At 42.0% G+C, this 226,265-nt stretch overlaps 4 protein-coding genes across 8 annotated transcripts; 2 read left to right on the top strand and 2 right to left on the bottom strand.

Moving 5' to 3' along the window:
• Nucleotides 1–12,600: 12,600 nt before the first annotated feature.
• calr (calreticulin) lies at nt 12,601–26,691 on the bottom strand. The gene is made up of 9 exons (XM_028812454.2): nt 26,473–26,691; nt 25,115–25,216; nt 22,061–22,264; nt 20,623–20,717; nt 18,598–18,807; nt 18,254–18,367; nt 18,031–18,174; nt 14,629–14,721; nt 12,601–13,956 (listed from the first exon to the last, which is right to left on the bottom strand). Exons 1-9 carry the CDS (start codon nt 26,555–26,557, stop codon nt 13,747–13,749), a joined length of 1,257 nt encoding a protein of 418 aa, XP_028668287.1. The 5' UTR covers nt 26,558–26,691; the 3' UTR covers nt 12,601–13,746.
• A 6,127-nt stretch (nt 26,692–32,818) lies between these two features.
• Nucleotides 32,819–142,880, top strand: osbpl9 (oxysterol binding protein-like 9). Of its 5 annotated transcripts, XM_028812446.2 has the most exons (24): nt 32,819–32,962; nt 47,948–47,998; nt 63,395–63,473; nt 87,729–87,805; nt 117,488–117,583; nt 118,903–118,950; nt 119,807–119,836; nt 119,923–119,973; nt 124,121–124,159; nt 132,322–132,415; nt 132,556–132,660; nt 133,637–133,796; nt 134,062–134,174; nt 134,908–135,026; nt 135,110–135,195; nt 136,072–136,243; nt 139,025–139,109; nt 140,995–141,105; nt 141,201–141,264; nt 141,395–141,535; nt 141,620–141,698; nt 141,830–141,921; nt 142,006–142,141; nt 142,236–142,880. In XM_028812446.2, the coding sequence occupies exons 1-24, from the start codon at nt 32,852–32,854 to the stop codon at nt 142,308–142,310; spliced, it is 2,214 nt and encodes a 737-aa protein (XP_028668279.2). In that variant the 5' UTR covers nt 32,819–32,851; the 3' UTR covers nt 142,311–142,880. The 5 variants fall into 5 exon arrangements, with proteins under 5 accessions (XP_028668279.2, XP_028668280.2, XP_028668284.2 ...); XM_028812447.2 differs by lacking the exon at nt 124,121–124,159; XM_028812451.2 differs by lacking the exons at nt 32,819–32,962; nt 47,948–47,998; nt 63,395–63,473; nt 87,729–87,805 and adding an exon at nt 97,698–97,880.
• nrd1a (nardilysin a (N-arginine dibasic convertase)) lies at nt 142,817–177,589 on the bottom strand. Its single transcript, XM_028812443.2, has 31 exons — nt 177,001–177,589; nt 165,382–165,643; nt 164,003–164,084; nt 163,411–163,564; nt 162,134–162,207; nt 160,795–160,890; nt 160,476–160,598; nt 158,843–158,900; nt 157,603–157,676; nt 157,438–157,507; nt 155,165–155,242; nt 154,934–155,054; nt 153,806–153,864; nt 153,003–153,057; nt 151,334–151,438; nt 151,124–151,247; nt 150,866–150,952; nt 150,561–150,680; nt 150,375–150,426; nt 148,779–148,929; nt 148,534–148,661; nt 148,278–148,440; nt 145,782–145,813; nt 145,563–145,701; nt 144,591–144,638; nt 144,457–144,509; nt 144,272–144,355; nt 143,978–144,068; nt 143,787–143,903; nt 143,608–143,697; nt 142,817–143,519 (listed from the first exon to the last, which is right to left on the bottom strand). The coding sequence occupies exons 1-31, from the start codon at nt 177,177–177,179 to the stop codon at nt 143,322–143,324; spliced, it is 3,267 nt and encodes a 1,088-aa protein (XP_028668276.1). The 5' UTR covers nt 177,180–177,589; the 3' UTR covers nt 142,817–143,321.
• Nucleotides 177,590–181,604: 4,015 nt separating this feature from the next.
• LOC114659790 (ras-related protein Rab-3B-like) lies at nt 181,605–218,980 on the top strand. Its single transcript, XM_028812442.2, has 5 exons — nt 181,605–181,855; nt 185,540–185,764; nt 208,041–208,159; nt 208,806–208,930; nt 215,843–218,980. The coding sequence occupies exons 2-5, from the start codon at nt 185,540–185,542 to the stop codon at nt 216,028–216,030; spliced, it is 657 nt and encodes a 218-aa protein (XP_028668275.1). The 5' UTR covers nt 181,605–181,855; the 3' UTR covers nt 216,031–218,980.
• The last annotated feature ends 7,285 nt before the right edge of the window (nt 218,981–226,265 follow it).

The following is a 226,265-nucleotide window of genomic DNA, read 5'->3' as shown; positions in this document are numbered from 1 at the left end:
AAAGATGGCGCATTACAAACATTTTTAGTAATAAAATGCATTGCATTTGTCATTCCAATAGATGGCCCATCACCAACATTAACAGTGCTTTCATAAATCCCATACTGAATGGTATATAACAGAGACATATGCATTGTATTTGTCATTCCAACACATGGCATATCACAAACTTTTTAGTGATAAAATGCGTTGCATTTGTTACTCTAACAGATAGAGCATCACAAACCTTTTTAGTAATAAAATGCATTGTATTTATCATTCCAACAGATGACGTATCACATTTTTAGTGATAAAATTCATTGCATTTGTTACTCCAACAGATGGTGCAACATAAACATTAAACTGCTTTCACGAATCCCATACCAAATGGCACATAAGAGAGACATATGGATTGCATTTGTCATTCCAACAGATGGCACATCAACAACATTAACACTGCTTTCACAAATCCCATAACAATTGGTATATAACAGAGACATATAAATTGTATTTGTCATTCCAACTGACGGCATATCACAAAATGTTTAGTGATAAAATGCGTTGCATTTGTTACTCCAACAGATGGCATATCACAAACATTTTTAGTAATAAAATCCATTGCATTTGTCATTCCAATAGATGGCGTATCACAACATTTTTAGTGATAAAATGCATTGCATTTGCTACTCCAACAGATGGTGCAACACAAACATTAAACTGCTTTCACGAATCCAATACCAAATGGCACATAAGAGAGACATACACATTGCATTTGTCATTCCAACAGATGGCACATCAACAACATTAAAACTGCTTTCACAAATCCCATACCAATTGGTATATGGCAGAGACATATGCATTGGATTTGTCATTCCAACAGACGGCATATCACAAAATGTTTAGTGATAAAATGCGTTGCATTTGTTACTCCAACAGATGGCGTATCACAAACATTTTTAGTAATAAAATGCATTGCATTTGTCATTCCAACAGATGGCGTATCACAACATTTTTATTGATAAAATGCATTGCATTTGTTACTCCAACAGATGGTGCATCACAAACATTAAACTGCTTTCACAAGTCCCATACCAAATGGTACATAAGAGAGACACACGCAATACATGGTGCATTGCAAATGTTAATGCTGACGACTATGTTGATAATTTAGATTTCGACCCATCTTAGCATGGTTTTAATAATTAGAAAAGGCTTAAGTGACAAGAACATAACAAGCATAATCTTAAAAGTCAAGGAAAAGAATAATTAATGTCACACACATGAATGCTTGCTACATTCCCCTAAAAAAATGAGCATTTTAGCAATCCAGCAAATTTCTGGATTGATAAAAAAAGGACAATGAGAAGTCAAGCAAAATGACCCCTTTTATTGGCTAACTAAAAAGATTACAACATGCAGGCTTTCAAGGCAACTCAGGCCCCTTCATCAGGCAGCTTCTTCATCACACTGGGGCCGGAGTTGCCTCGAAAGCTTACAGATTGTAATATGCAGTCACTGTTATCAGTGTGGTGGATGAAAAGACGCCCCTTTCAAAGCTAGCTGGCTGAATGCGTTGCTTTTCTGTTCCTGGTACAGTGGAGAACAACGATCAGCTTGATTGTGCTTCAGCACCACATGAACAGAATATTAAATGGACAAGTGTCTAACAGGAGTAAAATGAGCATTCATGAACAGTGATGAGATTACAATGTGTGGCAATGTGAAACTACTTGTCCTTTATAACAATGGCCATGTCCACTCGCCACAGTGACCTGGAACAAAAAGGCAGAATCAGCCATGAGTGACTTTTTATTTTGATAAAACACAAGGAGGATGATAACAGGAAGGAAAAAAAGAAATAAACCGAAAAGAAAGCAGTGCTCACCCTACTGGAGTCAATTGCCCACTTACCTGTTTTCAGGCATATATTTTCCATCCATCCATTATCCAACCCGCTAATATGCTAACTACAGGGTCACGGGGGTCTGCTGGAGCCAATCCCAGCCAACACAGGGTGCAAGGCAGGAAACAAACCTCGGGCAGGGCGCCAGCCCACCACAGGGCACACACACACACACCAAGCACACACTAGGGACAATGTAGAATCGCCAATGCACCTAACCTGCAAGTCTTTGGACTGTGGGAGGAAACCCACGCAGACACGGGGAGAACATGCAAACTCCACGCAGGGAGGACCTGGGAAGCGAACCCGGGTCTCCTAACTGCGAGGCCACCGTGCCGCCCATTCCTTAGTTTTCTCATGGCCTCCATTAAGGTACACATGTATTGTCTGTCCCAACATTTACCTCCAAGCTTAGAGGATGCCCCAGAGACTGTTGGTTTCCATTGCTGAGTGTGTCGTCCTCTTCCTTTACAGTGCTGGTCTTGTTTGTATATTTAAATGGCCAGGCAGCCATAGTATTCCATGCCCTTTGCCAAGTAGTGGAGAGCTCCAGTATCTGCCCACCAGATGTTCTGTGCCCTGCCAGTTCCCCCAGTGCTGGTGACAATAATAATATGTTTAACAAACAACCTTTATTTTATATAGCATCTTTATAAAGCAAACTCTGTCCTCTTGTCTATTATCATCTTTAATAAAACCCCAGTGTGTGTCCAGTGTCCGCGTCTGTCTTCTGGTGAAGTGCGCATGCGCGGGGCACGGTGTGATGCTTCAAAGGCTGCCTGACGCGTCACACAAGACAGAGAGGGCGGGACCTATAAAATATCACGCGGAAGATCCAATCGGATTTTGGTAAATGAGGTAAGACCTCAAACACGAGAAATCCAAGCGGGTACTGAGACGCAGAGACCAGCTTCTCCATTGTTGTGCAAGTGTTCACTCTGAGGATGTCAGATTTGCGATGAAGAAGCTTGATCCAGTAAAGTGTAAAGTAAAAGTAGATTTATTTTCACGCACATTACATCAGTTGCTGGGGAGAATCTGCTGATTGCCCACCGTTGGGACAGAAAATTAAACGCATATTATGGACAGCAAAGCCAGTATTACTGTCAGAGAAAATTACAGGCATTTTACGGAAAAAATGTAATGAGGTAAAAGGTCCCTTGCCATTTAATATAGACTGTTCCTACTAATGTTTATGGACTACTGTTCTAGCGCCCGTTATTGTAACAGGCTTAATGTCTAGTACAGTAATCCCTCGCTATATCGCGCTTCGACTCTCGCGGCTTCACTCTATCACGGATTTTATATGTAAGCATATGTGAAAATATATCACAGATTTTTCACTGCTTCGCGGATGTCTGCGGTCTATAGTACGTGTGCTTCCTCAGTTGATTTGCCCACTTGAATTCAAACAAGGGACGCTATTAGCGGATGGCTGAGAAGCTACCCAATCAGAGCATGCGGTTAAGCTCCTGGGTGCTGACTGGCTCAGCGAAGAAGAAATGTGGCCAGAAGTTGTGCGCGACCATAAGGGCTTTTCTGCAGAAGAAATTCATGACTCGGTGGTTGACATGGCAGTCAGGCTGGCAAAACTGCTAGGAGGGGAGGGATTCAACGACATGACCAGTGATGACATCAATGAACTGCTCGATGCCCACTCCGAGCTGCTGAGCGATGAAGATTTGGCCGAGATGACCAAGTCAGCGAGCGAGGAAGAACAAGACGACCCAGCAGAGGAAGAAGACGCAGGCCTAACTCTCGAGCGTCTCACGACCATTCTACGAATGGCAAAAGATCTCCAGACATCAGTTGAAGAATGGGACCCGCAAATGATTCGTTCTTTGCAATTTAAAAATGCTCTTGACGGCGCCACGGAAGTGTATAGGAACCTCTTTACACAAATGAAAAAGCAGCGCCAGCAACTGCCCATCACGATGTTCCTTACCCGCAAAACACTGCCTAGTACGCCTTCAGTGGAAGAAGACGACGGCGGTGCTACACAGTCACCTGAAGAGGCTCCTTTAGATCAGCTGTGACAGTGCAGTAAATGTCATCGTTATCTGACAAGTCGGTGAGTACCCAAAACTATTTTTCTATGTACTTAGTACATGTATGTACGTTTATTGTAACTGTGCACACATTTTATACAATTTTACTTGCATTGTTGGTATATATTGCCGGTGGCCTGTCTATCGTAATAGCTGTGACAAATGTGATATCGGAGACGCTCTACAGTATCTTTAAAATAACATTTTGGTTTTATGTACAGCATTTACATGTTATAGATTTTTCACATATTTTTATGTTACCTACTCAATTACAATATGTTTAAAACTGTATTACGTATTAAATAAAACTCCTCAATGATATACGATATGTATGTTTGTGAGTAGTATATAAACTGTGTTTACATACATAATTTCAACGAATCTTACCTAATAACTAAGAGAATATAAAGGGTTTATGCTGTATAACTGTACGGGGAATATTTATAAACCATGTGGGAGAGTTTATAAGGACTTAAAATATATAAAAATGACCATATAAACATATGGTTTCTACTTCGCGGGTTTTCTTCTTTCGCGGGTTGCTCTGGAACGCAACCCCCGCGATGGAGGAGGGATTACTGTACTACATAATGAAACTCTGAGATCTGTGTGTCTGTTCCCTCAGAGCAGTCTGATTGGTCAGTTTGGCTTTGGCGACGCGACAAAGGAGGACGTGTGAGACGCACAAAACCAGGCAGAAGGTGAGAAAGGCGCCCTGGAAGTGATGACAAGAGTCTGAGAAGCAGGCTTCACGGGAATACACTTGAGAGACGGAGCGCAGGTGAAGAGACGTTCACACACGCAGAGGAAAGGCGCTGAAGGTACACGTATTGCAAGAGAGAGCAAATATGTTTGAGTTATTGTGTTAGCGGTCTTTAACAGGCGCTCTAGCTAGTAAGGAAAGGAGCGCAGGCAGATTAAACGACTTGCTTAATGAGAAATGAGCCAACGTGAATCTGTTGACCGAGCTGGATGACTGGCACCAAAGTTTAATTTTTTTTGAGTTATTGGAGAAGTTGCTTTAAAACCCGGTGCCCTACCCAAAGTGTTAGAAGGTCTGGTCTTGATGCTGACAATCTGAACAACTTCCGGCCTATTTCCCATTTACCTTTTCTGTCAAAAGCTCTTGAGCGTGTTGTAGCCTCCCAACTCACTAACTACTTAGCCTCTAATAACTTGATGGAACCCGTTCAGTCCGTGAAACTGCTCTGCTACGGGTAACCATTGATTTGCTTATGGCAGCAGACTCTGGACAGATCAGCATATTAAATCTGTTAGACCTCAGTGCAGCATTTGACACTCAGGTCAGACATGACATCCTACTGTCCAGAATGGAGAACATGCCACTGGGTATCTCTGGCACTGCCCTCCAGTGGTTCAAGTCCTATCTGACTGATAGGCAGGAGTTTGTTAGTCTTGGTAACAGCAGATCCAGCTCAGCGCCAGTCACACAAGGAGCTCCTCAGGGCTGTGTCCTTGGCCCTCTTCTGTATTTATATGCTTCCCCTTGGCCATATTATTCATAGCTATGGACTGGGTTATCATTTTTATGCAGATGATACTCAACTTCATTTCAATGTTAAAAGTGGAACTTCATCAGAGCTTTCTCAGCTCACAACGTGCCTCAGTGAAATTAATACCTGGATGGAGCAGAACTCTTTAAACTTAAATTACAACAAAACTGACCTCCTGCAAATTGGGACTAAAGTGCAACTTAATAAAATGAGCTCCTTCCCAGTCCATCTTGGCGGTGATCTCATCAGACCTGCCTCTACTGCAGAGAATCTCGGTGCCATTTTTGATTCCTCCCTGTCTTATTCTGCCCACATAAACCACATTAAGGGCTCATTTATACTTCACGCTCAGAACGCGTACGCGCACATATCATGGCTGCCACGGGTTCTGAGCGTTCATTTGATGCGTCCTCTGAGCAGGTCCTCAGAAATTAACGAGACGCGTGCACGAGTTGCAGTCCCAGTAAAAAGTCGGGGGGGGCGCAGTGTGCTAAAAGTTGGAATGTGACATCAGAGTCACTGTTTACTATCTACATGTGACAGAAAGCCGCTTTGCGGATCCTACGAGATCGGTGTGCATGCTTCGATATTTGATAAATGGTTTGATGTGGTGAAGCAAAATGCCAACATACAGATGTATTTGTGGTGCTTTTATATTCAAGCGTTGGATATTCCCGATCGTAATGATACGATACATTTTAAAAGTCTCACATAACGTCTTCTGTGACGTCTTTTATTTCTAGGGCTTCCTCTGGTCCTGACAGCAGCGGATCGCCAGCAATAGATCACCACACTGAGCACATTAAATGTATGACATTCCAACTCTCTGCACATTTAGAATCCTTAGATTTATATTTGATATCACTTTCATGAAGAAAAGCATTAAAGTATGTATATTACATTTTACAGATAAGTCGGTAATTTCATTTAAGTAATGAATACTGCTAATAATTACACACATGGGGGTGACACAGTGGCGGAGCGTTGCAGGGAGTCACGTCACTGATATTCCCTGCCTGGAGTTTCCATGTTTTCCTGCTGGGTTTCCACACTGTGCTCCAGTTTCCTTCCAAAGATATGCAGATTTGGGGATTTGGTGGCGCTAAAATGACGCCAGTGTGTATGTGTGTGCTTGTGTTCACCTTACAATGAGCCGAGGCCTCGTCCAGGGATTGTTTCTCACTCGTGCCCAGTGCTAGCTGGAATGGACACATCCCTGGATTTAATCAATAAACATCCTTTTCAGAGATATTGCGGTAAGGTGTCATCGGAATTTAATGGGTGCTGTAGGCAATTCACAACACAGAGAAGCCGGACTTGTTCTCGCCGTGATGATATCTCGCACTGCCACCTGGTGGACTCCTCCAGATTTACGTAAAGTACGTGCGCAGGTATAAACACTTCAATGCTTACGTAGCTGGAGCATGCGTTGCGTCGCGTGAAGTATAAATCCGGCCTAAGAAACTTTCTTACTTTCACCTCCATCACATATCCATGTCCACTCCTTCCTCTCCTTCTCTAATGCTGAGACACTCGTCCCTGCTTTTATCACATCCCACATTGATTATTGTAACTCGCTGCTGGCGGGCGCCCCTTCTACTCTTATATCACAGCTCCAGCTTATTCAAAACTCAGCTGTAAGAGTCCTGACACGGAGCACCAACAGCGGGCACATCACACCATCCTGCTCCGCCTGCACTGGCTCTCTGTGTCCTACAGGATTGAATATCAAATCCTACTAATAACCTACAAAGCTTTAAATAACTTCACGCCAAACTCCATCAGTGACCTTCTCCATCACGATGTGCCTGCCCGCCCACTAAGGTCCTCTGATTTTGGCCATCTTGTTGTGCCCCCCACTAATCTACACTCCTTGGGTGACCACAGGACCTTCAGCTGTATAGCGCCCAGACTCTGGAATGACCTACCGACATTAATCAGGTCAGCTGACTCCAAACTCATCTGTTCAGTTTGGCTGTTAGCTCTACTTGACTTTATTACCCTTCTCTCAGTTTACTTCTCTGTCAAGACGCTCATGTGACCAGTGTGTGTGTGTGTGTGTGAGACCATCAGTGATGTGGTCTGTTAGGCTCTTTTCTCTGAATTCACTGTCTTAATCTTCTGGTTTGTACAATGCTATATACTGTATACCCTGCCATTCTTTATTATATTCTGTAAGTACCTTGAGCGTGGGAAAGGCGCTATATAAATAAAATGTATTATTATTACCTGTCCTTGGCCTCCATTTGCCACCTTTTAGAGTAAGCAGAGGAGTTTTTTAAAACTCTCATCTAAGGTATCAAACTCCAGTGAATTTACTTTAAGTCGACCACAAAAACAAATCCGTTTTCAGGAGGTTCCAGAATTTCCTTTTTCAAATGATCAGAGCAGTGTTTGAATGCTCGGTGCCCTTTCTTATGCCAGCTTCCATATGTCATATTGTCAAAGAGACGTTTACAACTCCAGTCCTGGTGTCACCCAGAGCGGCGTTTCTGAACCGGTGGGTCGCGAGTTGGTTTTGTATTTAATGGCAGACGATCCGATGATCACACTCGAATCACCAAGGGGGATCAAAGCTGCGATGATTGCACTTGAATCACCCAGGAAAACCTTCCGTACGTTTGTGGGGGGGCATAGCGGGTCCGTGGCTCAGAATAACACGCCAGTTTTAAATAAATAGTCGCTGCACTTTTGGCTTAAAGAGGAGGCATGGTGGTGTGGCCAGAGCGGTGCCCAGCCTTGGGTGTTTCCACACTGAAGTGCACAGGTGTGGGGTCGCCCCGCTGTGCCACGTCCCCCATTATATATAGTAGGAGCGCAAGTGCGGAGGAGGAGGAAGAAGTGGAAGCTGAGAGCCGGTGTGGGTGTGAGTGGGCAGGTGGGCAGGGCTCGCTGTTGGTCGCTGGCCCTAGCGGGGTGTTTGACTGGCACCCGGGGGCAGATGGATTGCAGTCGAGGACGGCTTGCCACAGGAGGTTGAAGCCCCAGTGTGAGCACCCTGGTCACTGGGGGAACCCGAGTGTCGGTCTGGCGGAGGGGTCCGAAAGGCTACCAGACCAGCGGGAGGTCAGCTGCAGGTAGGGCGACACTCCTCTGGTGCAGGGCTCGGGTGGGAGAAACAGGGTAGCCGCCAGCTAAAGAAGGCACCGGGTTTTTAAAGGACTTGCTTCCAGCCATTATTGTTGTAGTCAGTTTTAAAGGATTTGTTTATTGGGATTCGGACCTCCACATTTTCACTTTGGTTTTTAAAGGATTATTTATTTAATGACGGATGGACACTGTTTGGATTGTGAAATAAAAGCGCTGTCTGCACTTGTGTCGTTTGGTGACCTCATTGTCCAGCTCATCGGGTTACATTACCATAGGCGGAGTGGTGGCTCTGAGGCTGGGGATCTGCACTGGCACTCGGAAGGTCGCCGGTTCGAATCCCGTAAATGCCAGTAGGGACTCTGCTCTGTTGGGCCCTTGAGCAACGAAGGCCCTTAACCTGCAATTGCTGAGCGCTTTGAGTAGTGAGGAAAGCGCTATATAAATGTAATGAATTATTATTATTACCGACCGTGTCGGGTTCAAGAGGCTCTCCAGGGTGTAGGGTGGGTCACAACACCTACAAAGGTTTTGAAGCGCTGACCCAGAGTCTCAGATATATAAGGATGGCCTCATAAATTCCATGTTGTTTGAGGCCGGATTCTGATCCCGATGCCAGCTTCTTCCTAATATCCAGGGAAATCGTTTTAACTTTAGGCCCCAAGTGCAGTGCCCCCCATAGTGTTTGAGATAAAGACACATTTCTGCTCCACAGTTTCAAATGACAAACAATTCAGAGCTTGTGATTCAAGCGCACACTGCAGACTCCGTTCAGGGGATGGGCACACAATTCAGTCACTCAACATTTCTTCTACATGGTCCCCCCATTTCATTTGGGACACCGCAGTGGCAGCTCTGTTAAAGCTGTTGTCATATTTAGGATTGTCTTGCATGTCCCTTTCACGCGATGACTGCTTGAGGTCTGCGACTCATCGACGTCACCAGGTGCTGAGGGGGCTTCTCTGGTGATGCTCTGCCAAGCCTCTAATGCAGCCATCTTCAGCTCCTGCTTGTTTCGGGGGGGCTTGTCCCTTTACGTTTTCACCTTTGGCATGTGGAAGGCCTGCTCAATTGGATTTGAATCAGGTGTCTGGCTTGGCCATTCCAGAATTCTTTATGTTTTAGCGTTGATAAACTCCTGTGTGGCCTCAGCAGCCTGTTTGGATCATCGTCGTGTTGTAGGATGAAGCACCGTCCAGTGAGTCTGGAGGCATCTACAGGAACTTAGGCAGGTCAGATGTTTCCACACACCTCAGAATTCATTGTGTGGCTGCCGTCAGCAGCTCTATCATCAGTGAAGAGAAGTGTGAACCTGTGGACCTGTGACAGCCATAACCCCCCAGCACCATGTTTAAGAGATGAGGTGGTCTGCACTGGGTGTTTTGGTCTCCACACTTTGCTCTTGTCATCACTCAGGTGACGCAGGTTTGTCTTTGTCTCGTCCGTCCACAAGACCTTTTCCCCAGAATTCTGCAGGCTCTTTGACGTCCTTTTTTCCTCAAACTGCAGTCTGGCCACCCCGTGTTTTGTGGTCTGCATCTTGCAGTGTGGCCCCCTGTATTTGGGTTCATGAAGTCTGCTGCGGTTAGTCGTCTCTGACACACACACACACACACACACATCGGCCCCCTGAAGACTGTGGTGCTTCTTCTTCACCATAGTGAGGTTTCTTCTGTCCTCAGCAGTGGAGGTCTTCCTTGGCCTAGCAGTCCTTTTATGATTACTGAGCCCACCAGTGTGTTCTTTCTTCTTCATGATATTCCAGTTGATTTCGGTCGTCCTAAAGTTTTACTGAGGTCCTCAATGATTTTATTCTTGTTTTCCAGCCTCATGATGGCTTCTTTGACTTATTTGTCACAACATTTGCCTTCGTGTTGAACAATTACAACTACAGACTCCAAAGGGTAGAAGCAAACCGAGGAACCTTAGGAAGCCATGAAACCCACCTGAGGACTCACAAACACCAGGGACGCTGATTGTCCCAAACATTATGGTGCCCTGAAATGAGGAGGAACTATGCAGAAAACATGTTGTGTGGCCAAAACGTATGCACAGCCCTTGAAATGAGAGTCTGCAGCGTGCACTTGAGTCACAAGCTCTGAATTGTTTGTCCTTTTAAACTGTGGAGCAGAGGGGGAAAACGAGGAAAAAAGGAGTCTGTCTCCAGCGTTATGGAGGGTGCTGGATGTTCTTTTAAATTTGGTTGTTCCTGGACCCTCAGTTTTATCTGCACATACTGCTGCTCCCTGGTGGTCCCAGGCTCTCCCACCACCTGAGCCGTTTGTATAAGGGGTCTCCCGGGTGTTTTCGCTGTTGTGTATTTGGATTCAGCTGCTGCCATGCCGTTATCAAGTCTGGTAGTAGTTATGCGGACAACAAACGTTCAAAAGCAACACCCCAGAGTGCTCACCCAACAACAGTACGCTTTCAAACAGAGTGTGCTGGCTTATTAAAAAATTATTTACCAGTTTTAATTTCACAATACCAGTTATAACTTAAGGCTATGACTGCTGTTTAAACTGTAAAGGTAAGTCACTCGTCATTAATTCGTCACCTAGTAAACCGTTCAAAGAGCTCACTGAACGCACACAAAGCAGGTCTCCTCAGGGCCGCTGGCTCCTCTAAAATATCACCGATTTTCTGTTACCAAGCATTTTGCAAATTCCTTCTTCCATTTCACTTTATAAACATGTCACACGTCCGCAGAAATTGCTAGATGACTCTAAAATCCTGGAGTGTACATGCAGTGGCCAGGATGAGGATTGATATGCCTGGTGGATGGTTTTTTTAAGAAGGTTGAACCATCTGCACGTCAACGTTAGCAAAAGTAAAGAGCTGGTGGTGGACTTCAGAACGAGCAGAGATTCTCCCACCCCGTTCTTCATCTAGCGAGTAGACACCATGCTAGTCCAGGTATACAAAGAAGCTCTTGGCACAGAAACCATCTGCAGCGCACTCAGATACTCAACTTTCTGCACGTTTTATTCTTGGGTGTGGAGTTCATTTTAATTGGCCCCCCGTTTTGCCCTTCAATCCACACTTGATGACCCATAATGACAAAGTAACACCAGATCTCTCCTTCCTAGAAGTAGTCTGAGCCTTTCCTGTGGCACTCCACATTGTGCTCATGTGACACTTTGGTTTAATTCTCCTTGAGATGTTTCTAGAACTTGATTGGAGTTCATCTGTGGTAAACTGCATTGATGAGACATCATTTAGAAAGACAGACCTGGACCTGTGGATAGAACATCCCACAATCCACACAGCCTGGCAGGATAAAAGCCAAGCCACTAACTCTCTGGAGACCTCCATGATAAAAATTTGTGGTGAGGCACAGATTGGGACAAAAACAATTTCTAAAGCTCCAAGTGCTCCCAGGGACACAGTGACCTCAATAATAATCTCAGAATTGGCCGTCCAGCCAACCCAAGTTACCAGGTAAGGAAGTGTTGTTTTAAGATGGCGTCGTCTGCATATCATCTTGTGTGTCGTAAGTGGTGAACAATTCAAGAAATGCTTGGCTGTGACAAACCCCAATCACCGCTATCACAAAGCTACATTTTGCCTGTGGTCAAATGCTCTGTGACTTCCCAGCAGAGATGGATCGACCACGTAATGTACCAGCTTTGTTACGAGTATTAGTACATTTCTGTCTCATTGATATCATTGTTGTCCTGCATTTCCAAAACACTCGGCCTTTGTCAGGATGCGTGTGCCAATCTCTGCCTGAACGCCATCTTCTGTGAGGACAACTCACAAGCTCACCTAAATCCTCATCATTTCTAATATTAGGAACATTGATAAAATGATTTTACTCCGACTCCAGCTTTACATTAGTTTGAGAATGCTGAGCCAGCCAGGACAGTCCGACTGAACTCTAGGTGGTATAAACTAAATCTTTGTTTAAAAAGTTAAATCAATAATCATTCCTAATACTGAGTGGGTAGGTTTAACAGATTGGTAAAAATATAATTTAGTAAAATACAACACCTCCAAGTATTATTTTCAGTTGATTACACACAGTGAACAGAGCATGCTTGCCATCTGCAGCCAAACACTACTTAATATCTTTTGCAATAACTCAGACTGTTTGTTCATACTATTTATTACTGTACATTTACTTTTTATGTACCATTTGTGAACGACAGTTTGAAAGGTACAGCCCTCCCACTCCCCACATTGTACAAAATATATATATATTTAAAAAAAATAAAATTAAAAAAACAGAAGAAAAAAAAAAACCACAAACCTCCCCTTGGATCTAACTGACATGTATTACAGTTTTAAATGTACAGCAGTGCAAATTCACATGGAAATTAATTTCAGATGGACATTCTAAAACATGACAGACATCCTAACATTCATTCCATTTTTACAAAAGCGCAGTCGTCACCCTTCATGGCCTAGTATGTGCCTCTTTCTGGTGGCCTCTTTCCAATCTCTGCAGGAAAGGACACCTGAATAAAATAAGCTGTAAACAATTAAAAGTGAACAACAGAAATTGCCACAAGGTCAGCAGAGCAGTGGGGTCTAACACAGACTTGCAGAGAGAAAGGAGAAGCGAGAGCCCACTTAGTTTTCAGTCCTCCTCCTACCACTCTCAGCACAGCTTACAGCTCAAATGCTTGGTTCCCATTCCTAAATTCTCCACTCTCCAAGGAATCAAGCCGGGCCCACCTGACCCACCCAGCCAAACTCAGCTGTAAGGTCAGCATTCATCCTATTTGAATAGGCATGAGATGTGTCTCAGTCTAGACATAGAATATTATTATTATTTTATACTAGCATTTAAGAGGGCTATACAGGGTAGTGCACACCACAGAATGGCCTTGATGAAAATCTGAAGCACTACAGCCACTGATCGCAGGTCTCGGGTTCAAGTTAAACTTACTGACCCCGTCTCTTCAGGAGGGCAGAAACAGCTATGCTGACCTAGTTAACACAGAGGGAGGGAGGGAAGGGCATCACATCTTCAGTAAGACTACTTAAAAAGATCTTCAGAGCAGTCAACCAGTCTGTGCGATTGCACTCAACAAAATAAAACAAAGTACCACCAAACTGGGAGGTTTTTTTTTTTTTTTTTGGCTCCGTTTTGTAATGCCCAGGAACAACAAAACCAAAACTTAGCTTCCATTTTTGAAATGTAAAAACGTTCACTCAGTGCACCAAATAAGGACTCATAATAGGAAGGGTGTCTCTCCCGCATTCTACAGAATTACAGTTCATCCTTCACATTTGAGTCCGTTTCCTCCTCCCCTTCCTCCTCTTCTTGCTCTTCTTCATCTTCGGGTGCTTTTGCTTCTTCCTCCTCTTCCTCATCCTCCTCCTCCTCCTCTTTAGTTTCCTCTTTCATTTTCTTTTCCTCCTCATCACGTTTCTTCCTCTCTTCTTCTTCCTGCATGTCTTTCATTTTTTTCTCTGGATCCTGAAAAGAGACACTTGCAAGTTTCAGTAAAGTTCTAATTTCAGATTAAATCCAACCACCTACTCCTCCATTCATGAAATCCACCAGTAAGAGATAAAGTAGATGGTAGCACTGTTTACAGAAACATTCTACAGAACTACAAAGGCACTTGCAAATGGACATTAGAGCTTGCAGGGTCGGTTTAAAATCAATTCTTAAATGACAATTGTTCATTGAGCAACAACCAGAAGGTAAGCGAATCCCCCAATCTGTGTCCAAAATGTAGTACATAGCCATTGTTTATTCATAGACAGACAGCTTTTACAATACCTGTAGAAATATCACAACAAGAAATCCCCACAAACAGTTTACCAAAAAAAAAAACTTGTATTAAGCAGCCCCACGATTACTAAAACACAAATGAGTTGGATGCCCTCTCTGGGATTTGTTCCTGGCTTGCGCCCTGTGCCAACTGGGGTAGGCTCCAGCACCTGCCTATGACCCTGTTCAGCGGGTTAGAAAATGACTGACTGACAAAAAAGAGTTTTTCAGCAACACGGGATATATCACAAATATCATATGCTAAAAACAAAATTAATCTGACACTGCTCTTTTGAAATCCCAGGAGGAAACGGTTTTCTCTGGCTCCCTTAATACCACAGAACTTACTAGAGTCTCCAAACCTCTGCTTACCTTTGTCGCACCCCATGTTTCATTACCGACTTCCTCAGCAAACTTTTCATCATTGGTTATTAAGAAGTTATCAAAAATGGTTCCAGATTTCACCTGAAAGAAAATGTAAGAAAACTGGTATCGGCTTTAAGCAAAAAATATTTTAAGTAAATCATAAACAAATTTATTTTAGTACTGTCAGTGGCCATTTGAAAAAACGGCTTGAGAATACGATGGAATATTTTCACCTTCTGAATGATGCACACTATATAAATCTCATCTGTTTTCAAGTTTTAACAAGCAAAAATGAATAATTACGCATTGACACTTAACGTCTCTAATACGTAATCACTCAGAACACTTTTAAAAGCACATCATCACCAGTTTAACATCCATTTTGTGGGTATACCCAGGTTAGCTGGTGGCCCCTCATGTTCTACAGTCCTGGGCATCCTTTGGAGTGAGACCTAATATTTTCACATCATTTAGCACCAACTCCACCCAGGTCTTATTTGACTTCCCTCTGGCCCCATCCCCTCCACTTCCATCTTGAGGACATCCTCACATAACCATCCCTCTGCTTCACTATTGCATTTGGTCTCATTATTCTGCAGCCTTTCCATATGCTTCTTCCAGGAATACAGAAACCCCATTATTATTATTCACAATGCTCTAATTAGCAGATTTCAAACAATTCACACCTTCTGCATCTCGTCTTTCTTTTGCAGTCTCCTTTGCAATTGTGGTGGGTGTATGTTTTTCTAATTGAACGATAATAATCTACTAAACATTAATTTCCATATTTTGATAGTATGATCAATATGAAGATGCTATGCGCATGAGGCTCTGTTAAAAAATTAGAAAAGAATATTTCATATAAACCAATTTTCAGGTAATATTGCCACAGAAGTACATTCATTTATAACACAACTTGTATTTGTTTAAAAACCCCAAGAGAATTTACAGTGTAATCCTGGAGAGGGCATTAAGCATACTACTATCATTTTCTAGTTACAGAAAAGCAGTAGTGCAGCTCCATAATATATTGGACTAATTTTTGCAAATGATATTAAAAATTAAATGATAAAAAGAGCAGCAACCACATGCTACTGCTCGCTGTCTGTCTGTGTTTTACCATCAAACTGCCGCTCAAAATTTTATCAGTCTTTGAATATCTTCTTCATATATTATGTCTATATGTGTGGAAGAGAAGGTCTGTGATACGGTTTGCATAGTTGCAGCTGGAGATCCACAAAGGCAGAAAAATGAATCACGTATCATAAAGTAGTTTTTATTCCTGAGCTTTCAACCCCTGCCAGGGGTCTTCATCAGAGGATAATGCTTAGTCTTACAAGAATCAAAGGCAATATATAGCAAAACATTACGTAGGGGGGAGGTGGTTAAGTCAGTGTGTGTGTGGGGGGGGGGGGGGTATTGAGTGTTCAGATTATTTATTATGAACATGTTCTTCTTAAGTTTGCATACGCTGGATTTATGTCCAAGTGTCTGTTGATGGTGTTCTCATTTGATAGCCAAGATTCGGCCAGCTCTCTAGCACTTTTAGTACTGGCCTTAAATTTTACTTGTACATTGTCCCAGTTAAATGAATGCCCTGTTGATTTAGTATGCGTATAGATCAATGATAGTGAGTCCCTTCTTCTGACAGTATTGCGATGTTTCTGTATACGTGTTGCGATTCTTTTTGAAGTTTGTTGAAGCAGAAACACGAAACGCAGTTTTATAGCATTCCATGCAGTTCTTGCTCAGCGGTATACATAGGACAAACTTCAAAAAGAATCGCAACACCGTCATAACAAAGGACTCACTATCATTGATCTATACACATACTAAATCAACAGGACATACATTTAACTGGGACAATGTACAAGTCAAATTTAAGGCTAGTACTAAAAGTGCCAGAGAGTTGGCCGAATCTTGGCTATCAAATGAGAACGCCATCAACAGACACTTGGACATAAATCCAGCATATGCAAACTTAAGAAGAACATGTTCATAATAAATAATCTGTACACTCAATACCCCCCACTCCTGACCACACTGACTTAACCACCTCCCCCCTACGTAATTTTTTGCTATATATTGCCTTTGATTCTTGTAAGTCTAAGCATTATCCTCTGATGAAGACCCCTGGCAGGGGTTGAAAGCTCAGGAATAAAAACTACTTTATGATACATGATTCATTTTTCTCCCTTTGTGGATCTCCAGCTGCAAATATAATTTATATTATATAAAGTCACCTGGACATAGCAGAAAAGCCAACGACATGACATGCTCATCATTTCTACAGGTGATTCAAAGTATAAATGTTGTGGGTTTTTTTATTTATAGTTGAAATTTGTGTCATTTGTCACCTGTGTTGAAGCAATGTGAATGTTTCCAGACTTAGTTTGGTCAAAAATGAAACATTCAGTTTTTCAGGGAGTGTGTGCCCCTCACAAAATATACTTGTATTCAGTATTTGTGTCCATTTAGTTAAGCTCAGCACTTTATTCTTTACATTGATTTCACTATCCATATCACATAATCTTGTCAAGTTTCCTTTATTTTCAAAAGGAAAATTAATCTAAATTCCTTGAAGAATAACTGAAATCATATGTATACTGGAAAAATATGATGTCTGTCAGCCATGTCTGTTCTTTAATGATATAATGGGAAGGACAGGCTGAAGTAAAACACTGAATTCTACTCAGCTGTAAGATGAGGAAATTTGTGAAACATACCTTGGTTTAGTAACATCTAATCTTTGGTCAGTCATTTTTAGGAGTTGTCCCGAGTCTTTCCTGCTGCATGAAGTATAATGGAGCTACACCTTGTGCTAAAAAATGTGTCGAGTAATTTTAACCACAAATTTATATAGTAGTTAAGACTACTGCTCAACTATGATGCAACTACCAGACAGATCCACTGATCCCACGTAGTTTCATCATTTCTTCACACTGCACTATATGCATTTGTCCGATGTAATGAAAATCAGTAGGAATCTAGCACTAGACTCACTGGCAGGCTTTTTCCCTCTTTTGCATATAGTTACACAATATGTTTTTGGATTATCATCACAGTTCCTAAATCAAAACTGATTCCAAATTAGATATTTGCTAAAAAAAAACTAATAACACTATTTATAAATGAAATGAGGGTCCACCCGTGAAAGTTGTGCTTACTGCTCATTGTGATGGTGATCAGATGATAAGCCTTAGAAAGGGGCAAATAGTTTTCTCACTGTTAGGCACATGAAGTTTAACTACCTGTTATTAAAACCATAATGATGACCGAAACTCAATGTTTATATATAAACAAAAAAAAATAAAAAATAAAAAAATAATAAAAGGGAAAAAACACCTTATGCAGAAGATTATTCTAAAAATATACTGAAGAAATTCAATGCCTGCTCCTCTAACCTACCTGCCATAAATCAAGCCCAATTACACCAATGCTATCATATTTGTAAATGGCGACATCAGCAGTGTACTCTGGGTTGTCTATTTCAGGGTGGATCCACTTTCCCTTGTAGTTGGGATTGTCGATCTGCCGAGGTTTCCATTCACCCTGTTAATATATAAAAACAGATATTCAGATCTATAGTGTCAAAGTGACAAGAAGGACAAACATTAGCCATTTTAACTACCTTGTAATCTGGATTCGATATCATTGGAGGTTCCCATTCACCATCCATCTCATCATCCCAGTCATCAGGCTTCTTGGCATCTGGATCAGGAATGTGTTCTGGCTTGTCCCAGTCCTTAATGAGAAGGAAACGGTGTAAGAGATGGTGCCACTAACTACATTCCAAAGAACAGGCACTATGGAGTGTATGTAACATTCTGAAAATATGTTTAATTAGAAGGCCTCACTATGCCTACATGCTTACTCGTGTGAAAGTAGTCTCCATTGCACAAGGCTAGCTCAGTGCCGTTCTTCAATCTAGAGACAGTGTAAAAGGAAAAAACAAACTCATTGCTAAACACCAACCTCTGGCTTTTTATCTTCTGGATCATCAATCTTCTCTTTCTCATCCCAGTCATCTGGTTTCTTGGCCTCAGGATCTTTGACCTTCTTTGGTGGCAGAAAGTCCCAGTCTTCCTCTAGACTGCCAGACTCAACCTTCTTGTTGTCAATCTTAACCTCATAGGTATTGTCAGGACGGACAATTAGAGTGTATAAGTGAGTGAACTCATCATCCTGAGAGGGAAAAAATGTGACAATGTTAGGTTAACTTTACAGAGCAATGATCTTTGACAATCTACAGGAGAAGAGGAATGCAAGAAATGTGTTCACCGTCATGTCACATTCAGTTATTTTTTCACATGAACTCTGTAAACTTTACAAGAGCAACAATATAACAACTTGAAACAATACAGCAGAATACAGATGTACGCACCATATAGCTAAAACAGAAAAGAAAAAACTTGCAAAAAAGAAGTCACTTATTTTGAAAACCCAGAAATTGCCACACATTCAAAGTGCACCTGCATTGCAAGCTGAATGTCTTTTGCAATCTGTTTAGATGGCCAATTTAAAGGCTAGTATTTTGTTGGAAGTGTTGACGGCTTTTACAAGGTAAGCGAAACCCATCCAAACTGATACATATTTTCTGATATTGTAACCTGCAAAAGTGGCAGGAACAAGGGAGATGTACAGGGGTGTCACATCAGTGCACATACACAATATCACTGACTGAATAAAACACTTCAGGCAGCAGGATGCACCCCGTGGTGGTCTTGAGCAGGAGTTTAGAAAGAATGTGTAATGTCCCTAGCACATAGACAGATCAAGGTAAGCAGAGGAAAGTGCAGGGTGATTATTTCAAATCAGAAACATGAAAAATATTCAGTGTTTACATCACAGTCCTCACAGGAGAACTAGTCAAGTAAGGAAGCTATAATTTAATAACAGTACATGAATTATCCATTTAAAATATGTAATTTATAAACAAGGCAGATTGTATGGGATGGTGGCATAGTGGGTAGGTCTGCTGCCACATGAATCCAGTGTTTGAATCCCACATTCCAACATGGTCTGTGTGGAGTTTATGTGTTCTTACCATGTCGGCAAGGGTTCTCTATCGCTAAAGATGCGGAGGTTTGGTTAATGGAGTATTCCAAATTAAACCCAGAGTGGGTTTATGTGGTCTTGCAGTGGAGTGGTATGCTTTCCAAGCTCATTTCCCTGCCTTGTGACTACTGCAACTGAGATAGGCCAAGATAGGCTCCGTCACCTGTGACCGTGAATTACATTAAATGGGTTTTATAATGTTATTTCATAAAAGCTGAAGTGCTGCTATAGAATTTTTGAAAGCAGATTCAGCTGCTGTCCTATTAAAACATAGTGTTCAATGAAGGAAGGTGCTAATAATTTGAACATTGGCTTGTACAGCAGAAGTGTATCTTTCCTTAAAATGTTTTCACAAAAGTACTCAGCTGTCAATATTTAGAGTAAAGACATGAGAATGTTACAATGAGTGAACCTGCCAACACATAGAAATCAGGAAAACTGCTAACAATGACACTCATTTAATTGGGGATATTGACAGCTGGAGATATTAACGTGGCAGAAAAATATCGTTTAAAACTGAATTTATTTAATGGCAACAAAGTATTTCCTAAAATTCTCATGTATAACCCTATCCTAGAAAGAAAGAATAACTTAAAACTGGGCTATTTTGCTTTTACTTATCAACAAAATGTTCCAATGGGGTAAACAAAATGAACTTGACAAGACTTCTTAAAATAAGCTAAATAATCTTAAGGAACCCATTTCTTCATAAAGCAATAAATATTACAATAGGGAAAAACAACATTTAGCAGCTTGATGTAAAATTGTTTCACTTGTTTAGATTTCATTTTTTGCGGTGATATGTTATACACAGAGGACACGACTCCTAGAATTCCATTTTGAAAAAAAAAAAAAAAGCACGCTTTCTGCCCAGAGATCCTTTTAGTTACTTAAATATGTTCAAACTATGTACATGGAACAATCAGTCTACAATAAAATTACCTTGCATCTGATATCCTTGTTAATCAAATGATTCTTTCCTTTGTAGTTAAAGATAACATGAACTTTTTTAGTTCCTGGACCACAAATATCTGGGCCTAAACAAAACAAAACACAACAACTGTAATTAAATGAATTAAAGTACATTTTGAAAGATGGCTGGTAGAGAATGATATAGTAATAATTCCTGTCAGTACTACAAGGAACATATGGCCTCTAAAAACTTTGTCTGGCTTGTTAAGTTAGAGCCAAGTGTTGTACGCTACCCCATATATTTTCCATTGACTTGCTTATTTTGCGATTTATTATCCTTTGCCAAGCATGGGTTTGTCTTCCTATACTTCTTGTTCTTGAAAAATTCCAGTAAAGGGCTGTTTTCTTGGGTATATTATTGCCTTCCCTAGGAAGGAAATGCTCTATTCAACCCTATTTACATCTACCGATTTCAGTCGTAAAGTCGCCCTGATTTGTTCTTGCCCACAGTTCTACATTTGGGATTTCTTCAGGCCAATAAATTTGACTGGTCCTTCTCTGGCAGCAAAATATAAGAGCTAAAAATGAAACTCATTACAAATGCCCTATGGTAACAGAAGGCTGGCTACACCATTGTATCTTTATGGAAAAAGTAAGAATAATAGTCATGCTGTGCAACTGACATTGACCAGATATGTATATGATAGAAAATTTATAAATTACAGATTGTTGCTATAATTCAACATAGATTTTTTTGTAATTACCATAGTGTTAATCAATAATTTGCAAGTACATTTTTAACCTAGTCAAATTAAACAAAACCACAAAAGATTTTTTGTAGCTATTGCATTTCCCGTGTATAACCCTAGGCCCAGAGAAATGACAAACTGATAAATTGCCCATCTGGTGTTGTAGTATGTATAAACAATATCACATGTCACAGTGCAACTTTCAGTACTGCCCCCCCCATTATATTTGGAAAGGAAAAAAAAATATTTTTGAACAGAGCAAAAGAAAATCAATTTCTCATCTTAGAGAACACATTAAAATACCATTCGCTAGTGCTTGTCAGCCCTAGACCAAAGCCCGACAGAGCTAGATTTCTCTCTATAATCTCAGTTCCCTCTACTGCTAATATATTAAAAAGAAAAACACACACACAGTGTCCTATCTTATATTGTTGTCCAGGGCTGTTTTGGCCCCGAAATGTATTTGCAGATAAAGAAAGAAAATAAGCTAATTCTTAGACTCTACCTCGTTAGGCCCTTGAGCAGGGCCCTTAAACTGCAATTGCTCCATTCTAGGTATGACATTAACCTGCATCCAGCCCAGCAAGTAGGCCCTCCAACTGGTAGGGAAAATTTGGGGGTTGGGGGCAGAATTGGCACTCCAGCCACCATAAAATACAGTTACAGTTTCACTAGAAACGATTTAAATAAAAACTAGTGAAAACTTGCGTTAAACTCACCAAACATGATGTTGTATTCCGAGTCACCGTGCATGTCCTCTTGGTTAAGATTGCTGGGGAACAGCTTTATGTATCCTCCACCGCAGTCTATGCTCTGCTCATGCTTTACAGTAAACTGTATCACTAAAGTCTGGCCTTCATTGCTAAAGGTGTCAAATCTTGATGAAATAGAATAGAATCGAGCATCTTGACTGGTCTGGAGACCTGAAAAACAGAATGTGGAAGATTTAAGAAAACTGATTAATCCATCTTTCTACAGAATTTTGTGTTCATTTTTAGCAACTTTATACAAGTTTAACATCTTGGCATAATGCAAAACAAACAAGACCTGATCATAATCCCTTTAACAATATGCAGCTCAGATAGAAGACTTGACAGATTTTGGGCCCCAACAGTGGATGAATGCAATAACAAACAGTTTTCATATTTTTTATTTTGTCCCAAACATTTCAAAATGCTTATAAGTCATACTCAATACATATGTTAACACATTAAAAAAAAATGGAAATTGTAAATGTCATAATGATTAGTTTAATGGCTTTATTCTGGTTACCTCAGAAGACAAGTGATTTCCTTCTCACAATAAAGAAAGAATATATATATATAACAGCTTCCATGTGTTTTCACAACAAACAAGGTACAATAATTAATGATATGTACATTACTTGGTTCTGTGTCTCTGAATAGCCATATCCAAATACTTATTTTTTTTTCTGTTGTAAACTATGAAATAGTGAAGTGGCAGTTCTTTTCATTACTAACCTTTAGTTCCTTTGTCACTGTACATTACTAAATAATGGTGTCTCTGGTTTGAAATGTGAGCTAAAACAATAAGGATATGGCTTAGTGTACAATGCTTCTAGTAGCCCATTGACAAAAAAAAACTACCACAAAAACACTTTGATATATAAAAAGTACAGAATGATCCAAATATACTGTTTTAGACCTTAAGACAGCATTTGCTTTGTTAAAACTGAGAGGGTAATTCATTACTTTGTTTCAATTTCCAGCCAGGTCTGGTGGCGTTTCATACTGCAAACTGTCAAAAGAACAAAAATGACCAATAAGCATCCCGTGGACATGTGAACTTGTTTCACTGGGCAGAAACATCTCTTTTCCTGGGTAAAAAAAAAAAATCATTGAGGATCAGCAACAGTTGTGTTTGCGCACTGCCACATTTTCCATAATTGTTTGATTTATTTACCAAACACGGCTCTGTGAACAAAACACATATTGTCAAATAAATGGGAGAAATACTTGAAAAGTATTCAATACTAGGCATGGTCCGGAAAGGAAATGTTTTAAATGGGTAAGTGTACAAAAGAAGGCAAATGTGTTGGGTGACTTTGATTTAACTGTATGATGTTTCCTATTTACTCCCCAGTAGTCACCATATGGATGTAGTCTCAATTTAGGTTATCACAAGTCATATATAGTTGTAGGAGTTAAGATGGTATATGTTAATAATGTTTATCATTTAGGACAAATGTCAAAATTAGTGTATCCACATAACGCCCAAAAAGTGACTGCATTGGGAGGACACCCCACACCACCACACGTATCAGGTTCCTCATCAGGTGCTAGGCTTGTTTAGACTGACAAGTAATTGTGCGAGATGATGTATCATTAGTACCTGTGTGCATATTTATTTCTACATTTTAATTGTTTTTAATACTCACGTTAACCTTCAACGGATTACACTGTGAATGAAATTCCCTAATTATCGACAGCAGACACTTAGCGTCAGCACTACCACAGCATGCACTATTTCACCAGTAATGCACAGTTTTTCCTGTTGTTAGATCGGTCCCATGCTGAATCTCATTCAGGCTGCTCAAGGGTTCACATGGTACCTCACCGAGACTGCCCTTTTCAAAGGGTCTTGGTCCAGTTGTTTTGGTCTGCACTTGAGTGTAATTGGCAGGTTTTATATCTACCGAAACATTCTAGTCTTTCAGGAAATTTGGACCAAAGTTTAAAGGAAAGGAAAAATAAAATACACCAAACTAACTCGCTGTGAAAACACCTTTAAACACAGGGCACCATTCCTTAGAATAGAACATTTCTTCTTTCTTTATTGATGGGTTATATATTTTGTAATTAATGCAGGGCCACATAGTTTATATCCATTTAAATATATTGTATTAGAATAACTCAGGAAACATTACTGTTCATTCTAGTCATTGCAGCTTCGTACACAAGACCCTGATATGCACAAACATTAATGCCAGTAGTCATTGTCTAAAATTCAAATACAATAAGTTTTAAAGACACTTGGAATAACATTAAAAAAAGAATGATTTGATAACTGCTTCTAGTCATAAAGTTAGATTATTTTGAAATAAAACAATCCTCACAATAAACCACCTTGAGAAAATATAATGACCGTCTTCCAAAATGTCTGTAATTGAACAGCATTTGAAATGACAATTAACACCAGCTACCATGTACAACTCTAACACAATACACATCTATATAGGAGGTGAGAAAATAGGGCGTTTTTAAAAACACAAATGGCCATTTGAGATGAAAAAACATGCATGTAGAGGAAGAGCAAGTCTAGTTAGCAATAAACACAACCTTGATAGACGTTATGTTGGACTGACTGCAAAATTGTTCTCATGTCATAGTATCTTTGTTTTACTGTGGTATATATTTAAATTTCCCCTTGTTGACTAATAAAGCTATGTCTAATCTAATAATGTCTAAATGGAGGTAAAGGGAAGCTTGCCAAATTGATTCAGTTCTTTGTTTTGAATTATGGAGGAACCCTCTAAACACCCAAATGTATCCACAGGGAACATAAAAAAAAAAAAAGAGGGATTACAAACTAGATGACGTTTCCATCAAACTCAACCCACTGTAGTCAATAACTGAAGAGTTCTGCCATCATTAAATTATAAACAAGAAACTTGAGGTTCTATTTTTTTTCACCTGTAAAGTATAGGTAGGGTACTATTATGTGCATCTGCCTGAAGAACTGATGCAATAGTAAGCTTTGCAGTACTTCTTGCAGCTTTATTCCATTTACATAAAGCTTTAAACAAAACTCACCCTTATCTTTTTCAATATCACCATAGAACTTCCCTGAAGACAAGATGAATTTTCCATAGTCCGATTTATGCTTTGATTCAACCCAGCGGCTTTTCCAGGCATCTGAAAATAAAGAACAGCGATGTATAATTACAGGACCAAATGGACCGATAACAACTGTAAATTTTCATTCTATACTGAGATAACCAAAAATCACTGTAGAATTCTAAAATGTATTTTTGTCCTTCCTTTATTTGTTTTCAGTTTCAAGGCACATCTATCACCAAGTCTTATTTTCTCATTTTTAAGGCCCTCCTGTTCCAAACCAATATAAACTGTACAGTATTTGGGTCATCTTGTGTTTGATTTATTGCAATCAAAAACACATTATTTTTAAAACTTACAGTAACTGTGACAAACACTATGGCCCAGAGTGTAAGGAGATGCACTTTAATGCACAAAATTCTATCCCCAACACGGATTCGATCTGCGACTGAGGCCAAGTCACTTTACCTGTCAAAGCTTAAAGGAGTATTTAACAACATTTACTACATCTATATAGCAAGTCTAATTCAAGGTGCTTTACACATGGTAGTAGGTGAAACAAACATAAATAATAATTAACTAAACTAATTAAACTATGGGCCACATGGCCATTGTGGAGATTTGTAGATCATTTTGATCGAATAGACCAGCTAACCTAAATGGAGCTGAAAGACGAGAAGGGCCCTGATTCAGCACTGACAATGCCATGACTATTTTGTTAAGTAACTGACTCAATTATTTCGAGACTCGCAGCCAAATTAGTCTACTGATGTGCATCCAATTGTATGTTCTACAGCCTCCAGGTATAAAACTCAAGCATCAGCCTGTACTGCACCTCTAAAAGGTACACTGCACATGCTTTAATTCCCGGTTGCCAACTAAATTCCGCAGACAGAGCTTAACTAGACATGTCAAGCCGAATGCCATACTCGGGATGGGCTTCGTTTTAGTAGCGAGTTACGTATGTTTTTCTGATCCATATCCTACATACTGCAGAACGATCTCTTCTTTTATTGCAAGAACACACAGGTTCTACAAAATGTTTTAACTTTACTCCAGTCCACCTTTAAATTAACACCTGCCACATATCTTCCTAGGTCGGCAACCATATCTACGCTAATCCCTTATTTGCCTGTATTTTTCATTTCTGCACAAAAAACATAATGCCTATTTTTAATTACTCTAATTACTGACATTGTAAAGGCCCCACTTCCCAAATGTCACGTCCAGAGAGGACACTCTTCCACCGCGGCCCGGCCGTTCACTCGCTCCGGCTATCACGTTGCGCAGGAGGCGCGGCATATCAACACACTAAAACCCCGGGTCTCACTCACCTCCGTCTTCGAATTGTTCCCTAAAATACACGACGGGGTCGGCGGCCACCAGAATAATTAAGGTCGCTAAAATCAGCGTCTTCATTTTGTAACAGGCGCGAGAGATAAACAATGCACGACAACTGCCAAGCCCGTCCTGTAGCGGATGCCCACACTCTCTCCGGCCACGGCCAGGCTCAGCAGCAGTAGCCACCTCTCCTCTCCGCGCCCAACAGATGGCCGCTTCCCATTGGCTGGTGCCATCGAAGGGTTGCGCGGCCAACAGATGGCCGCTTCCTATTGCTTGACGGCGTTAGGGGGGGTCGGGTCGTCGATATTTTCCATTTTCTGATTGGCGGGGGTAGCATAAAACCGCTATCCAATCAGAGAGCCCCACGCGCTACCCGCTATGGACCTTTATTACAAGCGATGCTGCTGGTCGCAGCGGGCGCCTTCCGAAATACACAAGTCACGGCTTGTTAACAATTACGGTTTCTTCAAATGAAATGTGGCGGTCTCTTTATTTTTCGTAGTCGAGTTTAACGAAATATTCGCAACCGTTTTGTTCGGACTTGTAGCCAACACAAGGCACTGCAAAAAACGGCAGAGGTGCCACTCAAAAATGGTTAGGCGATTTGCAGGTCTCGCCTTGAAAACTCCATGGACCTATTGGCGAAACTCTAAAACCCTTCGTGAGATCAGTCGCCTCGATATTCCATGTTCCACGCGAGCCGTTGGAATTCTTCAGCGGCCTACTCTTTTGTTTTCAACGCCCAACCCCTCTTCGTTCCCTACTCCAGCACGTAATCGTGACCGGTTTGTCGCCTTAAAAAAATCGCCACTAACTTGATTATAAATTGTTCGGAGATGACAATTCATAAGTCGATATTTATCAACGGCATTGGTCAGCTAGATGCCACATAGCAATGAAGTCTCCAAACTGGACGCGATATTTTTCGTTACGCGACCCGTACAGTGTGACAGGCATGGTTTACAAGAAGGCGGATGCGTATAAATGTAAAGAATACAGTAGTGACAAAAATTAAGTGTTTGGGGCACTAATGAATACGCAGTGACTCGCACGCTTTAGATTTTGACGAGATTGGGTTCTAAACTTTGATCGATTGACATCGAGGTCTCTACGGTGGGCGATTCCGCCTCACAGCTGTCAGCGCTGTAAACAAAACTCCGGCGTGCGAGGCGTCATCGCCTTCACGTATCTGACCAGCCGGCACTAGGGGGGGCTCGAATAAAACATCTAAACTTGAACGTGTTACCCTGAGCATTCTTAGAGACAGGATCATTTGTGCCAAAATTAAATGCAATCCAGCGTGTTAACTACATTGCTGTGCAAAACATGCACTTGGAGTAGTTCATTTTGGCACCGGTTTTATCATGTCATAATTAAAAACGTATCAACCAAATAACCGATTGTTTTACAGTATGACACAATTTTCATGTCGCGTACTGTATTTTAATTCATGTGCATTGATTGTTTGTCGTAACAACAGCTCAATAGATGCAATAAAAATGTATATTGTGTAGCCCAATACATAAGAACCTGCAAATACAGGTAAGGAGCTTCAATTAATGTTCATATCAAACACCAGAAAGGGGAAAAAATGTGACCTCAGTGATTTTGACTGTGGCATGACTGTTGGCACCAGACAGGCTGGTTTATTTCTATAATTAGTATAGATTAGGGATGAATGAAGTAAATCTAAAGTGAAATTGCAACTTGACAGAATTTCAACAGAAGAAAAAGTATATACCATAGTGACCAGTAGGGGGCATAGCAACACCCCCAAACCTTACACACAACCACCACAACACAAGTCCCAGTACAATAAAAAAGGTTTATTTGTACAAATACCCTACAAAAAAGTTTTGAAAATCACAAATAACACTAGTCCTTTTCTCCTCTCTCCTTCTTTACCTCCACATGAGCTTTGTCTTTCTTACCCCCCAACTCCTACTCACCTGGATGAGGTCAGGCGGCTTCTTTTATCTTGGACCTGGGAGTACTTCCATTGCTAGGGCAGATCCTGGTCAAACAGACAAAGAAGGCATAACAGATCCCTGCAGCTACAGAACCCAATAAGGCTCCTCCATGGGACTACAGTTCCCAGCATGTCTTGCAGGTATCTGTATAGACAGCATCGCCCAGGGACGCTGTCACCTAATGTATTGGGGGAGCATGTAGTCCCTGTTCTTACATCAAACATCAAACTTGCCTCCCGGCCGTGTACTGTTCCTTATTCCAAGGCTGCCGGAACGCCAGCATAACCATTCATGTACTGGCATCTCATGCCTGTCTCCTGGCCAAGGCAGTTTGATCCTGGCCTTCCTTCTTATGCTTCGGAAGGGCAGGCCTCCCTACCGGGTAAGGAACCTTGCTCCATTCAAGCCAGGATGCCCACCCATGTGCGTTGTGCATCACAATATGTATATAAATAAATATTTGAGTATTTAAATGAGCAAGTGTGGCTACAATATACCCTTCACCTAATGGGTACATCCAGCATGATAATCCACCATGGCACAATGCAAACTGGTTTTATGAACATGACTATGAGTTCATGTTCTTAAGTGGCCTTACCAGTCACAGGACACGAATCCAAGAGAGAACACCTCCGGGCTGTGGTGGAACAGGATATTTGCAGCTGAGAAATCTAAAGAAACTGCATGATGTTCCCATGTCAAAATGCTAAACCGGATGGACGCAGGAACATCCGACCATGGGCCGTAGCCGCAAAAAGACGTACTGCGCAGGCGCCCCAAGAAATGAGGCGCCGCGAGAGGCGGCCAAGACCACAGAAAAAAGGACTGAGCACAGAAAAAAGGAGTCAAACGCAGGCGACGCACACAGCGCCACACGAGCAAAACACCCCCACACACACACACACACACACAAGCAATGGACGGGACACACACAAAGAGGAGGATTTAATCCCATTGCACACGAAACGGGACGCACACAAAGAGGAGGATTCAACAAGCCACAAGCACACACAAAAAAAAAAGCCGCGAGCACCACACAAAACCCATTGGACATGAAACGGGACAGACTTCGGACATAGCACACGAAACGTACACAAAAACGACGATTCAGACCCACGACCACAGTAACATAAATAACAAATGACACACAAAGCCCCATTTCTAAATGAACCGTCCGTATTAAACATACGTCATCTCAACACGTTCACAATATGCAGCATAGGTAGATCTCATTACAATGAGGCACTATTAACCGTTCAACTGCAGAAAAGGCTCCATATTAACAGTGAGTGCGATCCTCCTTATTACTTATCCATATTTCTCACGCTCAAGAACAAACAAGTCATGAATTCACGATCACAGGTACAAAACGATACCGCTCGGATAACGGGACCAAACACAATTCACACTATGCAGCATAGGTGGATCTCATTACAATAAGGCACTATTAACCGTTCGACCGCAGAAAAGGCTCCATATTAACAGTGAGTGCAATACTCCTTATTACTTATCCATATTTCTAAAAGAAAAAATGTCTCGGCTCTAAAAACGCAAAGCTCAACTAAAGCTTCTAACTAACGATGTACCTAAAAGTAAAAACTTTAGGAACTGCATTAGATCCTACAATAGTTCATTTGCTTTTGCATCTACCGGAGTAAATATCAGGCCACCAAAAGGCAATGGCCCATACTGCTTTCGCATATGTGCACAAATACTGCATCGCATTGGAACAGTGCACCCTGAAACAAATCAACAACGCAAATATGCACAAATCTACATCCTAGATCCACATTACGCAATCTATCAATCAAAGTGCTGCATCGCAACAGGCACGGATTCAAAACGAAACACCTCCCGTCTCAGACATACGTTAACGGCAAGGAAGGCTACAACGGGCTTCTCACACAGCACAGGCAAATCGATTACAGCTCCAAAACAACACGTCCCAAATAATACATATGCAACAACGCACCTCTCAAACGGCACAAGCAAAACATACACCAGGAAAATTCATTCGGATTAATGAATGTCATTTGCAATCATTGTCATTCAGTTCACTTCCCTGAAGAAACAACTGGCAATACAAGTAATACATTTACACGTTGTTGTCAAAAGGGTCAAATTAGACTGCCTCCTTTACATTCATATACTGAATATCTACAGAAGCTTATAACTGACGATGTACCTGAAAGTGAAATCTTTATGAACTGCATTAGATCCTACAAATCGGTATCCACTATGAACATTAACGGTGGCACTGCACGTGACATCCGTCTTGCAAAAATATTAATTATTGATGAATGTACAATGGCATCCAGTCACTTACTCAACACCATTCATAAACTTCTACAAACGTTTATGAATAATAATATTCGCTTTGGAGGAAAGGTACTTTTATGAGGAGGAGATTTTAGACAGTGCTTAGCTATTCTTCCACATGCCATGCGCTCAGCTATTGTTCAGTGCACCTTAAAATACGCAGACAATTGGCATTGCTTTCAAAAGAAACAGTTAGTAAAAAAGATACGATGTCCAGAACCAAATCATAACAATTGCTTATTACAACTGGGAGATGGTACACTCACCAATACAGATGGACTTCACCCAGATATTATTACAATTCCTCAAGCCTTTATCTGCGACGACTTAGTTACAGACAGATTTGGAACAGCAATCTCATTAGACCAAATGCCCCTTTTAACACAACGCACTATATTATGTCCAAAAAATATTAATGTGTAAAACATAAATACCCAAGTCATTCCATTACTTCCTGGAAAGACACAACTCTTTCTAAGCTCTGACAAACTTGACTCTGATCACAACAATAACCATCTTCATTGACATTACAAGTTCTGACCTGGAATTACCTTTTACACTTAAACGGTGTTTACAAAGAAATTTTCCAATAAACCGTAACACTGTGCCACACACTTTATTGTTTGCTTTCTATTTGCATCATCTACACCTTCACACTATTCTACATCTCATTCATACATCACGCTCTTTGTCATTCCCAACACCAGGGGTTGGCGAGCGAAGCGAGCAGGGGGCAGAGCCCCCTAGTTTAGCAGAATACAGAAAATGACCTCAGGCCACTTGCATCTTATACAATGATAATTTGATTAATTGAAGGAAAAATGTTCAACACCAATATCACCCATGTACAAAAGTAACTAAACCTAATAGATAGATACTTTATTAATCCCCAAGGGGAAATTCACATACTCCAGCAGCAGCATACTGATAATAACAATATTAATTAAAGAGTGATAAAAACACAGTGCAAGTTAAAAAATGGATGACATGGTGGTGCAGAGGGTAGCGCTGCTGCCTCACAGTTGGGAGACCTTGAGACCTGGGTTTGCTTCCCGGGTCCTCCCTGCGTGGAGTTTGCATGTTCTCCCCGTGAATTGCAATAGTCCAGCCAAGACTCCAGCATGTTTCAGTATCTTTCTTTTCAGGTCTTCAGGAATTTCTTTTGATCAAGACACGGTGTGCCAACTTCACATTGCTGGGAAGGTTCCATGGAAGATTCAAGAGGGCAGGCAGCAATCAGGCTTGGGTGTGTCTAGTTTAATTTAACCCGTTATCATTTCAGTTTGGTTCATTGGTTAATTGAGTGGCTAAGGGGACAATTACTTTTTCACGAGTGATGCAGGTCCTTCAATTAATGAAATCATCATTTATAAAACTGTGCATTGTGCTTGCCCAGGTTGCCTTCTGTATTCTACTAAATTTGGTGATCAGAAACAATCAGGTGCTGTGAATAAGCAAAAACAGACGAATATCTGCAAGGGGGCAGATACTTTTGACGGCACTGTACATAACATACCTAAAACACATGGGTGACACATACTGACCACAACTCGTTTACCATAACGCGGTTACCACTGAGTACGCGTATTGTTGTTTCGAATGATGGAGGAACCCTTACGTTCAACGATGATACCTTACAGCCTCACTGAGTCCAATCCGACTGGCTAAATTGACAGCGAGCTTTCTTCTTGTTTACAACACACTACTCAAGTGTGTTAACTTTAATTAACTGTCATTTTCTCGTACACTCCAGATTCCTCCCACTTCCCAAGCACATACACGCTGGATTACGCCCCAAAGGCTTCGATTCTGCGTTTCACCTAATGCTGTCAAAACATACTCCTGATCTCCGCAAGCTTGAATTAGTAGGCCTACAGAAAACATACGAAACCCACCTCAATGAATACTTCAAGTGGAACAAGAAGCACAAACATTTATTATAAGACGAAGCTCCGGCGAAATGAAGAAGTAAGCGGATCAAATCAAGCCACGCCCACGGCAGACATGCGCCATGACATCATCACGCCAAGGCTGTATCCCGCGCCCGCCCCTCCACGGCGGAGCGAATTTTTTTTTAAAGATGGCGTCCATCATGGAAGGGCCACTCAGCAAATGGACTAACGTCATGAAGGGCTGGCAGTACCGGTGGTTCGTTTTGGATTACAACGCGGGCCTTCTTTCCTACTACACGGTAAAAAGCTTGCAGGCATCAGGAAGATGCGTTAGGGGAGGACTGGGTACTGCTGTCTAAAGTGCGTTTTGGAGCTCGGGCTAACTGCGGAGAGGCCCTTTGCCAGGAGTTGGGAATCGGGGCAGGCACGCGGAGGGAGGCGGGGGAAGCTGTGCTTGACGGCTTGAAGGGGCCAATTGCTTTGCGGAGCGATCTTGCTGCGGCCAATAGTTGAGAGAGGTGGGCGTGGCCGGTCGAGTCGTGGCTCAACAAAATTGGATGTGGACAGGCTGTTTCTTGATTGCTTCTGTGTGTGAGTGCGAGTGAGTGAGAGGTGAAGTGGAGCTGATTCTTGTGGACAGTGGTGTGGTGGACCAACACAGGTGTTTAGTGACGTGCTTCTGAGGTGACTTTCAATTTATGACTGCTTTGTTTCAGGAAGCCAACGTTGTTTGAGAGCGGGCGTGGTCAGAAGGTGGCACTTTAGAAGTTTGACACACAGGCCCCGAACAAACGAAGGAAAGCCGTGGGGCTGTCGGGTCTCAATGTCAAAGCAGCGGACTTTATTTGTATACAAAATATACAAAATTCAATTAGCAGACTGTCAGAAACTTTCAGACAATTTGTGAGTCATGAACGGCAAGGCATGTGAACATCAAAGACTTATGAAAGGCTAAACACGCTTTAAGTTTTGTAATGGACTTTAAATAAATGCATTTCATTCAGGGCACAGGTGTTGTATGTGTGGTGTTCACCATGAAACGTTGACATGGCGAGCCTAATTCCTTGTGGGTCTGAAAGCAGCCAAAATGTAACACTGGAAGCTAAACGTTTGTAAATAACCTTTTATATGCTTGTAATAAATAAAGAGAACCTGTATTAAAAGTAGTACCCTAAATAAAAGAATTGTTTTATGGGAAGAGTATACTAAAACCAATCCGTTACGCAAATGTAAATCAAAGTTATACGTTTGATATAATTTACTTTGATTTCACTAACATTACACATTGTAAATTCATTCTGAAAGTAGATTCTACTGGCGTTAGAGGTATCTTAAAAAATTTTACATATCAAATTAGTTAATCGGTAGAAGTCGGAGCACAGATAAGAGGAGAGTACTCCTGTGGGATAGTGGAAATTTATCTGTTGGTTATTTTGGTTTTTCTTAAGCAACATAGCAGGGATGGGACAAAGTCCTTCATATGCAAGTCTTATGTAAGCTTCAGGTTCTAACCTTAAAGTTTCAGATCCAGCCTTAAATTGTAAAGATTACTTTCAAGTGAATCAAGTAACTGGGTTTAATCAAGCGAGTAGAGTCCTAGTTGAGAAGACGCAAGTTTTTTAAAAATAAAAAATTAAATAAGCGCTGACACTTTGCCCACTATCTGCAGTTCATCTCATTATTATCTTGTCTAATGTATACTAACCTATCAACAGCAACATTTATTTTATGTAGTACATTTTTATACAAACAATGTAGCTTTTACAGGATGTTCTAAGGAAACAAAAGACAAATAAGATTTGGTAAGGAAATCAATAAGTAACAAAGAAAAAAATCTATATGCTTTTATAAAACACAGATATATAATTAGTAGATGGGTAGCGTCCTTATATATAATATCATAATGTAAGTTCTTAAAGACGAGTCCAGTGATAAGCTCAGATGGCCAGGAGGACAGAAAAACCTCATTTAAAAAAAAAAAAAAAAATCTGCAGGGGTTCCAAATCCAAAAGACCACCCAGCCCCCATTGGTCATTCTACCCAACATAAATGTTCTTAAGTCATTCATCTTTATTTCCAGGCTTTGTTTTAGGGGATTCAAGTCATTGGGTCTCGTGAACAGCTGAGGCACCCGCCTTCATTCCAGCATCACTGGTGGCTGCACAGTGCCTTGATCTGGTGGTGGGCTGCAAACCACCACCACAGAAGAACCAGAAAAGAAAGCAGGAAGGCAAAGATTAGTACAAGTTGCAAATCTGTAGTTATGAAATAGACAAATTAAAATAATGGGGTTTTTAGCAGTTTATTTAAAATGCTCCACAGTTTAAGCCTAGCATATCTCTATTGGTAAAGTATTCCAGATTTTAAGTGCATAACAGCAAAAGGCCACCTCACCACTTCTTTTAAGTTTGGTTCTTGGAGTTGTAAGCAGACCACCATATTTAAGGCTTTATACACCATTAGTAGTATTTTAAAGTCAATTCTAAACGACACAGGTCGCTAAAACTGGTGAAATGTGCTCAGATTTTATTTTTCTAGTTGTGATTTTTGCTGCAGCATTCTGCGCTAATTGCAACTGATTGATGTCTTTCCTAGGTAGTCCTGTTAGGAGTGCATACAGTAATTTAAAAACGACTAAAAACAAAAGCATGGATTCATTCTTTTTAGGGGCTTGTAATGCTATAAGGGGTCTAACTTGTGCAGTATTTCTTAAGCGAAGGAACACAGTCCTAGTAATCTGGTTAATGTGCAATTTGAAGTGTAGGGCGGCGTGGTGTAGCGGGTCCACAGCTCAAGTCAACGGGGCCACTTTTTAAAATAATCGTCACACTCGCGGATTAGAGCGGGGGCGTGATAGTGTGGCCGGAGCGTTTCCCGGGTGAATTCGGGGAGAGGAGAGCCTGAGTGGGGTGTTTGGCCGGCACCCGAGGGCCGACGGTAGTGGTCGCTCCTGCTGAGCGCTTGTTTGGAGCAGAAGTGACCGGGAGAAGGTTGGCTCGCCGCAGCGGGAGTGAGGGACTTGGGCTCCCCAGCGACCAGGACACTCACGCTGGGGCTTCCACTTCCCAAGTCTCAGTCTGGGTGAGCAGAACCAGAGCCAGGGATCGGTAAGGCCACCAGACCAGACAAATGAAGGTCAGCTGCATGTAGGGTGACTCCCCTGGTGCATAGGCTGGATGGGAGAAGCAGGGGAGTCGCCATTAAAAGAAGGCATCAGGCTTTGTTTTAAAAGACTGCTTCCAGCCATTGTTTTAACGTCGGTCTTAAAAGGATTTTTTCTATTGGATTTTAACCTCCACCAGTTCACTCGTTTTATTGGATTATTTATTTATGGAACTTTGATGCATTGCACTATTTGTTTTTTGCACCATCCCCTTGCTTCGTTGTTGTGCCTCACTGTCCAGCTCATTGGTGACATTACCGACAGTGTTGGGTTCGAGGGCTCCTAGAAGGAAGATGGGAGCATGGAGCGGCACCCACTTCGTCACAGGCAGAGTCCATGAGTACCTCTAAATTCTTTATCTCCTCCTTGACTTTTAAACTGAAAGGAATCAAGTTTATTTCTAATATCCTTGCTGTTTCCATTTTTGCTAATCATTAAGTTTTTCTTAGTTTGAGAAAGTTGCTACTTATCCACTTGGAATTGCTACGAAGACAGTGGATCATAGAGCCAAAAGCATCAAAGTCATCAGGTGCTGTCGATAAGTAAAGCTGTGTGTCATCTGCATAGTTGTGGCAGCTCTCCTTGTGTTTTAAGATATTCTCGCCTAATGGAAGCTTGTAGATTGAAAAGAGCAGCGGAGGACAGTCTTTGTCAGAAGGAATTATTCTTAATAAGAAGTAATAGCAATGGGATTGTAAATGATTGGTTTAGGTTAAAGTTGTTTGGATAAGTACTATCGATTTTCCACAGATTCTTTTGAGCCTCATCCTGTGCGTGAGTGTGCTCTACAAATACAGTAAATGTATTGAAAGATGATTACTTACCTTGGCAGTGACATTCATGTCTCTGGTGACTCTTCCTATGAAGTCAGTAGACGGATTGGGAGAGCATGGGGGGTCATGAGGTCGCTGGAAAGGGGTGTGTGGCGCTGTCGATATCTGTGCAAAAGGACGAAGGTCCAAGTCTTTAGAGTCCCGGTGCTTCCTGTCTTGCTATATGGTTGTGAGACATGGACGCTATCCAGTGACCTGAGATGAAGATTGGACTCCTTTGGTACTGTGTGTCTTTAGAGAGTGCTTGGTTCCCGTTGGTTTGACTTTGTGTTGCTCATGGAGTCCCAAATGATGCCCATTATCTGCATTGTGAGGGAGCATCCATTATGGCCATGTGGCGTGTTTCCTCGAGGGTGATCAGCTCACAGGACCCTCATTGTTGGGCATCCGAGTGGCTGGACCAGGCCAAGAGGTCGCTCACATAACACCCGGCTGCAGCAGATAGAGGGTCATTTCCGGAGGGTGGCACTGGACCTCCTGTCTGCCTGGGGGGGTTGCCAACCGGGATCCTGAGCTGTTTGGTTGTGTAATGAGTGCGGCAACACGCTGTACCAGTGCAGGCTCCCCACCTTGACTTGACTGTGCACGAGTGTGCTCTACAAATACGATAAATGTATTGAAAGGTGATGCATTTGAAAGGCTGTGCCACTTCAAGTAATGCAGCTACATAATCTGCTCTCATTTTAAAATAACTTCTGCACAAAGAGTAGCCGTCAAAAGCCTGGACACACAATTTCATGTTTTTGACAGAAATTGATGCATTTCTTTATCAAATAACAAGATGCTGTTAAATTAATTTAGCAAGACACATTGCTAGTGTTGCTAATGGCTGTTACTACTTGAAACGACTGATTATTAATTTATTATTCACGCACGACTGCAAAATTTCATTTTCAGCAGCCATTCCTTCAGTGTCCTAATGTCTGTCTCCCTTTACTTTTCCTTCATTAGTCATGTCTACATCCATCCATCCATTTTCCAGCCCGCTGAATCCGAACACAGGGTCACGGGGGTCTGCTGGAGCCAATCCCAGCCAACACAGGGCACAAGGCAGGAACTAATCCCAGGCAGGGTGCCAACCCACCGCAGGACACACAAACACACCCACACACCAAGCACACACTAGGGCCAGTTTAGAATCGCCAATCCACCTAACCTGCATGTCTTTGGACTGTGGGAGGAAACTGGAGCGCCCGGAGGAAACCCACGCAGACACGGGGAGAACATGCAAACTCCACGCAGGGAGGACCCGGGAAGCGAACCCAGGTCTCCTAACTGCGAGGCAGCAGCGCTACCACTGCGCCACCGTGCTGCCCTCATGTCTACATGCTAACTGGTAATTGGAGAAACCTCAATTTAATAAGTGTCTTGCTAAATAAAGGGTATCAACTTTGATCAAAAACAAGGACATTTCTAGTTGTGCCCAGACTTTTGACTTGTACTGTGATTTTTGCATATTTATAACTTAATTAGCTGTATAAGCCCGTGCCATAAAAAGACCAGGCTCCTAGAAGCCATGGATTCTGGCTCTTCAATCAGTCAATCACATTGGTTGTGCATTTACGGTTTAGTGAGATTCTTTCCTTAGCGGTTTCGTTTTGCCTATGTGTTCGCCTCCAATATCTATCAGCAGCTAAGCGAGTCTCTCTGTCTCCTTTTGAGGTTTTGTTTTGCTGATGTGCTTGCCCCGCTTGTCTGTCAGTGGTTAAGCAAGTTTCTCTCTCCCCGGAGGTTTCATTTTACCGATGTGTTCGCCTCTGTTGTCTGTCAGTGGTTAAGCAAGTTTCTCTCTCCTCTGAGGTTTCGTTTTGCCAATGTGCTCGTCCTGCTTGTGTATTAATGGCTAAGCGAGTTTCTCCTTGGAGGTTTTGTTTTACCAATGTGTTCGCCTCCGTTGTCTATCAGTGGCTAAGCGAGTCTCTCTGTCTCCTCAGAGGTTTCGTTTTGCCGATGTGCTCGCCCCGCTTGTCTGTCAGTGGTTAAGCAAGTTTCTCTCTCCCCGGAGGTTTCGTTTTACCGATGTGTTCGCCTCTGTTTATCAGCAGCTAAGCGAGTCTCTGTCTCCTCAGAGGTTTCGTTTTGCTGATGTGTTCGCCCCGCTTGTGTATTAGCGGCGGCGGTTTCACTTTGGAGACAGTCGCTTTCTTTTGAGCTTCATGCTGGAGCTTCCCATTTCTGGGCCAGACAGACGGACAGACACACACACTCACTCACGTCCACATGTAGTCATTTATATATAAGATATTTTAACAATCCTTCTTTATTACCAAATCATTGCACTTGTGGAAAAGTACAGCAGGATTTTATCACTTCTTTTAGCCACATTATCGCCCCTCCATGACTAAACACCTGCTCAAAAAGGTGGACTGAGGCAGCTGCTGTTGGTATTCTCACTGCCACTGTGAACAAGGAGTGCGAGTCAATTTAGATGCAGTCCATAATAGTAGGGTAGCATTCTGCTGAACTGGAGCACTCTGAATTTAGTGTTTTGTGTTTTTATGTTGCGATGCTGACAGTCCTCACTTGGGTCCTGTGCTTCATTTAAAGAGGCAGAAGGCACAACCTGCATTGCTGTTCCACAGTCCTCTCTAGTAAACAAAAGCATTTAGAAATATGGAATGTTCTTATAAATGATGAAAGGTTTTAAATAAAACCATGCAGTTCCTCATTTCTGTCTAGGAACAGGCAAAACAATTGAATAACTTGCCAGCTGTATACCTTTGGCAGCGTTTAGCTTGTGTAATGTTTTTAATGGCCAATATTTTCTCATCTCCTATAAAACAATCAAAAGTTGCCACATCCATATTACTAACCGAGAATGGTAAACAGAATGGCATGGATGCAGGTACACGGCAATGGGACCATGAGACATACTGCGCAGGCGTGTACAGCGCACGTCTCATAAACCGCAAGCAAAGTCGTTTCCACGCACGAAGGAGTCACGGCCCAAAAACGAAAGAGCTCAACTGACGTGGATGAGAAATGAAGCAACAACACGCCCATAGCTAACGACTACCGACACAGCCACACAAAAAAGAGGATTCTTCGCTGCAGCCCAGATTCAAACGGAAGAGGCTACGGAGGCCCCACAGGTCCACAATGAGTGAAGGCACAGGCGTTGCCGCCATATTGTGAGTGGCACTACTGCAGAAGGCGCAGGTGTCACCGCCATATTGTGAGTGGCACTACTGCAGAGTGAAGTTAGGAGTAATGTGCTGCTTGGGATTGTACAAACCGCTGAACGCTTTACACCGAATGCAAACACAATACAGCTCAATGATACAAACACGAGCCCACCTGGATAAGATCAATGAATGCAGGCGCCTACAACGCGCGTCTGAAACTGCGGAAGCAAACTAGGCACGGGTTCAAAACGAACGAGCTCGACTAATGTATTTCAGGATACCCAACGCCGGGGGTAGGCGAGCGAAGCAAGCAGCGGGCGGAGCCCCCCTTGTTACACTGTAAAAGCACAAGGTTTACGAGTGCCAACTCTTGTGGAGGAATAAATAAAACTGGAATATATTAAAGAAAGAAATGTTGTCCTCCGCTAGGACCTCTGTGAGCATTTAACTAATCAATCAACCCGAAGAACCGGGCAGAAGGAAGCTTCTTCATTCGTTTTTAATTCCTCTTCATGAATTGGGAGCACCCTGTTAACAGCAGTCAGCAGAGGAGTCCGCAAATGGTCACGGAACAGAGACGGAGAGTCATTCTTATAGGTAACTGAATTTGCATAACCGTGCTGAAGTTATGCTTATTCTGATTGGTTCACTAGCTTGCATAGCCCTCTGATTGGCTCATTGGCTTACAAACCCAAAATCTCATTACTACTACATTCTTGTCCTTCAGCTCTCGTTTTTGTTGCGGAAAGCTGTATATGTGACAACTGGCAAGTCTTCCTGGGTACATGGTACAAGAAACAGGCTGACGTCATGTTCTATTGTCTGCTGTTTGATGTTTTTCATCCTCTATTCATTTGATCGCGTATGCGGCTCATGGGTGCAAAACATATGGAGCTGCTGCTGATCCTGTGAATGTGTTGTAAAGCGTGTATTCTTCCAGTTTCTGTGTTAAATTCAGGCTGCACTTTTCGTTTCGCAGTGTCTCTCCATCTTGTCATGCCCAATGCTGAGCCGAGGATCATGTTGTTTTCCGTGGTCAAACGGTGTGTATGACTTACCTTAGCGAGCGGAGTGTAAGTTTGCGTAGGTAGTTGTCTGCTTTTTTGCACTTGCATTGTGTGTCCTTTAGTTGACGCACGTGTCCCCAGTGTGTGCAATGTGTTCCGACTTGAACTTGCGGGACGTCATTTTATATGTCATGGAGTTGTTTGCATGCACCACTTGCGTTCCGTGTGCGTGCCACACGTACAGCGACCTCGTTGTTTTGGTGACTTTGTTTTCTGTGAATTGTCCGACTTGTTATTCACTTAGAATTTCCGACTCATAAACTCCCCTTTACCGTCTTGTCTGAGTTTCTTGTAATTTGTCTCATGGTCTTTCATTTTCTGCTCTTACATTTAAGTTGAGGTCATTACAAAGGATGGGCAGGTGGAGCTCTGTTGTGTTAATGGCGTCAAAGTGCTATCTAAAATATTTTTATTTGTAGCCCCTGAAGAGGAGGCGCTCCATGGTATCCCTTCATGCTGAATGTTATGCACAAAACTATTTGAAATTATTTTTTTTTCCTAGAGCCGCTGTACAGAAAAATAAATGTATTTATAAATTACATTTAAAACCACAAACCGCTGCACCAAAGAACTTTCAGAACTTAGTTTAGAACTGTATTTGTCCCCAGGGAGAAATATGACTTTACATAAGCTCTATAAATAAATACATAAATGGGTAGATTTATTTTATACTTGTGCAACAGATTGACCATAAAGCCAGAAAAATTCAAAACAAAGAAAAGTTCTGAGTTGGCTGTCCCTGTCCCAGCTGGGGAGGTGCCCTACAGGCGTATTGTATAAAGGACCCCCATCCCGTTTCTTGATGCACTTCTGCTGAAGTCCTCCATGTTGCTGTGTGAGAAACAACATGTGTGGTGTTGTTCATAACGACACTCAGTTTTATTTTAATTTTCCCCTTTGCTACGACCTTCAGGGGGTCCAGAGTGCGTCCTGTAACTCGGCCTGCCCTTGTAATTAGCCTGTTGATTCGGTGGGCCTCTCGTGAAGTGATGTTACCAGTCCAGCACACCACACCACGCTGGCCATCGCATAGTTATAGAAGATGTGAAGGATGTCACTTGCCACATTAAAGGACCACAGCCTCCTAAGGAAAAGCGAAAGTCTGCTCTGCCCTTCTGTTTCCTCTGTGTTATGGGACCAGTCCAACCCGTCATTAACATGGACCCCCAAGTACTTGTAGGAGTGGACCACCTCTACATCCATTCTGTGAATAGTGACCAGACATGGAGGCTCTTTTGGTGCAGTGAATGTCAATAAGCAGTTCCTTAGTTTTCCTGATGTTAGGGTGCAGATAGTTTTCTTTACACCATGAAACACAATTTTTCACCCGACTGCTATACTGTGTCTCACCCCCTTTATCAAAAGTAAAACAAAAATAAAACTCTGATGTAAAAATACTGAATAAACCTACACAAACAAAGACGATACAATGTGCTCTGCACATCCCAAACCTTAAAAGAACATCACGACATCTCGGCCAAATGCAAAGCAAAACGTTCTTCGTTGTGTCCAAATGGCAAAGAAAAAGGAAGCATCTCGCAAAGGACGGCCAGGGCTCTTACCTGGCTGGGACACCTTCATGATGGAGTCCTTGCATGGGGTATTAACTGCCCTGGAAATGGCAGGGGGAAGTCCCCTGACTGGCTACAGCAGCACCATGGGCTGGAAGTTTGGAATCTCCGACCTGTCGGGGTGTTTGGTCACCACCAGGGGGTGTAAGGAGAGCTGCAGAGCCCTACTTTTGTGGGGCTTTCACCACACCTGGGGGTGCTTCCAGACCTCACCAGTGTGCCACCTGGGGTACACCCAGGTGCAGCCTAAAAGGGGCCGCCTACCTTCACTCGGGTGGAAGTGGACAAAGCTCACCTGGGAAGGGAACAAGATAGCGTGGTAGGATCTGTGTTTAGTGCACTTAAACTGGTTTTATCTAAATTGGGGTTTGGGTGGTCACTGGTGCGCTCAGCTGTCCACAATCTTTAAATGGGTTTTAAATGTCAGGACCTTTTGAAGCAGTTGTGACTCGGCCACCTTTTCTTATGATACTGGCACTGATAAGAGAAATTGGGAACATGATCCAAGTGTCCTTGAGGAAGAATATTGCACGAGGAGATCTGAAATATATGGAGGATCCAAGATTATTTAGTACTTTAAATATTATCCTGAACCTGATGGGCAGCCAGTGAAGAGAGGCCAAGATACAAGTAGTGTGTTCCTAGTTGCGGGAACCTGTTAACAACCTGGCAGCTACATTTGTAAAGCAGCTGAAGACGAGAGAGGGAAGGCTGACAGACTCCAAGATATGGAGAATGACATGATATGGCATGGAGGACAGTCTGCTGGTCTTGGGCAGACATGGAGCTCTTGATCTTTGGCCGTGTTTCTGAGATGATGAATGTACTGTGGTCGAGGGTAGTTTCTATCTGTTGGTCGAAAACAGGAAAGAATCAAAAATCACCCCCAGGTTTTTTGCATATGTTTTTAATGTGTGGGGGAGAGAGGACACCACGTTTATCAACAAATGGGAGGGTTATAAAGCAGCATGCCTCAGTTATTCTCAAAATACATTTCAAAGAGTATTTGTTTAATGGCAGCTTTACAGTGAATGTCTTCAAGTGATCCGGAACAATAGGATATGTAATAAAGGTAATAACCTGACGCTTTGAACAAGTAGGCTATCTGAGCAAATCTAAACTGTACAGGCAGGTGACACGAGCCTGACGGCACCTTTGTGTGAAAGTAAGATATAAATCTCACTGTTAAAACATGGCCGAATGATACCTGACACTGCAGAGAAGAGATGTAGTGGCGAAAAATTGTCACCAAAAAGCTTTTTACCTGAAATGAAGGCTATTAGGACTCGGAGGATAGGCAAACAGAGTTTATAGCTTTATTGCAATAAATCGATAACCCGGACTCAACCCAATTCGGCCAAATCGGACTGAGCCCTGAACAGTTCAGAACTCAAAACTTTTATATAGAAATTTCTTATCACTCCGACCTCGCTCAAATTAGCTCATTTGCTGATTTCTCTGACTCCCCTCTAACCCTGTCCAGCCAGTACCTCGAGTTCTCATGGGAACCATTATTATTATCTCCTGACTTCCCCCTGCAGCTGGCCTCCGGTATTTTTACTGTCTATTGTTCATCTTTATTTTCTGTTTTTATTGGCTTTGGCTGGGCAGAGGTTCCTTCTTCCATTTTTGGGCTTTCTCTTATCATTTCCTTTCTTAGGCCTTCAAGCTATTTTATGTTTGGTGGCTTAAAGAAGCTTTTAATTAAAAAGAAATATGGCATGTGCCTTTATTTAACCATTTGCTTGGCAGGCCTGACTTGCATTAATATCTGCACTAAGGTTAATGCTTGTATATTTTTCTATGTTTATTTCTGCTAATACATGAATACACTGACTTTATTTTCCATACATTACATCATCTTGACCTTGTAACCGTGCCTTTGCTGTTTCTGCTGACTCACTATTCCAGCTGGTTTCTCACGTGCCTACCATGACCATTTTTCTGCATTTTGTCATTGGTATCATTCAACTGGTGTTCTTCTTATTCCCCTTTCTTTTTGTCCTCGAGTAGTTTCTATACGTCATTCTCTTCCTGTTCTATCCTTCCTTTCCCAATATTGGTGAATTTCCTTCAAGCTTAACTAGAAAATGCAATACAGTAATCCCTCTCCATCGCGGGGGTTCCGCTCCAGAGCCACCCGCGGAATAAGAAAATCCGCGAAGTAGAAACCATATGTTTATATGGTTATTTTTATATTGTCATGCTTGGGTCACAGATTTGCGCAGAAACACAGAGGTTCTAGAGAGACAGGAACATTATTCAAACACTGCAAACAAACATTTGTCTCTTTTTCAAAAGTTTAAACTGTGCTCCATGACAAGACAGAGATGACAGTTCAGTCTCACAATTAAAAGAATGCAAACATATCTTCCTCTTCAAAGGAGCAAACAAATCAATAGGGCTGTTTGGCTTTAAGTATGCGAAGCACCGCCGGCACAAAGCTGTTGAAGGCGGCAGCTCACACCCCCTCATCAGGAGCAGAGAGAGAGAGATAGAGAAAGTCAAAAATCAATACGTGCCCTTCGTGCTTTTAAGTATGCGAAGCACCGTGCAGCATACTTAAAAGCTGCACACAGAAGGTAGCAACGTGAAGATAATCTTTCAGCATTTTTAGACGAGCGTCCGTATCGTCTAGGTGTGCGAACAGCCCCCCTGCTCACACCCCCTACGTCAGGATCACAGATAGTCAGCGCAAGAGAGAGAGAAAGAAAAGTAAGCTGGGTAGCTTCTCAGCCATCTGCCAATAGCGTCCCTTGTATGAAATCAACTGGGCAAACCAACTGAGGAAGCATGTACCAGAAATTAAAAGACCCATTGTCCTCAGAAATCCGCGAACCAGCAAAAAATCCGCTATATATATTTAAATATGCTTACATATAAAATCCGCGATAGAGTGAAGCCGCGAAAGGCGAAGCGCGATATAGCGAGGGATCACTGTATAACTAATGTCTTTAACTATTTGCTTGACGTATCTTATTTGCTTGTCATGTCTAATTTATGCTAAATCTAATGCTTCAGAAGCTGTTACTTACTTTTATGTCTATTTATGCTAATTTTTATTTCCATAGAGACAAGGCTGCAGATTGACTTCATTTGTCCCTCCTTAGTGAGTGTCCACTAGGGGGTGTCAGACACGCCTTACCCAATACACAATAGTGATGCACGTGGCACTCTATATGTGAATCTTCCTGCCTTATGTTTAAGCAACTTAATATGTCCTAATTTTCATCCAATATAAAAATGTTGATTTTTCTACTGGATTTGGAAAAGCTGTGAGTCTATTCTTTGCCTCAGTTTCCAGCTAGCATTAATTTTTAATGTGCACGTAAACCAGGGTCTGTCATACTTACCCGTCTGTGTGTGCCAGCAGTCGCATGCTTTGTGTCGCATCCAAAGTGGGGGGAAACTTGAAAGTGCAGTTCAGGGCACACTCCAGCTTGACAGTGGCTGTTCACGGCAGAGCGCATTTCAGTCGCCTGAGGCAGCCACGCTAAGGAGTTCAGAGGCCTGACGAGAAGAGGCCTGCCTGTGAGGGAAAGCAGAATGAGCAAGCACTAGCACCAGTGCAGTCAAGGGACTCATCATGGTTTTGTTATGAGTTTGTTTGCGTAGACATTGGAATAATCTGCAGGAGAACAGGCCATTCACTCCTATCCACCTAATTCTTCCAAAATAACATCAAGTCTAGGTTTGCCGATCCCTAAAGTCCTGCTAAGTTCAATCTGTTTACTACACTTATTACATGTGTCTGTAAAACCTCCTAATCTTTGTGCAGAATTAACCCTTAACAAGTTTCTAACCATGTCCTCATGTTATTGCTGAACTTATTTTAATGTAACAGTCCTGATCCACTGGGCTAATTCCCATCATCATTTTAAACACACTTCACTCAGGTCTCCTCTTAATCTTCTTTTGCTTCTTCCAATCTATCTTCATAGCTCATCCCCTGTAGCCCTGGAATCAGCCTAGTCGCTCTTCTCATTTTCTCCTACATTGATGGATTAAAGGCCAGAAGTCCACATGACTGTCATCATCAAGTTCTTCCATGAGAACCCCGATTACCATGAGGACTGATTGAGGTCATTTATGGTTAGGTAGAATGCCTAGAGGGGGCTGGGTGGTCTCGTGGCCTGGAACCCCTGCAGAATTTTTATTTTTTTTCCCCCGGCCGTCTGGAGTTTGTTTTTTTTTTTTTTTTTTCTGTCCTCCCAGGCCATTGGACCTTACTCTTTTTCTATGTTAATTAGTGTTCCCTTATTCTAATTTTTATTCATTTTGTCTTTTTTCTCTTCATCATGTAAAGCACTTTGAGCTCCATCATTTGTATGAAAATGTGCTAAATAAATAAATGTTGTTGTTTTCTGGACCTTCTCTAGTGCTGCTATGTCCTTTTTGTAGTTTGTAGACCAAAACTACACACAGTCCTCCAGATGAGGCCCCAGTGTGTTATAAAGCTTGAGCAGAACATCCTTGGGGTTTAATTCCACACATTATGCAGATGATCTGTGATTTATTTATTTATTTGGGGTGGGGTTAAATCCAAGCACATTTACTAAAACACAATGTTCTTAGAGCTTTGGTTGTCTATTGAGAAGCCTTTATCTACTTGGTTAGGGGCCCGCGTGCTGCACTGAGCAGAACCAAAAGCAAGCCCTGTTATAGTCGCCCTAATTTATTTGGTCCACCTCCATTATAGGAGCTTAGCCTTACAATTTGTAGTCCTAATTCATGAGGACAGAGCCTAAATAAGGTGTCAGAAGTGTGACAATGACCTGTTGCCTCATGACTATCTGTAGTATGTCCCATGGAGTTTACAGGTGAACTTCAAGTGACTTTCCAGCCCAGGTTTACCTTTCCACAGTATCGGGAGTCTGACGGCCAATAACATCCTGCCTGTTGGTGCTTCACAGGTATAGGGAGTTCAGCCGCCATCTCTGACCCTTTTTTTTCCTTTCTGTCGTGAGATGTAAAACGCGAGACATCAGACTGAAGAGACTCTCCTCTGTTTAAGAGGTTGAAAACTCCTGTTCTCCTTATTCCTCCTTTCTGTGCATTGTATTTCTGAGTGCTCATTGGCTGTCGGCTCTCGTGTGCACACAAGCCCACCCCTGTGACTTAAAACAAATCAGACCTGTCAGGGGTCATTGGGGAAGTCTGACTACGTGACTGGAAGTACCAGGACTAACTCCAACTTGCTAAGATTATGCAAGTGAAGTGTGCGTCTGAAAAACTACATAAACATTGTGTAACATGACTGGGCCTTTACACGGCAATGTTTTACCACTAATGGGGCCTCAACCGAATTAAAAATAAATACAACTTGAATTTATAGGTTTATTTGTTTCATTTTATTTTGTCTGCCATTTGCATATGAAGAGCAATCCTGCCATTGTTAAGTGCTCTGTGTAAGAGTAAACTGTTGCTTGTGTAGGTGGGTGGTGGGGTTCACTTTGTGGTGTTTTCATATTTGACAATTTTGTGTTTAATTACTTTTTTTTTTTTTTTTTTTTTTTGCCTTGCAGTCCAAAGACAAGATGATGAGGGGCTCACGTAGAGGCTGTGTGCGGCTCCGGGTAAGAACCTCTTATCTGTTTTTGCTTCCTCTCTCCATTCTTGTGTTTATTTAGTAGATCCTTGCTATTGGTGTTGATATTCATAGAGCTTCTTGTTCTGCCTCCACATAATAGTAGGGTTGTGCCAAGGACCGGTTCAGGTCCCGTACTATTGAAATATGGATGTCATGTCCACTTACCCACGTGTCTGCACTGTTCTGCAAAGGCTCCCTTTAAGCCCTGAGTTTGTCTACATTTCCTCCCACCTGTTGATTGCTTGCCAACAGCTTTCCTCCCAACTCTGTTCTGATCTGGGCTCCCAACCCAAAGGTGGCTTTTAAGCCTGTTCCTAAGATCACTTCCAAAGTCCAAGGCATCCTTTATATTTGTATCCGAACATCAAGTGTTGGAGCTGCCTTTCCCAGTTCCTGGTGTCGGTGCACCCGTGAGTCCTCTGTTGGCCCGAATAGTGGAGGACTCCATGTTGACCTTTCTCAAGGAGAAGTGTGGCATCATTCACTTTCCAATGGGCTCATGTGCCTTCTGTCAGCCTTTCCTCCTTGGTTTTTAATTGATGTTGTGCTCCTTTCTTTTTAAATGGCCCCCATTTGTAGTGCATTCGGTTAGCTTGACATTGCAACTCGGGTTATTAGAACCTTGGAACAATCTGGACGAGAACAGGCCATTCAGCCCAACAAGCTCACCATTCCTGTCCACTTCATTCTTCTAAAATAACTTCAATTTGAGTTTTGAAGGTCCCTAAAGTCCTCCTGTCTACCACACTACTTGGTCACCTATTCCATGTTTCTGTGGTTCTCTGTGTGAAGGAAAACTTCCTAATGTTTGAACAAAAAAACGTACCCTTCACCTGGTGCCAATGCCGTCCCCGTGCTCTTGATGAACTCCTTTTTAAGTCACCATCTTGATCCACTGGACTAATTCCCAGTCATGTCTCCATTTTAATCTTCTTTTTTACTTTCTTGTATACGAAGTATTGGAATTGTTCAAAAATCTGATTTCGAGATTTTAATGAATCTCGATGTTTTAGACCTCCCTGAGTCTGAATATACCATTTTTGGAATCGTGTCTGTGTGTGTGTGTGTGTGTGTGTGTGTGTGTGTGTATAAACACGATCACTTGAGTACAGTTTCAATTAAGTCAACCAAATTGTGCATACAAGTATTAGGTACAAAACGTAGATTTCTATCAACTTTTGGGCTCTTTCTGCTAACCAGAAGTGGTACTTTACCTGAAACGTTTCCCCAGAAATATAAAAAATTTGATAATCTCACATCATATTATGGTAAAGCACCACATTCGAAGCATTTTTTGTTGCTTTGCATTTTTTTGAAAAACGATTGGTTTTCAAAATAATATCAATATTCCATTTGACGTTCAAATAGCAATACATAACATATTTGAGTGTTTTTGCTTTACGTAAATGAAATTTTTGTGTGCAGGGATTACATTACACACATTACTAAAGTCTCTTTGACCAACTTCTGCTTACTGAAGGTGGTAATTTACCTGAGTTGTTTGCCAAAAATAAAATTATTGTGGCAAATTTTTTATTCATATAACTTTTTACTTTTATAATAATGGATCAATATATTATTAATTTGATTTGTTGTTGATGGTTCTTTAATGTACATAGCATAAAAAATATTATCATGGCCATATATGAGCATATGAGAAAGTCTAGGAGAGACCAGTTCTGATTTTTTATTTATTTTTTTATACTGTAAAGGCTCAGCTCTTTTCATCTTTCCTCATAACTTATCCTCTATAGCCCTGAGTCAGCCTAGTCGCTCTTCTCTGGCCCTTTTCTTGTGCTGTTATGTCCTTTTTGTAGCCTGGAGACCAAAACTGCACCCAGGACTCCAGATGAGGCCTCACCAATGTGTTTATAAAGCTTGAGCAGAACCTCCTGTGACTTGTACTCCACACATCAAGGCGCTATATAACCTGACATTCTGTTAGCGTTCTTAATGGCTTCTCAACACTGTCTGGCAGTTGATTGTGTGGAGTCCACTGCGACCCCCTGAATCCTTCTTATTAGGTGACCTTTCAATTTTTCACACCTCCCATTGTGTATTCATCATTATAGTTCATACTTTGTTTGTTTGGGATTTTTAAAGCTCTGCTGTGTTCCTGTCCCATACTGGTCCTACTGTTCAGAACAGAAAGCAATTTTCACCACATTTTCTGCTGTCTGCTTAATACAACTGATTTATGTGAGCATAAAGAGAAGAAATCAAAGCCGACATCCCCTGATGGGCTCTTGATTTCCTTCAGCCTTCGAGAGGCACAGCATCTGTTTAAATGTCAGTACTTCTAGTCTTTTGAGAGTCTCTTAGAAATGTGTAAGACGTTACACTTTGTGGCGGTCCGGGTTGGCTCTACAATCCTTGGCAACACTTGAACCCGGAACTGTCTAACATGACCTGGATGAGTCTGGCAAGTGAGGGGATGGTGAAAAATGCAATGTGTGTTTTATTTTCAGACAGCAGTGTCCATCCTTAAAGTGCATTGCCAGCCTTCCTCAAAAATAAATACATTCATTTACATTTACTTATTTGGCTGGTGCCCTTATCCAAGGTGATTTGCGACATTTATGATAAAATTGGTTACATTTCTTTTGTTTTTTTTTCCAAATTGGAGCACAGTCATGTGACTTGCTCAGAGTCACACAGTGTCGGTAGCGGGATTTGAACCCATAGGGTTTGAAGTCCAAAGCCTTAACCGCTACGCCACGATTACACCACACTGCTCGCTTTTCTAAAATTAAAAAAAAAAAAAAACAAAAAAAAGCAACTAAGTGTTCATGTCAGATATTGTGATGAAGATGAAGTTCTTATCAATTCCCAGCCGGACCACAAGAGGGCATCTTCTAGCTTTTTATTAAATGCACATTATGGCGTGTGCTGTTTTTTGTGACTTTATGAGGAGCAAATGCAGTAGGACCTAATTTTTTTTTTTAAAAAGTCCAATTACAAGTTCACAACCATGCAGTCCATCCATCATCCAACCCGCTATATCCTAACTACAGGGTCACGGGGGGTCTGCTGGAGCCAGTCCCAGCCAACACAGGATGCAAGGCAGGAAGCAAACCCTGGGCAGGGTGCCAGCACCCACATACACACACACACACTAGGGATAATTTAGGATCGCCAATGCACCAAACCTGCATGTCTTTGGACTGTGGGAGGAAACCACGCAGACACGGGGAGAACATGCAAACTCCACACAGGGAGGACCTGGGAAGCGAACCCGGGTCTCCTGTGAGGCAGCAGCACTACCCACTGTGCCACCGTGCCACCAACCGTGCAATCATGCATGGTAATACTTTTACCCGTTGGTTTGGTGGTCTTGTGTACCCCATATAATGCAGGGCTGAAGTTTTTTCTTTTCAACCAGTTCCAGTTCTTAGTTGGACTTCTGCTTCAATTAAACATTTAGCCGTTTCAACTTAATTCTGTTGATCCAAAGATCCCCTGTTGGGTTTGTTCACATTTTCTAGGAGTTTACATCTTGTTTCTGTGTTTTTTTTTCCTGTTTTGCGTGTTTTGATATGTTAAAAGCATCTTGTGCCACCAAGTCAGACTCTTAATAATAATAATAATAATAATACATTTTATTTATATAGCGCCTTTCCCATGCTCAAGGCACTTCAGAGTCTTAGAAAAAACAGCAGGGTGTATGTAACATTGGATACAAATGTTTTCCTGAATAGAACAATGAAACGGATAACAAAGCATTAAATAGAATAAAGAACAATAAGACCAGAGTAAAATACTAAATTCAATACTAAAAGAAAAACCTAATTTGTGATATAGCAGACACACAAATTATCCTGAGCACCTGGACAGAGAGGTAAACTGAAAGAAACGGCAGAATGTTAAGTTAAGTTAAAAGCCTTCCTAAATAGATGAGTTTTAAGTTTGTTTTTTAAAAGAATGAATGGAGTCGGCTGATCTCATTGATTTCGGGATATCATTCCAACGTCTGGGTGCTATGGAGCTGAAGACCCTGCTGTCACCCATAGAGCGCAGGTCAGTGTGAGGCACAACAAGATTACCAGAATCGGAGGACCTTAGTAGGCGAACAGGAGCAGAGTGATGGAGAAGGTCACTGATGTAGTCCGGTGTGCACTGTACATGGCAGGGTGAGGACTTGTGACATGCAGTCATCTGTCTAAAGCAGAGATGTTTGCTTCAAAGGAAGGCAGCAGAATGTGGAGAAGCTTCCATATTTTTTTTTTGTCTGATAGGGGAAGTTACATAGATGAACAGTTCAAATTTTATATGTGAATGTGTGTGTGTGCTGCTGCTGTTTGTTGAAAGTGTGTGATATGGTGAATTATGCAATGGAGTTGTTTTGTAGAAAATGGGGAAGTTCTGCTAGTCAGGTGATCCTTTTATAGCAAGGATGAGAGGTGCCTGGAAGAAATTCTAGGAGCTGCATTTCATCATGAAAGTGATATCAAGCATAAATCTAAGGATTCTATATATGCGGAGAGCTGGAATATCATACAGTTAATATGTCCGGTGTGGTGATCAATTGCTGCCTGCCGCTGCTGTCCGGTCAGGAGGAAGCCCCAGAAGCTTGTAGCAATTAACAACTGGGTCAGTTTTAAGATGACGTTTACGGCGGTCTACTTTAATGATAGATTAAACTATGAGTTTAAAGCCGACATTTCGAGATTAAAGCCAAAATTTCCACTTTATTCACAAAATACACCTTTTCACTGTGTCCGTAACTTTTTTTTCCTCTGTGGCTCAAATACGCCGCTGTACATTCTGATGACAGCATAGAAGATGATTTGTGACACTTTTAAAATGTATCGTGTCATTACGATGGGGAATATGTGACGCTTGAATATAAAAGCACCATGAATGCATTTGTATGTCGGCATTTTGCTTCACCACTTCGACCCATTCATCAAACATTGAAGTGCGCACATCGATCCAAAGCAGCTTTCTGTCACATGTCGATAATAAACAGAGACTCTGACGTCACATTTCAAGTTTTATCACACTGCGCAGCGAACTTTTTGCTGGGACTGCAACTCGCGCACGCATCCCATTCATTTCTGAGAACCTGCTCAGAGGACGAGTCAAATGAACACATGGCAGCCATGATGCGTGCGCGTACGCGTTCTGAGAGTGAAGTATAAACGAGCCCTATCTGTCCTGGTGTCTATGTAAACACAGGGAACTTCAGTTTCTGTATTACATCTTGCCCGAAGAAGGGGGCTGAGTTGCCTCGAAAGCTGACATATTGTCATCTTTTTTTTTTGTTTTGTTTTTTTAGTTAGCCAAAAAAAGGGGTCATTTCAAATTTAACTACAGCCAAGACTTGATGTCTCCCACACAATTCGGTAGGAACTTGAGGGATGTGACCCTGTTTCAGAGTTAAAAAGATTTGAATGTCGTCAGCATAATAGTGGAAAGAGATCACAGGACATTCAAAAAGTTTCTGCGGTGAAGGCAGGAGGAGTAATTGGGCATTAAAAAGTTGGTACGGCGCTGGGAAAATTGCATCACAAATGAAGGTGACTATGTAGAAAAAGTGATGTGATTTTTGAAATTCTTATACCAGCTGGAGTATCCGGCGTTGCCCAGGAATCTATAACTGGTGAATTTCCCAAATGAAAGAAACAGAACATAGAAATAGAACAAACAGTTTTCTGATTCACATTTTATTGTAAGTTCGTCCGCTTTGGATTGTGTCTGCTGTGGCGTTTGAGACGCCCTTGAAATAGACTTTTCTCTGGCATCTGAAGTGGACCGTGGAATTGTACGTCTTTTTTCGGTGGCATGGGTATATTCTCGTATAGCAGGAGAATTATAATGTGTTACGTGGTATTATGTACGGAATACGCACCACAGTGAGATGAATTTACTTTATTTACACTACATCGGAAAGCGAACAGATTATAGACGTACTGTATATAGATTGACGGCGCATTTACTGTGTTGCCCTGTCGACACGATACGTCAGTGCATCCACCCTATTGCGAGTGGTAAAAGTGCATTTAAACTAATACACATAGATGTGGAAACTGGGTTTTCTGATGAAAAAACAATAACGTTTTAAACAGTATCGTTTACATACAACAGATTTTGGCGAATCATTTAAGTGTAATTATGTACAGTAATCCCTCGCTATATCGCGCTTCGCCTTTCGCGGCTTCACTCCATCGCGGATTTTATATGTAAGCATATTTAAATATATATCGCGGATTTTTCGCTGCTTCGCGGGTTTCTGAGGACAATGGGTCTTTTAATTTCTGGTACATGCTTCCTCAGTTGGTTTGCCCAGTTGATTTCATACAAGGGACGCTATTGGCAGATGGCTGAGAAGCTACCCGGCTTACTTTTCTCTCTCTCTCTCTCTCTCTCTCTCTCTCTCTCTTGCGCTGACGTAGGGGGTGTGAGCAGGGGGGCTGTTCGCACACCTAGACGATACAGACGCTCGTCTAAAAATGCTGAAAGATTATCTTCACGTTGCTATCTTTGTGCAGCTGCAGCTGCTTCCTGAAACGACATGCTGAATGGTGCTTCGCATACTTAAAAGCACGAAGGGCACGTATTGATTTTTTTATCTGTCTCTCTCTATCTCTCTCTCTCTCTCTGCTCCTGACGGAGGGGGTGTGAGCTGCCGCCTTCAACAGCTTTGTGCCTCGGTGCTTCGCATACTTAAAAGCAAACAGCCCTATTGATTTGTTTGCTCCTTTGAAGAGGAAGATATGTTTGCATTCTTTTAATTGTGAGACTGAACTGTCATCTCTGTCTTGTCATGGAGCACAGTTTAAACTTTTGAAAAAGAGACAAATGTTTGTTTGCAGTGTTTGAATAACGTTCCTGTCTCTCTACAACCTCTTGTGTTTCTGCGCAAATCTGTGACCCAAGCATGACAATATAAAAATAACCATATAAACATATGGTTTCTACTTCGCGGATTTTCTTATTTCGCGGTGGCTCTGGAACGCAACCCCCGCGATGGAGGAGGGATTACTGTATATCCATTTATACACTAAAAAAGGCAATTATTAAATAATACTACTACTAATAATTTATTATTATTAAATAATTCCTCCCATATAAGTAACATTTCTCGGACTGCCTTCTTCCATCTCTGAAACATTCTAGACTTTGTCCTGTTCTTACGCAACACAGTACTGAAGTATTGATTAATGCCTGAGTCACCTCACATATAGATTACAGTAATGCTGTTCTATCTGGCATCCCACAAAAACTTATCCATCGCTTACAACTTCTTCAAAATTTTGCTGCCAGGATAATAACCTGCTGTTCCAAATCCACTGAACATATTACACCGATTCTCTCAGTTTCACTGGCTCCCTGTTAACTACAGAATACAATACAAAATGCCGCTCTTAACATTTTAAAGCTCTCCACAACCTCGCTGATCTCCTACAAACTGACACCCCTCTCGCTCACTCAGATCCTCATCTGCAGCTCTACTTTCTGTACCACACTCTGTCGAACCAACACAGACTTACTATACTTGGCCATCCAGCGGCGTCACTGTAGCATTCAAACATTCTTAGCCAATCATGCAATACTGCGTCCGCATTTACCACGTTATGTTCTAACTACAGAGGCAGAGTCCCATTGCATGGTTCTAACTTGTATTGAGTCGAGGTATTGACGCAAGCACCATACATACGGATACTATCAAATTATATATATATATATATATATAATATTATATAATAATATATATAAATAAAAGCCAAATACCACTGACTCACTCATCATGAAATCTCCCAAACCATGAGGACTTGGAACTTGCAATTTGGAATGTAGGTTTCCCTTGGCCCATAGGTGCTCGCTAAGAAACGGTTTTAAAAATTTTCTGGTCCAAGTGCGAAATTTCTTAGTTTTTTAGACCCATTTGTATGTCTGTCTGCTTTTCACAAGAGAACTACTTAACAGATTTAGATCGGGTTTTTTTCTATAATTTGCTTGAACATTCCATTGATTTTTCCATTGAACTTCTCTCATCACGCTAAGTATCAGAGTTCGCTTGGGGTACCGATTTATTAGCGCGAATCCGAGAGAGACTCATTGGGCTGCGGGAAGGGGGGTGGGCCCTCCTCACTCACTTGTCTGCCTCGGGGCGTAATGCTAACTCTGCTTAGTTAGCAAACGAGAGAACTACGTAACGGATTTAGATCTTTTTTTTTTTTTCTTTTCTATAATTTGCTTGAACATTCTAGTTGGTTTTGCGACTTCTCTCATTGCACTAAGAATCACAGTTCGCTTGCAGGAGCGATACATTCACACTAATCTGAGACAGAGGCTGCGGGCCGAGGGGGCGGGGGGGTATGGGGGGGGGGGGGAAGAGTGACATCAGGAGTAGAGAGCTGGGCTCCTCACTGTCCTGTTTCACTACTACATGGGCGGAGCTGCAGTCAAAGGCTAGTAAATAGATAACAAAAAGTGCAGAAACCTTTTGAACGTCCCTTGTGTGTGTGAGTGTATGAATATGTGTGTATATGTACAGTGCATCACTTTTTCCACATTTTGTTATGTTACAGCCTTATTCCAAAATGGATTAAATTCATTTTTTTCCTCAGAATTCTACACACAACATCCATAATGACAACATGAAAAAAAGTTCACTTGAGGTTTTTGCAAATTTATTAAAAATAATCCATCCATCCATCCATCCATCCATCCATTGTCTCCCGCTTATCCGAGGTCGGGTCGCGGGGGCAGCAGCTTGAGCAGAGATGCCCAGACTTCCCTCTCCCCGGCCACTTCTTCTAGCTCTTCCGGGAGAATCCCAAGGCGGTCCCAGGCCAGTCGAGAGACATAGTCCCTCCAGCGTGTCTGGGTCTTCCCCGGGGCCTCCTCCTGGTTGGACGTGCCCGGAACACCTCACCAGGGAGGCGTCCAGGAGGCATCCTGATCAGATGCCCAAGCCACCTCATCTGACTCCTCTCGATGCGGAGGAGCAGCGGCTCTACTCTGAGCCCCTCCCGGATGACTGAGCTTCTCACCCTATCTTTAAGGGAAAGCCCAGACACCCTGCGGAGGAAACTCATTTCAGCCGCTTGTATTCGCGATCTCGTTCTTTCGGTCACTACCCATAGCTCATGACCATAGGTGAGGGTAGGAACATAGATCGACTGGTAAATTGAGAGATGCCACAAGCTTGGCACACCTATCCTTGGCCAGTTTCGCCCATTCCTCTTTGCAGCACCTCTCAAGCTCCATCAGGTTGGATGGGAAGCGTCGGTGCACAGCCATTTTAAGATCTCTCCAGAGATGTTCAATCGGATTCAAGTCTGGGCTCTGGCTGGGCCACTCAAGGACATTCACCAGAGTTGTCCTGAGGCAACTCCTTTGATATCTTGGCTGTGTGCTTAGGGGTCGTTGTCCTGCTGAAAGATGAACCGTCGCCCCAGTCTGAGGTTTTCATCCAGGATGTCTCTGTACATTGCTGCAGTCATCTTTCCCTTTATCCTGACTAGTCTCCCAGTCCCCCACAGCATGGTGCTGCCACCACCATGCTTCACTGTAGGATGGTATTGGCCTGGTGATGACGGTGCCTGGTTTCCTCCAAACGTAAAGCCTGGCATTCATACCAAAGAGTTCAATCTTTGTCTCATCAGAGCAGAGAATTTTTTTTTCTCATGGTCTGAGAGTCCTTCAGGTGCCTTTCAAACTCCAGGCGGGCTGCCATGTGCCTTTTACTAAGGAGTGGCTTCCGTCTGGCCACTCTACCATACAGGCCTGATTGGTGGATTGCTGCAGAGATGGTTGTCCTTCTGGAAGGTTCTCCTCTCTCCACAGACAACCTTTGGAGCTCTGACAGAGTGACCATCGGGTTCTTGGTCACCTCACTGACTAAGCCCTTCTCCCCCGATCACTCAGTTTAGATGGTCGGCCCAGCTCTAGGAAGAGTCCTGTGGTTTTGAACTTCTTCCACTTACGGATGATGGATGCCACTGTGCTCATTGGGACCTTCAAAGCAGCAGCAATTTTTCTGTAACCTTCCCCAGATTTTGTGCCTCGAGACAATCCTGTCTCGGAGGTCTACAGACAATTCCTTTGACTTCATGCTTGGCTTGTGCTCTGACATGAACTGTCAACTGTGGGACCTTCTATAGACAGGTGTGTGCCTTTCCAAATCATGTTCAGTCAACTGAATTTACCACAGGTGGACTCCAATGAAGCTGAAGAAACATCTCAAGGATGATCAGGGGAAAACGGATGCACCGGAGCTCAATTTGGAGCTTCACGGCAAAGGCTGTGAATACGTTATGTACATGTGCTTTCTCAGTTTTTTTTTATTTTTAGTAAATTTGCAAAAATCTCGAGTAAACTTTTTTCACAGTTGTCATTATGGGGTGTTGTGTTGTAGAATTCTGAGGGAAAAAAATGGAATTAATCCATTTTGGGATAAGGCTGTAACATAACAAAAAATGTGGAAACAGTGATGCGCTGGGAATACTTTCCGGATGCACTATATGTGTGTGTGTAATATATATATAATATATTTATATATATATATTATATTATATATATATATAATATATATTTGCAGTTGGAGATCCACGAAGGGAGAAAAAACGAATCACGTATCATAAAATAGTTTTATTCCTGAGCTTTCAAACCCCTATCAGGGGTCTTCATCAGAGGATAATGCTTAGACTTACGAGAATCAAAGGCAATATATAGCAACACATTTGGGGGGGGGGGGGGGTTTGGGTTGGGTGGAGGTGACTAAGTCAGTATGATCAAGGGGGGGGGGGTTGTACACTTTAATTATTGTGTACATGTCCTTCTTAAGTTGGCATATGCTGGATATATATATATATATAATAAATAAATTATATAATATTTAAAATTGTGTGTGTGTGTTTATAAATGGTAGACCCTAAAGGGAGCACGTACAATGAGAATAACATGGGATCCTTGGGGCAGATTCCACAAGTGAGCTTAGGCGCAGTCCTCACGACATACAGAGAAACGTCTGCCTGTCCAGATGTGACTTGAGCCAAACAAGAGTTGTACCTTGAAAGCCATCCCCTCGCTCAAGACTGGTAGTATAGATGTCCAGGTCCACTGTGTCAAAAGCTGCAGTAAGGTCGAAGAGCACGAGGAGTGCATCAAGTACTGCATTAATGAGAGGCCATTAAAGACTTTTTTAAAAGTGCAGATTCAGCACTGTGGTGAGTTGTAAAGCCAGACTGGAATATTTCACCAACACCATTTCTCTCCTGAAAGATCTGGAGTACTGGTCACCATACCACCCATATCATCCATGTTGTTTGTCAAAGAATTTAATGTTGGGAGGTTGAGCTTTTTACATTTTTTAATAGGTTGTTTTCCCAGAATTCCTGTTCTTGTATTTGCAGAGCGCTAGTAGCCATATATTGATTGCTGCTGCTCTGTAGAGGGTCAGACTGCAGTTGTTTACCATGGAGTGGACAGAAGTGTATTGAGATGTAACTCTGTCTGCCTGTGTCTTTGTGAACTTGTAAATCCTGAAGTAATATTCATGGTGTGAATATTATTACTAGACATGAGACATTTTATGAATGTTGCTGCAAGGTATATTAAACATGCAATTGTATCGAATTTTACAACATGAAACACTGCCAATTCAAGATGTGGCCTTGTATCATGTGTCATTACCACGTCTGAAATCCGACACAAAGGCAAATAAAAATGTATTTTTTCATCAAAAGCAGGAGATTTTAAAGTCTGATCGAAACACAAGACCTGAGGTATAATATGCCACCTGCACTCTGACCGAGCTGTTATTCATTGTGTGATTGTGGGGAACGTGAAAGTTGACGGCACACAACACAGACGTGACTGCATGTGAAGGTGGGCTGGGACTGCAGGTAATTTGTTTTGTGCACGCACTTAATCTAGCCAGTCACATCCTCAGATGAGTACATCACAGTATTGTCGATTTAGGACCGCCAAAGCACAGACTTACCAAGGTATTGGGACAGTTCAAACCCTATGCATAGGCGCTATTGGGAGTGGAAAGCTGCAGTTACTACAGATCTCGCGAACCACAAATGTGAAAATGGCTGCTCAAGGCATCGATACACGTGTCACCGATTCTGATTCAGAAAATTGGGTTTGTTTATGGGAAGGGGGAATTCTACAGAAGTGGGCCTTGCAGCAACAGTCCTCTAGCATGGTGGAGAGAAAAAGTAGCCACATCTCCAGTGCTTGCTTTTCTGGTCAAATGAGATGCAACGGACGTTGTCACAGCGGAGGCGGCTCAGCTTCATGCAGACTTGTCGATATGCTCATTTTTTTTAAAAAGGAAATCCAGCATTAAACGTCCTTCATTGGTCCAATCGGGATCCACAGCTAACAAGTCAGTAAGACTTAATAAAGACTTCAGGAAGTGTTTAACTCAGAAAAGAAAAAGTTACATTTAAATTTGTATGGTTGTGCACTTCAATAACTTTATGTTGTAGGTTTATATGGTCCTTATTGTCACAAGTAAAATTCTTACTTGCATCAGCTAATCACCATACAGCATGTCTTACGTTACTGCGGTGCAAATATTTTATGTTAATATTATTGTGTTTTAATTAAAATATAGGCTAGCCCAAGTTGTTTGTAAGCTTTTTATATATTTGTGTACTGATAATTTATTTTGCAGTGTTTTAATCTATGAATGTCTACTAAGCAACGTCTAAGCAGTAAGAGATTGAGAGGTGACATGATTTAAAGTGTTTAAAATTATGACAGGAGACGGTGACTTTAAAATGAGTTCATCAAGAACACTGTGACACAGTTGGAAACTTGCTAGCGGTACAATTTTGCACAAACATTACTAAGCTTTAATTCCCACAGAGAACCACAGACACATGGAACAAGTGACCGGGTAGTGAGGTGGACAGGAGGACTTGAGTGACCTTCAAGACTCAACTTGATGCTGTTTTGGCAGAATTAAAGGGTTAGGACTGGTGGGCTTTGTTGGGTTAGGACTGGTGGGCTTTGATGGGCTGAATGGCCTGCTGTCATCCAGATAATTCAAATAATAAGTAATGCTAAACGTACAGCACATTATTTTTAATTAAACAAATCCTGAATTGCAGTAATGAATAGTATTGTGGCTGTGGTGGGCTGACACCCTGCCCGTGGTTTGTTTCCTGCCTTGTGCCCTGTGTTGGCTGGGATTGGCTCCAGCAGGACCCCCGTGACCCTGTAGTTAGGTATATAGCGGGTTGGATAATGGATGGATGCATAGAAGTGTGGCCCCAGGGTTTTGTCCCACGTCTATCTTATTCTGCTCTTCTCACATATTTCACCAGCAGCAGTAGAAAACATACCTAAGCTAGCAGCCATGTTTGACCATAAAAAACCAGTATGGCATAGACTTGAAGTTAGACTGGAAAAAAGGCAGATGGTTCAGGAGGTCACCCCCTGCGTGTAATCACTTGTGAGAGTTATCTGGCATGATATCGCCTTGGTGATAGTTTACAGGTGGAATCCCATTATAACAAAACTCACGGGACCATAAAAATATTTTGTTATGACGGAAATTTCTTAATACGGGAAAATCCATCCAGCGTTGTGACCAGGGCCACCGGTGATTCGCAGTGGCGCAAGGACAACTCCATAGCTGCTCTGCCGCATCTGATAAACCATAAACTAAACGGTAAAACAATCTGTTGTCCTCTGAAGATTCATGGTCACCACGTGTCGTTCTTGTTGCACAATGTTTAACATCTGACACCAGGCTTTGACCTGCTCTTCCTCGCACTCTCCTGATCTCTCTTCTCCAGACCGCGGTGATTCCATGCTGCTGGTGTTCTTCTAATCTCAAGACATACATACTGGTATAAATGTGGTGTTGCTGGATTGTAATGTATGATTAACAAGTGACTCGTTAGTGACACTGGTGGTGATTTCGTTTGAACTTGAAAGGATTCCAAGAGAAGTGAACGAAAATCCCGAATTGGGTTGGTGACACCTGCAGATGCTCTTTAAGCCTAAAGCAGCACTCCTGTTGAAGAGACGTGTTTGGTTCTTTTTTTTAGTGTGTCATCTGAATCAAGTCACGAGCACAAACGTTCACGAATCGCTCATCACTAACTTATAATGACTGCCTAGATGACGGGGTGTTGGTGCCAGCGGGGAAAGGCCTCAATTTTAGATAATTGACAGACCAAAGCATTGTGCGTGTATGCCTTGTCCGTTTGTTTTCTGGTTTAATATTGCAGTTGTGAACGTGAGTAGGTGAATGTATCAGGGTATGAGTGGCCATTGGCAGCTGGCAAAGTAAAAGTGAAAGTAGACGGAAAATTTAATACTCTAGTTATATAGAAACTTTCCCAAAGCTCACTCCATTACAGTCAGCAAGTACTTCATTACTTACACAGAAACTGCACAGAGTGCCTTAGATGTAGAGAAATCCGCTTTGAAAGTGTGGTGTAGTTCACGTCCTGTTCACCAGAGTTAAGGAATTCACGATCCCTGCATCTTTAAATAAAACTAATCTAACGTGCGTCAATGTGTGTGTGTGCTGTATTTTTAATTTAAGTGTTCACACTACTCCTTTACAACTTCATACTTTTCCGAGTTGTGGGTTCCCTGCCTTTCCCTGGCACAGATTCTCCTCATGAACAACATGCTGTCCCACAAATATGTGAGTTAAGTGGATTTGTGGGTGTGTGGCACAATGTGCTACGTGGTGAACCTGGCATTCCGTCCAGGGTTTTTCTGCCAGGCTCAGCCAGCCAGCAATACCCTCTGGGCCTTTATTGGCATAAGGGGATTCGGAGAATGAATTAAAGGCAGTGATTTTGAATTCATCCATCCCCTTTTCTGAACCTCGTGAGGTTCTATTACAGAGTCACAGATTTGAGCAAGTTTGCTGAAAGACTTCAGTTTCTGTAGTAAGAATGGCAAAGCCGGAGGAAAAAGATTTTCGAAGTGGGGCAGCAATAGTTTGAGGTTTAAAATGGTGCCCTGAGCTGCCCAGAATCCTTAGCTGTGCAGCAGATTATCACGGAATCAGCTTGACATCTTGTAAATGGACTCGGCTGGCAGCTGGGGTGGTAGTCGTGTTGTCTGTGGACTGTAGACAGTAGGTGTGTTGAGGGGGGGGACACATCATTTGGTTTGGTGTCAGTTCTGCCCTTTTCAAGTGCTGGCAGCATTTTCCACGGAGAGGTTTTTTTTTTTTTTTTAAACCCATACACCCTCCCATTTTTTTTTTTTTCACTCCCTTTTGCCAGCTCTACTGCAGAGCAGGCCTGGCCCCCTCCACTTAGCAGCAGCCATCGAAGGCCTGTGTGTGTTCGTGTGTGTGTGTGTGTGTATATATGTGCATGCGCGAGTGTTGTTGACGGCTCAGTCTGCCTGCTCAGAGGCCTCTCTTCTGCTCTTTGTTTCCCAGGGTGCCGTGATTGGCATAGACGACGAGGACGACAGCACCTTCACCATCACTGTTGATCAGAAGACTTTCCACTTTCAAGGTGAGTTTGCTGCCAAGCTTTGCCACTCCTCTAGTCTGCTTTCTGAGATGCTGTCAACTACTCCCCCGCCCCCCCCCCCCCCTTGCCGTCTTTGTGTATGTCTCCCTCGCATGCGTGGTCTCTCTCTCTCTCTCTCTCTCTCTCTCTCTCGCTTGCTCGCTCACTGATGCTCGCCCATTCACTCTGGGGTGGGTGGTGGGAACGTTCTGGATTTGACTGCAGTTCCCAGCTGTCTGACAGGCGTGGAGAAGAGTCTGTTCCTGAGCCTTTGCTGCCCCCACTCTACCTGGAGCACCGCACAAACTGCTGGCTGCAGCCCGAACTAGGAGCTGGATTCTCCTCCTGCAGGTGTTTAGCCCGCCACTCCTTCTCTTCATCACCTGTCACAGTCCCACTCTGTTCATTAAAGTGCTCCTATGCCATCTCCCATTGCCATGTTTCGCCATTGCATGCTGTGGTTCTACAGCAGGAAGGGTAAGGGCTTTTCCTTCTCTGCGTGCTTTAAAGCATGGCTGCGATGCTAAATAGGCTTCTCTGGCGAATGGTTGCTTGCTGGACTCATCTGGTGTCGGAGGTTCCAATAGGCCGTTTCTTTTCTGTATGTCATGTGCGCTCTGGCAGGGTGCATTTTATCATTTGGCACGTGGTGTTAAATATGGCCTTTTTGTTTTTGTAGAGGGTGCTGTGTAACAGGGTGCATCAAGTTAGCTGGAGCTTCTGCCTGCATGTGTGGCCATTGGTCAAACCTGAAGTGTGGTTTAACCTGTGGAGGGTGAGGTGTGAGCGGAAGGTGTTTTGGTGGTGAATTGCCACTGGCACAGAACCTGCTCTAGTCGTACCTTGCAGAATTCTTGTATGGGGTGGACTGTGAGCACCGGTGACTTTGGCTTTGGATTACAGGTGGCACCTTGTGGCATGTGGATATGAGGGTGGTTTCTTGCATGTTTTGGCAGCCTGAAGCTGGTTAATTCCTGAGTCACGATTAGCTAATGACTACTGCTTTTGCCTGACTGGCAGTGTACATGAGGTTGATTTGTTCACGAAGCTGTGGTTGGAGTTGTACTGTAAGAGCTAAGTAAACTTTTAAACTGAGCAGTGAGTGGAGGTAAGATGGGGACTTGCGATGAACTTGCTTAAAAACTCCTTTTTTGGTTGTTTTTTTTTTTTTTTTTTTTTTTTGGTATCACTTGCTGTTGCACCTCTCTACCCTCGCCGTAAATCTTGATTTGTGCAGCAAAAGATAATTGTCCGCCACGTCCAGGTTACAGACATCTGGAACGCAGCATGCAGTCAGCACTCTCTCCAGCTCGTGCTTCATCCATAGTGTTTACAAAAATTAGACGGCCAGCACTCGGCTCCACTCCCGTGCTGCAGGAGGAAGGTGTGGTTTGGACGTGACGTGGAGGAATGCGTGTTAGGGCCTGGGATTTTGGATCACTCCCTGACCAAACTGTTTACACGCCACAAAGTGGCCCTCCATCCTCCACCCAACATCCCTGCAACTCCATCCACCTCACTTGTGCAGTTAAGATGGGGAATGGGACATGTAAAGGCCATGGGACATACGGGAGGGCTGAATGTGGATATTGTTTGTATTTTCTTGGATGTTGGGGATATTTCTCTAAAACGATGCTAATTTAGTGGGCAGTCTCACAAAGGATGAGTGCAACCCAACCCTGACACATCCACCAGCTGCCACTAGTATGGACTCCTGTAGCCAATGACGTTATGTCACAAGATCCTCAGAATGTCCCTTTTTTTTTTTTTTTACATTGTGCCCAAATGCTGAATTGGGCCACATCGGGCACTTAACATTGGGCAGCATAGGTGCTGTAGTGCCAATATTCCATTTAGCTCCGTCACCACCTTCTTTTTCCATCCTCTCTGGTTTAAATGACATCTAGTTCAGCTTCAAACACTTTCATATAAAGTGACCCTACACCTTTGTCAAAATAAGGTCACAGACAGAACCAGGGGTCTTCCTTCACAAAGCTGCCACCCGTCAATGTCCAGGATAAAGTGAGAAAGTTCCACCTCAGGCCCAGCATCACGCATCTGACTGGTTTACTAGAACAGGGTGGCAGATGGAGTATTGCAAGTTGAGCGAGTGCCGCTTGGGTGAATGCTGCCTCCAGGGCATTGCGCCCGAGCAGGTTTACTATCGGATATATGCCACACGTGCCCTGCTGCCTGTTTTTCTTCTAGCACGTTGACAATTTGCAGTTCAAAGTCCTCTGTTGTCACATTGATTTAAGGGACTTTGCCCAGACCCTCCACTTCTGTTAGCCTAGCGTGTGTCATCAATGGTGACCAGTGAGGCCTGGGCTGCTCATTTTGCTCCAGATTTTTGCAGTTTGCGTTTTCTTTTTGAAGATTTGCAGATGTATGTATGGTTTTTATTTCAAGTCTTAATTTTCTGTCCCATTGTTGGTAAAATGCTGTATGATTTTTAAAATTTATTTTTGGGTAGGGGGTATTGGTTGGGTTTGTTGGACATAAAGAGTGAGCAGCTCATAGTAAACCTGGAGGCTGTGCTGTGGGGTACATGTGGATGTGAAAGGCACAAAGGAGCACAAATTGCACCAAGGCCTACCAGTTCCTCAGACTGGCCTCTGATGCTCACCTGACAGGGTTTTTATTTTCCCTGAGCTGGACATATGGGTTCATGATGCCTGTGTATATAAATACAAAGCAGAAACTTGCACATACACACACACACCCCACAAAAATGATTCTGAATCCCTAATCAGACGTTTGGAATAGGTTGACATAAATTAAACCATTAAAGAAGATTCAGCTCCTGCTGACGTCTTCAGTTTCCAATCCTTCGTTCCCACATGATGTGAAGGATTTCTCTTTATTTGTCGAAATTCACAATTGGTTTGAAAACAAAAATCATTAGCCACGTTTGTAATAATTTAATGAAATGAGCCAACACTATTGTTGCTGAAGTAAAGCAAACTGAGCTGAATCTTCCAATGAAGAGGAATAGCACCTTGTTTAATTTGTGTCAACCTATTCTAATTAATGTCTGATTAGGGTTTTGGAATCATTTTTGTGAGGTGTGTATGTGTGTATTTGCAAGTTTCTGCTTTGTATTTATTGTGGCAAGAGGCTGGGGGCGGTACCCAACCGGGATGCCCGGAAAGGACCAGAAGAGGGACTACGCCTCCTCCGGACCACGAGAGGGCAGCCACCCTGGATAGTATGGGGACCACCGGAACAGAGCTAGGAAGCGCAACCCTATAGGGGCCAGTGGTCACTGCCAGGGGGTGCCCGGATGGCTGAAGAGCCCTGGCCCTCAGCACTTCCACCACATCTGGTAGTGGTGGGGGGACGAAGACCAGGGATACCCGGAGTGCCTTCTGGGTGCACAGCCGGTACTTCCGCCACACCAGGAAGGGCTGGTGGAAGCTCATCTGGAGGCACCTGGAGCACGTCCGGGTGGGGATAAAAGGGGCCGCCTCCCTCCCTTCGATGGCTGGAGTTGGGAGTGCAGTTGGAGGAGAAGAGTGGAGGCGGTCAGGAGAAGGAAAAGGCATTGTTGAGGGCCTGGACTTTGGGGTGATTGGTGCTGTGGCATTGGGTTGTGTGCTTCATTTGTGCTGTAAATAGTTGTAAATAAACGTGTTGTGCTGCTTAAATGATGTCTACCTGTCAGTGTCCGGGCTGTTTCCCACATTATATACACATGCATCATGAACCCATATGTCCAGCATCTCTGAAGTATCTGGTGAGTGACTTTATGGGTTCATCCTTCTTAAAATGATTAAAATGTAATGACTTCCAAACAATCCCTTAATTTTAATCAAAAAGCCATACCCACAGTATTTTAAATGGGGCAGATACCCCCCCCCATTCTTCCCATCAAACTACCCAAAGTACCAGAAAACTCCTACAGAAGGCTGCAGACATAAACTTGATAGCGAGCACAGGTGATGCTTTGCAGTTTGGAGTTCAGTCCTTACTGTTACCGAGTCAAGCTAGCTACACGGTGGTCGATTGTGGGTGTGTTGCTTCTGCGTTTTCTTCACTTCTTGTTTGTCAACAGTGAGATACAACAGACCCAGTAGAACTGAAAACGGATATGTAAGGCTGGATTATGGAAAGGGAAAGGATACAGCTAGAAGTGTCACTCTGCTCCTTCCTCTGCCGAGGTGTGCACCCCATCTTGAGTAACCCAGATAGACACCAGCATTTCAGTTTCACAATGCAGAAAATTCATTCAGAATTAGACGGCCTTTGCAGCAATTTTCAGTTCATTTACATGATCTTGGTGTGGCTGGAAGCAGTCGGTGGTTCACTCCCGTGGAGCTGAGCGTCTAATGTGACATACCAAAGGACGGAGAGCAACTAGTCTACAGCTGGCTAGAATAAAATCAAACAGGTTGGATGTTCTCATTAGCTGGAGGGCTGGCTTGCGTATGCAGGAGAGCTGACCAGCAAATGAACCAACCACTGCTCATCCAGAAGTGCAGCGCATAGAATGTAGCGACGAGGAATGAGCAGCACGTGTGTTTTGAACCTCACAAATAAAAGAGAAGCTCATTTGCATGATGTCTTGTGTTATCCATCTTACTAACCGAAGGTTGTAAACCGGATATGGACGCAGGGCGCTGGGCACATCGAGGCGCATGCGCACTGCCGCCCGCCACAGAGCAAAAAAAGAAACAAGAGAATTCGAAGTTGTATTACAGTACGGACGGAATCCCCACAGGTCCATGCTGTGACAACGTGCGCACCTACAACGCTCTTGCGAAAGGAGTCACAGCTCAAACCGCAAAAAAAGAAACGAAAGGATTCGAAGGTTGTATTACAATACGGACAGAATCCCCACAGGTCCATGCTGTGACAACACGCTTGCGAAAGGAGTCACAGCTCAAACCAACTGTGACAACACGCGCACCTACAACGCGCTTGCGAAAGGAGTCACGGCTCAAACCAAACAAAATACAGAAACGAGACTACGACCTGTGGACTGCACCTGGGGTAAAGCGTGCACGCCAGGTTGTACGGCCGCCTGGACGCGACCACCCACACCACTGCATATACCTTCCATGATATGTCTTCACGTAGCGGCTTCCCACTGCGATGCATATTGCGCTGTGGCGCTCGCCCCACAGTCAGATGCAGCGGCTTCCCAGAGTCAGTAGGAGGCCCCCAAACAACACAACCTGTTCAAGCAGTCGGTGTCAGCAAAGGCAACAGACTCGCGCGCACTGCCGCACTGCAACGAGCCCGCCGCCTGTAAACTAGACTTGCTCTAATCCGCTGTGCCAGTAATGTAGATCACATAACGGGCGCAGGGCTGAACTTGCTGTGCTCCACTCTGCCAGCAGTCGGTGTCCGCAAAGGCAACGGAATCACGTCTCCACAAAACAAGACCGCTTTACTACAGATATGCGTATGTAATTGAATGACATTTCCCCAGACGCACCCACCCTCCATGATATGTCATCCATCCAGATATCGGACAGAACAGAAACTGATTGCCATTCTTGGATTTCCGATTCGCTGGCGAATCGCGGGCTTCCTAGTATGTACTAAAACAGAATAGTTAGATAGCTCTTATTTTACATACCATAACAGAATGGAAAAATCAGGAGTGGTCTCCCCTCGACTTTCTCATATACTCCAATATGGAGATGCAGTTTACTCCTCAAATATCCAAGACAATGATTATATTGTCACAAACTCGACACAGAGTTATAGAAAGGTTTCAGGCAGCCACCCCTATAATTGGTTTCCTGGCTGCAAAAGTTGTTTAAGTGAATACGGCACTGATGTGCATACAACCGAGTCCCAAACAGAACTGAGGGAATAGGGAAAAGGTGCAGGCTTTAAAGGGGAAGACAGGAAGTGAGATCATAGTGGTCGGGTTCATGAAGGTTTTCTGCCATTGGTTCGAGCCCAGGCGTGACATCACAGGCACGGTCCCAGAAGTGACGTCAAGAGAGCCAGGTGGAATCTCCCGTGAATGGTCTATAGGAAAGGGAGAAAAAGAGCCGGTGCACTCTGCCACATCCCAGCATGCCTCGGAACTGCCCTTCTTCAAGCCCTTTAGCTGCCTCCCATGCACACGTGTGACAATATTTTTATATTATGTACATTTAAAGAATCATCAACAACAAATCAAATTAATAATATATTGAACAATTATTATAAAAGTAAAGTTGACCAAATCACACTCTGCAGCTGCATGAATAAAAGGTAAAGTATCACTTCCGGTTGACGGAAATAGCCCAAAAGTTGGTAGGAATCTACATTTTGTACCTTTGGTTGACTTAAGTGAAAGTGTATTCAGGTTATCATGTTTATACACACACAGAGACACAGACACACAGAGATAATTCTAAAAATGGTATTTTCGGACTCGGGGAAGTCTAAAATGTCGAGATTCATCATAATCTCGAAATGCAATTTATGGACGATTACAATACTTTCCCTATACTTCATATGCGATAAAGTTAGGGAGGTTTACAACATCAAGATTCATTAAAATCTCCTCATCGAATCTTTGGCCGATTTTCCAATACTTTCCCCATACTTCGTATACGAGAAAGTAAAAAAGAAATAAAGAGCAGGAATTACTGCTGAACTCCCCACAGCTGTTAACAGTTCACACAGCAGCAGCTCCCTCAGCCAGCAAGTTATTGGCTGTCGGAAAAAATGGCGAGAATTGACTGTACTGGGAGATTGCACTCGGTCACTTCGTGAGTTTTGATTTTATTTCCCCAATTGTGTAAATTGACACGGTGTAGTAACAAGCTTAGTAACTTCGGTTGGCATCTCTGACTTGTCCTATAACAAAAACTCCTGTAGAATCGGGTTACACTGTCTGTGTCTGTTAATTCCTGTCTGGCTGTGTGTGTGTTTTGAGGCAATTTTATATTTGACTTTCTATTTTTTTTTTTTTTTTTTTTTTTTTTTTAATTTGTGTTAGTGTGCACCTTTTATACCTGAGGTTTTGACGAATACGAACCAGAAATGTGGGTGCCCTCAAAGGTCCTTCCTCTTCCTGCCTGATAATTTAAAATACATTATGTACATGTGCTGGCACTTCTGATGGTTGACCGAAGCACAATTTAACTTTGTCACTGTTGTTTTATAAGGGTTAGTAAAGCTAGGGTGCAGCTGCCAAGAATGTCTTTTCCTCTGCTGCATTCATGAGACATTAACACCTTTCCATGCCTCCTATTGATTGCCAACAGATATGCGTCATTATAATATGTGCTTTCATGCTGATAAGGAATACAAACTTTTAAGACACTAAAGCTATGCCTACTCACCCCTAAGAAAGACGCTGCTGTTGAAAACTCTGCACTTTTTGATAATTACAAAAATAGGGGGGGGGGTCTTCAATGCAAATGCTGAGGTGCATTTTGAGTGCGTTCGGTATTTGTTCATAAGAGGGTTTGTTTGGAAGTGATTTGTTAATAGTATTTGTGTTTGGGACATTGTGAGCATATGTCTGGATGACTTGTAGCACCCAAATCCCGGTTATAGCTTGTGCGGTAGGTGTTACCAGATTTGCGTAGCAAGGAAGCCGCTACGCTTTTAAAATGACAGACAGATAAAATCAGGCCAACACCTAAGCCCCAATGAATTTCCACCCTGCCACCCGAATATTAACACCACCCAGGAAAAAGCCCTTTAAGATTAAATACACCAAACACACAAATATATAAAATGATCCTTATTTGCTAGAATAACTATTTACAAATACAAAAAACACCCCACAAACAAACCCCCACACAACAATGATTAGATTCCTGAAAAAAAAAAAATTCCTTACTGTAAATGATGGGGTTGATTCTGGAAATGGAAGCTAGGGTTAAATGATGGAAAGAAGTACGGAATGCTCCTATTCAATAAACTGCTTCCCGGAATATGGATAGTGAAATTCTGTTTTACCACCAGGGTCCAGAAGAATAGTCTTCGGAGGCACGCCTCTTATCCACGAGCATCGAAGGACTGGATTGGGAGGAAAAGAACCAACCACCATCCTTACGTCTGGTGGCCAAGCACCGTCCTTCTCCGCTACGAATGTCCAGTAGCTGAAAATGCTTAGGAGCTGCTGCGGATGATGTTGATGAGAAAATGGTCCACTCGAAAAAGTCCCGCCACATCCTTTTGGTACAGTGCATGCAAACTACAAATCCCATAAGCCCCTCTGCATCAGTGCAAACCTGTTTAAAGACACCAACTAAATTTACAAACCGAAATCGGTGAACCCACTCAACACTCAACAGGACATACTTACATAGAAACAAAAGCCCCCTATGTGGCCCCGCTACAACTTTCTGAGTAATTCAAGATTTTTGTCATGGAGTCTCTGATATTGTCTGTTGTCTGACTTTGGTCAAATTAGAAGTCAATTCTTTCAGAATCCTTTCTTTTTATTTTTATATATAATCTCTGCTGTACATGACAAAATGAAAAGATTTTCTTTTTCTCTGTTATCACCACAAAGCTGCATAAGGTGTAAGTAACATGTAAAGAAAAATATTTTTGCGTTGAGTATTCCTTGAAGAGAGGAATGGACAGGAAATAAGAGAAATGTGTTTTGGTCATTACTGAGTAGGAAATTGGGCCCGTGCCCCCATCTGCGAGTCAGAGTGATCAGCCACTTTATGAAGTCCAGAGGGGCCATTTTAAAGGTTTCCACATTGCTGAGTGGAAATGTCCTTTATGCAGAGTCCGTTTAGGTTCAGGGTTTATTAAGCATTTTAACAAGTACGTTCTAATTTCTGCTTGATTTATAAAGCGGCACCTTGAAATGCAGCAAAAACTAAAACGGCATCTAAGTAGTCCAGTCATTCAGTATAAAGTACCATGTACAACATTACAGTATTTCAGCATATTGTATTAGTTTTTTTCTTTTATTCCTTGATACTCATGTTTGTAGCTTTATTTTAAAAGAGAATCTGTTCTATTGACTTACCTAATTAAATAAAAGTTAACTAAGACTAATTATGTTGTGGCAGAAACACGCTGCTCAAAGAAGGCACATGGAGTTTCATTAAGATAGCAGAATCAAATTTTATTGCGTGATGCATACACAGACTCAAATCAAGTGAGATGAGCCATTAGCAAATTCAGTGAGCTTACATTAATTACAATTCTTATCACTTATGCTAAATACTCTCCTCCTTCTGGCTCTTCCCATCATTACCTAATGTCTATCACCTGACCAAAACTGCCATCATTACTTCATACCCTTTGCAGGTGTCCAAAACGTATTTATCAATCGATTCCCACCAGTAAGTCCCACGTATTAGATATTGGGCTAGAGATTGGGGCAGTTGCACCCCTAAAACAATAATGCTGTTTCTCATAAGCTGCATTTTCCTTGACTTGTCATCACCTGTCCAGGCAGGGAGGCAGAGGCTCAGCTGATGCAAATGGAAGCGAACGGCCTATCTGATTTTTCTCTCATGGCCAAAGCCCAAATGGCTGCATTTCCTAAAACAATGGCCTGTTTAGCCCTCTAAAAGTACATATTGTCCATGACTGAAGTTTTTAAGCTTAGCAGCTGCAACGAGAAATATAATAAAATAGACAAGCGAGGGCTTTTTATGGTTTAACCCTTATTATGCTAATGTGTATCAGAATTTATAATACTTGTTCTCATATATGCTTTATGATTCTTTTAAATATATGCAAATCATCAACTTTAAGAATATTCTTTTCTACAATTAATTCTCTCTATTATAAAAGAAAATCTTGAGGCGAGACTATTGCCAAGAGATTTTTTCAAGTCCGGCGAGACGAGACTATTGCTAAGAGGTTTTTTTTCCAAGTCTCGCCCTCCTCTCCACCATTTCCGGTTAACGGCCCACGCCCTCTCACGGTCCTCTCGCCTCTCATTGGTGTGAATGCTTTTGTCAGACACGCTGCCTTCACTTTCAGCTCTTATAAAGTTTTACGTTTTTCTCACTTTAACTTCCCAATAAAAGAAGACTTATTATGTCCAAATCGCATTGATGAATTTCATCCCGAAGGGATATCAACAGAAGAAATGAGTACACAGGCAATCCTAGCACCGAGAAACGATGAAGTCCAATGAATTAACATGAAAATTGTCGATCGGTTACACAGCTTATTGGTTAAATGCGTATCAATAGACTCTGCTGAAACAGTGGTGGTGATGGTACAGAAGATGAAAACATCTACTTACAATATCACAAAGAATATCTACAACCATTAACACCGTCGGGTCTTCCACTGGCCGAATTACTGTTGTATCGTAATGTTATTGCGTAATTTATATCTGAGTGATGGGCTATGTGATGGAACAAGATTAGTTTTCAAAATTGGTCAAACAATTCTGACATGTAAAATTTTAACAGGCGACAAGCAAGGTAATGTAGTCCATCTATCATTAGACACCAAAGGAGATCTTGATGTACCATTTGTATTAAAACGTTTACAGTTTCCCATTTGCTATGACAATTAACAGAACATAGGGACAAACCTTCGAAAAAGTCGGCTTATTTATTAGAGACAAAGAAATGATATTCACTCACTGGCAGTTATATGTTGTGTTGTCACAATGAAAGTCCAAACACAGAATCGAAATTCAAAGCGATTATTGATGAAAAGTTAATTCCAAATATTGTTTTTACTGAAGTTTTACAGTAAAAGTGTAAGTTTAAAAAGTATGTGTGTTAATTTCAAAGCCAAACAGAACGAAAACGTATAACGCAACAAATGCCTCTAACGCAACATGAAATATAATTTTATTTCAATTTATTGCATTTTACTGTTTTTTACTATGGTTAATTTAATAATAATTTTTTAATATTTTCTTTATCAGCATGCTGCTGCTGGAGTATGTGAATTTCCCCTTGGGATTAATAAAGTAGATATCTATCTGTTAGATAGATTTGAAAGGTGCTATCTATCTATCTATCTATCTATCTATCTATCTATCTATCTATCTATCTATCTATCTATCTATCTATCTATCTATCTATCTATCATATAGCGCCTTTCACTCTATCTATCTATCTATCTATCTATCTATCTATCTATCTATCTATCTATCTATCTATCTGTAATGTAAAATAGTTTAGTTCTATTATGCATATGTAACAATTTCCATGAAAATAACAATGTTTAAATTGTACATCCGCTTCCCCATACGTGAGCGGCAGAACCTTGAAGTGGCTAGTGGGTAGCGCCCGCACGAGGGTTGGAGAATGAAGAGAGCAGGGGGCAGAGCCCCCTAGTTTTCAAAATTTTATTTCCCATCCATCCATTATCCAAGCCACTATATCCTAACTACAGGGTCACAGGGGGGTCTGCTGGAGCCAATCCCAGCCAACACAGGGCGCAAGGCAGGAAACAAACCCCGGGCAGGGTGCCAGTCCACCACAGTTTTATTTCCCATTGGGTTCAAATAAGAAGTAATCTAATTCTGCTTAATCCAGTTCAAGACTACTGCCACCTATCCCAGGAACATCGGGTACAAGGTAGGAACCAAGTGCCAGTCCCTCACAGCGTTTGCTCACACACCCCATCCGCTTGGGGCCAATTTTAAATGCAGAAGGAAAGCCAAACTAATAGAACCCACACAGACACCCAGAGATCCTGCAGACTGCACACAGACAGCGATTCTGCCACACAGACTCAGATACTGTGCATGGTCACAAACTGCTATGGTACTGTGCTGCGCTAAAACAAATCAATAAAAATACAGCTTACAACATCCATCCATTATCCAACCCACTGTATCCTAACTACAGGGTCATGGGGGTCTGCTGGAGCCAATCCCAGCCAACACAGGGTGCAAGGCAGGAAGCAAACCCTGGGCAGGGTGCCAGCCCACTGCAGGGTGTGCACACATACACACACACACTCACACACCATGCACACACTAGAGACAATTTAGAATCGCCAATGCACCTAACCTGCATGTCTTTAGACTGTGGGAGGAAATCCATGCAGACACGGGTAGAACATGCAATCTCCACGCAGGGAGGAATTTGGGAGGGAGGAGCGAACCCGGGTCTCCTAACTGTGAGGCAGCAACACTACCCACTGCACCACTGTGCCGCCCCAGCTTACAACAGAAAACGATAATATACAGTAGGACTTTTAGAAGTCTCTTTTAATAGACAGATAATCTGGTTGATTTTAGTTGACCAAGACTTGTATGGGTTCCTGATTCCGCTGTACTTTATTTCGAAATAAGACCTGATGAAGGAATGCAGGCTGGTGTCATCTACGGGGATGGACAAAGGTAGGTTTACAGTTGTGAGTATGTGAGACTGGCAATTTGGGTGTTACGAGATTGTACCCATTGTGACATTTGCTGGAGTTAATAAAGCTATTGTAATAATCATAACCTGCATGTTGTATTTTCCATACAAGCCACTGTAAACCTACTTTTTGCCCACCCCTGTATATTAAAAGCATCCAAAATGTAATTTTTATTGCAAACGTAAAACCATTTAATGGGCATTTCAGAGGTAGAATTATAGTAGAATTTAGAATTAGAATAGCAAGCAGTGCTGTGTTTTTTTTTTTTTTTTTTTTTTTTTTTATTGATATATAAATAATGGCTTCTGGTGTATTGTTGGGTGCCAATAAGATAACATATACAGGAGCAGCTTCTGTATCCAACTGTGGCAATGACCTGTTGAAATTGGTGGAAGGAAATGGGTGTCATGTGGTAAGAGTCTGTTGTTCTTGAAAACGTATCTAACAATGACTGTCACTGGAGCCTTTGAATGGGCAGACGTGGGCTTTTGTGTAGCCATTGTTAATGAAGCTTCTGTAGTGCATGCCGATGAAGCCGCTTGTTACAAGCCAAAAAAAAATCCGCTGCTGAGTGAAAAAGTAGCTTGGCTGTTAAAGTTGGGGGAAAGTCACTTAACCATTTGTAATACAGGCAGTGATGAGCACAGTCATCCTGGAGTGGTTTGACAACAGCTCTTTTGTAATGAGCAATTAATTTTGCAACAGTTTTGAAACCAACTCTGTGCTTTGGTGCAGCAGTACAGCCTACCAGACTGAAGAAGTGAGACTGGATTGTGTCCAGAGTTTTTGGAATTGGGGGGGCCAACGTGAGCGTTCATCATGGCAGTGCGTGGCGTTGAGATTCCTAGGATTTTTGACTGTGTGTTTTATAATTCCCTTTTGTATGTCCTTTGAGTGGCCGATGACACAGTGAGGCCATACTTACGTGATCCTATAAAGTCATCCTTTTATTTATTTATTTTTACCCCCTGAGTTTTCAGAAACTGTTTTGCTCTTGTGCTTATTTCACCAAGAGATCAGAGCTGTAAGATCAGGTCATCAAAGATACGTGTTAGTTTATTTACTAGGGGGCTCTGCCCCCTGCTCGCTTCGCTCGCCAACCCCTGGTGTTGGGAATGACAAAGAGCGTGATGTATGAATGAGATATAGAATAGTGTGACGGTGTAGATGATGCAAATAGAAAGCAAACAATAAAGTGTGTGGCACAGTGTAAAGGTTTATTTGAAAATTTCTTTGTACACGCCGTTTAAGTGTAAAAGGTAATTCCAGCTCAGAACTTGTAAGGTCATTTAAGATGGTGGTTATTGTGATCAGAGTCAAGTTTGTCAGAGCTTAGAAAGAGTTGTGTCTTTCCAGGAAGTAATGGAATGACTTGGGTATTTATGTTTTCCACATTAATATTTTTTGGACATAATATAGTGCGTTGTGTTAAAAGGGGCATTTGGTCTAATGAGATTGCTGTTCCAAATCTCTCTGTAACTAAGTCGTCGCAGATAAAGGCTTGAGGAATTGTAATAATATGTGGCTGAAGTCCATCTGTATTAGTGAGTGTACCATCTCTCAGTTGTAATAAGCAATTGTTATGATCTGGTTCTAGACATCGTATCTTTTTTACTAACTGTATCTTTTGAAAGCAATGCCAATTGTCTGCGTATTTTAAGGTGCACTGAACAATAGCTGAGTGCATGGCATCTGGAAGAATAGCTAATCACTGTCTAAAATCTCCTCCTCATAAAAGTACCTTTCCTCCAAATCGAATATTATTATTCATAAACGTTTGTTTCATGCCATTGAACATTCATCAATAAACAACATTTTTTCAAGACGGATGTCACGTGCAGTGCCACCGTTAATGTTCATAGTGGATTCCGATTTGTAGGATCTAATGTAGTTGATAAAGATTTCACTTTCAGGTACATCGTCAGTTATAAGCTTCTGTAGATATTCAGTATATGAATGTAAAGAAGGCAGTCTAATTTGACCCTTTTGACAACAACGTGTAAATGTATAACTTGTATTGCCAGTTGTTTCTTCAGGGAAGTGAACTGAATGACAATGATTGCAAATGACATTCATTAATCCGAATGAATTTTCCTGGTGTATGTTTTGCTTGTGCCGTTTGAGAGGCGCGTTGTTGCATGTGTAGTATTTGGGACGTGTTGTTTTGGAGCTGTAATCGATTTGCCTGTGCTGTGTGAGAAGCCCGTTGTAGCCTTCGCTGCCATTAACGTATGTCTGAGACGGGAGGTGTTTTCGTTTTGAATCCGTGCCTGTTGCGATGCAGCACTTTGATTGATAGTTTGCGTCATGTGGATCTAGGATGTAGATTTGTGCATATTAAATGAACTATTGTAGGATGTAATGCAGTTCATAAAGTTTTTACTTTAGGTACATCGTTAGTTAGAAGCTTTAGTTGAGCTTTGCGTTTTGGAGTCGAGTCATTTTTTCTTTTAGAAATATGGATAAGTAATAAGGAGTATTGCACTCACTGTTAATATGGAGCCTTTTCTGCGGTTGAACGGTTAATAGTGCCTTATTGTAATGAGATCCACCTATGCTGCATAGCCGTCTATTTTGTTGTTTCTTTCGTGTTCGTGTGTTTGTTCCTGTTATCCTTTCCTTTTCATTTTGTACCCGTGACCGTGTACTCATGACTTGTTTCTTTCTCAGCATGTGAAATATGGATAAGTAATAAGGAGGATCGCAGTCACTGTTAATATGTTTCCTTTTCTGCAGTTGAACGGTTAATAGTGCTTTATTGTAAGGAGATGGGCGGCACGGTGGCGCAGTGGTAGCGCTGCTGCCTCGCAGTTAGGAGACCCGGGTTTGCTTCTCGGGTCCTCCCTGCGTGGTGTTTGCATGTTCTCCCCGTGTCTGCGTGGGTTTCCTCCGGGCGCTCCGGTTTCCTCCCACAGTTAGGTGGATTGGCGATTCTAAATTGGCCCTAGTGTGTGCTTGGTGTGTGGGTGTGTGGGTGTGTTTGTGTGTGTCCTGCGGTGGGTTGGCACCCTGCCCAGGATTGGTTCCCTGCCTTGTGCCCTGTGTTGGCTGGGATTGGCTCCAGCAGACCCCCGTGACCCTGTGTTCGGATTCAGCGGGTTGGAAAATGGATGGATGGATGGATGTAAGGAGATCCACCAATGCTGACACCTATGTCGTCTAGTGTGAAGGTGTTGATGTTCACTTTAGAATATGTGGCTTGGGTGTCACTTCTTATGGATGTGTGTGGGGGGGGGGGGGGGGGGGGTGTTGAGGATTGTTGTCGCGCGAGCGTCTTCTTTCTTTTTGTGTTCCTGTGTCTTGTTGAATCCCCCCTGTTTGTGTGTGTCCCGTCCCTTGCTTGTAGGGTCTGTGGGGGTGGTTTTGTGTTCTTTTGTGTTCTTTTTTTTTGTGTTCCATGGGCTTGTTGATCCCCCTCTTGGTGTGTGTCCCGTCCGGTGCCTGTAGGGGGGGGGGGTGCCTTGCTGTTGTGCACGAGCCTCTTTTTTTTTTTTTTTTTTTTTGGGTCTAGTCTTGTGTGCAATGTGTTTCGTGCTTTGCCTGCGTTTCCTCATTTCTCCATTTTTCCTGTGCTCACTCCTTTTTTCTGTGGTCTTGTCCGCCTCTCGCGGCCCCTCATCCGCCTCTCTCGCCCTCTTTTGTCCGCCTTTCTCGGCTCCTCAGCCGACTCTCGCGGACTCTTTTTGCGCCTGCGCAGTACGTCGTTTTGCAGCTACGGCCCATTGCCGGATGTGCCTGCGTCCATCATCCGGTTTAGCATTCTCGGTTAGTAATATGGATAGAAGCACTCGTGAAAGGTATGTTTGTGGTAAACGTTGGAATTGTAGGCATCAAGATTTATTAAACCTGTCTGTGCTGTCATTAAAATGTCACACCTTCTGTTTTCAATGATGTAAGCTTTATTACTGCACGTCCCTCTCCTATAGGCCACGTGAAGATGTCAGGTAAATGAAGGTGAATTTTCCAGTTTTACAAGTGCATGTTTTATGTTGCTTGTTTGTATTTATCGATGTTCATGTGTGTATGCGTGTGTATTTATCCATATATACCAAGGCTTTTCAAGATGCTTTTGCATGGTTTCATAAACTTTTTGCTTTGGTGATTTCGTTACAATTAGTGTGTTTACTTTCGCAAAAAGTGCCAGTCAAAGCCCATTTGTAGTTTCTTCTGTGTCCGAAGCAGACACCCCTTTGACAGCTCATATGGCACCCCTCTGTGTATACACTGCAGACTTTAAAAATCGCACTTACCTTGATGTTTCATTTTCATAAATGGTGCATAGCGGTCAACAGTGCCCACTCTGCGTGCGCGCATGCGTGTGTATCCCCCCCTCAGAGTCCAGAGTGCACACCCATTCAGCAGCACAAATGATGTCCCTTTGTGTATAAACAGCGGACTTTGAGGTGTGTGCCACCCCTTGGTGAATCAAGCATGTGTACTTTAATTTTAATATGCTGCCCCCAACAGGCAACAGCACTTACTCAGCATCAACAGCGTTTCACGACCGGTTTGGTCCCCCTTGGTGTCCGGAGGATGTGCCCCCTTAACTTCCATTATTGCCCAAAGTGATGACTGCACCCTCGTCAGCCGCCTATGTCACCTAATGGATTGACCCGTTCGGTGCACAAACAAAAACTGGTATAAGTTGAGTAACCTGGCTTCTTAAAAACCTCAGTTTACATACGCAAGTACGCTTCTGGAATTCTCAATTGGCAAAATGCTCCAACCTCATTAAACTGTGCCAAAAATAGTTAAACGTTATCATTGGCACCGTGAATCCAAAACCGAGCCTGAATCCTGTATAGCATAAAAGTAATGTATCAATTGAATTTAGTCCTTTGTGTGCTGTGAAGCAAATAACATCCATCCCCTTTATAAAATGCCAACCTGATCCCTGACGATTTTGCACCACTATCAACACTGGCCACTGTTTAACCCGATCGCACCACTTCAACATAACTATAGCAAATATAGGGTGACGCAGGGAAATGGGGAAATTTTCAACTAACGTTCAATGCACGAATGAACACATCCATCCATCCATTTTCCAACCCGCTGAATCCAAACACAGGGTCACGGGGGTCTGCTGGAGCCAATCCCAGCCAACACAGGGCGCAAGGCAGGAACCAATCCTGGGCATGGTGCCAACCCACTGCAGGACCGAATGAACACATTATAAAATATATTTAATGATGAAGTGTATTGTACAGGATATGCAATTAATGATGGTAATCAATATTCATTCGATGTTCATTTTATGTTTTGAAGAAAACATCATGAAGGTGTTGTCCATTTCTCTGGGAGCCTGTTGTGGAAATTCTGCATTGCTTGACGTAACCGCACAGAAAAAAATCACAAACAGGAGATCTGAGGATCTTGGAGGCCATGGAATGTCACCGTTGCATCAAACGACGCACCTTCCAAACAATCATCGAATTGCTGCCATCGATTGTTGGGCATTATGTGAAGTGGCTCCACCTGGGGACTTCTTTTTCAAGGCTGAACCCGTTTCTTCTAAATTATGCACCCATGTTGTAATCGCATGAGCAGGTGGGACATAATCGTGGCATCCTAACTGGTAATGACACCGAAATTCCCTTTGCACGGCCCTCACCTCATCACCATTCTTATAAAAGTCTTTCACATGAACGCTTTTTGTGTACCACTCCACTGCTCCATTATAAGTAATGGCAAGGGCTTCTAAACGAGATCGCATTGCTCCCAAACAACTGCTGACGCCCCAGGGTGGCCAATACTTAGTTCCAAAATTTCCCGTTTTCCTGCACCACCCTGTATCTGAATTAAAACTAAACTGACCATTTATTAATATGTTGCTGTTGCTCTTTTCTGCTTGGCTGTGTAGCGGAGCCCTACAAAAGAGTGGCGTACCGATACGTGTTCTTCTTGCTTTAAACACCGTGCTGCTGGTATAATAATAAGACCGGTATTTTTACCTCGGTAGAATAACTATTGTGTTAGGTTTCTTGTTACTTTAAAAAGTAATTGCACTATGTAACATACGTGCTTTTAACACTGTTCATGAGATTGTTGCTGCGGAGCTTAGCATGGTACGTTCAGTGCATTGACATAAATTTAGCAATTTCTAAAATCTTGAGATGGATTATTTCACCTGGGAGAAGGAATAAAGCGATTGCCCAAGCATTTGTCTCAGGAAATTTATCTCGTGGATGCTTTCACCAATGGCTGCTGAAAAATGTGCGCAAAGCTAACACCCACACAGGCGATGGTTCACATGGCCACATAACCAGTTTACTTGCGGAGAAATCTACATGTATTAACTTGGGTTTATCTAGAGACCGATGCCCAGGTATCTCTAAGTGGAATAAGTGTCTACATGGCATTTTAACAAACAGGTTTCTGTGAATAATCAGGTTATTAAAGCGCATGTAAACTCACTCCTTGTAATGCATGGCAGGCTGGTACTCTGCTGCTGTTGACATTGTCACCAAGCTGTGAAAATGGCTGAACGTTTATCACCATAAAAAAAAGAGAAGTGTGGACAGAAGGAGCGGAAATTCACACCTATACATTCAGCTTGAGGGGGTGGTTAGGGAATTCTTTGTCTCTTAAATGTATACAATTTAGGGAAAAATGTGACAGAGGGAAATTATTGCAGACATCTGCTATGATCCACCATTGAGGAGTAGCAGGATGATGTTTGGGTCACCATTCTTAGCAACAGAAGTGTAGCTCTGAAATAAATCATTTTATAATTAGGCAGTTCTCAGCGAAGGTTCACTAGGGGTATAACTTGCTTTGTATTCAAACAAAACTTTTTTTGATGATGAAGAAAAGAAGGTTTTTAGGAGCTTGTAGGCCTTTTGTATAAGCACACTAAGAAGCAGTAATAATAACAGAGTGGTCCAGATCTAACTATGCAGTTATTGCATTGCATTAAAAGTTGCATAGTTGGATCGGGACCACCCTGTAATTCTCTACATTTACCGTAGATACTCGTGTATAAGTCGAAAAATTTATGCCTTAAAATTCATTTAAAAAAAACAGGGTCGACTTATCCGCGGGGCAACACAATTGTCCATAGAATTTGGGTAATGACATTTAACACTCAACGCTTCATGGTGTTAAGTCACCGGTCATCTGCCGTTTCCCATGGTCTTTGAAATAGTTATAAGCCAGCAATACTATTGCTAATTAGCTAGTTTTTTCTAATTTCATTAAATAATTCTTTAAACTGTGAAATACTTGAATTTGAGCATTAGCTTTTGCAGGTTTTGGATAACAAACATACCATTAGCTGCCACGTGCAACCAGATTTGGAATCAAAAGAACCAAGGCAACGCACGCTATCAATGCGATGCAAGCGCAGCCCGCGATTCAAAAAATTTCTCTGCCTACCTGTTTGTCTCGTCTGACAGTAGCTGAAAAGCAGCATCAGGAGAGAGCAGCCTGAAGTAGTCCAACAGCGGGTGATCTGTGGTGTCCAACAGCAAGCCATGCTGTCTTGTGAAGGCCGGTAGCCAGTTTGGCTCCCATGGATCAATGTCTGGGTATTCCTCCCACGCGAACCTTGCCGTAGCTGCATCGGCTGCGTGAATGCGTTCAGCTGGCAGCCGATCAGCTGGCGCGGCATCGGCTGGTGTCCGATCAGCTGATTCCGGCTTCTCACTCTCTTGCTCGATTCCTGATCACTGTCAATAAAATCCGATTCAGAAAAATCAGAGTCCGACTCAGCGATAATGTGCAAAACGTCGTCTGCTGAGTGTTTTCTTTTCTGCACTCGCTTCGCACCCTTGTGACATATCGACGCCATCTTGCCTTTGTTTACATTTCGCAACTCACGCACACGCAAGGATTAGTTGCCGAGTCAACGAGTCTAGTATTTCTCCAAGCACAGAGGGAATGCCTGTGACGTGACAGTGAGTTTTGTCGCCATTAACCGCTGATTGTCGCCCTCTATCTCTGATAGCTGTCAAGTTCTACCCTCGACTTATACGCGGGTCATAACAAATTTCGTAGTTTTCAGCTTAAACAATACACTCAACTTATCTGCGAGATTGACTAATATGTGAGTATCTACGGTAGTTAGCACTTCTCACTACTCAAAGTGCTTTTACATAGTGAGTGGGAGCCACTTCAACCACCACTAATGTGCAGCATCCACCTGAATGATGCTACAGCAGCCATTTTGCACCAGTACACTTGCCACACATCAGCTGAGAGAGACAGACAGACAGATAGATGCAGGATAATGAGGGGGTGAAAATGACCGGGCCAGGGTGGGCAGTTTAGCCAGGACATCGGGATACGTCCTATTCTTTATGAAGGATGTCCAGGGATCTTATGACCACAGAGAATCAGGACCCCAGTTTTTACATCTCACCCGAAGGACTGCACCATTTTTATAGCACAGTATCGCGGTCACTGCACTGGGTCTTTGGGATCCACGCTCAGACCCACAGGGTACATGCCCCCTGATGGCCTCACCAACACCTCTTCCATCAGCATCCCAAACTTTTCCTAGATGGTCTTCCATCGAAGTAGTGGCCAGGCCGGAACAGGCTTAGCTTCAGGTGGATGACGTGTTCTGAAGTGCACACCTCATCCAGCAACAGTAAGACTATATAGATGTCATGGATTTAAACAAGTTAGAAAATGTACGAATGGAGTAACATTCATTTGCATCTAAGGATTGTGTAGGTACCTCAATTGACAGAGTTCAGTAGTTCGCTCTGGAACCTTCATTTCAGGGTTGTGGGAACCAAAGGCTATCCCACTGAAACTGGGCAAAGGGCTGAAAACAGGCCTGGACAGGGCTTTAGTCTGTCATAGGGAACACTGTCACTCACGCACTCAAAACATATATATACACACACACACACTCACAATGACATTTGTAATTGCCAATTATCATAACCTCAATTAAATTAAAACCAAAAAAACCTTCCTTCCTTTGCTTGAACATGTCTGACGATTGTAATTTTCATTAAACCGTTCATGCCAACTTATTCCTTTTATGACAAATGACAGAGCAATAACAAAAGGCAAACTTTATTACAGCGATTGACATTGTGGATACTGGGTCAATGTGGCACTCCGATGATAAATTATAATATCAGTGGAATAGAAAATCACTAATATTCTGTAGATCATGCAGCTGTGAGGTTGGTTTAGTGTAAGGTAAATGTTTGTTTACTCTGTGAGCAAGACAGAACTGATGGGTGTGTGGCGGTCCCAAGGATGCTAAAGTTCACTCTGTCTGAAAACAGTAATTTTGTTAATTTTATTATGTGGACCCCAGGAACACACCCAGCTTGCACACAAGAGGCTCAATAAATAATAAAGATAAAGTATATATTACGCAAATAATGACGAAAAACAATTTAAACATGTCCACAAAAGCCCTCCCCAGTTCCCCTGACGGTGATAATAATTACACAAATGAAACCTAAGTATACGCTAAACCCTAGATGATAAACAATCAGCAGTTACGACACAATCCAGTGCATTGGGTACGGATGATGAGGAGAGTGAATTGAGGTGCCAAGTGAACAGTTTCCTGAATGTTATGAAAGTTTTGTCCTGCCGTGTTCCAGATGATGTGTGAAGATCTGTAGAAGTTGGCAGCATTCCCCGGATGATGACGTTTACCAACTTGGATGAAATTGCATGAACAAGCAGGCACGGGACAAGCACACAGATCCAGAGTGAAGCTGTAATCCAAGGGCGATTTGTATTCCAGGAATGGGGAGGGAGAAGCAAAGAAATGAATATACATAGATTAGCGTGATTCTCGCTGCGTCTATTTGCCTAATTCCCAGCAACGCCCCTCTGAAGCTGCCCAATCGTGTAATACTACCGAGGCTGCTGGTAGTTGTAGGAAATTTTAAGATGTGCTGTGACATATGTATAAAAATATATATACACATTAATTGTTGAAATAACAACTAAGAAATGAGAAGTACCGAAAACACACATCCGTATAACGAAAACCACATAAAAGCCAGAACAACTATTGACAATTGTTGCCTTGCACTCTTTTTAATGTCTTCTGTGACCGCCACTTGCAGCTGCCCCTATGTGTCACCTCTGGCACGCACAGCCAATGAGCCTCGGCATCTGAGCTTGTAGGATGCTCTCCCATTCCTACAGAAGAGCCCTACAAGAGCCACTGGCAGGCAGACTCGCCAAATATTGCAGTCCAGGTGCTCTTCGGGGTTACGGTCAGGTGGAAACACCGGTCAAAGCATCCCCTGCACACCATCGGTCATTTACATTTATTTGCTTAAGCAGACGCTAAAGAGGTCATTAGTATAGGGACAGTTTTGAGCAAGTGTAGTAGAATAGGTTACAAAAATTGATCACCACAAGTGAAGAGCTACAAAGCTAGCATAATAAAAAAGAATGATCAATTAACAACATATATGATATCCACAGAGCAAATAACATTCATTCCCTTATTGACCGATGTTTCATAACAGGTTTTTATTCGCTTCTTATACACATTGAGGGAGTCAGCAGTTTGGACGAAGGTGGGCAGCTTATTCCACCATTTAGATGCTACATATGAAACGAGACTGGACTGACATTTCATACTATGCTGAGGTGGCATCACCAGGCGCTGTTCACTGGCAGACATGAGCATAGCAGCACCTCAACATATACACAGGTGCTGACCCAATGACTACTCTGTATTCAAGCATCAAGAATTTGAACTTAACATGTGCTGCTACGTGAAGCCAATGTAGTGACCTAAATTAACTCCTATGGGCGACTGTGACATGAGCAGCTGTGTGTGGCCTGGCATTGTCCTACCATTGAGTCTGGTCATGTAGGAGGTGTAAACAGAGGGCTACTGACAGTTAGCCTTGTTCTGTGACCGTAATCATGGAGTCTGTCTCTTCCTGTCTTGTCACTGATGTGGATATTGTGCTTTAGCAGGGTTACGTTTCAGATCTGAAACAATCTCACAGATGGGCCAGTTTCATGTGTTGGTCCTAGACTGTACTCCACACATAGCTGTTGCACTCATCTACTTTGAAAAGCTAGGATGTGGCAGCAGATATTTAACAATGACCCAGGGGCAATCATGTTAATTATTTTTGTCTTGAGTGACCTGCTTTTTGTATGCATGTTTTACCGCCTAACTAATGGGGGCAGCCCCAGGTCCGTCTTATCTCCATTGATCATTTTGTGCCGTCTGTTACGGTTATGCCCATTTATTTATTTTTAGCAGCCTCACAAAATAATTGCTTCCCCCCCTTCCACGGCCAGCTGAGATCAGATATCGTCCTATTTCCTTTTAGACAGCACTATCCCAACCACTAGAGAATAAGATGCTCACCCTCTAATGGCTTGCATTATCTGCCTGAGCAGATGTGCAGAGTGTTCTTTTTGGGAGAGAGCTTTATTTATCTAACTATTTACTTGGTTACTCGATGTGTGCTTGCATGAGCGAGTTGAAATGCTTTCCCCTGAAATCCAGCTGCTTTGTGAATCCTGCTTTGGGGCTGACAAACAAGATTTCTACAAGAAAGTTGGGGCACCGTGAGTCTCCTGTTAAATTGCTTTTCAATATGACCGGCAAAGGCCTTGCCATAATATTCTTAACCCACAGCACTGGCACCAGAGGCACAGTGACGCCTCAGTACTGCAGTGCCTGTTTGTGTGGCTCCCTCTTACACAGCTGTCAAGCTTCTGTGTTTGCTCAACCGATTCTGGGTTTTTTTTTATCTTGCGCTTATAACAAAGGCTTTTGGGATTAATCAAGGACAATTCCCACAAACACTTCAGATTACATCTGAGTTCTGTTCATGTTTGCTTTTGATTGGTTGTTTGTTTTTTATCTCCCAGTATCTAAATGTCTGCATCAAACTTGTGTCTCAAAAAAATGCTTCCTCCTCCTGTGCTGGTTTCCTGCGGGCCAGATGGGTGGTCTCTCTTGGATTTCATTTTCATTCATTGGGTTTTTGTTTTTCCTGTTTTTTTTTTGTTTTTTTTTCCCTGCAGCTCGTGATGCAGATGAGAGAGAGAAGTGGATCCATGCCCTAGAGGGCACTATTCTCCGCCACACACTGCAGTTGCGGGTAAGGTGCTATGAGCTTCTTGTCAGGGCTGTAGTGGGGGATACCAAACAACTGCTCAGCAGGGGTATTTTGTGATTGATGAGTTGGTGACCTGTGCAGTGGACTGAAAGATGGCAGCTTCCTGCAAGAAGCCCACTGGAGTGGAAGAAGGGTTATGATGCTGCCTGTAGAATGTGATGCCAAACTATGGTCCAAATAGAGGCAATTAGCAAAGAACCAAACAAATGCATAAGGGGGGTGGGGGTTAAAGGTTATTTCTGTACTGAAAAGAAGAACATAAGGCTAAAGACACAACATTTTGACTGTGTAGCTCTCATCAGATGTGTCCTATAGTAAATAACCAAAGACATACTTCTGTGTGTACGTGTGCATATCATTGCTAATACTGGTTATACAGTGTCATAAGAATTGACAGGAGACATCAAAAGGTTTGGGGCAGCCACCCGTATATTATGCCCTGGCTGTAAAATGGGTTTATTTGGTTGAGTAGTGTTCAGGTTCAAGTCCAAAACAGAACTGATTTAAGTGCGTAAAGATGGCGGCTTTAAAGGCTGGGACCAGAAGTGCCATCTTCATGGGGGTCTGCACCGAAAGTGACATCATCGAGGGCTCCAGCGACCGGAAGTGACCTCATCGAGGACGCTGGAACCATGTGGGATTTCCCATGAATGGCCTGCAGAGGATCGAGAGAAACCGGTCTGTGCACCTCGCCACCCACTGGACTGGCGTGTAATTGTCGTTATTCAAGCCATTTAGCTGCCTCCCATTCGCACGTGTGTGACAACAGCAAACTGCAAGCAACTTCATAGTTGTGTTGTTCCACTCTTATTTACAATACGTTTAGAAAGTACTCAGACCCCTTCACTTGCTTCACAGTTTTGTTTATTTTTTGTGATAAAAATTTTATTGAAGTGCAAAGCCGCCACTTTAAAGGGGAACATAAGCTGTTTTGACAAGAGTTAGAATTGGGTAAAACTCAATGATTAGCATAACCTCAGGAAGCATTTGATAAGGTGCCACATGAGAGGCTGGGCTTCAAACTAAAAGACATGGGAGTTCAGGATGATGTGTGTAGATGGGGCAGACATGCAGAGGATGATGGTGCGGGAGGCCTTAGAGTTGAGTGATACAAAATTGGCTCAGACACAGGAAGCAGAAGGTGATGGTGTGAGGAACCCTCTCAGACTTGGCTGATGTTAAGAGTGGCATTCCACAGGGGTTAGTGCTGAGGCTGCTGCTATTTTTAATGTATATGAATGATCTGGATAGCAGTACAAGTAACAAGCTGGTTAAGTTGGCAGATGATACCAAGGTAGGTGGATTGGCAGATAATTGAGAATCCGTTGAATCATTACAGAGGGTCTTGGGCAGATATATGAAATATAATGTAAGTAAATGTAAAGTATTAAATGTAGCAAGTAAAAATATGAGGTATGAATACACATTGGGACGTCTGAAATGTGAAAGTCCACCTTATGAGAAGAATTTAGATAGATAATAGATAGATAGATAGATACTTTATTAATCCCGAGGGGAAATTCACATTCACAAGATGGAATTTGAGAGTCATAGTGGACTTGTCATTATCAACTGCCAGACACCATTAAAAAGGCAAGCAGAATGACAGGTTATTTAGTGTCTTGATGTGTAGAGTTGAAGTCCAAGGAAGTTCTGATCAAGCTTTATAACACACTGGTGAGGCCTCATCTGGAGTCCTGTGTGCAGTTTTGGTCTACAAACTACAAAAAGGACAAAGCAGCACTAGAAAAGGTCCAGAGAAGAGCAACTATGCTGGCTCCAGGCCTACAGGGGATGAATTATGAGGAAAGATGAAAACAGCGGAGCCTTTTTAGTTTAAGCAAAAGAAGATTAAGAGGAGACCTGACTGAAGTGTTTAAACTGATGATGAAAAGTAGTTCAGTGGATTGAGACTGTGACATTAAAATGAGTTAATCAAAAACACGGGGGACACAATTGGAAACTTGTTAAGGGTAAATTTAAACTGCAACATTAGGAAGTTTTTCTTCACTTGGAGTTCCACAAACACTTGAAATAAGTGACCAAGTAGTGTGGTGAGCTTTTGTTGGACTGACTGTTATCCAGATAGTTCTAATAACGCAACACAACCTGGCCATGTTAAAGTTGAGAGTGACAACCAAAGTGTAAAGGAACCCATTAAGAAAAAGAGTGAAGGATTAGGGTTGTGGCCCATAGCAGTTGTACCGTATTCATCCATTTATCAGTAGATGCCCCTTTGATCCTCACTACTGACATCCCCAAAAAGATCAGATCAAGTCTGGAAGTCTTCCCTTTTTAAAGAGAAAATCTGTGAAAAGCAAGTCTGAGTTTCATGCTCTTTCCGTTATACTGTAAGTACTGGCACTGTGCTTATCTGTGTTCTGCATGTTGCACCTTAAGCTTCCCTCTTCTTAGGCCTTTGAGTATATCCTTGAACAACATTAATTAAGTTTATCTCTAGTCGACATGCTTGAAAGCTTACATGCCAAAAATGTATTGAGGATTATTTAATGTTATTGAATATTATTTAAGTTTGTTCATGATTGGTTCTCAAGCATCAATGTCAACCTTGTGACTGCTATGGTTTGGGATTTTTTTTTTTGTACTTAACACAGCCATGCACAGATATGTGAAATTTCTGGGAATGTGGCTTAGACCTTAGACTTTTATATCTTGTATTTACTGAAACCAATAAAAAGTTACTTATCAGTGAACAGGATTTTTCCCTCCTGTCTCTGCCACTCTCTGCCTGGCCCACCTCCAGCTAACTCTACTGTTGTCTTATTTTACCCTGTTTATGTTGCTTCCATCACCTGATTTGGCTGTTGGTTGTGCCTCTTAATCCATTTGCACAGGACTTCTGGAAATAACTGGATGAGCGAGTGGAATGTGGAGAGCGTGTTGCAGGGAATAATGTGTGGTTCGCGTTTACTCCACTCTCTACTACTGTGATTTTTATGGCACAAGAAGTTTTTGACTTGATTACTTTCAAAAACAATCGTCTTTTTTGACCACAAGAGAGAAATCTCAGTTTAAATATGTAATGATCTAGCATACCTAATGTGTGTTGCACATGGCTTGAATACCTAGTCACCATCTTAGTACGTGCCCCTTTCTAACATCGAGGGATCGAGTGAAATTCACCTGCCCATTAACTGAACAAGGTCCATCACAGAGATACTAGATAGGCCATCCGGAATCCAGCGTGTCCTTTTGTTATTGTAAACTAGCTGTTGTGGCGGGCGGCCGGGTCCCATGCCCAGCCGGGACGTCCCTTCTACACATGTTCTGGGGGAGCAATCATGGACTGCTCAATACCTCCCCCGGGACGCTTGGTGGCAGCCTCCCAAGCTGAGGATGGTGCCTCAGTTTCCCGCAGGGCTCCATGGGAAATGGAGTTCTCCACAGCCCTTTTGGGATCTGGGGTGGCCGCCCGGGGGTGCTGCATGGGTCCCTGAGCCGGCCTGGACAACTGTACAGCCCCGCCCGGAAGTGCAATCAAATGATAAAAAGGGCTGGCAACCACCACTCGGAGCCAGAATTGGGAGGAAGAGGACAAGGTTGCCAAGGAGGAGTGGTGATGCCAAATGGGAGTGTTGTGTTATGTAGTTTAAGTGCTTTTGGAATTGTGTTGTCGCTGGGGGGGTTCACGGGGAAGTAGTGCCCTCCAGCTGAAGAAAATAAAGTCTGTGCTTGGATTTTACACGTGCTTCTGTGTCAGTCTGTGCCAGGTCGGGTGCTATATAGCGCTATTATCACACTGTAGATGAACCTCTACTCTAGGTAGTGTGGAATAAACTATTGAACTGAGGCGTGGCAACTTAGAAAGACCTACATTACATGGAATTCAGATTCTTGTTGCTGTTACAGGGCAATGCTAGCTCCATGGTATGGAGGGCTTACTGATAACTTCTCAGGTGTCCTGTCCCAATTAAACATCCTGTGATATTAATGTTCCTCTTCTCAAACAAAACAATGAGTGCCATGAAAACATGCCACGTTCCATTTAAGTGCCATTCCTTTCTTTAACTGTTGACACCTTACACAACAGCTTTTTGTTTGCCACATCCTGCCAGAGCATCAGTGTGAATCAACAGGATTCGTTAGGCCGGGCAATGTTTTCCTTTTCCTCCATCATTTATATTTCTTTACCAAGTACAGTTGGCATCTTACGGTTTTTGACCGACCGGAATAAAACATAATTGGTTTTCAACTGCCATGCTAAATTTATTACAGTATTTTGTGTTTAGGGATGGGGTTAGGGTTTATTGGATGTTTTTTTGCATTCTGTTAAGCCTCTTAGCATCACTTGACTGTTAGTTAGCTGACTGGCTTTTACTGTAGTATGTGTCGGTCTTTATCGAGCAGTTTCGTTTATTGGTGTGTTTCTGATCACATAAGTAATAATGGCTGTGTTTTTTGATGCTGGGAAAAAATATTGATACACCCATGACACTGACATGCATGAAGAACATGGCTCTTCTGGACACAACCAGTTTTTAGTCTTGTCCCTTCTCTATTTGCAGTACATTCACATGCTCATGTGCAGAATGGGTATATATTGTTAGTGATAGAGGGGGACCGTTACATGGTTAGAGCAGGTGAAATTTTAATGACCAGCAAACCCAGTGTGAAGGTTAAAAGGATATTTTACTTTTTCATTTATGTAGGAGAATTCAGCGAAGGCTAATCCAACAAGGATAGCAGTTGAGAGTCGGTGATTAAATGACGTCTTAACAGAAGATAAACCAGCTACCACAATTTGCTGTGTTATAACCAAACATCACAATACCTTTTATTTTTTTTTATTTTTTTTGTATAGACATTTTAATGGATCATTATTATTTTTATTATAAAAGGATTTAAAAAAAAAAAAAAAAATTGTGAGTGGTCTCCCCTCGACTTTCTCATATACTCAGATATGGGGATGGTTATTTGAGGAGTAAACCATAAGGCAATGATTATATTTTTATATTTTGTACATTAAAGAACCATCAACAAAAAATCAAATCAAATTAATAATATATTGAACAATTATTATAAAAGTAAAGTTGAATACATTGGACTCTGTAGCTGCATGAATAAAAGATAAAGTACCACTTCCGGTTAGCAGAAAGAGCCCAAAAGTTGATAGAAATCTGTTTTGTGCCTGAAACTTTGTAAGCAAAATTTGGTTGACCCAAGTGAAAGTGTCAAGTTATCGTGTTTCCATACACACACACAGACACAGACATAATTCCAAAAATGGTATTTTTGGACTCGGGGAGGTCTAAAATGTACAGATTCATCAAAATCTCGACATGGAATATTTGGACGATTATATAGATATAGATATATACTAAACTCTCCAGCTTTGAACAGTATTGACACCTTTTATTCATTAGGCAATTATCATTTGATAATTGTCCCTTTTAAGGCAGTTTTGGCTTCCAGTGTTTTGTGGCACGTTGTCACCAGTTTCTCACATTTTGCCGCTTTAATGTTTGCTCTGTTGTGCTTCCAAATTGTTCCAAGTCACAGGTAACTTGAAGTGAGATGCTGTACAGTAATCTTAAGTTCCTGCCATGGATTTCCTATAGGATTCATGCCAGGGCTTTGACTGGGCCATTCAAGTGATTTGGCCTTCTTTTTAACACATTTTAAGAGTAGCTTTTGAGTTTGTCTTCAGGTCAGTGCCTTGGTTAAACCTGAATAAGTGACTGCAGCCGTCATTGGTTTTCAAATTTAATGGCCTGTCAGCCTGGACTTTTAATGTTGTAGATTGAGAAATTTTATCCGAGAGTCAACCACTGTCCTTCACATACAGGAGTTCCTCACATAAAGAGAAAATAACGAATGATAAATATTAAACTGAAATCTCATTACCAAAATATCGCAAAAAAATCCATATATTTGTTAGAACAGTTGTGAGGTGAACAGACGACTCAGCCCAGCAAGCTAAACATTTTTTAAATTTCAACATCCAATAGTCAAAGCAAATTCTGCATGCTTTCACTCAATTTGTTTGTCTTTTGTAATCTGTGCAGCAGGTTGTAGTTGCTTTATTAAAGGAATACTCCACCCCAAAATATTTTTTATGTTACTCCATGTAGCTTCAAATGATGGACAAAAAAAAATTTAATCTCCTGTTTTCATGCAAAGGAAAGATAACAGTTTTGGAAGAGAATAGGCATTTATGGAGAACATAAAACAATATCAAAAATGTCCAAGAAAAAAAAAATCTTGTATTACTTGTCTTGCATTATCCACATGTTGGGCCATTCAGTTGTATGCTCACAATATCGCACACAATAGTATCTTAATGAAATTAACGTTCGTTAAACCACTTCTGGAGATTGAAAATGGAATGCGCTCAAACGCAAACAAGCATTTGAATGGCAGACCCACCCTCGCCATTACATTTATATTCATATCCACTACTGGAGTTACTTGGAATTGTGAAATTTTATGGGTGAATTGACCTTCTACTTATTCAAGCATCTCGGATATGCGTGAGTCCGAGACAGCTTCTGTTCCTGATAATGTTGTCGCTTGCTTTTCTTTAACTTTTAATCTTCAGTTTTAGTCATCTCTCGGTAGACTTAAAAAAAAAATATTTCTATCATATCAAGTGCAAATTTAGCCAATGATTAAGATGTCACTGAGCTGGATTAGTGATCAGTAAATGAGGTGGGTGGGTCGGTCCTCAATTCAAATGCTCAGTCTCGTCTCGGTGTGTTCCATTGTCGTTCATAAGAGCATTTCCTGCAGATGGGTTATTTAACAATATTTTAGTAGAAATACATGTCTGGCATGTTGTGATCATACAACTAGACAATCTGACGTGTGGATTATGCAACACGAATAACATTTTTGATATTGTTGGCTGTTGTCCAGTGTTGGTCTCCATAGACCCGTATCCTTATCTAAAACTTTATCTCTGATCTGCATGAAAATATGAGATTGTCATTTTGTTTTCTTGCATTGTTCTGTATGAAAAATCATTTTTTGGTGGTGGTGAATTCCTTTAATGAAGCAAATCTGCTTCTTTAGAAGTTATGTGAAACAAAAAACAGCATTTAGAAGTTGTAAGATTGGAGAGCTACTGTGAAAGTGCTTATGAAATGGAGAAACAACAAAAAAAAAAAACAAACAAACCAGAAAGATCAGTAAATGTCACGTTTATTATTAGGTGTACACAGCACAACGAACTTCTTACTTGCATGTGTCGTAGAATAAAATGCTAAATAATATCTTGCAAGGTACAGAATCACATAGTAAGAAAGTGGCTAAATAAAATAAGTGCTTAATCCTATTATCCTATTATGATTTTTGTGCACACTGTACTCCAATTATCTAGTGTGACGGTATATAAAAATATCCAATAAATATTCATGTAGGTCTATTTTCATACATGTCTCTGCAGAAAAGTTGTCAATAATGCAAGATGAACAAAAGACATTCGTTTGCAACAAGAGTCCTGTTGAGTTATTTGGTTAAATTTGTAAGCATCAGATGAATTGCTGTGTATTTTTGTTTATCTCCCCTCTATTCAAATAGCAATTTGGGTGTAAGAGAGTGTTTTCCTCTAGGGGACGCTAGCTCCCTGGAAATACATTTGTTTTGCAATTGTGGCGTCTTAAGTAATCCGAAACTATATAGATATAATATTAAAAGGCAATACCCCTCCCTTAGTGATACGGTGGTAAGAAATCACATAGGAGAAATAACTTGGCTTTCTTTAATGACGATTTACGCAGCATTACAGACGAAGCCATAGCAAGTCTTTTCACCGAAGTGGGATCTTGATGTATGCAGTCTGCCATTTTCTTCGCTGCGCTGGAAGGATTTTCAGGATCAGATGACATTATCTCCCATCCGTCCATCAGCTTCAAAGGTGTGCCGGGCAATGTTCCAAGGCCTTATACTCTTTCTCCATGTGTAGACCTCTACATAGGTAAATCATGCCATTCCAAACAAGGAAAAGAAAATCCAATATCATGTTGACTCTGTCACACAGAAATAATACAATACTCATTTTTGTAGTTGTTCCTTTCTTGTCTTCTAATGCTAGCCTAGCAGTTCCAAATGACGAGCCCCTGTGTGCTAAATCTGGCCTTGTGTTAGCTGTACATGTGAGTGGATTTATAAAATATTTTTTGTACAGAGCACAGTGACATATTAAACGTATGCACTTATTACAGAGAGCCATCTGCTGAAATTGCTGTAGTTGGTGCAATATAGGAGACTTTTGCCATGTTCACCATGAGCACCTTAAGAAATACCACTTAGGATATCTTGCTTTCCCTCTTCGTTGTGTTCATGCGAGTTTATGGGTAGATGTTATGTGAGAACATTGAGGTTGGTGTTGATATGTTGCTTGATCTTTACAGAGAGAGAGAGAGGTTAGGAACACATGCTGATAAGATGTAAAAAAAAAAATGTGTGTTTTGATGAAAATTAAAAAGCAAGCTAATTGTGTGAACATTTCCTACTGTCTTCATACTTTGAGATATACACATACAGTATGCCATTCATGTCTGACCTGGTTATTTTCTTTAATGATTTTAGGCGAGAGGCCAGAGATGTGTCACAGCTCGGCTAATTCGAGTAACGGTGATCACTGAATTGGCCCACTGAGACCTTGCACTTGAAGGAGCATTTGTGAGAAATTTTCAGTTGGATGCTCAGATTTTTCATCTGTCATTGGCACATAGCATTGTTATACCTCAGTGCAGCCACATACAGTAGCACTGTTCAGTTCAGCTAAATACAACAGCGCACCTTTAGGAAGGCATTGTCTCCCCAGTATTCCAGCTTGAGTTGCATGGTATAATGAGAGAGGCGGCCTACCAAGACACAAGAAGTCACCCTTATGGTTAGCAGCTTGTCGGTCAGTCTGGACTGATGGTGTTCTTTATTTAGTGCAGGAACAGAAAAGGCTAATGTGTAATGCAGCTGCCCAAGTTCATGTCTCACTACTGCTGTCTAGAGGAGGGTAGTAACTTTTGAGGGCAGTACCAGCCTGTGGGAATTACTAAGCAGACACACTTGGAGTTTGTTTACTATGACTTAGGGATATTTGGCGATCACACCAACTCACTGCTATATTTTATTATCATCTCCACAAGTATGTGTTGAAATTTAAGTTAAGGCTATGAAATTAAAGAGGACCCAGGAGTCTGTAGCGCTTAGTGATTTGAGGCACAAGGTAGCTGCAAAGCACCTCAAGCTCGTTTGGGATGGTCGTGGACTTAGCTTTTAGTGTGTGTTCAATTGGCCTTACAGTTGAAGGCGTATTGCCATATATGTCGTCCTGTGCTGCCCAAATTCCAAGTGACTGTTGTGAAAAAATGCTAATGTATTGCAATATTTACTTTGCTGTCATGAAAATGTCTGAGTTTCCAGAGAGTAGATCTAGCACAATGCTTAATCCAAAGCAAATTTTGAATTCTTGCAACAGAATGGTGTTAAGTCCTAAGAAAGCTCAGATGTAGAAAGGGAAGAGGGTTTTGTAAAGTCCTGAGGCCTAAGACATGCATGAGAATAATTTGATCGGACTTTCAGTTAAAGTAAGGTTGCCAGATTCTGGGTGTATTAGCCAATCGCTTGCATCATCCTTGAACTTCTCCCTTCTGCCTTGGACTGATGTGAGTACATTTCTTCTGCTGCGAGGAAGAGAAGGGATAGTAGCAGTTTTTGTTGTATTTTATTTAAAAACTCCCTTTGTGGACGGAGATCACGTTTATCAGTATGACGCAGAGATGATTTATGACACAAGTTTCCAGCAGGCTGCACTCGCTGCACTGCATCCGGTGAACATCTCCTGTGAATGGCAAAGCAAAGATCCAAGTGATCGGTGCAGAATCACTGGGTGGAGCCTGGTGCCCCAGAGGGAGGCCTGGGATTGTGTGCGCTTGTGCAGACTTCAGGGACAGCTTGCATTTCTTTTGCCTTACCGTCTTCACTGGAGGTGACTGCGTTGTGCTTTGTGGAATTGCTTTAATTTTAGGGGTCCAAAGGAAGAAGTTACGGCCCTCCCTTTGTCTTGCCTGGACGGAGTCGCTCATACACCCAGGTAAGGGCGTGCTGCTGCTGCTGTTTGAGAGAGAGTAACTGTACTCTGCTCAGTCAAATGGGTTAATAATGGGCAAAATGTCAGGAGTAGCAGGGCGTGTACCAACTTGCTACCTGCAGCTGCTTTATATCTTAGTTATACGAAAAAAATTACATTTGTATGCACTTTTCAATAACCGTAATCTCCTAGACTTGGCAGATTAAAGAGTTGGCTCAGCTATTTGTAAATCTTTCCAGCTTATTCTGCCCAAGCACATTCAGTTTCAGAAAAGTCTCCATAGTGGGGACTGGAGAAGAGATTTATTTGAAAAAGAATGGCCAACATTTCTTCATGATGAACTTGGAAAGAAAGTTTACGGAGTTGCTGGCTTCTGAAATGTGAGGGGAGAGGTGTAGTTTGAGGTATTTCTTCTACTTTGCAAGGTTAGGACAGAGCCTAGATATGTATAGTCTGGCAAGAGTAGGAGACTGAGGGCATCGTGCCTTCTGAAGTATGAGAATGTAGGTGGGGTCTGAGAAGCTTCATTCTTTTGATATGTGAAAGGGCAAAGCAGAGAGAAGCTTTCATATTTGTGTTTGGGGAATATTGAAAGAAGGTCTTCAGAAGGCTTATTCCCTTTAATCTGACGGAGAAGGTACAAGGGATCGAGGAGTCGCTGTTCTTCTGCACAGAGAGCTTTGAAGTGTTTGATTATTTTTGCACCATCGGCCAAGAGCTACGACTATACGGTTTTCCTTTCTTTCATACAACAAGAAGATTCAGAAGAGCCTGAGGGTTCCCTGCCCTTATGTCAAAAGAGAGGAGTCTTAACCCCTGTTGGACCTTTAGGAATAAGGCAAGGAGTGCCTTATCTCCTCTATTCTGTATGGTAGAAACAGAGCCGAACGCATAAAAGGGTGTCTCTTCGCTTGAGCTGAGTAAGATATTTTGAGGAAAAGTGTAGGGTGTCCCGAGGAGGTCTTTGCCATCAGAGGACAAAAGTCAAGGAATGAGTTTTTAGAGGTTCAGTGGATTGTGTATGTGAAGAGAGAAAAATACAAATACCTTAGAACATACCTTCTCTTATATGTGTAATGTCTCATTTCTTTTCCACACAAAGGCAATAGTTGCACGGTGTGAGGAGTGTCCACCCATCCATCTCACTAGTTGGAAGCAAGAGTCTCGTCCCTATTCTAATTTAACGAAGGAGTTGGAGGTTAAGGACTCTTACCTGTTTGGCGTTGTGTAGACAAAGCACAAGCATAAGCAACATCATTCCTGCTTTGTAATTGGATATGAGGAAGGAGGATGCTTGGAGTACTCTGTCCTTGGGCTTAAGGGGCTTCGGTTCTTGTACATGCTATGTATGGAAGGTGAACGATACACATCTGGCCTATGTTTAAGGAAGGCATGAAGCTTTAGAGAGTCGGCCCTGTCATACAGAAAATGGAGGCCTCATAACTGTGCTCATTTTCTGTTGAGGGTGGATTATGATCTTGAGGTGATGGCAATTCTTTTTTCTGGAGAACATCGAGAGGTTCAGGAATCCCTGCTCTTCTTTGTACAAGGTCTTTCTTGGTGGTGATATTGAAAAAGGAAAGATTACAAGGAGATTAACCTTTACTAGCTGCTAAATAAAAGGCAAAGGATTACAAAGTCCTTTCTTTACTTCATGGACAGAGGCAAGTTTGGATGAGCCTAGTTTGGTGTGCATCGGTAGGACTGTGTTTGACGAGTGTCATACCTCAAATGTAATGAGGCAGTGAGAGGTAGATGAAGCATGATAAGCCTCACACCGTTTGACAAATGAAGCAAGGTTTAAGGAGTTTCATGAGCACAAAACAGTGGTTTGAGTGATCACAACCCTACTTGCTGTAGAGAAAAGAGTGGTGGGATATTTCTAACAGCAGGCTTGTACAGTAAGGGGTCTCAGCCATTCTGCCTGATGAGAAAGCAGTTTAAAGGTGCCTTGCTCCTGCCCAACAGTGTTGAAGAATCAAGTTTTTCAGGATTTTTCTGGGATCAAAGAAGAGTTTGAAATCTTACTGGTTTTCTATGAAGAGAAAGGAGTTGAGGGTTCTTTTATGGCACATGAGAAGAAAAGGCACAGGGAAGGTTTCAGAGCTGTAGCCAAGCCTATGTTGAGCACAAGAGGCAGTCACATCATTAATAAGCCATCGGCAATTCAATGAAGATTAGAAAAGTTGTGATTATGGTTGTTTGTAGAAAGGGTGTACTAGAGATAAGAATCAGTGCTGCAGTAGGTATTCATTCATTTAACTCTTCACTGTGCTCATTTTGGAAACAACACAGCCACAGGTAAGGACCTGTGACCAGTGAGTTGGTGTCAAGCATGGCAGGGCCATGTTTGACCATGTTAACTGCACTCCAATCCTTAATGGGATGATTCACCATTGTTGTTTGTGGGTGTAAACTCTAGTTTCCTTAGTAATGCCCAAAATACTTGTTGTGTAGGAGTAAATGGAGAACAAATTACCCTTTGCTGCCCAGAAGCGCTCGTCATGCATGTCTTTTCACCATCCCATCCCTGCTGTCAGTCTGAGCATCAATGGAGTTTTCACAACGAGCACACGTAAGTTAGAAGGATTTTAAAAATAGAATCTTAAAATTGTCAGGGTGGGCAGTTGGTAATACTTGTGCAGTAAAACAAATGAAGTTGAGTAGAGGACAAGAAGAGAGAAAGAGGGATAGCTGGAGAACATCCTCTCCAAGTTTATTTTACGAGTTTTATAATGAATGCTCCCCTAAAGAGCTTTTTGCTTTCAAGAAAAGCTGCCCTCCCAGTTTAAGTCGTATTAGATTTGTAACCTTGCTTGACTGCCGGCTTTGAAGAGCACCATAACATTGGACACGACTGATGGACATGGTCTAGAGATTTGGATTGATTTGTGCTTACATGGTTACCATGAGAGTTCCTAGAGCTGTGTCATTAACCAGCAGTATCAAGAAACCAGACTCTCCTCTCTTTAGGATTACTTGGAAAGAAAGAGACCTGTTACGTCACAGCTGTTTTTAATGTAAAAAGTGAGTAGTCAAGCAAAATGACACCTTTCATTGGCTAACTTAAAAGATTACAATATGCAAGCTTTCGAGGCAACACGTAGTAATGTAATGATTCTCAGGCCCCTTCTTCAAGCAAGATGTAATCATTACATTATTACATGTTGCCTCAAAAGCTGGCGTATTGTAATCTTTTACATTAGCCAATAAAAGGTGTCATTTTGCTTGACTTCTCACTGTATTCAGAATGGCTAACATGGTACAACACCCTAGTACTAAAGTAAAAAGCAAATACAGCCGCCGTCCCCCTCACCCCCATTTGTCCTAGTTGTTGTATGTTAAAGCAATCTGGATTTGAAATGAAAATTTTGAATACAAGTCATATGTACTGTACTAAGATGTATTATTTTATATTTGAGTATATATGCATTCATCCATCCATTCTAAACCTGTCTATCCAAAAGAGGCTCCAGGAGACACTTAAGTATATTCTAGCAAGTATCGTGCGCAAGGTAGGAACAAAACCTGCACAGAGTGAACACACAAACACACACACATCAGGGGACAATTTTGAATCACCAGTCCACCGAACCTGCATGTCTTTGGACTGTGGGAGGAAATACACCCCGGTGAACACAGGAAGAACATGCAGACTCCATGCAGGGAGCACCCAGGACTTGAACTCCAGTCTCTTTGTTGTGAGGGAGCAGTGCTACCGTTGTTTTGAAATAATACCACTTTATTTCATCCCCTGTGTTTCAGGAGAGGTAAATCAGTAGACCCAGAAATGCACACACCTATTCCTTTTCTTGGTGATGATGAAGTTCTTGTTAGCTGTGTGCTGGTTCAGCTTACTTAACTCCATCTATTGAGTTCGCGGCAGTTGGTTGTGTCTGAACAGAAGTTCCATTCTGTTAACCTCCAAAGCCATCCTGCTGCTGGGATCAAGAGTTGCAGCGTTAGTAAAGATAAGCAAGGCAGTTAGAGTGGCAGCCATGCTGCATATGCCTAATATGATGTGTTTTACAGACAGTGCAAGTGGATTTTGTTTCTTCGGTTGTTCCTCATTTTCTCCACGCTTTCCTCTGCATTGTTGAAAATTCATTTTTGCTTCATCTTTCACAAAGACTTTTTTTTTTTTAAACTCTGCAGGTGTTTTTAGGAAGTAACCTTGTGTTGTATATAAAATGTACTTTGAAAAATGTATAAAAACATGTCTCTTGTTGTTTGCCCTTTCTTGAGAGCCCTGAGGCTGCAACTTGGAGGTGTCCTAATAAGTTTTGATTGGCAAAATTTACCAAAGTGTTTTTCACAGTGAAGTTGTGTGGTTCGCCAGTAACCCTGAATAATTACAACGCAACCAGCGTAGACAAACGTTTTTTTTTTTCCTAGCGCCCCATGATGCTTTGCGAGAATGTGACATCACAAAGCTGTAGCAGCCATGTTGGATGGGGAAGTCCCTACCTGATATGCACTAGCTTCATAATTTGTGTCACACGTGCACGGAACCTTCATAGTTGCGCACCATAAATGTATTCCACCTCCCACAGTATAACGCTGACTGACCTGCTTTGCACATGCGAGAACAATTTATGGCATATACTCCAGCCAGATTTACACCCTGCATATATTAAAAACTTGTGGTATTTTCGTTTGAGGGGTACCTTAGCTGTCCATAAGAATATTATGAAAATACTTTGTTGTTCTGCGTAGATTCATTGTAAGTTGTGTCCTTGCTGCTGGATTAGGCATGTTCTGCTTCTCTCTATGTAGCACAGATTGGGTAGTGGCAGAGACAGAAACCCCCAAGTGTTTAACACTGATCCCTAGCATCACAGGCTCTGTGGGTGTCAGGTACTCGTAGTCATAGGTGCTTGGGAGACGCAGAGAGAGATAAAGAACTTGAGTATTATCTCAGGGAGGCACGGTGGTGCAGTGGTTGGCACTGCTGCCTCACAACTCGGGTCACAATAATTGGTCCAACCTAATTGGCAGATGTTCCCCTAGCCCTTGGGGACACTTGAAAGACCACTGCACCTTTATAATCCTCACAAGACTAGTTCAGTGTCTCCTTCCCCATTGACTTCAATGCATTTCACCAAGTTGACTAAAATTCCCAAACATTTAAACATTTTCAACAGACTCCAGGAGAAGCAAATTCAATGGCGGTTTGCTCATCACTAATGATTAGGCAGAATCTGTTGCTGTTTTATCAGGTGGATTGCATTGCTGTGGAAATAATGAAAGGTGTGCTGAAGAGGAAATATGTTTTGAATGCAGAGGAAGCGTTTCCTCTCAGGTAAGATGGTGGGGGGCTTTACCTGCATTAGTGTTTTTATATGACAAAGCCCTTGAACTACTAATAGTTCTAACCTTCTGTGTTTGGCAAGACTACACTATAAAGAAAAAGAGGGAAATATCCATCCATATTTGAGCAGCATTCCATATGAAAGACGGGTCCAGTGCAGTTTACAGTGTGGCAAACTTTAAAAAGTGGTTTACATTTGAATATTAAATACCCAGGCAGACCAGGCACCATGCTCAAGTGTACAAATTTAGGGATCTCGACTATGCAATTCATATCTCTGCCAGTTAATCCCCAGGTAGCCTGCAGTGATCGTCTGATGCCTGGAGGTCTGTTTTCGGGAGACAAGGTTTCAGGATCAAGGCCTGCATGTTGAAGTGCGGATCGCTTGAGACATTTGTGTACTTTGTGTATAAAAATGTGATGCAATGTAGTTTGACTTGAAAATTTGTAATTAAAGTAAAGCTCTCCCTGTACTGTACATTGGATCAGGCTGAACTATTCAGCTACCCACAGGTTCTGCATCTCCTTTTACGCTGTCAGATGAGATCCAATCCATCTTTTCTTGTGTCACTGTTTCAAGGGATTTTTATTTTATCATTTCACAGTGCAACGACATGCAGGTTAGGTGAATTACATTGCTAAAGCTGTCCTGTGTGTGTGTGTGTGTGTGTGCGTGTGTGTTTTCACCATAGGATGGTCTGACACCCTGTCTAGGAATCGTTTTTGCCGTGAGCCCACTGTTTGCTGGGACAGGCTTCAGGTTCCATGTTCCCTGTGCCCCTGCTCAGGATCAGCAGGTTTGAAAAATAGATGGATTGATGGATTTTTTTTTTGTGTTGATGAAGGTTCTTTATTTGTGTTTCATATATGAGGATGTAACTGTGAAAGTAGCCACTACAGCATATAGGAGTCAGGTGGGGAACTTTTATTTCTTTGTGCAAAAAGAATTGTTTGCAACTTAACATCAGCAAAACTAAGGAACTGCTAATTGACTTTTGCCACACCAAAGACTCTCAACTATAGAGGATTTTTTTTTTCTTTCTTAGATTGTTCTGTTAATGGGGGCAGTGACATCCTTCACATACTGTATTCTATGACTCTTTGATGGCCAGGGTGATTTTTTTTATGCTGTGGTGAGCTGTGCTGAAGCGTAACCTCACTTCAAGAGAGGCCCACCAAATCAACAGGCTAATTAAATGGGCAAGCTCAATTGTAGGACACGCTCTGTTACCCCTGGAGCTCACAGCGAAGGAGAAAATGAAAACTGAACTGAATCTTTATGAACAATGCTGCCTATCCACTCTGTGACACACTAACACTGAGGACCTTCAGCCAATGAATCATTCAGCAGAAGTGTGTCAACAAATGCAGCTGGGGCTCCTTGATACCGAGAGCAATATGCCTATATAATGTCTTGCAGGGAATGTAACTTTCAAGTCAGATATTTTCCTTCTTTCTAGTCATTCTGGTGTATATTTACTTACTAACCATGCAGCCTGTCAAAGACAGGTAATAGGTAGGGAGTATATGCTAATAGCAGTTTGCCACATCCACCCTACGATGAACCACCTGGATTGGGATCCGAGTGCTATGGGTTACACTTCAGCACCACACTGGAACAGTGTGACTTTTTTTTTTTTTTTTTTTTTTTTTAACGATGGTTGGAGTGCCAGTACTGCCACCAACCCCCCAAACCCAAGATTTCCCTGTAATTTGAGGGACCTGCTTGCAGGGCTAGATGCAGATTAATGTCATACCCAGGACGAAGCAATCACAGGTTAAGGGCCTTAATCAAGGGCCCAACTGAGTAGAGTCACTTCAGGCATTTACAGGATTCGAACTGGCAGCCTTCCTATTGCTGGTAAGATTCCTAGCCTCAGAGCCACCACTCGGCCATTATACAGGCAACAGAATAATTTTAAAATATTTTTTAATTGTTGCGCTTTGTGTATATAAAGTGTCTTTCTCTGGTATCCATGTGTGCCCGAGTCTCTGTTGACTGGCCCTCCATCTCTAGACATTGATATTGTAAAGTCTGCTTCTAAGACTGCCATTATTTTTGAGGCGTCTTTCTCCCCTCCTTTCTGGTTTTATACTTCTCATCCTTGTAGGTGACTCTCTGTGTCCCTCCTATGCCTTTTCTCCTCCTCATGTGTCTAACACTAGCCTTCCTCTTTGGTCGTTTTGGCTATGGTGACGTGATCAAATCAGATTGCTCTGCGAGAGTGGAGACACATAGACCTTAGTGTTTTATTGTATAGTGGATTGAACCTCTGTAAAAAGCCAAATTTCCCCTGGGGACAAATAAAACTCATTCTGTCTGTCTTTCTGTGTATTTTGTAGTGATTTTTCATACCTATCAATCTGTATCTTATATAGTACCATTTGTATATATATCACTATATATTGTACCCACATACCCAAGAACATAGAATGGTCCCCTCATAAGCATTTTACGAACTTTTATTTGTGACGGATCCTGCTTGTGTTCTGTTTCACAAAATATGATTGAAAATGAACTGTTCAAAGGTTTCCAAATTCCAAGGAACTTAGTGCAGTTGGAAAATACCAACGAATAGTATTTATGAGCCTGTATCAGAACCATGCTGATCATCGGTTATCATTCCGTGGTGGTTGCGGGTGTCTTGCTACGCCTTACCGGATAAGTGCTACACCAGGATGATGTACTGTCGTTTGTCGGGGCAGGAATGAGATCGCAAGGGTCAAGCTGAGTTAGCATCGAGAATTTAAAGAGGAAGTGCAGGTTGTTTCTGAATACGGTTTTTTAAGGCCTTGGTATAACCCTCCTTTTAAGTATTTGGTGGCCACAAATTTATTTATTTATTTTTTATAATCCGGGCCTGACGTGCAGCATCAGTTGATGAGACTCTAAAGCGAAACTTGGCATGCCGCGGTGGATTTAAGTGTTGGGCGTGACCTTGAACGCTGTGGCCAATCGGAATGTGATAACTGCTGACGTCGTGGTTTCTTGACAAATGAAACACGGTGGTGTGTGTGCGCGCACAAGACCCTCGCCATTCTGTGTTTTTGTTCTTATTTCTTTTGGGGAGGGAGTTTGTTTTCCGTTTGTCGTCCGACGAGCTGAGGAAGCGGAAAGCAAAAGTTTCGTCAGGTCTGTGATGTTGGACAAGGCGAAACATGTCGCGAAGGGCTTTGCGGCCTGTGAGTAGTATGTGTTTGTGATGAATGGGAGACATTGAGAGGCGGAGCGCGTATGAGGGAGACGCCGCACCGGCTTATACTTGGGTGTTTTTCCATGTTTGTGCTTGTAGCAGCAGTGGAGCATTGGGCACGGTTCATGCCGCCGGCTTGGAAGTGGCTTACGTGGACAGGCACTATCTGAAGTAGAAATGCGTATTTATGGGTTCTGGTTAACGTTTAGTTGTATGCGTTTTCAATCTGAAAGATGGCACGAAGACTTTTAAAAATGAGAATGCTGGTCATTGTATGTAGATTTACCTATAAATACCTATATACGAACTCAGAAGACCTTGACTTTGTCCACCGCGTTTGCCCCTGGGGTGAATTCAAATGTGCAACTGGCATTGGAAAAGACCGGGTAATCAAGGCATTAAGTACAATACACAGACCAGTAAAATGCTCTTTGAAATGTGAATAGTAAAATGCAGGACCCTGTCTCAAACGTGTTCTAACCTACTTAATGCAGTTCGTCAGTCACATGGTGCGCATACTCATACGTTCCAGATTCGAGTCACCGACTAACCAAACCATCCCGACCATGTGATATGCAACCATAAAGTCTGGGGACACACTTAATGGTCGTGCAAACACCACAGTGTCCGCAGCAGGATTAAACTGGAGCTGCGAGGCTAGTGATGGTACCAAACACTGCGCTATTCATATAAAACGTGTCCTTGTTAGTACAATACGGTTAGTAAATCAATTTTATCACCTGACTAAATATTAATGTCCTTCAATGTGAGCTACTCGGGCCCAGAATCAAGACTACTCAAAAATAATACAAGTAATAAATAGAAAATATTTTTTAAAAGGAGTGTAAACGTTAAGATATGGCATGAAAAATAAAATGTTAAAAATCTTAAGATTTGCAAAAAGTTGCCACTTTTTATATTTTAATTCAGTTATGTTTATAGGTATTGGTAAAATTGTATTTATATCTGTCCAGAGAAACTGAAGTTTATTTTTTTATGTTTTATTATTGGTTACTAAACAAGAATGTTGTTTAATGAAAAACAAAGTAATTAAATCAAACCAGACTGAATTTTACTTGTCAGATACTATTTACACTTACAGTACAATATGTAGTGAGATGCTTAGTTGCTAAACTCCAATGGCTGTACAACTGAGCTAAGAAGAATATGAAAGGACAGCAACAATAATATGACTTTATGAATACCATTACAAATCATTAATAAATTTATATGTGATGATAACTGAAAAAATAAGAACTTCAGCAACTTGCTGTAGAAGTGAACAATAGGACATTTCCCAGGCAGTAAATAGAGATCTTCATAGCCCTGATATTCTAGTTTTGCTTAGATTATTACCATATTACAAAATGCTATAGTTGATTTTGTATTTTTAATAATAGATGAATTTGTTATTGCTGTTGTGTTTCATGGTTTAGCTGCATGTTATTATTTACAGATCTCTGGAATAAATGATTTTTTTTTCTTATATTTTGTATATATTTTTTGCTCTTTATGAAATTGTTTTCATTGTAATCATTAAACATATTGTATATGGATACTTAAAACTGTCCAAAACTGAATGAACAGCAAAAAAGAGTTGTTTTTTTTATAAAGGAAACCATCAAATCTGTTTTTGTTTTATTAAATGAACAAAAAGATTGTGTATTGAAATGAATTTAACAGAAACAACAGAAAACACTCATGAACAAACTACAATATCAAACACTTCACTGCACTCTGTACATGTGACAATAATAACCATATAAACCTATAAAAGTATTCAAACTGAAATGGGATTTCCCCTTGGCACCTACAATTACTTGTAGTGAGAATCGCACAAGCAAGTATCTTAATCAACTGAGCTGAAGAAAATATTCTGTATTTAGGACAGTTGGCACCAGTTTTAGTCTGCTGGCTAGTTCTGTTTAAATATTTGAAAGTATTGTTTACCAATATTATGTTTTCAAATTTCTTTTTATGCAACCAGAAATAATAATGCTTTTCTGAATTCTACATTCCCCAAAAAAATTAGTACTCATTACATATCCCATTGAAAACTCATAGATTTGTAATCACAAATAATTTACACCTGTTCAGCATAACCGTTTGGAAAGTGTAAAACGTATATTGAATGTTGAAATGTGTAGTATGTTTAAATGGACAGTTTAACTTGGCTTTATGGCACAAGAACAGCAAGTGTGCTGTATGATTGTGTTGCTTTCCAGCAAACTAGATGTATTTTGCGGGGCTACTAATTTTAACTGGTTATTTAAATGGTTATAGGAAACTCTAGGGCCTTTTTTTTTTTTTTTTTTTTTTTCCTACACTAGCAATTGATAATTTTATTTGAGAAACTGAAGAACAATTTGGGAAGTTTTTGATTTTAAGAGTCTAATATTGAGTTTCCAATGTGTTTTAAAATGATACTGTTAAGTGCCTTAGGAGATTTAAGATACTAATTTATAGGACATGCATATCTTTAGAACATGAGAGGAAAAATGGAGTACCTAACAAAAGGGTAATGCAGATACTAGGCAGATCATGCAAATCCGACACAATCGGTCATGTACTCGTATTCATATCTAAAATTAGAATATAATAAAAAAACTGAATCTTCTGTCAGCTTTGTTTAATACCCGAGCACCGCATTTTTTTGTAGATCTCTTTATACAGCCTCATCTGCTAAAGTAATTTTAAAGCAATCCATAATCATTATAGTACAGTAGTGGATTCAATTGTTCAATTTGTGGAACACCTACAACCTGGCAGTGCTCCTGAAACCTCCTTTGAATTGGATTAATCAGCTTTGATAATGTATGAGTGGACTGGCAGTGACATCATTAAAAGCCGTTTTGGACACCGATTGTTGCCCTTTTGTATACAAAAGTTTCAGAGGCCTGCTGTGTGTGAGAGGCAGAGTATGACACATAATGAAAAGCAAGTGTTTCTCGTCTTTTAATCATAATACTTGCAAAGAATACACAATTCTCCTACGCACGAAGTATAAACCAGACCTTGAGGTCATCATATCTGCAGTAGCTTAATATTGGAGATCTAAGCACTGACCAGCTGTTCAGAGAGCCACCACTACCACAGCAGCTCCCTGAAACACGTGATTGGGCAGATGAACCATTTCTTAGATGACAGTAATAGCCATCCTACCAAAATATAAAGTGTCTGTGTTTGAAAGTGACTTGCAGTTACTTGACAGCAATCTGAAAAATACCTGATGTATTATATAGCAACATTTAGCTTCTATATAAATGACTACAGCTTTGCACATTTTTTCAGTTAACTTGGCAATACTCAAATGTTAATGCACATTCAAATGTATTTTGAAGTACGGATATGAATGCCACAGTCTCACTGTGTACCCAAGCTGTGGAAGGTCTTTAATGTCAGAGAGGCATGGAATACTGTATATAAAGTATGTGTGTGCTGTGAGGTAACATTGCTTATGTACAATGTATTGTACTTAATGTGGTTTCAATGCGCCCCAACTCCCTGAAATAAACATTGAGTGCATCTTGCAGAGGTGGTGGTGGTGTTTTTATTTCAATTGGTACTTCCTGGTCCAAATGAATCTTGGGTATTGTAGCAAACATGATCTGAAACTCAGTCTGATTAGTCATTTAGAAAAGGTTTAATAGATTGAATTGTACTTAATCACAAAAGTATGAATATTGTGTGTGTGTGTATAATTTATTTTACTAAATCTTTTTTTTTTGTCTTCATTTTATCCACATTTTGTGGAGTGTTTTGAGTAATAATTTCTAGATTTGGTATGTTTTTTAACTTTGATTTTTGTTATTAACATTATACTTGGCCTATAGTCCGGAATGACAAACTTTTCAGTTGACGTTCAGTGCACAAATAAACACGTTACAAAATATATTTAAGGATGAAATGTATTGTACAGGATATGCAATTAATGATGGTAATCAGTATTCATTCAATTTTCATTTTATTTTTTGAAGAAAACATCATGAAGGTGTTGTCATTTCTCCGTACACATTCTGACAACCTGTTGTGTAAATTCTGCATTGCTCAACATAACGTGTCAAGAGGAATGCCAGCAATTTCCTCTTCAATCCTTCTTTTTAGTTCAGCAATGGTTGCAGGACGTGTGCTTTACACTTGGCTTTTAAGATGTCCCCACAGAAAAAAATCACAAACGGTGAGATCTGGGTATCTTGGAGACCATGGAATGTCACCATTGCGTAAAATAACGCGCCTTCCAAACAGTCGTCGAATAGCTGCCATCAATTGTTGGACAGTATGCGAAGTGACGCCACCGGGGGACTTCTTTTTTTTTTTTTTTTTAAGGCTGAACCCATTTCTTCGAAATTACGCACCCATGTTGTAATCACATAAGCAGACGGGACACAATTATAATGTCCTAACTGGTAATGATACCGAAATTGCCTTTGCGCAGCAGTCACACTGTTACCATTCTTATAAAAGGCTTTAACAGTGATAATTGCACACCACTCCACTGCTCCATTGTAACTAATGGCAAGGGGTTGTAAACGAGGTCACATCGGTCCCAAACAACTGCCAATGCCCCAGGGTCGCCAACACCTAGTTCCAAAATTTCCTGTTTCCCTGCGCCACCCTGTATTTAAAAATATCTGTGTGTGTATTTTCAAATATATAATTTTTTAAAGATTTCATTAAGACATTGTCATTTTATGACATGTACTGGCCACTATTAAGATGAAAAATAAACAATATTTGATGGATCCTTTAAATCTGAAGCAATTTTTTTTTTTAAATCTTACCAACAGAACTCTGTCTTTATACCCTAGGAAACAATAAGCACATAATCTATTTAAAAGCTTTATTAGTTTCCCTCATCTTTTAGTTGCTGTGTTGTCTATCAAAGATTAACACACAACCGTGCTCTTAAAATGCATAGTCTGACAGGGGCTTACTAGTTTGTAGATTGTCTTGTTTTTGTGTAATTTAATATGGCATCAATTAAATTGAACGAGTGGAGTTCAGGGCTCTTAAAAATCTTCACAGTACAGGGAAGGACTCCTGCTTCTAGTGACCTTGTACTAAAGAGGAATACGCAGAAACAGAATGGACATACTTGTGACCTGTGGGTAATACTTTCACTTTTTAATTCAGCCACATTTTTGTACTTCGTATATCTGGAGCTTTGGCAGTTTTTTTTTAATGTTCTATACATGTCTTCTTCAAAGTTTAAAAAATTATGGTGTTGTATCACAGTGAAGAGGTATTTGATGGAATGTTTAGGTAGATTGATGTTTTCAGTGTTATGAGTTAAATCTTTAATATATCTAGGTTCCTTAAAGGCTTTCTCTTAATGTAGCACATATTTTGAGGTTTTGGATGGTTTTATGTTCCACATTATCATTGCATCGCTTTTTGACTGATAAAACCTAGTGTTGGGCGGTATACAGTTTCATACCGAAAACCATTTTTTATTTTTGTTATGATATGGATTTTTCTTATACCGCAACACCAGTTTAAATTGCCTAAACAACATTTGGAACGTGGCACAGCGGGAAACTGTTTAAGGGGGACCTTTTTCACTGCTACGCCGCTAAACACATGCCACAGAGGTGTTGCGCGGGGGCTGTTTTTCACTGCTACACCGCTAAACAAGCATATACCAGAGTACATGTGTTAGTGCAGGTATTGCTTGGTGAAAATGGACAGAGAACATTCTGAAATTGAACCTGTAGCAGACGATAAAGTTGAACATGATGACGCAGAAGAACTTTTGCTGGAAAAAGAAGTCACGTCTGTTGTCTGGAGATACTTCCGATTTAAAAGGTCGGATGTGGGCCATTATGTTCAAATGTGTGAATACTGTTTTTATACTACTGGATAATACTGCAAGCCAAGTTATATTTTTTTTCAATACTGTGTAATGTGTGACGACATGTTGACTTTATTCTCGACATTTCCACTTTAATCTCGACGCTTATGACGAGAATAAAGTCGACATTTCTACTTTATTCTCACTGTTGAGATTAAAGTCGACATGTTGACTGTATTCTCGTAATTTGTTATTAAAGTAGAACATCGTAAACTAAACTTCATCTTAAAATGAATATTTCATTTACTAGATTTTCTCAAACCCCGTCATAAATTATGTAGCACATTAAATGCTTTGTGTTATGTTCCCCGAGCTATGTTAAACTGACTCCCTCTTGCACTTAGACGGGGTGCAGGCAGCACAAAGAATACATTAATTTCATGATATTTCTGCTCCCTGAACATTTAGAATGCTAAGATAAATACTTGATATCATTTTCATGATGAAATGCATTAAAGCATGTATTAATCATGTGGGGGAAATGTGGCGTGGAGGTTGCACTGCTGCCTTTCAGCAATGGGGTCCCGAGTGTTCCCTGCTTTGAATTTGCACGTTTTTCTGGTGGGTTTACTCGGCGTGCTTCAGTTTCCTTTCAAAGTCATGTAGGATGGCTGGTTTTTTGTTAGGCTATATTAACCCTGCAAGTGTATGTATTGCTCGTATTCACCCTGGGATGGGCACAACCCTGAATGGACGGCATAATTAAACATGTATAACGAAGATTTTTTTTTTTTTAAAAGTTCTGAACACTCGGTGGTCTAAGTTTATAACTATTTTTAATTTCACAAGGACATTTATCGTGTGGCGGTTGGTTATGTGGACAAAAGGAAAAGGAAGGGTAGGAACTGGGGGTTAATACGTCAGACGGAGACAGCACGCATGCAATAAAGAAAGCCCGCTAAGAACAACATCCACTGAATTCTGTGTTTGTGTCTTCGACCACCAGATCACAAACTCAACATTTACACAATATTTAAGTTAAACTTGTGCGATATTCATTCATACATCCAGTTTTTTGAAACCTCGTCACACCTGCCATAAAGTTCTCTACACTGAATGTACACCTGGGGACCTCTTACTGCGGGGGAGCAGCAGTACCGTGCATGTTTAATACCTGCTTTAATGCATTTCATCATGAAAAATTATCTTAGCATTCTACATTTTCAGAGAACTGGAATATCATGAAGTGAATGTATTCTGTGCGGCGATTTGCTGCCTCTTAGTGCAAGAGGAAGTCAGTTTAAGAAGAGCGTAGCGATTAACAATTGGGTTGGGGAACACTTAACACAAAGCATTTAATGTGCTACATAACTTATGACAGGGTTTGAGAAAATCTAGTGAATTAAACATTGTTTTTAGGATGAACTTTAGTTTACGACATTCTACTTTAATGACAAAATAAACTACGAGAATAAAGTGGAAATGTCGACTTTAATCTCGACAGTTTTTTTTTCTTCACCGTGGCTGTAATATGATTCTGTAGGGCTATACCACAAATTATAATGTAGTTAAGTTGCAGTTTTATTGTTTGTTTATATCTTAGCTTGAAGCAAGGTCCATATCAATGCAGTTTGCCTTAAAAGTGGTTCAGTTGGTAAAGATGTCATCACCAAGTTGCACTTGTTTTTTTTTTTTTTATTTTATTATTTGGTGAATACTGTGTAATGCACCTAGGCTTGAAGTCTTGGAAGTAATAGTGCAACTTCCAGTAATAGTACTATTGTTTTATTGTTGTTATTTATTAGTTTAAATATTATACAGTTTAATGATGGTAAAGTTGTTTAAAAAGTCATTTTAACGTGTCAGTGGACAGAGATTGTTAACATTAACAAAGTGTAGTTGGTTTACAAAAAATATTTACACTTTATTCCTTTTCTGAGACATGTTCAGTGCAATACAACTTTTGACAAGCACCTCTGGATATTTTACTAAGTCTAAATGCCTCTTTGGATGGTTGAAAATATGTTGTCAAAATTATAGTTTAAGTTATTTGCAAACATTGTTCAATAAAAAGGTTCTATATTTTGACTGCATCTGTCATGCAATGTGATTCCTTCTCTTCATTAGTGCCACCCCCTTGAAAACCATCACTTTATGGGGCCATGCAAACCTGCATTAATACTTGTGTGCACATTCAAATGTTTTTTGTACAATGTACAATTCTCATTACAGTGGAGTTGGTTATTCTTAGCCAGTAATTGCAGTGGAAAATGTGGTTAACATCCACTCATGCATGGGGAAAAAAATACCGGTTTCACTGTATTGGACTGTATCATTTTGAAAAATACTGTGATATAGAATTTTGGTCATACCGCCCAGCACTAATTAAAAGCATATTTTCATAATTATACATGTTTGGCTATTAATATGTTTTAAAAAAAAATTAATCATTGCAAAAAAAAGTAAAACTATCCTTTAAATTCCCTTGTATGTGTTCTGCAGTGGTAGCTTCAGGTTTGTGAGTTTTTTAATGAATTGTGTCTTGTCTCATGCAGAAAATTCCACAGTGAAGAGAAATTTATAGACTGCATTGAAATGTTGCAGCCTCAGCAACAAAATAACATTTATGGTCGAAGTGTTTGTATGGAGCAGAAGTGCTTTATTTTATATCAGGGCCTACCCCACCATGTTGTCTTGTGTCACTGTATGAAATTAGATGATATGCATGGATTATTTAAAAGTGTTAACACTAAAAGCACCTCATTTGAGATGTTCAGGTGCTCTGAGGTGTTATCTTTGTTTTGCTTAAAACGTCCCATTAGGGGTTGGCCGTTTGATCCCTCCATCCCCGTGTATCCCTGTCTGCAGAATCCTTTGCCATCAGACCCAATACTTTCATATCTCTCACTTTCCAAGTCTGTCTGTCTAAGCCTGTGCCCTCCTCTTGATCTTCTTCCAACCACCAATACCTGCCAGGCTTTTCCCAATGGGCCCTTCTCTTTACTGCATACAACATGCTCAAGCCACCTTTTGGACTTCCTCATTTGCTTTTCTTTCTCGTAAAGTGGCCTCCAAGAGCAGTGTCACCATATGCAGTTCTGACCAGCAGCTCTTCAAATTCTTTCTGATGGCCCAAGGTTCACACTCGTGTAGGAACACATCAGACTATATATACTGTCTTATACAGCTGACAGTTTTCTTGCCAGTCCTTGATCTCATCCTGCTGTCAAACACCATTTGCCTCAAACCCTAAGCCCAGGTATTTGAAGTGGTTCACTTGTTTTAACTTTTTTTTTTTTTTTTGTGGGCTCCTCTTATCCTTTCATTGCCTCCTTTACTGCACACCATAACATCTGTCTTTCTACCTTTTACTCTTAATCCTTTGTGTTTCATGGCTTTTCAACAGTTACACGTCCTCCTCTGAAGTTCATCTTTCTCTTATAGCACGTCCCATTATGCTCTCGGAAAATAAAGGATAAAAATCATGCTTTCTTGGTGGCACTTTGAAATAGTCAGTAAACTTTAATGTTACAGTAGGAGTGGTTTCCTTGTATTCAGTCTGTTCTAGAGAACATCGTGCCTCACTGCAGACAAAAAAAAAAATTGTTGCACATTACTTACAATCCTACTGGTTTTGTATAATTTAGTGAGATTCAAGCCACACATAGTGTTTGATCTATTTATTTTTTAACTCCTCAAACTATGTTGTGTACTAGTTATGATGTTGTTCTTATGTTCCATTTTTTTGTGTATGGTGTATATTGTTATGAGAACTGACATAGATGGATTCTGTATGAAAGTGAACTGATATTATAGTAATTTGTCATGTGTTCCCATTACATAAGAGGAACTGAAAGTGTAAGTACAGGTTTTTTTTTTTTTAAATCTATTATTTAATTTCAAAGTTTATTAGTGTCATTTGCTACCAAGAGCTCTACTGTCTGGATCCACCAAAAACTTCATCTTACATTTTGCTGTCCGCAGTTTAGCCAATGATATCTGGCAGGGTGAAAGCTGAAGTATGTGTACAAATATCTATTTCACTGATCACTCCTACCACTTTCTTTTATGTGGACTTGTTTAATTTAATATTGTTTTTATCAGTATGCTGCTGCTGGAGTATGTGAATTTCCCCTTGGGATTAATAAAGGATATATCGATCGATCGATCGATCAATTGTAAATATTCTTTACAAGCCAGTTTAGCCAGCTAAAATCAATGGAGGAGAAATAAAGTCAACTTTGGTTTTTTTTTTTTTTTTTTTTTTTTTATTAAATTATGAATGTGTTTAAAAATTGTAGAACAAAGAAAGGTGTGTAGCCAAGGAAAACATTCTAAGGCTGTTTGGGATGAGATGCCTCATTAGATAAGTGCTCACTTTTAGCACATGTTTGGAGAGTTGTGTATTATTTCATCTAATTTTACATTAAGTCTATATGTGTTTTGATGTTCAAGCTGAAATCTTTCAGGTTTTTTACAACCTTTTTATTTATTTTTATTATTATTTGCCTTTCAATGTGCATATTTTATCCACGTATTCTAGCGTTCTGTGGCTTCCTGTGCCACTTTCCAGGTTGTACACTGGCTGATATCTGCACCCCTTCAGCAGCTTGTCCAAAAATACTGAGACTGTCCCCTTCTGGAGAACTGTTTTGCATTGTTATACCCAGTTTCCATCAGCTGGTGTGTGAATAAACAGCTGTGTGTTTTTGTCTCTCAGATAATCTGAACGAAGAGCAGAAACTTGTGGTTGACTGGGAAATCCCACCATTAGAATTTACCTTTCTGTGTCCTTCCTAGTAAATATGCCGCTGCAAAACTGTTTTTGTGAAAAGAGAGATTTGAGTGGCTGGTTACTGGCTCCCGCTTTTCAGTTCCTGTATGTTCTCTTGATAGCTACTTTCGCTTCAATTTCTGTGATAACCTAATGGTCTAGATCCCCAAACTAGAGTTCACATTATTTGAAGTACTTTTTTTTTTTTTTTCTACTGGCGGTGGTAGTAGTTCTGAAGTTGGATGCATTTGACAGTTTGTGCTTATTTCTGTAAATTAATTAGAGATCAGCAGTGCTGTTTGATTGCTTTTTTCTTTAGTTTTATCTCTAGCTGAGACATTATTTTGAATTGGCTACTGAGACTTGTAAGTGCTCATCTGGGGGAAGTGAGGATCATGGGTGTTGTTTGTTGTGGATTGTTTACTGCACTCTGAGTAGTAATTTACTGATGGTGTTTCTAGTTATGTATATAAAAATGACTTTCAGAATACACTGTCCTGTAACAAAGCCCTGATGTCAGCATTCTTTTTGTTTTCCTAGGAGGCGGAGACAGGATTGGTTCCCAGCGTTCAAGACTTTGACAAGAAGCTTGCAGAAGCAGATGCTTATCTGCAGATACTGATTGACCAATTGAAAGTACGCTCCTGATGTGGGAAGGGAGGGAAGGGAATTTTTTATTTTTCTTAGCCTATTTCATGACACAGAAAAACCTTGGTGTTAGGTTGATGGCATACAGAAGAAGTCAAATAATAAGCAGGTGGTCATTCTTTTCACCCATCTTAATGAAATTTACATCAAATAGCAGTGCTGCAGTTACATTCACAAAAATATTTTTTGTCAGGTAGACTTAGGTAATGAGTCTTAGGACTTTTAATGTAAACCTGAGATATGATTTACATTTAGACACAATCTCAAACTGAGTGACTAAAACACTAGTATAAATGCTGTGTTTCCAGATGGATGGATGTATGGTGTTGGGGTTGCGCATTTTAAAAAGAAAGGGGCAGAGTGCAAATGAAATATGCAACCATTATGGCTTTCCAGACACTGAACTTCCTTGTATCTGCCTAAGAGAGAGAAGTTTGCTCTTTTTCATGTGAAAGGTACTTTCTTATGTGTCCTTGTACTTGCTTGGTTTTTGTGTAGTCAGTAACCATTGAGGGCTGCTTTTTCTCTCTCATCAACTCTACACCCATCCATTATCCAATCCACTATATCCTAACTACACCGGGGTTTGCTGGAGCCAATCCCAGCCAACACTTGGCGCAAGGCAGGAAACAAACTCCGGGCAGGGACAAGCACACACTAGGAACAATTTAGAATCACCAATGCACCTAACCTGCATGTCTTTGGACTATGGGAGGAAACCCACGTAGACACGGGGAGAACATGCAGACTCCACGCAGGGAGGACCCGGGAAGCGAACCCTGGTCTCCTAACTGCGAGGCAACAGCGCTACACACTGTGTCACCGTTCCATCCTCAACTCTACATTTGGACTATTTTTAGTTTAGTACAAGATCCACTAATAATGATATACACTGAGTTTGCACAGAAATCTGGTTTTAATCAAGATGCTTTAGTAAAGTAATCTGGAAATGATTGTGGGCCTGGTTAATCTGGCAGTTTAGCAGTCAAGGAATATTACTAAAACTCTCTAACTTGAAGATTATTTGTTCATGTGGTATTAGCTTTTACAAACTCAATCTGTATATGCTAAATAAAGACCTCATTTGCTGTCTCTTCAGAATCTTCATAGAGATAAATACCAAACATTTCCCATGTACCCCAAAACCAGTCTTTGCATCTTTGTGAACAAAATAAAATGAACAAAATAAAATTACTTGTATATGTGTACAATGTCTTCTTTCTACTTGGGCATTGCTGTGAGTCTTCTTGAGTGTAATAATAAGCACCTTCACTACCACTGACCATTTTTATTTCTCTCATCTGTAGATATTTGATGAAAAAATCAGAAGCTGCAAGGATGATGAACAGAGGCGGGTGAGTCTCAACACTCTGCAATGATTGTTGCTGACTGCAGATTGATTACCCTGTCTGCAAACAAATAGCATGTTGTTGCGTCAGTTATTGGCCTCATTAGTGGCTGAAATGTTTTGAGTCCTGAAAAGTAATATGAGGTCTATTAACCGCTGGGGAAGACTTGTTGGTTGGGCATGCACAAAGTTTTACCGGCTAAGTGAGCTTTTTTTTTGTTAATGGTTGGCACATTATAATGCCACACATGCTAAATGTTACCTCATGCCTTTTCATATATAATTCTTAGATGATCAGAAGATGAATTGTAGAGTGGATTAGACTCACTGCATTTTCGTTTTTGTTTTTTTTATTTAAACAGTGGCTTGTCGGCTTTGAATGTATTTTTGTCATTTGTTTTCTTGCAGTGCATCTACAATGTTTAAAGTTTCTTTGTTTTTTACTCTTTAAGTTACTTATGTGAGGAAATCCTTACAAATTTTTGTGGCAAAGTAGTGTCTGTTGTTTATTGTTCTGACCACACCTAACACTTATCGGTATAGCACCTAGGCTGAAAGTATAGAATTGCTTCTGCAGGAGCGCTCTGTTAGTCTGCTCTGGTATTAGTCTTCAGGACAACATAGAAGCCTTAGTAACAGATTGATGTCAAATGACATTTTTGTTTGTATTTTTTAAGCATTTGATTCCAGCAGTGCCACATGCTTTGGCAAATCCTATAAGCTTGTGCAAAGATGTCACCGGCTGGCAAGCTGAGCTTTAGGCAATTCCCAGCTGATCACAGTGGCCAGACGGATGTAGAATTTGAGTTGTGTGCTAGTAAGCTACTGCATGTGTAATTTTTCCCTTTTTTTTTCTTTTCCAGAAAATTGAAGACTTAAAAGAGACTACAAGTGTAAGTATCACTGAACACCTTGTAGCATTGGTGGGCTTTTAAGCATAAGTGATTTCTTTTTAATATGATTTGCTTTATTTTTCCAGAGCATGGTCGAGTCAATCAAACATTGTATTGTGCTGCTCCAGATTGCTAAGGTAATCAGTTACTTTATTAGTACCACATGTTCCTTTTTAAGTCATTTAACATATCCTTTTAAGTTTTTATGCCAGCAGCTTAGAGGGTGTTTTTCTTTTTTTTTGTCTCCAGATAAATCTGATGATTTAGTGGTTTACATTAGATACACTTCATGCTTGAATGAGTACGAGCAGTAAAGACTGCAGCTGTTCTCTCCTTCTGTAAACAAGCTGTTGAAGCTGCCTTAGTCTTTCACCTGACTCCTAAATCATTTCAGTTTTCTCCCTGTCATATCTCCGGATAAACGTGGATTGCAAAAGGATGCTCACATTAATACCATCAAAAGTTTTTACTGAATTCTGAGAAGGAGTGAATTGTGTGTATTAGGGTGCGAGTTGCTGCAGTAGGTCTGGGTATACTTTTCACCAGAGTAAGTAAAATTTAAATGGTAAGGATCAGGTCATCCCCATTGACTGCAAGAAGTTTAAAACCTTGTAATTTCTGTGGCCCAGATCTGCAGGTATTGCCTTGGGGAACTAATCAGGCCAACATTTGGCAAAAACAAAGCATAATTCTCAAAAAGATGGGTCAAGTCAAGGCTCTCAGTAACTTCCTTTTCCTGCAAATTGAAGTATCAGATTCCACTGTGGAGAACACCAACCATTTTTACCCTGATGCTACCTAGTAGAAAAAGATGGAGAAAAAAAACTTTACACTGGGGATAAATAAATTTAGGAGTGCAGGAGCAAACTGTATGGTAGCATATTGTTTAACTCTTCTGCCTGCTAAGGCCACTGCGGTTCATGGTTCATGTTTGAATTGTTTCTTCTGTCCTAATGCTTTGGTTTTCTTCCCCTATCCTATAAACTTTCTTTGTGTGAATGAGTGCAGGTATGTGCCCAGTGCCCCATGTGGTGGACTGATATGTCAAGGGTTAGTACTTCCCTTATACCCAGTGTTGACTGGGAGAGGTGGTAAGTGAATGGATATGCTCTTTGTTGAATGTGTGATATACAGTTTATATCGTGTTTTAGAAGGTCTTTTTGCCAGTTTTGAAGTTTGTTTTTTTTAAGTGATTTATTAAGTTACTTTTAAAGATAAAAGACATCCGCAGAAAGCCGATTTGGTTTTGGAAACTAGGGCTACTGCGTTAGTAGATAGGGTGACATGGTATACCGGTACTGGAAAAGTACAGAAAAACCTAAATTATAAAATGGGATGTCGGTACCAGAAGTAAACATTCGCTTTCCCCTCAAAACACCGCTGCCCCCATTCCCATTCCCTTGACTCTCACTATTGCAGTTGTGGGAAAAACTTCCGTTTCGTAGATTTCATGAAACAAACGTACACACATGATGTTATTGAAAGTTCATGGTGGACCCAGTCCAAACTTAATGCTTAAATACAATCAGGAGATTAACGATGAACCCAACCTTTATTGGTTCAGCTGGATTGAGACTTCATGGCTCCATCAGGGTAGCATTGGTAGAGCAGGGTGATGGTGAATCAGGGAGGCAAGTAATTGTGTTGTATGTCAGGTGATTCGAGTAAGATGAGGGTTTTGGAGCTATCCGTTATTTGCTTTGAAACCGTTTTGGTACCAGTACTGCAGTCTGAAAGCTGGTATCAGAACCAAAGTCAAAATTTTACTCTTCACTAATGGAAAATGTGGAAGTGGTGCAGCCTATCCCAGCAACATTGTGAACAAAGAAGCAGTGATCCCTGGGTAGTGACACTAGTTTGTCATATGCCACTCTCAATGAACACACCTATAGTCATTATGACCAAATTGTGTTGCTTTTAATTGTCCTAAAAAATACATATGGGATATGGGAGAATACTAGAGCGGCTATTGAAAATACATGCAGAAACAAGGAGGAGGCTGCAAGAAAAGTGGCAGGGGTGGCTGTTTAAGCCTGATCCATAGGGCTGAAGGGCAGCACTGCTAACCCTGTGCCCCTGATTTTTTCCTACTGCCGCTGTAATCCTCTGCAGGTGATGCTTTAACAGAATGTATGTGTAGTCTTCCTAGATGCTTATTGTACCTAAGTTAGTAAGATCTCTATCTCTGTCCCTAGTCTTGCTGAAATCTGCAGTTCTCTCTCTAATGTGCAGTCTGTGTTTAGTTGTATTGTGTTCCAAGTCTACTTTAGGTTTGGTTTACTATCACTTGAAATTTTACTTTATTGCGTGGCTGATTATGCGCTGGTGGATGTATTAGATATTGCAGAAAAGGATGTACAAAAGCTGTTTGGGATGAAGAATGTAGCTGTCAGGAAAGCAAACCTCCTTTTAGATGACCTCCCTAAGATGCACCAGTGTTTCTACTTTGGTACAGCCATACTGTAATATCACTGTTGAGTTTGCACTCTGGCTCTTAAATTCTGTTTGAGAACATGCTGCTCTTTCTCTGTTTAGACTGAGGGGAGAGAAGCTGTGGTCTTGGGTACCTAACAGAGCATTGTCAAATGCAAGATAAGTTTATCGCAAAACTGATTGCATATAACCAGTTAAAAGTAAAAGGTTTTGTGTTTAGTTTCTAACTGTGAGTCCATAAACTCTTCAAACAAGGCACTTCGCCTTTTTAATAAATGTTATCTGACTTATTATCAAACTAAACAATTACACTAAACGTGTACCTACATTTATTAGAATGGCCACACATCACTATGCCACTTGCCTTGAAAGGTGAACCGTGAATTGTTCATAATTATACTCGCGGCTGACTTTGAGATACATGATTTTGATCCTGAGACTTTGTTTACAGAATACTAAAAATAACAAGGCTGAAGGAAGGGTAGATTGTTCCTGTCATAGTAGCTTCTCAAAATAAAAATTGGAGTTTGGGTAAAGTATAACTTTGGAACAGTTTTCTGATTCTTTTAAGGAAAGATGCAAGCTTTGGGGTCTCTTCTTCTGTGAGGACTCTGCACTTTTGTCCAGAGTCTGCATTGTTGTTGTTGGCGTTTCCTAATCGGCGTTTGAGTGTTGGGCGTGTGCATAAATGAGCCTCGTCATGGGCTGGCACCATATTGAGGGTTGTTGACTGTCTTTTGTCCAGTACCTCCTGGAATAGGCACTGGCTCTGCATGCTTTGTGTTTCATTATGTTTTAAATATTTTTGTATAATTTTGATTGCAAGATCTTATTAAGTTAATCAAGACTATGATTGCCTTTTTTAAGTTTTAGCTTGAACCCATGATTTGAATTATTTGGGAGGAATAAACATTTTACAAAAGAGAAGAGGCCCTTTGGTCTTTGCGGGTAGCTGATTTGTTGTATTCTCTTGTGCAGATGCTGTGTTTTTGTTTAAAGTCATCAATCTTTTTTTTTATATTGTAGTTCCAGATGTTTGCACCACATTTTATCAATACGAATTGTATTTTATTTATTTAATATTTACTTCCCTTTTTGTATATGAAGTTTATACTAAAGCTGAAAAAACTCTTCTTTGTCACCTTTGAGTTTTTTTTTTTTTGAAGATTTGGGTTAGGGGTCTCGCTTGCACTTCCTGTGTTCAAAATGGTGAAGTAAATTTCCTTTAACACTTAAGAAAGTAGGACTTGGCTGTTTAACTCACAAATCCTAAAGTCACTATTCTATAAAGTGTTTCATTATAGCGTCTTCTAATGTGTGTTTACCGTTTGGCTGCAGTCATTCTCCTCTTAGCTGTACTCGGGTGTCAGTAATTTTTCTTCTTGCGTATGTTTATGGAATGGAGTTTCTCTTCCAAATGACTGCCCACAGAATTCATGCTTTTGTGTTTTGGAGTGGAATTACAAAAGATCACCTCTGCGTAGACACATTTTTCTTCTTGGAGGTTTCAAAGTTGTATTTACATTCTTGTTGTAAAACATTTGTTTGTGAACTTTTTTTTTTGTGTGTGCTTTTACTTCTCAAGTACAATGAGCTTGGTTTAAAAAGGGTACAGGTTACACAATGCTGCTAAACCCTTTTTCATTTTGGAGGGTCTCCAGATGATTTCATGACTTTTGAACAGAATTGGCAAAAACACGCTAAAATAAATCCTGCTCAGATTTTGGTTTTGTGACGTTTCAGAATTAGATACTGCAGCTACATTTTTACAAATAAAGAAGAAAACTTGAATTTCCCATCCTAATGAGTCTAGATTTTAACTTAAAATCTTTTCTTTTCAAATATTTTAAGGATCAAAGTAAAGAACAGAAGCACGAGAATGGACTTCTAGTAAGTTTAATATTCTTATCTAAACTTAGTCTCTCTTCTGTTGTCTCCATCTGCACCAATCCAGATGGCACCCTGGAAGTCCTTTGTGGTTTGCAGAGTAGACTACTTCCTAACCGCTGGTCTCTCTTTTGCTTGCTCTCTTTTTTCCCCCTCTTTCCTTATTTTACCTCTGACTTCTCTTCACTTTCATAAGGATGCATGAGTGCTGGGAATTTTGTGACTCTTACTGGGGAGGGTTTTTTTGGCTTTTTTTTTTTTTTTTTTCGGGCACATGTCACCCATTTTTAGTTTCAGATGATGTAATTATAAAGGTGGTGGTGGTGGTTAGTGCTCCATTAATTCTGAGTAAAAAGTTTTGGTTTGTGTTTTAAAATGTTATTGGGTACCTTCTGCTTTATTTAGTATCTCAAGCTACAGTGCCTCTCTTGTACTTATTTATTTGGAAGGAGAAACTGGAAAAAACATGGGGCTGTAAACAAGCCAGTCTGGCAAGCCTTGAGCATTTGTCACAGCACAAGATCCCTTCAGTGTGCAACTAGCCTTGGCATACTTTAACTACAGTACAGTACAACTTTTAAACAGTTTAAATCTACTCTTCCATCCCTTTGTACAACTGGTAGGTCATAATCTCCAAGTATCAAGTTAATTGGCCCCACTGTTTGTTCTTTCAGTCAAGTTGCCTGTTTGCTGCATTTGATCCATTTACAACAAATTTTGCCTCCTAAATTTGTATGCTGTATTTTATGAAGAGTTCTAGAAGGGGGTTACCTGAATTATGGTTTGTAATTTGTGAATACTATGGCAGTAAACACTGCATAATGGAGTCAGGATTTCACTGTATTCTCTACATGTGACAGTAATGACTCTGTAAACCTAAAGATAGTTATTGATATATGTAAAGTGTACAGTGAATTTCTGCACAGTTTGATAATACAAGAAGGGTATTAAAGAAGGAGGAGAACCCTGAAGGGATTTATTTAATATGAGAGTATAAAAAATGCTGGGAAACAAATAGCATGTTCAGTGGGTAACTGGGTCAAAGGTTTGTGTCAAGAAAGGATAAGCCCTTCTACTAATGACTGCAGAGCGAATATCCCAGACACACCATAGTGAGAAGCAGAAAGGCCATAGGGCTCTTGCAGAGATATAGTTGGGGTCCCTAAAGCTGGAAGAGGGGGCAATAGAGGAGCCCAGCATGGGGGGGGGGGGGGGAAATGCAGGACCTTGCTGCGCAGGGAACTGGTGAATACAAATGTTTAGTGTCTCTTTCCTCTTTTAACTGAGAGTGAGTTCATTGGTTCAGCGTATCCAGGAGCCACTAGAGCAGGGATACTCAAGTTGATAAGGAGCGGGCCGTTTGAAATAAACAGAAATGTAATCCTAGCCTTCTGTTTTGTGTTTGCTGTCAGGGGATTTTTCCATTCCATTCAATTAATTTTTTTATGTGCATTATTGGCTGAATAAAATGTATATTTGCATTGTTTGGGCAAAGGCAGGCGTTTTCCAAAGTATTACCTTTTTATGCTAATGGCTCTGAGGCTAAGGATCTGCACTGGTATCCAGAAGGTTGCCGGTTCGAATCCTCGTCACTGCCAAAAGAGATCCTACTCTGCTGGGCCCTTGAGCAAGACCCTTAACCTGTAATTGCTCCAGGGGCTCTGTACAATGGCTGACCCTGCGCTCTGACCCCAAGGGGTATGCGAAAACTAACAAATTCCTAATACAAGAAATTGTATAAGGTGAAATAAAGAACAAAAAAAAAAAAATGGCAGACCATAGACAGTTTAATTACACAATATCAGTGAATTTACAAGAGTGTAAACAACTACAACAAAAATGGTTCAATAAAGAAAATTGTGCGTCTTTGAAACAAATTATTATACTTACTATGTTTTCATTTGATTGACTTGCACTTTATTATACAGTAATCCCTCCTCCATCGCGGGGGTTGCGTTCCAGAGCCACCCGCGACATAAGAAAATCCGCGAAGTAGAAACCATATGTTTATATGGTTATTTTTATATTGTCATGCTTGGGTCACAGATTTGCGCAGAAACACAGGAGGTTTGTAGAGAGACAGGAACGTTATTCAAACACTGCAAACAAACATTTGTCTCTTTTTCAAAAGTTTAAACTGTGCTCCATGACAAGACAGAGATGACAGTTCCATCTCACAATTAAAAGAATGCAAACATATCTTCCTCTTCAAAGGAGTGCGTGTCAGGAGCACAGAATGTCACATAGATAGAGAAAACAATCTCTAGCAAACAAATCAATAGGGCTGTTTGGCTTTTAAGTATGCGAAGCACCGCGGCACAAAGCTGTTGAAGGCGGCAGCTCATACCCCCTCCATCAGGAGCAGGGGGAGAGAGAGAGAGAGACAGACAGAGTTTGTTTTTCAGTCAAAAATCAATACTTGCCCTTCGAGCTTTTAAGTATGCGAAGCACCGTGCAGCATGTCGTTTCAGGAAGCAGCTGCACAAAAGATAGCAACGTGAAGATAATCTTTCAGCATTTTTATACGAGCGTCCGTATCGTCTAGGTGTGCGAACAGCCCCCCTGCTCAATCCCCCTACGTCAGGATCAGAGAAAGTCAGCACAAGAGAGACAGAGAAAAGTAAGTTGGGTAGCTTCTCAGCCATCTGCCAATAGCGTCCCTTGTATGAAATCAACTGGGCAAACCAACTGAGGAAGCATGTACCAGAAATTAAAAGACCCATTGTCCGCAGAAATCCGCGAACCAGCAAAAAATCCACGATATATATATTTAAATATGCTTACATATAAAATCCGCGATGGAGTGAAGCCGCGAAAGGCGAAGCGCGATATAGCGAGGGATCACTGTATTGTATTTCTTGAATACAACCAAAAGTCCAACTCTAGAGAGAACAACATAGCACGCAGAATAGTTTTGAGAACACTGATTTCCGTTGGGGTGGAATTGTATAGTTTTGTGATCGAAAACAAAGCCAAAATTCAAAAAATTAATCAGTTTTGCAAGGGGATTTATTACTCTCCTTTACAGTACCAAAGCTCAGGCATACTTGAAAAAGGAAAAGATGACAGGTATGAGATGATAATAACCTAACATGCAATAAATTGGTTAGACTTGAATTAGTAAATAGACGCTAAAATGTTTGAACATCATAACTGCTTGTGTAGCAGTCTAGTGAGAGAGCTGGCCTTTGCAATCTATGGCCAGTTTGCTTGAAGTGGCCGTCTATTCGGTCAGGGCAACTTGCAGACTTGGCATCAGACGCTCGCCCATGGGAGTTGGCCAGATGATCATGTCAAAGCCAGATTCAAATAGATAAGTAAATACAAACATTGTCAACTAAAAAGGGCCCATATGTTGTCTGTTTTTAAATTGGCAAGTGTTATAACCCAAAATGCAGCAAATTCCATTGTTTTCTAATGTCATTTTTAAGACATTGTGAGTTGTGAATTTGTTTGTAACAGAGAACAAATCTTTAACAACCAGAAGTACACTTGTTGAATCCTAAAGTCATCCAAATTCATGTAGAAATGTTTGCCCAGTTTTCTCAAAAATATACACCTTACTCAGACAGGATTTGTGCTGACTTCTGTGTAATGAAGAGCTGGAAAATTTGCATTTCAATTCAAATGTCTAATTTTCCTTGTCAATATTTGTTTGTTAAAAATGAAAATACATGACATGTTAGTTAAATTTTACTCATAGGTCAGGTTTGGTTCTGCACACTCCCTGTTGAGCATCTTAGCCAAACTGATTCTAAGCGTTTGGGCTTGGATCACTGAATGACGAAATGAGGAGCTCCCGTTTAAAAACACAATGTCATAGTTCTTGCTTTATTGTTTGCAGTCATTTTTAACTGGCTGCTTAAAAACAAGAGAAAGCAATGCTGGCAAAGCATTGGATTATTACAATGAAAGCTAAAAGTACAATAAAAATACAGCTCTGTGAGCTAAAAAAATGACCTTGTTGATCCAAACATTTTCTGTTTGTTCTACCCAGAGTGCTGGACAACTAACTGCAGTACTAAAACTCTTAAGATCCTTAATTCTTTCGAGGCTGGTGTCGACGTATAATGACGTACAGTAGTATCTTCACACAGCTGCCAGTCGCTACACGAAAGTGTTCAGCACAACGATCAGCTGACACTGGTACATCACTTTCGTTTTTGATCTCCAGATCACAAAATCGGAGTGCGGTACGCCTGAGTCCGATTCAGCAATAATACGCAAAATGTTGTGTATGGAGTATTTTGCTTTGCAAATTCGCTATGGTCTCTTATCAGACCCTTCTTTAGCTCTGGCGGCCGGCGTCTGCATAAAGACAGCTGAAAAAATATTTAGTCCTCAAAGAAGTTTCTGAAACATGTTTTTGGCTCTTCAGAATTAGAACAGTAATAAGTTTTAAATTAAAGGCAAGGCCTCACACCCTATAATGAGTTTACTGTGCCTACTAGGTGACTAAGCACAAGGCACTTTAGTCTTCTTGTCTTTGCACGTGTCTTGTTAACTGCAACAGAGCAATTCATCTTACTGTGTGTGTCGTTAGTAAACATAGGACAAGTCAGTGGACACCAGCACTAAGCACAGTCATTGATACCAGGGGGATCCGTCAACTTTGATAGACATTTGCAGGTCATAAAGGAGGCAGCTTCAGCAGTGGTTGAATTGAAGGCCATTGTTCGAGGGAGAGTTTAATAAGCCTGGAGAGAGTGGAATGGAAGACATCCAACCTAAAATCCTGAAGGCATTCACGTTATTTAGCTAGTTTGACCAGTGAGCTTCTTTAATATTGCTTGTAAAGAAGAGATTGTGACTCTGGAACAGGTGCTCTGTATAATAGTTGAACTTCAGATCCAGAAGTATCAATGTAAATTCTTTAGTGTGTGTGGAATGGTGGTCAGACTCTTTGTGAGGTTGTGGGGATTTCCCAAATTTGTGTAAATGTGCTTTATGGATTTGGAAAAAAACTCATAAAAATGTATCACCTGGTATAGTATATAGCCAGGAGTTTGTGGATACCTCTCCAAATGATTGAGTTCAGGTAGCTGCACACAAGCCTATGTGCAGTGGCAAGCATCCGCTAGAGTGGTGTCAAGTGTGCTGCCACTGGACTCTGGAAAAGTGAGAACCTGTTCTCTGAAGTGATGATTCACACTTCACTGTCAGTGTGTTGGACCACTGTGGGTTTAGAGCATGCCAGGAGAATGCAATCCTCTACTGTAAAGTTTGCTGGAGCAGAAATAGCAAGGTGTGGGCTTTGTTCCTGTGAAGGGTCCTGTTAATGCTACAGCACACAGACATTTTAGACAATTGAGTGCTTCCAACTCTGTGGCAACAGTTTGGGGAAGGCCCTTTTCCAACATGACTGTGCCCCTGTAGACAAAGTCGGGTCCATAAAGACCTGGAGGAACTGAAGTGGCCTGTCCACAGCACTACGAAATTCCTTTGAAATAAATTGGAATGCTGATTACAAGACATGGTCTTCTCACTTAACATTAGCACTTGACCAGACGCATTCCAAAAACTTGACAAAAGCCTTTTCGGATGAGTGGAGGCTATTATAGGCAATGTGCTTGGGTTTGGGGGGAGGGAACACCCATTGGTTTTGGATTGGGATGGCAGATGAGCTTATATAGATATGATGATCAGGTGTCCACAGACCTTTGGCTATATACAGTAGTGCATCTTGTGGAAGTATTTCTGCAACAGTCATAAGTGGGAAATTCCTAGGGCATTATATTCTGGTGCAGTACTTTGTCAGCTGTGAATATATATATATATATATATATATATATATATAAAATATACAGGTAAAATTCCATTTTAACGAATAACTTTACAACTAAATTTTCATTACAATGAAGTATGTTTATGGTCTCGACAGCTTCCCCATATGACACGAGTCTATAGAAATCTCGTTACTACGAAGTACATTCAGCAGATACTTTCATTATAATGAAGTGCACAGAAGACCTTGAAATGCCTGAATGAATGATCCACAGAGCAGTTCGTTTTGTGGTCACAGCTCAGTTGTGCACAACAATCCCCAAACAGAAGCACTGTAATTTTGTTTCTTTCTTCGAACTTTCCTTGTACTGTTTTGCTGTTTTTGTTTCCCGTGGTTGTCAATGATACCTTTTACTTACTGCTCATCAACATTTGAAAAACATCCATTGGAATTTAACTCATTGTCACCCTCCTATAGAAACGGCAGATACGGAAAAACAATAACAGTTCATATTAGAAAAAAAAAACTTCAATTTTTTGCAGCTCTCGATTGCTGCAAAAAGAAAAAAAGACGTTGCCAGTGAATTCGGAATTTCGCCATCAACACTGTCAACTTTCTTGAAAGACAGAGCAAAAAAAGTAAAAAAAATCTTGGGTTGCAAACGTATATGAACTGCTGCGTTTGAAGACGTTGAAAAAGCCGTTTTTCTGTGGTTCAATGATGCTCGTTCAAGAAACATTCCTATTAATGCGGCACTCATTCAAGAAAATGTGAGGTTTGTAAACTCTCTTGGGCCCTCCCCCAACTAGACAGCAAGCCGAAAAGCGTCCCGAAGTGCGATCTCCGCGTCTTTACGGGGCAGTAGCAGACTCACAGATATGCTGCATCTCTCCGCCAAAGTAAACAGAAAAGATCTCGATGGGTGATGCAAGATTAGGAGCAGTACATTGTAAATGCAGATACTGTAACAGGATTACTTGATCACTGACCTGGCCACGATCCTGCCTGACTGCTGTGTCTGTGTATAGCAGAGTGGCAGATCACATGACAATAAATAACTGCTGTTCCTGTTTCAAGCTGAATAAAGCTAGTTTTGCTAAAGTACTGAGACTAAGCCTCGTGTTTTGGGGTGTTTTGGGACTTATAGCGCGACCCCGATCTTTTATGATTTGCTTCTGTGGAGCTTCACTGCAGCAATGTGAGCCTCCTATTGCCCTGTACCAGCAACGGGCAAACAATCTTCCACAGACGCCGCAATTGCGCTTCAGGATGCACTTCAGCGTGTCATTCCATTGGGGGGGGGGGGGTCTCAAAAGAGTTCAGAAACCTCACAATATGAAGAAGAAATAATGATTCGGCTCCTGACTGATAGTTGTGCTGCCCACAACAGGCTTCCACATTCAGATAATGTTTGCTATGAATACCTCCTACCCAATTGCACAGCAGTGCTTCAGCCATTGGATTTGGGCATCATCCACACCCTGAAAGTGTATCATCACAAGGAAATGCTGAGAAAAATTCTCGTCGGCATAAGTTGTAGGCAGGAGAAGATTAAAAGTAACGCGAAAGAAGCTATTGAAGTGATTGCAAACGCCTGGATGCAAGTTAAAGAAAGCACTATAGTAACAAATACAGAATCTCATTACAACGAAATATTCGTTACAACAAAATATTTTTTTTAGGTCCCTGATGGAATTTTACCTGTATACATTTTTTTATTTATTATTATTTCTCCTCTCAGCAGGGTCTTTTTTTTAATGGTGGTTTTCTGTTCATGCATAGTTTAAAGGGAGGCAGGTGTGGAGTTGCACATTCAATGTTGATTTTTCACAGTCATCCATAAATGCATATTTTGTTTATTGTTCAAATGGTGGCTTTAAAGTATCACTTGATTTGTTTTGAAACGTTGGTCAGTTTTATTCTGTTAGATCCATGTTTTGGTTTCACAAATGTAGATTTGAGGTCAATGTGATGTAAGATGCAGTTTATTTGAATTGTACCCCCAAGTCTGATGTGCACTTTTCATCTTGGAGACTTCACCTTGTCCCCATAGAAGATAAATTTTTTTTTTTTTTTGACGTCTCCTGAGGTGCTCAGCAGGTTATTTAAAATTTTTTGGAAACTGCAGAACCTGGTATGTTCCTGCCCCCTTTGATTTTGCTCTTCATTCTCAGACTCCTGCAAAGGTCACATACTTGGCAAAATCTGTCTAACACTTGCTCTCAACTGTAAGTGGGGAGTGGGAACAAAGGAATGCCATACTAAGGGGTGCACATCTAAACACATCTGGCTGCACTTCAATACCATCATTGGCGAGTTGGAAGAAGCCATTAAAAAGAAAGCAGCCTGGAGTTTCTTTAGCCTGCAGTCACCTGACCCAACACTTTTTGATAATTAATTTCTTCTGTCAGTTTCAGTTTCTGATTTCCTTTGTTTTTAGAGCACTATAAATCCAGTGGATGGGATTTATCAGCCAAGCCCTGTGGACTCTTCACTAATCAGCACCATGCCTACTCAAACAGGGCAACCTCCAGGTAATATCAATGCAGTTGTGTGCTTCTGATTTGACTCATTGGTGGACTCTGAAAAGCTCATTTGCTTCATAATCAGAAATGTATTTTACTTTTTTTTTTTTTTTTATCATGTGAACACCATTTCTTTTTTTGCCTGACAGATGGTACTCGGGTATGCAAAATTGAGCAGCGACCCTCTTCTCTGCCAGTTAGTGCTGCTGGAACAATAATTGGGAATTTACAGACACCAACACCAAATAGCACAGGTGAGAAATGAAATGTGTGAAGCTGTAACTTGCCAACAGAACAGTGAACAGCAGAGAGGACGGTCATCAACAGGGCCCAGTACATCTTTACATGTGCTCTGTTGCTTGCCAGAATTTAGGTGCTACTAAAATGGTGCTTGGTACAGTAAAGGGACACTGCCAGCGTCCTCCCATGCATGTAACTTTATGATAGTTGGTGTCCTTTTATTTCAACAGTTTGGCATTGGGCCTTCCTAGTGTACACTTGGTCTCCCCGGATATAATGGCTGCAATATGGTCATGATTTGCCTGCCCTAAGATGTATGCAGTTTTCTCATACCCTTGTTTTGGATGTCTTCATTGTTTATTTCCTTTACCTTGGTGTGTCTGAATTGGAGTCTCGTTACAGCAAGGCGTCTGTGTTTTCAAGAATGTATAATGCTCTGAACTTAAAGTGTGATATATATTAAAGAAAAGTCAAACTGTGTAATAGATGTCACTTTTAAAACTTGGAAATTCACTTTATCAGTCTAGTTGAGCACAATATGGACAATAACTAAATACAGTTTAACCCTATAATGGGAAAAATATGTTAATTATTGTGTTTGCTTTAATATAATGCTAATGTAGACTGTCACTTACAATTATTTTACAAACTGTGCAAATTAAAGTACATTTTACTAGTTGAAGTATGATGCTGATGGTTAAGCATGAGGCATGACTTGATGCTGAAGTCTGTCTCACTTTAATTTGGTTTCACTGTACACTTTCACACGGAGAGCAGTAGCTAGGTTCGAACATGAGATACACGTATTTCCTCTGTTTCACACCACCATCATCAGCCCAGTTCTTGATTTCTGCAGTAATCTGAACGGTCCACCCTGTCCTGATGCTGGATAACCACTGACTTCTTGTGCACTACAATCGCTCTGCTGCACTCTTTACTGCATGGTGGTTGTCTTTTTTTTCTGACCTTGTGCTTCCATTTGGTTTACAGGTAGTGGGCAATCGGCCCCCAGCAGCAGTGTCACGTCCCCCAGCCATGTCAACCTGTCCTCCAATACAGTCCCTGATTTCTCCTATTCTAGTAGTGAGGATGAGTTCTATGATGCTGATGAGTTTTATCAGACAAACACATCTCCCAGACACAGCACAGAGTGAGTATGAAGACGCATTATTTAATGCACTTTGTAAAAAAAGAAAAAAAATCATGTTTATTTGAGATTGGAATATGCATATTGAGATGAAAGTAAGAGTAGATTAGCCCTGCAAATAAGAGTAAATTTGCATTATTGGGGCACAAGGAATGTCTTTCCCTCAAGTCTTCAAACATCTTGGCAGCATCTTGTGTTCTGTTCATTCAGTAGGTAGCCATTCTCTGTTCATTCACGACTCTACTTTTCCTTTCTTTACACCCCACAGGTCGTCTTTGAACCCAGGCCTCGTGCCACGCAGCAACACAGGAAGTAGCCTGAAACGGCCAGACACCAACGAGTCTCTCAATTCTTCCATGTCCAATGGCACAACAGAAGCAGGTGAACAACGTCTAGGAGAACTACAAGGACATATCTCTGAAGTGTCTTGCATTCAAGGAGAGAGCATTTCTTGGCTGGGTCACCACCCCCTGATGTGATGTTGCTCATGTTCAGCTGCAGAAAAAGTGTATAGCTTATGACATCTTTGCTTCCTTCAGAGTAGCAAAATGTTTTGTTCGTCTTGTACACATTATGGTAGAACAACTTAATTTCCCATTTTCATTAGATGTGCACTATACTCCCCCATCCAAATTGCATACATTTGAAATTTTTAATAAGAGTGTGTGCCATTACCACTGCTTTTGTCTGGGCCTCGCTGGCATAGTGGCCGGTTTTCCATAGATCACTGCTGGCACTTCAGTTCAGTTTTGTTCATGACTGATGCATACTACGTTGCCATTCATACACTCTCTCGATGGGGTCCCACCCTCGCTGTATCCTTAAGGGCCCTTCACTATTTCATAAACAAATGTAGCTATTATTGTGGACAGTTTGAGAGGATACTGTATTCAAATCCTGCATGGCCAAATTGTAAGAACTACCTCACATTCATTTATAAGTGGGCTTCCATATGCTGTGCAGAATAGCAGTGACTGTAGGATGGTCCTCGTTTTTATCTCTCTTTTGCTTACTTTTTTGTGGACACTGAAGCCCAGCAGGTACCTAAGAGGAGAGAGGTGTGTCCCCTCTCCAGGAGCACTGATTCAGTGATTTGTCTGTCCCTGTTTTGTAGATCAGTTCGACAGCCATGATGACAAAGATGACGATTTAGAGGGAGAGTCGGTTGAGGAGCACAAGAGTGTCATCATGCATCTACTCTCCCAAGTGCGACTGGGCATGGACCTCACCAAGGTAGTGAGAGCTCCTGTGTCTTTACCCCGTCACTCTAATGCAGGGAGTTTCTTCCTCTTGATGTGCCCTCTTTTGTCTTGAAGGTGGTCCTCCCCACGTTTATTCTGGAGAGAAGGTCATTGCTGGAAATGTACGCGGACTTCTTTGCGCATCCTGATCTCTTTGTCAGGTGAATATTTTTGCTCATCACTAGTTTATCTTGGCAGCGTAACACAAAGAGACTAAGTGTACAGTTTTGAAAGCAGCAAGTCTCAGTTTACCACCTAAAAACTCCCCAAATTTTTTACACTCATTTTTAAATGACAAGCAGGTTCCAGGACAACAGGACTGATGGCCAGTATCATAAAGATTGTTCAACACAGAGTCATACTTAAGTTTTTAATATCGTTAAAACATTTTTAAAGTATGATAAAAATTAAGTTATAATGCAGCATTTTACATTTCTGATGTACCAATTTTAATGGAAAATGTCTGTTGGGCAGAACGTAACACAGATGTACGTGATTAACTAAATTATAGAGTCCTTTCTGCTGTTGCAGAGGTCTGATCATCTTAATTTCCTTAGAGTGGAGTTGAAATGTGTCAGAGTTTGACCTTTGTGAACTGCTAAAATTAGACGTGGTTAATACTTTCTAATATCTGTGAGGATCATGTGTACAACCCAGAAAATCAATCCTTTTTTTGAAATCACAGGTCTGATTACCTTGCACATTTAGTTCTACTGTATAATGATGGTCTACTCACTAACTCGTCATGGAGTGCTGCTGCACATACAGTAGGTTATCGTAGCTGAGTGAAAGGTGCTGCCGTTGCTTTTAGTGATTTTGCTTATTTAAAAGGTGCCCAATACGCCTCATCCATAATGGTTTTTATTCCAAAGTGGCATAATCTTTCTGCTGATAGGGCTTCGTTATTTTAAGAGGTCTGAGAAGGGGTCTTCCTGTTGTGTAGTCTGAATGCTGCTACTGGCTGCGTGCGCCCTTGTGGCCTGTACTTAAGGCTTGGCTCTGTCTAAGGCATGTCTCTTAATGCATTTTTGTGATAGCATTGCAGATCAGAAGGATCCCAGGGACCGCATGGTGCAGGTTCTGAAATGGTACCTCTCTGCCTTTCACGCAGGACGGAAGGGCTCAGTCGCTAAGAAACCCTATAATCCCATCCTGGGTGAGATCTTCCAGTGTTACTGGGACCTGCCTTCAGAGAATGAGGAGAACATTGTGAGTTCACTACCTACCAAATTCATATGAACAAAAACTGGTTGTAATTTATTTGTAAAATGTACATGTGAAGTAGTCCGCCTCTTGTAAATAGACAGCATTCTGCTCCACTGCAGGTTTTTTTTGGTTTCTCTCTTAAATACCAACCCACAATGCCCAACAACTGGGCATAAATAGTGTGTCCGGATACAGATGTGGACAAATTTGTTGGTCCCCTCACTGCTCATAGGAAAAAGTGCTGGATGCCTCCTGAGAGTGACAAAATGAAAAGCTGTTGTCCCCCTAGCCCCCCATCCCAACCGTGTAAACCTGCATGCCTATGAGATGTCACGGAGTAAAGCATAGCAGGTATAACAAAAGATCAAGTATGGCTTATTCTGCAGAAATCTTTGAAAATGGCCTGCTTACATTTGTTAGGACCTGTAGCAGTTGAGGTTCTGATCCACCTCTTGAACCCTCAGGTACCACTCCAAACATCAGGTAAAAGTCCAAGACTCTTTTATTTTCTTATAATGCAGTGCACCAAGCAACCTCCACTCTACTCCTATACTAATCAATACTCCAAGTACCAATCCTCCTCTCCCAGACACTTCGCCACCCTACCTCCCAGCTCAGCTCAATGTCTGGGCTTTCCCAGAGTCCTTTATACCCCCTGACCCGGAGGTGTTTGTTTCATTACCCACAAGTCCTTATTCCTTCCGGGTCAGGGTAAACAGTCCTTATCTTCAACCCAGGAGCACGTTGTTTCTTCCTGTCGTGGGATTATGACGCACTTCTGGGTTATAGGGCATATAAGAGTCCAAGAGCCTCCCTACAGCGACTCCCGGTGGTCCCCAAGGTATCCAGCAGGGCTGTGTATAAAAACTACATAGTCCATGAGGCCCTGCTGGAACTCGGGGCACATCCATGCTGTCGGGAGAGCTCCTCCTGGCGGCCTGGGGGTGAGGGCCAGAATATGAAGCTGGCCATCCACCACAGACCCCAAGAAAAGATCCTAAATAATTCAAGTGATTTTTTTTTTTCTCTCAAACTGGCCGTTTTCTTGAATTTGCACAATTGGAGATGCGATACATTCAGCCAATTTAAATGGAGAAAAATCATGGATCTTCTGTTTGGTGCCATCGTGTGTCCCACACTGAACGAGGACCAGAGAAAGCAAAGGCGAGAGTTGTCTGAGGAGATGAGGAAGAAAATAACAGACAAGCATGTGCAAGGCAGGGGCTAGAAGACTACCATCTCCAAGCAGGTTGATGTTCCTGTGACAACAGTTACAAATATTATGGAGAAGGTAAAAGTCCAAGAAGTGCAGCCAACCTCCCTGGACGCTGTAACAATGGGAAAAAATCAATCCCAGAATGGGCAGACGAACAGTGAGAATGGCAGACAAAAAGCCAAGGACAACTTCTAAAGAGCTGAACTCCAAGGTTGAGGTCCATCAGTGTCTGATCACGCCATCCTTCTTTTCTTGAGTGACAGAGGGCTTAGTGGAAGACGACTCGGGCCTTCTGTGAGCCCTGATTTGAATCCTGTAGAACATCTATGCAAAGAACTGAAATATACAGCCTGCGGAAGACCCCTTCTAACCTGACTGAGTCGGAGCAGTTTGAACAGACAAGCAGTGGACGGGCACAGAAAGTCTCGTGGAGATCTGCAGGAGTCGCTTGTGTGCAGGGATAGCAAACTCTGAAGGTTGTGCAACAAAGTTAGGTGTAGGGTCCCCGTCTTGGTGTCCAGGCCATTCTCATTTGAGTTCTTATTTGAAACATTCTGTTGAATCAAAACGCTAAAGCAAAGTCTGATTTTTGAGAAATGGACAATGATGGGGCCCGGTTACTTTTGTCCGTTTCCAGTTCTTTCAGAGACAGTTGTGGGTTCTTCTTTTTTTTCATGAAGGGGAACCAACAGGTTTGTCCGCGTCTGTATATTTGACGCTACTGAACTGCAATGCATTCAGGGTGCAGATTGTCGGGTGTGAATGGTTCAGATAAAGAACTTCTTGTTTTGTGTATTAAATATTTATTGCTGTCTTTCCCAGTCAGGTTGTCCAATTTATAACCAGGACTTTGGTGTCAAAGGCTGCCACCATTTATACTCCTGAGAAAGTGAAATTCTCTTTGCTCTTGCCGACTGTTTCAAGCCTTTTACTGTTTGAGTGTCTCCTGAACATTTACGTCACATCCTCTAGCCGTCCATTGTGAACGTACAGACTGGACTGTGGAAGGGTTGATGGGTGATGAGGGTGGGAAGGTCTTGCTAACGGGGGCTGAATGGAGGGGCAGTGCTGTGTCTGTCTTTACATTTGAGCAATTCAACAACCCCCCGGGTGCAAGCTGTGAAAAGAACTTCTCAGAGAGCTTGATGTACTTTAACATAAGAAATGCGACCCACAAGAGGAGACCATCAAGCTCTTCTGGTTAGCTAATGGCTACGCGGTCTAGTGTAGTAGAAACCGTGACAACCTTTAACTCCATGGCTTGATTGTTTGTCCCCGACTCCCCCCAAGTTTTTGAGTAAACCCTTTAATTTCCACTTTTGGGGAGGGGGGGGGGCTTGTAAGCATACTTTCAGTGTGAGTTTGCATTTATTTGTGAAGTAACTACGGCTTCCTTTTGACTTGTATATCTGATATCCCGGGGGGGGGGGGGGGGGGGGTGTTCAACACTTAGTGAGAGGCCTCAGTGTGTACGCGAAGTGATAAGCCCCCCTACAGCGGACCCTCTTTAGTGGTGCGCTGAGCTGACAGTTTGAAGTGATGCTATTCCTGTCGCTGATCCCTTGCAGGAGCCCGTTTCTGAGGGGCCAGCCCCGTGGTGTGCCAAGAGCAACGTGTCATTTGTCGCCGAGCAGGTCTCCCATCATCCTCCCAGTAAGTTGATCTTCATTTAGTTTTCTTTACTTGGTCATGTCAGTAACTCCTGGAGTCTGTTTTGTACTGGCACAGAGGTCAGTGGCATAGGTCCGCTCATTCTGGGGTTTTATGGGGGGATCCGTCTGAGAGCCGACTCTGGTGGTGTATGTGGGGAAAGTTTTGGAAATACAAGGGCCGGTGTTTGAACAGCACTACACAGCATTACGTCCAAAATGTGCTGTCAAGGAACAACACGCACAATGCCAAGTGTTCTTGTTGATTTCATTTCAAATTAGTAGCCTTGATCCACTACACGAATTCCCTTCATGATTTTAAAAACTTGAATCATGTCAGCTTCCATTCTCCATTTGCTGAAACTGAAAAGGTTCAACTCCCTCATCGCTGTACCTCTCAGTCCCAGGATCGGCCTTGTCGCTCTTCTCTGGACCTCTTCAAGTCCATCACAAGGCCCACTGACCAGCCAGAGTTAATTTAACACACATACCTATGCTGGAGGAAAAACGGCGGGTACTAAAACACACACACAGAGAATGGGCACACTTGGTCATCAGACCCCCACGTCCAGAGATGGTCAGGGTGCAGTGGTAACCATATTTGGTTTGGAGGGTGTGGTGTGGGACGTGCGCTTGCTAATTACACCCAGCCTCAGTTTAATTGGAGGGGGGGGGCTGCATGCGCGTACAGCTGGTGCTGCCATGTGGTTTGTGGGAGGAGCCACACGAGTCTTAAACTCCAAATGTATGGAGTGGCTGGTAGCCAGGATTCAGCGCGCCCTGTGGAGGTGGCAGTGTCATCGTGTCTTTCACTGTGTGATACTCTCTGTGGTTTATCCTAACGCTGCCATTCAAGCTGTACTCTTGATGTGGACAGTAACTGTGCCAGTCTTTACAGCTCCAGATAACTGAAGTTGGCAAGCAGCCCACGAGGTCTCGTCTATTTTTGCACAACCAGTAAAAATGACACTTGTGTAAACGTCCCATTAGGGGGTCCGTAGTAAAGGCTGCTGCTCAGACTCCAATGGCGCAGGGTGTGCTTGTGAGGCCCACAAAGTCCCCCCTGAATGGCACAGCAGAGCTGGAGTCTTTGACGCGGCTCTTCCTGCAGGCTGCTTCTTGATGGGATGAGCTCTGACAGTCAGGCGATGGTTTGGTGATGGAGGAGAGGATCGACTACGTGAGGCAGGACTGTTGGTGGAAGGAGGTGCAACGTGCAACTTGGGAGGACATTTATTTGTACTGAAGTTCTTGTGCTGCTGCTGCTTCAGAATAACGTGGGGCGGTCGGGGTCACAAGTCATGATTTGATAAAGGTGGTCTTTGACGATTTACACTCCTGCTCGTGGCTCATTTTTGGGGTCTGTCTTGTCGTGCCCCTCGTCCATTTAGGTAACAGTGGGCATTACCCACTGTAATAATTAATAAACTGTGTATTAAAAACGTGTGTACACACCTGCTGTACCTGTAAGCCCCCCACGATCATCAAGTCTGAATAAAACTGAATTTTCTAAACTTATTGGTTATCAGATTTCTAATAAGAGTCCATATTGGGATTGAAACTAGAATCTGCTTGGTGTGTTCGGTACCAAAGCGGCCGTGCGGCGTCACACGCCACTAAATTCAGAGCGAACCGAGACTTTCGGACCCTGCGATTGTTTTCTGCACTCGCTCTTCACGCCATCAGCGCCTGATAAAGTTGAGATTACTACCCGCCGCCCAGAGACGTCCTCAAAGTGTGGCCTACGCCAGCGGTCCACGGCTGGAGAGCGGTGGCCCTGCTGTGTCAGTTCTGCTGGTGCTCCGCGTGTTCCTCCTCCTCATCATCACTTCAAGTTGGTTTTATTGTCGTGTGCTGAAAAACTCTCAAATGTCTTTTTATTTTTCCAGTTTCTGCATTCTACGCCGAGTGCTACAGCAAGCGAATTCAGTTCAACGCCCACATATGGACAAAATCCAAGTTTTTAGGCATGTCCATTGGCGTGCACAACATCGGGCAAGGTGAGGGCAGCCCCCTTATGTTTTACATAGAAATTGAGTGAGGAGCGGACGCGTTTGGCCAGTGGGCTCTAATCCTGTGCCCTTCTTCTCCGCAGGGTGCGTCTCTTGCCTGGATTACGACGAGCACTACATTCTCACGTTCCCCAATGGCTACGGCAGGTTAGCGTTTCTCCTGGGCTGTACCCCAGCTAATAGGCTTTGTGTTGGTGTGTGCCAGCTGAGTGGATGACCCCATCAGTGGGTGGTACTGGCATGGACTCTGCTGACCTCTGGTCTCCTCCTTTCACAGGTCAATCCTCACTGTCCCCTGGGTGGAGCTCGGAGGCGAATGCACCATCTCGTGCTCCAAAACGGGTTACAGCGCCAACGTCACCTTCCACACCAAGCCCTTCTATGGCGGTAAGAAGCACAGAATCACGGCCGAGATCATGTGAGTACCCTCATGGCGCTGTGCCAGTCTCCTGGGGTGTGAACTGCTGCTCACGGTTGTTTTTGTTGTTTTATCACAATGTAGTGCCCCTTCCGACAAGAAGGCCTTCTGCTGCATTGAGGGAGAGTGGAACGGAGTGATGTATGCCAAGTGGGCATCTGGGGTAAGAATGGAGGGCCGTTGTGTAGAATGAAAGGGGGATGATGGTAGATGTAGTTTAGAGACCAGGGCACTGGGTGCATCTCGGGCAGTGCCAAGTTGGCCTGAATTCAGAGGCTTTCTCTATTTGTGCAGGAGAACAATTTATTTATTGATACCAAGAAGATGGGCACAATCAAAAAGAAAGTGAGAAAGGCCGAGGACCAGTTGGAGTACGAGTCCCGCAGGTGAGGCCCGTCACCCAACACGGGGTGCGTTTCACAATTCACACTCGTGGCCTCACTCCGGTGTCCCCTTACCTTCTGTTACAGACTCTGGAAAGACGTCACTCACAACTTGAAAGTAAAGGACATCGATGCGGCGACGGATGCCAAACATGCGCTGGAGGAGAAGCAGAGAGCGGAGGCCCGCGACCGCAAGGAGAAAGAGCAGCAATGGCAGACACGGGTGAGTTGTTCTTCAAAGAGTCCACGGTGGCTCAACGGGAGCGGTTTTCAGGTGGCAGCGCCCAGGGCAACTCACACTTTGTCTTTGTCTGCAGCTGTTCCGTGAGGATGGCGAGTGCTGGGTCTATGATGAGCCCCTCTTAAAGCGCCTGGCAGGCAACAGACAATAAGTGGAGATGGACTGTAGCAAAAAAATAAGTGGGGTAGGGGGGACCCCAAGAGTCCAAATATGTGCAGAGTCCTAGACCCTGGGGGGGGGGGGGGGGGGGGGGGGGCGTGATATCCTCTTCTCACTCCTTTTTTTTTTTTTTTGGTTTGGTTGCTCCATCCTTGCCACAGTCTGCATCTCAGGGAAATCGAGGACGACAGAGGATGGAGGGCTGGGTAACTTGCTTGCACCAATGCGTTACTCTCATGTTCCTTGTTCTCCCCCTCAAACCACCACTGCCCCCTTCCAGTGGGCGCCTGGCACTTGCACAGCACGAGCGCCCAAGGAATGCAATAGCTGGCCAGCCTGTGGGGTGCCAGTCCGGTCCGGTCGAGTCGAGTCCTCACTCACTCCTTTCTGCTGCTGAGCGAGACTTTCTTTCCTATGTAAAATGATCAAATTGAGGCCTTGCTCTCTTTAGCTTGATGACAAATAACAGAAACGTATTTTTATTTCAAATTGTAAGCATTGATTGTAAGAAATTCTCATGTTTATTGATTCAGATATTAAAACACCAGGACTTTCAGCTTTCCAGTGCATTTTGAACTTCTGTAGAAACGTTTGCTTCTCCCGTCTCCCCCTACTGGCCATCGCTAGATTGTCAACTGAAGCATAAACAGCAGGAAGGGAGGGGGGGGGGACAAAAACCCCTCAAGTAATGCCACTGTTGCCACTACCAGTCCTAGAGGGCACACTGCATTGCTATCTGTGCCCCAAGGGCACAGCACAGTTGGTTGAGTGGTTTACCCACCAATCAGAAGCAAGCTTAACCCCAAATCACCCCAATCAGTCAGTGATGCCAAGACAGTGCTGTGGGCACTGTGGGACTGGCAGAATTCAACCCAAGGGGGCCACGCAGGCGTGACCTCTGCATTTGAGGAGCGACACGCAGAATGAACGGGAGCAAAATCAGTCAGGCTTGGGAGTCTTTGGGGGAAAGTGGCAGACGGTGGTCCGCTCCTCGAGGTGCCACTTACTTCAAGATCTTGTGGTAGGGGTAGAGGCGCAGCGTGGAAGTGAAGGCACGGATGTCCATGATGGGGACCGCCTGGGCCATGAGCTCGGACGCACCGAGGAAAGTGAACTCCGATGCCTCTCCGTAGGTGGTCTCGGTAGACGGAGGCCCAGAGGCGCTAGGCGGGTCGTTTTCCTCTTTGCCATAACCCACCACCTGCAGGGGCCGGAAAGGACAAAATTCAAATTACACAGGGCATGCTGGGACGGCAGCAGGGGGGATTGCTTTGGAGCTCCAGACTCACGTGAATGCTCAGTTTCCGGCTGCCTTGCCCACGATGTGCCAGGAACCAGGACACCATCTCGGATTTGGAAATGGAGCGGAGAGATTCAGTCTGCAGGGGGGGTGAACAACAGAAAATAAGAAGGGTCAAGCAGAACTGAACACGGCCAGTTAGTCAGCTCCATCTTCACGATGTCCCACCTCTCTGTTGAGCCTGTCAAAGACGTACTGCTGCGTGAGCACCTCGGCCCAGTTTCTGTCCACCTCCTCGCCCAGGTGAATGTCCTCGCACTCCTTCAGCTTAATCAGGGCCGTCACCTGCAAGCAAACGTCGAGTCAGTCGGCCATCTTGAGCCGTGGGCCTCGCGCCCAGCCAGCCTCCCTTAACACACCTGAGCTTTGAATGCTTCGTCGGTCAAGTTGTTCATCGTCTCCCCAAAGTTGATCAGGAATTGCTCGATCTTCTGATCCACCAGTTCAGTGCTGCAAATGAGAGTGCAACTTGAGAAAGTGACAAAGAAGTGCGGCCACCAAGGACCACTTCTGGCCCTTCTCCCTGATCTTGACACTCGGAGCAAGCAGCCTGGCACTGTGGTGCCTTTGGAAAAACCAAACTGGAAGAAAAGTGGGAGACGAGCAGCCGCCTTGGGAATCGGCCACTCGCCGCCGCGGACGCCAACACTTACTTGTACTTGGTAGCCTGAGTTTCAACAGTGACAGAAAATCCCAAAATCCCTGAAGTGTTCCGACACATGGCATAGACGTGGTACCTACAAGGGTAACAAAAAACGAAAGGGGGAGTTTAAAAAAAATAAAACAGCACCCCCCCCCCCCCCCCCCCCCCCCACCCCAATTTGGCAGACCCACTCACCCCAAAGTCTCTTTGGTCCGAAGAAAATCGAAGCAGGGCTCCTCCATGTGCATCTGTGATGGCAAACAAGTCACGTCAGGAAGAGGCAACCAACAAATGTTACCCATCAGCACCTGGGCTTTCAGGGGACTTACCACAAGCAGCTCCATCAGGGAGTACTCCCGGAGACTTCTGGGGCCTGACTGGGAGAAAGCAGAAGGGGGTTAGTCATCATCATCATCACCAGGAAAGAATCAAGGAGCACAGTAGGCCCTCTTAGTCTGGACAATCGGCTCTGTGGTCAACGTCTGGGTCAGCAAGTCCTTGAAGTCGGCCCATTGACAGCAGGAGCACCAGGGCCGAGTGCTCCACTTGTCCCTGCACACGACCACGTGAGCCCAAGTGGCTGCCGGGGGCCTTCGTAAGCCAGAAGACAAGGGCTCAGTGCAGGCACGGTGCCAATGTCCTGGAGTGGGACGAGTTGTGGTGTGACTGCGTGGCACAGCGGACTTCTCTAAGGGCGGAGAAGCACGAGAGCTTCATGGTGTTGAACTGCGAGGAGTACGAACGTGCAGTTTCAGGGGACTTTCACGTCCGCGTCACATTATATCTTCATCAGTCTCAATGAGGAGAACGATGGAGGATTATGGGAAATGCCATTCGATGTTCTTGAGAGTGAGAAGTCCAACAAGAATCAGTTTGGCAAAACACCACCTGGGGGCCAAGATCTGTTAGAGGAGTTAAACATGGAAGTTACAAGTTACTGGTTCCACCATCGCAGTGGCGCTCACCAGGCGGCCATTGATGGGAGGGTGACGAAGAGGAGGGGGTGCAGGAGACCTCGCCAGGCCTCGGTGGTTAACGGACGAGTAGGCAGCAAGTGACTGTCATGGCCAAATGTGATATGAGGGGCTTATCTATCGGCCCATAACCTCCTGGCAGTAAGGACCCTGCAATGGGGAAGCACAGGTGGGCACCTGTGGCCTGCGTGGCATTTTAACTAGAAATACAGTTTTGTGATGTGGTAAAGAGGACAAGTGTAGGTGGGGCTGGGACAGGTCACAAGAGAAAAAAGGAGGACAGGGAGATGTTGAAGACGACAAATGTAAAGAGAGTCCGCTAGTCACCTGGTAGTAGACGGTGACCTCAGAGTTGGCGTCCCCTTTGTTCAGAGACTTCACTTTGCACAGGTGGGCCTTCGTCGGCAACTCCACGACCCTGAACTGAACGGGGACATCAGCTGGAAGGCGCCGGTACTGCAACTTCCTGGAAGGTAAAAACTGCAGAGTCAGGTGCTGCACACTACAAGGAAGATTTGGGGGGGGGCGCTCTGGGGGGGTACTTACTTTGTGACGTACTTCAGGAATTCCACAGCTTCCTAGGAGAGAAAATGAGTGGCGTGAGTTACAGACGAAGCCTCAACTTCCTGAGTCCCCGCCGGTCTGAAGTGAACTCAGCGTCGTGTTCGGTACCAGCACTGTGGGGTTGATATCAGCTTTTGGACCCCCATACTGGTACAGAAACGAGAAAAGGACCCTCACAGCCACTCTGCAGCACCCGTCTCTTCATCCCATGAAGACAGTCGTCAAATAATTAAGGGGGTCCTCCTGATGTCTCTCACATTGAAGTAATAAGACACAGCTGGGTGGGGGTCCACATTCTTCAGAATGGACTTTTCTCCACATCTAAAATCCTGAGGTGAATAAGGGTGTGGGTTTGGGGGGCCGAGGGGTTAAGAGGACGCCCGAAGTAGACATCCGGTACCAAAAATCCCAAAACCCTGGTATTATGCCGCTTTAAAATCTCCCCTTGTCATTTCTGGGGTCCGTTGCCCCTGTGCCCACTCGTATCTGACTGGTGACTTCACCGGCCCCCCAAGAGTGTCACCGTGCTGCTGATCCCGCGTCTGTTCATCCACAAATCAAACTCTCTGCCGGAAAAGTTAAAGCATCCATCACAGCAACCCAAAGCCATTAAAGACCACAGGGGCGAACTCGGATTTCCAAATATTTTTCATTTTTAGGGCTGTTGACTTTTTCGTTAATCAACTTTCAGTGGGAGGCAAAAGCTTGGGTGCCCTGAGAAAACGACACCAAGGAAAAAAACCACGAAGGACAAATCCCTCCATTCAAAGACGAGACCGCCATCGACTTTTAAGGCAACTGGGGGGGGTTCATAAACATAAAACAATCTGCACTTGGGGCACTTTTTGAAAATCAAAGCACTTTTGCCCCCCCCCCCACTCTTATGGTGTTAGGTGCCCTCATGGCTCGGCTCATCTCAGGTTGCAGGTTCAAGGATGTGATGGCAGCTGCAGCCCACCGCACAGTCGCCCTCTCAAGGCGGCCATCAACGTGGAAAGCTGGAATCGAGTGAGGAGTAAAGCCGCGGAGAGCAGCGCCTCCCAACCGACTCATGTAAAGGTGCAGACCACCAGCTTTTATTTATATTTATAACACAATGATGTTACAATGCCATAAAAGTGAATTGTTTTCTATTCGATCGATCAGGGCTGCTTAAACTTTTTAATCTGAGGACCCCAAAAGGCAAATCAGCAGATCAGGCCTGAGAAGAGGATTTAACACTCAAAAGGGCAGAAGAGTCAAACGTAACCAAATAACAAAAACTGGCGAATGTTTATCTTTTTTTTATTTTTTATAAACGTCTTACACGAGTTTTACTGAAAGGTGAAAAGCAAATCTCGTTAATAAAACATAAATCAACAGGCACTGGCAGTGTAAGCTTCAGTAAAGCCGAGACGAATGAGGTGGTGTCCATTTTTGAAAGGGCAGTAAGAACGGCCACTTAACTCCGTCACTGGACTTGAGGAGCCCAATAAGGAATGAAGCAGTCAAATTAATTCATGGATGCCGTCCGCCGTTCACAGTAATAAATGTCACAAACGTATGCCGTCGAGTCACACGGCACATTTGTATTTTATATCGAGGACAGGCCAAGTCTGAATACATCTGGTGATCGTCGCGCTTATTGTCCAAGTCTCCGCTCCACAGCACGGCTCACGTTTGTTTGCACTTCGGTTTCCGCTCAAAGCGCATTCAGCGTACAACCCCGTCACCCAAACCGGACTTCTACGTGGGCTACTGTGTGCTGCGGGGTCCTCAACGTTAATCAAAGACACACGAGAAATATTTGGGATTTGGTTTCCAAAAAATATTCCTGCCGCTCTACGGGCCGATCCTGTCCTCTCGCTCCGCCTTCCTTACCGTCGTCCCGAAGAGAATTCGGCCAGCCAGGTGGCACGCGCCGCGCCAACTGCAGGTAGTGATGGAGAGCCGAGTACGGACAGTCAGGGACAGAAAGCGTTACTACCCAGTCGAGTGATGCCCCATCACAAACAGTTCCTGGGTTCCAACTCATAATTTAACGAAGCCATAAGATCACTTATTTATCACACGTGACATACGAGAAGTTAAAGCAAAAGGAAACTTCGGAGCAGAGTCAACATGAACCGATTACGCGGCTATGGAGCGCAGGCCTGGAATTTCTCCACTAGATGGCAGCAAAGCGCCGAGTGTTTCAAGTCTCCTTTTCCCTTGCAGTGCGACGTTAATCTCCAGTAGTCGACGTCATCACAAGAAATGATTTGGATGTTGAGCTGCTAAAACGAGGGCGGCTTGGTGGGCTGCTAGACAATCCAAGTGTGTGTGAGCGAGACGGGTTGCGCAAAAAAGAAAGACCTCAAAGCTCGATCCCAGGTTCAAATGGATTCACACACAAAACATTTTGGAAATGGCCGTTCGACTCTTGTACCTTTGGCTATTCTGACAGGCCTACTGCAGACCTCGCGCGCACACACACCGCTTGCTGGTCGGTGGGCTCACCTTGCTGGTGAAGTTTCCCTGCACCAATCCCTCTGCGTACAGCTGGGACTTGAACTTGCTCACAAAAGACAGCAGGGCCTCCATGCTGAGCCCCGCCATGATGGCCTGGTACTTCTGCACGACAGACCAGCGCGAGTGCTCCAGGATCAGCAGTCGGACATCCCTGTGGAAAAAGTGGATCATGAGACAGGGATTGGGGGGTACCACCCTCTCCAAGGGCACCCAGCACCTCCACCCATTGCCCACTGTGACTCACTTGCCCACTTTCTCCGGCTTGATGAGGATGTTGTAGTAGATCTTCTTCATCTGTTCTGTGATCATGGAAAAGACATCTGGGGCGGCCGAAAAGTTGGCCATATAATCAATAATCAGGTTGAAAAGCAACTGCAAGACACAAGTTTGGTTTTTAAGCCCCTCTTACTATCAGGAGATGGCAGCTCAGTGCCAACATAAACGACCAACTCAGCCTGGACCCCCCCCCAACCCGACCCCAAATCTTACAGGCAGCTTGTGGTTAAAGCCCTTGACCGTGATGACAAATCCATGTTCAGACGCCACCAGCTTGTACTCGAGCTGCGCCACATCTGCTTCGTATGCGGGTTCAGCCAAATTGTGGGCCAGGATGTTGACAAAGACGTCAAATAAGACGAGGCTGCAAAGACACAAGAATGTGAACAATCCTCAGGTGGGATCAGGCTCGTCCCATGGGGGGGGGGGGACAGCAGGTGTCAATCAAATCAAACCCCTCCCCACCAATTGGCCTGTAAAGATAAAGGTGGGGGTCGTCATCTCCAGAAGTCTTATGTCCTGGCAGAGGCCTAGCAGGGTGTGGGCAGAGCTTCATCCACTACAACCTCACCTACCGGGCAATAAAAGTTAAGATACGTGAAGAGGTGGGGGGGGGGGAGAAATACGCAACTCTGCCACATGGGGAGTAAAGTGAAAATGAGAAGATAAGCTGGAGACCAGCAACTGAGTAACAAGAATAAAGATGATGAGGACGACGATGAGGAAGCACTGCTGTAGACGGCCATGAAGTTCAATTTCCTTTTCTTTACGCTTTCCACACATGTAACCTACTTATGAAATATTCTTTCATGTTGTATGTAGATTTCTACTTCTCATTATTCCACGCCTCACTTTATGACAGATGGGCAGCACCACTAGTCTAAGACGGGTTGTAATCAACGTTGACCTCAGCGTTAACGTTTGCAGTGCACCATGCAATGAATAGGCCTGTTATGTGCCATTCGGTATGGGATTAGTAAAAGCAGTGATGAGGTTTGTGATGCACCATCTGCTGGAATGACAAATGCAACGCACTTTATTACCACAAATGTTTGTGAGGTGCCATCGGTGGGCATGAAAGAGACGCAGCAGACAGACACCCGTCCTTTTGCCGAGGTGGATCCTTGCTTTGACTGTTTTGCTCCAAACAAATAAATCCGGACTGATAAAAAGCAGAAGTGCTTTCATTTAATGGTGGCAGCAACGTCCTGTCCCAGTATCTCTACCACTCCATCCAAGGGCCATGCCAGGCCAGGTTGGACAAGAGACAGAGAGCCAGCTGAAGGACGACGGACTGCTCATCATCCAGACGGCACCATTACTACCGTCACACTCCACTCGCTCTCTCCTGCTTGTTCTCAGTCTAACTGTCTGGGGTTACTGGTGCAAAAGAAAGGCGGACATGTTTGAAATTCAAGAGCAGATACTCCAGACAGGGACCAGGCCGGCCGGCCGGCAGGAGTTAACATACAAGGGCTATAGACGGGTGGGGCGCGTAATTCAGACCTACGTAATAAAAGAATCTGAAGGGGAACAGAGAGTCGCCAATGGACCTACCACCAAAAAAAACACGTGACGACCAAACAATTTAAGGAAAGAGAACACCGTCCTACTGGTATGTAACAGCTACAAACGGCAGCCTCTGGCAACAGCAATGGTGGTGGAGATAAATGTATAAAAGTTTGATGTAACGCAGTTATCAGGAAAGTGAAAAGACAGACTGGAGAACAAAGGCAGTGCACTGAAGCTCCTCCAGAACATCACAGGCCAGGCCTCAGGAGATGGTGACCATCAAGGCTGCTCACTTACTTCTCTGGCGACTGCTGGATGAGCGGAGAGATGAGGTGGAATCGAACGTAAGCTGCCAGGAGAAAGGAAAACAAAACGTTGGTGACCAGCAAAAATGGATGGCAGGCCTCAAATCCTGCAGCCTGCCAGCTACCTGAAGTGGAGGCCCAGCAGAGACGGCCAACCACCTCACACACACACACACACCTCGTGGGACTTTGAACTTCTTGTCCTTCTTGTACCACAGGCAACCTTTATCACTGCTGGTGATTTTCACAGGATACTCCGTGTCAGGGCAGTCAGGGGTCTTCAAGTTGAAGTCTGTGGCTGTTAGACAAACAAGGAATGAGCGTCCATCACCCACACAACTAGAATCCTGAATGGTTCCTCATCTTCTCCCTAGGTTTGCTCCTGCGGTAGTTCCCACATGTCCATCTGATCCCTTCTTTATTAGGCTGCAGCTTCACTTTCAGACGACATCACCATTCAAACTCCAGCAGGTCACAACTTACCGATAAATGTATTCTTTGCCGGGAGGTGCAGTTCAGGGTTTAACTCAAAGTCTCCCGCCCACCGCTCTCTCCAGGGCTCCTCAATTTCTGCAAGGCCAAAAAAAAGTCACAGATAAAGCGTTTGGAAGGTGCCAGCCACCTCGGGGGCATTTCTGGTAGAGGAGACAGAGAGTCCTGGGGCCCCTGGTGGTGTCCTCTCGAGTCCCCCTAACATTTTTAATCCAAAAAACTCAAGTCTGTGTCCCCCAAGAGCTTTACCTTCCACGCTATACTGAGTGCCAAACCAGCGTTCTGTCTGGTCGCAGTGCCCCTGGTGATTGGGGGACAGCAGCAGGAAGTTGGCTTTGCTGGGCACAAGGAGGTTAAGAGCTGCGGAGATCACCTGCAAGAGGAAGACGGCCACACAATCACAAGGAATTGTCACTCGGGGAGGTCAGCGACATCGGTCACTCCAGCGGTCCTGCTCACCTTCGGCTTGTACTCAAACATCAGCTGGTCTCCGGTTATAAAGTCCGCTTTGGGGAAGAGCTGCATGTTCTCACAGAGGTTCTCTACGTAGTCAATGGGGTCTGTCTGGGTAGGGTGGGGGAAAAAAAAAACAAGGAATTAGAAAGTTAGGGTGGGAATTGGCAGGAATTCCAGGATACAACAGAAACATCAGGTCAGAAATAAAGATTGAAAAACCTGCAGACTACCTGCATTAGGACAAGAAACTCGAATGGAAGACTCCTAATGGACTTTCTGCAAGTCAGAGGGAAGTCGATGTTCTTTGTTAACACAAATTAACACAATTCTTTATGCAAGGACCTGTTATTTTATTTCAGGTTTGAAATTGTAAAGAATTCCATCTAAATAAGATCATAACACCCCGTGTGTCTGTGCTTTGAATCTTTTTGCTTGGTTTGATATTAATTACCCATTCTGCACACTTCTTCTTTAGTCTGCTCCCATTAGGGGTCGCCACAGTGGATCATCTTCTTCCATATCTTTGTCCTCATCATCTTGTTCTGTCACCCCCATCACCTGCATGTCCTCTCTCACCACATCCATAAACCTTCTCTTAGGTCTTCCTCTTCTCCTCTTGACTGTCAGCTCTATCCTTAGCACCCTTCTCCCAGTATACCCAGTATCTCTCCTCTGCATATGTCCAAACCAACACAATCTCGCCTCTCTGACTTTGTCTCCCAATCGTCCCACCTGAGCTGACCCTCTAATGTCCTCATTTCTAATCCTGTCCATCCTTGTCACACCAAGTGCATATCTTAACATCTTTAACTCTGTCACCTCCAGCTCTGTCTCCTGTGCCACCGTCTCCAGCCCATATAACACAGCTGGTCTCACTACCATCCTGTAGACCTTCCCTGTCACTCTTGCTGATACCCGGCTGTCACAAATCACTCCCGACACTCTTCTCCACCCACCTCACCCTCTGGATCCCCTGGAGATCACAGCAAAGGAGAGAATCAAGAGAAACAAACCGAGTGCCATTATGAACAATGCTGCACATCCTCTCTCCAACCCACTAGCATGGACAACTTTTAGCCAATAAATTATTCAGCTGAAGTGTGTTTAGAAACACTACGGGGGACAATATGGCTGTATTGTGCCTCACTGCGGCTGAATGCTCTTTTTACCTTTAGCCAAGTCAGACATTCTTTCTTTTTAGCCATTCTTGTGTATATTTAGAACTTAAGAAATCTGACAAAACAAGAGGAGACCATTCAGTCCATCAAGCCCATTTGTTTAAGAGGGGGCCGGTTTGTCAATTTTTTTATTTACTTACATTAACTTACCGAGCTTCTCTCTGTAAAAAGCCAAAATTTCCCCCAGGGACAAGTACTATCTATCCATGCCTCCCATGATGCTTTGTATTCCCTTCCCTTCGATGTTTTTGTTCACAAAGCTGCACTGTAGCTCAGTTGGTGATCACCTCTGACCAATCAGGACACAAGAAAAACAAGAGTGTCCAGAGGGGCTTGCAAGGTTGGCATGAATTGCTTTAAAAAGGTGTAATTGACTGACCAAGTAGGTGGGGGCCTGGGCATTACACCCCCGCCAAAAACTGAATGACCAACTAAAGCTCTCAAAAGGAGTCAAAGTTACGCCACTGCATTTGTGTCTGAATCCACAGCCATACCTGCTCCTGATAGCGGAATTCATTGCTTTCAATCTTCTGAATTTCCTCATATATCCTACAGTAACAGAAAGAAATGGGTGAGTGATGGATAGATGGATGGAGGAGGATTAAAGGGGCGGAGGGCAACAACACACACACACACACACACACACACACACACACACACACACACACACACACGCACACACGTGTCCACTTTTAGGTTTAGGTAAATGCACAACGCTTACTCCTCCACACGCCAACCACGTAGGAAAAGTTCAACACCTTGCAGCATGGAGATTGTCACACTAAGACGAAAATGGCCAAGACATCCAATCGAAGTCACTTTGATGGTGGTGCGACTGCCAGTGCCACATGTTGTGCACTGATGCAATTTTCATGCCCCAAAGCCCCTAAAGTTTCTCTAGCACATTCTGTGCAGGAACCTCATTTTGGCAACTTGTACTTGCGACCTCATTGTTTCAGTGACTATCCAGAGCCTGTGACAGAGGAGGAGGTCAAATCGAAGGGCAGAGAGACTGAATATGAAGACTAAAAACTCTGAAGGAGAGATGAACTTCATAACATGGTGCTACTCTTAAGCAGCTAAGACTGCGTATTTGTTCATTCCCTGTTAATGTTGTCAGGTGACACATGGAGGAATTGTGTGTGTGTGTGTGTGTGTGTGTTATAAAACAGATTTGAGTACCATCAATGTTAAAGAGTCAATCAGAGAACAGCTGGTGGCTGTGGTGGTGATGGTGGAGGAGAACCTAGAAGTGAACACCAGCTGAAAGTGTTTAAGGGCGGGTTGGTTAACTTACCTCTGCTGTGGGCCCAATTTCTGAAGCATCCGGAGGTACTGGAACAACAAGTCAACCACCTGGAGAGAAAAGAGCACTATGAGCACTGGCCACCTGAGAAGAACGGAGAAGGCAGGTGGACACCCAGGACATCAGCTGGACTTTACTACATTTTACTAATTTTGTGTGCGAGTTTCAGAGTCAAACATCACTTAAAATGATTTTTAGCACAAAGCTGCTAAACAAAACAAAAATAAATTCTCAACTACAGAGCCCTCAGACAGTATTCAGATCCCTTCACTTTTACACAATTTGCTGGAAAGAATCAGGCTGGCATAGCCACATCTATTATGACCCCACAGCCCAGTGGCGAACATGAGTAACCCACTGGGCATCATACAGAGACAAGAGACCAAAACGTGAGAGGTGCTAAACATTTCTACTTTTAGCATAGAGATAAAAAAAAAAAAAATACAGCCGAGTATTTAACCAGTGACAAAAGGCCTGCACCAGTTTACGTCCATTTTCATCCCATAAAGCCCACTGCAGACTTTACCCATCTCCTCCAGTATCTATTTTTCTGCTAGTTGTGCCACATATCTAAGACAGGTTGAAATATAAAGTAACCAACGTAGACCTCAGAGTTAACATTTGCAGTGCACAGGTCTCATGTAAAATCAGTTATAATGTTTGTGATGTGCCATCTGTTGGAATGACAGGGGGCAGACAGACAGACAGACAGACATACACATCCTTTGAGTAAGGTGGAAGACAACATTACATTACCATGCCCACTTAAGCCAATTCAGGGCTGTTGGAGACCATTAGTGTAACCTGATGGCATTGGGCGCTAGCCCAAAACCGGCCTGGGATGGTAGAAGCCAACAGTCCATCATCATGCACACATCCAGACTCACAGGGCCAATTTAAAAAGTCACCTGAAGATATTCTGGGATGCTGGAGGAAACCAAATGAGGACACAGGAAGAACAAAATTCCACGGCAACACACGGGAACAAAATTTGAATCTAGAAGCAAAAGCACTGAGCACTGCACTGGCATGATGCTCTCATTTCTATTTCTTACATAACAAACTAAAAAAAGTGCCAACTGCTGCAGCCACTGAACTTGCCACCACAGTTTTACTCACATGGTAGAAGTTCTCGTATCCCTCATTGGTCAATGTAATGGAGATGCCAAAAATAGAATAGGTGTCATTCTGATCGAAGCCCGTTTCACTGTTCCCTCCATAAAGTGCCACAGCCCAGCATCTTAAAAAAGCAACAATAGAGTGCTAAAGCTTATATGTGCCCATGGCCAGCAGCCCAGTGCATGAAATCGCATTAAAAGGGCTTTTGCCCACCTGCATGGCACAACTTACTTTTTCCGCAGCACAGACAGGATGCTTCCAGTGCCCTCATGACCGATCAACCAGGAGATGTAGTGCAAAGGCTTTACCCTGAAATATGGGGAAGAGTTAAAAAGCAGCGACATCTTCTAGAATGGTGGCTACTGAATACCAGTGAGTAACTGCCCACTAACACGCAGACATTTTCTCTCTTTTCTGCATTAAGTTTTAATGATACTAAACACCTTTCTTTCCACTTTCATGCTATTATTCTATCGCGCGGCAGTAGAAGACACAAGTGACAATGACGTTATGTAAAGTAGATCACGAATGCCCGCCATCCAGGGGGTGCTTCACCTGGGTAGTAAAGCCGACAGAGACGTTAAACTGTTCAGCTGACAGATCTCAGGCAATAGGCCGAAACCTGAAAGTCTTGTCAAGCTGAACTGGAGTGCAGTGTATTCTGAGAAAGCTGGATCACGAAGCAGGTTTTGGAGTATTTTGCAAACTTAAGATTGTGCAAATCAAAAGATTTCAATGGGAAAATAACCTTGAGTTTGTGATAATGATTCTGAAACATTTTTGGAGTTTTGAGAAATTCTATTAAAAAAAAAAAAAAAAACCACACACTATGGGCTAATGAAGATGAAAACAAGTCAGTCATGATTGTGTAAATGCAAGGAGGGAGAGGGCAGCTACATTTTATTAGGCATTTCTCAAAAAAATCAGCTCAGTTGCTGCCAGGTTTAAAGAAAGGGAAGGGGCGCTGGCACTTCACAAATTGTTCTCCGCTGACGAACTCACCTGCAAGGAGCCCCCTTCTCTCTGCGGCTGATTCTACAAACTGACTTTCATGGAGCTCCTGGACACTTTTGCAAAGAGCTCTCTCTGTGACAAGAGATGCCCCCCTCCCCCCCCCTTTTGATTATTTTTATATATAATCTTCATTTGGATCTTGATCTTTGTTTGTCTGCGAATTCACTGCCTTGTGTGGTGTTCCTGGTGTGTTCAGTAGTGATGGAGGAGGAGAGAAAGTGAGGGGGAGGATCGTTGGATGAGGTTGCAGTGTGGTGATTAAAGACGATTGAACTAAAGGAGACTACGTGCTGTTTGTACTGGCTGAATACACAACACCTTGGTTGTTACTTTTCTTTACAAACACTGTCGATAGCACTCTGTGTTTAGATCTGGCGTCGACACCTGCTTCGTTGTCGAGACTGTTTTTTTTTGTGTTTCTATCAACCGTCGTTGGCAGCACTTCGTCCAAATCGAATGTTCACCCACTTCTTGGAGTCGGCAGTCAGAGTATGTAAGTTGGGCACACTTCTGTGATTTTCCATCAGTCGGCGTTTGGAGTTCAAGAAAGAAGCATTGGTTCTTCCTTACTCTTTGGATTGCCACTAAGCAACCTGTGAGACTGGAGAAAGGTTGAGAAGAGATCATGAGTGGAAACGACAGCGTCATGAAAACGAGACGGACTGTAAACGGAGAGAAGCAGAAATGCTCCTCCACCACCACATAATTACTATTTGGACAGTGATTCCGAGTAGGCCGTTCCTATCGAGTCAATGTCCAAGGGTTTTGTTTTGTAATTTTGTTTCCCTTATAAAAAAATCATAATGCTGTGCGACGAAGGGCCCAGTTCACGACTGGCAGTCGCGTTTAAACAGGGAGCCCTTCACAGACAACTTTAACACGCCCAACATAGTTGGGCGCACATGGCTAGCAGATATATAAATTTGTAACTAAAAAACTGGACCATCCGGTAAAAAGTGTCACCTGCATGATGCTGTGGTTAATGGGACTACTGTGAAGACTTACAGAGAACCTTACAGCCTGTGTTTGCATCATTTAATATCTGCAGTTACTGGTTTGGATATAAATAAATATTTTTAAGTGTTGCTCTTTGATTACTAGTGCTGCCAGGAAATGCTCCTCAACCATTTTTACTGTTACATCTTGCCTGAAGAAGGGGCCTGAGTTGCCTCGAAAGCTTGCATATTGTAATCTTTTTAGTTAGCCAACAAAAGGTGTCATTTTGCTTGACTTCTTACTACCGTTTCACCTATAAGGGAACTACACATTTAAATTTGAAAATTTAGAGTGTTAAACACCATCATTCACCAAGCCACATCAAAACTGAATGTGCAGAGGGCACACAATTTACTTTCTCAATTATAGGTCTGTGTGTGCTGCCCATGCACTCTAATCAGTAAATATACAGAATCTATTAAAACATCTGGACACAACAGCGTAAGTTATGCAGAACAAATTCCAGTCGGCACCTACAAATACACAACACCCACCTGTAATGTTGCTGCTGTGGAGGTAGAGCCCAGGAGATGATGAGAGAGTGAATCTTCCGAATAGGGACAACTGCAAGACAATCGAGTCATTTCAAAGTGATAAAATACCATAAACTAAAAACCGCATATATAAATAACAAAAAAAAAAAAAATGAAGTTAACTACCTCTGTAGAGCTTGTTAAATTGTGGGGTGTCAAATGGATCCAACAGGTGGGAAAAGTCTGGTTTGGGTAACCCACTGTAAACAGAAGAAAGTGGAAGCAAAGGTTAAGGTAAATGGTGGGAACACAAACACCACAACAACAACAACTGCAGCCAAGTTTAGAGTAAGAGACACTACTTTGAAATCCCTCTTGGCAGAGTCAACATGGCGCCCCTTGTAGGAAAAAAAAAAGGGGGTGGGAGGTGGTCAGGGGGGTTGTGTGTGATCTGCACCCAAACCACAAATTCAGATAAATTTAGCAGATCTCCCAAATTCCACACTGAAGCAGTTGATGTACATCAAATTAGAAAGTGGACACAAAAATTTTGCCTCACGCCTGGACAAACTGGTGAGGAAGGCAGGCTCTATTGTAGGCACGGAGTTGGACAGTTTGACATCTGTGGCAGAGCGACGGGCGCTGAGTAAACTCCTGTCAATCATGGAGAATCCACTGCATCCACTGAACAGGTTCATATCCAGACAGAGGAGCAGCGTCAGGGACAGACTGCGGTCACCGTCCTGCTCCACTGACAGACTGAGGAGATCATTCCTCTGCCACACTATGCGACTCTTCAATACCACCCGGGGGGGGGGGGGGGGGGGGGGGTAAACGTTAACATTATATAAAGTTATTATCTGTTATACCTGCATTTTTATCACTCTTTAATTTAATATTGTTGTTATCAGTATGCTGCTGGAGTATGTCAACTTCCCCGTGGGATTAATAGAGTATCTAAAACGGCGATGGCCACAATTCAAGGACTCTTAACAGCTACAAAGACGTTTCCCCTAGAAAATGCTGAATTTAGAGGAGTATCAATTAGGGCTCTCAGTGGAGTGTGGGAAAGCTTTACAATAAATTACTACAGGAAACATCTGTATAGGCCTCAGGCCATCTGTGTGATGCGAGTAGGAGGAGGCCTGCAAAGTGATATGAAAAGTTGGGAGCAGATAAGACTTCCAATGAGACAATGCCAGCTACATTCCTAAAGGAGGCTGATGAAGTCTGAAAAGGTAGCAGAACTGCCATCAAATGAAGAGTGAGCAAAGTTGCTGGCTCTGCTTTCTCTGGACGGGACTGATAAGCCCTCGCCCAGTTGTCCTAGGTGGAGGTCTGGAAAGGCTGCCCTCGACGCCAGTGTAGGTCTTACGATCCTCCCTCTAAACCCCATATACGGTTAAACAAGCACAATGCTTCGCACTTGTTGGGTATCTTGCTGAAGATCTCTCTGACCCACTGCTCCAGAGTATCCAGGTTTTCTGCAAAGTAAAGCAAGAGAGCAAATTAAAATGTTGAAGTGTAGCACCTTTAGGTCACCATAAAATCACATTAAAACCCCAATGACAAAAAAAATACAGTTGTGTGTATTTGCCACACAGGCAGGCTACTGGGGGTCAGCAATGCTGTGAATACAGAGAATTCCAAAAATATTCTCCCACTCTGAGACGTCTGTACTGGTCTTGTGCCGAACCCAGAAAGCCTATATTTGGTTCTCTTTACTTTCATATGTAATGTGAAACATTTTCAGCCTCATTAAGTGCTAGCTGTCTATTTGTTTTTTTTCCTGGCCTCGTTTGATGAGATTTCACACAATTTTTTTTTTCCCCCACAATGTAATTTTTGAGCTTCTGTAAAATTGTAATATCCCCTTGGGGATAAATAAAGTATAATCCATCTAAGAACACTGCAAGCATTTGTCAATCAATCATCAGGACTAAAAGCAACTTTTCTACAGTAAGTTATTGAATGTATAATCAAAAAAACAGATTGTGGTGTAGTAACAGTTATGACGACAATAGTCAGTCAGTCAGTCATTTTCCAACTCGCTTTATCCTAACACAGGCTCATGTGGGTCTGCTGGAGCCAATCCCAGCCAGCACAGGGCACAAGGCAGGAACAAACCCTGGGCAGGGTGCCAGGCCACACACACACACACACCAAGCACAATTTAAGATCGCCAGTGCACCTAACCTGCATGTCTTTGGACTGTTGGAGGAAACCCACACAGACACGGGGAGAACATGCAAAACTCCACGCAGAGAGGACCAGGGAAGTGAACCCAGGTCTCCTTACTGCGAGGAAGCAGTGCTACCACTGCGGCACCAGGTCGACAATATAATGTTTTTAAAATTTCTCACAGAATTATTTGTAGCCATCATACTTCTTTGCCTCCCAAACAAGAGCAGATATTATGGTAGGAAATGTACCCTGGGATTAATGAATTGCCTAAAGCAATTAGGGGGCTGGGGGGGGGGGGGGGGGGAAAGGCAGTAAGCCCATAAGCCACAAAGAGGGCCACTAATTCTCCAACCACCAAGTGGCTTTTGTTGGCTTATATTTTAAAAACAGCACAGTGAATCCTAAAGGAGCAAATGTCCTATCCTGTATTACCAAGCAGTAATACGTGGGGTGGTTTTGTAAATTATATCATCTTGTAGACTGGACTGCAAAGTGTGACAAATGGGAAAGATTTACAATTAAGCAAAATAACTGACATCTATGAACAGGCCTAATGTACTTTATATAAAAACACATGTGAATAGCTGGCAAGGTGTCTTTTGGGGCATTACTAGCATACCCAACCCTCTCACTGTTGATCCTGGATTAAGATACAGCCAGGAGAATATTAGGGGAATGAATATTGTGTGATGATCTGCTTTCCAGCAATATTCTTAGATAGGCCTAAACCCTCCTCTCTAGCTGGCCAGGGTGTCATATAATGGTTTGTGTATAAATTTACAAGTTAAGCACACGGGTTGGCCACAGAGACCTTAGACAATAACCAGGGATGATGAGGGTGTTTGTACTTCTGTGTGAATGTAAAGAAGGCGAACCTTTGGACTGCACTGCTAGCGTCATGTAATGAGCAGAGTAGTGTCTTTTCCAAAAATCCCGCAGGCAACTGTAAGTATCAATGTTCTTCTCTCGAGGCTGCAGTTTTAGAGTGTCAGCATTACCTGTGTGCGCAAAATGTAAAAAAAAAAAATATGAGTAGGCGACTGTTAAATTATGCTCAGTAAACATTTTCTCTCTCAGTCCCCTAAAATAAAGCTTCACTGCCACCTTCCTTTTCTTTGCATTTATTCTATACAACTATTACTTTAAAAAGTGTGTGGCAATAATAACTATTCTAAAACAAACCATGGCACTTACCCCAGTAAAACTTTCCCATTGGGTGCCCAGCTTTGGCAAGGTTTCCGAAAAGCATCTCCTTCCTGTGAGAATCAGATGGTCGTGCAAGTTGGTACTCTGCAGAAAGGGAAGATGTATAAATTCAATGAGACATCCTACCCACTTCTGGGTACAAAAAAAACAAAAAAAAAAAAAAACAACGTGGAATACAAAAGGAAAAGCAGAGCACATCGAAAATGAAGTTGTGGTGCACAAAGAGCTAAACTTTCAACAATGAGGTGGCAGACTATTTTTTCTTTCTTTTATGCAAATGAACAGTTTGCTATATCTAGAAAAGACTGAACTGTAGACATTCCCAGCAAAAGACTTCCTGTCACAAATAAGATTTACATTGAACCGTCCGTCAGCTAGTGTAGAGAGATGTTAACAGAGCCATCTGCTATGCTGACTTACTCAATTTTCCATGGGAAACAACGCTAACTTATTGGTCAGGCCTTCCTTAAGATACAATTTTATTGCCATGATGGTACTGCCAGTCATGCTCAACTGTGTCTGCTTTGCATTTGGTGAGGACATTTAGCCACTTCAGTTTCTTCACTAATTCTCTGCCCTTGTGTTACAAGGCACATGTTCATAGTAGTACACTTCTATCCTGACTAATGGGATGGAGATGCCCAACTGTTTTAGGGTTTTCAATTACTGAATCAAAAAATTTCTACCCTCCTGTCTAAAATGCCTGCCTTAACCTGAATTTGCAAACTTTGTTACTAGGATAGCAAGGCCACTGTGAGCAGAGTGTGCTGTTGACAACTCTAAAACATGTAATAATTTTACAGTTTCCATCAGTTCATGGATTAAGAACAATGTGAAATGCAAAGAGGAGGTGCACAGTTTACACAGGACCCAATAAGCATAGACCTTCCATAAATTCAGAAGAGTGTTAATTATACATTTCCTTGAAGTGCATCATGTCTGCATTCTGTATGGGCCACTTGTCAGTGCCTACTGCCTAAAAGGCAAGCTGTGAAGCTTCTTTTTCAATTTAAATAATCGTAGGTCAGTGAAATTCATGACAATTCACTATGAAATCTCCAGTTCAGGGCAGCTTCCAGTCTTGTAACCTGTATTGTCATAATGGGCTTTGGCTTTCTGTGACCCTGAATTTGGACACATTGGCTCAGTAAATAAGGTGGATGGAACTTACCTGGAAATGAGTAGAGTCCTACAGAGACACACAAGGGCCACTAGTAGAGGGAGCATCAAGAGCGATGCAATACTGTATTATTGAACACATTTAGAAAATAAACACACCAGACTCAATTTATAAAACAGGAGTTTCACAAAAGTGACAAATCCTCACCACTATCTACAGCCTCCACCTCCCGATCCACTGCATCCTTGATCATAAGTGGACAGATAAAAAATTGAGCCCACCTGCCAGAAGCAAAAAGAGGAACAATTAGAAACAGTAAAGACAAATAGCACGTTTGATGCAGATCCCAGAGCAATTGCTAAGTGCTTTGAGTATTGAGAAAAGCGCTATATAAATGCAAAGAATTATTATTATTAATCAAAAATGGAAGCCGAAATATTTGCATCCTTACTGCAGATGTAGTTACACCATACAAGTCAAAGGCGCAAACACCAATTTCCAATACAGTAATCCCTCCTCCATCGTGGGGGTTGCGTTAACAGAGCCACCCGTGAAATAAGAAAATCCGTGAAGTAGAAGCCATATGTTTATATGGTTATTTTTATATTGTCATGCTTGGGTCACAGATTTGCGCAGAAACACAGGAGGTTGTAGAGAGACAGGAACGTTATTCAAACACTGCAAACAAACATTTGTCTCTTTTTCAAAAGTTTAAACTGTGCTCCATGACAAGACAGAGATGACAGTTCTGTCTCACAATTAAAAGAATGCAAACATATCTTCCTCTTCAAAGGAGTGTGCGTCAGGAGCAGATCATGTCACAGAGATAGAGAGAAAAGAGCAAACAAATCAATAGGGCTGTTTGGCTTGTAAGTATGCGAAGCACTGCGGCACAAAGCTGTTGAAGGCGGCAGCTCACACCCCCCTCCGTCAGGAGCAGAGAGAGAGAGAGTTTGTTTTTCAATCAAAAATCAATACGTGCCCTTCGAGCTTTTAAGTATGCGAAGCACCGTGCAGCATGTCGCTTCAGGAAGCAGCTGCACACAGAAGGTAGCAACGTGAAGATAATCTTTCAGCATTTTAAGACGAGCGTCCGTATCGTCTAGGTGTGCGAACAGCCCCCCTGCTCAATCCCCCTACGTCAGGATCAGAGAAAGTCAGCGCAATTGAGACAGAGAAAAGTAAGTTGGGTAGCTTCTCAGCCATCTGCCAATAGTGTCCCTTGTATGAAATCAACTGGGAAAACCAAGTGAGGAAGCATGTACCAGAAATTAAAAGACCCATTGTCCGCAGAAATCCGCGAACCAGCAAAAAATCCGCGATATATATTTAAATATGCTTACATATAAAATCTGCGATGGAGTGAAGCCGCGAAAGGCGAAGTGCGATATAGCGAGGGATTACTGTATGTTGAAACAGATTAACTTCTAGAATGCATGAAGACTGGCTGGGTCAGACCCTGCCAACGCTGGTGGTCCATTTACCTGTCCAAGGCTTCCTTGAAGTATTTCCTCTGCACATCAAACTGAAAGACAGTCCTCTCACAGTCTGTGGAAGCATTGTCACTGCCACCATGCTTCTTCAAGAAGGCGTCAAAGCCATTCTCTGCAGGGTACTTCTCACTACCCATGAATACCACTGGAAGGAAGATAAAGAAGGAACAGACACACTTTATAGAATGGGACTTCAGATTCATTTCTCCCTTTTACAGATTTATCAGCTTTCATAGGCCGTTACTCCAAACCTAAACTCTAGTGCTGGCTGTCTACTCTCTGACTTTCTGGAAATGGATTTTTAGAAAATGTGCTTCACAGAGAAGCTTTTAGGGTGAACACCATTGCAAAGTGCTTCGCATGCACTTCAGAACACAGTACAAGACTCCTCCAGTTAGTGCACCAGAAGGTCAAACCACTCCCTCAATGTTGCACGTCTGCCTACACTGCCTGATCACTTAATAAACTAAAGTAACAATTTAAAATCACAGCTACAGCCAGCTACGCAACGCACAAAGCTAGTTACACATTCAAGAGTGCAGACATGGACAGACATCACAATGGGTACGGAGTAGTTTCTTACTATGCTCCAGGAAATGCGCCAATCCGGGCAAGTCATCGGGGTCACTGAAGCTTCCAACACCAATGCACAGGGCGGCTGCAGACTGAAAACAAGAAGGTATTAGAAGTTGGTGTCAGTAGACCCCCACGTCCACCTAATAATCTTGCCCAGAAAAAAGTTCACATCAATTTATACACACTATTACACTTGTACAGTATGGTAGAGGCTCATTTCCGATTTGCATTACCTTCATTTGCACAAGGAGGCTGAACCAAACCTCTACTCACAAGATCACAGCAGAGTACGCATCTTAAAGACGTAGTATTGAATTTAGCAGAGCAAAAACTACAAGCTGAGTGCCAAGCGAGCACAAGCCTGTTAGGTTGTAGCAGTGCTACTATTAGTTAAAACTGTATCTCCCAGCAGTCCCTGCAGGGGCTGTTGAGGTCAAAGGTGGTCAGAGGGGTTTAAAAGGAGGGCAGGTCTCCAAGGGGAAAAAGGGTGTTTTTTTTTTTTTGTTGTTGTTGTATTTTGTGTTTTCCGTTTACCTGCCGGACTGCCTCCTGTTCATTACGCCTATTTAGTCTTTGTGTCCTGGATTGTATTCGTTGTTGGGGTCTGGATTGTCTTCGGTCTACCTGTGTGCTGAGGACTGATTGTGGATTCATTGGCTTACCCGCGAGAAAAGGAGCGCTCCTGAACCATCCACCCGTCTTCACCCTTACAGTGTCTACCGGTAGGACTGTTTTTTCATTCCCTTTCAGCGTGCAGATCTCTGGACTCACTAACGTCATCTTTCATTGCATCCGGTGTTGTTTCCATGGACTCTGATGTGTGGAGTGGTTTGTGTTTATATGTTTAATGTAATATCACCGTAGGGGTACAGGGGTGGTATTATTGTTTTCATTTATATTATTTAATTTCATTATATTCTTAATTGATGTTAGTTCCCAGTGTGCTTTATTTTGTCTCTGTTTTTGAGTGTGTGTGGGTCGGGCCAAGGCTGGGAGCGTTCCTGGGATCTCCTCTACAAAAATAAATAAATCACCGTCATATTGACGGTGTGAATCTTAGCGGCACCGGACTGCTACAAGGTGAAATGCAACAAGTACTTTTAAACAATGCAGCTTCCTCTTTGCGGTGAGCAATGAATAGGAATTAAAAGGCTATACAGTCAGCAGCCATTGGGGGTTAGGAAAGAGGAGGGTACTGAGCAACTAATCCAATTGTCAACTCACCTCAACCTCTGACCACTATCTGAAGATTTATTAAAATCACTCTGTACCTCCCAAAACTAATGGCCAGGAGCAGTAAACATTAACATTTCTGACAGACACTCTCTTTAGGCTTCAAGTCCTATTTGGGTAGACGTCCTCCCGACTCCTACTCAGGATTATCACCTGCTTTTCTACACAGCCGCCCTTCTTCCTCTTGGCATTCGATTCATCATCCAGATCTTCAAAATCGCTGTCTCGTTCCTCCTGCTCTTCCTCAGACTCCTCTTCAGTGCCCTCTCCAGAGTCTCCTTCACTATCTTCCTCTTCACTATCGCTACCTTCCTCCTCAGAGTCTCCATCATCCCCAGAGCTGGCAGGTTGGCCATCCAAGGTGCTCAGATCTGAAATCAGCAGTGCTTTCAGACCATTGTCCAGTTCAATGTACCTGTGCAGAACAGAAGTCATAGTTAACACCCACGGACTTTCCACAAATGACAGGTCAGCACACAGACACATTGTTAAATCTTCAACTACCAAAGCCTACGCGTTTTGTTTTGATTTTAAAAGGAACTGAAAGAAGGTCAAAACACTGAAACAGTTTCAAACACAGTGAAAGTCTTAGTATTAGAAAGAGAACAACCACAAGCATCCCAAACACAACCACACTCCTCTGACCAGAGACACCACAGGACTTAAATCAGACAGCCTGCAGTGGAGCAGCAAGTAGGGTTCAGGGCCAAAGGAAATCAAAGCTGAAGTTGCAATGCACCATGGGTCTGAAAAACTCAATGGTTCTTCTCCCAAATCAAAGCCCCATTATCCACTCGGACTGCTCAAACTCGGAGCAGGCTAAGACGGCACCTATTATTCTACTATATAATAAAATGGCGTCACTGTTTGTGTGTCAGGTCCCCCTGAGCAAACCGACTGGTCAGTATGGCTTTGGGGACATAACTGAACGAGGAAATGCCAGGCAAGAGAGACTAAGACACAAGAGGAGAACTAAAGACATAGGAGGCACGCCAAGCAAAGCACTAAGTATTCATGAGGTTTTCACAGAGGGTAACCTGGTGGAGGCCCAACTACCATTGGAGGGATTCAAAACAAGCGGACAAAACGACAGAGTCTGAGAAGCAGGCTTTCTGGGAACGCACTCTAAAGACGGAGAGCCAGGCGAGAGGAGTTCAGACACGCAAGGAAACCCAAATGAGGAACACTAAAGATACACGTAGGGTCGACAGATATCAAATATTTTTTTAGTTTACAGTAATCCCCCGGTCTATCACGGAAAAATTCAATAAGTACATCCTACCTGTAGTGTACTTTGCAGCCAATTCATAACAAAGCATACGGTTTTCAGCAGACAGAGTTTTGCATTACAGCAGCCAGATGTTTTCTTACAAAGCCTGTTATTGGCTGAAAGAGGAGACTCAACCAATCAGAGCGGATTTTATTCTCTTGGGCTCTGATTAGCTGCTGCTAACGTGGTGTAATCTTGGAAGAACAGCGAGCGTGGGTCCCCGACGAATCGCGTATCGCGTACCTTGCTTGTGGTCCGACTTTTGTGAGCTTTTCGTTTGTTTTAAGCCCTACCATCGGATGGCTCCCAAGCGTCCTGCATCTTGTAAGCCTTCTGGTAGCAGTGAGCCTGAGCGCCAGAGGAAGGCCTTGAGCATTCAGGAGAAGGTAAATCCGATGATGACTATGCTACTCATATCTTTAGCCCAACATCCGTGTATCATGTGTATCCAAAGTGTGTTTTAATAAGTTTACACGTGTTTTAAAGCGTGTGGGAGGGGTATTTTAAGGCTTAAACTATAAAAAAAAAAAAAAAAAAAAATGTGGTCTTTCTATATCGCGGGTGGGTCTGACACGCAACTTCCGCGATAGAGTAGAGTGATCCCCTGCCTATTTTTCATAAATATGGTAAAGCATTTAGAAATCACATTTAAATATTAACATACTTCAGCGCAGAATAACAAATCAAATGAGCAGATGACTCTTATTTGCCTCTATTACAATATGTTAGCAAAAAGCGCCACTTAAGAGCAAAGTAAAACACATCTCCAGAATCCTTGGATCCAAATGCTAGTATTTTTTTCTCATAAATGGATGTAGTAAAATAATGCGAGGATTCTAACATGGAGTTTACACTAAGAGAAGACTACTGGCTGTACAGTATGTGGTCCGCCATACCACCGACTTCAGCCAAGTGGTCTTCAGAAACCCTTTGACAGCTCCTACGCTAACTGATCTGGATTAAAAGGCCACCACATAAGTTACGTTTACCCTGACAGGGACACCATCCAGTGGAGCCAAGCATTTGAATCTGCTTGAATCATTTGTAAAAAGGACAGCTGTGTAGACTACACAATACATGAGGGATCTGTGGAGACAGACGGTGAGGCAACTGGGAAGTTCAGACATTAATGCACCACTATATTAACCACTTCCTCTATTCAAGCTCATTGGTAACGCGGTCACCACTGGGGAGAGACACGTGTGACAATGAAGAACAGGAGTGGAAACCCAGTTACAAAGAGCCCTGTGATGGACTGGCACCCCGTCCACAATGAGTACAACAGCATGCTAGTGGTGCTCCTTTCGCATTTTTTCACAAGGACGGTTACTTGCAAATAAATATAAACGGTACGCAGTATCTGGAAGGAGTTTGACCTGTAAATTAAATTGGAGAATGGGCACCCATATGCTGCTCTGGGAGGCAGATTTACAAGAATGCAGACTTCGGGTCTTTGTACTCAAATGCATTTTCATTAAGGTCTGGCACTAAACATCAAGACCTCCTTACACAACTGTAGAAAAAGAACACTGCGGTTTGCTTTGCATTTTAGTAGAGAATGTTCTAAAATCCTGCATTAGTAGCTTGAATGGAATAATAACACAGCCCACTCTCACCCCCTCCAGCTAGTAACACCTGCCCAGCCAAGCGTGTGCCACGTATATATGAGGACTGGCAGAGGACAGCAGCGCGCTGCCTGACACAGCAAAATTCCACGCAGCTTCGGGATTGAGTTACTAGAAAAGTCAGAGTGAGCGGCCTGCTGTCAAAACACATGGACCGCTTTTACTTTCTCTTCAAAGAGTTGACTTGACAGTTAAGCGAGCGACTGCAGGCTCCACTGTCAAAAACGCGACTCCGGAGCACATGTATTCAGATAATCAGCTTTGGAAGCCGACGTGAACCCACTGACAGCACACTTGGCCTACAAAATGAAATCATCTCAAGAACTTCACAAAATTTAAAGAAGAAATATGAAGGCCTGCTCAGCCAGGATATAAGCACTTTTAAAACACATCTGTGGTTTTCCAAAAAGCAGGGGTGTCAAAACTTTGATCCACAGTGGCTGAAGGTAGGGCTGGGCAATACATGGAATTTTCAATTCAATTTGAAATTTACTAAAAATCAATAGGGGCAGCACGGTGGCGCAGTGGGTAGTGCTGCTGCCTCGCAGTTGGGAGACCTGGGTTCGCTTCCCGGGTCCTCCCCTGCGTGGAGTTTGCATGTTCTCCCCCGTGTCTGTGTGGGTTTCCTCCCACAGTCCAAAGCCATGCAGGTTAGGTGGATTGGCGATTCTAAATTGGCCCTAGTGTGTGCTTGGTGTGTGGGTGTGTTTGTGTGTGTCCTGCGATGGGTTGGCACCCTGCTCGGGATTGGCTCCAGCAGACCCCCGTGACCCTGTGTTCGGATTCAGCGGGTTGGAAAATGGATGGATGGATGGATAAAAATCAATAGGCAAAAGCCAATAACACGATGTTCAGCACGTTAATTTACCACATGTTCCTCTGAAATCTTTAGAATCTCTAAGCGTGACAACGACGACTCTGCTCACGAATCCTGGAGTTACCGAACAGAGTGAAGATCAGAAGGAGAAGCGTTAAGAACAGGTAGAGTTTGCACTGCGGTTTGGTTTTCCCAGCATGACAGTTCAAGCAGTACAGCATCTAAAAGATAAAACGCATTACTGCGTAGGAAAAGGCCATAGTGGCACATGCAGTGCCCGCAATGCACCCTTCTCCATCCCCAGCAAAACAGCTCCCTGCAAAGCAAAGTTCCATAACATGTTTGCCGTTCTAATGCTTAGCATGTGAGCGGACAAGCGGCAAGGGGTTGGGAGTCTAAGAACCGCAGTGACCACCACAAGGCAAAGCAAGTGATCCTAAATTGGCTCTTGTGTGTGTGACTGGGGTGTAGGTTTGGGTGTTTACCCTGTGATGGACTGGCACCTTGCCCACGGTTTGTTCCTGCATTGCGCCCTATGCTAGCTGGGATAGGCTCCAGCAGACCCCAACTGACTGACCGACCAAGTACAAGGTGTTTTGCTGGGTGCAAGTTAAGTAAGCAAAAGTCAGTGATCAAAGAATTGCACTGGCCAGTAATTCATGTCACATCAGAAGTGAATTGTCTGTGCAGAGTGTAAGTGACTGTCCCTTTGTGTCACACACTGCCCACTACTGAAACATTATAAATAGGAATAAAAACAAGTTCTTCAAAGTTTGTGCATCTGTCACGGGGTAAACTGCATTAATGGCCACCTCAATTTCATAAGGAGTTTGTATTTTGGTTTAGCAGATGAATTGAACTTCAATGACTGCAAGAAAAACCAGTCCTGGATGGCTAAGTTACGGTGGTGTGTTGTCTCACCCGGTTTAGTGTTCAGTGTTATTCCTGCATACGCACCATACTGTGTGTCTAGCTGCTTTAAGAAAGAGCACGCTGCAGTTTTTAACTTTGGTTATTGATGCACACAACTTGGGAAACATTCAAACTTAACAGAATTAAAAACACACACAACTGTCTAATGGATTAGTGGATGTCTGCATGATGTTGTCATTTCCATCTTTAGTCATATTAACCGCCTAGCAAATGTTCATGGGAACCTTTAAATACAGTTTGTGATACGGCGTTTCTTTGGGCTCTTTTGAAAATAAATGCAAATAATCTTACTGCAGGTTATGTTAATTGTTAAACTTGTTTTGTAACTAAGAATTGGTGGAAACTTTTTTTTCCAAAGCGGTTTTAACTTGCTGTCGAAAGCACCGTAAAGACATTGCATTTTGCTCATCGTTTTGTGTAGTTTACCTGCTCTGCTTTGTTGTTGATTTTAGACCACCAATACAAATAGCACTGAAGAATTGGATTTCTTTATATTTACAAAACAGATAACAAAAGGAGGGCGGCACGGTGGCACAGTGGTAGTGCTGCTGCCTCGCAGTATGGAGACCTGGGGTTCGCTTCCCGGGTCCTCCCTGTGTGGAGTATGTATGTTCTCCCCGTGTCTGCGTGGGTTTCCTCCCACAGTCCAAAGACATGCAGGTTAGGTGCATTGGCCATCCTAAATTGTCCCTGGTGTGTGTGTGTGTGTGTGTGTGCCCTGCCTGGGGTTTGTTTCCTGCCTTGCGCCCTGTTTTGGCTGGGATTGGCTCCAACAGACCCCCGTGACCCTGTAGTTAAGATATAGTGGGTAATAAAAGGATTAGATATACTGCTGTGCCCTGTGCTCTATTCAGAGACTCTCCCAACAAGAGTCCCAAAAGGTGCATACATGCAAACACATAATTTGGAACCATTACAAATGATAGACCTCATAAAAATAATACACATGTACACGTATAATGCTCTGCGATTTGAGAGGTAATTAACAGTTTTGTCTTTTCTTCTATAAACAAGAGAGAGAGAGAGAGAGAGAGAGAGAGAGAGAGACCTCCACATTTATTGACTGACAGACCCTCAGTGCGTTTACAGGCAAACACGTAAATTGGACTTTGGTGAATAACCTGGTTAAGGCAGAAATCTGGGTTTTTAAAAATCAGCGTATACACGGCCAAGTAATCTTCTGGACTTCTTTCCATCTGGGAAGCAAAACCCTACGACATCATTAAACTGAGCAAACAAAAGTTAACCATCATCATCAGCCACTGTGATCATTTTCTTGTATTTTATTGAGAATTTACTGCTTTATTTATAGGTTCTGTTACTGGATTGCATGCAGCAAACTGTATTGTGCTCAGCTGGGCGACTGAGCCCTGCAAAGGGGTATCATGCCACTATGTGTGCCTCTTAAACCCAGTGCTCCTGAAAGAATAACAACACAGGTAGTTTATAGAATAAATAGATAGATAGAATCTCTCTTTATTAATCCCAAGGGGAAATTCACACCCAAGATATGTGTCAGGTTACTTATTACTTTACAAAGTAATTGGACTAAGCAACACACGTTACTTTTACTGCTTTACCCTACAGCTCTTGAGCTTGTGTTGCAGAGTTGTTCAGCTCATCAACTAAAATTCAACTACTTCTTGTTAAACAGAACCTGCCCGGTTTTCCTCATCTTGCACCCTTCTCCATGCTGGAAAAAATATTGCTCAATTTCAAGGAATTAAACACCATCTCTACAACATACAGTACTGTGCAAAAGTTTTAGGCAGGTGTGAAAAAATGCTGTAAACAAAGAATGCTTTCAGAAATGGAAGTGTTAATCATTTATTTTCATCAATCAACAAAATGCAGTGAATGAACAAAAGAGAAACCTAAATCAAATCAATATTTGGTGTGACCACCCTTTGCCTTCTAAACAGTATCAATTCTTCTAGGTACACTTGCACACAGTTTTTGAAGGAACTCGACTGGTAGGTTGTTCCAAACATCTTAGAGAACTAACCCCAGATCTTCTGTGGATGTTGGCTTCCTCACATCCTTCTGTCTCTTCATGTAATCCCAGACACACTCGATGATGTTGAGATCAGGGCTCTGTGGGGGCCATACCATCACTTCCAGGACTTCTTGTTCTTCTTTACGCTGAAGATAGTTCTTAATGACTTTGGCTGTATGTTTGGGGTCGTTGTCCTGCTGCAGAATAAATTTGGGGCCAATCATACGCCTCCCTGATGGTATTGCATGATGGATAAGTATCTGCCTGTATTTCTCAGCATTGAGAACACCATTAATCCTGACAAATCTCCAACTCCATTTGCAGAAATGCAGCCCCAAACGTTCAAGGAACCTCCACCATGCTTCACTGTTGCCTGCAGACACTCATTATTGTACCGCTCTCCAGCCCTTCGACAAACAAACTGCCTTCTGCTACAGCCAAATATTCCAAATTTTGACTCATCAGTCCAGAGCACCTGCTGCCATTTTTCTGCACCCCAGTTCCTATGTTTTCATGCATACTTGAGTCGCTTGGCCTTGTTTCCACGTCGGAGGTATGGCTTTTTGGCTGCAACTCTTCCATGAAGACCACTTCTGGCCAGACTTCTCCAGACAGTAGATGGGTGTACCTGGGTCCCAATGGTTTCTGCCAGTTCTGAGCTGATGGCACTGCTGGACATCTTCTGATTTCGAAGGGTAATAAGCTTGATGTGTCTTTCATCTGCTGCACTAAGTTTCCTTGGCCGACCACTGCGTCTACGATCCTCAACGTTGCCCGTTTCTTTGTGCTTCTTCAAAAGAGCTTGAACAGCACATCTTGAAACCCCAGTCTGCTTTGAAATCTTGGTCTGGGAGAGACCTTGTTGATGCAGTAGAACTACCTTGTGTCTTGTTGCTGTGCCATGACATGAAACTGTCTTCCACAACCTCACCTTGGTAGCAGAGTTTGGCTGTTCCTCACCCAGTTTGAAGCCGTTTCTGTTTCAGTTGATGACTGTGTTTCAACCTACGTGTGACATTGATGATCAGTAGCACCTGTTTGGTAGAATTGGTTGCTCAGACACCTGACTAGAATCCTACAAAATACCTGACTTTGTGCAAGTGAACCTATAAGAATTGATGCTGGTTTGAAGGCAAAAGGTAGGAACACCAAATATTGATTTGATTTAGATTTCTCTTTTGTTCGCTCACTTTGCATTTTATAAATTGATAACAATAAACAATCATTATTTATATTTCTGAAAGCATTCTTTGTTTACAGCATTTTTTCCACACCTGCCTAAAACTTTTGCACAGTACTGTATAAAACTTATTTTACAGTCCCGCCCTTTCAAAGATCCAAGAGGACAATGGGAAAAAGATCTCAACATATCAGAAAAGGAGTGGAAAATAGCAATGCAGAGAATTCACTCAACCTCCATATGCGCAAAGCATACAATTATTCAATTCAAAATTATATATCAAGCACATCTGTCTCGCTTAAAATTGTCCAAAATGTTTCCAGGGCAAGATCCAACCTGCAAACGCTGCAATCAAGTTCCAGCCTCACTGGGTCACAAGTTTTGGGTCTGCACCAAATTAACATCATTTTGGACCAAATTTTTTAAATGCCTCTCAGACAGCCTTGGGGTCACAATCCCTCCTAACCCACTAACAGCTGTGTTCGGTGTTCTTCCAGATGGGTTTAAAGTGGAGAAGGACAAGCAAACTGATTGCATTCACTACACTTTTGGCACGCAGACTTATTTTGCTAAACTGGAGGAATCCTAACTCTCCTCTTATAAGTCAGTGGGAAACCGATGTTTTATACTATTTGAAATTGGAAAAAAATCAAATATACAGTTAGAGGTTCTGTACAGAATTTTTTTTAAAACCTGGCAGGATCTAATCAAGAATATTTTAGAATAAGCTCTTAAAGCACCGAGGAAGCAATTATCTCCACAATTTTTTTCTCTTCTCCATTCATCTCTACTGGCCTATTAAACTAATCAATTTAGGTATGTTTACAAGCTTTAAAGTTTACCCCATTGGCCATGCTCTCTTTCTCTGGGGTGGGGGTCAATCTGTTTTCAATCCTATTTTTTGTAAGAACTGATCTATTTGTATGGAATGATTAAAATTAACAAAATAAAAAAAAAATTCAACTACTTCTGAAATACTGAGACGGATTATTTCTGCCAGGAGAAGGAATTATGTAAAATCGCCTGAGCATTTGTGCCTGGAAATGTATTTTGCCAATGCATCTACCCATTGCTGCAGAAAGCGTGTGTGAAGCAAATACATGTGCAAGCTGACAGAGTGCAATGGACATGTGCAGACTACAAAATCCTTAACAGTAACCTGGTTAAGGGTTTACAAGGCCACATAATCCGATTATTCACAGAGAAATCTATCAGTTAATCATGAATGAATGTATGTGAATTCACCCTTGGGATTAAGTAGTACGAGGGTGTTGTACCGTGTTAGCCATTATGAAAGTAGAGAAAAGCCAAGCAAAATGACACCTTTTATTGGCTAACTAAAAAGATTACAATATGCAAGCTTTCGAGGCATCTCAGGCCCCTTCTTCAGGCAAGATGGAATCAATTACAATGTAATCAAGAGTACATCTTGCCTGAAGAAGGGGCCGGGCCGGAGTGCCTCGAAAGCTTGCATATTGTAATCTTTTTAGTTAGCCAATAAAAGGTGTCATCTTACCCTTGGGATTAATAAAGTATCTATCTATCTATCTATCTAATCAGGTTTCTCAGAGGCTAATAACCTGATTTCTCTAATCTGAATAAGTGTTTACATGGCATTTTAGAAATCAGGTTTCTGTGAATAATTGGGATGTCGAAGTGCATGTGAAAACACTAACTGATGCCATAGAGGCAAGCAAGGCATTAAACAAAACGCACACAAAGGAAAAAAATCTAAATTAAGCAAATGAGACGTACCATAAAAAGGGGTGGAAAAAAATGTACTGTTTTAGAACTTTCTTCGAGGCACAGCTATTTATTAAATTGTTACAATTTGATGGAAAAAAACAGTTTCCGTTGCTAATTTATTAGGAAAGACAAGATTCTTAAATTCATTTCATATTTTATATTATTATTGTGAGAAAACATACCAGGTTTATGGTATATAATGGTGCTGATCTTGACACTTTAAGGTTCTTTCAGAACAGACAGATTTAATATTGTAGTTTTGTTCAAAATAAAAACAACAATTTAAGTCCATATCTCTTAGCTGCTGGTTTTCGTTACAAACTGCAGCCCTCCTGCTTTAAAGCGTTCCTGACAATGGTGCATGGTACTAATAATCACAAGAGCTTCTGTAAATGGCAAAAGTTCCCCCAGGGGACAAATAAGGTTCTATCTATCTGCCTACAGTATATTAAGGACATCAAAACAGTTCATACCAGGTGACCAGTAACATCACGCCACCAGCAATACATGTGTCATAGCCCTAATGTAGGTGACACCGTGAGAACTTAATGCTCTGCTAACATACGAGGCCAAATGTGAACTTTAAAAACAAGCCAATGACAGTGAAAGGTGTGAAGCCATACAATCTGAAGCAGCAGGCCAGTAACAAAGTAGCAGTGGGTGGCTTCTATTGTCGAACGTCATAAACTCGATGAGGGTAGTCATGCGTGGCACAAACCAAAGACAGCATTTCAGGAGAAAAACCAAATGTGAACTGTGAAGCAAGCTGGTGGAAGTGTTCTAATCTGGGGTTGCTTTCCTGCCTCAGGACCTTATATTCGGGTCAACTATGACTTCTACATCAGATCAAAGTGTGCTTGAGGAGAACGTGAAGCCATCTGTCCAAAAGTTGAAGTTGAACCGAAAACAGACCTTTCAACACAACAATGATCAGAAGCACACTACTAGATCCACAAAGAAGAAATGACGAGTTATGGACCATTCTAGTCAAAACCCTGATTTGAACTCCAATGAAACAAGTGCAAGAAAACCAGAAGGGGCAAAAATGTAACAATGCCTACAAGAAGTAATTTCTGCTGTAGGGGACAATACCAGCTACTGAGGCAAATGGTGGGCTTATTAAACCCCCTCAGACTGTTATATCTATTGATATTTTTGTTGAAGAAATGACTAAAAAAGCCATTTTATTTCAAACATGTCACCTTTATCTGTTGCTGTCATTTGAACATTAGACAAATTTAGACAAGAACACGCCATGCAGCCCAACGAAGCCTGACAGTCCTATCCACTTAGCTGCTCCAAAATAACATCAAGTCAATTTTTGAAGATTCCTAAAGTCCTACTGTCTAGCACACTACCTGGTCACGTCTTCTAGGTTGTCTATGATTCTGTACGTGAAGAAAAACATTTTTTGTGAAACAGGTTTCCAACTGTGTCCCAGTGTTTTTGCTGAACTCATTTTAAAAGTAACAGTTCCGATCCACTGGACTTAATCCTTCCATAATTTAAAACACTTCAGTCCTGTCACTTATTAATCTCATTTTGCTTAAAAAGAAAAAGCTCCGTTCTTTTAATCTTTCCTCAAAACTCATCCCTTACAGTCCTGCAATCAGCCTAGTCGTTCTTCTCTGGACTTTCTATAACACACAGTTTGCATGATGATCTACTGTTCAACAATGTCTATGGGGTGCACTTACTTTTTACCCCATTACTGTATTAAGTAACCAAAATACATCAGTGTATCTTACTTCAAATTACATTCAAATTTCTACTTTGTAGTACCTTTGGGTATCCAGTTACAGATTTTAGACCTAAAAATCAGGATGCTGAAAATAAAACTGAACAATTAAAACATACTACAATACTGCAAGGACAATAACATTCCAAAACCTGCTTAATCTAATTCAAAAGGCACAGCAACACCAGTTAGAAGGCTGAAGTTAGCCCCTACCATTGCACCACTGATTTTGGATCAATTTGGAATTCCAAGCGACCTCAAAGCCTACCATGTTTTTGGCGATTTGTTGGAATGCCCGAGACCCACGCACGCGTACACAAAGTGAACGTGCTACCTCAATGTGGAGGCCGGTTGCAAGAGCAGCAGTGTCAACCACTGCGCCACCGTGCCGTCAAGGCTGGGACGTTCAGTCTCTCAAAGTTGCATCTCCCTTCAAACATGAACGCTCTCCCCCCATCACAGCTCACCTGTACTGCTTAGGATCGCTCGGCGACTTGACGATCTCCGCGTCTCCGGCCCCAGGACCGCCGGCTGCTCCCATATCACTTCCGTCTGCTGCTGGACGTCCTGCCTCGTCTAATGGATCAGGGGTGGACGGTCGTACGCACACCCCGCAGGCATTCCTAGCCTTGCCCGACCCTGGCATCTTTAGACCTCTGCGTGAGTAGACGGCAGTGTCCGGGCTGGAGCGGCCAAAGCGGAAGACCCCACTGACAGCAAAACGTAAGGCGTGGCGGCCGAAGCTGGACACTGACGTCAGCCCCGTCCGGTCTGCACATACGAGAGAAACAAATCGGCGTGCAAACGGGCGCACAACACCGGTTAAAGCTGACGAGAAAATCGTAGAGACGTGGATATCCCTGCACCGGCAACACCGCTTTCAAGGCCTGTTGTTTAACGCATAACTTTTCCCAATACTGTCATCCTACTGCATCAAAGCGCAGTCCAGGCACACGTCCTCCTCCAGATGCTTAAAGCGAATTAAAAGATGTGAGAAATGTGGAAAAAAACGACGTCAAGCACACGCTCTGGCATCAAGGCCGGCGCGCGCAGACCACCCTACCCAAACTGACAAGTGTGCCCGCCTCAACCCTGGAAACTCGATCGCTTATTGGGTGGCAAAATAACTTCCGCTTTACCCATTGGTTAAGAGTTACCGTTACCCTATGATGACCCGAAGCAGATGTCCTAGATTGGTTGTTAAGCAAGTGCTGCGACCACGTGCGGGAAGAGGGCGGGGCTTGAGCCAGCTACCCAACAGCGTGTCAGGAAAAGGCGGGTGGCGTTTTGCGATGGATTCTGCTGGCTGGTGCCAACTTGCTCGGCCCCTTAACGGAGCGAAGCTGCAAGAGTACAGTATATATATATATATATATATATATATATATATATATATATATATATATATATATATGCAGGTTGTGCAAGGGCCATTGAGGAGTAGCAAGGGATTAGAGACTTCTGCACAAACGAAGATCGGGAAAGTCGCGTGCTAGAACGTATTTGAGGTAACGGGTCTATTTTTAGATTTAGGCATACTGCAGTGCGCATCTGAGAACCGGCACGTACCATCTGGAGTGTGATAACCAGGTAATGAGTCACGGAAACAATTTGTTCAGGACTATGTCAATCCGTCGGTTTTCTGAACCCCCTTTTTACCGTTTTGGGTAAGCCGGAGTCTCTAGGCTGCACTGGACGACATGCACGAATGAGTCCTTTAGGGTATACTCGTCTACGGCAACGCACAGCCGGGGCTGTGGGGTTACATTAGATTACACCATTTACCTATGTAGTAAAAATTTGTTCAAAGTTCCATTTGTCCATCATAACGCTGAAGCAAGTTAGTTGTCTTGTGAGCAAGAAATGTACCAGTTCATCGCTGGGCACAACTTGGGATGTGACAGAAAGCCTGCATGATACCCACCCAGACATGGAATGTGCAAATTCTATACAAACAGGCACTGGACTTGGAATCAAAGGCAAGGTCTTGGATATGTAAGGTAGGACAAACCCCAATAAATCATAACTCGGGTTAAAGAGCAGTCTGAATGTGCAGTACGGGCCATCACTTTTTAATAACTGATTGGATGGTAACCATACCCACTTCTTTTGGGAGGCACAGGCAATGTTGGTAAGTGACCATTTTAACCTTGGGTATAGTCATGGGACATAGATATCAACAGAGCCTCCACCTTAAGTGCCCCGTTCATAAAGTTAGGCCTAGCATCTGTGAGATACTTTTGTGATTTTAAAGCAGGCATGTTCTAATGGTTGGTGACCACTTCATTCATACTAGTGAGTGATACAAAAACAGCACATAAAAAAGTGAACTGGCCCCTTAAGACAAATAAAGGTATTATCTATCATATAGTGCCTCTTATATCTATCGACCTACCTACCTCCAGCGGAGTCCTAAAACATTCAAAGCACTTCACTTTATCCACTTTATTGTGTTGTAAATATAATTTGAAATGGATAAATTTGCCATTTTTGCCCATCAATCCACACTCGATAACCCATAAATGACAAATTGAAAATATGTTTACAGAAAGGTTTTCAAATTTATTAAAAATCAAAAGCTGAAATCTCTCATTCCTAGCAGTATTCAGACCCTTAACTCGGTACTTGGTAGAAGCCCCTTTGGCAGCAATTTCAGCTTTGAGTTGTCTTAGGCAAGTCTCTATGAGCTTTGCACACCTGCATTTGAGGTGTTTATCCCATTCTTCCTGGCAGATCCTCTCAGACTCCCTTAGATGGGATGGGAAGTGTCTGAGAGCTGCCATCTTCAGGTTTCTCAAGAGATGTTCTATGGGTGTCAAATCGGGGCTTTGGATGTTCTGAGTCTTGTTGGCTGTATGCTTCAGGCCATTGAACTATCACCCCAGTCTGAGGTGGTGTGCACTCTGGAGCAGGGTTTGTTCAAGCACTTCTCTGCATTCATCCTTCCCTAATTCTGACCAGTCTCCTTGTCCCTTGTGCTGCCATCATGCTTCAACATAGGGATGGTATTAAGCAGGTGATGAACAGTGCCTGGTCTTCACCAGAAATAGTGCTTGGAGTTCTGCCTAAAGGGATCCATTTTTGTCTCATCAGACTAGATCATCTTCTTCTTCATGCTCTCAGAGTCCTTAAAATGCAATTCACTCAAGAGTGGCGTATGTCTACCATAAACGCCTGACTGATGGAGTGCTGCCAAGATGGTCATCCGTCAGACAGGTTCACCCATCTCAGCGTGACTCCATTGGGTTCTTGGTCACCTCCAAGACAAAGACCCATGTTACCTAGTTACTCAGTATGGCCAGACATCCAACCTTAGGAAGAGTCCTTGTGGCTCCAAACTTCTTCCATTTTACAATTTGTGAGGCCAGTGTGCTCTTGGGAACGCTCAAACCTTTACAAATGGTTTTATCCCCTTGCCCCGATCTGTGGCTCACCATAATTTGATCATAGAGGTCTACAGAGAGTCCCTTGGACTTCATGGCCTGGTTTTTGTCCTGACATGCAGTGTGACTTGTGGGACCTTCTATCCACGTGTACAGGAGTAATGTCCTGCAGTCAATTCAATGTGCCACAGGTGGATTCCAAGCAAGTTCTGGACGCATCTCAAGGAGCATTTTAAGCAAACAGGAGGCACCTGAGCACAATGTGGAATGCCACAGCAAAGGGTCTGAATACTTCTAGGAATACGAGAGTCCAGTTTCTGATTTTTAAATAAATTTACAGTCCTTTCTGAAGACACATTTTCACTTTCTAATGATAGGTTATTGAGTGTAGACTGACGGACAAAAATGGCAAATGGGGGGGGGGCCTGAAGACTTTCTGAATCCCCTGTAAATCTGGACTGTGCACAGCACTTAGACTTCTGGTGTTCACACATGGGATTAAAACCAATTCACACTAAACTTTTGATCATCCCATTCAAGAAAACTGGTCCCATTGTGTTTTTACCAGATTAGAAATTGAGCAAATGTTCAATGTATTTTAGCATCTAGTTGGTGACACAGAAAAGATAACAGCTGCTTCGACTTTGTCTCACTTGGATTATTCTACCATTTTGCTTTCCTGCTTAAATCTTCAACCACTGAATTGAATTCAGTTGGTTCCAAATTTGACTGTCTGATTCACTTTCTGCTTTTTAATCATGTCTTGTTTGTTTGAATTAATTGTACCATGTGGGGAGAGCAGGAGGTAAACCAGAGTGCCAAGTGGGAAAAAGACAGACATGGAGAAAATGTGCAAAGTGCCCACCGATGAGGACCACACTGGAATGTGAAACCCACGACTCATTGTTTTTAAGAAACAGAGACATGAATGGCCAACCCTTAACCTGGCAGCACTGATCACGAGGTAGGAACCAAGTGCAAATGGGATGGCAGGCCTTGGCTGGACACACTCACTCACATCGAGCTAATTTAAAGTAACCAATCAACTTAACCTGCACGTTTAAGGGGAAAAGACCGAAACTGGACCACCTGAGGGAAACCCATGGGAGGACATACAACGTCCACACAGGCTTGCAGAGCTTAAAACATCTCTTGATTGAGGCTATTTGGCAAGGTGACATTTTTGACATGAATGCCACTAAACCCTTTCCAAGGTGACAATATCTGACCACATGGGCTTCATCTTTATGAAAACGTACTTAAAAAACAAAGCGCAATGACAATGAGTTTTCCCATCAAAAGGCGTTATATAAAATAAAACTTGACCGCCAGAGACAACAGCATTCCGATTACCTTACATACACACACCACTCACTCACAAGACTGTGCCCTATGCCAGGACATTCAGCTTCTTAGCGATTGCTGTTCTGGAACGTTTCGCCTAAGCACTCTGAGTAGCGTGAAAAGCGTTATATAAATTCATCTTCTCCTTCCAAATACCACACATGTAAATGGCACAGGCATTACGCGGCAATGTCCCGGTCGATAACGGAGGCCTGAGAAACAGCAGAGCTGAGCGCGTGTAGCCCGTGTGTCCGGCTCTGCTGCACGCGTGTCCGCGAACGTGCGTGCGTGTGTGTGTGTGTGTGCGCGCACGAGCTCACTGTGGCTCCACCTCATACCCCGGGAGGCGCAGAGACCGGAGTCGAGCACAGCTTTGCCATTTGCACAGGCAGCCTTCAGAACAGGCTTGCAAGAACAGGGCTGGCAAGCGGGCAGGCAGGCTGAGTGGCACCGACACCATCTCGGGGCTGGAATTGTCTGGGAAGGACGCTCTTGAGCTGAAAATCTTCCCTTGAGACGACACGGACTCACTGCCTGGAGAAGCATCCTTGATCTTTGGGTTACCTGCTACGGTGTTGGCACATTGGGAATTAAGGTGAGCCGTGTCGAGGAGGGTGGGAATGAACGTCTTTGGGCTGCAAAATTGCATTTCTTCTTTCAGTGTCGATTCGCTTTGAACCATAAGAGTCCCGAAATCACTAAATGTAACACGGGCGCGCCTCATCTGGGTTTTAAAACGCAAATCAGATCGTGGAAGAGTTGCCCCCTCCCACCTTGACTATGTAAAGAACTGGCCGTTGGGGTTTCACACTCAAGCGCACACACTGAGACACACGCGCACGCACGCGATCTTATTTATAACGCATAAGGCATTGAAATGTGAGGGGGAAAGTCGTCGTTAGCACATTGCAAAAACTCACATTTTAGGATCCCGCAGCAGATTCATTTCTACGAGGTGTGGACAAGATGAAGGTCCAAATCTATATCTATCTATCGATCATACAGTGCCTTTCATATCCATATATAAATCTACCTGTCATATAGTGCCTTTTATATCTCTCTGTCATAAACCATCATTAATATCTCCTTATCATATAAAACCTTTCTTACAGTATATATGAACTGAATGCACAGTATGCATCTATTATGTAACATCTTTAATATCTATTATATAGCACCTTTCATATATATCTATTATATGTATTACATAATGCATTTTATAGCTATCAAATGGCATCTTAAACATATATATTTTATATTTTACCTTTCATATATATTTACTTTATGCCTTTATCTATTATAGAGTGCCTTTCACATCTATTATATACCACATAGTATCATTAACATCTACTATAAAGCACTTTTCATATATATCTACTGTATGTATACTATGTATATATCTATATATATCTATATCTATATATATCTATATATCTATATATATACTGTATATATGCAGTATATATATGATATACAATATAGGATCTTTTACAGACATTATATAGCACCTTTCATATATATATCTACTGTATGAACCCTATTTATTTATCAACCATATAGCACTTTAACATCTATAGTACCTTTCATACATACAAGACTTCATTTGCCTATCTATCTATCTATCTATCTATCTATCTATCTATCTATCTATCTATCTATCTATCTATCTATCTATCTATCTATCTATCTATCTAATCCTGCCAACTACACTATCTATCTATCTATCTAATGGTGAATTTCACCCAGTCTTGTCTCTTGACTTTCCCACTTAACCTGGCTGTCCCGCTCGCCTTTTCATACTGGGGTTGGGGGTGGAGTGGCATTATACCAGAAGGTGTGTGGTTAAGTCCTTCCTTCATTCCAGTTCACCATGAGGTGGACTTGGGGAGTCAGGGGAGGATCAGAAGTAATGACATGAAGATGTCTTAGGGCGGGCTGCAGTTTGAATTACATTGCAGTTCGAGTTATATTTGGGATCATGCATTAAGTACCGAAAGATTTTTTTTAACTCAAAATTCCAAAGGGGAAAAATAAAACATAAAAGATTGTCTGTCCAGCAGAAAGTGCGTTCTAAGAGATGGTAGGTGCAAACTGTTACATCAAACACTGCATGAGTTGGTTTCTGGTTCATTACAGTCTGTCTGCAGGTATTTTTACAACTGGAGCTTAGGCATCATACGCGGAGTCACACAATGAGACACAGGGAACTGAACCACCAACCTTGGGGCTGTGTCATCTGCCTCTATGTATCTCTTCATCAGCTGATTAAAACCACAAGACTAAAATTCAAATGAGTGTTTTTTTGAATGATGGCTCACGGTACAGTTGTGAATACAGATCACAGTAGGGTTACACTCACTCCTCCAGCTCCCAAAGCCACTTTAGTCTTTTAACAAGTTCATTGTCACCCTGAGCAGCACAAGTATGATCTGCTGGTGGCCTGCCACCAATGCTCCTATACCGTGGTCAGGGCAAGTGCACTTCAGAAAGTGGATACTCAAGAAAAGTCTCCTGAAGCTCTCCCAGCCATCTATCCTTAACTTATGGCTTTCTCCTTGTAGCCCACCTTTCATTCTTTATGTAAAAACAAGGCATGAGTAGTCATGAAGGGACACATTCACTGTCATGAACAATTTCTAGACCTTGCCATTGGGCTCTATGCATAATTCATAAGCTGGGAGTCCAGCCAACAAGCATTGTGTCCACAGAATACAGAATGACTGATTAGGTCTCAACACACCAACCCTGCAGACCAAAGGCCACTTCACACCACAGACAGCCATGAAGTCAAAACGAGTAGGCCTGTCACCCGCTGCTCCAATTAGAAAGTCACTCCAACAGTGGCCCTTCGATTCATTAAGTGGACTTCAGGCTTGAAAGATAAAGAAAAAGAGCATCCTCTGTAATAGTGACTTTGGTGTTATTGGCCAAAGTCCCTCAGTTACACCGAGAAGGCTGCTTGGTTACCGACGCATGTTCTAGCAATGAAAAGTCCGAGGGGTGGGATGGGACAAAGCATTACATACTACCTCTCTATCTTATATGGTGCCTTACGCATCTATCTATCTATCTGAGTGTCTTTCCAATCTATTCATCTTTTATATAGTGTCTCATATCTATTTTGTTATATAGTGCCTTTCCTCCATATATACCTATTATATAATCCATCTGTCTTCCTAATAATTGGCTCCATGTGTGTGTGTTCACCCTGTGATGGACTGGCACCCGGTCCAGAAATTGTTCATATTATATAATGTTTTTTATATACACAGTATATATATCTATCTGTCATATGGTGTATTTCATATCCATTATGTAGTGCCTTTCCTATGTATTGATCTTTTATATAGTGTCTTCATATTTGCCTATTGATATTATACAGTGCATTTCATAATTGCCTATTATAGAGTGCCTTTCTTTCTACCTATTATATAGTGCCTTTCCTATGTTAGTCCCTTTCATATCTAGTATTCTTCCAATGTATCGATTTTTTAAATAGTGCCCTTGATATCTAGTTGATATTATATAGTGCATTCCACACCTATTTATTAAATACTGCCTTTTTTCTCTCTTTATGTATATACCTACCATATAGTGCTTTCATATATATTTATCCATCTGTCATATAGTGCCTTTCCTGTCTATGATTTCCATATAGTACCTTTCATATCTAATGTATTGATCTTTCATAAAATCCATGTTTTGATCTGTTACATAGTGCCTCTCATATCAATTATATAGTGCCTTTCCTATCTATCTATTATATGGTATCTCCAATGGCTATCTGTGTGTTATAAAGCATATCTACAGTATACTGTAAACCTTTTATATAGTGCCTTTCATCCTTCCCTATCTATCATATAGCCCACTTGATAGCTCTCTATTATAGAGTGCCTTTCTTACCTCTATATATTTAAGCCTGGTTAGAGACAGCTACAGGACTCAGAAACAACCTCAGGAGTCCATCTACTTCTTTTAAGCTACTTAGAAAGAGTATCTATCATTCATATAGTGCCTTTCATATCAATTCAATCTGCCTTTTTTATAATGCCTCTGCTATCCATTTATCTATCATATAGTGCCTTTCATATTTATCAATCTATTACATAGTTTTTCATATACAGTATGTCTATTATGTAGTGCTTTTCATATCTGTCGATCACGTTCATTATATTTTTTCATATATACTGTACATTAAAAATAATCATTAATGTGGGTTGAAATTTTGAAGTGCAAAAATCAATAACATGATCTGCTACCTTGTGTCTTCTGCTGCTAGATGGCCTCAGTGGACTCGCGCTTTGGCCACAAGGACTCCTCGGACCAGAACTTTGACTACATGTTCAAGCTGCTGATCATCGGGAACAGCAGTGTGGGAAAGACCAGCTTCCTCTTCCGCTATGCTGATGACTCTTTTAGCAACTCCTTTGTCAGCACGGTGGGCATCGACTTCAAGGTCAAGACCGTCTACCGGAATGACAAGAGGGTGAAGCTGCAGATTTGGGTAAGTGGAGTGCTGAGGTCACGTTAGTGTCTGCTGGCCATGCCTTCCATCTGTTCCTTCTGATATGGGGAGTACAGAATGGGGGACAAAGGTGTGCTAGTGGAAGGCCGCCTTCCTTTGTATCTCCATTATACTTGACAGACTTGTTCTGGGATAGATGTGCTCTGGAGGGCATGGAGGTGCCCTGCCTCTCTTTCTATAAGTGAAGTGAGATGAGGTAAATTTGCATGCTTTGCCCGACATTATCCTTTCTCATTAATTAAATGAATCAACAATAACATGCAAATATATACTCTGGGTAAAGGAGGGTTCTATATGCTCATTGCTCTTATGTCATTACAGAAATAAGCCACCCAATGTTTTGTATCTGTTTCTTGCCCCATGTTGTTTGTAGTTATGACCAAGAGCAATTGCTAATCTAATGTTTTTTTAGAGAATGGAGATAACAAAATTCCAGATACAACAGGTGTCAATGGGGACCAACTCTGAACAACAAACAATATCAAAACATCCATGAAAAAATGTACTCATTTCACATTAACGTATGGGTTGGATATCCAGTCTTATGCTCACAATTGCCCAAACACATGTATTTTTGCTAAAATAGAGTTAAATAAACTATTTCTGGAAAATTCTTTTGTGAACGAAAATGGAGTGCACTGAAATGAATTGCAGACCCACCTTTCTCTCTCTCTCTCTCTCATTCATTGGTCAAGAGACCTGCCCAGTAAATTAAAAGCTCATTCACTGAGTACAATCCTCTACACGCGATATCATCATGGCAGAGCGCAATCTGGACGACGTGTACAACTAGAGATTGAAAGGTACAGAGAAGCCTGTTAAAACATTAGTCGATGAAGAATTAGTCAATCATTTGCTTAACCGTTCTTATATTATGAGAATCTTACAATAATAGCTGGCTTTAACATTATTTATTCCTTTTAATAGTTCCCTTATTCCTCGATCCATTAAAGAAGTCCAGTGTAGGGCACACTCATGGACCCTCTTATAACTCAGTCATAAGGGGCCAATGCAGAGGCAGGAATTAATCTTGCAAGCATGACTTTAGGATGTGGAGGGGAAATCAGGTTATTCAGTAAGAAATCCATGCAGCCATTCCAATGTTTAGGACAAAGAAAGGTTTTCTCTCTTAATATATAAAATCCGGCGTCTGCCCGTCTGTCCGCTCTTCATGGGAGATCTACTTAACGGATTTAGATCGGGGTTTTTCTATAATTTGCTTGAACATTCCGGTTGATTTTGTGACTTCTCTCGTCGCACTAAGAATCAGAGTTTGCTTACAGGAGCGAATCTGAGACAGAGGCTGCGGGCCAAGGGGAGTGGCAAGTGTGACATTAGGAGTGGGGGGGCCAGGCAGGGCCCTCCTCACTACTACGCGGGCAGAGCCGCGGGTGACGGCTAGTATAAAATAAAAGCTGAAATTTACAATGCGCTGTACAACAATGCAAGTGTTACGTTAGTGCCTTCATAACCCACCAAGTACCCCATGGCAAATCAAGTGAGGCCGTCAGACCAGGGGAGGGGGAGTTTCACCTTGTTGAATCAACAGAGAGGCGACCCATCATGCCCCACTACCAATATAAACAACGGGAAAATCACAACCAATCATCTCATACATGTGCGTATGTGAACACGCCTCTGACTCCGCCCAGTGGCCGCACTGAAACAACCATATCTCTGCTATGCTAATGAACCTCATCAGTGGGGGTTCCAGACCAAATTTACCAGGGGGGCCAGTGTTTTTCATGGGGGCACAGAACAAAAAAAAAAAAAAGGGAATATATAATTGTTTAATATATTAAGTGAATTTATTTGGAGCACAAACAAAATAAATTGAACATTTAACAATAAAACATACAAATGAATTTCAAACAAAAGATTTCACATACTGGACATATGCACAATAAACCTTTAAGCAAATTTTACTTTTTGTACAGTAACATTTCTCTTTTTGGTATGCAAGATATGTTTCTTTTTATGTAGGTATGTATTTATTTTGTTATAAAGTGACTTTTTTACAGCGTGAAACTTAAATGTACACTCACATTTTCTGTTCAGTAATCTCTCATCCTCTAGCACTGGCAACACAGCAGCCGGTAACATTATAATAACAGTATTCTGCGTTTGTGATTTCTTGCAAAACGGTCCACAAATGCATCAAGGTTCAAAGCCTTGGCTCTTCTGGATTCAATGCTTAGCACCCCTAGATTGCTAAGACGCGCATATCACCGTAAGTTATTAATTAAAATTTTATCTCTTCAGCACAGGGGCCACGGCCAGTTCTATAGGGGCACTGGCCCCTGTTGGCCCCCATCTAAAACCGCCACTGAACCTCATACATATGCAATCACAATGCTGCAGACCTTCATTGGCTGCGTGGCATTGTAGCACCTTTCCTCTGCGCTCTGGGGGGTCAGAAGATGCCTGCACCTGAGTGGGTACCCCTTATCACCTGACACGTGTAACGACGTGACTGTTGTTACAGTGAATAAATAGTACAGGCCATGTGAGACACTGTGGGTTCTGCCAGTTACCTTACCAACAAGACCGCCACCACATGTAGCACCATCCCATCTGCCATAGCTACTTTGCTTCATAATAAATGAATCATCAGTTGACCCAGGCCACTGAGCCACATTTGTCAGTCTCCTCGTAGCATCACGGATGACCTGTGCGTTAATGAAATGTAACTGTTGTGACATTCAAGTAATGATTGATTGGTGAGAACGGGCCCAAAGTGTGCCAACAAAACACTCCCCACACTATTACACCACCAGCAGCAGCCTGTTGACACCTTGCAGGTTCAGTGCATGGATTCGTGCTGTTGGCACCCTACCTCAGACCACGCCATGTTTTTCCACTCTTAAACTGTTCGGTTTTTGCAGCCTCAGGTTTTTGTTGTTGGCTGACAGGAGTGAAACCCAACACGGTCCTCTACTGTTGTAGCCCATACGTTCAACGTGCTATGCATTCTGAGATGCTTTTCTGCTCGCCACAATTGCACAGAGTTACTGTCAGCTTGAACCAGTCTGGCCATTCTCCTCTGACCAGATCAACAAGCCATTTCTGTCTCAATGGATGTTTTTTACACCGTTCTGAATAAACTCTTGAGACTGCTGTGCATGAAAATCCCAGGGGACCAGTAATTGCAGAAAGCCTCAAACCAGCCCATCTGGCACCAATAACCATTAACTGAAGCTCCTGACCTGTACCTGCGTGACTTTTTGCATTGTGTTGCCGTCACATGATTGACTGATTAGATAATTATACGGAACAGTGAGTGTATGAAAAAAACAAAGGAGTACTTTTAGTTGCATATTTTGAAAAGACTGTACAACATAATTATCACTGTACACTGTTCTGTGAAAAATGTACCAATAATTTCCCCCGTACACAAGAGTTTTCACGGTAATGACCATGAAAGGCATTATATAAAATTAGGATTGATGACTTCTATGTCTTCCTATTCAAGAATGATTTCTGCCTCAAACATACAGCTGTTGGATGAGGTTGCGATCGACTTTGCTCGATAGGCCATTTATTAAAAGTCGCTAAACAAAATAAAGACGGACTGCTTGGTAGAATGTGCTTTTACCTGCTCATTATTGTAAGTCCTACTTTGTGGTGAAAATGAAAAATACTGCCTTATCTGAAAATCTCTTTAGGATAAGCTCACTGTATATTGGGACCTGCTGTGAAATATATTATGTACAATAAACTTTTACTTAATTTGCCAACCTCTGCACTGTGCATGGACCTTTTGATGCTATAAAACACATACTAGTAACGAATAATCAATAGTATGTGAAGAAAATATCAAAGAATGACAGTAGGAAATTAAGAGGTTGATGCAAACTTTATGGAAGCATGGAATTCTGCCCAGCATGGTATAAGGGCTGGGATTAAGCCAACTGCAGCTGCTGCTGAGAAGTGATTATTTGTGATGAAGTGCTGGTCGCCTAAGGATGAAACTGAAGGATTAGGGCTGGCCGACTGTGCATCTTCTTTTACAGCTGGCAGAGATGCTAAAAATAACAGGAGACGCAATAGCCAACACAGAAAGTGGCGTTCCAAAAGGACTACCTCTGACCCCCTTGATTCAAATACAGCGTGAAAAAGCCACCTGACTACTCAGCCTGCTGTATTGTGCAGGAATTCTCCAAGATAAATGTAATTTCTGACCCGTCACCTGTGTGGGTTCAAATCTAATTTCTTTGATATGTGCATGTCCCCTGTGTGTCTTTGTTTTTTTCACAGATAGTTTAGTTCTCTTCACAGATCTCAAAGGTGTTGCATGCTCAATTGTTTGGCTAGTCAGACCTAACTCAGTGTTAAAGATAGATAGATAGATAGATAGATAGATAGATAGATAGATAGATAGATAGACAGACAGACAGACAGACAGACAGACAGACAGACAGACAGACAGACAGACAGACAGACAGACAGACAGATAGATAGATAGATAGATAGATAGATAGATAGATAGATAGATAGATAGATAGATAGATAGATAGATAGATAGATGGATGATTAATCCCAAGGGGAAATTCACATTAAAGAGTGTATGTGAGTGTGCCCTCTGATTCACTGGCGTGCCAGACAAAGCTGGTTCCACTGCTGCAACTGTGGCCACAACCCAAAAAAATATCAGTTCAATAGATGGTTGGATGGATGGATGGATGCACAGGTTTGGTCCACCTAAAGCTTTGAAGCATTTGAAGATGTGAGTTCCAAAATCTGCTAATTACACCTTTTGGTAAAATTTAGTGAACACGTGATTGTGACTTTTCATGCAGTTGGTCATGCTTGATATGCAAAATATGTTTGAGCTTCAAAACCTGCTAATTGCAACAGTGTAGCGCTATAGTTTTAGGGATTTAGTTTCAAAATCTGCTTACAGACCCAGATTTTCCTATTTATCTCCAAAATTTATCCTATTACCAGCCGTGTCCTCTTGACCAGGTCCCTCCTTTCCAGTTCTCGCTGACTGCACTGGCTAAGAAGTACGATAGCTGGAAGTGTTTCCCTGCTTGCCACAGTTTTTGACTAATTTCTAAAAGACTTTGTGCTAACTATGAAAGGTACTATACAGCACATTTCTTAACAGTAAATTGGGAAGTGTGAATACATCTAGGACATTTTCTGCCTTCCTCTTGTGCGTGGTCTGCAAAGGAGCACACTGAACTATATCCTTGCCGCTTCTTAGCTTTTCCTAACAGTTTTTTTTTTTTTGCACAAAATTAATCATGGAAGACAAGATCAGCTGCTTTGCCTACTAAAGTAGGAATTGTGGTGTCCACCCGATTAGAAGATCACAGCCAAAAGATAATCTAATTAGACTATTTTTAGAAAATACCGGAGTCATCCTTAGCTTGTGGTGCTCTAAATCTCTCGTTATCCTCAGTGTGCCACAGGGCTCTCCCAGAGAGTTTATGTTACCATGGCAGCCCTCCTCAGGAGCAAGGTGAATGTGTAAACAGTGGTGGGCCAGTACACTGGTGAGCTGCATAACCAGTAACAAATCCTGGATGTCTGACACCTGGGAGTCTGTAGCATGAGGTTTCAGGTCAGAGACACAGAGAGAGAGAGAGAGAGGCGGACATGACATATGAAAATGGCACAGAGGACCAAACCTGATAGTGAACTTTGTGTTATGTAGCACCTTTCATAATGTACCCTATCACGATGCACATTATGAAGCAAAATGTAACAAAATGTATGACAAGGGAATGATCAGTGTTTATGTTATACTACACCTCTTGGAGTAAATATCCTCATAGCGCCTGTAGGAGAAAGAGGAACTGCAAGAAGACGTGATCAGCTATTTCTTATGTAATGCATGACCTTTCACAGTGTACACTCTGATAAAGACCAGAAAACGATGTAATCAATCAAGTCTTATTCTATATAGTGCCTTTTATGGTAACACTATGCAAAGACAAATCACAAAGCAATTTTATATATATATATATATATATATATATATATATATATATATATATATATATATATATATATATATATATATATATATATATATATATATATATATATATATATATGGCACAGTGGCACAGTGGTAGCGCTGCTGCCTCGCAGTTAGGAGACCCGGGTTCGCTTCCCAGGTCCTCCCTGCGTGGAGTTTGCATGTTCTCCCCGTGTCTGCGTGGGTTTCCTCCGGGCACTCCCGTTTCCTCCCACAGTCCAAAGACATGCAGGTTAGGTGGATTGGCGATTCTAAATTGGCCCTAGTGTGTGCTTGGTGTGTGGGTGTGTTTGTGTGTGTCCTGCGGTGGGTTGGCACCCTGCCCGGGATTGGTTCCTGCCTTGTGCCCTGTGTTGGCTGGGATTGGCTCCAGCAGACCCCCGTGACCCTGTGTTCGGATTCAGCGGGTTGGATAATGGATGGATAATATAATTTATATATATATATATATATATATATATTATATATATATATATATATTAAATTTCCTGCCTTGTGCACTGTGTTGGCTGGGATTGGCTCCAGCAAACCCCCGTGACCCTGTAGTTAGGATATAGCAGGTTGGATAATGGATGCATGGATGGATATTATATTATATATACAAGGTGAAAATTATGTTAACACTATTGGATTATTTTTATCTCGACCACACATTTCCAGTTTGATGGAAAGGTCGTGGTGGATTGATGCCATGGCTTCGACATTCCCCTGATTTGACACTCTGTGATTTTTGGTGATGGGGTATGGTGAAGGAGCGCACGTATAGCAGGAAGGTTCGGGATATCAATGACCTGAAGGACAGAACATGGACTGTGGTATCATTTATTCTCCACAAAATGTGTGTCTGGGCTTTAAATGGTACTGTTGCTCGTTGGTTTTTATGTGTTGCACACATGATGGTGAACAGGTTGGGACATTCCTGCAAATCATCTTGCACATATGAAGTATGTTTTGTGAATAAATTGTTTCTGCCATTCAAATGTTAGCATAATTTTGACTCACCGTGTATATATACAGTACATATATTATCCATATTATAACACCTAATTAATCACCGATTATTTTATATGACACCTATTTAAAGCAGTCAAGTACAATATGATATACATTATAAACTAATCAATCAGGGTTTATTTTATATAGTTCTATTGTATAAAACCTTTTAACAAAGTACTTTACAGAGCAAACAATATGAAACTGATGGAGGACTAATTAATTTACTTGATACAGTGCCCTTCACAGTATACATTTCCATAAGGTACCCATCAAGCCATGTTCTATATGATGCCTTTCAAGGTAAATCCTGTAACAAGATAAATTACAAAGTTAACACTAACAACATTATACAGATGACATTTTAATTTATTATTTTGTTCTAAGCTGAAGTACCCAGAGTTGCTTAAGTATAAATAAATTTGGGAATAATTGTCTTTTGGAAATTCTACATGGCTAAACAAAATTCACAACAAGATAAAAAAGATGTATTCTTAGACAAAACCTTTAATCCTATGAGAAAATAAAATTATTATCTAAATTAATTACGAAGGAAATGCTGTAGGTATACCTTTGGTCGATGAGATGCACTTTGGCCAGTATTAAACGTTGCACAGGCTGATGACGATATCCTCGCCTCAAGTGCAGTGAACTCCTGCTGCCTAATGGGAATTGCAGTCACCCATTTTGTCAGTTGGTCTCCTGTAACCCCTCCTCCCAATACAACATACAGCCTATATTTTAAGCTGGACCAATGGCAAGGCACATGCAAAATTTCATAAAATTGGTTCAGACGTTTTTGAGTGATTAACAAAGAAACAAGCAGACAGACAAACAGACATGCAAATGTCTTATGATTATATATATATATATATATATATATATATATATATATAGATATATATATATATATATATATATATATATAAATAATAAGAATAAATGCTGTCATTGGTGCTAAGACATAGAGAATAAAAGAATCACCCATCCATCCATTTACTGAACCATCTTAATACAATTTTAGGATTACAGATGGCCAGAGCTTGTGCCCTGGCAGTGCTGGGCAGATGGCATTAACTGACTCGGTGCAAGTCCATCACTGGCTCACTCTTTCCAGAAAAATGTAATATTGCCAGTCATCCTACCTTGCACTGCTCTTTGGTATATCAAAGGGAAAGTGGAGGACTTGTAGAAGAAGCCACAGGAAGAACAAGAAGTAAAGAAGCAAAGCTTATTTGATGAAGTGCCTGTAACAGTATAGAGCTCCATTCATAAAGTTTCAGGGAAAATGTCCTCTGCATGATGAAGTAATCGAGATGTATTTTAAATTGCACTGTTCATATTAAACCTATGTGAACATAACAAACAAAATGACACAAACAAACAATTAATATTTCATAATTTTTATATTTATACAGTACATACTAAGGCATCCTGGAGTTTGTGCTCTATTGTTCCAGGATACCAGTTACTATATTCTATATATCATATATTAGTGCCATTAGGTTTATTATGATAGTTCATTCATCCAGCCAGATACACAGTTAATGAGGTGCTGAAGCCCAAACTTGGACAAGTAAAGTAGAAAGTTATATGGTAGCATTTTGGAGGTGTATTGCATCATGAATCCAGTCCGCGATAGATAGATAGATAGATAGATAGATAGATAGATAGATAGATAGATAGATAGATAGGCACAGTGGCGCAGATAGATAGATAGATAGATAGATAGATAGATAGATAGATAGATAGATAGATAGATAGATAGATAGATAGATAGATAGATATGGGTGGCACGGTGGCGCAGATAGACAGACAGACAGATAGATAGATATGGGTGGCACGGTGGCGCAGATAGACAGACAGACAGACAGATAGATAGATATGGGTGGCACGGTGGCGCAGTGGTAGCGCTGCTGCCTTGCAGTAAGGAGACCTGGGTTCGCTTCCCGGGTCGTCCCTGCGTGGAGTTTGCATGTTCTCCCCGTGTCTGTGTGGGTTTCCTCCCACAGTCCAAAGACACGCAGGTTAGGTGCATTGGCAATCCGAAATTGTCCCTAGTGTGTGATTGGTGTGTGGGTGTCCTGTATTTGTTCCTGCCTTACGCACTGTGTTGGCTGGAATTGGCTCCAGCAGACCCCTGTGACCGGATTCAGCGGGTTAGAAGATGGATGGATGGATGGATGGATAGATAGATAAAACACCATGTATGATATGATTGAAAAGCACTACATGACACAGATTAATGATCACAGTTAATGATACTACGTCTATTGTCTTGTACTAACCTTGGACTAATAAATATTGTATTGACAATGCTGTAGTACCATACAGTTGGCCTGCCTGTATGTTGCTGGAAGGGATACAGGAAAGCAATGAAGGGAATTGCTCTTTACTCATCAAGTCCTCTCTTTGGTGTCCCATTTGATCAGATCTCAGGGAAGCTGGGAAGTCCTGAGGGGATTATGCCATGAAGGCCTGCATGAGAACTTCAGGTGTTTGCTGTTTTTTCCAGGCTGTTTTATGCAACTCAGTATTGTTGCTTCCATAAGCTGGCCTATTTTTGGCCTGCTCATTCTATCTGTGAGTGCCATGAGATTTAAAGAGCCACATCTACTCCTTGGGAGTACACCTCGGTGTGCAGGAGTGGATTTGCTGGTGTCTCATAACACTACAGAGGAACAAGGGTGACATGAACAGGATACAGAGTAATAATCATTAAAAAACTCTGCCATGGGGTATTAGGCTGAGTTCCAACATAATGAGTGGGCAACGAGTATCATCCTTGGCTGATGCAAGCAAGACTCGGTGCCGTTACGGGATTTATCTGTTTTGACAGTATTTGGTAAAAGGTGAGCTGGAGAGTTGCCACAGTCAGCAGTTTGTAACAATAATCCCTTTAAACCACTTCTGATGACTAAGGATCTGTGACCTTGTCCTACATCTTGAACAATTCGACCCCAAGCTCACTTATATTTTGTTTTCTAGCATACGCATAGCATTGGCTGTGTCCCTCTCTCCAAGGTGCTGAACTCCATTGCCTTAGTTGCTCATGCAGTCTTATTTCTGGTCTCTGCTTTCTCCCCAGTGAGAGAATGGGGATTGTTAGAAATGACCACTTGCAGGGAAATGAAGGTGACACCTCAGTGGGTTATCGCTTTGCCTCCTGGCCAAGTGCCCCACATTTGTGTAAATCAATGGGATTAACATTCTCACACATTTTCTGACCATGAATGGGGGAGAAACAGTTAAGCCAATGTGGAGTCCCGCTTTATAGTGCTCGTATTTTGTATCCAGGAAGCTTGGCAGCTTTAGTTTTGCTTCGACAGATTCTCTGCATCAAATGCTGTTCATACTAAATCAGATCTGAAACAAATCTGCCTACACCCATATGTTTCACTTTTGTCAAAGCATCACGGCGTACGGGTTGTATTTTTTTTTAGATCATCACACTTGTCTAATACACCTGGCAAAAAATAATAATTAAGACTTTTGTGCCTGCTTATGACTTGCAATGTCTATAATAATAACAACTCTAATGAAAATGATTAAAGGAACACAAAGTCAGCTTTGGAAACAAGTGAGCACAGACAAACAAAGAACTCCGGACAGCTGGCATGGTGACTCCCAAATGAGGACAAAGTCAGAAGTCAGGAGAGGAGAGGAGAGCCGCCAAGACGCAGTTCAGTTAACTAAAAGTGAAGCATGCAGATCATGGGTTATATTGTGGGCTCACAGATTCTGAATGTCTGGTGTTAAATGTGCCTGGAATTGACATCCTGGTGTGACTGAAAAAGCGTGCAAGTGTGCATCTGAAATGAGGAGAGGGATTAGCAGCACTGTATAAATAGCTGGCGCACGGGGAGCCACGGTGGAAGTGTGGGTATGTGCACACATGAAAACAAGCTAATGATAATAATGGTGGCGGTGCAAAGGTAATCTAGGTGAAGAAGAACAACGAGCAGCAGAAAAGAAACATGCTAAAAATATTAAGTTACTTACGACAGAATTATATGAAGCAAATAAATAGGGAAACATAAGTACCTATACAAGGATGGGATATATTTTAAACAGGAATAAGTAAGGATTACAAGAACACATCTGCATGATTATAAATGCTATAAAATAAATGAGCAGCATTAACACTACATACTATTCATCTCACATCTCTTTGGTATAGCAGTTAGTACTACAGAGGCACAACTCCAGAGAACTGAACTACGATCTTGGACTTCTCCTTTTCTCATGGCACTTGTTTTTCTCCTCTCCTGTAACACAAAGATGTAAACTGTCTCTCTGTGGCTATGAATGTGAGCACGCTCTTTGTGGGAGTGATAGCGTATATCTACAGTTGGGTCTGCCTTACACCCAGTCCTGCAGAAATTAATGAACCAACTCTGGGAAAAGGCTGTTTCACAAAAAAAACGGCCATCCCACTCTCCTGGTTCTGTGAGCACCATAGCACCTTACTGTAACTATCTGTCCATCCATTCATTCATTCATTCTTAAGCCTGCTTCATCAAATCTTCATGCTTATTATTATCATTATTTTCAGCATCAGTAAAGGGTTCATCCAGGATTCTTATGAACAAATGCCTTTAGTTATTTTCTCAAAGTAGTGCCAAGTTGCCCTCCAGCTCTATTTAATCAGGGCAGCAGGATTCATAATGGAAAGAGTTTTTTGATAAACAGTAGGAATAATTATGATAGTGAAGAATAGGAATAATTGGCAAAATGTAATCTAAATCATTGTAATGATGTTATAATGGTGGTATTATCCATCCATCCATCCATCCATTTTCCAACCCGCTGAATCCGAACACAGGGTCATGGGGGTCTGCTGGAGCCAATCCCAGCCAACACAGGGCACAAGGCAGGAACCAATCCCGGGCAGGGTGCCAACCTACCGCAGTGGTGGTATTAGTAGTAGTGTAATATTCATAATAGTCATGATAGCATTTGAGCAATTAAAGAAAACAAAATATATTAAAGTAGCAACATAACGTTACACAAACAAAATGGGATTGAGTACGTAATAATTAGCTAACAATACCACTATAATGAATACTACATGGATGGAAACTGGTGGGCAGAGGTCAGCGAAAAGGACAGGGAGAAGAATTGTAGGTCAGAAAAACAAAGCGGAGATCAATACTAGGAAGACACAATTTGTGCGATAAGGACAAACTGAAAAATGAAACCCAAAGTCAAAATGTCAGAAACTGAGAAATCTAAATTGAGCACGAGTGAAGGTTTAGTATAATATTTACAACCCTAAACTTCTTAACCGAAAAACAAAGGCAAAGTCCAAAACCAAGAATAACAGAAAAATAAGGAGCACTCGCTGTAAGAATCAATAAACCACAGTCCAAAAATAGAGCTGATAAACAGCAGTATTAACAAATGCTATGGCAACCATTTTATAGATAGCTGGCTATTAAATATCACTGAAGCAGTTCCTCAGCTGCAGCCTCAGGACGTGCTCAGGTCAACATGAAGAGAACAAAGAACATAACTTAAATAAGTAAGGCATGTCACAATGCCTGACGTTTCTAGCTAGATGTTATTTACATAAGCTTACTGACATTGGGGCAGTTGCCACACACTCCTGTGACCTCCAATCGATGTACCCAGCAACTCAGTCCAACTAGCCTGTGACTCACCCCTCTAGTTGTAGGGGTGGGCTGTGTGTGCATGAGAGGTGACAACCAGTGAATGTTAATCTGGAAGTACAATTCAAATAATGAGGCAAAGAAGATTAAGGAATGTGGGTGTTTTGGACCTCGAAAACAGAGGAGAAGCTCATCTCTCTAATGTCTTGTTTTATGTACCATGACAGAATGAAAAAAAACAAAACATGGGCACAAACTGTTAACCCTTTGTACAGCACCAGTTCTATCAGAGAGCACATTATTGGCCTTCAGGAAATGGTGCAAGCATGACCGTACTGGAAAGGCATCTGACAGGCCCAGCAGTTTTTACTCGTGTAAATTAACATGGTCTGGCGATAAGATCAGCAACCACAGTCATCGAGTCTGACATGCCCTTTGACCAGTAGTGGTATAATGTGACATCAGCTTAACAGACATAATATAAATGTCTTGAAAACCAGAATACATTATAAGAAAATAACAAATACTTAACAAAAACAATATTGCAAAATAACCAATAAACATGTTATTAACATAAAACAGAGACTGGTGCTACTAAAAACATTATTATTAAGTTATGTATTATAATAATAATATTAATACTTTAGACATCTAATGATAATTAGCAAAGTATTATTGTTACTACTGCTATTAAAATTAGTACCAACAATAATATAAAAAGGTTCAGATGATGATAATTAGCTAACATTATTTTATCACTCTTACTAATTCAGGCTCCCCACTCCTCAGTGGTTCTTGCCCATTATGCCAGGATCAGTTCAGCCTCACATTACCCTGAATTGGATTTAGCAGGCTTAAGAATGTTAGGTCATGTTATATAAATAATAATTCTCTTCATCATCATCTTCATCTGGTTTTCTGATGGTAACTAGCTACTAATACTTGATATTAATTAAGCATCTACTTTATAATACAAGGCTATGATCTGCGTGTCTGCAGTCTGATTGGTCGGCTTGTCTTTGGCGACACGATTGAAAGAGGAAGTGCGCGTGTGAGACACACAAGGAGGTGTGATAGCGCAGAAGGCACTTTGAGATTCACCTTCAAAGACAGGAGGTATAAAAGGGGACAGGAAGAAAATAAGGAGCCTCTAAATGACGTAGCAATAAGATGGAGGCTTTACGTGAATGTGCTTGAGAGAGACGGAGATGGTCAGGAAAGGTTCATGCAAACATGGATACAGAGGAAAGGCGCTGAAGGTACACGTTAATCAACAGATAACAAACATGTTTAACTTTATTCTATTACCAATGTGGCTAGTTAGTAATACATAAAACAATCCATCCATCCATCATCCAACCCGCAATATCCTAACACAGGGTCAGGGGGGTCTGCTGGAGCCAATCCCAGCCAACACAGGGCGCAAGGCAGGAAACAAACCCCGGGCAGGATGCCAGCCCACCGCATCATAAAACAATTGTATTATTATTAATAATAATAATACAGTTCACTAGAGAATTTTTTGTTACTATTTTTTGTACAACTATAATGAACTCATGTCATATCCAGGTGTGGCATATGCCTTGCACTTGATGCAGCCAAGAGAGGCTCTAGTGCCCCACAATCCCAAACTTGGATTAAGCAGGTTTGAGAATGTTAAGTACTAATACAGTACTACTATTTCTAAACTTAATACTAATATTTCTAAAAAGGTCATTATTACAATTAGTAACAACAAAAACTTGGATGACTGAGGACTTGTAATTAACTATCATTATCCGACTGCACTGGTTTAGGGTGTTCTGGGGTGCATATGCCGTGCCTTCTGCCCTCTGAGACAGGGTCATCAATGACAGACGACATAACTCCCACAGTTAAGGAAAGAAGTTTTAGTTTAGCAACTTGGCTCCGAGTAGATGCTGCCAAGTCTTCTGTATGGGACCTGCATGTCCTTGTCTGCTGACGCATATCACTGGGATAAACAAGATCAGGCTCATTGATGCCATTCATGTACTGCCAGGAGACCCTAACCAGCCAATCAGCAGGCAAGGATGGTTGCTATGAGACCACAGCTGATCTAATGCTGGTAAGGATGGTTGCTATCAGGAAGGTGGATGGAGAATGGGGTGGGGTGTTACATAGGGAATGGATTGAAAATGATGAACAATTGGTACTCAGCTGTTATTTTTTTAAACTCTGAAGACACCGGAAAGCTGCACTTCATAGGAGAGAACAAGAGCAAGAGCTGCTTGAGCCGTGTACCTCGGTGCCATTCAGTACTGCCTTTAATGTCCTTATGCTGAACTAAAATCACCATGGCAACCAGGGTTTATACCCTCAGGAACCCGAACTGGGACCTGCAAGGATCAGCAGACCAAGGCCATCTCTGACATTTAAAAAAAATTAACGTGTAAAGCCAAATAAAAAAGATAAGGTCAATAAAGAAGCCAGTAAAGGTGATAACTGGTGTGTGTGAGTTCCCCTTACTACAGCCTGGAACTGAGCTTAAAGTGAGGAGCAGTCTAAACACTGGGTGGTTTCTGGGGGGCATCATCCTAGATGCAACAGGCTAGACTAATGCTTATTATTTATTTATTATTATTGTTAGTTTTATCCATCCATCCATCCATTATCCAACCCGCTATATCCTAACTACAGGGTTACAGGGGTCTGCTGGAGCCAATCCCAGCTAACACAGGGAGCAAGGCAGGAAGCAAACCCCGGGTAGGGTGCCAACCCACCACAGGGCACACACACTAGGGACAATTTAGAATCCTGAGCACCCGGAGGAAACCCACGCAGACACGGGGAGAACATGCAAACTCCACGCAGGGAGGACCCGGGAAGCGAACCCAGGTCTCCTAGTGAAGCAGCAGCGCTACCACAGCGCCACCGTGCCGCCCCTGTTAGTTTACTCTAAAGACAATTCATTTGTTATATAGTACCTTCAAATTACTTTTAAAGTAAACCTTAAAATTGAATGTTTTTATCATTCTGATTTTAGCAGGGTTATAAGTATTCCATTGGCAGCACTAGTGTGCTGTGGTTTGTAAAACTTCCCCCCACATTCTAGATACCTTCATGTTACATTAATTAGCAAAGTGCTACGAATGACTATGAGCTGAGGAAGGTTGGTTTCTGAATTGAGCGCAGTTTTGTCAGAATTTGACTGTGTCGCTCCATATCCCTGTGAAGGACTGATGATAGGTGCCACTGAGATGGGCTGATGTGATGGATTTTTACTCCTAATGTGATTATTGCCACTCCTAGCATTAGAGTTATTATTGTAATTTATACTATTTAAGGTTTCCAAGACCCTGAGCAAGGTAAAAGTAGTGACAAAATGTGTATACATTCTTACGATTTTGTGTTAATAATAAAAAAGGGGCACACTGGTTGACACAGTTCCAGGGACCTGGGTTTTGACTCTTGGCCCACTACCCGGTCCTTTGCACATTCTCTCCCCTTGCCTGTGTTTTCTCTAGGCACTCTGCTTTCAGACCATATTCCAAAAGCAGGCAACTTTAAACTGGCTGCTCTCTGAAAGAGTGGTACTACCAGAGCAGGCACTGGTAACACATACCTGTAGACAATATGCTAGAAAAATGGACAGATGGATAATCAATGTCTTTATTTTATATGGTACCCCACAAACATCCATCAATCCATTTTCCAACCTGCTGAATCCAAACACAGGGTCATGGGGGTCTGCTGGAGCCAATCACAGCCAACACAGTGTGCAAGGCAGGAAACAAACCCCGGGCAGGGCACCAGCCCACCACAGGGCACACACACACCAAGCACACACTAGGGACAATGTAGAATCGCCAATCCACCTAACCTGCATGTCTTTGGACTGTGGGAGGAAACCCAAACAGACACGGGGAGAACATGCAAACTCCACGCAGGGAAGACCCAGGAAGCGAACCCAGGTCCCCTAACTGCGAGGCAGCAGCGCTACCCACTGCGCCACCATGCTGCCCAATAAAGAATCAGTTATAGGTTAAAAAAAAAAAAAAGTTACCCATTTATTTGGTAGATATTTGCAGTATTTCTAGTACTTTGTATTATTTAGATTTGATATGCTTCATTAATCCCTGTGGGTAAATTGTCTTTTCGCATGACCTTTGGGGGTCAGAGTGCAGGGTCCGCCATTGTACAGCTCCCTTGGAGCAATTTTCAGGTTAAGGGTCTTGCTCACCAAGGAGCTGGTGGTGGATTTTAGGAGGACCAGGCCCCTCATGGACCCCGTGATCATCAGAGGTGACTGTGTGCAGATGGTCCAGACCTATAAATACCTGGGAGTGCAGCTGGATGATAAATTGGACTGGACTGTCGACTATACTTCCTTAGAAGGCTGGCGTCCTTCAACATCTGCAATAAGATGCTGCAGATGTTCTATCAGACGGTTGTGGCGAGTGCCCTCTTCTACGCAGTGGTGCGCTGGGGAGGCAGCATTAAGAAGAGGGACGCCTCACGCCTGGACAAACTGGTGAGGAAGGCAGGCTCTGTTGTAGGCACGGAGCTGGACAGTTTAACATCTGTGGCAGAGCGACGGGCGCTGAGCAGACTCCTATCAATTATAGAGAATCCACTGCATCCACTGAACAGGATCATCTCCAGAAAGAGGAGCAGCTTCAGTGACAGACTGCTGTCACCGTCCTGCTCCACTGACAGACTGAGGAGATCGTTCCTCCGCCACACTATGCGACTCTTCAATTCCACCTGGGGGGTAAACGTTAACATTATACAAAGTTATTGTCTGTCTGTATACCTGCATTGTTATCACTCTTTAATTTAATATTGTTTTTAATCAGTATGCTGCTACTGGAGTATGGGAATTTCCCCCTGGGATTAATAAAGTATCTATCTATCTATCTATCTATCTATCTATCTATCTATCTATCTATCTATCTATCTAGGGCCCAATTGGCAGTAATAGGATTTGAACCAGATACCTTCTAGATACCAGCATAGAGTCTTCATCTCAGAGCTAACCATTCCACCTTCCCTTGATTATAATTATTGATATGTTGTTTTAACAGCCATTGTATTATTACAGTGGTGTGAAAAACTATTTGCCCCCTTCCTGATTTCTTATTCTTTTGCATGTTTGTCACACAAAATGTTTCTGATCATCAAACACATTTAACCATTAGTCAAATATAACACAAGTAAACACAAAATGCAGTTTTTAAATGATGGTTTTTATTATTTAGGGAGAAAAAAAAATCCAAACCTACATGGCCCTGTGTGAAAAAGTAATTGCCCCCTTGTTAAAAAATAACCTAACTGTGGTGTATCACACCTGAGTTCAATTTCCGTAGCCACCCCCAGGCCTGATTACTGCCACACCTGTTTCAATCAAGAAATCACTTAAATAGGAGCTGCCTGACACAGAGAAGTAGACCAAAAGCACCTCAAAAGCTAGACAGCATGCCAAGATCCAAAGAAATTCAGGAACAAATGAGAACAGAAGTAATTGAGATCTATCAGTCTGGTAAAGGTTATAAAGCCATTTCTAAAGCTTTGGGACTCCAGCGAACCACAGTGAGAGCCATTATCCACAAATGGCAAAAACATGGAACAGTGGTGAACCTTCCCAGGAGTGGCCGGCCGACCAAAATTACCCCAAGAGCGCAGAGACGACTCATCCGAGAGGTCACAAAAGACCCCAGGACAACGTCTAAAGAACTGCAGGCCTCACTTGCCTCAATTAAGGTCAGTGTTCACGACTCCACCATAAGAAAGAGACTGGGCAAAAACGGCCTGCATGGCAGATTTCCAAGACGCAAACCACTGTTAAGCAAAAAGAACATTAGGGCTCGTCTCAATTTTGCTAAGAAACATCTCAATGATTGCCAAGACTTTTGGGAAAATACCTTGTGGACTGATGAGTCAAAAGTTGAACTTTTTGGAAGGCAAATGTCCCGTTACATCTGGCGTAAAAGGAACACAGCATTTCAGAAAAAGAACATCATACCAACAGTAAAATATGGTGGTGGTAGTGTGATGGTCTGGGGTTGTTTTGCTGCTTCAGGACCTGGAAGGCTTGCTGTGATAGATGGAACCATGAATTCTACTGTCTACCAAAAAATCCTGAAGGAGAATGTCCGGCCATCTGTTCGTCAACTCAAGCTGAAGCGATCTTGGGTGCTGCAACAGGACAATGACCCAAAACACACCAGCAAATCCACCTCTGAATGGCTGAAGAAAAACAAAATGAAGACTTTGGAGTGGCCTAGTCAAAGTCCTGACCTGAATCCAAATGAGATGCTATGGCATGACCTTAAAAAGGCGGTTCATGCTAGAAAACCCTCAAATAAAGCTGAATTACAACAATTTTGCAAAGATGAGTGGGCCAAAATTCCTCCAGAGCGCTGTAAAAGACTCATTGCAAGTTATCGCAAACGCTTGATTGCAGTTATTGCTGCTAAGGGTGGCCCAACCAGTTATTAGGTTCAGGGGGCAATTACTTTTTCACATAGGGCCATGTAGGTTTGGATTTTTTTTTCTCCCTAAATAATAAAAACCACCATTTACAAACTGCATTTTGTGTTTACTTGTGTTATATTTGACTAATGGTTAAATGTGTTTGATGATCAGAAACATTTTGTGTGACAAACATGCAAAAGAATAAGAAATCAGGAAGGGGGCAAATAGTTTTTCACACCACTGTATGTTGGTTGGTCTCTCCAGGCAAAGCTCCACTAAAACGACTACATAACTTACCCAAGTGAAGCCCCAGCTCTTCCTGCCATATGGGACACACTTGTCACTTTTCAAATCGTGTAAGCTAGAAGCCAGGTGTCAGTCTACTGAGAAATGAGGTTCCCTTTAGCATCCAGCAGTTTAGCAAAAGTGTGAATGAATAGAAGATGGAATTTAATAGCAGGTCACTGGCAGGCAGTATTTATCTAGGGACAGTAATGAAACCTGAATAGGAAATGCTGGGTTTATGTTCTCCAGTCTGCGCGCTCCCGTATTTTCATTCCACCTTGTATTTTTATTTGCTTATTAGAAGGTGCGGTCATATCTGGGATCACCTTACAGATTATGTTTAAACTTACTAATTTATACATTTTAGCACTTGGACAGAGGCAGTGGTGCAGTAAGAATTATGTTTCTGGACTTCTCTAGCACCTTCAACACCATCCAACCTCTGCTCCTCAGGGACAAGCTGACAGAGATGGGTGTAGATTCATACCTGGTGGCATGGATCATGGACTATCTTACAGACAGACCTCAGTATGTGCGTCTTGGGAACTGCAGGTCTGACATTGTGGTCAGCAGCACAGGAGAGTATCAGGGGACTGTACTTTCTCCGGTCCTGTTCAGCCAAAATACATCAGACTTCCAATACACCTCGGAGTCCTGCCACGTGCAAAAGTTTGCTGACGACACTGCTATCATGGGCTGCATCAGGAGTGGGCAGGAGGAGGAGTATAGGAACCTAACCAAGGACTTTGTTAAATGGTGCGACTCAAACCACCTACACCTGAACACCAGCAAAACCAAGGAGCTGGTGGTAGATTTTAGGAGGACCAGGCCCCTCATGGACCGCATGATCATCAGAGGTGACTGTGTGCAGAGGGTGCAGACCTATAAATACCTGGGAGTGCAGCTGGATGATAAATTAGACTGGACTGTCAATACTGATGATCTGTGCAAGAGAGGACAGAGCCGACTATATTTCCTTAGAAGGCTGGCGTCCTTCAACATCTGCAATAAGATGCTGCAGATGTTCTATCAGACGGTTGTGGCGAGCGCCCTCTTCTATGCAGTTGTGTGCTGGGGAAACAGCATAAAGAAGAGGGACGCCTCACGCCTGGACAAACTGGTGAGGAAGGCAGTCTCTATTGTAGGCATGGAGCTCGACAGTTTGACATCTGTGGCGGAGCGACGGGTGCTGAGCAGACTGCTGTCAATCATGCTGTCAAACAGGATCATCTCCAGACAGAGGAGCAGCTTCAGCGACAGACCGCTGTCACCGTCCTGCTCCACTGACACACTAAGGAGATCGTTCCTCCACCACACTATGTGACTCTTCAATTCCACCCGGGGGGGTAAACGTTAACATTAAACAAAGTTATTGTCTGTTATACCGGCATTTTTATCACTCTTTAATTTAATATTGTTGTTTATCAGTATGCTGCTGCTGCTGCTGGAGTACGTGAATTTCCCCTTGGAATTAATAAAGTATCTATCTATCTATCTATCTATCTATCTATCTATCTATCTATCTATCTATCTATGTGCTGTACATTACCGTCAAACAGCAGCCCTTATGCTAGTCCAGGGAGTTGTCAGGCTCATGTCTCCTGACAGGCACAGTCTTTGCGTGGTCACTCTTCTGTTGTCTATTACATGGGTGATGAATCTGGTGCCCTGACCTACGGGTTCTGGCTCTTGAAAAGGAAAGTGAGTTTGTTCTTCATCCCCAGCCATCTCGTTTATTGGTATCTAAGTTTCTATCACTGGACCCAATTGTGTTTCTTTGCTCCCAGGTTTTCAGAGCCCCAGCTATACAAGCGGCTAACTACATACATGTGATTGATAACCAGGAATGCTTTAACATGTGGACAGAAGTGCAGCATTTAAGGAGTCTCAGCAGGGGCAGAACAGCTCGACACATCTGAGCCATTGCTAATGTTATCGCTATCACTGCCGCTGGGCCGGAAACGTTTCCAATCCGCCACGTGCCAAGCATGTATAATTAGAAGGCGGCCCGCCACAATCAGCTTAGGGGTGGGAGAAGGGGTGATCTAAAAATAGTGGAGTGCAGAAAGCTGCTGTCAGGCACTGAATGAGGCAGAAGCATTTGCTCCAGCTCCCTGTGAGCAGATTTCCAACGATTATAGCTGTTCAAGCATTTACTTTGACAGCTGCACAAAACAGGGGGGATTTTCTTTTACAGGGACTAAGGCCAGGTAGCAGTTAGGCTGTCCCTCCCAGGGTACAATACTCTTCAAGGGCTGGATGGCCATACCATATCACGTGAGCTATGGAGTACAGACAGATCTGTTTAGAACTGGGGTGTTACTTTGTGTTTTCTCATGATAGGTGACCCTATTCACCTTTATAAACTTTATATTGTGCAGGCCTGCAGTGGGCTGGCGCCCTGCCCGGGGTTTGTTTCCTGCCTTGCGCCCTGTGTTGGCTGGGATTGGCTCCAGCAGACCCCCCCATGACCCTGTAGTTTAGGATATAGCGGGTTGGATGATGGATGGATGGATATCGTCCAGGCTTTGACAGAACATCCCAAATGCTATACCATTATCACACTGTCAGGGCTGACTGCTATTCCCCCCCTTTCTTTTACATCTATAACCTCAGGCAATTAGTAAGAATACCAGAACAGGTAGAAGAAAAAGTTAAACATTTTGTTTTATAAATAAATTAAATGACTTCCAGTAGTACTCAGATATAAGCAAAGTAAAAATGTGAGTGTGACAGCAATCCTTATATGACTTGCATGATAATCAGGTAGTCTCTGTTTTAGCATGTTGAGTGGTCCCTGGTTTGGCTTGGAGGCCCACTGAATGCTGAGGCTCCTGGGACTCAGACACCTTTGTTTAGCCCTGCTATCTCCATCCTTCTATTACCTGGGCTTTCATGCTTCTGCCACATGTTTTAATCTCCCATTTTTTCTGTTTCACAGGACACCGCTGGACAAGAACGATACAGGACCATCACCACTGCTTACTACAGGGGAGCCATGGGTTTTATCCTTATGTATGATATCTGCAATGAGGAGTCCTTTAATGCAGTCCAGGACTGGTGGGTACTGGATACCATAACAGAGAAGGGAGCTTATGCTAACAGAAGGCTCTGAAAGATATAAACATATTGGGGCACTTGGGTTTTAGACACGAGTATATAGTGACCTTAAAGGTGATGAAAGTTGGCACAGCAGTCAAGGGGAGAAGGACTGGTTCTACCTTAATGTAAAAGCAATGGGAGGCACAGAAACCTGTTTACTGGTTATACTGGAGGGCAACATCAATTACCACTGTGGGAATGCAAGTAAAAGCTTCTTTATATGGAATTCCGAACCTACAACAATCTCAAAAAAAAGTGAGGAGTGTAGACAGGAAGACAGAGGGATGTGGATTTCAACAACAGAGAGATAAATCAATGAAAAATAAGCACTGAAGGTGGGGGGGCTTGTTTGATAGATAAATGCCAGTTGGACACAGGAGAGAGTTACAAGTAACACTGAATTGCAGTTTACAAGTGTGCTCTCAAGTGCCAAGCAAATGATTCTCTCCAGGACAATGTAATTATTAAATTATAGAATTGTCCTTTTTAGGGCCTACAAGACCAGTTAGGATTATAGATGTGATGATGTGTGAAAATCATTCTTCATCGTGCACACCATTGTTTACATGTTGGGGATTTTCATCACCAACTCTTTATTTTGCAGGGCAACTCAGATTAAGACCTACTCATGGGACAATGCTCAAGTGATCTTGGTGGGGAACAAGTGTGACATGGATGATGAGAGGGTGGTGGCAGCCGAGAAAGGGAAGCAGCTGGCTGACCAGTTAGGTAAGTTAACGAAAAGGCAAGGCAAGGATTTCCAAAATGGCCACAAAAAAGAAATGACTGGTCATGTTGTTGAGATAAAGGGAGACAATCATCCAGATAACAGTGGTAAAGCGAAATGTTTGAATTTGCTGTAGATATAAACAGTGATGATTGGCCATCAATAATAGACAACAATCACTGGCTGGATGGCAGAGATAAAGGGACGTAACAGAGTAGAGTTGACACAGCAGGAAAGAAAGTCAAAGCAGGAACAAACAGCGATGACTGGCCAGATGGCAATGAGAAAGAAAACTGACTGGCAGAAATAGAGAAATCAGTGACCACACAAAAGAGGCAGACGGAAGAAAAGAAAGACAGATATTGGGAAGATGACAGTCAGGCCGTGAAAACAACTGTCTAGAGAGTAGACATTTTTTTTGCTAATTCAATTTTGCTCCATTGAATTAAAAATAGGCAGTTAGTTTGACCTTTTCAGTTTTGTTTGCTTCTCTCCTATAACTGAAATTAACTAATATTAATTAAACTTTAAATGAGGAGAACTTAAAAATAAAGCATGCTTAATTTATTTATATGGTTAGCCATTCTTGGTGTCTTGTGTACAGATGAGATATTCCTTTATTACCTTTTGAATCGTCTGAAAAACAGAACTGAAATGTATTTCTTTCTCAAACTTTTGCTTTCTATCCACATGGTACTTTTAAAAATATTATTTTTTATCCAATTTTAGTAGTTTTTTTTAGTGTAGTGATTCATAAAACTTACCCTTATAATTCTGCATATTTACATAGTTTGATTTTTTCTACTTTGTAATACTATCCTGTGCTTTTTCTCAATAGTCATTTTGCATAAAAACATCCCCAACATTTTCTCACTTTTAGTACATTTTTTCTGGTTAGTTTATACTCTTTTTCATATTTATTTTGGTTAGGTTTTGATTCATTTTCAGTATGTCATTAACTGTCTGTTATGTCAAATCAGTCTGTTTGTGAGTTCTTTCTTAGCTGTCATATTCCTCACTTGTTTAGATTGCATTCTAGGAAAGTGTTTTAATTAAACGGCTGCTCGTTTTCTTCCCTGTTCTTCTTTAGTAATTTCCTGTTGTTTCTGATTTGGTTTTCTTCTTTTGTACACATGCATTGTCTTGACCCTTCCCCTTTATTGAATCTTGGGTCACTATAATTTGGAATTTTCTTTAAGATATTATCTAAATGTTAAAAGTATCTGCTACCTTCCCCTTTTCTTTCAGTACTAGTCATTTAGCCCGTTACAATAACGGGCGCTAGAACAGTAGTGCATAAACATTAGTAGGAACAGTCTATATTAAATGGCAAGGGACTTTGCCCTCATTCTTTTTGTTGGTCGTATTTTTCCTTCTTTCAGCCTTTCTTTTGTTGATGTTTATTTGCTGAGCTGACTGTTCTTCGTGGGCTGCCGCTGTGTATTGTGTGTCTTTAATTTTCTGTGACAGTAATACTGTCTTGTACGGCTCTATTCAATAAGGGCGCGCACAAAAAGGCGAGCTTCAAAAGGGCGACCTCAATTGAGCGCGGCGAATAAAGGCGTTCGTAGATAATTTAGTTCAAATGGCTTTGGAATATGTGAAGAGCAACAATGGTGCAGATCTTTATTTACGCGTGCCTTTATTCGCTGTGCCCAATTGAGGTCGCCCTTTTGAGGCTCGCCTTTTTGTGTGCGCCCTTATTGAAGGATACCATCTTGTACGTCCGCTGGCTTGTATGTCCGTAATATACCTTTAATTTTCTCTGGCGGTAATACAGGCGTGCGCGTCGGTAATATGCCTTTAATCTCCTCTGACAGTAATACTGGCTTGTATGTGGCTGTAATATGCGTCACTGTATTGTGTACCTTTAATTTCCTCTCGCAGTAATACTGGTTTGTATTTCCGTAAAACGCCTGTAACTTTCTCTGACAGTAATATCACGCGTCACACCGTGCCCCGCGCATGTGCACTTCACCAGAAGACACCCACACACGGACACCTGGACGCACATAGGGATTTTATATATATAGATTAATGCCACTATCACGGCTATGTACTTCTATGTTAATGGGGTATTCCTGTCCGGAATTTTTTACTAAATCCTCCTCACAAAATATAAAAGTTGGTTTTCTATTTCTCTGATCATTTTTTTGGTAGAGAAAGACCATTGCCAAATACATCGATTTAGACAACCTAGCTAACCTGCCTAAAGGAATATTTCCATTGTAACTCTCTCCTTTTCCACAACCGTTGGCTTTTGTATGTGCTCTTTTAATTTCTCTTTGTTTTTCTTAATTCCCTTTTACTTAAGAAACTACCATTTATTATTATTATTGTTTGACTTTTTGTTCTCACAGTTTCTATTTCTTTCATTTTACCTTTCTGTAAAATTAACAAATTCTATTTAATTTGATTCCTGAGCCAAAGCCAAAATTTTTACCATACATTACTGTTTTTCCATTTGAGGTAGCATAATTACATACTGAAATTACAACATACATACTATATATCCTATGATTTTTCACTTCTATTCCATTGTCCCTCACAAGTATAAAGGTTACCTGTCATTTTCTGCCCTCATACTGCAAAAACCTGATCTTCTTCCATCATACTCTCTGGATTCTCCCATTTTCTGTTTGCTAGTACCCTGTGTCTTATAATCAGCTCAAAATAAAATAATGGGTCTCCAGTTTTTCATCCTCTGTAAGTCACTATTTAAGTTGATTATTATTTTCCCTCCTTTTCATATTTCTTTAACTTCATTGCTCATTTCTCAATAAACATCAATCAAGTCATTTGATTACAACTTCCAAAAGGTTAGGTAGAACTCAATCAGAAGACCATCTAGGCCTCAGGGTTACTTTATCTGTTCACCCTATGGTGGAAACAGAGATTGTTTTAATGAAGAGACCAGAAAGTGGGACATGGTCAAAAAAGCAAGTCAGGTTCCTAAACCAAAAATCAGTCCCACCTTTCTTCTAATTGAAAACAAAAATATAAATCATAGTCAAAGTTCAGGAACAACACTTCCAACACAGGAATTCAAAACAAGAAATGTACACACTAATGTGCCTTGCAATTAACTACAAACCCGTATAAGCCACAAATGCCTGACACCGACCTTTATCTTGTCATGTCCAAGAGGACACATGCTGCACACTTCTGGTCATTTAAGCCTAGCAATGCTGTAGCAACTGTTAGCATAATGCCTCCAAAATGAAAAATGAATAAATTTAAAACATTTTAAAAAGAGAACTTTGAACATTTATTTGTATTTAGTGCTGATTTGTTTCATTTGTCAAGAGATACCCTGTATCTGTTGCTTTATCACCTTTGCTTATTTTCTGTTCTTTCATTCTTTGCACAAATAATTATTTAAATTACTATAGATGATCAATGGATTCTTTTTCCTTGCATTCTCTTTGTTGGCTTAGTTTTAAATTTTGTCAAATGAAAACACTCACTTTGTGATCAATAACAGTCTATTTAGTTTTTCCCATTGTGACTATTTCCTTCATCTTTGAATTTTTAATAGTTCTCTATTTAATTTCCAAATACCCACCATTCCACTTTTTCTGTCATGAACCGACTCTCATTTTAACTTTTTCTTAATGGTTTCTGGGGCTCTAAAAATATCTATACTTCATTTTTGGGTGTTTTTATCAGAATTGATCATAATAAAAGCACATTGAAACAAAATGTAAAAAGGCACTCCCTGTTTTCCATGCTTTTTCATAATATTAATGTTGGAAGGAATTTGGCTTTGATTGATTTTAAAGATCTGTATTTTATGTCTCACCTATGTTTAATTTAATTCTCATTTTATTAACCTTTCTCAAAAATCTTCATCTCCCTCCTTGGAAGAAAGAATTCATTTTTCCTCATCTGTAGACAGGTCATGTCATTCTTTTACTTTATCTATATTTTCTTTTAACACTCAGACTGCTTTCTTATTTACTCTGTTTTGAGCTTTCCTAACTTCATAACCCTTTGTATATTTCTTTTTATCTGTTCTTTATTACTTTGTTCCTCCATGACTTTCATCATTTAACCTCATTACATTTTTCAAACTACTGCTTCTTATGCCACCCTCACTCTTATTTATGTATTTTAATACATTCATGGTTATCATGGCACTGAAGATGGACAATATTTTGCTTGTTGGTTGGGTATGCAAGTAAGAATTTCACTAGACTTTGTACACATGACAATGCCACTAGTAATAGGCAGGCAGTGTGATGTAGTGGTTAAGACTTTGGACTACAAACCCTGAGGCTGTTCAAATCCCACTACATGCACTGTGTAACCATAGGCAATCGCTTCACCTGCCTGTGCTCCAACTCGGGGGGAAAAGAAGTATAACTAATTTGTATGACTCATATGTTGTAAGTCACCTTGGATAAAGACATCAGCCAAAAAATAACTAAAAATAATATTTCATTTCCTCTACTGAAGTTTGAAATTGGGCCATATAGTACTCACTTACCAGACAGTTGAGATAAAGAGCAATAACCACCCTCGCAGCACAGATCGAGAAAGACGGTGAGTCAGACAGCAGAGATGAAGAGAGATGAGCACAACCACAGCACAGATTAAAAGAGTCAATTAGCCAGAATGCAGGGGTAAACAGAGATGACTGGCCTGAGGGCAGCAATAAAGAGCGAGAGAGACAGAGAATTGTCCTCACAGGTGGCGCAGTGGTGGTGGTGCTGCTGCTTTGCAGTAAGGAGACTTTGGAAGATTGTGGGTTCGCTTCCCAGTTCCTCCCTGTGTGGATAGTGCTTTGAGTACTGAGAAAAGCGCTATATAAATGTAATGAATAACAAGAATTAGCCAGACAGCGAACATAAATGGAAATGACTGACATCTCAATAAACAAAAAAGGAGGCAACTGGCCACATGGTAAAGGCAAGCAGATAGGACTGACCAGAGAGCACAGATAAGACAATTGGACACACAGTACACATAAAGACAGATATAATTTGCTGGATGATAGCAACAAAAAGGGACAATTGACCTTATAGTAGATACTGTATAATATATATATAGATAGATAGATAGATAGATAGATAGATAGATAGATAGATAGATAGATAGATAGATAGATAGATAGGACAAATAAAGGTGCTATATAATAGATAGATAGATAGATAGATAGATAGATAGATAGATAGATAGATAGATAGATAGATAGATAGACAAATAAAGGTGCTATATAATAGATAGATAGATAGATAGATAGATAGATAGATAGATAGATAGATAGATAGATAGATAGATAGATAGATAGATAGACAGACAAATAAAGGTGCTATATGATAGATAGATAGATAGATAGATAGATAGATAGATAGATAGATAGATAGATAAATAAAGGTGCTATATAATAGATAGATAGATAGATAGATAGATAGATAGATAGATAGATAGATAGATAGATAGATAGATAGATAGATAGATAGATAGATAGACAAATAAAGGTGCTATATGATAGATAGATAGATAGATAGATAGATAGATAGATAGATAGATAGATAGATAGATAGATAGATAGAACGAACAATGACTAAAAAGTGTACTTAAAAAGAGGTGGCAAAATTAAGAAAGAAGACCAACAGAAATAAAGAGAAATAACTGACCATACAATAGAGATAAAGAAGCACTATTGGCATGATGGTATAAGTAAAGAGGTCACATGTAGTGATAAAGAGAAATGACTTGGTCAGATGGCAATAACAAAAAATAAATTGATTGTCCATGCAGCATCAATAATGAGAGACAAATAGCCACCCAGTACAGTTAAAAAGACACGATTGGCCAGACAGCAGCAAAGTCGAGGGATGATTGGATAGACAGTAGGAAGAAAGAAAGAAAGAAAGAAAGATGGCACTTGCTAGTGAGAGAGACAGGAGTAGTCAGATGTCTGTTTTAGGAATAAGTAAGAATACAGTATGTCTTGAACCAGACAGCGTCAGTTAGAAGTCAAGTCCCTACACTGATCTGCTGTTCCCTGTTCTTTGCATTTAAGAATGGAGCAATGGATCCATGAGCAGCTGGCTTGTGAAATATGTTGTCATGACAACAGTGAAGATAGAAGAGCCAGCAGGTTGATGTGATGCCAGGGTGATATGGCTTTATTTATCATGTGCTGCTGTTTAACAAGTTCATGGTGGAATATTAATTTCTTTTACAAACAGAATCAGGTCATCCATTTGTTTAGCCATATTCACATTAGTGTTAGAGCCATTTATTTAGTCCCATGATAAATGAAAGTGTCACAATAAAGAAATAACCACTGAAATTGGAACAGAAAGATAAGGTAAATTGAAGGGAAGGGGGTGTTATTATCTAAATGGAATAAAAAAAAATATGAAGCATTGGTTGGGATCTCCCCACTCATACACAACAGAGAACACAATGGCGGAGATCCCTTTAGTCATTCTGATGGGCTGGTCACCCAAAGTCATTACACACAAGGTGGCTGGGGAAGGTGTATTTTGGACCACTTCCACCTGTACATGGGAATCAGCTTGCAGGGAGTTTTCCTACTTAAAAGAGAGTGGTTTGTGAGCCAGAGACAGAAGAGGAACACAAACAGATTGGTTTCTGTGCCTGTAGATCTGGAGAGCTGGGAGACACATGGTATAAGAACCTATACAGGAGGCTACCAACAGAGAGTGCAGCCCTTTTTATACCCTTACTCTGCATTTTCCAGGCATTTAGCCAGACGAGAGAAGCAAGACAGGAAAGGCCTAGAAACTCTACTGCTATCATGTGAACGAGAAGGATTTAAACCAGATGTTTTTTGGGTTTTTTTTTAAAGCTGCAATATGGATCATCACTTTAAATGTCTTGACGATCATGTACACTTTACCATGACTCCCAACTTCTTGTTCTGACTTTTCCCGCAGGTTTTGAATTCTTTGAGGCGAGCGCCAAGGAGAATATCAATGTGAGGCAGGTGTTTGAACGCTTGGTGGACATTATCTGCCTGAAAATGTCGGAGAGCACCGAGACTGACCCTGCAATGGTTAGTGGAACTAAGAACACCCGGTTGACCGATAACCCACCACCCATGCAACAGAATTGCTCCTGCTAGTGATGTGCACTCACCTTTGACCTGTAAACCTTAATCGTGTTGTCCACCCCCTCCCCTTTCTTTCCTTTTTTATTTTTCTTTTGAAAAGAAGGAGGCTGGGAATTGTGCAACCCCCCCTATGGTCCCAGTATATGTAGCTCAACAGAAGGTGTACGCCAACCCCCAAGGGTCCGCAATAAATGATGCCACCATGGCCACAGCGGAGTGGATCAACTGTGTGAATGTGAAGGGAGAGAGAGAGAGAGAGGTGTGATGGTATAGTTCAGGTGGGCACTGACAAGGCTATTTGGCTGGAGCACCCTCAATGTCTCATTCCCTGTGAAGAAATCCACTCGAACATGAAGTCAGTGCGTACTGACTGAAGATTGGGTGGTAAGGAGACATAAAAAGTGTTCAGCCTAATAAACTTTTGGCTTGTCTTCCCACAATTTTTTAGCTACTCCCACTAAAGGCCAGCCCTTGCACATTACCCCGTGATCTATCCACAAACCTCCACTGTGGTCTTAGAGGCCAACGTTCTTCCAAAGTGGACAGTTACTTGCCATCTGGTTGGTTCTCTTCTGTCAACCCAGTTGAGTTTTGATCCTGTTAATGGCAAACACAAAAAACAACGTAATTAATAACCCCCATCTCCCAAGCACCATCAGTTTATTTTGGAGCAAGGTGTGAAAGAACGGTTCAAACTAAAGAGCCCCATTGGATACAGCAAATAAAGGTTCACCCAAAAATAAAAACACAAATGGTGGGGATGGGGGCAGTTGGCAAAAGCAATAGAAAACTTGCTAATTGGATGCTATTAACAGAGAGAGAGAGTGCGTGAGAGAGATAGGGGGTCTACTTGGCAGTGGAGGGTAGGGGATAAGCAGAATCATTACCAGTGCCGACTTCTTGTAATGAGCAGCACCTAGTGAGCTGGCAGCAGTGGGTCCATTGCACTCCCTAAATAAAAAGAGATGGTGAGAGGTGGGCTCTGCAAAGACTTTGATCAGCTCCGAAATAAAGCTACCCACTGCTGAGTACCCCACAACCAGCATATAATGCTGCTAATTAACTTCTGTCTTTCATCTGCTGCTGTCAGTCATTTATTTTCAGGACCCTGGCTACAAATCATTCTGAGGTGGGATCTGTGTTGAGGGGGGGGGGTACATTGTTTATGTGACCCAACACAAAAACCCTCCACTGGAGGTTGCTGATTTTATTGTGTATGTTTAATGCAAATCAGAACAAGCTCCATCCCCCCATAACAAGAGGATCTGGGGGAGGGGGCGTATCTATATGCAAATGTGACCTTTACATGTCCCATTTATTTGTGTCTTTGGCATGTGATGATGTGAACATGTAAAAGTACGTGAGGGGCCAACAAGCAGCTCCATCAGTGGCCACTTTGAACCGTGGCCCTCCACACCCCCAGTTGTGAAAGTGTGCATAAGCTCTCATCTAGAAACATCTAGAGAAGCTGCCCTGAACCAGAGGCACTTAAAACACTCTCTAATATTATCAAGGTTGAAATGGTCTTGGGGGGTGGGGCATAAAGCAATTTTAAATTAAATATAATTATGAATATACAAATATATACATCTGTGTGCTTCTGTGCCCTAGATCACCCCATGTGTGTACATATATTTGTGACTTCACCTGTTTTTCAGAGGGCTATCTGACAGATTCTTTTAAGTCTGGCATTTTCAATCCTAAAAGAGGGGCTGGGGGAAGAGCAGGGTACCTCAGGGAAGAAATGTGCCACCTAGGTGTTTGGAAGCAGTAACAGAAGATGGCGTGAACCCTCTGTGGTTTACCATGCAAGCAGTGGACCAGTTTAACAATTCTTTATCAAAGGCTGACCAGTAGTATTACACACCCTTTGGTCCCTCAGTGGAATACAAGTCATCCAGTATGTTAACAAGCTTCATTCTAATAGGCTCCCAGGTCAGATCCTGCATAGGACACTGATAATGTGACTTTCAGCCAAGACACCTGACCCGCTTGTGCCAACCTTACCAGTCAGTAAGAGCCAGTAAAAGATGAACTTTTGAAATTAGGAGGCTCCCAGTTCATCAAGTGATCCTAAGCCAAGTCTCCTCAACTTCACGGAGTTGCCCCAACAGCTAAATGACATCAGTGGGTCAACTACTGATACCCAGGAGGTGAAGGGTTAGATCTGTTGAGTTCTATACACTGTCACAATTTTTCCATGAATTCCAGATGGAACACTTAATTAAATGGCTGGTGGTAGATATTTTTCAGACATTATAAAAAAGAAGTCAGACACCATGCAGGAGCAGTTTTGCCGATGACAATTCGCATAACCAATTGCTTTCCTGTTTATCCTCTAGGCGATACAACAAATTTTTTTTTTTTATAAATCAGTTCATCATGCTTTTGTGACAGGACGGCAAGGGAGGAAAGGGGTGTTCCTGCTGTCAGTATCATAGGTAGTTGTGAGCTGTTAAGTAGTGAGAACGGGACAGGACAGGTCTTTGTGTCTGCGTCATAACCAATCACTTTCTTCTTCACTTTGTCCTATAAAAAGATGGAATTGGTTGGGGGGGGGGCTGGCTAGGGTTAGGGTCAGTGTATCTGCACACCTGCCATAATCAATTACTGTCCAGTTTACTGCTACAGAGCATACACCTGCATTATATAACCAATCACTTTCTAGATTACATTGTGTTGCTAGGAGATCGAAATGGGAGTGGGTAGGTCTGTGCTCCTATCATAACCAATCACTGTCCAGTCATATGCACTTGTGGTAATGGGGCTTCACGTGTATATGACAACCAGTCCATATAATTCAACTAAACTGTGCTTTATTCAAATAAATTCACTTTAATGCATTGTCACCATACCTTACAGTTCAATGAAAAGCATCTGTTGGTCATTCCACCGGTGCATAAACATGCAGCAACAATACCATATTTAGTACAATGATTCTGCAGACACAAATTATATATTTTTATTTTATTAATTTTCATTGTAATCATTCCATACAAACAGATCAATTAATAACCCAACAAATTTGAAGACTAATCAAACCCCACCCCTGAGAAGGAGAGCTTAGCTAAAGGAAAATTGCTTTAAGCTTTTTAATAAGGCAACATTAAACAAAAGAAAGGGACAAGTAAATATCTATGTAAATAAGAGATGGAGAAGGGAGTTAAATGCAGTAATAGTTATTTCTCTTATTCTAAAATAATATTGATTAAATCCTGCCAGGTTTTGAAAAAATTTTGTACAGATCCTCTAACTGAGAATTTGAATTTTTCCAATTTCAAATAATATAAAACATCAGTTTCCCACTGACTTATAAGAGGAGAATTAGGATTCTTCCAATTTAACAAAATAAGTCTGCGTGCCAAAAGTGTAGTGAATGCAATCACCGTTTGCTTGTCCTTCTCCAATTCAAGTCCATCTGGAAGAACACCGAACACAGCTGTTAGTGGGTTAGGAGGGATTGTGACACCAAGGCTGTCTGAGAGGCACTTAAAAATTTTTGTCCAAAATGATGTTAGTTTGGTGCAGGCCCAGAACATGTGACCCAGTGAGGCAGGAGCTTGGTTGCAGCGTTCGCAGGTTGGATCTTGCCCTGGAAACATTTTGGACAGTGTTAAGCGAGACAGATGGGCTCGATATATAATTTTTAGTTGAATAATTCTATGCTTTGCGCATATAGAACTCGAGTGAATTCTCTGCTTTGCTACCTTCCACTCCTTTTCTGATATATTGATTAAGAGATCTTCTTCCCAATGTCCTCTTGGATCTTTGAAAGGTAGGGACTCTAATAAAATTTTATATATTGTGGAAATAGTGTTTATTTCCTCGAAATTGAGCAGTATTTTTTCCAGCATTGTGGAGGGTGCAAGGTGGGGGAAATCGGGCAATTTCTGTTTAACAAAATTTCTAATTTGAAGATAGTAAAAGAAATGTGTAGCTGGGAGGTTGAATTTTGAACGTAATTGTTCAAAAGATGTAAATATGTTGTCTATATAAAGATCTCTAAGCATTTTAATCCCAAAACTTTTCCAGGTATTAAAAACTGGATATACTTGCGAAGGTTGAAAGAGGTGGTTCTCAGCAGACACAAATTAATCATTTAAAACAAAAAAAATATATTTAATTTAGAAAACTTCTATAAGTAAATAATTATTATTAACATACAAAGGCAGTAAAACTAACCACTATTGCAAATAGACTGGTAATGTGAGAGCTTACATAAAATGAACTTAAACCCATTCAGGGTTGCTAGAAGGCAGTGTGCTAGAACTTTATATCTTAGATTAAATTAAAAAATAACTTTCAAATGCTTTCCAGTTAATAATGGATAGGGTCTTGTGATCCTGCATAACTAACTACTACCACTCAAGCCACAGCCATGGCACTTTCTGCAGTCTGAGTGACCCACTGCATCCTATTCTGCTCCCCAATTAATAATGAGAGCCAGTAGATTATTTAAAAAGTTCCACGGCTTCTGGAAAACTGACTGAAGTTAGCTTCGCCTTTCATCGTGGCCCGATGCGAGTGTGAAGGGGTCTGTTCACAGATTTATCTGGATTTTTCTACTTTCCCCCAGTACTGCCATTTGTAGTTTTTCTCACCGAGGCAACTTTATGTTTTAGTTTCTATCACACACATGCACAAAAAGCAGACTTCTGATTGCTTGATAAAAAATACCAACCTGTACACTGCAGATATCAGAATCAGCGCACCCGATAAAAGAAACGATTGTCTGCTTCTGACTTGGTAAAATCCATTAAACCATCTTGAGACATCAGATCCTATTTTTGCAGTCGATTGAGGTGGTATACAGTACTTCAGAGAACAATGCGTTACTGTGCCCTCTTGTGGACTTTCCCAGTACTACACTTAACAAAGGGCTGGCAGCCTAGATGGTTTTCAGACTTTAGAATTAGTTGGTGAAGGTCCTTGTACAAGTGCTATATGGTGGAATCTACTCAGACAAGCCCTCTGATAAAACAGTTTCTGAAACCTACACACAATTTGTGTTTAACTGCTTATGTGAGAGTGTATGTGTGCGTGTGTGCGCGTGTGCAGGTATGCTAGCAATCACAATGTCCTTCTTGTGCAATGCTGTAACATTGGGCAAATATTTTCACAGTTTTATTTTGTTTTATTTTTCATGAACATCATCACAAGTGAGTTGATGTTTCAGTGGTAGATGTTCAGTGTGTACAGTCTACAGATTACAAAATGATTGTAAAATTGAACCTTTAAAATAAAAAAAGTCCACAACACAACAAAGGTTTACTGTCTTTAAACAAGTGTTTTTGCAGTCTGGCTACATGCATTATAGTTCAGAACAATTATTATTTAAAACAGTACCCTTAACAAAGCACTTAAAAAGCCAACAACCATATGACTGTTGGAGATTCTAATCCAACTGCCCCATAGAACTCATTTTGTTTTGATTTGTGGTTTGCATACTTGGAGAGAAGGGTTGGGTTTATGCAACTTCAGCTTTTACATTATTAATAGCTTTGTGATTTTATAACAGTGAAAAGCAATTCATACAATACTGACTGGCATTAACCCAAGAACTACACTGAACAGTCACACTTTAATAACACATTTCATGGCGGTGCATTTACCATTCTGCATTATTTTGGTGTTTTATGCTGGAGCAATGAATGTCCCTTGAGGATTAAGGTAAGATCTGTCATTGTTGGGGACTCTAAATCAAACACGAAGAGTTCTAACGTTGGCAGCAGAGGACATGTCTTGATTCACTTGCACTAACCCACCCACAGGAAACTGGGTACAGACAAACACTCTGCACCAAAATAAATAAATAAATCCTTCCGCCTTGACTGGGTTAATCGGTTTTCACCCTCAATTCTTTTCAGACAGTGAACGAGGAAGTGGCATGGGGGTTGGCATGCATCACTACTACACAGCTCCGTGGACCACAGTTCAAATACTGCCCTGGATACTGTTTGCGTGGAGTTTACAGGTTCATGTTACGGGAATGTTGGGGTGGCTAAGGATCATTTATGAGTACTTGAACCACCATGAGATGATACACAAAGACAGAGACATTGTCTGGGATAGCAACAAGTCATAATCATGATATTGTGGGGGGAGAGAGGAAAAAAGAAAAAAAACAACAGGCAATCAGAATTTTAAAAGGACAATTTTAAAGGAAAAACAAAACCAAAAATAATTCTATCACTTGAAAAAGAAGCTAACTACACTAACAGAAAATTCAGATGTTTAATATTTAATGAGGTATAACACACAGTGTAATTGTTGATATATTTATAGCATCACTGGCATAATAAGCACAGTCACATGACATTTCAAGGTAAAGTCACGTAAATAAAGATAAGACAGGAATGAAAGTGAACCTTGTGAGTTTAACTCCAAATGAAAAATAAATGTTAGCAAACAGAATCCTCATTCAAGTCTAAAAACAAAATAGACAAAAAAAACAGCAGATTAACGTCTCTGATATTACAGTTCACAGGTGGATGTTTGGCTAACTTACCTGGAGTGCGAGTGTGTCGTGCTCACGTTATGTTCTGCCTTGCCATTTACCCCTCTGCTGGAAAAAATACTTTAGAAAATAAATAAATGGATAACCTCACTGCCGTTTTTCAAAGTACCACATTGCCGGCCTCTTCAATCTGCATCCTACCGGAACCCTCTTTAGGTTCTTCTTCTGCCGTAAGGGAAGAAAGAACTTACTGGTAACTGCCTTTAACTGGGAATCAAAAGGTCACCTCCTGCTGACTGCTTTACGATGGTTTCTCCAACGAGATGAGTTTTAAGCTAAGCCAAAGATGTTCTCTGATAGTCTGGCCATTTTTACACATTAACAAGGATTTCCTGGAAGGGAGATAAGAGGTTCTTTAAAAAAAATAAATAAAAAAATGTACACAAACAACAGGATACTTTTAGTCTTACTTTTTAATATCTTGTTCTTTTTTAATGTTCTTGTTATTTAAGGCAGTATTTACAAACTAGCTGTATAAGCCCGTGCTGCAAAATGGCTGGGGTCCTAAAAACTATTGAAATCATGAGAAAAACAAAATTGAAATGTAGAGATGTCAGGTAATTGAAAAGAAGTAATCTGACGTCTCTCTGCTAGGACAGTGCTTCCCAAACTTGGCCCTGAGGACCCACTGTGGCTGCAGGTTTTTGTTCCAACCAGCTTCTGTTTTTAATTGGAGTGCTGGCCTAATTAAGTGAGCTGTTATTTCCCAAGTTCAGTGTTTTGGGAACAATACAGAAATTAGAAAAGTAAAATTTGGTTAAAAAAAAATATATATATATATTTATGACAGTCGTAGTCTGAATCACAATCTGATTGTATGGGTGGTTACCTACCAGGTAACGCTTGTGGTTGGTGTGCAAGTCAGCAAACATCCGCCATGGTGCCCTCTTCAGTTGCGAGAAGCAGATCATAGAATGCTGCATAGTTTACTGTCAAATAATGCAAAGAATTAGGGCAAAACACGTGTCACGTACTCTTTGCATTATTTGACAGTAAACTATATATATATTATATATATATATACACACACATATACATACATACTGTACATACATACAATTAAAATGTACCAAACAGTTGTATGGGAATAATGTAAATATTGTTAAAAAGAACAAAAATCATTCTACTCTTCCAGGTGTTCTAATTGTTTAATCAATCCATAATTTATTAATTAGTGGGTCTGAGGCTAAAGTAGTTGCAGCCTTTGATTATTCAGTGTTGTTGGCTCTGCTGGTTTTCAATTATAAGATAAAACAAAGGGAGAAAACTGCACATAGAAAGGGCAAAATATAATGAAATCAACAAAACAGAGTGAAGCATTTAAATCTATAGCAAAAGCAGACATATTTCTAAGTGTCTTACAAATGTAAAAATCATGCTACTGGGCTTTTCTGAATGTAGAATAAGAGAAAAAAATGTACTTGTGTACTAAATTAAGGTTAGGGTTAGTAATGTGAATTTACATTTATTATTATTTATTTAATGTGAATTTCCCCTTGGGGTTAATAAAGTATCAATCTATCTATCTATCTAAATGGACGGCTAGTACCCTTTTCTATTAGTGTGACGCAAATTGTATTTTTGTTTTTAACATTAGGCACCCAAAGGGGACATTAACATTAGGGACTTATAGGCAACTATGATCCACCCCTACTAACTTTAAGATTAGTATTTGTGGTTGGGGTAGGTCAGTCTAATAATTTAAACTCCAAAAATTAAGCAACCGGGAAGTCTCCCCCACGGAGCTTAACACTAGAATGGGTAGGAACTGCTGTCCGTTTAGCACACAAGTACCGAAAAAAAATACCAGCTAATTAAATGTGATCAGTGTTATCAGGTTTTGTCACTGATTATGAATCTGGTTGGAACAAAAACCTGCAGCCACAGTGGGGCCCCACGACTGAGTTTGGGAAGCACTGTCCTAGGAGATTTCGTTTTGCTGACGTGCTCGCCTCGCTTCTGTATTAGCGGCTAAGCGAGTTTGTTTCTTCGGAGGTGGAGCCCTTACCCCAACTCCACCTCTCACTTCCGGGCAGGACAGACAGACACACTTCCACATGTAGACATTTATATATAAGATAAGCACACAACTGAAGAAGTAGCGGCTGCCCTTTAGCATTCAGTGTTCTTTAGGCTGGTGTCTTCTCCACTCATAATTAACTATAAGTATTCAGATACAGCGAAAAGATCACAATACACAGGAAAAAAAGTGGATTAAAAAGACAATGAAGAAAAAGCATGCATGTAAAGCTAAGGCAAAAAAAAATATGAATACCTTGTAATTTCTTGTAACTGTGAATTTCACGTTATTGCACACTTCCAAATGTAAAATACGAGAAAGAAAATTCAACTAATTACATAATGAGGCCAATTAAAGGTAAAAAGTGACTCACTGATTGTGAAACTGGTTAAGAGAAAACCTATAGCCAAGGAGCTGGGACAGCACCAAACTTCAAACCTCTGCTAGTGTGGAGCATCATTGTAACTCCAGCCACTTAATACTACCGTGATTTATAATTTTACGGGTGGAGCACAGGCAGGTGAAGTGACATGTACATAGACATATAATACGTCAGAGATGAGGCCTGACAAAAACCACGTCCTGCCAAACAGAAAGAAAAAAAAACAACAGGTTATATGAGCAAATGTAACAAAGCAGTAGTAAGGGCGGAGGAGGCTCTTCAGTTAGTCTCTCTATGTGTGTATGTGAATACAGTGCCTTGTTGGGCTGTAAAACTGAAAGGAGGCCACCTTAGTCATTCCTTTTTTGTTAGTTTGGGGCCTCGCTCTAATAAGAAGCATGTGTTAGCTACTGGACAAGTTTACTTAGACATGTGGAAAAAAGGATACCAATTCAGTTCAAATAGGAATAGCAAGAAGACCACAAGTCCATGGATCTTTCCTGCCAGTTACCCACAATGCTTGCTGATGATGGGTTTGCAATGGTGTTCAATTGGGATTTGAGTGACACGTTGGATCCTTCAGTATGAGTAAATCAATGTCTGAATTTCAAAGAATGGATCTTTTCATGGCAGCAGTTTAAGGCTCCACATCACAGCGTGGAGGAAACTACTTATTCTCAATCCTATCAAGCTTATATGGGACAAAAGTAAGCAAGTCAAAAATTATGGGGCACAATATTGTCAGTTTGAGCCACCGTTCTTTTGACATCTTGATGCCAATGAGTTTAGCCCTCTGAATGCCCGCAAATTCTGCCGGTTCTAAGAGTAAATGGGCCACTTCAGTGAAATATAATGTAATAATCACAGAGGTTCAAACATTACACCAAACACTGAGGGAGGAATGATCAAACAAAATAAAATGTTAAAAGAAGAAACAAATCAAATAAGGAGCTTGTATCCCAATGGTCCTGCAACACGGATATCAGCAAAAGCAAAGTACAGAAGCACACATCAGAGAAAAAAAGTGTTTTAATAACTGTTGAACATCACCCTCTTGTGATCGATTTAAGTATCACAGTGTTAATGGAGGTCTGATTCTCTCCTGGCTTTTCGTTCTACACTTCAAAGATTAAGGGAAGCATAGTGGCACAGTGGTTAGTGCAACAGCCTCAGGGATCCATCATTCTGGGTCTAAAAGCCATGAGTAGTTCTGGTCTACAAGTAGTTTGTATATTTGCTCCATGTCTGTCAGAGTTTTCTTTTTCCACATCCCTAAAGATGTGCCAGATGGGTTAACCAGCAACTATATATCGCAAAGATATAAAACA

This window comes from Erpetoichthys calabaricus, chromosome 10, assembly GCF_900747795.2.
Source record: "Erpetoichthys calabaricus chromosome 10, fErpCal1.3, whole genome shotgun sequence".
NCBI lineage: Eukaryota > Metazoa > Chordata > Cladistia > Polypteriformes > Polypteridae > Erpetoichthys > Erpetoichthys calabaricus.
This window is presented reverse-complemented; position numbering and strand designations above follow the sequence as displayed.

Bases quoted from the DNA above. Each gene is read 5' to 3' on its own strand.
- osbpl9 (XM_028812446.2), top strand. From the start codon at position 32,852: ATGGCGTCCATCATGGAAGGGCCACTCAGCAAATGGACTAACGTCATG. The intron at 135,027-135,109 runs GTAGTGAGAGCT...TTTGTCTTGAAG, and splicing joins TGGGCATGGACCTCACCAAG to GTGGTCCTCCCCACGTTTAT. The intron at 141,265-141,394 runs GTTAGCGTTTCT...CTCCTTTCACAG, and splicing joins TTCCCCAATGGCTACGGCAG to GTCAATCCTCACTGTCCCCT.
- calr (XM_028812454.2), bottom strand. From the start codon at position 26,557: ATGAAGACGCTGATTTTAGCGACCTTAATTATTCTGGTGGCCGCCGAC. The intron at 22,265-25,114 runs GTGAGTTTTGTT...TCTGTTTTTCAG, and splicing joins TGATATTGAAAAAGATAAGG to GTCTCCAGACCAGTCAAGAT. The intron at 18,175-18,253 runs GTAGTTAAAATG...ATATATTAACAG, and splicing joins TATCGAATCCAGATTACAAG to GGTGAATGGAAACCTCGGCA.
- LOC114659790 (XM_028812442.2), top strand. From the start codon at position 185,540: ATGGCCTCAGTGGACTCGCGCTTTGGCCACAAGGACTCCTCGGACCAG. The intron at 185,765-208,040 runs GTAAGTGGAGTG...TCTGTTTCACAG, and splicing joins GGGTGAAGCTGCAGATTTGG to GACACCGCTGGACAAGAACG. The intron at 208,931-215,842 runs GTAAGTTAACGA...CTTTTCCCGCAG, and splicing joins GCAGCTGGCTGACCAGTTAG to GTTTTGAATTCTTTGAGGCG.
- nrd1a (XM_028812443.2), bottom strand. From the start codon at position 177,179: ATGCCAGGGTCGGGCAAGGCTAGGAATGCCTGCGGGGTGTGCGTACGA. The intron at 158,901-160,475 runs GTTCGCCTTCTT...TTTACTTTGCAG, and splicing joins GCTAGCAGTGCAGTCCAAAG to AAAACCTGGATACTCTGGAG. The intron at 153,058-153,805 runs GTAAGTTAACCA...CTGTTACTGTAG, and splicing joins AAATTGGGCCCACAGCAGAG to GATATATGAGGAAATTCAGA.